Source organism: Rhinatrema bivittatum, chromosome 19 (genome assembly GCF_901001135.1).
Source record: "Rhinatrema bivittatum chromosome 19, aRhiBiv1.1, whole genome shotgun sequence".
NCBI lineage: Eukaryota > Metazoa > Chordata > Amphibia > Gymnophiona > Rhinatrematidae > Rhinatrema > Rhinatrema bivittatum.
The window spans coordinates 30,196,687-30,459,405 of record NC_042633.1 but is presented as its reverse complement, the minus strand read 5'-3'; the positions used below and the strand labels follow the sequence as shown (position 1 = coordinate 30,459,405).

At 47.0% G+C, this 262,719-nt stretch overlaps 10 protein-coding genes and 1 non-coding gene across 16 annotated transcripts; 4 read left to right on the top strand and 7 right to left on the bottom strand.

Moving 5' to 3' along the window:
- Positions 1–17,334: 17,334 nt before the first annotated feature.
- LOC115080470 (olfactory receptor 5AS1-like) lies at positions 17,335–24,912 on the top strand. 2 transcript variants are annotated; one of them, XM_029584662.1, is made up of 2 exons: positions 17,335–18,265; positions 24,495–24,912. In XM_029584662.1, exons 1-2 carry the CDS (start codon positions 17,344–17,346, stop codon positions 24,578–24,580), a joined length of 1,008 nt encoding a protein of 335 aa, XP_029440522.1. In that variant the 5' UTR covers positions 17,335–17,343; the 3' UTR covers positions 24,581–24,912. The 2 variants fall into 2 exon arrangements, with proteins under 2 accessions (XP_029440522.1, XP_029440521.1); XM_029584661.1 differs by lacking the exon at positions 24,495–24,912 and having other exon boundaries at positions 17,344–18,285.
- A 22,887-nt stretch (positions 24,913–47,799) lies between these two features.
- Positions 47,800–111,791, bottom strand: LOC115080319 (zinc finger protein 850-like). The gene is given in 15 exon segments (XM_029584469.1): positions 47,800–52,314; positions 52,316–52,626; positions 53,106–53,248; positions 67,582–67,639; positions 68,054–68,875; positions 69,309–69,363; positions 74,708–75,333; positions 82,354–83,157; positions 92,752–92,859; positions 94,269–94,367; positions 102,270–102,383; positions 102,887–103,000; positions 103,722–103,835; positions 107,351–107,477; positions 110,493–111,791. Coding segments are annotated over 15 exon segments (4,332 nt in total). The 5' UTR covers positions 110,541–111,791; the 3' UTR covers positions 47,800–51,525.
- Positions 111,792–117,902: 6,111 nt separating this feature from the next.
- On the bottom strand, positions 117,903–162,001 carry LOC115080317 (zinc finger protein 84-like). Its single transcript, XM_029584468.1, has 13 exons — positions 161,702–162,001; positions 160,635–160,761; positions 159,926–160,039; positions 157,415–157,540; positions 150,841–151,794; positions 140,426–140,595; positions 140,106–140,232; positions 138,393–138,472; positions 126,098–126,266; positions 122,057–122,173; positions 121,323–121,442; positions 120,937–121,050; positions 117,903–119,675 (listed from the first exon to the last, which is right to left on the bottom strand). Exons 1-13 carry the CDS (start codon positions 161,723–161,725, stop codon positions 118,684–118,686), a joined length of 3,234 nt encoding a protein of 1,077 aa, XP_029440328.1. The 5' UTR covers positions 161,726–162,001; the 3' UTR covers positions 117,903–118,683.
- A 255-nt stretch (positions 162,002–162,256) lies between these two features.
- LOC115080463 (putative nuclease HARBI1) lies at positions 162,257–168,691 on the top strand. Its single transcript, XM_029584654.1, has 3 exons — positions 162,257–162,644; positions 165,980–166,973; positions 167,065–168,691. The coding sequence occupies exons 2-3, from the start codon at positions 166,265–166,267 to the stop codon at positions 167,460–167,462; spliced, it is 1,107 nt and encodes a 368-aa protein (XP_029440514.1). The 5' UTR covers positions 162,257–162,644; positions 165,980–166,264; the 3' UTR covers positions 167,463–168,691.
- A 1,795-nt stretch (positions 168,692–170,486) lies between these two features.
- On the bottom strand, positions 170,487–182,141 carry LOC115080472 (dehydrogenase/reductase SDR family member 1-like). Of its 3 annotated transcripts, none has more exons than XM_029584665.1 (9): positions 181,985–182,141; positions 177,222–177,371; positions 175,952–176,095; positions 175,329–175,408; positions 174,958–175,090; positions 174,255–174,395; positions 173,529–173,598; positions 172,489–172,569; positions 170,662–170,798 (listed from the first exon to the last, which is right to left on the bottom strand). In XM_029584665.1, the coding sequence occupies exons 2-9, from the start codon at positions 177,369–177,371 to the stop codon at positions 170,662–170,664; spliced, it is 936 nt and encodes a 311-aa protein (XP_029440525.1). In that variant the 5' UTR covers positions 181,985–182,141. The 3 variants fall into 3 exon arrangements, with proteins under 3 accessions (XP_029440527.1, XP_029440525.1, XP_029440526.1); XM_029584666.1 differs by lacking the exon at positions 181,985–182,141 and adding an exon at positions 181,552–181,704; XM_029584667.1 differs by lacking the exon at positions 181,985–182,141 and having other exon boundaries at positions 170,487–170,798.
- Positions 182,142–192,829: 10,688 nt separating this feature from the next.
- Positions 192,830–197,699, bottom strand: LOC115080316 (zinc finger protein 2-like; the record flags this gene model as incomplete). The annotated part of the gene is made up of 1 exon (XM_029584467.1): positions 192,830–197,699. A coding segment is annotated over one exon (1,308 nt), but the record flags the coding sequence as incomplete, so codon positions are not given.
- Positions 197,700–200,470: 2,771 nt separating this feature from the next.
- On the bottom strand, positions 200,471–209,344 carry LOC115080315 (zinc finger protein 773-like). Its single transcript, XM_029584466.1, has 4 exons — positions 209,192–209,344; positions 203,127–203,262; positions 201,294–201,420; positions 200,471–200,637 (listed from the first exon to the last, which is right to left on the bottom strand). The coding sequence occupies exons 2-4, from the start codon at positions 203,217–203,219 to the stop codon at positions 200,471–200,473; spliced, it is 387 nt and encodes a 128-aa protein (XP_029440326.1). The 5' UTR covers positions 203,220–203,262; positions 209,192–209,344.
- A 2,138-nt stretch (positions 209,345–211,482) lies between these two features.
- On the bottom strand, positions 211,483–211,556 carry TRNAT-AGU. Its single transcript has one exon. It is a non-coding gene; the product is annotated as a tRNA-Thr (tRNA).
- Positions 211,557–211,933: 377 nt separating this feature from the next.
- LOC115080461 (zinc finger protein 135-like) lies at positions 211,934–222,807 on the top strand. Of its 2 annotated transcripts, XR_003853567.1 has the most exons (7): positions 211,934–212,088; positions 214,438–214,564; positions 215,394–215,507; positions 216,566–216,673; positions 217,142–217,252; positions 218,984–220,277; positions 220,537–222,807. XR_003853567.1 is itself a non-coding variant. In XM_029584653.1 (6 exons), exons 1-6 carry the CDS (start codon positions 212,065–212,067, stop codon positions 219,739–219,741), a joined length of 1,242 nt encoding a protein of 413 aa, XP_029440513.1. In that variant the 5' UTR covers positions 211,934–212,064; the 3' UTR covers positions 219,742–222,807. The 2 variants fall into 2 exon arrangements, 1 of the variants encoding a protein (XP_029440513.1); XM_029584653.1 differs by having other exon boundaries at positions 218,984–222,807.
- Positions 222,808–226,642: 3,835 nt separating this feature from the next.
- LOC115080451 (gastrula zinc finger protein XlCGF57.1-like) lies at positions 226,643–229,284 on the bottom strand. Its single transcript, XM_029584622.1, has one exon. The coding sequence runs from the start codon at positions 228,884–228,886 to the stop codon at positions 227,141–227,143; it is 1,746 nt and encodes a 581-aa protein (XP_029440482.1). The 5' UTR covers positions 228,887–229,284; the 3' UTR covers positions 226,643–227,140.
- Positions 229,285–237,408: 8,124 nt separating this feature from the next.
- LOC115080471 (dehydrogenase/reductase SDR family member 1-like) lies at positions 237,409–254,807 on the top strand. 2 transcript variants are annotated; one of them, XM_029584663.1, is made up of 9 exons: positions 237,409–237,538; positions 248,816–248,965; positions 250,092–250,235; positions 250,779–250,858; positions 251,118–251,250; positions 251,813–251,953; positions 252,610–252,679; positions 253,640–253,720; positions 254,571–254,707. In XM_029584663.1, exons 2-9 carry the CDS (start codon positions 248,816–248,818, stop codon positions 254,705–254,707), a joined length of 936 nt encoding a protein of 311 aa, XP_029440523.1. In that variant the 5' UTR covers positions 237,409–237,538. The 2 variants fall into 2 exon arrangements, with proteins under 2 accessions (XP_029440523.1, XP_029440524.1); XM_029584664.1 differs by lacking the exon at positions 237,409–237,538 and having other exon boundaries at positions 254,571–254,807.
- The last annotated feature ends 7,912 nt before the right edge of the window (positions 254,808–262,719 follow it).

The following is a 262,719-nucleotide window of genomic DNA, read 5'->3' as shown; positions in this document are numbered from 1 at the left end:
GTCGGCACACATGGGGAACATGAACAGCAGCAGTTCAAAGACTGTCACGGATCCCAACACGGAGCATTTTTCGGTGCTTATGTATTTATTTTTGTAACGCCTAGGCTGGTAGTCATTGATAACAGCCCCAAAGGTCAACGCCTCAGACCAATTCTCACAGTCAAATCTTACCAGGATGTTAAAGTACTGAGTGCAAGATCAGTGTATCCCTCACACTCTGTTTAACATGTTCTTAATGTCATCCTAATATGTTGATAAATCAATAATACAGAAAATCCACTAAAAAAAAAAATCTTAGGTAAGTTTGCTGTCACAACACCACCATATGTTCTTACTCAATCTAAGCTTATAACTGTGGTATTCAGAAGGCAATAACCATGGCATAATAGATGAAGACCGCATAACTGCATGATAATATTTGTATTTTATATATCACACATTTTAATCCTAAGGCAGTCCATAAAAATCTTTTAAATCCTAAAAATATCTTTTACTGCTGAAAAAATGTAATTCCCAAATTTTTGTTTTACTTTTTTAATTGTTTTTTTAATTGTTGTTAAATACCACGGCACAAACTCACAGGCACAGATGCACAATTTTATAAAGGAAATCTTTTAGAACTTATGTTAACATCACTAGCTTGAATGTTGGCATCTGAAGTCCCTTCCAGAACCACAGATCAAAAAACAGCCAATCAGAACATTTTGTCATGACAAAGATGTCCAATCAAGTTCCTTGTTCAGGCCATATGGCACTGTACTAGTCACAAGGAATATCAATTGTTGATCTTTGTAATTCAGATGTGCTAACAACTCATGCCATGCGGTGAGGATATAACCTGATCCAAAACTGTCCATCTTAATTCAGAAAATTGATAGTTGTTACTGACAATGAGATACAATCGAGGCTTGCAGTTTTCCAGGATTTAGATAACTGTAATATTTTATTAATTATGCCCTTGTTAGTTTACATGGGACACACTAAGACTTAGGATAGCATAAATCACATATGATGATGTGCATGAAGTATTAAATCTGCATTTGTACTTGTGCCCATAATAGAATGATACCACTCAATTCCTGTCAAAGTGGAATTACAAACGGAATATTCTCTACATGGTCCATGTTCAAACAAAAACTACAGTCCAGAGGATCACTTAAAACAGAACGAACCACCATCTCCCTGATGTTCTTTGCTCTGGAGAATATGAACCTTGGTAGGTCCTGGAAAATCTGATGAAATGACAAAGCAGGCCAATATTTTTTGATAATGGCAATGATGTCATAAGTCCTTATGGAAAATGCAGGAGAGGCCTGATTCTTGTTTAGCACTTACCTGCCTTAGGAAGCAAGTCATGATTTGCAAAGTGTGCCCTCTTGTAAGCTGCTCTGATGCAAAACCAAGGATAACCTTGTTCAAAACATCTTTGAATGAGGTCTTGGGACCAAAAATAGAAAGTCTTCCAACTCTGAGCAGATGCATCTGAGATGCAAAAACTGGCTAATAGGCAAACCCAATTTTAGCTGTCAGAGATAAAAACTGTTAAGCAATAAAAAAAAGGATGTCTAGCAGTTGGTTTCCTGTAAATGGTGATTTGAATGTTCAAGTCTTTTTTTGGAAATAATATCCAAAAAAAGAATGTTGACACGAGCAAAGCGCATACAAGACCTGTCCCAAGGAGTTTACAATCTATGTTGTTGCATGGTAACTTGCTGAAGGTTTTACAATGAATGGAAATTGGAAGAAGATTATTTTAGGGAGCTTGTTAAGATTTCCGGAAGACACTGTAATACAAATATGGGATTAGCTATGGATCAAAACAACCGCCAATAAATTGATAAACGTGGATCAATATGTACATTGCACTTGTGCTTAAGCTCTGCTAGGCTAAGAATTATTAAAGCCTGAAACATTGTCTCAGCACAATCTCTCTGGCTCTTACTGATGAGCTGATAAGGTAGGAGGCAAGAAACATTTGGTTCCTCTAACATTTGTTGCTCTAAGAAATAACATTGATGAGAGCCAGCATTCAGGACATCTCCCTAACACCTGTAGCCAGAGTCATAAATCTTACTGTAACTGTGAGTCTTAATTGCTATAGCTTGACAAGTCCAGGTGTCTAATGTCAGAGCTATGGGTGCAAATTGAAACACCTAACTTGCAGACACTAAACTAAAGTCAGAGAGAATAAGATATATAAAGCTGGGTGCAATGGTGAGTCCTTGAATGAGCCACGAACAAGAACTCTACATATAGAATAGCTTCTATATGTAGAGTTCCCGGAGTCGTACAGTCCTTCGTTTTGAGAATACACAATTGCATAGCAGGGAGGACCTATGAGGAGAGTATTCTTTGTATAATAACTTTTCTTTATTTGTATCTCTGTGATTGCAATCTTATTTGCTTAATCTACATAATGCCTGCTGTGATGTTGTGTGCTTGTACTGATATTCATTATGATATTGTTTCTCTTTATGATGTAAATATATGGTATGAAATCAGCAAAGGTAGATTTTTAAAAATACACGCGTGCGTCCATGTGCACGCAGTTCCTGGCACGCGTGCGTGGACGCAGCTATTTTATAACATGCATGCGTCAGCGTGCATGTTATAACATAGTCCCACGTGCACATACGCACTGGATTTTCATATTTTTTGTTGTTCTTAGTGCGATTCAAACAATGGCACTCCCACGATGCCATTGACCTGTAAGGGGTCCTAAGGAATGCCTGGAACCCCCACGCCCAGAAAGACTGTGAGATTGAAACAGCTCTGATTCTATGCCTTGCCATTCATACTCAAAGATGATGCCTTTGAAATATTGTCTCAAAAGACTGGATCAAAATTCCTGATGCCACCCATGTGGCTACCTCTCTAAGAAATGTTCTCCAGCAAAACTAATTGTAAACCGGCGTAATGTGTTCTACGAATGTCGGTATATTAAAAGTTCATAAATAAATAAATAAAGAAAGAAAATAAAGAAAACCCAATTATGGTATTGAAAACCAGGCACTCCTTGACAGAAAATGGGCTTTGGAAGAGTAGAGAAATCTGTTGAAAGGAGCTAACTTTTCAGTTACAATCTTTATAGATCATAAGAACCTAGAGGTCACTAGATGATTGAATCTTCATCAGGCTCAATGGTCCATGTTCTTGCCCAGTTCCAGTTTATGATTTTTTTTACCATCCTGGTCCAATGAATGTCAATGCCAATGCCCTTTTGTGACATTTCTCCACAGAGGAGGAGAAGGGCCCTATGATACCAGCTTCTTGGATTGTCAGGAATACCACAAAGTGACCTCTTGAAAAAGATGCTCAAGAACCTCTGGCATTGATTCTGACAGTACCTTCACTCCAGATACCTTTCACCTGGATGCTTTCAAATGGGGACATGAGTCCAAGATTTCAGGATGTCTGGGGATTAAGAAAACCACTGAATGAATTTCTAGAACCTTCTAGTGGGCATCCCGATGTAAGGATTGTAAGACTTACATCTTGGCCTATCCAGTGTCCCCCAAGAAAGCCATTCAGAATCCTGTCCTCTAACCACCAGTCTTCCTTTGGCTATCATTGCCACAGATCCCAGTCAGTGATGTAATGCATTATCATCATCCATCAATACTCCCAGGCTGAGGATATTGTACTTCTAATAGCTATCTGTTATAACTACCCAACAAAGTTGCATACTCAACCTGACACTTGATTTCCCTGTGTCCCAGATCTAATCTTCAGCTCTACTATTAATTCTGTGTGTGTTTGACCTTAGGTGAGTCTCTTTACTTCCCTGTGCTTCAGCTTACCCAACAGAAACTGGATAATATTGTTCCTTTTCTAGTCACCTTTTTAGAAGCTTTCCACTCTAGAGGTGACTGTTGGGATATTGTTACAGCATACACATTATAAAGAATATAGAGCTATTGAGATAAAGACACCATAGAAATTTAAGACTGAATTATTAACAGTACTAACAGTAACAATTATTATTTTTGTTACTGGTGGTCTGCACTCCATGTGCATTAGATTTTCCATCTCATGTATCTTGTTGTTCTTGCTTTGCTTGTTTGCTTTCCATTGCCCTCAGCAATGTGTCCAATAACATTAACAATGCACTCAAGGGCGTTAGCTTACATTTAATTTCTGGTTAAGCTGGGGTCTAAAACAAACAGCAGTGGCACACTTCAGAGATCCCTTATGCGATGCTCCCAGAGGTCAAAGAATTACATTTAAAGCCAGCTATAGAAGAAAACAGATCTACAGAGCCAGACAATGCAGCCCTTAGGTAAGTTTAATACTGATAAGTGCCCTCAGGTATTCGTTATGGCTGAGGGTGGTTAGGCATAAGCATGAACTCCAGGTGCTAAAATATTATTGGTAGTGTCTTCACAGTGTGCCTATACTGCTTTCAAACCACTGTTAAATGCACCCTACTGAGGACAATTCTGAAGGCGTTTCCAGTCTCCCTGAGTGTAGACATCTCAGGCAGATTGCATTTTTGATTAAGCTCTCTAATTTTTTTTTTTTACATAATTCATGGATCCATCACTTTTTCTGTAGACATGGGAAATGGTAAGAACCCCAAACAACGTCTGGCTGGATGACTCCAGAAGAAGCTTATGCCGTGACTGACTGTTGTCCAGGCTGAATAACTCAGATTTCCCATGGTATGTGCACTCGATTTTCAGATGGTGATCTTGGACCATGGTCTAAAACCTTGCCCATTCTCTGGTTATTTCCCGTTGAATATGGTTTTAATGTAGAAACAGAGAATATGACATCTTATAAGGAATGTAGAGCCCTTCTGGTTTGCCCAATTTCCTTGCTGTTGCAGTACCATAGACACCCATATTTTTTCACTATTTCTATTTGAAATTAAACCTTTAAGGTTCAGCAGATCGTATTTCTTTCTCTTGAGTTCCAATCTATAAAGCTGGGATGACTCATCTCCACAAGAGATGGAAGGGAAAATTTCCATCGGGGGTACCACCCTTGGCAAAGATGCTCAGATAAGGTGGTAGGAAATATTGGAGGTGAAAGAAAAAGGTTTGTTTAATAAAACCCAGCTATGCTACTTTCTGCGACTACATCCTCTGGTAACAAATTCCACAGCTTGATTGGAAAAAAAAAATTTTTCACTCAACGCACAATTTGTTTCAAATCTGCTCCCTATTAGTTTCAAGAAGTGTCCTAGTACTAAGTGGAAGAACAAATAACCATCCCACCTCGCTTGTGATTTTATGAATCTCTATCCTCTCTCTTCTCCAAGCTAAAGAGCCCTAACCTGCTTAGTTTTCCTTCATACAAAAGCCATTCTTCCTTTATCATGTTTTTGGCCTCTCTGTACCTTTTCTGATTCCACTGTATATTTTTGAGATGGAGCAAGCAGAAGTGCACATCATACTCAAGGTGGCGTTGCATCTTAGATCTATACAGAAGCAATGATGCTGTTTTATTCCCCATCCTTTCCAAATAATTCCTAGCATTCTGTTTGCTATTTTGAATGGTGCTGCACCCTGAGCTGAGGATTTCAACATCCTGTGTAATATGACGCCAAGATCCTTTTCTTGGGTGGTTAAAAAAAAATTCACAGAAGAGAGAATGCATATACAAAGGTACGGTCCAACCCCCTATTTCAATATTTAACTTTTATGTTTGAACAATGTGTTATATGGTGGTTCCTCTTTATGTATTTGTATATGGATTCTTCCTTCTGCAATTTATTAACTTTGCTTTTAGCTTGGTCCATCCTGAGGAAGCCGTCCGGCGAAACGTGGCGCAGTACTCCGTTTCCAAATCTCAAAGTTGGGAGTGAAAGCATGTTTATGTCTTTATGTGCAATGTTTAAAAATGTGAATCATCTGTGAACGATATTGGAACACCATTCTGTTATGAAATAAATATAAAGGAAGCAAAATACATGAAAAAGCTCTCTGCTTTCTACTTGTTGGGATATTTAGAATTCTTCCTCCCATTTTTGTTCCTTTTGGATTATGCTTCCAAGTGTGAGGTTTAGCTCTTACCCACTTTGACTTATTTGGCTTAAAATTTCATCTGCCATTTAGATGCCCAGTTCCAGGGGCGGCTCAAGGTAATCTGCTGCCTGAGGCAAGGGATGAGATGGCACGCACACCCCCATCTCCCTTTTCCACACACACTCTCATTGTTTCTTCTGAGCTCGATCATCATTAGCCACAGGAGCCTCCTCTTTCCCCAGGCCCGCGGGACATGCACTCCACTTCCTCCTCCTCCATTAGCGTTGGCCCACTCTGCCCTGGTTTTATTTCGCGGACCTAATCACCCTAGCGGTAGACGGTCCCTTGCGTCTGTGCCACATCCCGAATCTTCTGTGACATGGTCCCGTATTTGTCGATCAAGTGGATCGCTTTTGTCTAGCGGCTTGGCTTATGAAATGAGGCAACTGAGAAAGAAAGGTTACCCAGAAGCCGTGATTTCCACTCTTCTTAGGGCCCGCAAGACCTCCACTTCCCTTGCCTATGTTAGGGTCTGGAAGGTTTTTGTCCCTCCGGCGGTCCTCTATAGTACATATTCTCGCGTTTTTGCAAGATGGCTTGAAAAAGGGCCTGGCCTATAATTCTATTCATAGAAACGACGGCAGAAGAAGACCAAACGGCCCATCCAGTCTGCCCAGCAAGTTTCACACATTTTTTCTCTCATACTTATCTGTTTCTTTTAGCTCTTGGTTCTATTTCCCTTCCTCCCCCACCATTAATGTAGAGAGCAGTGATGGAGCTGCATCCAAGTGAAATATCTAGCTTGATTAGTTAGGGGTAATAGGGGTAGTAACCGCCGCAATAAGCAAGCTACACCCATGCTTATTTGTTTTAACCCAGACTATGTTATACAGCCCTTATTGGTTGTTTTTCTTCTCCCCTGCTGAGTACAGGTAGCGGCCTTGGGCTGTCTGCATGGTAAGATTGAAAGTTCTTCCATTGCGGGTCATCCGGATGTTGCTCGTTTTTTGCACGGTGTCAAACATTTACGTCCTCCGCTACGGGCGCTTTGTCCATCCTGGAGCTTGAATTTGGTCCTTCGTGGTCACTGCGCTTCACCGTTAAATCCTTCAAGGTGGCCCTCTTGATAGCCACAAGAAAAACAGTTTTGAGAGTTTGAGCCTATTTGTTTGGTGCATCGTTTTTCCAAATTACAGGCATTGTCATGTAGGGAACCATTTCTGCATATAACGGAGTCGGGAGTGTCCCTGCGGACGTACCCTCCTTTTTGCCTAAGGTGGTCTCAACTTTCCACGTCAATCAGTCAGTGGACTTACCATCCTTTTCGGAGGAGGGTACCCGATCTTCTCACGGTCGAGACTTGCGGCGATTGGATGTCCGACGGACCCTTTTAAGGTATTTGGAAGTAACTAATGATTTTCGTCAGTCGGATCATCTTTTTGTCTTGTGGAATGGTTCAAAGAAGGGATATAAGGCTTCCAAAACTACCATTGCCCGCTGGCTGAAGGATGCTATTGCTTCCATGTATATATGTCACGGACGTCCTGTCCCTGACGATCTTAAGGCTCACTCTCTCCGCTCTCAGGTGGCATCATGGGCTGAAAGCCAATGTGTTTCACCGCAGGAAATTTGCAGAGCGGCTACTTGGAAGTCATTGTACATGTTTGCTACACATTATAGGTTGGATGTCCGGGATCCGGCTGCAGATTCTTTTGGCAGCAGGGTGCTTCGAGCGGGACTTTCTGGGTACCATCCCATTTAAGGGGGCTCGGGTACATCCCAGCAGTCTGGACTGATCCTGGTACGTACAGGGAAAGGAAAATTAGTTTCTTACCTGATAATTTTCATTCCTGTAGTACCAAGGATCAGTTCAGACGCCCGCCCAAGTATGTATATTACAGGAGAGTCCGCTCATCTTTTTGTCATATTCCTGTTGTCTTCTCTTAACAGTTGTTTTCAGCAAGTTCTTGGTTTAAAAAAAAAAAAAAAAAAGGAGAACAGGTTTTCTGGTATTTTTAGAGTATCATTACTTGATCTAGTCATTGGTTGTTTCATTCTGCTTTGATATTGATTATACTGAGGGATCGCAGGTGGCACACCAGTATATCTAGGGGGTGCTTTTCAGCTTTTCTCTGACTCCATCTGCTGGACAGGAGGCATAACCCAGCAGTCTGGACTGATCCTTGGTACTACAGGAACGAAAATTATCAGGTAAGAAACTAATTTTCCTTTTCATATTTGAGTTCCTTTAGAACTCTGGGGTGAATAACTTCAGGTCCTGATTACTTGCTACTATTTAGTTTGACAATTTGCTCTAGCACCTCTTCCAGGTAACACTGATTTGATTCAGTTCTTCAGAGTCATTAACCCAGAAAAAAAAATTCAGGCATTGATATCTCCCCAAAGTTCTCTTTCATAAAGACTAAAGTGAAAGATTGAGTTTACTCATTCACAAGGATTTTGATCCTGATGTACTTGAAACATACAAACAAGACGGCAGAAAAAGACCATACTTCCTATCTAATCTGTCCAAGCACATCAATTATTCAGCTTTACAATCCCTGCCACTCCCTCAGAGATCCACGGGGATCTCTGAGGGAGTGGCGGGGAGGCTGTTTCATGCATCCACTACCTCCTCTGTAAAGAAATATTTCCTTAGATTACTCCTCAGCCTCCACCTTTTCACCCTCATCCCATGACCCCTCACTCTGCCTCCTGTGCACGGAAATCTTGGAGGTATTTGAATGTCTCTATCATATCTCGCCTTTCCTCATGGATATACCTGTTTAGATCTTTAAGATTGTTCTAAAGCATACGGGAACTAAGACCACTGACCACCTCCTGGACTGACTCCATCCTGTTTATATCCTTTTGAAGGTGCAGTCTCCAGAATTGTGCACAGGATTCCTAGTGAGGTCTCTCCAGGGCCCTATACAGAGGCAATGCCACCTCTTTTTTTCTACTGACCATTCCTCTCCCTATGCAACCAAGCGGCCTTCTGACTGTTTGGCTGCTTAAGATCATCCAATACAAATCACCCCCAGATTCTGCTTTACTTTCATGCTTAGAAGAATTTCACCCCCTATACTGTACTCTTCCCTTGGGTATTTGCAGCCCAACTGCACCATTCTGCATATTTAGCATTAAATCTTAGACTAGTGGTTCTCAAACCTGTCCTGGAGGACCCCCAGCCAGTCAGGATTTCAGAATATCCAAAATGAATATGCATGAGTTTGAATCCGCATGAGATACATAGGAATGCACTAACTCATGCATATTCATTTTGGATATCCTGAAAACCTGATGGGACAGGTTGGGAAACCTTTATTCTAGACCATTCCTCGAGACTCACTCGATCCCGCCTCATGGTTTCCACGCCCTGTTGCAGATTTTGGTGTCATTCCAAAGAAAGATAAACCTTTCCCGACAATCCTTCCACAATGTCGCTCACAAACATGTTGAAAGGAATGGGTCCAAGGACCGATTCCTGCGGCAGCCCTCCCCTTGGAGTAAATTCCATTTAGCACTATCTTTTGCATTTCCCACTGAATCAATTTCTAACCCAATCTGTCACTTTAGGGCCCATAGCAAGGGCATTCAGTTTCTTTATCAGTCACCTCTGCAGAACCGAGTCAAAGGCCTTATTGAAATGAAAAGTATACTACATCTAGAGCTCTCCTCTTGGCCTTCCATAAGACAGAGGAGTGACTGCATATCCAAACCATCTGGATTCGCATTGGACCACGGACATCTCCTTGTGGCAAAAGAAATGATGAAGAATATTTGATAAAACCAGATATGGCACTAGGTAGATGGTAGTCCTCTTGTTTCAGATCTCATGTATACCCGTGTAATGATTGCCTTCTGCAACATGTCTAAAATAGGTGCAGTCACCACAGCATCAATCTGGGAGGAGAGCACTCCAAAATGACTTAACACAAGGCCTAGCTTATCTAAGGTCATCTTCAGAAACTTGCAGAACTGAAAACTAGTTAGCCAGCCTCCATCCATGTGTACCAGAAACCAAGAGGTGAAAACCAATCTGATCTTTTCAGACCTGTGAGTGAGAACATGTGGAAACCCTTAATGCCTAACAGTGAAGGTCAATCTTGTGTGTCTGACCAAGGTGAGATATTTAACTAGCACGTAGGCACATAAAATAGCTCATTTTGGGGTAGATTTTAAAAGAAGCGCGATCAGCCTACTTTTGCTTGCGCATCAGACTCAAGCAAAAGTACGCTGGATTTTAGTAGATACGCGCGGAGCCGCGCGTATCCACTAAAATCCTGGATCGGCGCGCGCAAGGCTATCGATTTTGTATAGCCTGCGCGCGCCGAGCCGCGCTGCCTCCCCCCGTTCCCTCCAAGGCCGCTCCGAAATCGGAGCGGCCTCGGAGGGAACTTTCCTTTGCCCTCCCCTCACCTTACCCTCCCTTCCCCTACCTAACCCACCCACCCGGCCCTGTCTACACCCCCCCTTTACCTTTGTCGGGGGATTTACGCCTCCCGGAGGGAGACGTAAATCCCCGCGCGCCAGCGGGCCGCGACCTGGGGGCGGGTACGGAGGGCGCGGCCACGCCCCCGGACCGCCCCGGGCCGTAGCCACGCCCCCGTACCCGCCCCCAAAACGCTTCCGACACGCCCCCGAAACGCCGCGACGACCGGGCCCGCCCCCCGACACGCCCCCCTCCGAAAACCCCGGGACGTACGCGAGTCCCGGGGTCTGCGCGCGCCGGTAGGCCTATGTAAAATAGGTTTACCGGCGCGCAGGGCCCTGCTCGCGTAAATCCGGGCGGATTTACGCGAGCAGGGCTCTTAAAATCCGCCCCTTTATTTGTTGCGTTTTCTCAATTGGACATGCATTGGTGGTGAACTGCTGTCTTTTTATAAGTAGGGCTATTGCGCCTGGTAGTAGAGGGAGTTTGTGTTGCTGTTATTGAGATAACACCAGAATATCTTTTTTTGTATGGTGAGTTGTATGGGGAATGTTCTAGTTCTGCTTTATACCCATTACAGAGGGGTGGGGGTGGGGTTAGCCCTGTGACTGTCATGTGTTCAGTGTCTCTCGCATGTGAGGACCATCTATCAGGTGCGTCCCGACAGAAAAAAGGTTGAGAACCACTGACCTAGGCAATTGGACCTCCTTCTTCTAGCCCTCGAGGACCGGAAGAGGAAATGTGTTGTGGGCCCGCATGGGCAGGAAGAAGGATGCCCAATTGTCGTAGCTGAAAGGAGTGGCCAGAAGAAAAGACTTGAGAGGGTCAATTGCAGCATCGGCCAGCCGCTCGGTAGGAGAGAGGCAGGATCGCTTGGGCCGCGTGGCAGGAAAGAGGCAGCATCTTTGCTGAACAAAGAAGACAGTGGAGGCCTCCTGATGCCATGGAAGTCCAAGAAGAAAGCTGCTGCTGCCTATACCTAGGATGGAGAGTAAAAAATATATATGCATGTGAGTGCATGTGGGGAGACAGCATGTGGGGGGGGGGGGGAAGTATATGTGTTTGTGAGAGAGAGCATGTGAGGAAGAGCCAGTGTGTGTGACACACAGGCATACTCGCTTACTCAAACATATTCATACACACACTCACTCTCTCCCATGCATGCTCTATGTGAGAGAGAGGATAAAGTCTTTGTATCGCAGCCATCGCCTCCTCTCATGACAAGCTCAGACTGAAAATCAAAAGTTCCCAGCTATGGATTGTGGGATATTTTTTATCCTTATTTTATTTATTGAGTAGTGTTTGCTGTTTTGAAATATTTTATTTGTGTTTGGTAAAACTTTCAAAATTTGCATGAGTCTTTAATTATTGGATATTCTATTCATCAGCTGTTTTGAAATTATTTTATTAGTATGATTTTACTATTATGATTAATGATTTATATTTCTTGATTTTATTGATTGTTTGAGGAATGGTGACATTTTTGTTTTTCCATTGTTGCAGTGAATAGAGTCTGGCATGTTGCATTTTACAGTTCAGTTTTTGTCTGCACATTTCTATTTATACTTTATGTGGCTTTATTCTGTATTTGGTGAGGGTTTGTGTTCTGCACGTGAGACTGAGGTGAAGCATTCTGTTAGCTTGTGGTTTCTCTGTAGGCATCTGTAGTAGCTTGGCCTGTCCTGTTTTCCTGATAGGAGGTGTATTGATATTTTAGATTCTGGTGTAATATTTGTGGTATTCTTTTTCATAGGTGGGGGTTGTTGTTCTTTGAGTGTTGGCAGATTGAGTGTTGGCAGATTGAAACGTAGAGGAGGTGGAATTTTGGCGCTTATAAAATCTTCGTTTAACCCGATTAGAAAAATTATAGTAGACACAGATCCTTTTGAAATTCTTATAATTACAGCGTCACCAGTGAATTTCATTATTGTATATTGCCCACCAACTACCTTAGAGAAGTACTTATCAAATTTTCTAGAAATTATTACATCGTTAAAATTGAATTTGGAAAATACTATTCTGTTGGGGGATTTTAATGTACATGTAAATTCACTAAACAAGCCCACTTATGTGATCTCATTTTTAGAAGCTATGACCGGTTTTGGTTGGTCGCAATTAATTTCTGCTTCCACTCATAGAAAGGGAAATATACTAGATTTGGTGTTTTTTAACTCTCTATCTATTTCTATCCCATTGGACACAGTCAAGAATGAAGAAGTTCCATGGTCTGATCATCATTTAATCTCGTTTACAGCTATTACGAATAACATTCCCATAGCACCACCTCTCAGAAAAATGATTAAAATTAGACGAAAATTTACTAACGAAGAATTTGTGAATGAGTTTGCTAATAAATTACCAATAATAGTGCAAGATTCAGTAGAAAAAACAATTGATTGTTGGAACAATGCTATTCTAGACACTTTAAACATAATTGCTCCATTAAAAACTATAGTTATTAATAAGGAGAAGAACTTAAATAACCCTTGGTATACAAATACTTTGCATGAGTTAAAAAGATCTTTGAGAAAAAGTGAACGTCGATGGAGAAAACAAAAAAACATCCAAAATAAAAATATATATTTTGCTATATTGAGAAAATACAAACAAGATATAAATATAGCTAAGAAGAAATTCTTTGCTGAGAAAATTAATTTGGCTAATAATAATCCACATATTTTGTTTAATATAGTTAAGTCATTGGTGTCACCTCCAAGTTCCGACGTTTTGGGGATTGATGAAGACACCTGTGAGAATATAGCTATGTTTTTTCAGCAAAAAACAAATAAGATTGTGGCTGAATTTAAGAATTTATCTTATCCTAACTATGCTGTTCAAAACCCAGTTTACAGCTGGAGCTCCTTCGATTCTGTTTCAAATGACATCATTCAAAAATTAATAAAAAAACAAAAGGCATCTAATTCTCCATTTAATCCCTGTTCGGGAGCCATCTTTAAAGAATTGGGTGACTATTGTCCAGAAACCATATGTTTCATTATAAATCAATCATTGGAATCTGGTATTTTTCCACATCAATTGAAGTTAGCTTCAATCACACCAATTCAAAAAAACAAAACATCTTCTCCATCAGACTTCACAAATTTTAGACCAATTGCATCTCTTACCTCTCTGTCAAAAACAATTGAATCATCTGTGCTCTATCAGTTGAGAGAGTATTTATCAGAACATGATATCTTACATCCAGAACAACATGGATTTAGAAAAGGCTATTCAACCGAGACCCTTTTGCTTTCATCTTTTGATACATATATACGAGGATTTGACTCTAATTCTGATTACCTTCTGATCATGTTGGATATATCAGCAGCGTTTGATACGCTTGATCATGAGATTCTTTTAGCCAGACTTCAAGCAATTGGTATACAAGCTATCTTGCCAATCGTCAATGCCAAATAAATTTTAAAGGCAAATGTTCGACAATTTATATGCAAAATACTGGGGTTCCACAGGGTTCTTCCCTGTCACCGGTATTGTTCAATGTTTATCTTCTTCCATTGTGTCATATTTTAGCTGCATTGGATGTTCATTTTAAGATCTATGCGGATGACATCCAAATCTATGTCCCCTATAAATCTTCTTGGGCTGAGACAATTTCACTCTGTAACCTTTATGTCAAAACAATTGAACAATGGCTAAGTCATAGCCGACTTAAACTTAACACAAAAAAAACAGAACTTCTTTTCTTGAGTGTATTAGAGGATTCCTCGACTGGCCCTCCTTCATTGGTCACACTGGGTAATGAGGCAATTAAAGTTAAGAAAGTCGCCCGTAATTTGGGAATTCAAATGGACACAAATCTATCTTTATCACACCATGTCTCAAATCTGGTAAAAAATTCATTTTTCAAGCTGCACACTTTAAAAAGACTAAAACCCTTACTTTTCAAAAACGATTTTCAAACTGTGCTTCAGTCTCTTCTGTTTTCTGGTTTAGACTATTGTAACAGTTTGTTCTTGGGTCTTCCAGATTCTGCGATCAAACCATTGCAGCAAATACAGAACTCAGCGGCCCGTCTTTTAGTAGGATTACCTCTGAGACATCACATTTCTCCCATTCTGTATAAGCTCCATTGGCTCCCGATTAAATTCCGAGTTAAATATAAGGTTCTTTCTATAATTCATTCATTAATTTATGATCAAGATTCAACATGGCTTTGTACATCTTTACGATTGTACAAACCAATGAGACATCTCAGATCATTATCGCAACATTTGCTTGATGTCCCCACAGTCAGATTAGCAAGATTTAATATGACTAGGGAAAGGGCCTTTTCAGTGGCAGGGCCGCTGCTGTGGAATTCTCTCCCTAACACCTTACGGCAAATCTCCAGTCACAATGAATTTAAGAAGGCAGTAAAAACTTATTTATTTAAGATTGCATATGGTCATCTTGAAAATTGAATATTCCATCTTTACAAGCCATGTATTCTGCAGTTATTGACTGTTTTATTAGGAACCTGGATTGTATAAGTTAAAGTTTTAGATTCACTTATTTCCTTTCTCTCTTTATCTGTTTTTGTAAAAAATTAGTATATTTATTTTAAGAGAAGGGATTATGATGGTTTATTGTATTTTTTCTTTCTTTCTGAGCTTCTCTTTAACTTTTTGCTGATTAGATTGATTTTATTTTTATTTTATTTAAATTATCTTTTGGTTAATTTGATCTATATAATTGATACTTGTAAACCGCCTTGATCAAACTAGTTTGAAAAGACGGTATAGAAATATTTTTAAATAAATACTGTGTTGATACGGGAGGACCATGCTGAAATATATCACAATAGGTGTGATGCCCTATGAATTCCAAGATGCAAAGTTTTCTTGTTGGCATCACAACAGTGCATGAAAATATCACAACAACGTGTGTATTATATTTTACATGAAAAATGACCTTGTGAGGTAAAATAGTTATAAATGCATAATTTAAAATTGTGTGTGGTGGGAGGGGCCCCAGGCTGTAAGGTTTGCCTAGGGTGCCTAATACCCTTGCACCGGCCCTGGATGCACCAGCACTCATTGGGACTCAATAGGACTCACTGTAACTGTGTAAGCTGTACCAGGAGCTTGGTGCAACACAGTAGGAGAGGCATCCCCAGCATTCCCATAGTACTGAAGCCATCATATTGGATATGAAGGCACCATGAACAGGCCATTTCTGGATCTCAGCTTGATAGAACTTACCAGAGCAAGATTTCCTTACCCACATGTTAATTTTCAATTACAGAAATAAAAAAAAAAAACACCCAAATGAGTCTCAAGATAAACTTTCCAAGAAAATGAGTGTTCTGCTTTCAAACTTTTTTTTTTTTTTTAATGATGAGCTTTAGTGAGGCGAGAAAAGCCGACACCACTTCAGTCAGTTATAGTCATTGTAAGATTAACATTGCAGTGTTTCCTGTATCTGTAGAAGATTTAATACCTGTTTAATTTAATCAGCTGGCTTAACATCTTCATTTATGGTTGTAGTTTCCTGCCATACATGTAGAGAGTACTTTTGAGAGGGACTTACAGGAAAAAACCTTGTTTTATGCCAAACTGCCCGCCCAACATGCAGGTGAACTTACGTGTGTACGTCATGTTCACAGGTAGGTTTACTGGGATTGAGGGGAAGTGTTCCTGGAGCAGAGTCTATGCTTGTACTTCTGGTTCTTCAAAAGCAGATGCTAAAATATCCGCGTAAATGTTCCTGAAAAGTACGCAAGTGCAATTGTTTACAGGTTAATTTCGTAATTTTCAAACCGGACGTATGTGTGCAAGTCGGCTCTGAAAATTGATGCAATTTACACTAGTGCTTTTTCTAGCTAATCGATGCAAAAATGGTACAAAATTACCTCCAAAAGAACATAGGCAGGATCTGGGGAAGTACATGAAAGGAGAGTGCAGAGGGGAGGCAGTGGGGAAGAGAGATGATCGCAAAACAGTGAAACCATGAGAAGCCAGAGGAATGCGAAGGTCCATAGGGAGAAGCATAAGCCGATATATTGTATCCAGTTCTGGACGCTGTTGCGCTGATGGTGGACCCTTCACCCGAGGTGGGGTTGACGCTACCTGCAGGGCAAAGCCCTATGGGTCCCCACCGTCAGGTGGCGGAGCAGGCTAGGAGACGGAGGCCGACTGGAGCTTCGCCAGTACCAACCCATGTTCCCCTTAGGTTGAGCCCTCGAGTGCCGGGGCAGGCTGGACTTAGGTGGGCCTCCGTGTGACGACTCCCAGTGGATGTAGACAAGGGTAACGCCAGGAACCAGCAGAGGTATTGGCGTCTGGGTCTCTGGAACCCTGCCTCGTCCAGCTCGTCCTCGGCCCTCCAACAGGTACAGAGGAAAGCAGGGGGCGTCCAGGTAAAGATAGGCCGAAGCCTGAGAGGCCAGGTCCGTAGGACACAAGGAGAGTCCAAGGCAAGCTGGAGTCAGGGCAGGCGGCAGGAAGGCACAGTACCGGAAGCAGAGCTGAGGTCAGAGCCAGGAGATCAGCTCAAGCGTAGTCCAACCGAAGCAGAGGTCAATACCAGAGAATCAGTCCAAGGAGCGAGCAAAGGAACAAGTACACGAGCAATCGTGGAGACCTGTTGCCAAGGCAGGGAATAAATTGCTGGGCCCTGCCTTTTATAGAGGCCCAGTGATATAAATCTACATAAATAAAAATCTGCCACCGTCTGAAGTTGAAGCAATGCCTTTTCTACAGAAATTAGAGCCATATACAAATTCATAGCTATAATGAAGCAAAACCTGAAATGGGCCAGTCTGTCAGGGTTGACCTGGATCAGGTGATCACTTTAACTTTAATGCTGCACCATTAATTATTAAGCAGTAATGAATGACTCCCCCTCCACCCATTCCTCATTTACCAATGGAGCACATCCGGCTCATTACAATGTGTCATCTATCCTTTTCACCCTAGCAGAGATCTCAGTGTTGAAGAGATGTCAAAGAGGAATGGAACTGCCCCATCAGAATTCATCTTACAGGGATTCACAAATATCCCAGAGTTGCAGATGGTCCTCTTCACCCTTTTTCTCATTGTCTACCTTGTAACAATGGTGGGCAACCTGGGCATCATTGCGGTCATTCGAGTAGACCCTCGTCTCCAAAACCCCATGTACTTTTTCCTCAGTAACTTGGCCTTCCTGGACATTTGCTACTCAACTGTCATTACCCCCAAGATGCTGATCAACTTCTTGTCAAAAGACAAGTCCATTTTCTATGCCAGCTGTGTCATTCAGATGTACTTCTTCACAGCCTTGGCCACCACAGAATGTCTGCTGCTGGCAGCCATGGCTTATGACCGTTACGTGGCTATATGCAACCCATTGCATTACATGAGCTCTATGACCAGGAAGCTGTGCATTTCCCTGGTAGTTGCAGCCTACATAGGTGGCTTCCTGCAATCTGTGGTCCATACAACAGCCACCTTCCAGCTGTCCTTCTGCGGTTCCAATGAGATCAAGCATTTCTTCTGTGACATCCCTCCTCTGCTAATGCTGTCTTGTACTGACATCCGCATGAATATGATTTTGCTTTTCAGCTTCTGTGGTTTCAACGAGGGCTCCTCTGCTTTGGTCATCCTCGTCTCCTACATCTACATCATCTCCACCATCCTGAAGATCCGCTCAACAGCAGGCAGGTGCAAAGCCTTCTCCACCTGTGCATCCCATCTGGTGGCTGTCACACTATTCTATGGGACACTGTTTTTCATGTACTTGCGGCCAGCTACCAGCTACTCTCTGGGACGAGACCGGTTCATCTCTGTGTTCTATACTGTGGCCATCCCTATGCTGAATCCCATGATCTACAGCTTGAGGAACAAGGAAGTGAAGGAAGCCCTGAGGAAAGCCATAAGCAGAAGCATTGGCACTAGCTCATAGGACAGCAGTTGAGCCCTGGCACAGAGAAAACTTACCTAAATTGCCACAAACCAAAGGACTGATCTTATAACAAGTCTATTTCTTTGACTATGAATCATTAAAGAAAGTTCTTGTTTTGATCTCTTCCATTGAATAAATTGTTAATTGAGCTGAACAGTTTTGGCTTCCTTCCCAAACATGTCCTGGGGGACCCCCAGCCAGTCAGGATATCAACAATAAATATACACGAGAAATATTTGCATGCAATATTTATTTATTTTACAAAAATTGATATCCCACGCATCTCTTTCATTCATAGCAGTTTGATGTTTTAATGATTATTATGATTGTTTTATCTGCAAAGTCTCAAAGCTAGGAGATCTACAAAATAATCATGGCTATGAGCATTAACAATACCGAAATAAATTGCTCAAACTGCCTGTTTATTACAAATGTATTCAAAGCTCATTACCACAAGCAAGATTAAATAACTAAGGGCTAGCTTTTCTATCGTTGTGCGGCTCTGTGAATCGCGTGGTGGTGGCAGCAATCGCACCACCGCAGTGCAATCGCTGCCGGCTTTCGCAAACCAATAGCGCCACCGTGAAAGGTGGCGCTATTGGGCGCATTACGGACGGCGATAAGGCTCCTTACCTTTTCGCCGTCAGCGATGTCTTTGCGGCGTCCGCCCTGGTACCGCCCCAACTCCTCCCCTTCTGGTGCGGGCGCCACCCAGAACCCGCCCCGATCTAGGTATCGCACGCGAAAAGGGACTTTTTGCGTGCGATCCCTTTAGAAAATGACCCCCTAAGTCTAACTGTTTCTTAAATTGCTTATGGCAAGAAATTATCTGGAGCTGCTCAGGCAATGAATTCCAGAAAAATCAGGCCAGCAACAGAAAATGCCCTTTCATGTGTCTCACTGAGTCATGCATGGCAAACTAAGAGCCCTCAATTTACGAGCCATACTGATCTACCTGGATGATAAAATATATGACGTCACACAGAGGGTGTATGTAAAGATTTGTGAATGACCATGGTAATTTCAAAATTAACTCTCCATGGTAATGGAAGCCACTGGAGAGACTGCATTACTGGGGTGAGGAGCCGGCCCAGCCAAGTACCAGTCAATGTACATGCTGCTAACTTTTAAACAATTCAAAGTGGTCTGATCACTGATACAGGGAGACCAAGACAAAGAATTACAATAATCTAGATTCATTAGTATAAGAGCTTGTAAAATAGTCCAGAAGTCATCAGGTTACGAGAATGGCTTCAGCCGCCTTAAGATTTATAATTTAAAAAAAGCCACTCTGGTCACATTATGCATGTGAGCTTGCATAGACACTGGAGGTTCTGGATTTAAGCTTTCTAAGAGCCTAAATTTGGCTTCCAGAACCTCCCTCCCACATTTTCCTATCTCGTTGGTGCCCATGTGTACCATGACAGCTGGCTCCTCCCCAGCACTGTCTAAAATCCTATCTAGGTGACGCGTGAGGTCCGCCACCTTCGCACCAGGTAGGCATGTTACCAGGCGATCCTCATGCCCACCAGCCACCCAGCTATCTCGATTCCTAATAATCGAATCACCTCACCAACTATGACGGCCGACCTAACCCTTCCCTCCTGGGCAGTAGGCCTTGGGGAGATATCCTCAGTGCGAAAGGACAATGCATCACCTGGAGAGCAGGTCCTTGCTACAGGATCCTTTCCTGCTACACCTGGTTGGTGCTCTCCCATTATGAGACCTTCTTCCTCCAAGGCAGCACCAGCGCTGCCAGTCTGAAGTTGGGACTTGACTACTATGTCCCTGAAGGTCTCATCTATATACCTCTCTGTCTGCCTCAGCTCCTCCAGGTCTGCCACTCTAGGCTCCAGAGATCGGACTCGTTCTCTGAGAGCCAGGAGCTCTTTGCATCGCATGCACATGTACAACTTCTCACCGGTGGGTAAAAAATCATACATGTGACACTCGATGCAAAAGACTGGGAAGCCCTCTCTTGCTGCTGGACTGCTGCCTTCATCTCAAATTTGTTCAGTTCCTAGTTACGTTTTAGGTTGCTATGGGAGTAGGAATGTGTCTAATTAACATCCTTTAAATGTATTAGTGAATTCACTATATGTCTGGTAGTGGCCTACAAGGGACTGATCAAACTCTCAATAAGGTTTTGTTTTGGTTTTTATTTTGTGAAAGTGGCACCTGCCTATAAATTAAAGGATGAGCTGGGGGTGGGAACGACGGTTAGGAAATTCAAACAGTCTAACTTCAGTTAGTCCACCAGAGTGACTCACTGCTCTCTTGATTAACAAATGTTGGTACCTAATCAAACCAAATCACACTTCAACCTTTTTACTTGGGTATACACTGCTCCTAGCTTACCGTATTTCTACCTTCTGGCTACCTTTTTACAAACACTCCCAGGTTTTTACCCCTTATTCTGCTCCTTCCCCCCAACTCCTCACTAGCACGGGACTCCAGTCTAAGGAGTCCTGTGCTAGTCCCCGGCTGCTCTCTCCAGGCAGCCGGGGACAGAGGCTCCGGGGTTTTACCCCTCTTTCCACGACTCCTTTGTATTACACCCTCCAGTGATTAACAGCTCCTCGCCCGCAATCACAAGAATGAAATGTTCTCTCTTAAAATAAAAGAATCTTTCTAACGCACACAGTGCGCGGTGAAACCTCCTCCCCTATGGAAACAAACATTAAACGTGGATAGATTACGGGTTTCTAGCAGGGGCTGTTAGACCCGGGCTCCGGGGGAGCTTCTGAGCCATCACAGACCTCCAGCAGTGCCCCGGGAAAGGAAGCCCCCAGGACAGATTTTGGCTTCCCCGTGTGCGATATTTACCGCTCACCCTCTCTCACTCACATCGCATCCCTCGCTCGCTCATTCATTCATTTATTTATTTAACCGATTTCTGGTTCCATGCAAACCCCTCAGTCACAATCAGACCGTGAACACGGAGCAGTTAGAGCAGGCTGGCGGGAAGAGCTGCTTAAAACCCGGGGACCTTTGCAGGACTTGCAAGCTTAAAGCCTGGGGAGGGGGAGGCCGTAAAGCGCAGCTCATGCCTGGGCCAGAACCCGCGCTTCCCCCCAAACTTAGCACCGAAGGAGCAATGGAGGCTAAGCGGCTTTTCCCGGCAGGGTGGCCGCATTGGGAGCGCACGGCCGGGATCTCGGGCACCGCTTGCAGCGTCCGCTCCCAGGCACATGCCGGAAGCTAAAGCTCCGTCATGGTAGGAGGCTCCGCCCCTTTGCGGCAGCCTTCTACTGTGAGGGCGAGACAGACAGGTTGGGAGCCTCTCACAGGAGAGCCCTGCTGCAGGCCCGCCCCTTCCTGCTGCTGCGATTGGACGGCACGGGGCGAGGAGGCGGGGCAGAGCACAGCCCTCTTGGTCCCAGCCCCTCCCCCGCACCGTGCAGGAACTGCTGAGAGCCCTACAGAGAGAGATCCCAGCCCAGGAGAGAAGATGAGGAGAGGCACGGATAGAGGTACAGCATGGGGAAAGAGGGGACATGGAGGGAGGGACCGGGTCCCAGATCTCACACTCAGTCCGGCCAGGAGCTGCAGAGAGCCCTAGAGAGAGTGATCGCGGCCAAGGGAAGAAGGTGGGGGGAGGCACGGACAGAGGTACAGCCCTGGGAAAGGGAACATGGAAGAAGGGATCGGGTCCCAGGATCTCACGCTCAGTCCGGCCCTCAGATGCAGAGAGCCCTAGAGAGAGAGAGATCGCGGCCCAGGGGAGAAGGTGGAGAGAGGCAATGACGGAGGGGACATGGAGGGAGGGAAGGGTCCCAGGACCTCACCCTCAGTCCTGTCAGGAGCTGCAAAGAGCCCTACAGAGAGAGAGATCCCGGCCCAGGGGAGAAGGTAGGGAGAGGCGCGGACAGAGGGGACGTGGAAGGAGGGACCAGGTCCCAGGACCTCACCCTCAGTCCGGCTGGGAAGCTGCTCTCCTCCCTCAGGTCCCTTAGCAGCTTGGAAGTTACCGGGGCTTAAACAAAAACATAGAATGTACTGCAGTGACCTCCCCTCCCCTCCTCTGCCCAGGCCTGTACCCCCTTCCTGCTCCAAACCCACTCTCCCCTCCCCCTATAATGTCCCTGCTCCAATCAGCAGTGCCGGCAGCATGATTGGGCATGGGGAGAGGGGGCAGTACCTCCTTGGGTGGCAGGACTGGCCGGCTGAGCCTGCAGCCACATAGGGGCTAAGGCAGGGCTTCCCAAACGTTTAGCCAATGTGACCCCATTTTAGTACTTGAAAATTCACACGACCCCAGAGGACAACCAAACCTACAGGCCGATACAGTAAGAAGCGGTAGGAAGAGCTGCGTTAGTGCCGGGCGCACCCGCGGTTGCCGCACGCACAGTCCGGCTCGCCTACCGCTCGATACTGTATTTAAATTGCTTGCAAATGCAAGCGGCGTCCAAGAATCATCCGTGAAGCGTTAGGCCCGCGCAACCCATTTTACTGTATAGAGCGCTATACAGTATCCTGGGTGCGCGGGCCTAACGCTTCACGGACACGCTGGTACCTGTCATTTCAAATGACATTTGAAATGACAGGTACCAGGAAGTGGACGGTTCTCCTACACTCGAGATTGCCAGTGCTCTCTCCCCTCCTCCCGAAGCAAGGCGCGAAAAGCAGCCTTGCTTCGGGAGGAGGGGAGAGAGGACTGGCAGTGTAAAGCAACGACTTACTTTTTTTGCAGCCTTCCTCCGGAGACGGACATCGGCGGAGACGGATCGCGGCTCCCCTGCCTCCCAGCGAAGATGGATGCCTGCACGGGCGAAAGCGGCCCCTGTGCGTGCAATTGGGCCACTCAAGACGTGACGTCATATGTCGTGACGCCAAACGTACTGTATGGGAGGGAATAGCAAATCCGATCGTTTACATCTAATATACATGCCGCGGGCGGAAGGGCTTACCCGGTGATTTAAAGAGGCGGTAAGAATCGGTTAAAGGGGATTGTGTATCGCAGGAAGGGCTAACGAGGCCGGAAAGTGAGTAGAAAGCGGGTTAGGAGCGGGGTAATCGCGGCCGCACTTTACTGTATTGACCTGCTAATTAGCGAGGGTGTAGTTCACCTCCAACAATCCCTCCACTCACCAATCCTGCACTCCAACTGGTCCCCTCTCTCAACTTCCATCCCCCTCCAAACCTCTGCCTCTCCAGCTGATCCCCTCTTACATCTCCCAGTCCTCTCCCCTTCCCAGCCTAGCTGCTCGCTCACCCACTCCAGCTTTTTACATCCTCCCCACTGAACTTCTCTCACCTCCAAGCCATTTTTATAATCATCTGTCATCCCCTTCCTCTCTCTTTTCTCATTTCCCTCCCCAGCTGATACTCTCACCCCTAGCATTCACTTTTCTCACCTTCCACAGCCAATCCCTCTCCCACTGAGCCAACCCTCAGACCCTTCCTGTATCTGACCCCTCCTTTCAAACAGCCCCCATCCAAACATCACCTTAACTAGCATCAGCAGCAGCAGCATTTTCCTTTGGGCCTCAGGCAATAAGTGGATGACAGCTAGAGGGAAGAGAGGGCAGGCTGATGGCAGGGGCAACATTTTTTTGGGTACTTGCCAGGTTCTTATGGCCTGGTTTGGCCACTGTGGGAAATAGGATGCAGGGCTTGATGGACCCTTGGTCTGACCCAGTATGGCAGGTTCTTACCTTCTTATTTTTCTCTTAGGTAAGCTCAGCGATGGGAGAAGATAGAGAACACATGACAACCTGCACAGACCTGTGCACACTCTGCCCACTCTTTCCCAATGGCTGATCCAATGCCTGATGTTGATCTGCAAATGGCAGCAGCATTGGTAATGAAAGTCAGCACAGGAACTTTGAGCCAGTAAAAGTTCACAGGCCCTACAGTGGCCCCAGTCCCTCCTCAAGTGAGGGCTGGACCATTGCAGGACCTGAGAGTGCATGCAAGCTCAAAGATCCCATGCTGATTTCCATTACTTCTGCTGGTGGTGATGTCCGGAGAGGACTGCCCTTTGTGGCATTTGTGACCCCAGCTGGAGGTTTTGTAACCCCATTTGGGGTCCCGAGCCACAGTTTGGGAAGCTCTGCTCTAGATGGTGCGTTAGGCCTGCTCGATTACAGACTGTGCATGGAGCTGGGTCTGAAAGATGTTGGAGAGGGTGCGGGGAGGAAGGCACCGAGGACGTGTGTGATGCTATTGTGTGGGGTTCTCTCCCTTTTGGTCATAAAGACTGTGAGGAGCTCTGGTTTCCTATGGGAATCTAACTTTTTTCCTTCTCATGTGGCAATCGAGGAGGCTCCCAGTTCACGTCTCAAATTCTTAAGGCTGCGAGATGCTCGGTTCCAGCCGAATGGAAGAAGATCGCCGCTCCGGCAATGTCGCAGGCCTGCAGCCTTCCAGATGAGCCGCATGGGACAGAGCAGGTCAGGGCAATACGGAGAAACAGGCTGGATCCTAGTATTTTCTAGTGGAAATCCTAGTATTCTCCGGGAAGGGGGAATAAAAGAGAGGCTGAGGATATTGTTCTATACTTTGTATTGGCTGTTGCTGATTGAATTATGATGGATAGAGGTGTTGTGGACTTGCTGTTTTCCTGATAAAAAAGTTTATTGTAATAAAAATTACATCGAAGTGGGTTTAAATAAAACAGAGGCTGAACGTGAACCCTGAGACTTGTGATTTATATGTAGTTCCTTCTGAGCCCTGAGCCACCAGTGGATCTTGGGAGGCTGTAGTGCTCCTGGTAAAGATATCTTTTCACATGTGGTTTGGGGGGGGGAGGCGTTTCTGCTCCTTGAAAAGGTCAAATATAAGTTCCGAAAAGTGCTTAGTGTGAAAGCCTCGCTGGCTCAAGGGTTGAGCGCCGGGTTCCTATCCGGGAGGTTGTGGAATCGAAACCCCACCAGCTCAGTATCACCGCGGAATGGAACATCCTCTGTGCGCGACAGAGGATGTTCGCGCACAGAGGATGTTACTGATCAGAAGCAGCAAAAAGCGGAAGTTTTGGTGAAATTTGGGCCATTTTTCCTAGTAGAAAGTAGTAAAACCCCCAGTCTGCTGGTGGCTCTTTCTTGTTATTAATTAAGGCTCTTTCTCATTAGAGGTATTCACCGGAATATGCTTGGAACACAGGTCTAACTGACCCCCTCCTCCCCATCCACCCGCACCACTTCCCTACACTGGCCCCCGCCTAGCTTCTGGCTAAGCTAGACTCGAATCCCTGTAACGGAGCCGTCAGACAGAGCTGCTGAGCCACCAGTCAGCTGGGTACAGACTCTCCCGGGTTTTTACCCCTTATTCTTCTCCTAGCACAGGACTCCAGCCTAAGGACCAGCCCTTCACAGCCGGCTCTGCACTCTCAGAGGCTCCGGGTTTTCACCCCTCTTTCCACGACTCCCTTGTATTACACCCTCCAGTGATTAACAGCTCCTCGCCCGCAATCACAAGAATGAAATGTTCTCTCTTAAAATAAAAGAATCTTTCTAACGCACACAGTGCGCGGTGAAACCTCCTCCCCTATGCAAACAAACATTAAAAGTGGACAGATTATGGGTTTCTAGCAGGGACTGTTAGACACGGGCTCCGGGGGAGCTTCTGAGCCATCTCTTACCAGAAGAAACCGTCCAGCACTGCCCTGGGAAAGGAAGCCCCCAGGACAAAGAGAAAGTTCTTTTTTACTCAACGCACAATTAAACTCTGGAATTTGTTGCCAGAGAATGTGGTTCGTGCAGTTAGTGTAGCTGTGTTTAAAAAAGGATTGGATAAGTTCTTGGAGGAGAAGTCCATTACCTGCTATTAAGTTCACTTAGAGAATAGCCACTGCCATTAGCAATGGTTACATGGAATAGACTTAGTTTTTGGGCACTTGCCAGGTTCTTATGGCCTGGATTGGCCACTGTTGGAAACAGGATGCTGGGCTTGATGGACCCTTGGTCTGACCCAGTATGGCATGTTCTTATGTTCTTATGACAGATTTTGGCTTCCAGGTGTGCGATGTTTACCCTTCACCCTCTCTCCTTCTCACGCACATCGCATCCCTCATTCATTCATTCATTCATTTATTTATTTGATTCTGGTTCCATGCAAACACCTCTGTCACAATCAGACCGTGAACACAGAGCAGTGAGAGCAGCCTGACGGGAAGGGCCGCTTAAAACCCGGGGACGTTTGCACGGTTTGCAGGACTTGCAAGCTTAACGCCTGGGGGGATGCAGCAGCTCCTGGCCGGACAGAGGGTGAGATGCTGGGATCCTGTGCCTCCCTCCACGTCCCCTCTGTACGCGACTCTCCACTGGCCCTAGATCCGTCCCTGCGGCCTCTGAAGCTCCAGCCCGCTGCGATGGAACGGCTGGGACCACAGGGCTGTACTGTGCCCTGCCTCCTCGTCCCTGCCGTCCAATCGCAGCAGCAGGAAGGGGCGGGGCTGCAGCAGGGCTCTCCTGTGATAGCCTCCGACCCTGTCTGTCTCGCCTTCAGTAGGAATCTGCGGGAGGATCCGCTTGCAATGGCGGAGTTGTAGCTTCCGGTCGGTTACCGAGAGCCCGGCCGTGAGCTCCGAAGGTGGGCAGCGGCCACCCTGCCGGGAAAAGCCGCTTAGCACGGAAGGAGCAATGGGGGCTAAGGCTGGGGGGAAGCGCGGGTTCTGGCCCAGGCATGAACTGCGCTTCACGGCCTCACCCTCCCCAGGCTTTAAGCTTGCAAGTCCTGCAAACCGTGCAAACGTCCCCGGGTTTTAAGCGGCTCATCCCGCCAGCCTGTTCTAACTGCTCCGTGATCACGGTCTGATTGTGACAGAGGTGTTTGCATGGAACCAGAAATCGGTTGAATGAATGAATGACCGAGGGATGCGATTTGTGTGAGAGAGAGGGTGAGCGGTAAATATCGCACACGGGTAAGCCAAAATCTGTCCTGGTTGCTTCCTTTCTCAGGGCAGTGCTGGACGGTCTGTGCTGGCAAGAGATGGCTCAGAAGCTGCCCCGGAGCCCGTGTCTAACAGCCCCTGCTAGAAACCCGTAATCTGTCCACTTTTAATGTTTGTTTGCATAGGCGAGGACGTTTCACCGTGCACTGTGTGTGTTAGAAAGATTCTTTTATTTTAAGAGAGAACATTTCATTCTTGTGATTGCGGGCGAGGAGCTGTTAATCACTGGAGGGTGTAATACAAGAGAGTCGTGGAAAGAGGGGTAAAACCCCGGAGCCTCTGTACCCGGCTGCCTGGAGAGTGCAGAGCCGGCTGTGAAGGGCTGGTCCTTAGGCTGGAGTCCTGTGCTAGGAGAAGAATAAGGGGTAAAAACCCGGGATTGTTTGTACCCAGCTGACTGGTGGCCCAGCAGCTCTGTCTGACGGCTCCGTTACAGGGATTCGCTCGTCTAACTTAGCCAAAAGCTAGGTGGGGGCCAGTGTAGGGAAGCGGTGCGGGTGGATGGGGAGGAGGGGGTCAGTTAGACCTGTGTTCCAAGCATATTCCGGTGAATACCACTAATGAGAAAGAGCCTTAATTAATAACAAGAAAGAGCCACCAGCAGCAGGGGCTTTTACTACTTTCTACCAGGCAAAATGGCCCAAATTTCACCAAAACTACCCCTTTCTGGTCCTTGTGATCAGTAACATCCTCTATCGCGGAGAGGATGCTACAACCCACGGTGTTACTAAGCTGGTGGGGCTTCGAACCCACAACCTGAATGTTACTAACCCGGCTCCCAACCCTTGAGTCAGCGAGGCTTTCACACTAAGCTTATTTCGGAACTTATATTTGACCTTTTCAGGGAATAAAAACGCCTCCCCACCCACCTCCTAAAAGATAAGAGGTAAAAACCCGGGAGAGTTTGTACCCAGCTGACTGGTGGCTCAGCAGCTCTGTCTGACGGCTCCGTTACAGGGATTTACTCGAATATACGAGGGCGCGGGTTCGAGTCTAGCTTAGCCAGAAGCTAGGTGGGGGCCAGTGTAGGGAAGTGGTGCGGGTGGGGGGGGGGGGGGGCTGGGGATTTTACTACTTTCTACTAGGAAAAATGGCTCAAATTTCACCAAAACTACCCCTTTCTAGTCCTTGTGATCAGTAACATCCTCTATCGCGGACAGGATGTTATACTACCGAGCTGAGGGGGCTTCGAACCCACAGCCTCACTGTTACTAACCCGGCTCCCAACCCTTCGGTCAGCGAGGCTTTCACACCAACTACTTTTCGGAACTTATATTTGACCTTTTCAAGGAACAGCAACGCCTCCCCCAGCCACCTCCGGTAAGATAACTTTATCAGGAGCACCACAGCTTTCCAACATCCCCCAGTGGCTCAGAGCTCAGAGCGAGACACTTATAAGTCACAAGTCCCACGGTTCAGTCTCTGTTTTATTTAAATACAATTGGATTTGTTTTTTTGTTTTGTTTTGTTTTTACAATAAACTTTTTTCTTTAGAAAACAGCATCATACTGCAATCAGCTAGAATCAACAGGAAAGACAAAGTATAGAATATCCTCAACCATTATTTCATTACCCCTCCCGCCCTTGAGAATATTAGGATTTCCACTTCCACAGGTTTGTAAAAGCATCTGGTCTGTTTTTTCCTTATTGCGTGAAATTTTCTATCCTGTGCATCTCATCCGGACGGCTGCAGGCCCGCGACATTGCCGGAGCGGCGATCTTCTTCCATTCGGCCGGATCCGAGCATCTCGCAGCCTTAAGAACCTGAGACATGAACTGCTTGACCTGTGCAGGAGCCTCCTCGATCGCCGCATTAAACAGCAAAAAGTTAGATTCCCATAGGAAAGCAGAGCTCCTCACAGTCTTTATGAGCTGCTGAAGGGCTCTGCATAAGGGAGCGATCCGCTCACAACAGCATCGCACACGTCCCCCGGTGCCTTCCTCCCCGCACCTTCTCCCCTGGGCCGCGATCTCTCTCTGTAGGGCTCTTTGCAGCTCCTGACCGGACAGAGAGTGAGATCCTGGGACCCGGTCCCTCCCTCCACGTCCCCTCTGCCCGCACCTCTCCTTACCTTCTCCCATGGGCCTGGATCCGTCTCTGGGGCTCTCTGAATCTCCTGCTCGCTGCGAAGGAACGGCCGGGACCGGGCTGTGCTGTGCCCCGCCTCCTCCCCCTGCCGTCCATTCGCAGCAGCAGGAAGGGGCGGGGCTGCAGCAGAGCTCTCTCTTGGGATTAGGCTCCGACCCTGCCTGTCTCGCCCTCACAACCATGGCGGAGCTGTAGCTTCCGGTCGGTGACCGAGAGCTCGGCCGTGCGCTCCGAGAACGGGCAGCGGCCGCCCTGCCGGGAAAAGCCGCTTAGCACGGAAGGAGCAATGGGGGCTAAGGCTGGGGGGAAGAGCAGATTCTGGCCCAGGCATGAGCTGCGCTTTACGGCCTCCCCCTCCCCAGGCTTTAAGCTTGCAAACCGTGCAAATGTCCCCGGGTTTTAAGCGGCTCTTCCCGCCAGCCTGCTCTCACTGTTCCGTGTTCACGGTCTGATTGTGACAGAGGGGTTCGCATGGAACCAGATATCGGTTAAATAAACAAATGAATGAATGAATGACCGAGGGATGCGATGTGTGTGAGAGAATGAGCGGTAAATATCGCACACGGGGAAGGCTAAATCTGTCCTGGGGGCTTCCTTTCCCAGGGCAGTGCTGGACGGTCTGTGCCGGCAAGAGATGGCTCAGAAGCTCCCCCGCAGCCCGGGTCTAACAGCCCCTGCTAGAAACCCGTAATCTGTCCACGTTTAATGTTTGTTTGCATAGGGGAGGAGGTTTCACCGCGCACTGTGTGCGTTAGAAATATTCTTTTATTTTAAGAGAGAACATTCTTGTGAGTGCGGGCGAGGATCTGTTAATCACTGGATGGTGTAATACAAGAGAGGGGTAAAACCCCGGAGCCTCTGTCCCCGGCTGACTGGAGAGTGCAGAGTCTGCTGTGAAGGGCTGGTCCTTAGGCTGGAATCCTGTGCTAGGAGAAGAATAAGGGGTAAAAACCCGGGACAGTCTGTAACCGGCTGACTGGTGGCTCAGCAGCTAGGTGGGGGACAGTGTAGGTGAGTGGTGCGGGTGGATGGGGAGGGGGAATAACAGAAGGGCTGGGGATATTGTTCTGTACTGTGTGTTTAAATCAAAGAGAAGATGGATGTGAAACGCGGGACTTGTGGTTTATAAGTGGCTCCCTCTGAGACCTGAGCCTCTCGTGGATCCTGGGAGGCTGTAGTGCTCTTTTAGGTGGTGGTTGGGGAGGCGTTTTTACTCCCTGAAAAGGTCAAATATAAGTTCCGAAAAGAGCTTAGTGTGAAAGCCTCGCTGGCCCAAGGGTTGGGAGCCGGGTTAGTAACAGTGAGGCTGTGGGTTCGAACCCCCACCAGCTCTGTAAGACCGTGGAGATACCCAGTAAGACCGTGGATTGTGAAAGATCCTCTCCGCGAAGGAAGATACTCAGTAAGAGATCAGAAGGAGATACTCAGACCGTGGATTGAGAGATCGTCTCCGCGAAGGAAATACTCAGAAAGACGGTGGATTGAAAGATCCTCTCTGGGAAGGAAGATACTCAGTAAGAGATCAGAAGGAGATACTCAGACCGTGGATTGAAAGATCCTCTCCGCGAAGGGAGTTTTACTACTTTCTACTAGGAAAAATTTCTGACCAGTAACATACTCTGTCCCGTCTTTCCGAGTATCTCCTTCGCATCTTTCAATCCTCGTATCTTTCAATCCTCGTATCTCTCCTTCGCGGAGAGGATCTATTCAATCCACGGTCTTACTGAGTTATCTCCTTTGCGGAGAGGATCTTTCAATCCACGGTCTTACTGAGCTGATGGGGGTTCGAACCCACAGCCTCACTGTTACTAACCCAGCACCCAACCCTTGGGCCAGCGAGGCTTTCACACTAAGCTCTTTTCGGAACTTATATTTGACCTTTTCAGGGAGTAAAAACGCCCCCACACCCACCTCGTAAAAGATCCACGAGAGGCTCAGGTCCTAGTAGTAGAGAGAATCCCTGTAACGGAGCCGTCAGACAGAGCTGCTGAGCCACCAGTCAGCTGGGTACAAACACTCCCGGGTTTTTACCCCTTATTCTTCTCCTTCCCCCCAACTCCTCACTAGCACCGGACTCCAGCGTGCGGTCCATCCCTTCACAGCAGGCTCTGCACTCTCTAGGCAGCCGGGGACAGAGACTCCGGGTTTTCACCCCTCTTTCCACGACTCTCTTGTATTACACCCTCCGGTGATTAACAGCTCCTCGCCCCCAATCACAAGAATGAAATGTTCTCTCTTAAAATAAAAGAATCTTTCTAACGCACACAGTGCACGGTGAAACCTCCTCGCCTATGGAAACAAACATTAAAAGTGGAAAGATTATGGATTTCTAGCAGGGGCTGTTAGACACGGGCTCCGGGGGAGCTTCTGAGCCATCTCTTACCAGCAGAAACCGTCCAGCACTGCCCTGGGAAAGGAAGCCCCCAGGACAGATTTTGGCTTCCAGGTGTGCGATGTTTACCCTTCACCCTCTCTCTTTCTCACGCACATCGCATCCCTCATTCATTCATTCATTTGATTTCTGGTTCCATGCAAACACCTCTGTCACAATCAGACCGTGAACACAGAGCAGTGAGAGCAGCCTGGCGGGAAGAGCCGCTTAAAACCCGAGGACGTTTGCAGGACTTGCAAGCTTAAAGCCTGGGGGGATGCAGCAGCTCCTGGCCGGACAGAGGGTGAGATGCTGGGATCCTGTGCGTCCACGTCCCCTCTGTACGCGACTCTCCACTGGCCCTAGATCCGTCCCTGCGGCCTCTGAAGCTCCAGCCCGCTGCGATGGAACGGCTGGGACCAGAGGGCTGTACTGTGCCCCGCCTCCTCGTCCCTGCCGTCCAATCGCAGCAGCAGGAAGGGGCGGGGCTGCAGCAGGGCTCTCCTGTGATAGCCTCCGACCCTGTCTGTCTCCCCTTCAGTAGGAAGCTGCGGGAGGATCCGCTTGCAATGGCGGAGTTGTAGCTTCCGGTCGGTTACCGAGAGCCCGGCCGTGAGCTCCGAAGGTGGGCAGCGGCCACCCTGCCGGGAAAAGCCGCTTAGCACGGAAGGAGCAATGGGGGCTAAGACTGCGGGGAAGCGCGGGTTCTGGCCCAGGCATGAACTGCGCTTCACGGCCTCACCCTCCCCAGGCTTTAAGCTTGCAAGTCCTGCAAACCGTGCAAACGTCCCCGGGTTTTAAGCGGCTCATCCCGCCAGCCTGTTCTAACTGCTCCGTGATCACGGTCTGATTGTGACAGAGGTGTTTGCATGGAACCAGAAATCGGTTGAATGAATGAATGAATGACCGAGGGATGCGATTTGTGTGAGAGAGAGGGTGAGCGGTAAATATCGCACACGGGTAAGCCAAAATCTGTCCTGGTTGCTTCCTTTCTCAGGGCAGTGCTGGACGGTCTCTGCTGGCAATAGATAGACCCGAGCTCCCGGGGAGCTACTGAGCCAACAGTCCCTGCTAGAAACCCATAATCTGTCTACTTTTAATGTTTGTTTCCATAGGCGAGGACGTTTCACCGTGCACTGTGTATGTTAGAAAGATTCTTTTATTTTATGAGAGAACATTTCATTCTTGTGATTGGGGGCGAGGAGCTGTTAATCACCGGAGGGTGTAATACAAGAGAGTCGTGGAAAGGGGTAAAACCCCGGAGCCTCTGTCCCCGGCTGCCTGGAGAGTGCAGAGCCGGCTGTGAAGGGCTGGTGTCCTGTGCTAGGAGAAGAATAAGGGGTAAAAAGCCGGGAGAGTCTGTACCCAGCTGACTGGTGGCTCAGCAGCTCTGTCTGACGGCTCCGTTACAGGGATTCGCTCGTCTAACTTAGCCAAAAGCTAGGTGGGGGCCAGTGTAGGGAAGCGGTGCGGGAGGAGGGGGGGCTGGGGGTTTTACTACTTTCTACTAGGAAAAATGGCTCAAATTTCACCAAAACTACCCCTTTCTAGTCCTTGTGATCAGTAACATCCTCTGTCGCGGAGAGGATGTTACAATCCATGGTCTTACTGAGCTGGTGGGGTTTCGAACCCACAGTCTCACTGTTACTAACCCGGCTCCCAACCTTCGGGTCAGCGAGGCTTTCACACCGAGTCCTTTTCGGAACTTATATTTGACCTTTTCAGGGAATAAAAACGCCTCCCCACCCACCTCCTAAAAGATAAGAGGTAAAAACCCGGGAGTGTTTGTACCCAGCTGACTGGTGGCTCAGCAGCTATGTCTGACGGCTCCGTTACAGGGATTTACTCGAATATACGAGGGCGCGGGTTCGAGTCTAGCTTAGCCAGAAGCTAGGTGGGGGCCAGTGTAGGGAAGTGGTGCGGGTGGAGGGGGGGGGGGTTGGGGGTTTTACTACTTTCTACTAGGAAAAAATGGCTCAAATTTCACCAAAACTACCCCTTTCTAGTCCTTGTGATCAGTAACATCCTCTATCGCGGACAGGATGTTATACTACCGAGCTGAGGGGGCTTCGAACCCACAGCCTCACTGTTACTAACCCGGCTCCCAACCCTTGGGTCAGCGAGGCTTTCACACCAACTACTTTTCGGAACTTATATTTGACCTTTTCAAGGAACAGCAACGCCTCCCCCAACCACCTCCGGAAAGATAACTTTATCAGGAGCACCACAGCTTTCCAACATCCCCCAGTGGCTCAGAGCTCAGAGCGAGACACTTATAAGTCACAAGTCCCACGGTTCAGCTTCTGTTTTATTTAAATACAATTGGATTTGTTTTTTTGTTTTGTTTTTACAATAAACTTTTTTCTTTAGAAAACAGCATCATAATGCAATCAGCTAGAATCAACAGGAAATACAAAGTATAGAATATCCTCAACCATTATTTCATTACCCCTCCCGCCCTTGAGAATATTAGGATTTCCACTTCCACAGGTTTGTAAAAGCATCTGGTCTGTTTTTTCCTTATTGCGTGAAATTTTCTATCCTGTGCATCTCATCCGGACGGCTGCAGGCCTGCGACATTGCCGGAGCGGCGATCTTCTTCCATTCGGCCGGATCCGAGCATCTCGCAGCCTTAAGAACCTGAGACATGAACTGCTTGACCTGTGCAGGAGCCTCCTCGATTGCCGCATTAAACAGCAAAAAGTTAGATTCCCATAGGAAAGCAGAGCTCCTCACAGTCTTTATGAGCTGCTGAATGGCTCTGCATAAGGGAGCGATCCGCTCACAACAGCATCACACACGTCCCCCGGTGCCTTCCTCCCCCCACCTTCTCCCCTGGGCCGCGATCTCTCTCTGTGTAGGGCTCTTTGCAGCTCGCGGCCGGACAGAGGGTGAGATCCTGGGCCCCGGTCCCTCCCTCCACGTCCCCTCTGCCCGCGCTTCTCCCTACCTTCTCCCCTGGGCCTGGATCCGTCTCTGGGGCTCTCTGAATCTCCTGCTCACTGCGAAGGAACGGCCGGGACCGGGCTGTGCTGTGCCCCGCCTCCGCCATCCAATCGCAGCAAAAGGAAGGGGCGGGGCTGCAGCAGAGCTCTCTCTTGTGATTAGGCTCCCACCCTGCCTGTCTCGCCCTCACAACCATGGCGGAGCTGTAGCTTCCGGTCGGTGACCGAGAGCTCGGCCGTGCGCTCCGAGAGCGGGCAGCGGCCGCCCTGGCAGGAAAAGCCGCTTAGCACGGAAGGAGCAATGGGGGCTAAGGCTGGGGGGAAGCGCGGATTCTGTCCCAGGCATGAGCGGCGCTTTACGGCCTCCCCCTCCCCAGGCTTTAAGCTTGCAAACCGTGCAAAGGTCCCCGGGTTTTAAGCGGCTCTTCCCGCCAGCCTGCTCTCACTGCTCCGTGTTCACGGTCTGATTGTGACAGAGGTGTTCGCATGGAACCAGATATCGGTTAAATAAACAAATGAATGAATGACCGAGGGATGCGATGTGTGGGAGAGAATGAGCGGTAAATATCGCACACGGGGAAGGCTAAATCTGTCCTGGGTGCTTCCTTTCCCAGGGCAGTGCTGGACGGTCTGTGATGGCTCAGAAGCTCCCCCGCAGCCCGGGTCTAACAGTCCCTGCTAGAAACCCATAATCTCTGCACGTTTAATGTTTGTTTACATAGGGGAGGAGGTTTCACCGCGCTCTGTGTGCGTTAGAAAGATTCTTTTATTTTAAGAGAGAACATTTCATTCTTGTGATTGCGGGCGAGGAGCTGTTAATCACCGGAGGGTGTAATACAAGAGAGTGGTGGAAAGAGGGGTAAAACTCCGGAGCCTCTGAGAGTGCAGAGCCGGCTGTGAAGTGCTGGTCCTTAGGCTGGAGTCCTGTGCTAGGAGAAGAATAAGGGGTAAAAACCCGGGAGAGTCTGTACCCAGCTGACTGGTGGCTCAGCAGCTTTGTCTCACGGCTCCGTTACAGGGATTTACTCGAATATAGGAGGGCGCGGGTTCGAGTCTAGCTTAGCCAGAAGCTAGGTGGGGGCCAGTGTAGGTAAGTGGTGCGGGTGGATGGGGCGGAGGGGGGGGTCAGTTAGACCTGTGTTCCAAGCATATTCCGGTGAATACCTCTAATGAGAAAGAGCCTTAATTAATAACAAGAAAGAGCCACCAGCAGACTGGGGGTTTTACTACTTTTTACTAGGCAAAAATGGCCAAAATTTCACCAAAACTACCTCTTCCTGACTGGAGAGGATGCTACGACCCACGGTTTTACGGAGCTGGTCCTCAAGGTTACTGAGCTGGTGTAGCATCCTCTCCGCGACAGAGGCTCAGTAACATCCTCTGTCGCGGAGAGGATGCTACAATCCACGGTGTTTCGGAGCTGGTGGGGCTTCGAACCCACAACCTCAATGTTACCGAGCTGGTGGGGCTTCGAACCCACAACCTCAATGATACTAACCCGGCTCCCAACCCTTGGGTCAGCGAGGCTTTCACACCAAGTAGCTTTCGGAACTTATATTTGACATTTCAAGTAGAAACGCCTCCCCCGACCACATGCGAAAAGATAACTTTATCAGGAGCACTACAGCCTCCCAGAATCCAACCGTGGCTCAGGGCTCAGCGGGAGACACTTATAAGTCACAAGTCCCACGGTTCAGTCTCTGTTTATTTAAACACAATGGGATTTGTTTTTTTTTGTTTTTACAATAAACTTTTTTCTTTAGAAAACAGCATCATAATGCAATCAGCTAGAATCAACAGGAAATACAAAGTATAGAATATCCTCAACCATTATTTCATTACCCCTCCCGCCCTTGAGAATATTAGGATTTCCACTTCCACAGGTTTGTAAAAGCATCTGGTCTGTTTTTTCCTTATTGGGTGAAATTTTCTATCCTGTGCATCTCATCCGGACGGCTGCAGGCCCGTAACATTGCTGGAGCGGCGATCTTCTTCCATTCGGCCGGATCCGAGCATCTCGCAGCCTTAAGAACCTGAGACATGAACTGCATGACCTGTGCAGGAGCCTCCTCGATTGCCGCATTAAACAGCAAAAAGTTAGATTCCCATAGGAAAGCAGAGCTCCTCACAGTCTTTATGAGCTGCTGAAGGGCTCTGCATAAGGGAGCGATCCGCTCACAACAGCATCGCACACGTCCCCCGGTACCTTCCTCCCCGCTTCCTCTCCAACTTCTGCCCGCGCCTCTTCCCACCTTCTCCCATGGGCCGCGATCTCTCTCTCTGTAGGGCTCTTTGCAGGTCGCGGCCGGACAGAGGGTGAGATCCTGGGACCCGGCGCCTCTCCCTACGTTCGCCCCTGGGCCTGGATCCGTCTCTCTGAAGCTCCTGCTCGCTGCGAAGGAACGGCTGGGACCCGGCTGTGCTGTGCCCCGCCTCCTCGCCCCTACCGTCCAATCGCAGGAGCAGGAAGGGGCGGGGCTGCAGCAGGGCTCTCCTGTGATAGGCTCCGACCCTGCCTGTCTCGCGCTCACAACCATATAATATAATAATAATAAGAAAGAGCCACCAGCAGAATGGGGGTTTTACTACTTTCTACCATTCAAAATGGCCCAAATTTCCCCAAAACTACCCCTTTCTAGTCCTTGTGATTAGTAACATCCTCTGTCGAGGAGAGGATGTTATACTCCACGGTGTTACTGAGCTGGTGGGGCTTCGAACCCACAACCTCACTGTTATTAACCCGGCTCCCAACCCGTGGGTCAGCGAGGCTTTCACACCAAGTACTTTTCGGAACTTATATTTGACCTTTTCAGGGAGTAAAAACGTCTTCCCCCACCCACCTCCGAAAAGATATCTTTACCAGGAGAACTACATCCTCCCAAACTCCATCAGTAGCTCAGGGCTCAGAGGGAGGCACTTGTAAGCCACAAATCTCCTGGTTCACATTCAGCCTCTGTTTTATTTAAACACACTTCGATGTGTTTTTTATTACAATAAACTTTTTTTTTTTTATCAGGAAAACAGGAAGTCCATAACACCTCTATCCATCATAATTCAGTCAACAGCCAATACAAAGTATAGAACAATATCCCCAGCCCTTCTTTTATTCCCCGCCCCGGAGAATGCTAGGATTTCCACTTCTCCTAGGGCTTCCCTATAGTTGTAAAGGATCCAGCCCGTTTCTCCGTATTGCCCTGACCTGCTCCATCCCCTGTGCATCTCATCCGGACGGCTGCAGGCCCGTGACATTGCTGGACTGGCGATCTTCTTCCATTCGGCCGGAACTGAGCATCTCGCAGCCTTAGGAACTTGAGACATGAACTGCTTGACCTGTGCAGGAGCCTCCTCGATTGCCGCATTAAACAGCAAAAAGTTAGATTCCCATAGGAAAGCAGAGTTCCTCAGAGTCTTTATGAGCTGCTGAAGGGCTCTGCATAAAGGAGTGATCCCCACACAACACTGGTCCGAGGTGATCCGTGCCCACTCCGCGTAGAAATACGTTAGTCGGTCCCCAATCCTGGGGACAGGGGAGTGGGCGAGACTGGCATCATTGTGAAGACTTGGTATAGGGGTTCCCGGTTCCGGGAGTAGTGCGTGCGGGCCGACGCCCGCGAAAGGAGCGCGACCAGGGCTGAGACCTGGGGGCGGATGACCGGGAGCCCGCCTGTCTGTATCCCCTGTAGCGCCGTTGCGCTCTGGCTCTGGTCCGAGAAGAAGAAAATGCTCTGGATGGTCGAAACCTACCCTCCGGCAGCCGATGAACAGCGTTCTCCCCCAGGGACTTGATGACCTGGTCCAAATCCTCCCCGAAGAGGAACTTGCCCCTGAAGGGAAGAGAGCCCAGACTCGACTTAGAGGACGTATCAGCCGCCCAATTGCGTAGCCACAGTAGTCGTCATGCTGCCACTACCGAAACCATGGATCTTGCGAGGACCCGAAAGAGGTCGTACGAGGCGTCCGCCCCCATATGCCACTGCGGCTTCTAGCCGATCTGCCTGGGCAGCCTCATCGGCCGGCAGGACCTGAGACGTGAGGAGTTGTTGCACCCAAAGGAGACTAGCCCGCTGGGCAAGCGAACTGCACATCACCGCCCGCATACCCAGTGCGGAGACCTCGAAGACCCGCTTAAGGAAAACTTCCAACTTACGATCCTGTGTGTCCTGCAACGCCGCACCTCCCGTTACTGGGATAGTCGTCCTCTTCGTGACCGCCGACACTGCGGAGTCCACCTTTGGGACCTTGATGAGGTCCAGAAAATCTTCGGGGAGCGGGTACAGCTTTTCCATAGCCCGGCTGCTCTTCAAGGAGGCCTCGGCCGGAGTGCTGCCAGGACAGGATCTCCCTTCCTTGAAGAAGTGACGACAGCGGGAGCTACTGGGGCAGGCGGGTCTGGTGGCGGGTGCAAATCTAATTCTTGGATGATCTGCGGGATGAGGTCGTCCAGCTCTTCCCTCTGGAAGAGGCGTAGGGTACGTGGATCATCCCCCTCCTGCGTGCCGTCCCCTTGTCCCCCGTCCGGGAGGTCAAGTCCATGTCCCGCTGGGTCTGGCACCGCCCCCACTGCCGCGGGCGTGGATCGGACCCGGGTAGGAAGGCGGGAGGCCCCCACTCCCGGAGGGTCGGGGGGGGGGGCCGGCATCGAGGGCGACATCCGAGGGATCTTAGGAGGGGGGGTTCCCACAGGTGCTTCCAGCCCCTGCAGATAAGCGGTATGCATGAGCAGGATAAACTCCGGAGAGAACCCCGGCCTGCTCGGGTGCGCTTCGGGGGCGGCGTGGTTCCTGCTCCCTGGCTCTGGGGGAATACCCCCGCTGGTAGAGTCCTCCAGGGATCCGTTCTCCCTCGTGGCCTCCAGGGATCCGTTCCCCCTCGTGGCCTGCGCCTCAGGGCGCTCAGAATGTAAAATGGCCGCCGTTCCCGCCAAAAATGGCGGAGTGGCCGGCCCGCGCCGCCCGGGCAAAAAAGAGAAATCAGTCAGGGACTGTGAGGTACCTTCCCCCCCCCCGGGAAGGCATCGTGCACAGATGCCCTCCCGGGAAATCCGGGACCCCGGGTCTCCGCAGGCCGCACAGCGGGACGGCCGCGGCATCGGGATCGCTGTAGGAGAAAAGAAAAAGCCACGGGGGGGGGGGGCCCACGCGCACAAAAGCGCCGCTGCGGGGGGGGCCCGGTCGGCTACACGACCCGCCCCAGACATCTTTCCCTAAATGGCTCAGCAGCCCATGAGGAGCTGTAAAATGGCCGCGGGTGAGGGAGTAAAGAGCGAAGAGGCTGGCTCCACCGGCTTTCGCGGGCACCGGGGGCTGAGCTGTGAAGGAAAAAACTACGAAGGAAAAACAAACTTACCCCTGGCTGCAACGAGAAATAAACAGCAAGGCCGCAGAGAAGAGACAAGGAAGATAAGCCACTCCCCAGAAGTTGAAAGAACTCTGCCTTACTTTTTTTTTTTTTTTTTTAACTTAATACAAACTTGATACAAACTTGATCCACAGAAAAAGACAACAACAAGCCATAATCAAGCAAGAAAGTGAAGAAAAAGGAAAAGGAGGGGAAGCCTGATTCCCCTACTCGCATCTGCTGGAGTCAGAAGATACTGAACTCCTGCAGAGGGGGTAGTAGTATATATGGATACGCCCCCTCAAAGCTTGTGCTGACTCCATCTGCTGGATTGGGGACATGACCCACTGTCTGGACTGATCCAGGTACGTACAGGGAACCAGGGATCGCTGTTCCAGTACCTGAGGGACCTCAGCCCAGCCGGGCGCTTCCAGCTCACTACTGCCACCTCTGGTGGTTCCATATACTGTTTAATAAAAGAACTAGTCTGTGTCTGTCTCCAATTTAGGGATGTAAATCGTTTTTGAGCGATTAAAATTATCGTCAGATAATTTTAAAATCATCCAAAATTGTTAGAGCGCACGATACAATACAAATGCCCCCGATTTATCGCCAGGGGCATTTGTATTGTATCGTTAAATAGGGCGCGGGAAAACCGGCACACCAAAAAAAACCCTAAAACCCACCCCGAACCTTTAAAACAAATCCCCCACCCTCCCGAACCCCCCCCCCCAAAATGTTTTAAATTACCTGGGGTCCAGTGGGTGGGGGGAGGGTCGTCCCTGACGTGATCTCCAGCTCTCTGGCCACGGCTGCGTTGAGAAATGGCGCCGGTGGCCCTTTGCCCTTATCATGTGACAGGGCAAAGGTAGCGCCGGTGCCATTTTGGTTCCTGGCTCCCGACGTCATGCGTGCAGATCGCTCCCGGAACCCCGCTGGACCCCCAGGGACTTTTGGCCAGCTTGGGGGGGCCTCCTGACCCCCACAAGACTTGCCAAAAGTCCAGCGGGGGTCCGGGAGCGACCTCCTGCACGCGGGCCGTATTGCCAATCTTCAAAATGGCGCCGACGCTACCTTTAACCTCACTATGTCGTACGGGCGACCTCACTCCTGCCCTGCAGCACCTCCTGCTATTCCAGTACTGAGACCCTGACACACAGCTCTGCCAATGCAGCTCACTCCTGCCCTGCAGCACCTCCTGCTATTCCAGTACTGAGACCCTCACACAGCTCTACCAATGCACCTCACTCCTGCCCTGCAGCACCTCCTGCTATTCCAGTACTGAGACCCTCACACACAACTCTGCCAATGCACCTCACTCCTGCCCTGCAGCACCTCCTGCTATTCCAGTACTGAGACCCTCACACAGCTCTACCAATGCACCTCACTCCTGCCCTGCAGCACCTCCTGCTATTCCAGTACTGAGACCCTCACGCACAACTCTGCCAATGCACCTCACTCCTGCCCTGCAGCACCTCCTGCTATTCCAGTACTGAGACCCTCACACACAGCTCTACCAATGCACCTCACTCCTGCCCTGCAGCACCTCCTGCTATTCCAGTACTGAGACCCTCACACACAACTCTGCCAATGCACCTCACTCCTACCCTGCAGCACCTCCTGCTATTCCAGTACTGAGACCCTCACACAGCTCTACCAATGCACCTCACTCCTGCCCTGCAGCACCTCCTGCTATTCCAGTACTGAGACCCTCACACACAGCTCTACCAATGCACCTCAGTACTGGAATAGCAGGGGGTGCTGCAGGGCAGGAGTGAGACCCTCACACACAGCTCTACCAATGCACCTCACTCCTGCCCTGCAGCACCCCCTGCTATTCCAGGGCTGAGACCCTCACACACAGCTCTGCCAATGCACCTCACTCCTGCTCTGCAGCACCTCCTGCTATTCCAGTACTGAGACCCTCACACACAGCTCTACCAATGCACCTCACTCCTACCCTGCAGCACCCCCTGCTATTCCAGTACTGAGACCCTCACACACAGCTCTACCAATGCACCTCACTCCTGCCCTGCAGCACCCCCTGCTATTCCAGTACTGAGACCCTCACACACAGCTCTGCCAATGCACCTCACTCCTGCCCTGCAGCACCCCCTGCTATTCCAGTACTGAGACCCTCACATACAGCTCTACCAATGCACCGCACTCCTACCCTGCAGCACCTCCTGCTATTCCAGTACTGAGACTCTCACACACAGCTCTGCGTTAGAAAGATTCTTTTATTTTAAGAGAGAACATTTCATTCTTGTGATTGCGGGCAAGGAGCTGTTAATCCCTGGATGGTGTAATACAAAAGAGTCGTGGAAAGAGGGTTAAAAACCCCGGAGCCTCTGTCCCCAGCTGCAATATGGAGAAACAGGCTGGATCCTTTACAACTATAGGGAAGCCCTGGGAGAAGTGGAAATCCGAGCATTCTCCGGGGCGGGGGAATAAAGGAAGGGCTGGGGATATTGCTCTGTACTTTGTATCGGCTGATGACTGAATTATGATGGATAGAGGCGTTGTGCACTTGCTGTTTTCCTGATAAAAAAAAGTTTATTGTAATAAAAATCACACAGAAGTGTGTTTAAATAAAACAGAGGTTGAATGTGAACCGTGTGGCTTATAAATGGCTCCTTCTGAGGATCCCCCACCGGTGGATCCTGGGAGGCTGTGGTGCTCCTGGTAAAGATATCTTTACGGGGGGGGAGGCAAAATCCCATCAGGAAGGGGCTGATGGGATTTTGAAAGGAAAAAGTTTATGGGAAACATGGAAATGCTGACTTCCTGTTCAGGGAGGGGGTAGGGCAAGACTCCTGAAAAAGTGGGGAGGTGTGTGACGGGGTCAGTATACAGTCCAGGGAGGTAGGTCAAAACCCCAGAAACAAAAACTCCCCGGAACCAAAAATCTGCAGGGAAAGGGGGAAGAAATACCAGGTGACACAGAGTCAGTCGGGCTGGTTCCTTCCCCCTGAAGCATCAGAGAAACCTGAGACACAGGTGTGGGAGGGAGAGGGTGGGGCCTTGGGAACCAATCCCTGGGCAGCAGGGGAGGGGAAGGAAGAGGGTGGGGCCCCGGGAACCAATCCCTGGCCAGCAGGGGAGGAGTCTCCATCCTATAAAAAAAGGAGCCACACACAAAGCATTTTAAGTCTCTTTCCAGGTACTGAAGAGGAGGGAGTGGGACCTGGCTGCCTGATGCTGCTGAGGACTGCTTTATTGCGGGAGAAAGGACTGAAACCCTGGTACCAGAGAAGGTGAGTGTGCAGATTCAAAACTTTCCTTTTTTTTTTTTATTGCTAATGAACTATTTCTGAGACTGCCAATTGGGTGGTGGTATTTCTGGGGAATGTGGTAGAGAGCAGAGATAGGAGGGAGGAGGCAGAGAGGCCAGAAGGGCTGGTCCTTAGGCTGGAGTCCTGTGCTAGGAGAAGAATAAGGGGTAAAAACCCGGGAGTGTTTGTACCCAGCTGACAGGGATTTGCTCGAATATAGGAGGATGCAGGTTCGAGTCTAGCTTAGCCAGAAGCTAGGTGGGGGCCAGTGTAGGTAAGCGGTGTGGGTGGATGGGGAGGAGGGGGTCAATTAGACCTGTGTTCCAAGCATATTCCGGTGAATACCTCTAATGAGAGAGAGCCTTAATAACAAGAGAGAGCCACCAGCAGACTGGGGGTTTTACTACTTTCTACTAGGAAAAATGGCCCAAATTTCACCAAAACTACCCCTTTCTAGGCCTTGTGATCAGTAACATCCTCTGTCACGCAGAGGATGCTACAACCCACGGTGTTACAGAGCTGGTGGGGCTGCCATTAGCAATGGTTACATGGAATGGACTTAGTTTTTGGGTACTTGCCAGGTTCTTATGGCCTGGATTGGCCACTGTTGGAAACAGGATGCTGGGCTTGATGGACCCTTGGTCTGACCCAGTATGGCATTTTCTTATGTTTTCTTAGTTTATACAGTTCAGATGCCAATATTTTAACCCTTACAGCTTTGGAGCATAATCCTTCCATCCCAGCTGTGTCTTCAGCCAACTGCACTGACAAACATCATCAGGGGGCTGCGCAAATGTACTGGGATGAGCACTTCTTAGCCCCTATGTGGCTGCAGGCACAGCCGCCAAGTCCTGCCATCCAAGGAGGTACTGCCCCCTCTCCCCATGCCCAATCAAGCTGACGGCACTGTTAATTGGAGCCGTCGGCTGCCACTAATAAAAATGGCACCGATGGCCCTTTGCCCTTACCATGTGACAGGGTAACCATGCCATGGACCGGCCCCTGTCACATGGTAGGAGCACTTGAGGGCTGGTGCCATCTTTAAAAATGGCACGGGCCATCCAGTGGATGATATTTTAAATCAAAAAATGATTCACATCCCTAGTAGGCAGATCTGGTGGGTTTGCCCTACATCTATGCAAAAGGCTGCTGTACCTCATCTGCTTGCAGTTCTCTGTGTATTCATTCTCAGGTAATGATGCCTTGCTTTAACACCTGATGTGCTTCATTTTGATTAAAGCAAGGGTACACCCACTCTCAATTCTCCATTTGGTACTGTGTGCTCTCTCCCACACACTGTGAGACGGACGGCTCCAATTTCACCACCATGAATGTCCTGCACCAGAGAAGATTTACTTCTAACTAAACAGAGCTAAGTACAAAACAATATCAAAATTGGCAAAAGGAGACCACACAAGAGTGTTAAGACCATTAGCAATGTTTTAAACAAACACTTTAGGTGGTGGGATATTATCCAAGAATAACAAGGATTATGTTGCTGAAGATAAAAGAAAAGAAAAATGGTATTTACACCAAAAAGGCTATTACCTATTTGTGGTGGAGCTTATTCTGTAATACTGGATATCTATGTACATAAGAGAACACATGGTCCTCTGTTTGTTGGTATTAGGTTATGTTAAGAGAGGACTACTTTCGGGTTTTGTAAGTTTTGGTGTATTCTGAATGACAGGGTAATGTTATCTGGGAAATGTAACTGAATAACTTTAGACCTGTCTCCAGCATGACCATGTCTCTGGTCAGAGAAGGTAGATATATACAACTCTGGGATGATCCAGCTAAGGCCCGATGTTAGCGAGACAAACCCTTTTGAACATTGACTTCATTTTTAAGTATTTTTTTTTCTACCTGTTCAGATAGTTCTTTCCCTCAAGGTATTGAGCCAGTTGACCCACTGTGATTAAAACAAAAGCTCTTTATACACCTGATGAATTTAGAGATTTGTGGATGAGGAAATTGATAAATGTATCCAGGGTGTGGCTGCAGGAAATCAGCATTCACCTCTTCCTGCAAATGGAATGTCTCCCCGTGGGGACAGCACACAGGGTCAGGTCCTCTTCTGCTGCTGCTCGGGCCCAACTGCAGCATTCAAGCGCACTGAACATGCAGTCTGGCCTGGGCAGCAAACGAGAAGGAAGTAGCTTGAGTGCTGCTGCTCTTCTTGCCATCAATCAACAGTGGAGGGGGATGGGGGAGGTGAGATGTACTCAGAAAAAAGGGATTGTTGGGGATTTGAATAGGCTGGGAGTGGAGATGGGAACAAGAGGAATGGTAGGGTGGGGATGGGGCAAGAGTGAATGAGATCAAAAAGGATGCAGGAGAAGAGGGAGTGTGAATAAAGGGATGGGACAAGTGAGGGGTTAGGGTGGTGGAATACAGGGAGGAGTGTGGGGAAAGATAACGAGTGAATAAGGTATGGAGGGCAAGAGTGAGTGGAAGAGAAGCTGTGAACAAGAACAGGGTTGAGAGGGAAGTATGTGAGTGAATCATCCTTCTCCTGATCCAGGGTTCTCTCCTTCTCCTCCTTAACCCCTTACTTCTCTTCCACTCATTCTCTCTCTGATCCTGATTTCCCCTATCCACCCCTCTTGTGCTTCTATTCCCACTCCATCTTCTATCCTTCTACCCCCTCTTGCCTGAGATTCCTTCCCCAAAAGGAACAAAATTAAATTTAAATACAGTAATGTCAGAAAATGAGTTTTTATATATAGTAAAATACAAATGTACATTAACATGCAAACTTGCCACATAATTACCACAGCATTTTGAAAAATCTGCCACAGAATTTGCTTACTAGCAAACTGCAAAATATAAATATCAATAAATGAATAACTGCAGAATCTTAAACTTTGCCACAGGAAACCAGGGGCAATAAATATACCATATTTATTTGATGAATAGTAAGTCATGAAAGAAATAATTGTCTGCAAATACCTGCAGGAGTGTCCCGCCCCTACATTCTAGGAAAGATCCTAGAAAGTTAGTCTTTTCAACACCAGAATGGTGAAATTTAATCTTACTAACACTTTTCTTGAGTCCTATCAGGCCTGTCCAGACAAATGGAGTTAGGCTCCCATACCAGCAGATGGAGGCAGAGAGCAACTAGTTTGCTGATGTCCCCCTATATAGGTCCCATGCTTGCTTCAGGCTGCCAGTATAATCTGTAACAAACTCACAAATTCTGCCAGGGGTATGTGAACTTATGATCACAACTATGTTATAAGATGTGTAGCATTTTAAGAACATGAGTGATCAGACTAAAAATACAATTGTGCTATTCTGTGATGCATAATAGTTTAATCATTAAACAAATCAAAGCATACAGCCGGCCTCATGAAGGCCATAGTTATGTTAGGGCCTCCAGACCCTCAAACCTTCTCTGTGGATGAAGACCCTGACCATCTTGGCATTTGACCTTGTTGCAATTAGGTCCATAATAGGCCTTCCCCACCTGGCTACAATTAGGGCAAAAACCCTCTTTGGATGTAGAAGAGTGGGAACTTTCAAAGTGTGTAGACTCAGAAATCTGCTTGGACTTTCGCCACCCCTATGTGGGCTGTCAACAGCACTCATAAGTGCTGCTTTGCCCATAGAATGAAGATTCACTTTATCAGCCACCTGAGAGCTCCTGGTTATGCCCTGCTGATTTGCATATGCCACCACTGTGTGGCAGGATTTGCATGGCTTATCCCTGCACTAGTTGAACTAACTCCTGCTTTTATCATGACCTTTGTCTCCAATAGATTGATGGACCATTCCACATCGCTTGTGCCACTTGGTCTTGACAGTGAGCTCCACAACTGAAACTAGCATTGTTGTGACTGTCTCCCAAGAAGGGATCTCTAGATCCACCCTGGCTTTCAGGTTCTTCGTAATCAGCCACCAGACTGTCCCTTGTCTGTACTGAAAGTGGGAGCCTCATGGAAAAGAGAGCTGATCAAGAAAGAGAATACAAGGATCACATGTGCTCCCTTGTCCAGATCGCCTAGGCTGCTGTCTCTAGCCTAAAACCTGAAGGTAGGCACACTCAGCATAATGCCTCTATCACTCCATGGTGAGACCACACCTTGAATACTGTGTACAATTCTGGTTGCCGTATCTCAATAAAAGATATAATTGCAATGGAGAAGGTACAGAGAAGGGCAACCAAAATGATAAAGGGGATGGAACAGCTCCCCTATGAGGAAAGGCTGAAGAGGTTAGGGCTGTTCAGCTTGGAGAAGAGACGGCTGAGGGGGGATATGATAGAGGTCTTTAAGATCATGAGAGGTCTTGAACGAGTAGATGTGACTCGGTTATTTACACTTTCGAATAATAGGACTAGGGGGCATTCCATGAAATTAGCAAGTAGCACATTTAAGACTAATCGCAGAAAATTCTTTTTCACTCAACGCACAATAAAGCTCTGGAATTTGTTGCTAGAGGATGTGGCTAGTGCAGTTAGTGTAGATGGGTTCAAAAAAGGTTTGTAAAGTTCTTGGAAGAGAAGTCCATTAACTGCTATTAATCAAGTTTACTTAGGGAATAGCCACTGCTATTAATTGCATCAGTAGCATGGGATCTTCTAGGTGTTTGGGTAATTGCCAGGTTCTTGTGGCCTGGTTTGGCCTCTGTTGGAAACAGGATGCTGGGCTTGATGGACCCTTGGTCTGACCCAGCATGGCAATTTCTTATGTTCTTATGTAGTCTCGTACCCTAGGGCTTTGAACTGATATCAGGTCACACACTTGACCCAGAGGTTTCTTTCTGCTTTTGTAGCTATTAGATCCTCATGTCAAAATGGGTGCCCAGATATTCCAAGCCCTGAATGGGTTCCAGCTTGCTCTTTGCAAAGTTCATCGCCCAGCTCCTGCAAGAACTGTATCACTCTGGTGGAAGCCAGACTCCCTCTTCCCATGACTTTGTCTGAATCAATCAGTCCTCCAATTAAAGATGAACTAGAACTTCCTCCTGGTGCAAAGCTGCCACCAAAAAGACCTGGGGGCTGTGACCAACCCGAACAGTAATGTTCTGAACTGGAAGTGTCCCCCGGAAACCACAACACAGGAATCTCTGATCATCCTCCCTGATGGGGATGTGAAGATAGGCTTCCTTCAAATCCAGTAAAGCTAAAAACTCTCTGCCATAATGACATAATTCAACATTTTCATACAGCACTGAGGCACTCTCAGCATCCAGCTGACCTGCTTCAGATCTAAAATGGGTGGGGTGGTACCTCCTCAAGGACCACAATACATGGAGTACCTAATCTATCCCTGTTCCAAATCCAGAACCACTGCTCCCAACCAAGAAAGTCATTATAGGATCACCTGAACCACCTCTATTCAGTGGGGAGCACAAGGAGACAGCAAGAATACAGTGAACTAGGGCAGAAATTCCAAGGCATAATCATCTTAGACTGAGTTCTGTTTTTCCAGATGTGACTCCAAATCACTTCAATATCAGGCAGCAGCTTATCTGCACTTCCAGAGATGGGGACCTTAAACCTTCATTGAACTGCAGGCACCACTGGCTCTACTAGCAGTCCTATTTTTTTTTCCACTCCTATTGTTCCCTCAAAAGGACTGCAACTTCTGAAATAGTAGGCTTGACTGATGTCAAGGCTCTCCTGAAACAAGATCACTTTGACTCCCTGAAACTGGTCCTACTTGGAGAAGATCATAAGAGGCCCTTGGCACTATCCTCCAGAAGTCTTCTCCAAAGAGAAGCTTGCCCTTTAATGGCAGTTGGGGAGCCATGCTTTCGAGGCTGACCTACCGCCAGTTCCTTAACCATGGTAAGCAGTGAGCAGACACCCCTGTGGCCATGTTCTTCATCAAAGCCAGGAACAAGGCATAAAAAGTGCTGGCCAAGAATGCTGTGCTGCCTTCAAGTCTGTATCAGCCTCCAGGAGTTGCTGATTCCAGTGTAGACATGCTCTGACAAAGGCTTAATCCAATCCTGAGCATCCTTGTGCACTGTACTTCCTTTCATGAGAATAGTGTTCTTCCTAGTGACAATGCACACCAGTGCATTCACTCATGAAGCTCTCAGGTTTATGACCTTCAGGGCTGCATCTTATGGAACCCATTCCAGTGACCATCTCTGTGAATGTATAATGCAAAGGAACAGCTCTTACAGACTTAAGTGTTCTAGCAGGCTTTGAACAAGAGACCGGCCATTCAGAGACCAATGTCCTGCATGCAGAGCCACACAATGGCTTCTTATGCCTGTGAACACTGGAACTTCTGTTTTTCTCTCTTGACCATCTGACATGCCCAAGGAACCCAGTGCACCAACAAAGAAAAAGCAAACACCTCTTATTAAAAGGAGGAATTACCAAGTTTTCTTCCTCCTGAAGAAAAATGGCTATCCTCCAGCTTCCCCCCCCCAAAATCATACCATTTCCCTTCTTAGGGAACCTTCCTGGAAGTACCTGATCTGGTAAATTATTCTCCTTCAGTTACCAAACCAATTCCCCTAGGACAGTGGTTCCCCAGCCTGTCAAGTTTTCAGGATATCCAGTGAATATGCATGAGAGAATTTGCATGTCACTGAGGCAGTGCATGCAAATTCTCTCATGCAGATCCACTGTGGATATCCTGAAAACCTGACTGGCTGGGGGGTCCCTGGACAGGGTTGGTAACCACTGCCCTAAGAGCTCTTCCTAGACAGTTAAGATCATCTTCACTGAAGCAATCAGGGAGTCAAATGCACCCAGAACTGTACCCTACTTTAAAGGAAGAGCCTAATTCCATAACAATAAGAACCCTGGTGAAAAGTGGAGAAACAGAGGCTGCGGAGGGGATCACGGAGAGAAGACCAGACATCCGCCCCCCCAAGTGGCCTTTGAGAGAGAATTGACCAAGGCAGCTGCCCCTCACTGAAGAAAGCAGCGATTAGTAGCAGATGCCCCACACCCCTCTAAAGGCTGCCAACCAAGAAATGGCTTGTCCCATGGCAGCCGCTGACCACAGTTCCAGTACAGCAGGAAGCTGAGGTGAGGCGCCAGCTCCTTCAAGAACAGTGCAGCACACGGCTGCAGCCTCTTACTCCGGACCCCACAGCCGCCTCGATCCAAGCAGTGCCCAGGCCCAGACATGGCTCCCTCCCACTGAATGACTGGTTCAGATCACAGGCCTGATGCAGCCCAGTGAGATCGGGAACTCCTCTCAGTCCATTATTTCCCCCCCCAAATTAAGCTTTACATGTAGGCAACTAATTACCAAAAGCTGGAAGGCTAGAGGGGGGAGGAGCACCATGAGGGAATACTTAGTCCACAGAACCACCAGTGTTCTCCTGGAAGCCCTCTGCTCAAACAGGAGTCAGATCCAAGTCTAAATCCTTATCAGCATGGGATTTGCTCTCCTATCATTTACTAAGCACAGAACCCCAAAGGGTGAAATCAGCTAACTAGTTGCTCTCTGCCGCCATCTGCTGGTAGTTCAATGTTTCTGTGGATGACAGGTTAAGGGGGGACTGGCACTGAAGGTCTTAGCAGATAAAGCTTAATATGGCAGAAGGGTGAAGGAGCCAGGCCCAGGATTCACTCGTCTTTCCCAGGAAGGGGCCGGAGGTATTTCCAGTTTGCATCTTAGGTATTCAGAGAGCATTTGTCACATGTGCAGGTCTGCAAGGGAGACGGGCTATGTTGCAGAGATGTGATAAAGCAACAGCTCTCCATTACCCACACAGGGACTTCTCTCCTTCGGCTCTACCATAATCTGAAAGTCCTGGTTCCAGCATTTAAAATGACAAACTACATTTTTTTTGTTTTGATTCCCTTTCCTTCCTGATTCTTAGCTCCCAGTTAACAGCACCAAGTTCCTGGCTGCGCTCTCCTCCTGCTTCCCCTGTCGTCCTCTTCTCCCCCCATCAGCTCAGCAATATGGCATTCACATGCTTCATTTGGTTTGAACCTTTGTTTACCAAGTTGATTTCCCCCTCCCCCTTCAACTGGATTTTTCCAGTTTCATAACAAAAAATAAATGATTGTATGTTGCCAGAAAACTAGCACAGCAAGAATGCAGGAATACATTTTTTATTCATTGGTCATTCTTTTGTTATCCCTTGGGATCCTGCCAGGTAACCGTAGCCTGGCCACTGTTAGAAACAGGCTACTGGGCTTAATGGACCCTTGGTCTGACCCTGTAAGGCTTATTTTATATTTTTATGGTCAGTAGGGAGGAGGAATGTAACTGTGGTCATGACTTGCTATGTTCCCTGAGTTGTGGTTCCCAGTATGCATTTGATTCTGGGATCCTACTCTGTTCCCAGGCAGTGTCCCCAGGTATCAGAGATCAGATATTGGACTGAAATGCCCCTCAGTAAGGCTAAAGAGACCATCTATATGTTCTGCATCTGTCTCCTTCTGTATGGTAGCGCTGGTGTGAACCAAAGTCTGTTCTGCAACTGAAGCTCTTGCCGCAGTCAAGACACTGGTAGGGTTTTTCTCCTGTGTGGTGCTTCTGGTGTGAGTTCAGGGTGGATTTGTGTCGGAAACTCTTGCTGCATTCGAGACACTTGTAGGGTTTCTCTCCTGTGTGGTACCTCTGGTGCGATTCAAAGTCTCTCCTGCGGCTGTAGCTCTTGTTGCAGTCGGGACACTTGTAGGGCTTCTCCCCCGTGTGCTGCTTCATGTGAGTCTGGAGATTGGACTTCTGGGTGAAGCTGTGCATGCATTCAGGACAGGTGTATGGCCTCTCTCCTGTATGCTGCCTCTTGTGCGACTCAAGATTGGACTTGAGGCTAAAGCTTTTCTCGCACACTGGACACATGTGTGGTCTCTCTCCTGTGTGCGTTCTCTGATGTGCCAAGAGGTTTGACTTCTGGCTGAAGCTCCTGTCGCATGCAAGACATTTGTAGGGTTTCTCTCCTGTGTGCTGCCTCTGATGTGAGTTGAGCGTTGACTTGTGTCCAAAGCTTTTATCACACTGAAGACACTTGAATGGCTTCTCCCCTGTATGGGACCTTTGATGCGCCTCCAGGGATGACTTCTGACTGAAACATTTCTCACACGCGGTGCACATGTATGGCTTCTCGCCCGTGTGCGTCCTATGGTGTGCCAAAAGATTCGAGGAGCTGCTGAAGCTTTTCTCACAATGAGAACACGTATATGGTTTTTTCCCCCGTGTGGCTCCGGCAGTGGGCTTTGAGGCTGTATGAGTCGGGAAAGCTCTTGTCACACTTAGGACACGGATCTGGCCTCTCTCGGCTGTGGATGTTCCAATGAGCTTTCAGCCTCTGCGCTGTGGGGAAGCTCTTATCACATTCAGCACACTTAGATTGTTTCTCTCTAATCTGGCTCTTCCAGTGAGCTCGGAACTCGTATTCACAGAGAATGCTGGCTCTGGTTTTCCATAATTCTGCCTCTGGCACCTTCAGTTCTTCCTGGGGATCCATCTCCCTGGTATTCACATTCTTGCCCCCTTCCTCTGTAGAGGTAAGAAGAAATGTTCTGTTACAAAGCTGGGTCACCAAAGCCAAGATTCCAGTAGATTATTTGCACGCCTTTCTTCCACTTCCTCACCAAAGCCCTAGAGCCCAACCAAGTGTTGTAGACAGAAGATAATGTCTCTTTAATTTGTATTATCCACTGGCAATATCAAGAAACAACGCAGACTGCCTCACAAACACATTTTCCCAGAAACTGGTAGTGTGATTCGATTTATATCAATTACAAAACGAAAGGCCAAGGTGGAGAAACACTCAAAAGCCTCTTTATGGAGAAGGGTAGCACATTTAAAACATGGAACAGGTACTGCAGGACCAGCAGTTTTCCCTCACATGCACTGCTGCCCCCACCAGAGTAGGTACAGCACAAACAGCAGCAGTGAAAGCTTCTCTCCCACACACACAATGCCACCAGTGAAGAGGCCCAACATGAGCACCAGCAGTGAAAGTTCCCTCCCACCACAGACCAGGTACAGCACAAGCAGCAGCCGTGCAAGATTCTCCATATACACTGCCCCACCACAGACCAGGAGCAAGCAGACAGCAGTTACCAACTGCGTCTGCTGTTCACCAACAAGCTGGCCCGGTCTTAGAGTTACAAATCTGTGGCAAGAAATGAAGTAAAACAAACAATTCCATGCATGCAGAACTGGATTAAGAAGTCTATCTGCCCTTACACACATCCCTGCAAAGACCAGGGGACACACAATGAAGCTGCAGAGTAATACATTTAAAACTAAGAATATTTTTAAATTCAATGCATAATTACTCTGAAAGTCATTGCCAGAGGATGTGGTGTGAAAGCTGTTAGGGTAACTGCATTTAAAAACTGTTTGGACAAGTTCCTGGAGGAAAAGTCCATTAACCATTATTAAGGTGGAGTTGCAAAAATCCATCACTGATCCCTGGGATAAGCAGCTTGGAATCTCTCTACCCCTTGGGATCCTGCCAGGTACTTGGGACCTGGCTTGGCCACTGTTGGAAACAGGATACTGGGCTTGCTGGACCTTTGGTCTGGCCCAGTATGGCAAGTCTTATGTTCTTACACTTATATGATCTGACAAGGTCATTAACAAGCAAGAAAACACTGCACCATTTTCTATCTGCAAACATGTGAAGAGCCTGCTTCCTGCCCCCTCCTCCAACTCACAACTCAGATCCTCCAACTAAGATCATAAAGGCCATACTGCTCAGGTCAGAGGTCCATCAAGCCCAGGATCCTGTTTCTGACAGTGGCCAATCCAGGCCACAGAGACCTGGCAGGATCTCAAAGAATAGAAACAATCCATCTTGTTCATAAGCAAAACTAAGTAGTGGCTTTCCCAGGTCTACATGGCTAATAAAGGAAAATTGGTTCTTACCTGCTAATGTTCATTCCTGTAGTATCAAACATACAATGTGAGGATTAATTATATTAACATTTCATCCATTTGTTTTTCACCTTAAGAAATTGGTATCAGACTGCATGCTCAATCGCTTAGGCTCTTGCCCTATACAGGGCTACAACCTTTCATGATGGCAATGGCACTAGAATAGTAACTTCATTTACCAATTTCACTAATGTACTCTTTTTATTATATATGCCAACTTAAGTAAATTTACAAAAATTTTTAAAATGATAGTTATCTTGCCAAATTCATGACAACCTCTCCACACTGTGTAAACTTGTCCCGTGAATATCCAAATCAACTGCCTGACAGGCAGTTCTATCAACCAAGCATTCGTGGAGAATTAAGACCTGAGGAATACAATGACATTATACACCCTGATTCCCCTCTCCCTCTGTACCTACATTCCTTATAGTGCCATATCTCAGTTTAATTAGGCCTTGTTGTTCCTTGTAAGATCTCTGCAAGTTCCTTATTGTCCAAGTTCTTTATTATTCTGGTTTCATTGTAAGCTGCCCAAGAGGCATCAGTTTGATTTCACTGTAAACCGGTGCAATATGTATATTATACAGGAACATCGGTATATAAAAATAATAAATAAATAAATAAATGTGTGATTGCTAAAATTCTACCCTCCCAACATTGCAATGTTTCGGCGGCACAGCTCGCCTGCTTCAGGGGATTCCTCCTGATAAGAGAATATGAAATACCATTTTCATTAGTACACTATTCACATTTACTGATTTTTGCAAACATTGTACTATTAAACATAGAACACACATCTCTTTACTATCCATTGCCAGTTTTTTTAGTGCAAAACTTATAGCACACATGCGCTCAATATACATTCACCACCACTTCCTTGTTTTTAAACCTCCCCTATCTTCAACAACTTTACTGTTTCAGTTTCAATAAAAATCCTTTCAAACATTATTAGACATAAGATGCTCAACACAATGGTACTTACTCGTTTTACTGACCATTACCGGTTCCTTCCCACAGCACAAAACTTTCAGTGTAAATGCTCAGTATATACTGACCATTACTTCCTGGTTTTTAAACCTCCCCCTGTCTTCAGTGTCTCTGAACACAAGAGATTGGCTGGAACTTGAAAGTTTTTCTGAGTGCACTAGCATTCTAAAGAGCTTTTCTAAAACATTCCTATGTTTAGTTCCCTCCTGCCCTTAATTCTAACATTTCAATGTTTAGTTCACTCCTGCCCTTAATTCTCAAATCAAGAGAGACTGGCACTCACTGCCTACATAAAGACTGACCAGTCTACTTCCTTATTTAAGCCCAATGGCTCCGTGGTCCGCAACTTAAAAATCCACTTTTGTTCTTGTAGTAATTTTAAATTGAAATCACATCCCTGTATATCCTGCTTAAACACTTCTAGCACTGTACATCTCATACTACTAAAAGAATGATTGATGCAATGTTGCACCATTGGTGCTTCTAACCTCATACATTTTAAAGCACTCCTGTGCTCAAACGTGTTTTGAGGCTTCTTACTGTTTTTCCTATATACACCAATGTGCAGGGACACCATATAGCATAGTATGAGATGTGTGTTCTATGTTTAATAGTACAATGTTGCAAAAAATATCAGTAAATGTGAATAGTGTACTAATGAAAATGGTATTTCATATTCTCTTATCAGGAGGAATCCCCTGAAGCAGGCGAGCTGTGCCGCCGAAACATTGCAATGTCAGGAGGGTAGAATTTTAACAATCACACACATATTGGTTGATAGCACTGCCTGTCAGGCAGTTGATTTGGATATTCATGGGACAAGTTTACACAACGGTGCAGAGAGGTTGTCATGAATTTGGCAAGATAAGTAAAAAAATTTACAAAAATTTTTAAAACGGTAAAGTTAAAAATTGGCATATATAATTGGTTAATAGACAATTCAAGGTAAAGAGAAACAAAGAATCACACCCGGTCCCAGCAAATCAAGGAGTCCCTCAAGGTTCCTCCCTCTTTTCAACATTTACCTTCTCCCTCTGTCGACTTAATAATCTAAACCTAACACACTACATTTACGCGGATGACATCCAAATACTCATCCCAATCTCAGAATCCCTACACAAAACCTTGATTCACTGGAATAATTGCTTGCAACTAATCAATCATCTTCTATCCAGTCTCAGCCTTATTCTCAACAACAAAACCGAGATCTTTATCAATCATGACGTTAATAACAATCTAATATACCCAGCTGTCCCACTCATTTCTACCACTCCTATAATTAATCACTCACCATATGTACGTGATTTAGGCATCATGATAGATAATCAGCTTAACTTCAAAAAATTTATAAGCACCACCACTAAAGACTGCTTCTATAAACTTCTTGTCCTGAGAAAATTGAAACCACTTCTCCTCTTCAATGATTTTCAGATGGTTCTACAAGCCATTATTCTAACAAAAATCAATTATTGCAACTCTCTCCTTTTTGGCCTCCCTACCTCATCCATCAAACCCCTCCAGATTCAAAACTCTGCAGCTAGAATCCTTACCAATACAAATAAGAGACCATATAACCCCCATACTAAAACTCCTCCACTGGCTGCCTATTAAGCAAAGGATTCTCTATAAAGTATACACAGCAATTCATAAATCTATTTACAACATCCCCACTCCACTTAAGTACCCAACTTCGTTTTCACTCTTCATCTAGACCTATCAGAGGAGCTTATAAAGGCACACTCTATGTTCCTTCAACAATATCCTTACATCAGAAACGTACCATTTCTTTAGCAGGACCCGTCCAATGGAACATGCTCCCGCCAGACATCCGCCTTGAGAGCTGCTTTGCTTCCTTCAAAAAGAAAATTAAAACCTGGCTCTTTAGCCAAGCTTTTCCAGAACTTTGATTATTTTTTACCTCCAGCTATCAAGATTTTCTCACCATCGCAATCCCTTCTGCAGATCACATTTATCTTAGACAATTACGCCTTATTTTATGATTTGGTTTCTCAAAGACTATACAATTTTCTCAATGTTTTTCGAACCTGTTTTCCAAGTTCTATAACCTTGTTATATGTACCGCCTCTTGGTGTAATTTTTATGTTTCAATGTAAACCGATGTGATCTGTATTTTAATACAGGAACACCGGTATATAAAAATCTAAAAATAAATAAATATAATAAGAGTACATTAGTGAAATTGGTAAATGAAGTTACTATTCTAGTGCCATTGCCATCATGAAAGAGGTTGTAGCCCTGTATAGGGCAAGAGCCTAAGCGATTGAGCACACAGTCTGTTTTTCACCTTAAGAAATTGGTATCAAACGGATGAAATGTTAAAATATAACTAATCCTCACATATTGTGTATGTTTGTATTGAGTGAGGACAGTAGCCCTTCAATTTTGTCATTCCTGAGGTATCACAGATCAGTCCAGACACCTGGGTTCATCTCCCCCTGTCAGCAGATGGAGACAGAGAAAAAAAAACCTCGCTGACACCAAATCTAAGCACCCATGCCACCTGCAGTTCATCAGTATATAAATCTCTATCAAAGCAGATAATAGCAAAAAAAATGGAACCATTAAACTAACAAGAACATGGAATGCAACAGAGCAATCTTACAGCTGAGCAAATGACTCCCCCAGGGGCTGATTGGCCTATCGGGATCAGGCATCCCCTGGTGGGCCGGTCACATGGTCTGCCGAGCATGACAGAGCCACGCTCGGCAGACCACATGGTATCGCCTGGGCAGCAAATCCCCGGGCTGGTCGTCATCAGGAATCTGCCCCTGCTCTCCCCTTAATATAACCCCCTTCTAATTGGGTGGGCTCTGGACTGATCCATGGTACTGTAGGAACAAAAATTAGCAGGTAAGAACCAATCTTCCTTTCCCTGTACAGACCCGGATCAGTCCAGACACCTGGGATGTGCCAAAGCCCTTACCCAGGATGGGACCTGGAGTCTCGCTCGCAAAACACTCTCGCCAAAGGGTTTGTCGGAGCCCTGACATCTAAGCGATGGTGCCTTGCAAAAGTATGCAGCGACTTCAAAGTCTCCACTCTGCAAACTTCCTGTGGGGAAACAAGTTGAGAGGCTGCTTGCAAACACGTGGTATGAGTACACAAGCCTTCTGGCACTGGACAACCCCATGTAATATATGCAGAAGAAACGGCCTCCTTCAACCATCGTGCAACAGAGGCTTTAGAAGCCTTGGAGCCTCTATTAGGACCACTCCACAGCAGGAAGAGGTGATCGGACCTCCTAAAGTCATTGGTAATCTCGAGGTAACGCAATAAAGCTCTCCGAACATCTAGACGTTTGAGCTCCCTCGCATTAGGATCCGAGGCCGGTAAGTTAGGAAAAGCCAGAAGTTCCACTGACATGGGACGCTGAAACCACCTTTGGTAAAAAGGAAGATACCATCTGTAAAGAGACTCCGGATTCTGAAATCTGAAGGAAAGGATCTCCACAAGATAATGCCTGTAACTCTTCTAGCCAAACAAATGGCGACAAGAGAAATTACCTGAAGTGTCAAATCCTTTAACGTAGCTCTTTGGAGCGGCTCAAATGGAGGGTCATACACAGCTTTAAGAACTAGATTAAGATTTCCAAAGTGGAGGACAAAGATTCATCGTACCTCTAAGAAAACTAACCACATCCGGATGAGACGAAATAGAGGAACCTTCAATTTTGCCATGGAGAGCCCAGTGCTGCTACCTGCACTTTAAGAGAACTAAGAGATAAGCCCTTGGTGAAGCCATCCTGTAAGAAGATATATTTCAAGAATTAAGGCCCTAAGAGGGCGCATTCCCCACCAGGACTCAAATCTTCCATACCCGAACATAAGAGGTTAGGCTTCCTTCTAGACTGTAACAATGTGGTGACTACCGAGTCCAGGTAACATTTCCTTTTCAAACACCTCTCAAAAGCCATGCTGCTAGACAAAAACCGTTTTTATTAGCTTTGTTCAAAATATGAACAACCTGCCCTGAAAAATGGGTAAATAGCCAAATATTCTTGTGAAAAAAAAATATATATTGTAAAGAGCCTGCAGCCACCTCATGAAGGGAGGGATCTGGGCACACAGAAGGGTACCAACCCCCTCCCCGGGGCTCTGCCACCTCAACCGCACAGGGAAGAACCCTAAGGATTCTAAAAAAATAAAAAAAACCCGTGGGAGGAAAACTTAGTCAACTGCAGGATTAACAGCCTCTGCCATCTGCTGGAGACAGAGAAATGCTGAGGAACTGCAGGTGGCATGGGTGCTCAGACTCTGTCAGCAAGGTTTTTTTCTGTCTCCATCTGCTATAGGGGGAGATGAACCCAAGTGTCTGGACTGATCGGGGTACATACAGGGAATAGTTTATGGACTGTTCCTCCGGGAACTTGTCCAATCCCTTTTCAAACCTAGCTACACTTAACTGCTTTCCCCCTGGCAACAAATTCCACAGTTTAATTGTGCACTGCATGAAGCAATACGTTCTCCAGTTTCTTATAAATGGGCTACCCATTAGCTTCCCACAGCATCCCCTGGTACTAGTACTGTTTGAAAAGGTAAATAACCATGAGGAGGGTGGAATGGCTAAACATCCTGATTTTATAGACCTGTTTAGACTTTCCACATAGAGGAGCCTTTCCATTCCTTTCATGATGGTCGCCCTTCTCTGAACAGTTTCTAATTCTGCTGTATCTTTCTTGAGATGCGGTGACCAGAACTGCACACAATACTCAAGGTGCGGTCGCACCATGGAGCGATAGACTGCTAGGGATTATCAGGAAAGGACTGGAGAATAAAACAGAATATCATAATGCCTCTATTTGCTTTCTTGGCTGCTGCTGTTGCTCACTGAGCAGAAGATCTCTAGGTCCTTTTCCTGCGTGGTGACTCCTAATGTGGAACCTTGCATTATGTACCTGTTTCGATCACTCTTCCCTTTGTTCAGGACTCTGCACTTGTCCACATTAAAACTTCATCTGCCATGTGGATGTGCAGTCTCCTCCTGCAATTAATCACAGTTGGCTAAGAACTTTATCTGTGAATTTGATCACTCACTTTTCCAGATCATTTATTTTGTTTTGGTCCAGAAAATGAACCAAAGTGAAATATTACATTATTTTCAGGGCTTTTTGGTTTTGTCCTGCACATCCCTACTTTTTAATATATTTATAACTGATGTGCAACAAGTGAGGCTGGCAGATTTGCAGAGGACATAATGGCTTGTGATTTAATGAGTTTGAATGATCTTAAGTCTATGCTATGCACGAGCTCGGGTCACAGTGCTCCTTGAGTACACCTTCCAGTGATCTTGAAGTCTGACTATGTTGGAAAGCTTTTCTCACATTTGTTATATTTACAATTTGACACCCCTCCCACCTCTGTTCCCTTGGGTTTTCTGGCTCCCCGGACCTTTCCCCATATCCTGCTGCGTCCTTTTCGGAGATGTCAGAATTCAACTCCCCGTTACCCCTTGCCTCTGAAGCAGAGAGCAATGCTGAGTCTCATCAACAGAGGCAAATTCCTCCACTCAAACAGCAACAGAGGGCCCGACTTTTATGGTCTGGGACTGTTAAGCGTGGGGGTAACCTGCACGGCGCAGCTGGTACTACCGTAAGCTTGCTGGGCAGACTGGATGGACCATTTGGTCCTTTTCTGCTGTCATTTCTGTTGCTTTCCATCTGTTCTCACATTCAGCATGGAACTCTCTCTCCTGTGCGCCTGATTCCTCATGCTAGTCTCGTTCCTGCAGCCACACTTGGCTCTGCCCCGGATATTCTCTATGACCCCCCCTCTATACTGTGCTGCCGGTGTTCATGGCCTCCCCCATCAGGACATCGAGTGTATGGACTCTAGTTCTCCCGTACTTCATTCTTTCTGTATTATCCCTCTGGGTCCCATCTCCCTCATCTCATTCTTGGTCCTTTCCAGAGTGGAAGGTGAAATGGCTTGTTACAAAGCCAGGTCAGCTCTTCCTCCTCACTGTAGGTTCAGTGTTCACTTCCTTGCTAACCCTTGGCCCATGACAGAACAGTAAAGTGTTTTTCCAAACTGATTTTCAAGAACTTTTATTTCAGATCCAGTATACATAGATATTATCGGTTACTTCACAAAACCAACATACAACAGTACATTTGTGACTTTTTTCTTAAGGGATCAGCCCCTTGCACAACTAGTAACATCTCTGTGCTCAAGCCAGTCACTAACATAGCTGCACAACGTTCACATGAGACATAGCAGCAGCTTAGTTTTTTTACTTTAACCATATACATAACCTTCCTTAATACGCTATCCAGAATCTTATGCCCTCTCATCACCTCCTTGGGACCATTATGTTCTTTCATATTTACTGTCTTCCCTGCCCCAAAGCATTTGATGTTCTTCCTCTCAGGTCTCCTACCAAACCATCTCTCCCCACTACAGTCTGTCCAAAATTCCGCTGCACCACTTCTCGTCCCCGTCCACCCTGGCTTAACCTGCTGACCTACAGCTGCAGTCACCACTGCTCCCACCCTACGCCAGGCTTTCCACCTTGCTGTGCTGTCTGCCTGGAAAGAACTGGCTGAGGTGCTGAGCCCTCTTTTTTTTTTTTTTGCTTAAACACGTTGTCTTTCAGAGCTTAAACCATGGTCCCCTCTAACCATAATGTAAACATTTTTGTTTTGTAACTGATGGCAAGAAAAAAAAAAACAGAATAGCTGGACAAACTGGAAGGGCCACTTCATTTCTTCTGTCCACACTGCTAGGGCTATACCTCAGCCACCAACCACACTGTGTGGCCACTTGTAAGATGGCATGCCTTATCCTGGAGTAGAAAACAGGATTAGCAGCCAAATGTCCAAAAACTGGATTCCTTTATTGCAGGGTAACACGAGTGTATGAAAAGTGCCCAACTCTGGCCGAGTTTCACCCTCTTACAATGGAGCTACATCAGGCTACAACATACAAATAACACACATGGATAAATAAAAATCATAACATAATTAAAAGACACAAATAAAATGGTAACATAAAAATGTGGTGTGACATACAGAATATGAAAAGTATTATGTACTCAATACAACAAATATGGTCTTTACCTCAACTCAAATCGTGTATGGATCAAGGAATCAGTCTTGAGACTGTACATTAATGGTCTGTAATATAAAATTAAATACCTAAACAAAACTTATGTGGCATGTTAAAATATTGTAAAGATGAATGTATATGAAATATAAAAAAATAAAAAAATTGAATTGATGAATGACAAAACCGTCACTCTAATTGAAACATTCAAACACAAAAAAGTCTACTGAATTGATTACTCACTATTGGATTGGCTTGAGAATACTTGAATCAGCGGTATCACTGTTTTTGCATATACTGAAGTAGTGAATGTGCCAGTATCTTTTGGAAAAAATATTGAACAAAATGTAAAAATATATAAATTATAGTATGCGAATGAGATCAAATTTTTAAATCAACTCACTTTGTATTTTAATATAGATATTAAAAATGAAGAGCTCATGCTGAAAATATACCTATATTGTGAAGATGCAATTAACAGTAAAACTGTGCTTAATGTATGGAGTGTGCTGGTCACAAGTACTTTACTACAACTATTTCTAGAATGACAATATTCATATGCCATATATAATTCTTATATATTCTCAGAATACATTTCATTTTTGTTTTTGTCAAGTTTTACTCATGCTCATCGCTCTTACAGCGTCTTTAGTGTTTTTAGCGTTCTTTAGTGATTCTACACTAAGTATAATTTCACATCAATTACTCATTTTACATTTTTATAGTTATGTTTCCGCACAGACGCGGATTTCCCAACCACACCCCCTTTGACAGGTTTTGGCGCGTTTTTGTACCTTTAAAAAGAATGACAGCGTCTTCTCATTCAATTGCTCGAGCAAACGGGGAAAGCTATGCTGCTGTCTTTGTTCGTCATAAGTTCTAAGTAAGTTATTCATATTTCGTCAATGTACATATATTTTGGACAAATGTTGCTGGTCACAAGTACTTTACTACAACCATTTCTAGAATGACAATATTCATATGCCATTCGTAAATAATATTCATCACTGTTTATGGACACAGTAGAAACACCATTTATATTTTCAAATACTTAGTATTATCAAATAGTGTTAAAATGTGAGAAAATGCATATAACATTTTAAACATGTTTCACTTTTTTCACACAATCCACGCACTTTTTTATTTAGATTATGATTTGTATTAGAGTTTATGTATTGTCTTTTTCCATATAACATCAGCGTATCTAGCACTTTAATATAGTCACCTGTTTTTTATAGTCACAGTAAAAGCATTTTTAAACTACGCCCCCCTTTCCTTTTGACAAGTGTTTTGGCGCTCTTTTCCTCCTTATAAAATGACAGAGCTTGTGTTTTTAATTGTTATGCATCAACAAATGTAAGTAACGTTTGCTGTCTGTTTCTTGCCAACATTATTTAATGTGCACATATATAATTTTTCACTAGTACTTCACTTTTTACTAGTAGCTATTTTTTTCTTCCCTTTAAATATGATACAAAGAGAAGGTATGTTTTCCTACACTTCCATAAACACATTCATATGTTTATTAGTCAGTGATCAGCACACTCCATACATTAAGCAGTTTGTTTTTACTGTTAATTGCATCTTCACAATAGGTATATTTTCAGCATGAGCTCTGTATTTTAATATAGATATTAAAAATGAAAAATGAGTTGATTTAAAAATTTGATATCATTCACATACTATAATTTATATATATTTTTTTAAATCATATAGCAGTCACATTTTTACATTTTGTTCAATATTTTTTCCAAAAGATACTGGCACATTCACTACTTCAGTATATGCAAAAACAGTGATACCGCTGATTCAAGTATTCTCAAGCCAATCCAATAGTGAGTAATCAATTCAGTAGACTTTTTTGTGTTTGAATGTTTCAATTAGAGTGATTGTTTTGTCATATTCATCAATTCAATTTTTTTATTTTATTTCATATACATTCATCTTTACAATATTTTAACATGCCAGCATAAGTTTTTTAGGTATTTAATTTGTTTTATATTACAGACCATTAATGTACAGTCTCTCAAGACTTTGATTCCTTGATCCATACACGATTTGAGTTGAGGTAAAGACCATATTTTTGTTGTATTGAGTACATAATACTTTTCATATTCTGTATGTTACCATTTTATTTGTCTTATGATTTTTATTTATCCATGTGTGTTTGTATGTTGTAGCCCCATTGTAAGAGGGCGAAACTCGGCCAGAGTTGGGCAGTTTTCATACACTCGTGTAACCCTGCAATAAAGGAATCCAATTTTTGGACATTTGGCTGCTAATCCTGCTTTGTTAGCCTTCCTTGCTGTTTCTTCAGTCCTTATCCTGGAGTAGGACTGCCAACTGGCTCCAGATTTTCAGGCTAGGCTGATCCAAGTCCTGGCTTTCCCTCCTGGAGAGAGGCTGTGTGCACATCGTGCTCCTGCAGCAGAGATTTAAAACCTTTATTTTCATTTACTTGGCCTTCTAGTTTTGACATATTGTAGTTCAGTTTGTGTAGAGGCATCAGTTCTCACTTTAAAGTTTATTTCATTTCTTTAGCCTTTTATTTGATTTTGTGTGAGGGGAAGGCAGCTCCTTTCTCTTCCCCTGTGTACAGACTGCAGCCTCTCTCCCCTTCCCCCATTCACCACTTTTTTTTCTTTGTTTTAGGGTGAAGTTTTAGTTGGGCAGGGACAGTTTTTCAGGGCTTTAGTTGCAGGGTGAGTTTTGTTTTAGGCAGGGTGAGTTAAGGCACATTTCCTTTCTTATTGGCTTCACAGTTAAGTTCTGTTGTGCTCTTTCCTTCAGCCTCCCACTGGAGCAGAAGGGAGAACTTTATTTCAGTAGTTTTGTTTGATTTAGTTTAATTTCAACCCTTCCAACATTTGTCGTCTTTGATTTTAGTTTTAGGAGTTCTTAGTTTTTTTTTTTCTTTAATCACTGAGGCTCCTGGAGCACTGGGAGGGGGGAAGGCCACGAGCTCTGAAGCCCTGCTGAGCTCTAGTCAGATCCTTGCTGCAGGCCTTTTGGAGCAGCCAAGGAGCCTTCTTTTCCAGTTTTTTTTTTGTACTGTCTCCCCCTCCTGCCAAACTGTTTGGTTATTGGGGCAGTCTGCAAGCATGCCACTGCATAACCAGACTTTAAACGCTTTTGCAGAAAACAGCTTATGCCTGCAAGTCCCTTCTCGGGGACAATGAGGGGATTTGGGACTGGAGCAACTTAGGCAGCTTTAAAAGGCAACCTTTGGAGAGCGGCACTGGTGAGTGCAGGGCTAGGAGAGGAGCAAACTTTGATCTTGGCTCCTCCCCTGACATCTGCCGGGAGTGCTGGCTTGTGCTATTTAAACATAGCACAGTGGTGCGCAGCCAAAGGGGCATGCCCCTGGGTGAGAATCTGGCAAAGAAGTTTATCATATCAGATGGGGAAAAAGAGAAATTGAGTTACAGCATCTACACCGGTGATGAAGTGAGGCCCTGTGGACGATCATCTTGTGAGAAGGGTGAGTCACAGGCAATCCTCAATATCTTTTTCATTGGACTTCTGTGAGTCCTGCCCTGAGCCAAATATCCAAAACACCCCCTGGCAGGGATGGGGTTAGTGGTGCAGTTTAACTACTGACGACAGAGGGAATAATCTGAAGGATCAGACTACAGATGTAAGAAGCGAGTGAAAGTAACGCAGCAACGTGCACAAGTAACCCTCACTTTGAATTAGAACTAAGTATGACTGAACCTGAAAATGTTACCTGGGCTGTAACTAATATGGAAAGGAGGTTAAGTCCAATCCATGTCTCAATCCACAGTTTGCTTCTGGAAAATCATGGGCAGAGACTAGAGCAATTAGTCATCCAATTCAGCTACTGCTTCACAAATTACTTCATTACAGACAACAGGATCTGTGTTCATAAAGGACACTGATTATATACAATTAGAAAATTTGGAAAACAGTGAGAAATTTGCATGGACTGAATTTTCCTGTTACAAGATTTGTCTGCAGATGACTTACCTAAAATGTCACATTTTTTGAATATTTCAGAATTGCTTTTTTTTTTCTAATTTGTATTATGTATCAAATACAGCTAAAACTGAGGGGGATTTGGATGTTTTGATACCTGAAAGCCCCAATTAAGCATCTTTTTTGGAGGCTGCAGTCAATAGCTGAGATCCACCTTAATAGCAGTGTTCATTTCAGAACAAACATTTGGTTTTGCTAAAGTATTTTAAGAAGATGAGCTTTAGCAGATGTTGCAAGGAGTAATCAGCTAAGGAGAAAACAATTCTTGTTGAGGTCTGGTTATGGCCCTTGGGGCTACTTTCTCAAATTCCCCAGCAAATGTTTCATTTCAAAAGAATACATTTGTTTTCTCTGCCCCTGGGCACCTGGAAACTTTTCTTGAAGATAGAGGGGTAGCAGTATCCATGAAGGATAGTTAAATGAATCTCCTACATTTATTATAATTCCATGTACTTTTATTTCTTTAAAGGCTTCCCAAAAAATAATGTGGACTGAAATGTTCATATTACAAATGGGATTATTTCTTGTGTTATTGCAATGTAATTCACAATTCCTGTTTTATTTCATTTAAAATGTATTAAATTTAATAAACTAAATAAAAAAAAAAGGCAACAGTTTGGTCTGGGTCAGTTCATGGGGGCATCCACTCTTCCACCTTACACACACATGAGTAAGGATCTCCTCTGAATCCTCATCGTTGGGTTTTCAGCCCTCAAATTACAGGGAACGCTATGGTGGCCCTAGCAAACCTTTTGAACCCCTAAGGACCCGTCTGGATTTGGAAGAGCAAGCCAGCCCTTCCAGGTGGCTCAGACAATGCTCCAGGCCTCACCCCCATGGTCTGCCAGTGCAAGACCAGCTTGAGCACGCTGATGCAAACTATTTGGGGGCCAGGTGTCCTATCCAGAAGGCAAAAACCTACCCTTAAACCTTCCAAGGCAAAGTTGGGCCCACGACTTGTCCCCTGCAAACTTTCCCAGGCAAAGCTAGGCAGTGATGAGAAATTGGGAGGGGGGTGGGAGATCAGCTCCAGGCCCCTTACAGCCCAGGATCAGATAGATGAGACCTCCCCATCTCTATCCACTCTGAGCAGCAAGAGAGGTCAAGTGATTTCCAAAAATTGCCAGGAGCAACAGTCAAACCTTGTGGCTTTTCTAGTGGGTAATTTTTAAAAAGCTCCCCCTTCCAATTACCCATCACTCCCAATACTGTTTAAAGTTTAGGGAAGCTGCACTTTCTGTGATGTATCCCCTGCTCCACTCCTTCCAAAGGACATCACACAATACACATAGAGCAGATCTTCATGGAAACCCCATGCAAGGTGGATAAAGCCCTTTCCAAAGTATCTTAAAATCAGTAGGGATATAAAAAAGAAAAATGGCAACCAAAGAAGCAGCTTGCTCTAGGACTTCTCCTACCTGCTCTGCTGCACTGATCCCAGCTGAGGACAGTCAGCCCCCTACCCTCTCACTTTCACAGGCAGCACCAGTCTCCCTCCTGGTATTCAGCACTTTCCTACCCATGCTGCATGAGGGAAGGGGAAATGAGAAATGGGGTGTCCCACAGTTCCTTCAGTGCTTCAGGAAAAGAATACAAAGGGGGGGAAGCCAGAGTCCAGCCTGTCCCACAGCTGTGAACATCCCCTGCTGCAAGCCATAGTGAAACAAGCTTCAAGCAGGGAAGGTTGGCATGGCATCCTGAGTGATCCCCTCTTGGTACCACTAGGTCTCTTAGTATTAATGAGTCCATGTTCAGCAACCTGGGATCTATAGCTGTCTGCCTCCCTCACTCCCCCAACCCTGACTCATCTGCGTATTAATCGGTGATTGGGATGCCATAGCAGGATGGTGCCCTTTCAGTTTGAGTCTGTTCCAATGGCTCCCCTTCAACACTTTTCAAGGTGGTATGCTCTATAGCATGAACAGGCCCAGCTGTTTCTTGTGCCTATCCCTTCAGGTTCGTAGGAATGACTTAAGTAAGCTTCTTCCCACATTTCCTGAACAAGTGGATGCTGTGGATTCTCTGATGCCTCACAAGATTGTCCTTCCGGGGGAATCGCTTTCCGCATTCGGCACAGGTGTAGGGTCTTTCTCCTGTGTGGGTCCGCCGGTGGCTCTGGAGCCCAGTGTTCTGGTGGAAGCTCCTCGTACACTCTGTGCATTCGTAGGGCCGCTCCCCCGTGTGGGTCCTCCGGTGCCGGTTGAGGCCCGATTTCTGGCTGAAGTTCTTACCACACTGAGCACACGGGTAGGGCTTCTCCCCCGTATGGGTCCTCTGGTGCATGACTAGGTTTGACTTCCGGCTGAAGCTCTTCTCGCAGGCCGGGCACTGGTGCAGCATGCCACCTCTGTGGGCTTTCCAGTGAGCCCTGGGGAAGTATTTCCCATAGAAGCTAAAGGGTGGCAGTTTGGAGTATAATGCCATGTCAGCTCTGTAGTTTTCTGACTTCACAGAGCCATCCTCATATTCTGTGGTAGGGTCCTCTCTCTTTCCCATGTGGAGACTCCTGTGGGTGAGGAGAGTCAGGTTATCAACTAATTTCTTCTCATATTCAATACTGGTACATGGTCTCTCCCCAGTGCAGATGCCCTGTGGCAAGATGGCCACCACCGGGTTTCTTATTTCATGCCTCTGTGGCTGAGTCAGCCTCTTCCTTGGACAGTCTCTCGGATGCCATTCTGCACTGCACTGCACGCTGAAAACATCTTCCCCGTCTGAGCACCTCCTGGCTTTCTTCCCGAATGCCGTCTCCAGCCTTCTTTGGCAATCTTCCGGGCTCCTCCCATTCAGCCTTCCCTCTGCATGTCCATCCTCTGTTGGATTAACACGAAAGTCAATTTACTTTCTGAGGTCAGGAGAGGAGCAGAAAAGGTGTCGGAGGGATGCAAGGGGCGGATGGTGGCATTCTGTCCTCATGGGCAATAATGGATGCAGGAACATGACATGCAAGGGAGGGTCAGGGTCTGGCATTACTAAAATGTTACAAGGCCCAAATTGCTTTGAGGTAGGAGGAAAAATGCAGCAGCAGAGGGCTTTGGTCTAGCCCTAACAAATCTTCAGCTTTCCAGTGGGTTAGCCAATGTCTTATGTCCCCAAAATGGCTCCCATGGTAATGTGTTAAGATTATCATTCACAAATCACTGTTTCCCTTTGCTTTTCTTATCTTCCTAGTGTCCAAATTGGTGTACCCCTAAGCTCCATTCCCCCACCCCACAACTTTCTGGACTATGTTGTGCGTTTGCATACCCCTCACCACAGTGTAGTCTGAGCATGGGGAGGTCAAGTGGTTAATTGGGTCACACTGTGATAGACCAAACTCAACAGTGCATGTCATGAAAGGGAGATGCAAGACAAGGGGGAGTGGGGATAGGAGCAGCAACAGGGACATCTTAGTAGCCCAGCCCTGCTTTGAATGTCTGTGTGTATGCATGGATAGGGAGGGGAGGGAGTCCCTTATGGAGTGAAAACGCCAACCTTGGATCTCATAGTCTGTTTTGAAAACAGACTGTGACACAGTAGGGTACAGTGGCAGGCCATCATGTATGGTGTCAGCGGTGGGATTACAACCTGTCCCTCGGGAAGAAGAGATGGGCATTATTGGGAAAACAGATTCCAAATCTTGGAGAAGAGACGGCTGAGGGGGGATATGATAGAGGTCTTCAAAATCATGAGAGGTCTAGAATGGGTAGATGTGAATCGGTTATTTACTCATTCGGATAGTAGAAAGACTAGGGGGCACTCCATGAAGTTAGCATGTGGCACATTTAAAACTAATTGAAGAAAGTTCTTTTTTTACTCAACGCACAATTAAACTCTGGAATTTGTTGCCAGAGGATGTGGTGAGTGCAGCTGTGTTTAAAAAAGGATTGGATAAGTTCTTGGAGGAGAAGTCCATTACCTGCTATTAAGTTCACTTAGAGAATAGCCACTGCCATTAGCAATGGTTACATGGAATAGACTTAGTTTTTGGGTACTTGCCAGGTTCTTATGGCCTGGATTGGCCACTGTTGGAGACAGGATGCTGGGCTTGATGGGCCCTTGGTCTGACCCAGTATGGCATGTTATGTCTCCTCCCTCTCCCCCCAAAGCAGGATGAGCAACCAGTTTAAGACAGATAGGCTTCTCAAATCTGGCTCATCGGCAAACAGCCCCCCCCTCTCATAAATGCCACAAAGATTATGACTGCAATTGCAGAGGGAAGCAGACAAACCAGTTTTTTGTCTCTATTCTTCCCTCCCTCCAGCTGGAGTCAGTTTGTCAATCACTGCCACCACCTGGCATCAAGGAGCAAACATACCAATCCTTCCCTTCAACAGGTAGGGGAACTTGGATTCCACTACGGCCCAACCTCTAAATACAGCCTCAGGCAGAGTAGTCAGAAGTAATTCCATTACACAAGTGCATACAAGGTCTCACCCAGACACAGAGTAAGTTGAAGGCCACAGGCCAAGCTCTAAGTGAACTCATATTTACTATTTGCACTGTGACATTATAAATACTTAACAAGCAAGAATCTGCAAGCTGTAGCGATGCCAGGAGAGAAAGTAAACAATTATCTGAGTCTAAGAAAGGGAGGATTTACAGAACACTCACAGCTGCTCTTGGAACTGAGAAGAGGAGACGTTGCTTCCATCCCAAGCAAATTGTCAGATTTTAGTGTACAAGAACTGACTGATAATAGCTAGGGGAGGAAATCAATCACTTCCAGACAGGATAGAACACACTGAGCCCTTGGAAAATGTAAGAGATATATATATATATATATTTATTAATTGTTATTACCTGCAAGTAACTGCTGTATTATCTGATTTTATTTATTCTCTCTTCTACCTTCTTATTGCTCAAATAAACCCACCAACACTAGCTGGACCCGTGCTGAAGTGCGTGTGACGGGGTGGGGGAAAAGCTCTAGGGCTGAATCCCAGTAATTGTGTTTACACTGGGTAAGGCTAGCTCCCCCCCCCCATCTGTAGTGCCGTGTGCAGGCACATGACGAGCCCGTCAGCTAACTCCCAGCAGCATGCCAGTGTGTACGGTGGGAGCCCCTCAGCACCTCGCGTTGGTCCTGGCAGAAGCAGGGCTCTCAATGCAAATTCAGGTGTCCAAGCACAGGGTTGGAGCAACCCCACTCCACCCAAAACACTTAAAAAAAAAAAGTTCACTTAGGGCCCAGTCTTACAAATTTACTGTAGTCGTAAACACCAGCAAGAGCCGACATGGAAGAGCATCTTCTCCGGCCAGACATGGTACAGATCACCATATTGGATCACTGCAGGATTTTTCCATCTTATAAATTCATTTTAGAATAAGCTTTTTCAGTTATTTATGGCTGAGGGGGAAAAAAAAGCAGTTGCATTGGTGGAGAAGGTTATTTTTTTGAGAGTCATGATGGTTTTCAGATAAACCGGTAGGTTAAGTATTTCCCTCCTGCTGCACCAGGCACTGCTTAGCGGTGCATGCCTGAGTTTCAGATGAGCAGCACACAGTGAAGTTTGCTCCAAGTTTGCTTTTAGAAGCAAAGCAACAAATAAAATTAGTGACCTCAGAATCAGAAGAGTGGGAACCGCGGGTGCCATCAGGGAATGGGCAGCTTTGGGTTTCTGGTAGGTGCATAAACAGCCTCCCAGCTCATGGAGGGGGACACTAAAATGGGATTCAAGAAGGCCTGCGGCAGGCAAGGTAAGGCTGGAAACCAAGTCACCTCTCTGGTATTGAGGTAGGAAGGGAGCACAGGCTCTGCAAGCGACGGCCACAGTTCATGGCCTGAGATGTAACATGCTCAGATGCAAGAGACGTCTCTCCCCGATCCTCCCCTTCCTACTGCTATACCTCAGACCCTCTGCAACACTCCAGGTTCCCCCCCCACGGAGGATCCTCTCCGCAGGACCCGGGGCTTTCTTAAGATCCAATCCAGTTTCTGCCTCCACCCACCTTCCACGGGGAAGCCGTACCATGGCCCCTGCCAATCATCCCTTCCAGCCTCATGATGCCGACCTTCCATTCCACTACGACAGGTTTGCTTCTTGGCCTCTAATTGCTAGCTTGGAGCATTCGAAGGCCTCGACTGTAGCCCCCTTCTAGGGAATACACAGATTTTGGTCCCCAAGGCTTACAGTGCAGACAGTTTGGTCTTTTTTTTTTTTCGTCCTGACCCAGTATGGAAAAGCAGACAGCATTTAAGCTCGAGCACATTCTCCCCATGGAACGTGAAATAAATCAAGGGGACGTGTGGGCAGCAGAGGCCGCTGCCTTCTGTCTCGTCCCAGCAAGCAATGCAATATGCTGATAAGCTCCAATTGTCTCACCTTGGATAAGGAGCACCAATGCCATCCCTCCCCCCACAGTATGCACTCGATACCAAAGGGCTGAACACGTGCAGGCCTCTGTCTGTGCGCCCCCCAAGCCAGGCTTCGGTAGGGAGCTGTGCCCATGGTTTCCCGGCCGAAAGAATTCCCTTTCTCTGCCTACGGTCCATTGTTGGGGGGGACGGGACAGTTGAGTGGTCCTCCTGGCTCTTAAATCTGCATTTGATGCCACTGCTCACTCCATTTTGCTTGCTAGATTAAAACCCCTGGCTATGGAAGGCTGGGTTTTGCAGCCTTTCATTGAACAGGCCTCACTTTGGGTCAATATAACACCCTATAGGCCGCTTACTTGGGTGCCGATGATCTGCAAATGCCTGTTATCCAGTTTTCTGCCTTCCCTTTTGGCTCACTAGCAGTTCTGTGCAGGTTAATCTGAGCAAGACATCTTTGGATAGATGGCTCTGGTAGACTGTGCTCTTTGTCCCTGAAGAACCATATCACAGTGCCTACAACTCTTCAAATGTGGTGCTCAGGTGTTATTTTAGGTAACTTGTCTACACTTAGCCACCTCTGTAGAGCCTGCAGCTCTTGCTTTGCTTCATTACCTCTTTTTGTTTTTTGGCTAGGGAACAGCTGAGAACAGTGTTAACCACACTAGTGCTTACCAAACCAGACTCCTGAAGTAGTCTTTTGATTGATTCATATCACCAGTCTGCAGCTGGTCCACAGTACCAACACGTATCATCTCAGGCCCAAGACCCCTATCTATCCTCTCACTTCTACTGGCTCCCGATCAACACCTCCCATCCTCTTTTTTAGAGGTCATGCAGCCAGGAGATGAAGGATTTGGCGATGCACCTGATGCGGTATCCCCTAGAGTATCTGCTATGCTCCTCCTGGGCTTCGTTGCTGGCTACCCACCCACCCACCCCCCTTCCTGAACATAGGCCCTCTCTATTTAACCTGTAAGAGGGGCTTATAGGGATGGTGCACCAGTAACCTGGAATATAACAGCAAATTTAAGGATAACTGAGCCCAAGAGCTTCTACCGCTGTCCCTTACCCTCCCCTATGTATCTCCAGGAACCTCACAAAAGGGGAAAAACTATCATTTGGTGGCAAAGCTTAATTTAATGGACACATTCACTTTAACAATCTATTGCCAGGTTTGGTTACAGAGATGCAATGATGCTGATAGGGTGAAAGAAGTGCTAGGATTGCCTGGCTCCCTTTGATGTAGGATGGTTGTGCACTTCGCACCTGGCCTACAGGCCCATCACTGAGTTTCCTGTGGCAAGTTCCACCCTGTAATTACCAATTCAAAAAAAAAAAAAAGTCACAATTCATTCCCCAGGGCTGGAAAATGTTTTGCAAACTCAAATTACACCTCAAGAAGTTAAACGGCACTGATTCCTGAAACATTACCCCTGCTTCGGTGCAGTGCTACAGTATTTGCACTTGCGAACAGATATCAAACAAGTGCTTACATTTAAACCCTGTTATCCTTCTCCATCCACCTCCTCGTCGTCTCCTGTACGGAAGAAGCTAATTAAGCCATGAGACACCATCTTATGGAGATGCAAAATTCCTAATCATGATTGGTCTGCCTATTCCATGGGCCCTGATCAATGGAAAATGCATTCAGGGCAGGCTCAGGAGGAAGTGGGGCTGTGCATACAACACTCGTAAGAAGCTGTTTTTCCAGTACTCTCTCTCTTCACTAGATTAAAAAAAATCATGGTTTTGTATTAATAAAGTATGAAAATGATCAACCAGGGAGAGTCTGTAGCAATAAACAGACTCTGCAAATGCAACCGTCATAGAAAATTGGAGGAGGATCTTAACTGGAGCTCAGGCTTGGGGGTGGGACTTCCCCCCTCTCCCACCCCTAGGCCCCCATGTAGCACCTTCCCTTTCCTCCCCAAGCCCTCAGACAGTACCCCCTCCCTCCAGAAATGGCAGACAGTTCTTACGTACAAGCTGCCTAGTCCACCTTGAGGGGGCTGTGAGCAAGATCAATAACCCTGACCCCATGAAATGCAGGTTCCCCACTGAGTCGTCAGACAAAGCCTTAGTCTGCATCCTGCCCCCTCTGCTCTCCAACCCCTACTCGCTCCTACGTAGCCTATGACCCGCACTGAACCTCCGCATCACAGATTCTAAATCTAACTCTCAGGTTTTAGGGGGATTTTTCGCACACATTCTGTACAAGTAAAATGGTTTCACTTATGGTTCAGGTTGGCCGCAGCAGAGCACAGACTCAGTCTAATAACGCTCTACAAAATGGTTCCCAATAGTGGCCAAGGATGGACCGAGCTATGCCTCATCTCCGCCCTCTGACCAAGTGGGTCCTCTGGTGCCGTTTAAGGTTGTCTTTGCGGCGGAAGCTCTTGTCACATTCGGCACACTCATACGGTCTCTCCCCCGTGTGGATCCTGTGGTGCGACATGAGGCTCGAGTTCTGCCGGAAGCTTTTCTCGCACTCCGTACACTTGTAGGGTTTCTCCCCCGTGTGGATCTTCCAGTGCACCTGCAAGTTATAGGCCTTGGCAAAGTTCTTATCGCACACGCTGCACTTGTACAGTGCAGGCCGGGGCAGGGGCGGCTGGCCCGGGCTGGGCTCCGCCAGGTACCCCCACCATTCCGCGTCCAGCTGCGCCCTTCCGAGGTGGCTCAGCCGCTGGGAAACTAGGTTTGCCTCGTCGTCCAAGCTCCTCTCGCGGGCAGGACCAATGTGTGCTCTCCCCCCGCCGGAAGAGCCCTGGTGCACAACAGCTGGGCTTCTACAGCACAACGACCTCGATCCCAGGGGAGCCCCGTAGTTCCGCGTGCTGAAGTCGCTTTTCGGGTCGCGGTGCCGGAGGACACTCCCGCTGCTCTTCCTCAACAAGACCTCCAGCAGCCGCCTTCTCTCCTTATAATCCTCCAAGGGGGTGGCCGGCGGGCTTTTGGCCCCGTGCCCATCCTCTGTTGGATTAACAGGAAAGTCTTGTCAAAATTCATTCCTCATGCCAGCGGATCAAGAACGGCAGCAGTGCACTGTTACTACCTGAGCGTCTCCTCTTTAGACTGGATTTAGGGCTTTTAAAAAAAACAAAAAAAAACTGACGGTGGCGCTAGATACAGATGGGAATGTGTGCCAGTCACACGGTGCTGGCTGAGAGCGTGCGGAATTGGCCCATTCTTAAAAGTGAAAATCTTTGGTTTTAGCACACTGGGGCTTCAGCATTAAGTCACCACTGCGTGAGCATGCAGTGTGTCCCTCCTGTGGTCACAGTGAGGGGTACACAGCATGGCGTGTGTCCCTCCTGTGGTCACAGTGAGGGGTACACAGCATGCAGTGTGTCCCTCCTGTGGTCACAGTGAGGGGTACACAGCATGGCGTGTGTCCCTCCTGTGGTCACAGTGAGGGGTACACAGCATGCAGTGTGTCCCTCCTGTGGTCACAGTGAGGGGTACACAGCATGGCGTGTGTCCCTCCTGTGGTCACAGTGAGGGGTACACAGCATGGCGTGTGTCCCTCCTGTGGTCACAGTGAGGGGTACACAGCATGGCGTGTGTCCCTCCTGTGGTCACAGTGAGGGGTACACAGCATGGCGTGTGTCCCTCCTGTGGTCACAGTGAGGGGTACACAGCATGGCGTGTGTCCCTCCTGTGGTCACAGTGAGGGGTACACAGCATGGCGTGTGTCCCTCCTGTGGTCACAGTGAGGGGTACACAGCATGGCGTGTGTCCCTCCTGTGGTCACAGTGAGGGGTACACAGCATGGCGTGTGTCCCTCCTGTGGTCACAGTGAGGGGTACACAGCATGGCGTGTGTCCCTCCTGTGGTCACAGTGAGGGGTACACAGCATGGCGTGTGTCCCTCCTCTGGGCACAGTGAGGGGTACACAGCATGGCGTGTGTCTCTCCTCTGGGCACAGTGAGGGGTACACAGCATGGCGTGTGTCCCTCGTCTGGGTATAGTGAGGGGTACACTGCATGCTCACTCCCAAGGGTTTTGGCAAATGTCTTTCAACTGCTAAAATTGAGCCTTACAAATTCTTAAAAGGTCAGCTAAGCCTTCCTGGCTGCCTAGTGTCTGAAAATGTAAGGATATCCCAAACCCACCACTCATGCAACCACACACAAACAGCCCACCCTGGAAGTCTTTCACTTGTCCCTCAACCAAGAGGCCACAGCTTAAATCATCCAGCCAGCAAACCAGAGTCCTTGATAGAGCGGCGTGCTCCTCCTGGCCAAATAAGACCGTGCTCGCCCGTACAGCCGAAGAGAACTGGCCAAGGGAGCTCAAGTGCCTGCGTTTTACTCCTGTAGTTACAAACAAAACAGGAGCTCCTCTAAGGTTAAGGGATTCCATCTCCTTTAACACAAAGGGATTCTGGACCCCCTGAAATTAAGCGCTTTGGGTATCGTGCATTGTCCTCTCACACAGAGGATGTCTCTCTCCCAGAGTTACTGCCCAGGAGGGAAGGGTTAGGTCGGCCGTCATAGTTGGTGATTCGATTATTAGGAATGTAGATAACTGGGTGGCTGGTGGGCATGAGGATCGCCTGGTAACATGCCTACCTGCTGCGAAGGTGGCAGACCTCTCGCGTCACCTAGATAGGATTTTAGACAGTGCTGGGGAGGAGCCGGCTGTCATGGTACATGTGGGCACCAATGACATAGGAAAATGTGGGAGAGAGGTTCTGGAAGCCAAATTTAGGCTCTTAGGTAGAAAGCTTAAATCCAAAACCTCCAGGGTAGCATTCTCTGAAATGCTCCCTGTTCCACACGCAGGTCACCAGAGGCAAGCAGAGCTCCGGAGTCTCAATGCGTGGATGAGACGATGCTGCAAGGAAGAGGGATTCAGTTTTATTAGGAACTGGGGAACCTTTTGGGGAAGGGGGGAGTCTCTTCCGAAGGGATGGGCTCCACTTTAACCAGGGTGGAACCAGACTGCTGGCGCTAACCTTTAAAAAGGAGATAGAGCAGCTTTTAAACTAGAACAAAGGGGAAAGCCGACAGTCGCTCAGCAGCGCATGGTTCGGAGAGAGATATCTTCAAAGGATACTAATGATGCATTAGAGTTAGGGCTTCATAACAGTGAGGTTCTGTTAATAAGGAAAGTAGTCCAAGTACAAAACTCACCTGAGCTAAAAGATTCCAATTTATCCCTATCAACTGAAAATCAGAATAGAAATACAAACAAAAAACACACTGAAGACTTCTGGCATTAGCATACAAACATTTCAAAGATGTGAGAATTAGAATGTATAGCAGTGAATGATGAGAGACTTAATTGGCATCTCAGATGCATGGTGGCAAGAGGATAACCAATGGGACAGTGCGATATCTGGGTACAAATTATATTGCAATGACAAGGAGGAGCATCTCTGTGGTGGGGTGGCGCTTTATGTCCGGGATGGCTTAGAGTCCAACAGGATAAACATCCCGCATGAGACTAAATGCACAATCTAATCTTTAGGGGTAGAAATCCCTTATGTGTTGGGGAAGACTATAGTGATAGGGGTATACTACCGTCCACCTGGCCAAAATGATGAGATGGAAAGTGAAATGCTAAGAGAAATTAGGGAAGCTAACCAAATTGGTAGTGCAGTAATAATGGGAGATTTCAATTACCCCAAAATTGACTGGGTAAGTGAAATATCAGGGCATGCGAGTGAGTGTGTTCCTGGATGGAATGACATTTTTATGGAGCAATTGGTTTAGGAGCCAACGAAAGAGGGAGCAATTTTAGATTTAATTCTCAGAAGCACAGGATTTGGTGAGAGGTAAGAGTGGTGGGGCTGCTTGGCAATAGTGATCATAATATGATCAAATGTGAATTAATCACTGGAAGGGGGACAGTAAGCAAATCCACGGCTCTAGTGCTAAGCTTTCAAAATGGAGACTGATAAAATGAGGAATATAGGAAAAAACTGAAAGAAGCAGCTACAAAGGTAAAAAGTGTGCAAGAGGCATGGACATTGTTTTAAAAAAAAAAAAAACCCATCCTAGAAGCACAGTCCAGATGTATTCCACACATTAAGAAAGGTGGAAAGGCGGCAAAACGATCACTGGCATGGTTAAAAGTTGAGGTGAAAGGCTATTTTAGCCAAAAGATCTTCATTCAAAAATTGGAAGAAGGATCCAACAGAAGAAAATAGGATAAAGCATTGGCATTGGATAAGTGCAAAGTGATGCACATAGGGAAAAATAAACCTTGCTGCAGTTACACTGTTAGGTTCTGTCTTGGGAGTTATCACCCAGGAAAGAGATCTAAGCGGTCATAGTGGATAATACATTGCTTTTTTTGATCGCCACAGCACACCAGGCTGACTATTTCAAACAATGTTAGGAACTACCGATATTAGGAAGGGAATAGCAAATAAAACGGAAAATGTCATAATGCCTCTGTATCGCTCAATGGCGAGACCGCACCTTGAATACTGTGTGCAATTCTGGTCACTGCGTTTCAAAAAGGATAAAGCTGCACTGGAGAAAGTGCCGAGAAGTGCGATCAAAATGATAAAGGGGATGGAACAGCTCCCCTATGAGGAAAGGCTAAGGAAGTTAGAGCTGTTCAGTTTGGAGAAGAAAAGGCTGAGGGGGATATGATAGAGGTCTTTAAGATCATGAGAGGACTTGAACAAGTTAATGTAAATCGGTTACTTACTCTCTTAGATAATAGAAGGACCAGGGGGCACTCCATGAAGTTAGCAAGTAGCTCATTTAAAAGAAATGGAAGAAAATTCTTTTTCACTCAGCGCATAGTTAACTCTGGAATTCATTGCCAGAGGATGTGGTTACAGCAGTTAGTGTAGCTGGGTTTAAAAATGGTTTGGATAAGTTCCTAGAGGATAAATCCATAAACTGCTAGGACAGTAATTAGTAAGCAATAGTAGCTTGTGACCTATCTAATGAATGGGTACTTGCCAGGTACTTGTGACTTGGATTGGCCACTGTTGGAAACATGCCATGCTGGGTCAGACCAAGGGTCCATCAAGCCCAGTATCCTATGTTCTTATGACTACAACATTAAATCAACTGGAATGTAATAGTTACATACTAGGAAAAATGTTGGTTGTTCTACTTGGGAGGGGGGGGGGGTCAGGAAGGAATTTTTTCACAGCTGGACAGTGGTGTTTTGCTCCTTCTGCCGGATTACCAGAGCAGGGCTTCCTCACAGCCAGTCAGGTTTTCAAAATGTTCTACACGCATGCGATAAACCAGCACATGCTTGAAACCCAGTACAAGCAAATTTCTCTCGCCCATATTTATTGCGGATAGCATGGAAACTGACTAGTCCCCAAGACAGGTTTGGGAAGCCCCTGGCATAGCTGAGAGTTGTGAGGCAATCAGAAGATGGCTGGACCTCTTGGCCATCTTTCAACCCGACAAACTCTATGACTAAGTAAAACCCCAATAAGCAACTACTATAATGCACATGCTGCCCAAAGCTCTCGTTTTTAAAATCTCCCACTAACAAGAGAGGGGGTTAAGAGGCAACCATCCAGATATCTACTCTTACGAGCAATTGGAGTCTCGCTTCATCTATGATGAGCATACGAATTGAACAACTGGGTCCACACCCCTCGCGATAAAAGGTGATTACAACTGTGCAGTATTTGTCCTTATGTAGGTGTAAAAACATCATGCCCTCTGAAAAATGGGCGTAGATGGCATCATTTACATGGGAGACATGAGCTCAAGGGCCATCGTCCAAAAACCTTTGCATGAGCAAGCACCAAACAGGTATTACATTACCGTTTTATTAATGCTTAAAAAAGTTTTAAGAGCGGAATTGGGTGATGCAACCAGCTGCCTCTAGGCTATCAAATGGCTGGACGGCAGAGTTGGGCATCACAAAGCCACTCCTGCGGCAATGCTCACACCAACATGGCCATCTTCAAAATCAATTTTCAACACTACGCCCTTTGGGATGAACCAGGGTACCCTCCTGGCTAAAGCTATTGCTCTCGTTCACCATTGCGAGGAAGTTTGGGAGGGGAAGGGGCAAAGAACGGACTCCGCATATCTAATGTGCGTCTTTCGCCGCTCGTAATTTCTAGAAGCGGCTGCCCAACTTAGCAAAGCCCCATATCCAATAGCCAGCCATGGTAATATCTAACCATCGTGTAGAAGGGGTGGTGTGCGTCTATGAAAAACACCTTCCAGGGGATGCGGTAGGTCTAAAGTGGTATCAGAATTCCAGAAAGGCAGGTATAGGGGATCCTCAACAGTGATGGGGGGGGGGGGGGGGGGGGGGGGAGGGAGGGTTAAAGAGAAAGAAGGGTCTGCAATATTGCAACAGGAAAGGAAAACAGGCAGACAGGGGTGTTTTCATGTCATCCTGTTTGATTTTGTGTAAGTATTTCTTTTTTAGGATAAATTAAGAAATCTGCACTCTTAAATAGCCTCAGTTTGGATGCTGGAGATGAAGACCAGGGCTAATGCCACTCAGTATTGAATTTATCATATTAAGGAACAAACCCATAAATTAAAACTAGTTACATAATGAGCTCTGCAGAACTTGCTGAACAAAAATGCTGGGTGATATACAGTCGGCAGATTTCCTGCCAGATGCCAATATAGGACGTCACCTCTCCATCCTGTTCCCAACTAAACCCAAACCACAGGCATCCTCCCACCACTGCCCTCGAGTGTGCCAGGCACCGCCATCCTTTCTACTGGGGTGGCTCACGTTAACAGTATTATCCACTCTTATCTACGCCAACTACAGTACTTTGCCCGAAGATGGGACCTCGGGTATCCCCAAACAACAATTTTACCACATCCACTCATCTCACCCAACTACTTCAGTGGTATCACCTCAGATTTTTAAGCTACAGAAGCCTAACGTGATTTATTCCCTGTCTCTTCCCTCACATACTCAACGGGTGACTAAGGTGAGCGCTCTTTCTAGTGTTTCACTGTTTGCCACAAATCATTTTCTATGTACAAGAACTTTGTCCATGAATTGCCTTCAGCTTGAGAAGATTTTTACAGCTTTTTTCCTTCCTTTAATGCAACAATGCACAATGTCCCTTACTGGACATTGCTGCAGCCTAAGGAACTCTGCAGGAGTTTGTCCCAGTGGGGTATTTTAAGAAACTTTTTTTTGTATGGCGGGGTTTTTTGTTTGGTTTTTTTTTGTTGCTTTGTTTTGTGTTTGTCTTTTGGGCCCTTGCTAGTGTCTCTTTGATTGGTTTGTTTTCTTGATTGATTTTATTTTTTGTGTATGGGTAGATTTCATTTGTAGCTCTTTGAATTTTTATGATTTGTTGAATATTGGATTTTTTATTTTTATTTTTTAAATTAAAGATGTTCCTTTTTCCATTTGTTGAGTTGGAGTTCTCTCGAGTACTGTGATATTCAATGATGTGCCTTTCAAACTTGTTTTTCTTTTTCTTGCCTGAACCCATTCTTAGGCCTAGGTATTTAGAGTACTGCTTCAGTTAGTAGGCGCTCCATGTTCTGTGAGCGGCAGACACAGAATTTTAGCTACAAGCTCTGCCTGTAGATGGAGATGAAAGAGGAGAAAAATCAGCAGACCGGTGGACACTTACGTTTGCTGCTTGTACCTACTACCAACCAAGGATTGTTCAAGACAGACTACCATTTTAATGTGGCTGTTTTCAAAGGAACTTTCTAGGGTCTATGCTCCTGAAAATACTAGCTTGGCCCAGTAACCTATTACCACCCCCATTCGATCTTATTTCTAGGTCACTACACATGGTATGATGGCATGCTACTTAGCATGACCTTCTGGCTCCCAAGCAAGGACACTACAATTAAGCTCAAGAAGCATCTCCCCCATCAATAAAGCTAGCCGAGACATCCCCCATCTGCTTTGGCACAATTGTTCCCAGAATGCTACCCTGCCACATATGGCGATAAAAACCATGATACACCAATGAGTCTTGTTCTTTTTAGAAGTCTTTCCCAAGGAGATGCCTTACAGATCTCTCAAGGTTGCCGCAGGGGCTCTCTCTTTAGAATTTCCAGGAGTCAGAGTTCCTGTGCATCTTCTGGTGAGCCACAAAGCTGGAGTGATGACAGAAGCACCGCCCACATTCCACGCACTTGTAGGGTTTCTCCCCCGTGTGGATTCGCCGGTGGGTCAGAAGGCCCGTGCTCTGGCTGAAGGTCTTCTCGCAGGCCGCGCATTTGTATGGCTTCTCCCCTGTGTGGGTGCGCCGGTGCTTGACAGCGTGGGAGATCTGGGTGAAAGTCTTTTCACACTCCATGCATTTGTACGGCCTCTCGCCCGTGTGAGTCCGGCGATGTATCACAAGGCCAGAGTTCTGAGTGAAGCTTTTCTCACAGTGAGGACACTTATACGGTCTCTCCCCCGTGTGGACATTTCTGTGAACCTTCAGATTGTACGCCTTGGAAAAGCTTTTCTCGCACACGCTGCATTTGTAGGGAGGACCGCCAGCGTTTGCCGAGCGCTTCGCTTTTCGACTTTCCAGCTTCCAGCTCGGTTCCACGTACCTCCCCGTGTCACTGATCTCCAACGTGACAAGAGTCCCACCGACGCTGGCGGCGCCAGGTCTCTCCCCCAGGTCCACACTCCGTGGCAGAATGGCTCGTGGCGGGCGGCTGAAATCCTTCCCCCGTTTCTGCGGCTGAGCCAGCTTCTTCCCTGGGGAGGCGCGACGATTGCCTGCCATGCTCTGCCGCACGCCGTGAGGGTCTCCCCCGTCAGAGCAGCGCCATGCCGTCCAGTTACTATTCTTAAACGCCAGCTCCGGCGATTTCGACCTTGCCATATAATCCTCGGGGTGCCTCCCACTTCCATCCTCTGTTGGATTAATATGAAAGCCAAAATTTATTTCAGATACCAAGAATCATTTCGTAAAGAGAATTAAGGTAACCTTTATATTGAACTGTCACCTATCACTTGTTTCTCAAACTCGTCACAGATGTATTAAGGGTCCGTTCTCCTCTCTTTCCGGTTGGCTATGCCTTGGTTTCTTCACTGCCCTGAGGAAAAGGGAGGTGATAATGCTCCTAATACAGGTCGCAGGTGAGGTCCCACCCGGCCCATTGTGGTCAGTTCTGTAATTCAGCTCTCAAAACAGGACAGAGGATAGAAGCAATACAAAGAGGCAACCAACATAGGAGGACTCAAGTATATACCCCCCCAACTCTCTTCTCCGGGGTATATATGATGCAGTCTTGTCACTATGTGAAAGGTGTGACACACAAACCTTTTCCAGTGAAAAGGAAGGTACACGTGGGAACGTTAGAAGGACTACTTTACTTTCACCTTAAGGTGGTGGATGCCTTTGCCTGCCCCTCCTGGAGGCGGTGGCGATGGAACTCAAAACAGTGTGGGTAAAAGAGGATCCCTAGTCGCAAAAGGCTGGAAAGGAAGCAGCGGGGTAACGGGCGGTACACTTGCCGTGTACAAGTAACCTGCACAGAGTGGCAGTTATTGCCCTAGACGTCTGGCTGAGCCATTTCAGTCTGTATCGGCCATCATTTAATAAGGTACTCTACATACGATAAGAAACCTCGAGTCAGCTGCCCAATCAGATCACCCCTCCTCATGGGGAAAAAAGAAGACAAAAACCCCAGAGGTAACCAGCGCCCATCACGCCTACAAAGCCCGAACAGCTGAGCTTTATAGAAACTGCTTTTTGGTTGCGTTCTTCTAAACTCAGGATCTGTAAGGAAGGACAGAGCGCAGGGAATCTTATTTACTGGGTCTGACCACCGTAAAGAGAAGGCACAGTCCCTTTCCTCAATTAAGCCAGCAAAATGTTGAACATTGGGAGTAAATCTACCAATAATGCTGGTGGGATATTTTCCTGGGTTTCAGCACTGAGAGCGCATTCTGTTCAATCTTGTACAGATCTAAAAACGTATTTTCTCACTCAATTTTTACAGAAAGTTTAGGCGGCCAACCTAGATTTTTGTCTAAGACTTAAGTTGCTTCTTACTACAAGAGCTTCTCATTTGGCAAGTTCTCCACAAAGTTGGATTCATTATTGCCCAAGTTTTGCCTCGTGACAAACATGGAAATTGAGATAACCCACCATCCCTGAATTTGCTGTAGGCCAATAATACATGACGTGTCACCCTAACCTTACTAAGCTTTCAGGGTATTTTTTTTCCAGCACCATCATAGCTATTAGGACTCCCAAATTTCAAAGTTGTGTTGACGCAACCATAGAGATCAGAGGGACCTAACTGGTTTGGGGTCTATGGGTTTTAGAGATCATGACAGGCTAACATTTGCGACTGCACAGTGGCTCATGGGTCAAGGCAGCAACGCTTCAGGCTGAACAAAAAAAGGGTTTAAAGAAAGCAGTTACACCTGGAACTTAAGTTACACTAAAGAAGTGCTTAGCCTTGCATAATAGTGACAGCAATAATTATACATGAAGCTAATGAATAAGCAATGAACGCGACGAAAACAATAAATTTGCTAAGACATAAAACGTAAGGAACTAGGGATATAAGATGCATTATTAGCGATGTATGTTATACCTGCTTCCCTATTTTACAAGCTGTTCTCTTGGGTACACAGCCCACGACGAGAGAAGTGCTCACAGCTGTCGGCCAGGAGTAACTCCAAAACTTAGGGGATAATTTCTACACAACCATTGTGCCGTGTGTGTAGTAGTTGGCTTTTGTGGTAGACAAAGGAAAATAGACAGGAAGAGAGGAAAAAAGCCCCTACCCGCCCAAAAATTAGGAAGATCGGAAGCCCAGACAATCACTCACAAGCCTCAAATACTACAACCAGCAAGGAACGTTTGACCCAGAACTGGAAAAAGCAGTCGGCAACTGAAGCTTGGGCTTATCCCATTGTTTCCTACCGTCACGGGGAAGCCCAGGTTTGAATTTGTTGGAGCAGCTGGGCAAGTGGCCAGTGAGATTCCCCCCATGAAGAGTTTTCATGCGACTGGATTCTCGCCTCCGTAAGGACAATGGATGACTGGAGAAAAGCCAGGTCAGCCTCCGAAGGGAGGTGGGGAGAGGCAGAATTCAGAATATGGGACCATGTACAGGGCTACCAACTGACTGCACGTTTAAACCCCCTTTGAAACGGAAATTGTTGCAGTCAATGCTGCGGCCTCAGCTAAGGCTTCCGCTATCAGGAGGAGGGAGGGTCTGCACTACATCACAATCAGCACAGAAAAAGAGAGACGCTCTTTTATTGTGTGCTATGTATATTGAATAATGTCCGCTGATGCTTCCCGAGTAGACCAGGCCTTTTCCGAAGCCAATTAGGAAAATTGGTTCTTACCTGCTAATTTTCGTTCCTGTAGTACCACAGTTCAGGCCAGAGTCCTGGGTTTTGCCTCCCTGCCAGCAGATGGAGACAGAGAAAGTTTTACTGACACTGCAACATAACCTTGTGTGCCACCTGCAGTCCCCCCCTCAGTACTGACCTGTACCCAAGCTTAAGAAAACCAACAAGAAACACTTTTTTTGGGGTGGGGGGAAATTTTATCAGTCTGCATTTGTGAAACCAGAAATATAGAATGAGCAGACAACTCTCCCCTTCTACAGATCGGGCAGGTCTGGACTGATCTGAGGTACTACAGGAACAAAAGTTAGCAGGTAAGAACAAAATTTTCCTTTCCCTGTACGTACCTAGATCAGTCCAGACTCCTGGGAGGGAACCGCTCGCAAAACACTCTTGCCGAAGGAATGAGACCCTGTTTCTCCCACATCCAGATGATGGTGTCTTGCAAAAACATGCAGGGACTTCCAAGTCACTGCCCTGAATATCTTCTGCGGAGAAACTAGCTGAGCCTCCGCCCACGAGGCCGCCTAAGCGTGCATAGAATGAGCACGTAAACCCTCAGGAATCGGGCAACCCTTGGACATGTAAGCTGACCCAATAGCCTCCTTAAGCCACCATGCAAACAGCCTTAGATGCCTGGAAACCTCTTTTCGGACTTCTCCACAGAACAAAAAGATGATCCAACCTCCTAAAATCATTAGTAAAGCTTGAGATATCTTTATAGTGTCCTGCGAACCTCCAAAAACTTAAGCTCTCTCGCATGAGAAGCAGAAGCATCCATATCTGGCAAAGCTAGAAGCTCTACAGTCTGATTCACGTGAAACCACCTTCGGTAGAAAGGAAGGTACCGTATATGCAAGGACACCCCAGAGTTGGAAATCCTAAGGAATGAATCACGACACAATAAAGCCTGTAACTCAGATACTCTCCTAGCCGAACAATCACCACCAGGAAAACAAACTTAAGCAACATCTCCTTAAGAGTAGCTCTTCTGATCAGTTCAAAGGGAGCCTCACACAAGTTCCTGAGGACAAGATTAAGATTCCAAGGTTGGGCAAATTCTCTGCACCAGAGGAAGCAAAATCTTTGCACCCAAGAGAAATCGAACATCCGGATGAGTCAAGGAGGAACCCTCAACCTTGCCTCTAAAGCAGCCTCTAAAGCAGCCACCTAAACCTTAAGAGAGCTTAAAGTCAAGCCCTTGACAAAAACTCCCTGCAGAAAAGATAAGACATCCACCACCAAAGCTTCCAGAGCCCAAACTCCGTGCTCAGTACAACAGGATTCAAAAACCTTCCAGACCCTCACATACAACCGATCAGCAGATTTTCTTCTAGTCTGGAACAGCATCGCTACCACCACTTTGGGATAGCCCTTGCATCTCAAATGCCTCCCCTCAAAAGCCATGCCACTAGACAAAAGTGAGCTGCTTGCTCTGAAAATATGGGACCTTGGTGAAGAAGGCCCAGAAGATGACAGAATGTTATCGGTCCAGCCATGGCCAAATTGACCAGATCCGCAAACCACGGCCAACGCGAAAACTCCAGAGCCATCAATATTACCTCGCCTTGATGTGTCTCTATCCATCGTAACATCTTGAATATGAGCGGCCAAGGAGGAAAGACAAAAGCAGTACCCCCACCAAGGCCAGGATACCACCAGAGAATCCACGCCATCTGCCCCATGCTCTTCTTCAACTAAAAAATTGAAATGCCTCGGCATTCTGACGAGTCGCCATTAGATCCATGGGAAGGGAACCCCATCTCTCTTGGATGAGCTGCATTGATGTCTGACAGCTCCCACCTCCCCTGGATCTAACATCTTGTGTCTCAAAAAATCTGCTTGGACATTTTCTACTCAAGCTGTGTGTGACATCGCTATCTGCTCAATTCCGGAGTCTCTTGGGCCACTGCTCAATTCTTGGTCCTGCCCTACCAATTGATATAGGCTACCGTAGTCACATTGTCCGAAAGGACCCTTACCAACAGCATAAAGGCCTGAAAAGCTAAGCACACCGTCCTGGTCTCCAACCGATTGATAGACCAAGAAACCTCTTTCAGAGATCAGGGACCTTGAGTCTATTGATGCTGAGAAAAAGCAGCCCCAACCAGATAGACTGGCATTGGAAGTAAGCATTACCCAATAGGGAACCTAGAGTGTAACTCTACGCAGCAAACTGGAACCTAAAAACCACCAAGACAGGCTGTCTCGCACCTTGCCCTTGAGAGCAGAGGGAAGATAAACTCGTTCGAGAGCGGCTTCCACAGAGACAAGAGCCCTCTGCACAGGTCTCATATGAGCAAACACCCACGGTACTAACTCTAGGGTGAAAGCCATTGAGCCTAGAACCTGCAGATAATCCCATACCTTGGGCATCAGCAACATCAACAAGTGTCTCACCTGCCACTGCAGATTCGAACCCACTCCTCTGTGAGAAAGACCTTGCCCTTTTGCATGACGAACTGGGCTCCTAGATACTCCAGGCACTGCGAAGGAACTAGGTGACTCCTTGCCAGGTTCACCACCCAGCCGAGCGACTCGAGCAAACCGACCACTTTCTGAATCAACTGCGGCAAAGGTCCTCGGACTTTGCGATAAGCCGGTCTAAATAGGGATTCCCCAAGACATCTTCCCAACACAACACGGCCGCTACCACCACCATAATTTTGGCGAAGGTCCATAGAGCCATGGCCATCCCGAAGGGAAGGGCCTGAAACTGAAAATGCTGACCAAGAACCATGAATTGCAGAAACTGTTGATGGCCTTTCAGAATGGGGTACATGCAGTTATGCCTCCATCAGATCTAGGGGAAGCCAAAAACTCGCCTGCGCAAACCGCCGCAATAACCAACCTCAGAGTCTCCATTCGAAAACATGGAACCTTGAGCACTGTATTCACCCTTCCTCAAGTCCAGAATTAGGCAAAAAGTACCATGCTTTGTTGTGACAATGAAGTAGATAAAATACCTTCCCATCCCACGCTCATTACAAGAACTGGAATCACTGCCCTAGCTGTCGCAACCGGCTCAGCGTTTCCGTACCACGAGCTGCCTAACGATCCGCATGGGGAAATCAGAAATAAATCCTGGATGGGTCAGGTAAGTAATTTCTCCATTTCCTAGTGTGTAGCCAGTTGGACTCAGGACCAATGGGATATACAAAAGCTACTCCTGCTCAGGGCGGGAGGCTGCCCGCAGTCCGGTTAACACCGCCCTTGCAAAGACTGCGTCCTCTCAGGCTTGTACGTCCAGATGATAGAACCTGGAGAAGATATGCAAGGAGAACCACATCGCCGCTTGGCAAATATCAACAGAAGAGAGCGGCCTAGCTGCCACCCATGAAACCACCTGAGCCCTAGGAGAATGAGCTTTAACCTGAGAAGGTAGTGGCATTCCTGCCTCCACATAGGCTCTCGAGACCACCTCCTTATTCCAATGAGCTATGGTAGCCTGCAAAAGCTGGTTTGCCCTGCTTCCTTCCACCACAAAAGACAAATAAGTAGTCCGTTTTTCAGACCGGTTCTGAAACTTCCAGATACTGCACCAAAAGTCTACTGACATTCAAACGACAGAGGCAGTATTCTTCCGCGACCTTGTGCTTACCCAAGGATTGCAACGAATTGGACTGATTCAAATGAAATTCTGGAGACCACCTTGAGCAAGGAGATCCAAGATGGCATTCTAAGGAGAGGCCGCAGCAGAAGCAGCTCTCGGGATCGGTACTTTTCCTGAAACAGCAGCGAGAGTCGCGGTAGCATGCCTCATACTAAGAGGAAGGGGAAGATTAGGCTGGAGAGCGCTGCACCAGCCTTACCGATCCCTTCCCAACCGACGATTGAGGGCAGTAGCATCGACCCCAGAGAGGAGGTCCGCTGGAACGACGGGGGAGGAGCACAGCACATCGCTCTTGGACACACAAGCATCACTAAGTCCTGGGGCACCCGAGACTCCCTCCCCCCTACTTCCAGCACGAACAGGGTCCAGGTCTGGATCCCGCGGCAGACGAGGCCGGCTGGGTAACAGGCAGCGGTGGTTGCATCCAAGTTAGAGGCTGTTTATATAGCTGAGGGCATTGCAACCCATGAGGAACAGTGGAAGGAGGAGAAAGCCGCCATGGAGAGGCGGGGTACATCGAGCAAAGACGCCGTGGCGAACATCATTGAGGGGGGGGGGGGAGAGGAACAGGCAAACGAAATTCAAAGGATTTCAGAGGTTTCCCGGAGGAGCGAGGTCAGCTTAAACCTCAGTGCAAAATTAACAAGACCACAAGTAATAACTTTAGAGACTGTGTGGAACGCTAGAGTTACCCTAGAGAAAGCCATTACAACACTGACTACAGCAGTGACTCATTTACAGGAAAATGTTCAAGAAATAAAACCAATGCTGGACATGCACGACACTAAGATTAAAGAAATAGATGTAAAAGTCACCACATTACAAGAAGTTCAAGCAAAATTAGTACAAAATGAACTAATTTCATCAAAAAAAAGATTGAAAACTTGGAGAACACCCAGAGACATTTAAATTTAAGGATTCTAAATTTTCCCTCCATAAGACTTGTCTCGTTAAGAGACCAATTTAAAAAAAAAAAAGACAGATATTCTCCAATTCCCGACAGAAATAGGAAGCATAGCATCTAATATTTATTGTGAAGCGGTATCAATGGAGCCCAATGTGCCTCTGAATGCTGGTACAGACCTTACTGCATTCCTTGAAACTTCAACGGATGATCAAGTTGAATACCAGGGTACAGTGCTGTGTACTTTTGTTTTTCCGGCAGACAGAGAGTCTGTTTTAAAACTTCTTCTCCGTAATAGGGAAAAACATTTCTTTGGTCAGAAGATTAGGATTTACCCCGATGTTACAAGATCTACACAGATTCGTAGAAAAAAAGATGTTGGAGATGTGCCAGGAAGCAAGGCAATTGGGAGCTAAAATAACAATAAGACATCCTTGTAAATGTATGATGTATATTAATAAATCGCTATGTTTATTTTTGAGTCATCACAATTGCGTTAGTTTTTGGGTACTTGCCAGGTTCTTATGGCCTGGATTGGCCACTGTTGGAAACAGGATGCTGGGCTTGATGGACCCTTGGTCTGACCCAGTATGGCATTTTCTTATGTTCTTATGTTATTTTTTGGATAACTATAGGACGGAGGGAACTGGGCCTTAGCTAGTCACGGGTATTAGGAATGTTTAAATTCCTCCTTTAATTTTCCTTTATATTATTACTTCTTTATTGCTCTTATAAAACCTTGGATCTCCCTTTTTCTTTGTTTATATAACCTGTTATAATTATCGGAGTCTCAAATGGATATTATATGTAATATGTTATTGTTTTACATCAATTATTGTTTATGAAAGTATCGCGGGAATATTATAAATGTATTATTGAAACTCCTTGATAATTATGGGAAAATCTAATTAATAAATAAATAAAAAGACTACCTTGAGCAAGAAGGATGGAACGGTCTGAAGCTGTAACGCTCCTGCAGTCATCTGGCGGAACGGTTGCAGACACGACAATGCTTGTAGCTCAGAGATGCGATGTGTCAAGCATATCGCCACCAGGAGCACCATTTTCAGGGTTAATAAAAGCAAGGAAGGACTGTGCAGCAGCCGAAAGTAGGGCCCTGCCAAAAACTCCAATACCAGATTAAGATTCCACAAGGGAACCGGCCACCGTAGGGGTGGCCGGAGGTGCTTCACCCCTTTCAGAAAACAGGTCATGTCTGGATGAGCCGACAGGCAGGTTCCGTTCACGTCACCCCTGAAACAGGAGAGAGACGCCACCTGGACCTTCAAGGAGTTAAGGGTCAAACCTTTATTCAAGCCGTCCTGCAAAAATTCCAGAACAGTGGAATTTTGACCGCCCGAGGGGGAAACACTGTGTTCCTCGCACCAGGCTTCAAATACTCTCCAAACCCACACATACGCTAGGGCTGTAGAGAACGTCCGCACATGGAGTAAGGTGGCAATTACTTCCACCGCATATCCGTGCTTCAGCAGGCGAGCCCTCTCAAGGGCCAGACCGGAAAACAGAATAGAGTCGGATCTTCGCGAAGGACCGATCCCTGCTGAAGCAGGCCCCTGTGCGGTGGGGTCTCCAAATGTCCGCATACCACGGACCCCTGGGCCAAGCCGGAGCTACTAGTAGCTGTGGTGCTCTGTTCTGCAAATGACCCTGCTGCTCAGCAGGGGCCATGGAGGGAAGGCGGATAGCAGCTCTTCTTCCGCTCAGGTCTGAATGAGCGCATCGATCCCCAGGGACCACTGATCTCTTCTGCGACTGAAGAAACATTCACATTGTGGGATGCGGCCAGCAGCTCAATGGACGGGAGACTCCAGCCATCCATCATCAGCTGAAAGGCTTTGGCCGATTAATGCCCACTTTCCTGGATCCAGAGTCTCCCTGCTTAGAAAGCCTGCTCTGACGTTGTCTTTTCCTGCGATGTGGGAGGCTGAGATCATCTGTAGATGTATTTCCACCCATTCCATAAGGAGATCTATCTCCCGTGACACCTGCTGGCTCTTGATTGCATAGTCCGACATTACATGGACCACTTGACCCTGGAGTCTGTGGCTGAATTGTAGACCCACCAATCTGACTGCCCAGGCATCCAGGCGGTTGATGTTCCAGAAGGCCTCTGCCTAACGTCCTTGGACCTTCAATTCCTGACAGTGTGCTCCTCAGCCTCCTGACTATACTGCAGGTGGCAGATGAAATTATGTAGGCAGTGTCAGTAAAAAACTTTCTCCGTCTCCTTATGCTAGCAGGGAGGCAAAAACCAAGAGTCTGGACTGATCTGGGTACGTACAGGGAACAGGTTGCTCGGCGCGAGCCGATTAGCTGGCACCGCGTTACCATGGAGAAAATGAAACTCTCCAGGTCGCAGAGCGGCGTCCGATTGCATTGCAAAAGGATTGCCATGGATGGCAGAACGTATCACCCAGGGCCTGATGGGATAACCGCCAAGAACAGACACCAGTTTTCGTGTCTGATCACCGGCTGCAGGATGGCCTCTGGTCACGGGGTGGTGAACAGTCGCTCACTGAAACGGACACTTTTCCCAGCCCTGGGAAGAGTAACTCATCGGTCATCAACAAGGCAGACAACGAAAAGATTCACTCACCGGTGGCAGGGCAGCTTGCGCTTCCCAAAGCTCCTGGATCCGCACCAACATGCTCCTCATCCTCTGGCTTCCTCTGCAAGAACTGGTCAGGTTGGAAACCAGAACTACCTGTCGTTGGAAGACAAAGAACATGCCTATGGTTTTAGACACTCCTGGGGCACCCGTGGATAAGCAGATGCTTAATAGCTCACCAGTACCACTACAAACCCTGGAAAGCAGAAAGGCCCAGGGATCTGCAAACCGCAGGGATGAACAGACTAGGGTTTGACCAGCCTAGAGAGGAGAGTGGAGGCAGCACAAGCCCAGGAACCCAGCCCCCTTCGCTGTTCGTTAAGTTCATCCACAATTTGCCTAGCTCAGGAGCTCTCAATCCAGTCCTCCCACCCAGCCAGTCAGGTTTTCAGGATATCCCCAATAAATACGCAGGAGAGACTTGCCTGCAAATCCACCTCGTGACTCTTCATTGTGAGTGGCCTGGAAACCCAACGGGCAAGGTGTGGCCCAAGGACTGGGTTGAGAACCAGTGGCCTAAATAGATGAAAGGTAGCAGAACAACCTCTGTTATCCAGCATCCGTGGAGAATAAGGGGCGACCATCATCAATGCTTCCCTAGCCAGCCACTCCCCTCCCCCACAACAAAGGTTGTGGGGGAGGGGAGTGGTTGGCTAGGGAAGTGGTTTTCCTGGCCCCCGGCAGCCCTACAAATCAGTTGCACAAACACATTTGTCAAAAGAAAACAAACACTGCAGGGGGAGTTTGGCCAAATTAAGGAAGCAGGTATGGAATAGGAGATGGGATTCGGCTCAGAAAGGCAGACGGTCGGCCACTCAGGCAGCAAAGGAAAGCAGCCAATTTATATAGCAGGAGGCATTGTTTTAGGGACACGTGAGCCAGAAAAAGCCAAGCAAGAAACTAAACTACAAAAAACACAAACCAGGCTAGACCACCTGGTTTCAAAATTCCCTGGGTTCCCGGCCTCATCTGGAATATGGGGGAGCAGTCTGAATGGTTTCTGGATTGGAAGATGTGAAAGAGGGGGAGAGCTCAGAAAACAGCTTGAAAAGAAACAGTGTGAGGGGAAACCAGGCAGACGGAGGTGGTGGCGGGAGAAGACTGTAAAGAGAGAGAGAGAGAGACTACGTTTCTGGTCATTGCCAAACCTGCCGAGGCTGCTTTTGGATCAAACAAGCACAGACATCCTTGGCTGCAGCCCCACAGCCCTGGAGTCAACACCAAAACTGCGCAGACGTGTTAAAACTGGTTACTTCTGGAGTAACCATGCCAGGCGGGGAAACTCCCGGGAAGACGCAGTCACATTCGTACAGTAACTGCCTGCCCATCGTAGGCGAGAGCGGGAAAAGCGCCTCTTACATCTACACCCCGACGGTGAGGTGGAACCCACACTAGCAGGGGTGGGCTGGAGGACTACAATCCTTTCCCCTAAAAACCCACAGCGGAGGAGGGGCACCGGCAGCTTGGGGCTGGGATGAAGTCTCCACGGGGGACGGGACACTCACATATAGCGGGGTTGCCGATCCCGTCTCCTCTCTCAGAGTCCTTGGAAGGTCGCTCTTCTTTGAAGTTCAGCGAGCAGAAGGAGGCGATAACCGGAAGGCCTGGTATCAAAAAAAAAAAAAATAGACATGACAGGACACCGGGATTGTGGGGGAAACAGATTAAAATATGCTTCACATGTTAGCTGAAACCATAAGACCATGCCATACTGGGTCAGACCAAGGGGCCATCAAGCCCAGCATCCTGTTTCCCAAAGTGGCTAATCCAGGCCATAAGAACCTGGCAAGTACCCAAAAACTAAAGTCTATCCCATGTTACCATTGCTAATGGCAGTGGCTATTCTCTAGGTCAACTTAATTAATAGCAGGTAATGGACTTCTCCTCCAAGAACTTATCCAATCCTTTTTTGAGCCCAGCTACACTAACTGCACTAACCACATCCTCTGGCAACAAATTCCAGAGTTTAATTGTGCGTTGAGTAAAAAAGAACTTTCTTCAGTTAGTCTTAAATGTGCTACTTGCTAACTTCATGGAATGCCCCCTAGTTCTCCTATTATTCAAAAGAGTAAATAACCGATTCACACTTGAGAGTTCTAGACCTCTCATGATCTTAAACACCTCTATCATATCCCCCCTCAGTCATCTCTTCTCCAAGCTGAACAGCCCTAACCTCTTTAGTCTTCCTCATAGGGGAGTTGTTCCATTCCCCTTTATCATTTTGGTAGCCCTTCTCTGTACCTTCTCCATCGCAATTATATCTTTTTTGAGATGTGGTGACCAGAATTGTACACAGTATTCAAGGTGCGGTCTCACCATGGAGCGATACAGAAGCATTATGACATTTTCCATTTTATTCACCATTCCCTTCCTAATAATTCCCAACATTCTGTTTGTTTTTTTGACTGCCGCAGCACACTGAACCGACGATTTCAATGTGTTATCCACTATGACACCTAGATCTCTTTCTTGGGTTGTAGCACCTAATATGGAACCTAACATTGTGTAATTATAGCATGGGTTATTTTTCCCTATATGCATCACCTTGCACTTATCCACATTACATTTCATCTGCCATTTGGATGCCCAATTTTCCAGTCTCACAAGGTCCTCCTGTAATGTATCACAGTCGGCTTGTGATTTAACTACTCTGCACAATTTTGTATCATCTGCAAATTTGATCACCTCACTCGTCGTATTTCTTTCCAGATCATTTATAAATATATTGAAAAGCACGGGTCCCAGCCGGCAATTTGCTATTGAAGAAAATATTTACCTGATAATTTTGTTTTCCTTAATGTAGACAGATGGACTCAGGACCAGTGGGTTATGTGCTCCCCTGGTAGCAGATGGAGACAGTCAGGTTGCAAAGCTGACATCACCCTAAATACACCCCTGCAGTGACATCAGCCCTCCAATATTCTCTTCAAATCCACTGTGGATCTACTGGTGAAAAACACTTGATTTAAAATATGATTACACACACTCAACCAAACACTGAACCCCAGTAAAAATATGGGTGCCCTAACCTAGGGACTGGATGAAGGCTCACCCATAAACTACTGGATTAGATATCCAATCCATGAGCGGATCCTTGGCACTGTTCTTGGGCAGCTGGGGGCGGGATGCTGAGTCCATCTGTCTACACTAAGGAAAATGAAATTATCAGGTGAGTAATTTCTCTCCCGGTCAGGGTGAGAGGCTGCCCGCAGTCTGGTTAACAGCGCCCTTGCAAAGGCTGTGTCCTCGCGGGCCTGGACGTCGAGGTGATAGAACCTGGAGAAGGTGGACCCACTTGTCTGGACTGATCTGGGGTATGAACAGGAATGCAATTTAAGATTCTGTACCATTGCTATGTTGACCATGTATATAGATATAGATATGGGATCGGTGGATACAACAAACTGCAACAAATGCAAGATCGAACATGGGAATACGGAGCATAATTTCTCCATCTCCAATAGGGTGATAGCACGTTGGGTGAGCGTAGCACTGGACATGCAAAAGCCCATAAGTGGACACGTACCAAGGCAAGGAGAGGCGCTAGATCATGTGCCAAACGTACAGGGTCTGAATAACATGTAGGGAACAATCGTACTCTCACCTACGAAAAAGTTCTGATAAACTGCTTTATTTCAAACAATTAAAAAATGAATTGAGAAGAAAGAGGTAAGTTTCGTATTAGAGATGCACGCCTCTGCGGCGTTGCGTCCTTCTTGTGGTAGAATCATTAACTTGCCTCCTTCCTCCTTTATCTATTTTATTTGTAATTCAAAAAAAAAATTTTTCAAAATGTTTTTTAATATATGAATTTTTCTCTAAAAATCAATTATTTTCTCCACCTTGCATAATGGGATCATTTGAATTTTTTCTTGCCATAAAAAATTTTTTTAAGAGCTTATGTTAAATATCCAAGTTCTTTGTCCCTGTGCTCGTAGACATGACAGAAAGGGTACCCCCTTTGAAGGAATCTGTCATTTCTACGGCTTGCTTCTCATATTCTTGAACTGTGGAACACAGTCTCCGTAGCCAAAGAAATTGACCTACGGGAAGATTCTCGTGGGTGATATGAAGAGTAATGCAAAACCATGTTCTTGTCCGTCGGTTTCCGATAAATTGAAAACTGAAATCTTCCAAAATCTACCCTAATCTGAATATCTAAAAAAGGTATACTTTGCTTACGGTACTGACTTGTGAATTGTAAATTCCGATTGCATGTATTAAGCCATTGTATAAAATGTTGTAATTCTTCGGCTACAGAGACTGTGTTCCACAGTTCAAGAATATGAGAAGCAAGCCGTAGACATGACAGAAAGATTCCTATCTCAGTGATAAAAAGGGCATACAAAAGAGCGAGATGGGCAAACAGAGATTTACTTTTACAAGCAAAACCAGCACAAATTCGCGATTGGTGTATGTATTACCATTCACACCACAGACATACAAGTTGAGAAACAGCATTCTTAAACATTGGCCCTTGCTACAAATGCACCCGGTGTTTAAAGATAAGCCCATGTTTGCGCTGACAAGGGCAAGAAACTTGAAGGATATTATGGTACATTCCAATCTACAGGCACAAGTAGGACATGAGGAGACACATACAGGTGGTCATAATTCATGCAAGAAATGTAATGTGTGCATACACATGCATGAGGGTTCTCAATTACAAATTCCAGGACGTAGAGTGTTCTATTTCAAGGATCATTTCACATGTGATTCCATCAATGTATATATGCCTTGTGGTGTCCGTGCAATTTGATATACATTGGAAAGACCACACGGAAAATTAAAATAAGGATCCAGGAACATCTGAGCCGTCTACGCAACCACACAGAAGGGGCGCCGTTGGTGGATCACAGGCAAGAGATGGGACATCAAATCCAAGAATTCAAAGTAGCTGTTATATTTCAGATCAAGCAGCATCCTAGGGGAGGCGATCTGAACCTTAAACTTATGCAGATGGAGCAATGGTTCATTTACACATGGGACACAGTAGCCCCAAAAGGGTTTAAATCGAGAGATAAATTGGTCCATTTTGGGCTGAACCAATATTGCACATTAGCATAATTCAGAATATCCCCCTTGGTGGGCCCTATAAGGTCCAAAAATTGGCCTCCACCAAACGAAGAGGAACACAGCTACATAATGCGTGATCACTAGATCACAGAGATAATGCAGGGCACACATTTTGACTCACCTATAAAAGATTGGGGGTAGTTTAAAGGAATTGAAAAGCAGCAATGATAAGAGATAGTAATTGGTTAAAGTACATAATAGCAGCGAAACAAAGAAGCGCAGAAAAAAGTATTATGCAAGCAGTTGAAGTATTGTAAGATAAGATCAGGTAAAGGGTCAAAAAGTACAGCATTAGCATATGAGCAGGACAACATGACATTATGCAGACATGGTGGTATTACATTAAGGAAGCGGCTCATACAATATACATAGGGAGATCGCGGCAACTTTCAAATACATGGAGTCTACAGATGGTGAAGAGATTTTAACAGTTAAATATAAAATAAGTGTTGAAGCATAGGGAAGGTTCAACAAGAACTAAAAATGAAAAAAATGAGTGAAATTTAAATCAGCATAGAAGATAATTTCCTACGATCTTTTATGGAAAAACAAATACAAGATAGTTCTCCATCAAGTCCGCGTGAGAAAGGGAAGAGGCCCGACTGACAGAAGGCGAAGGTCCAACAGGTCTCCTTCAAGTCCGTCAAAAGGCGAGCGCTTCCGCTAAGAAAATAAGAAGCAGCTTTAAGCATCTTTTGAATAATCAAAAAGCTTTAAGCATAGTTGAATATTCAAAAATAAGGTTCCAAGTCTGCAAATACACAAATCAAAAAAACATACAATTAGGCAGCCAATTTCGGCCACCGAAATTGATAATAAAAAACAACAAAATACACAAACCAATGGGTGACGTCATCAATTAGGAGGATCAGTAGAACACCCTAGGGTGCTAGCACCCAGGATCCGAGGAGGACAAAGTGATTGGCTAAGGGGACGGCTTAGAAAAGCCATATTAAAGTGGGGATAGAGAGAGACCCTCACGTAAAGTTTTCAGACGCAGCAATAGTAAGTACCTATACTTGAATAGTGGTATTGTATTAGTAAAATGTAATGTAGGTTGAAACCGACTCATTTTTTAAAATATTTTAGCAGGAGTCAAGTGCTTTCTTGATGGCAAATCCATAAAATTGGATACCAGAAAGGTTTCCCGTGGCCCCTGAAGCAGGCAGGTAGCTGCCAAAACATGGCCCATGTCGGGCAAGTGGAAGAGGACCCCTAACAGCAGCGGCAATAATTAAGCAGACATTAAGCTAAGTGGACTGTTTAAACAAAAACTTACAGTAAAAACTGGGTCTGACCGCACGGGAGCTCAATAAGGCACTGTTCTAAAGAAGATATAGAAAAAAAGAAAAGTTTGGCAAAGCAAAATTAAAGAATAAAAACGCGGGAGCTAACACACAGGGTCAAGCCAAGACAGAGGCTGACGCTCAGCTAGCCACCGCACAAAAGAAAGCAGGCAACAAGAGGTTTCCTTGAATGTTTGTTGGTTGTAGAGTTAATCCAAAGGGGCACAGGTAATCACTACCTGAAAGAGAACTTCCACTCTGATTTAATACAAAGGGGCAGTGGTATTCACTACCTGAAAGAGAACTTCCACTCTGATTTAATACAAAGGGGGGCTCTGGTAATCACTACCTGAAAGAGAACTTCTACTCTGATTTAATACAAAGGGGGCTCTGGTATTCACTACCTGAAAGAGAACTTCCACTCTGCTTTAATACAAAGGGGCACTGGTATTCACTACCTGAAAGAGAACTTCCACTCTGATTTAATACAAAGGGGGGCTCTGGTAATCACTACCTGAAAGAGAACTTCTACTCTGATTTAATACAAAGGGGGGCTCTGGTAATCACTACCTGAAAGAGAACTTCTACTCTGATTTAATACAAAGGGGGCTCTGGTATTCACTACCTGAAAGAGAACTTCCACTCTGCTTTAATACAAAGGGGCAGTGGTATTCACTACCTGAAAGAGAACTTCTACTCTGATTTAATACAAAGGGGGGCTCTGGTAATCACTACCTGAAAGAGAACTTCTACTCTGATTTAATACAAAGGGGGCTCTGGTATTCACTACCTGAAAGAGAACTTCCACTCTGCTTTAATACAAAGGGGCAGTGGTATTCACTACCTGAAAGAGAACTTCCACTCTGCTTTAATACAAAGGGACACTGGTAATCACTACCTGAAAGAGAACTTCCACTCTGCTTTAATACAAAGGGGCACTGGTATTCACTACCTGAAAGAGAACTTCCACTCTGATTTAATACAAAGGGGCACTGGTATTCACTACCTGAAAGAGAACTTCCACTCTGCTTTAATACAAAGGGGCACTGGTATTCACTACCTGAAAGAGAACTTCCACTCTGCTTTAATACAAAGGGGCACTGGTATTCACTACCTGAAAGAGAACTTCTACTCTGATTTAATACAAAGGGACACTGGTAATCACTACCTGAAAGAGAACTTCTACTCTGATTTAATACAAAGGGACACTGGTATTCACTACCTGAAAGAGAACTTCTACTCTGCTTTAATACTAAGGGGCACTGGTATTCACTACCTGAAAGAGAACTTCTACTCTGCTTTAATACAAAGGGGCAGTGGTATTCACTACCTGAAAGAGAACTTCTACTCTGATTTAATACAAAGGGACACTGGTATTCACTACCTGAAAGAGAACTTCTACTCTGATTTAATACAAAGGGACACTGGTAATCACTACCTGAAAGAGAACTTCTACTCTGATTTAATACAAAGGGGCAGTGGTATTCACTACCTGAAAGAGAACTTCTACTCTGATTTAATACAAAGGGGCAGTGGTATTCACTACCTGAAAGAGAACTTCTACTCTGATTTAATACAAAGGGACACTGGTATTCACTACCTGAAAGAGAACTTCTACTCTGATTTAATACAAAGGGGCAGTGGTATTCACTACCTGAAAGAGAACTTCTACTCTGATTTAATACAAAGGGACACTGGTATTCACTACCTGAAAGAGAACTTCTACTCTGATTTAATACAAAGGGGCAGTGGTATTCACTACCTGAAAGAGAACTTCTACTCTGATTTAATACAAAGGGACACTGGTATTCACTACCTGAAAGAGAACTTCTACTCTGATTTAATACAAAGGGGCAGTGGTATTCACTACCTGAAAGAGAACTTCTACTCTGATTTAATACAAAGGGACACTGGTAATCACTACCTGAAAGAGAACTTCTACTCTGATTTAATACAAAGGGGCACTGGTATTCACTACCTGAAAGAGAACTTCCACTCTGATTTAATACTAAGGGGCACTGGTATTCACTACCTGAAAGAGAACTTCTACTCTGATTTAATACAAAGGGACACTGGTATTCACTACCTGAAAGAGAACTTCCACTCTGATTTAATACAAAGGGGCAGTGGTATTCACTACCTGAAAGAGAACTTCTACTCTGATTTAATACAAAGGGACACTGGTAATCACTACCTGAAAGAGAACTTCCACTCTGATTTAATACAAAGGGGCAGTGGTATTCACTACCCGAAAGAGAACTTCCACTCTGATTTAATACAAAGGGGCACTGGTAATCACTACCTGAAAGAGAACTTCCACTCTGCTTTAATACAAAGGGGCTCTGGTAATCACTACCTGAAAGAGAACTTCCACTCTGATTTAATACAAAGGGACACTGGTATTCACTACCTGAAAGAGAACTTCCACTCTGATTTAATACAAAGGGGCTCTGGTAATCACTACCTGAAAGAGAACTTCTACTCTGATTTAATCCAAAGGGGCATAATAGCTCAATAATACACTGCTCAACCCTATCCACACCTACAAGTGAAAGCACCCCCGCTATCCCTATGCTCCCTCTTCCACACCCTTCCCCCCCCCCAACCCTTTCCCTCACCCCTCCCTTTTGTAAAATCCAACATATTTCACCCCCGTCTCACCCCCCTTCCCCCATCCCATTTTTCTGTCCTATCTTATCCCCCATCCAACCTGTCTTGCCTAATCCCTCCCACCTCCCACAAAATATGAAACCACAACCCCTTTCAAAAAAGTGGGGGTTTTTTTCAATTTTTTTTGTTTTCAGATAGGACATCTGGTTAATAAAAGTATTTTCTGTATACAATATACGTATATGAAGTGCTTAAACTGTTGTTCAAGGCGATTTTTTCTTTTTTTTTTCAATGGTAGTGTTTGTCGCCTTGTTGTGGCAGTAATTATTTGATGCCAGTTTCTAATCTCCCAGTCCTATGCTCTCCCCTGGCATAGCCTGTACAGAGTCTTTCCTCAATAGGGTCGAAAAACCAGCCTGGACACTTGCAACACAAGCTCCTGGGACCAGATGGTTCTCCCTCAATGCGCACGTAGATTGCCAAAAGCAGGCTTGCTCAAGGATTGAAAAACCTTCTACAGTACTGGTGCCTCACCTGTGCTGGGGTTGTAAGCACAGTCCATGCCAGCGACATGCGGAGGGTCCCGGGCACACGGCCCTTCCTCTTCTTTAATCTGGAGTGAAACTGCGGCATCAGCAACGGGATACGCTGTTGGAAACACAAGGGTGCAATAGTTCAGGTTAAGCTAGAAGACCCTACAAAGCCCATCCCACTGCGCCCACACAGACCATGGGATTACCCCAACATGGCTCCCCATGCTATATGGCACAAGGAGACTGTGAGGGGCGACTCTCTGATGTTCGAATATGATTAGAAAGTGCCTGGAAAATAGAAATGAGAAGCTACTCCGACAACAGAGCGAGCTACAGCCCCAACTGAGGTCATCACGTCCGCTCTCTCCAATGCCGTGCTATTCCATGATTTAGCCCCAAACCAGCACGAGAGCCCACTTGACCCGAAAGTCATCATGTACATTCAGTAAGCATCATTTCGACGCAGTTGTGGGGGAAAATAGGGCGAGTGGACAAAAAGGACCACAAGTAAGAGAAAAAATAACCATTGGTGGGGGGGGTGGGTTCCCCCCTCAGTCTTGATATGTTCCCACTCCCAACTCCAGCACACACTGACATTTAATTTCCTGTAACACCCACTTGCACTGCGAGTCTCCCCAGCAACTCCCTCCTCCAAGTCCGCAGGGTCACTTAAAGGAGCCTCATCATCCGTTTTGATCCTTACGAGAATATCGGGGCATGGGGTTGCCAAGTCTGCGAAAAAAAAAAAAAAAAAACACAACATGAAATGAAGTAAATATTATAGATTTTTAAATCCATTCCCTTAGGTGCTGGAGGCTGCAGCTTCTTGCAGCACGGCCCAGAGAGCAGACCACTACCCTACCCTCAACACCCAACAGATCCTCATCCTGAAACCCAGAGCTTCCCATAACACGGATGCTCTCCTCTCAGGATGCCGTGCCTCTCTGGGATCATCGTCTCTTTGAAAATTCGAATACTTTCTCCTGCTTTCTAGCTGGGGCATTTTAGCAGAACTACAGGAGAGCTCGCAGAAAAGTAGAAGCCCACTGGTTTCTTTACAGGCTGGACCAGTCCAGAATTATGTAGGCGAGGGTCCAAAACTACACAGCTCTCTTTCGGCAGATGCAAGGAAATTTTCCTGCCGGTCACACTCGCCTGTTCTCAGGCCTTGCTGCCCTTGCTCAAGTGAGATCAGATGGATCCAAACAAAAGAACCTTTTCTACCATCAAAGGGGAAAGGAAATGGAGACGCTATGTGTTTTACTGACCCAAAGGTGAATGTCACATCGCAGTTATAACAAAGTCAGATGCACCCAGCAGCCGAGCATTCAGGAGTTTAAAAAACACTTAACAAGGTGGTTACCCCCTCTTCTCCAAAACAGAAAAGTACCCAGCAGCAGCTGCCCACGGACCTCGCCCAACCCTCCTTTCAAGTCCTGGGGTTCCAACTTACTTGCGTAGGAAACGTTAATGTTCTGGATTTCTCCCAGGTCCTGGTTCCACTTGCTGTTCAGCGCTGCCTCTTTCTTGACCCAAAACACAGTGTCAGGATTGACGATTCTGTAACCTTTTGCCAGAAGAACAGAAACCCATTAGGACATGCCAAGCCTAGCCAACGATCAAATGGGCAACATTTAAAAAAAAAATCCTAAAAACAAATTGTATCTGTGCTGGACGGTGAAGTGTTAAAAGCTGATATGGAAAGGACTACAGAAGGACAGGCAGATGGGGCAAACAGGGAGCCCAGGAGATCATCTGTGTCATCTTCTGCCTCCGAGGATGATTCGCTGGACCTAAACCCTCCCACACAGATAGGGGATCTAACCTGCTCTTAAAAAATCTCCGGAGGAAATCCCTGGACGCCCCCAATAGCTCATTCAGTGCTCGAATCACAGTTAGAAAGTTCCTCCTTAATATCCAACCTCACTCTACCCCACTGTCATTGACTCATCGCGTTGTAAAAAACAAGATGATTCATTTATAAACCAGGAACCTTCCCACTAAATTAAAACTGCATGGCATGCAAACACACATTGAAGACCAAAGAGTGGATAACCTCAGATGAACACTCCCTGCCTGCCGGAGTGCCACTTGGCTCAGCATTGAGTTTATGGATATCGGAGGATCCACAGCAGGCCTCCCAGCAAACCTAAATTCGCCCTGCTACCTGCTGGCCCTAGGCTCTGCAGAGGCTGACGGCTTCCCATCTACAAGCTCGTTCTGTCTTCTTGTATTTACGCAAACAAATCATGCCAGTATATAAAAACCTTAAATAAAATAAATAAATATAAAGATTGATCTGTTTAATCAGAAATCATTTTAAAGGCCGGGCAGCAGGATACAGCCAAAAGTCCGTCACCCAACACATAACAGATTTGTGATTGTGTGCAATCGATGAACTTGAAAACATTAACCTATATTAATTCCCAAAGCCCTGGGGGAAAATTAAAAAAAAAAAAAAAAAAAAGGGGGGTCAGCGAGAGCCACATCGTCCCTGCACTAACCAGTAACGTCCAGTTCCCCATGGAGGCCCATCCTGCCATATTCTTCCTGACTCGGCAGACCCCGGGGGACTCAAAGGAACAGCACTGGAAAGAAGGAATTGAAGGGGGCCACCTAACGGCTTTCACAAGTTACTTCACAACATGGGCAGTTTCTTTTTTAAACTAGAAGAGGACCGCAGGTTCTGCTACCTTCATCTGCTGGAGACAGAGAAATACAGAAGGGGAGCAGGTGGCACACCGTGTTAGGAGTGGGTGCCCTGCAAGCTGTTCTCTGTCTCCATCTGCTGGAAGGGAGGCATAACCCACGGTCTGGACTGATCCGGGCGCGGACAGGGACATGGTTTTTAGCTACTGCTACCAGGGTACATGGTACTCTTAGCTGTGTTCCCTCTGGAGATGCTGCACAGACAGACGGTGTATGGCTTAATTATGGAAGTCCATATTCAAAAGCATTTAGACAGATACCTCAGAAGTTATCTGGCTAAATGAAGATTTGGGCCGGCTAGAATTTAGTCGACTAAGTTAGGGACCTTCTGAGGGCATAACTGGGAGGAGTTGAGTTAGCCGGTTAAGTCTGATATTCAAAGTTAGACAGCTAACGTAACTTAGCCAGCTAAGTCTGGTTAGGCCAAGAGTGGCCCTAGTTAGCCGCTAGCTTTAAGATAGCTGGCTATAGCCAATGATACAGCTGCACTACTGAATTTCCCTTCAGAGTTGGCTGGATTCCCTATCAAGGAATCGTTACATAAATCCCTTATCTTTTGGGACAGTTGCTTCCAGGAAATCAGCTCACTCCTCTTTAAGCTTAACCTAGTCATCAAAGACAAGACCGAATTCCTAATCATCTCTCAAGATGTAAACCTCCTGACTAGGGAGACAGCCTATCACCTAGATGATCAGCCTCAGGTCGATAGCCACTCTCTACCTAACTTCCCTTCAACAATGCAGATAACATCAAAAATACCTCTTACGTAAGAGATTTAGGCACCCTCCTGGACAACCAGCTGAACCTCAAAAGGTTTGTCAACAATACGACGAAAGAGTGCTTTTTCAAATTACAAGTCCTTAAAAAGCTTAAACCTCTCCTGCACTTCTATGATTTCTGCTTGGTTCTGCAATCAATCATACTCACCAAAATTGATTACTGTAACTCATTGCTGCTTGGGCTCCAGGCTGTCACCATTAAGCCTCTACAGATGTTACAGAACTCAGCCGCCAGGATTTTAACGAACTCAAAAAAGAGGGATCACATCACACCCATCCTTTACAACCTTCACTGGCTCCCTATCAAATATAGAATCCTCTACAAAGTGCTGACCATCATGCACAAAACTCTTCACAACCTTGCCCCAATCGATCTCACCTTCCAGGTTCGCCCTAATAACTCCACTAGAACAATGAGAAGAGCATTCCAAGGCACTCTCTTCGTCCCTCAAGCTAAAACGTCTCTTAGGAACAGGGCCTTTCCTACCGCAGGTCCCACTCATTGGAATACTCTCCCACCAGACCTCCGACAGGACCCTTGCCCCTTCTCCTTCAAGAAAAAACTAAAAACTTGGTTATTCAACCTTGCGTTTCCAGAACCCGCATTTTAGCTAACGCATTCTCTCCATTTTTCGCAACACATCCCTTCTCATTTCTCTGGACAAGTATGGTTTGGTTTATTATAAGTTCTCTCTCATATTTCGCTTTTTTCTCTAACATATTCCCTTGAAGAGACCCTCAGATACCCTTTAGTCTTATTATGCTTGTCTTTCCTCTATTTCTAGCCCTCTACGTATCATCTTATTTTCCTACTCCCTAATGGATCCATGCCCAATTAATTGGATTGATCACTTATTGTGACCCTTATTACTATGTAATTCTAATTGTTTTCCTGGTCAGTTAACATTCTGACTATGTTACTCAGAGTTAATGTACTAGGGGCTGACGTCAGATTGAAATCTGATCCGTCTCCAACTGCTAGCAGGAGTACACTATACCCGTTGGTTCTGAGTCCATCTGCTACACGCTAGGAAACTAAAAATAATAAATATGGATGAGTTTATCTGGCTAACTTTGCTACCCAGACAGTGACTGAATGTGGACCTCAGTGTCTTGTTCCACAGAGGGACGGGAGTTTGCCCTTTCAGAAAGATCAGAGAAATGGAAGCCCTGGGAGTCTTCTGAACCGCAGGTCATCCCCACGCTCCTCCAGCAAATCAGTTTAACATTTTGTGGGCTGTACCCCCAAAAGCATTCATAAAACTGTGCATACCACAAGCAAAATAGGTTTACAGTGTTTACTGATTATTGTTTTTGAGACTGGAAGGAGAGGGAAGACGACCAAAAAAAAAAACACACTACACACACTATCTATCCCGACCAAATTGACAAATGACATTGAATTGGTCTAGTTCATTTGCATGCAGACACTCGTGCGTACAACAAACAAAAAAAAACAGAGGGAGCTCAGCTGAGCTCTGCCATCCTCCAACCAGGTGGTATCGGACAATAATCACACCTAGAGCAAGGGATAGCGTTTGGAAGACTCTTGCAAGCACGGTCAAAGGGATTTGAAAAAGAGAAACATCCTTACCCAGAGAGAGCAGGGCTGCGTGAATCTCCTTCATCACTTTCCTGTAAAGCGCCTTCTGCCACTCCTCCAACACCTCCCACTCTTCCGCTGAGAAGTAGGCCGCCACATCCTTGAAGGTCACCGAGGCCTGAAACAGCAAGACCCAGATTTCAAGAGGCATGGGTGACATTCCTCGAACCCTCCCTGCGACTGTTTGTTTGTTTGGAAATGTATTAAATCGCCTCACAATGGAGGCCGAGGCGATGTACAAAAAACAGACACAAAACAGTTAACTAAATACATAGAATAATAATAGCAAGATGACCTATTAACATTAATATAAAACAAAGAGCAACCAATAAATTATTTAAAACATGTCACCCGAATCCGCCACCGGCTGCTGGAGTGTAAATACAAACCCCCCTCCTCACAGTGATGTCATGAGATAATCTCTAGCCTCCTCACCCCTCATCCCCAAACGGCTCAGGGTCTGCGGAGATTGCCTAATTCGGTGCATGCAGAAACCGGCAGTTGCTGTAGCCACTGGGAGGGCAGTTTTCAAGATCCATTTTATACAGGTAAATAGCAATTTACCTGCATAAAATGACCATTTTCCCCAAGAAATGTACCCTCCTTCGGTGGTGTTGCAGAAGGCGGAAAACTATTAAAGAGATATTTACGGGAAACATTCCCAGGGGGCACTTTGGATGGGATCAGAAAATAAAGAACAGAAATTCTGTTTTTAAATCTGTGCCCGTTATTTTTCTTACGAAATGTGCAAGGAAAAAAACAAACAAACAATGTAGGTCCAAAAAGCCTGCGAGAAAAAAAAAAAAAAATTTGTATCCACAGATTTTGCCCCACTGCAGTCTGAAGCTCGTCCCCTAAAACTATACATCTAAGCATGCAATAGGATAATGCCCAGCGGAGGGGTAATCAGAGGCACAATGCCAGCACTTGTGGGGGGGGGGGGGGGGGGGGGGGTGCGGGAGTAGGGTTGCCAACTTTTAACCATCAAATTTTCAAACATTTGGAGATGCTCTCTCTTATCTTCACTCGGGCCGGTTTTTGGGGTGGGTGAGCCGGGCGGCTGCCCAGGGTGCCATCAGATGAGGGGTGTCCTCAGCACCATAGGGACAGGAAGGAGAGGCCCAGCAGGGTCATAGCAGATCCATCCCACCGCGGTCAAAGAGAGGAACTGCGTGGACATGGTGGATCCCACCCTGCTGTGACCGAAGATACACCCAGCCTGGCTGTGGCGTATTCCACTCAGGAAGACAGGCCTAACCTGGCCATGCCCAAAGACCGAAATTTCATAGCTGCGGCAGATCCCATCCCACCGCAGCTGAAAAGAGGACTGGGGGGGGGGGGCCCCCATCAGTTGAAAGGGATTGCTTTTCACCCATGGTGCCTTAAATCCAGCTCTGATCTTTCACTGATGGGGTAGCACATGTGACTTTTATTACCACTCTTTACCATTACATAAAATACAGAAACCTATAATTTGATAGCAGATAAGGACCAATCTAGTTTGCTCAATTACTTCCTGCTACAGTGTCTTAGAGCCAAGTTGATCTGTGGCTTTTCCCTCACTTCTTTGCAATTAATAAGACCATGCTTTCTTTAAATATTATTGGTTTTGCCTCTATCATTTCCACTGAGAGGTTATTCCATGCATCCACCATCCTTTCTGGGAAAAAATATTTTCCTATGTTATTCCCGTGTCTACACCTTCAGAGCCTCGTACCATGACCACTAGCTCTCGAACTTCTTTATTATGAAAAGGGCTTGCTCTTACCAGCCCAGGGACCAAATTACAGTTTTGCAACATTCTTTAGGCCTCTAATTATTTCATGGACTGAAGTCTATGGGGCCAAGCACACTGTATAACACGCAGTCGGACTCGGGATAAATAGGCTCTAATCCACCCCCTAATGCAATGGGGGATTAGCGCCTAATTAACGCGTGTCCAACGCGGAGCAAATGAGTTAGCGCTCAACATATGCAAATGCATGTGAATGAGGCTATTTATTTAGATTTATATTCTGCTTGTCACACTGTTTTCAGTGCTTCAAAGTGGATTACATTCAGGTACTGTAGGTACTCATTCACTCCGAATGCAAAAAGATAAATGTGCGTCTATCGCTCAGATATTAATGCCTGCCTGGAGCAGGCGTTAATAGCTAAGCCCATTGAAAAGAAGTACAGAAAAGCAGAAAAAAATGCTTTTCTGTACTTCTTTTTTAAAATAAAGAAAAGAAAATATGAAGACCAACACCGGTAAACTCGGCGTCGGTTTTCATAGCCTGTCTGCCAGTGATAAAAACGGGTCACGGTTATGAAAACCGACGCAGAGTTTGCCGGCGTCTGTCTTCAAAACCGGCAGCCGCAGCGTTAGGAAACAGGCGCTTCCTAGCGCCACCCCCTAATTTCCATATTGTAACTTTCTCACACCCTTTAATTGATTCACTGTATTTAAAGTTCACAGTTTTATTGGAAATATTTATTACGTTACGCTATACTTTACACACATTGTTATTTGTAAACCGGGTTGATGTGATGCCTGTCATGAAACTCGGTATAACAAAAATAATAAATAAATAAATAAATAAATATTGCATGGCACCCCCCCCTTGCGGGCACCATGCATGCATTAAAAAAGCAGGCGCTGAAAAGTCAGCGCACATAATTGCATCAGCCCCTATGTAAGTGACACAAAATAAATACATCCAGCACACTGAATATACAGTAGCTACCAAAGTGCACACTATGTTTATTGATTTTTGTTCACCTTTCATTGCATTTTTTGTGGGGATTTATCAGTGTGCATTACAAACAACAACAAAAGGGAGAAAAAAATCAGTGGGAAAAAATGTAGCTTGGTTTGTTTGTTTATTTACACCGATTTTCTCCATTGTTGTTTGCTATAACAAACACTGATAAATTCCCAGGAAACTGAAAATAAACAACCTTAGCTTGTAGAATTGAAAGGGAGAGTCAGGCGCATGAAGGCTAAAAAAAATCAGGCCAGTCCCGCACATTTTAGCCCAGTACCTCTCCCCCCCATCCCGAAAAAGTCTGGACAGTTGCAAGTCCCTGCGGGAGGGTAAGAAACGCCTCGACAGGACGGGAAAGCACGCGTGGGAGAAGAGGCGGAGCTTACCTCACGCGGCGCTGGCTCCCACTGCCTCGCTTCCCCCTCGTGGGACATCCTGGCCGGTGCGGGGCAACGTCCGCACCACAAGGCAACAGGGGGCGAGGGAGGAGAAGGAATGAAATGGGGGGGGGGACGGAAGTCGTGCGAAACCTCCTGCACGAGCCCTTACGGGCTGTGACGTCCCAAGCAAGTTGCACCAATGGCGCTGCCGGCAGACCGCGAGGGCATTAGTGGCGCGAGATGAGGTGGAAACGGCGACCCGCGCCGGGGCCTCCCCGCCATCCCTGCCCGACGGTGTCCCCTTGCGCCGCTCTTCGGCTCCGGCGGAGAGGGCTGCGGCAGTCCTTCCCTGGCAAAGCTCTAGTGCTCGGAAGGACTTCCGGGTAAAAGCTCTACTTGTCCGGAAGACTTCGGGGAGGAATCGCTATTAGTTCGGATAACTTCCGGGACGGCTCCCAAATCTAGTCCTCAGTTCCCCACCCAGTCCCATTTTCCATCAATATAAACGACAGCTTTCCATTTTGGGTCCATATCGATCCTTCTTTACTATATTATTCTGCACTGGATCATCATAGACTGTAAATCTTTCTAAGGGAAAATTGTTTCTTACCTGAACATTTTCTTTCCTGGGTTTTGCCTCCCCACCAGCAGATGGAGAAAGAAAGTTGGCACCTAGTCTCACAGGATTGATCTGTACCCAAGCCAAAATAGAAATACCAATACAATAACCAACTATCGTCCTCTGAATGAGCAGAGGGAAGAGGTAAACCAGGAACAGATAAGTGCGCCCACACAAAACCCGCTGTAGAACTATCAAAACCTGTGCCATTCTTCAGAGAAATCACACTAAAAGAGCTTGAGCAGATTCCGCAATTATCCCTTTCCTCAACTCGGTGGGATTCTGGCCTGATCGGTGTTACTACAAGAACAAAAATTTGCACGTAACCAATTTTCCTTTCCCTGTACGTACCCAGGTCAGTCCACATTCCTGGGGATCTACCAAAGCTTCCCTAAACATGGAAGGATTGTGAGAGTCCCGCTCGAAGCACACTTTCACCAAAACCCATGGCCTCTGGGGCCTGGTAAAAATGTGCAACGATTTCCAAGTAGCCGCTCTACAGATCTCCTGCAGCGAAACTTGCTGTCACTTAGCCTAGGAGGCCGCCTGAGAACAGGTAGAATGCATCCAGTAGCCCCTCCGCAACAGGGCAACCCTGATCGATGTATGCAGAGCTAATAGCCCTTTCAACCACTGCCAACTGTGGCTCTTGACTCCTCATGACCCTTTTTGGCACCACTCCACAGCACAAAAAGATGATTTGACAAGCGGAAGCTGTTCTAACCTTCAGGTACTGCAACAGAGCACGCTTTACATCCACCAGTAGTAACTTTTTAGCTTGAGGCGCTGTAGGGTCCAACTTTGGGAAAGGACAGGAGCTCTACTGATTGATTTAAATGGAATAACGACACCACCTTCAGCAGAAAGGAAGGAACTGTTCTCAAGGACCCTCCCGCATCTGAAATTTTCAAAAACTACATGACAAGGTCTGAAGTTGCAAATTTCGACGAGCTGAACAGATTACCACCAAGAAAACCACTTTCAAAGTGAGATCTTTCCGTAGTAGCTAGTTTCAAAGGTTTAAACAGAGGTGCACACACGCTCTTAAGGACTACGTTAAGGCTCCAGGAAGGACAAGGCTTCTGAACCGGAGGACACAAATGCTTTACCCCTCGTAGAAAACATAGTTCGTCTGGATGTGCAGCCAAAGATATCCCTCGAACATTACCTCAAAGACAGCTGAACGCCGCCACCTGAACTCTGAGGGAATTAAAGGATAAACCTTTAACCAAACCCTCCTGTAAGAAGGCCAAAATATACACCACCAAGGCTTGCATAGGATCCACCTTCTGCCCCGTACACCAGGCCTCAAAAACTCTCCATACTCTCACATAGGCCAGGGATGTGGAAGTCTTCCTAGACTGCAAGAGGGGAGCGATGACCCCTTCCGAATACCCCTTATTCCTCAATCGCTCCCTCTCAAAAGCCAGGCTGCTAGACAAAAGCAATCTGCCTGATCTAAACAAACGCAGTAGATTCGGCAAATGAGCTGGCAGCAATGGACCGTCCACTGCTCGGTTGATTAAGTCCACAAACCATGGATGCCTTGACCACTCTGGTGCAATGAGAATCATGTCGCCCAGATGAACCTCTATGCACCACAAAATCTTGCCCACTAACGGCCAAGGCAGAAACATATACAGAAGGACGTCCGTCAGCCAAGGCAGAAATAAGGCATCTACTCCTTCTGCTCCTCTCTCTTCACTGGCTGAAGAAACGGGCCTTGGCATTGCGTAAGGTCGCCATTAGATCCATGCACGGCCTGTCCCACCTGTGCATGATGAGGCACATCGCTTCCTCTGACAGCTCCCACTCTCCGGGGTCCAACCGCTGCCGGCTCAGAAAATCCGGTTGCACGTTGTCCGTGCCTTCTAAGTGGGAGGCTGCTAACCGCTCCAGGTGTTGTTCTGCCCACCCACTCAAATCCCGGGCTTCCTGAGCCACTGCCCAACTTTTGGTGCCCCCCTGCGGTTGATGTAAGCCACCGTTGTCACATTGTCCAACTAGACTCTCACTAGGGGCAGAAATGCCTGAAGAGTCAAATGGATGGCTCTCGTCTCTAAGCGATTGATGGACCACAAGGCTTCCTCAGTCAACCACCGCCCTTGTACAGACTGGTTCTGGCACACCGCTCCCCATCCAGAGAGACTGGCATCAGTGGTGATGATCATCCAGATCGGGATATCCAAGTCCACACCCCGTCTTAGCTTGTCCGGCAGGAGCCACCACGAGAGAGTGGACCGCACAAACTCCATAAGTGGGAGAGGTAGCTGAAACTGCTCTGACCCTTTTTTTTTTTTTATTATTATTATTATTAAGGAAAACCTTTAAACAGGCAATGAAAACAATGCAAACACTTTCCTTAATAAGAGTGGTTGCAGGCTCAGTCCATCCTTCGGGGAGAGGGAACCAGGAGCCCCAGTTTTCTGCCCTGTCTGGCGGAGGACCAAGCAATTAAAGGGTCCCTGATCCCCTGCTTGTCCGTCTCAGATTGGCAGGATGCCCCACCAGGACCTAACAACCCCCCTGGGAGGTAAACATTCCTAAATCTTCTAGTCCGACTCTGTTGGTTTTTTTGTTGTTTAGTGAAAACTCAAAGACTACAAAAGCTTTGCACCTCCACCATCTGCTGGAGACAGAGAAATAGTGAGGGACTGCAGGTGGCACCTGGTGTTAAGTGTCAGTAAAACATTGTCTCCATCTGCTGGAAGGGAGGCACAACCCAGGAGTCTGGACTGATCTGGGGATGTACAGGGAATGCATATTCATGGAGGTCTACCCTGAAAAACTAAGCACCTGGAGGATCCCATAGGGACCGGGTTTAGGAATCGTGGACATAACCAAAGGGGAAATAAAGAGCACAGCCATCTCCATTTCATAAAAAAAACCCAAATAGATACATGGTATTAAAACACCAGCCTAGTGGCATTCAAAACTATAAATCCTGCCCTTTTGGCGGTTGCTATTCTGTTAAGTAGGGATAGGCAACGCTGAGCCTAGAGTGCTACAAACAGATCTGGTTTTCACCATATCCACAATGAATATAGATATGTTTGCAGGCAATTGCATGCACATCTATCTCACATATTCGTTATGGATATCCTGAAAACCAGACCCATTTGCAGCACTGAAGAACCAACATTGCCTATCCCAGTGTTGGGAAAACCTTGCACCGATTACTTTTATTCTATGTGGAAATCAGACTAACAAATAGAAAACAAAAAACTTGACATCTAGCAGAAAATAAAAGTGAATCATTAAGCATTCTCATGATTCCCAGCACACACTTTTTATTACAAGAGCGAGAGAACCAACTCCCCCATCCGCAACACACACAGTCCTGAGAATCCTAATCACCAAGAACGCAATCCAGCCCAAATTACTAAGACAGGACGCAGCAGATCCTAATGAGGTAATCCATTTCTGCACCTAAAATCTGGAACGAGGTGGCACTTCCCCCTCAGTCTTCAGGGAGCCACTTCATTTTCCAGAAAAAAAAAAGCTAAGGCATGCTTGTTGAATTAGGCCTTCCCATAGTCTGCTCCCCAGAGAATAAATTACTTATAATGCCACTTTGAAGGGGCCTGTAGAAGGGTTGCCGAAGTGGCCAGCAGCTAGAAGTGAAGAGACCCCATTTTGTGCTCCTGATTATGCATATCCTGGCGTTTAAAAACCAAACAGGAGAGGAACTCAGCAAGCGGCGAGAGAGATCAATTAACAGACTAAGAAGACCACACCACCCCTCCCTGCCACCCCGCTGACGAAGGATCCAGCGGCTTGGAAGGCACCACACACACAAGAGAAATCTGCCAGCCACTTAATGGCCAGAGCCGAACTTGTCTGATCCCTGGAGAGGACAAAGCTAAGTCCTCTTAGCTCAGCAGGCGAGCAGAGACACTAATCTGTTTTTCCATCGACGGCAACAGCCTCCGGGAACTCCAGCTCCTCTCGGGGCTCAGCAACAGAGACATCTCCAGTGGCGAAAGAATAATCTCCTAAGTGTTCTGGGGATATTTAGCTAAGTTTATTAATAACATCCTAAGCAAGTCAAGGTTATTACCATGTGCATTCCTCTGGGTTTATTCAGAACAGGCTCCTTAACACAGCATGTTCTTACAGTGACTATAGTACAAGTTTCTTACCTCAAGAGGCACAAGTTGTTCTAGTCTCAGACACTTCAGCCTTACAATAACAACAAGTCTGATTCTGAGATAAACAAACAGTTGTGCACTCCTGGGCATCTCACATTGTATATAAAAGGTAAAATAAGTGGTCATTTTCTGTAGCACTGTCAGCCCCCCCAGGGAGAGAGAGGGTAGGGGAAGTAGGCAATAGCCCAAGGGCTATAGCAATACTCTTATAAATCCTTACAGCCCTTTGACTCGATTGCTAATGACCCTGCAACTACTGGTGCTGTTATTTTGTACCTGCAGTTTAATTCCAATTTGATTGGAATCTGCCTTGAGACCAATCATGGAAAAAAAAAAGGCAGGATATCAAATGTTTGTAAATACATTTATTTCTACCTTCAAAGAATTCTTAGATTGGTAAGGCAACATTTCCCTTTGCTGAATCCATCTTCCTTTTTTCCCCTTTAAGCATGTCTATCCATATGACCAGTAATTCTGTTCTTAAGAATAGCTTTTACTATTTTGCCTGGTGATGTCAGGTTCGCTGATCTTTAGTTTCCCAAAATATCCTGGAGCCGTCTGGCATTACACGGACCACCCTCCAAGTCTTCAGGCACAATGGCTGATTTTAATAAGTTATGAAACTGCAGACCTGTTTCTAGCAATCTACATGGGAGTTCTTTCAGAACTGGAGCGAATACCATCAGGGCCTGGTGATTTGTTATGCCGAGTTGCTCTATTACATTTTCCAGTTATTTGTGCTGGCGAGACATTTACCCAATCAATATTGGGATCATTTAAGTCTCTCTAGAATTGTACACAGTATTCCAAGTGAGAGTCTCCCCAGGGATATTGCCCCTGTATAGGTCCCTCGTGAGACCTCACGTGGAATACTGTGCACAGTTCTGGAGACTGCACCTTCAAAAGGATATAAACAGGATGGAGTCGCTCCAGAGGGAGGCTACTAAAATGGTCAGTGGTCTTCGTTCTAAAGCATATGGGGATGGACTTAAAAGATCTAAACCTGTACACCCTGGAGGAAAGGCAAGGTAGGGGAGATATGAGAGAGAGAGAGATTCAAATATCTCAAAGATTTCCATGCACAGGTGAGCCTCTTTCAACAAATAGGAGGCTCTAGAACCAGGGGTCATGCAATGAGGGTGAAAGGAGGTAGACTCAGGGGTAATCTTAGGAAGTATTTTTCAGAGAGGGTGGTGAATGTGTGGAATAGCCTCCCCGTGGAGGGATAAGCACAAGGGATCTCTAAGGAAATGAAGGGAATTCTGATGCTAAATTAATTGGGCAGATGGACAGACTGGATGGGCCATACCTTTTTTTTTCCTGCCGTCATGGCTCTCTGTTTCTATTAATTGGGTAAGTGTCTCATTATGACATACTAGCAAGGTTAAGTTCCTATATGCCAGGACAAACTGCTTCATGAAGCAGATTGTCCTGGAACAGAGGGAGGATCTATTTTAGCTGAATGCAGGATGTGGTACAAGATAGTGCAGCCAACAGTACTCATAATGCAATCAAATTTGACAATTACTGGAAGGAGGATATTAAGGAAAATTGCTTCCTGCCAAAGCAGTCACCTTTCCTCTCTGTCAGTTTGCTCCGGAATTATTTTTTCCAAGCCACCCTGCAGAGCATCAGTTCAGCATCCATATCCCACAGTGAGACTTTAAATCATGCCTTCCCCTACCCACCCCCAATATTCAGAAATGTCCCCTACAAGGTCATTTGACAGCGGACCTCATGTTGCTTGCTGAGAGAGGAAGCTCGTGGCTTGATTCTCTGCAGCGTCAGGGCATACTGGCAGCCATCGCCACATCTGATTTTTGAGCCATGGGGCTTGTACAAAGGCCTTGCTAGCAGCATCTAGTTAGGGAACGATGGGCAACTGATCAGGGTCAGGGCTGCCAGAGTGAAAGGCAGACAAGCAGTAATAGTTAGTTGCCTGGGGTCATGGAATTAAACCTTCCCCGGGTGCCATCTTGGCCTGCTGTGGAGCACCAGAAAACAAACCTTTTCCTGCTGCTATCCCCATCCACCCATGGGCCCCAGGAAACTTCTCCTGTTCAGTTCTCCGCCCAGGAAGGAGGTCCTCCCAATATTAATAAATCTCGCCCCAAAGTTAAAGCCAACGAGGAGTCCAACCAAATCTGATAGGCTCTGGGCTAGATCAGCTGCTAATACAGGGGCAAATACTACCCACCTCCAATTTTAAGCTTATGCAATGAATACACTTCAGCCCAGGCTCGTTATTCAAAATAGCCTTTTAGCACCCCTCTGTGCCCACGGTGTAGACGGGAAGAAGGCACTCATTAGGGGTTACCAGGAAGCTGGAGTGCTGGTAATATGCGTGCTCGAGAGCTGACGCTCGGATGAGGACATGAGAACGGGGTCACTGCCCCTGCCGTCAGCGTTGTGCTGGTAGGGAAGGATTCCGCTCCTTTCCACACAGGTCTTGGGGGTGACGGCAGCTGGGAAGACTCAGATCACCTCCATTCTGTGCCTAAGGTTGCAGTGACGTTTTATATTGCGTACTCGATAACTCAGGCTGCTGCCATTCTCCATAAATCTATGACCACACGACGCGGACATCCCCATTTTGGTTTTCTTGTACGTCTTTTTATTGTAGTGTTTATTCACAAAATGTCAAAAAAAAAAAAAAAAAGAACTATTAAATTAAAAGAAAAAAAATAAAATAAAAGGAAAATCCCGCTAGTGCTCCCGAAACAGTCTCTTTCGTACAGCCTCGCAGCCCAGAATAATTCACCTGGCGTCAGAGACGTTCTCTGCGGAACAGAAGCAAAATGGCGTGGGGGAGCAGGTATGAGGAGAAGGGGGTCCTTCAGAGTCTGTGGCAGCCTCTCTCCTCACTCCCAGCAACCTAGGGAGCTATTCTGAAGCTTTTTTTTTACCATTTCGTGTTCCTTCCCTCTCCTCTTACGGATTCTCAGGGCCCCCCATTCAGCATTCTCTCCCCTGTCTCTTCCCCTCTCCTCAGACTATGTTTCAATTTCACACGAGGGAGGAGGAGGAGAGCAGTTTGAACATTCAGTACGGATCCTTATAGCGAGTGGGCTGTGAACCGACAAGCTCTCCCCTTCCCACCATCCGGACACGCTGTGCCCTCTCCCAAGATGGCTCCTTAGTTTGTCAGCTCCCAGCTGACTCAGTACAAGTTGGAGTCTCTCCACCATAGGTCCTGGTATTGAGCCAACAGTAAGTTGACAACCTGACTTCTCTCTCTCTCTCGGATGGCCCCCCTCCCCCCCCACACACTCTCTATCTCCTGTTGAATTAATCTTGTGCATTCAATGTCAAAGCCCCTGTGTGTTAGCTTTCAACTTTACGTGCATTCCATGACCAGACGGAGCCGGCTCCATTCCCCTGGAAAGGCCTCATCTTGCTCCCGGGAGGCTCCACACCAGGCCTCCCCCTATTTCCGCACCTTTCTCTCCCCCGCGTGGGTCCGCTGGTGTCGGATGAGGTTGGAGCTGTCGCTGAAGCGCTTCCCACACTCCCCGCAGCCGTACGGCTTCTCCCCGGTGTGGGTGCGCAGGTGCTTGACGAGGGAGGAGCTCTGGCTGAAGCCCTTGCCGCACACCGTGCAGACATAGGGCTTCACCCCGGTGTGGATCTTCTGGTGGCGCAGGAGCTGGGCGTTGTGGCCAAAATTCTTCCCACAGGCGGCGCACAAGAAAGGCCGCTCCCCCGAGTGCAGCTTCTGGTGCTGGAGCAGCGAGTCCCGGCGGCTGAAGCTCTTCTCGCACTCGGCGCACTTGTGGGGCCGGGCCCCGGCGTGGCTGCGATGGTGCAGGATGAGGGACACCCGGTGGCTGAACGTCTGCTCGCACTGGGTGCACTCGTAGGGCCCGCAGCGGGGGGCGTGGGTGCGCTGGTGCTTCAGCAGGTTGGAGCTGTTGCAGAAGCTCTTGCCGCACTCGCCGCAGCGGTAGGGCCGCGCCCCCGTGTGCGTGCGCTGGTGGGAGCGCAGGTGCGAGCGCTGGCTGAAGCTCTTGCCGCACTCGGCGCAGCCGTAGGGCCTCTCCCCGGTGTGCACGCGCTGGTGGCGCACCAGGATCTGGCGCAGGCGGAAGCGCTTGCCGCAGTCCAGGCAGGCGTGGGGCCGCTCTCCCGTGTGGATGTGCTGGTGCCGGGCCAGCAGCTGCTTGCGGACGAAGCTCTTGCCGCACTCCCCGCAGGCGAAGGGCTTCTCCTCGGCGTGCGCGCTCAGGTGCTGGATGAGCGCCGAGGGGTCGGGGAAGGTCCTCCCGCACTCGGTGCAGCGGTACGCCGCCTGCTGCAGCTCCAGGGGCCCGGGGGCCGTGGCTGCGTCGAAGCCGGCACCCAGTTCGCTTCCCGGCGAGGGGGGTCTCCACGGCACAGCGGATTCCTCGCCTGCTCTCCTGCACTTTCCAGAGTGGGCTCCTGCCAGGTGGAAAAAACAAGCAGATTAGGATTCACCAAGCAATTTGCTGCGATTATTGAAAAGGAGAAAGACTGGCTGCAGTAATTTTGATTTCTGATCTGCTCCTCATACAGCAAAGATCCCAAAGCACGTAGATGTTCAGCAGCAAGACACACCCCAGCCTCCTCTGGGGTGCCCGGACTGCCCATTTCCGGGGCTTCAGCTGAAAATACACTTCCAAAAGGGGGAGGAGGATCAGACCCGGAAGTGACGCACACTCGGAGGGGAATTAGATCTCAGGCACAAGGCGATACACCAAGGTCACACGTGGAAACTTGAGATTAAAAGGGCAGCCTTGACCTTCCATAAAGCAGAATGTGGTATCTAATGACGACAGTAACTTTCCAACCAGCGCACAGGCGCTCTTTGGCACGCGCCCAGATACGTGGCCATCTTTTTTTTTTTTTTATAAGATGCACGCGTACATACACGCATCGTATAAATGAGCCTGACCGTGTGCATATGCGCGCCCGTGCACATAAATCCTGCGTCTACCGCGCAGGTCAGGCCATTTTTAAAAGGGGCACGCGTCCACGCCACTGCACCCAGTTAACCGCGAGGGCCTCCAAACCCCCCCTGGTTTGATAGGATGCACTCCCCCCCCCAGACCCTTTAAACCCAAGAAATGGCTCTGTTTATTTATTATTTATTTATTTTTTTTTAACTTACATCTCGTCCCTAGCAGAATGAAACTTACGCACCGCCGGACCTGGCCGCGCTCCCAGGTGTGCAAGTATTTACGGGCACATCTCTTGGCAATGCCCCGAACCATCCACGCAACACCAAAAACCACGCCCCTTTTGGAAAAGGGTTAAGAGGTGCGCGCACGTATCTGGGCGGCTTTTAAAATTCGGCTGGCACTCACCAGCCTGACTGGTACGCTCAACCCCCCCAACTGATGTGTGCGCTGGGCTTTTAAAATTCACTTTTAAGCAAATAAACAAAACAGGCCACCTCTTGTCTTGGAGTTCTAGTCTATAAAACACTCGACTCTCAGAAATAAGAACGAATCTTCCAGCGATCCTCCGTTTTCTCTGGACCCTAGTTCCCGACAGTGCCACACCATGGGCCCTACGATCCAGCACTGCAGGCGCCATGCTTTCACCGTTCATGCAGAGTCTTCTCCCCTAAGTTTGATTCGTGCCGTCTGGAACCCACTGAAAAGGGAAAGATGAGCGCACGGGACCGCCAGCGTGGCAAGGCCCAGGGTGAGACACTTACCCAGGCTCTCCACCTTCCCCTCATCGCCAGAGCACACCACCACCTCCTCCTCCTCCTCTTCTTCCTCCTCCTGCTTTATCCACAGCGCAAGCTCGGGATCGTACACTGGATAACCTGTTAGGAACCGAAGCAAGACACTGGCGGTTTTTAATAGCCTCGCCTCGAAGCACAGAGCCCATTAAAGCCCCAGCGGTATTCTGGAGCGATTCAGGGGCCAGGCACAAGAAATTCAGTAGGGCCCAGCTCCTTTTTTCCTACCCGCTGTCCTCAAAAGCCCATTAGAGGTGTCACGGGGATACACGTAAAGCATGAATCCAGAGCGGATTTTCATCAGCCCCTTTCACAGAACGCGTCGAGCTCCAAGGCTATAATTTGGCCGCACTCACGCGTGTGGCGGGGACTCCTCCCGTCCTCCCCTTTCTGCGGGTCTCGCTGGTGCTGTCCCACACATGCCATTCCTTCCGAGTTCACCCTGAAGAAAACGTCCGGCTTCACCATCCCACATTCTGCGCATACACACAAAAAAAAAGAAATTGGCAAACGCTGTTCAGTTTCAGGATAGGAAGCGAAAACCTTAAAGAAATGCAGCCTAATACCACCAAGCACCCAGAAACTGGGGTTTCTCCTTCTGACACAGACAAAGGCGGAAATCTGTGGTTGTCCTGGCTCGTCTCTTTCTCATAGAGCTGGCAGATCAGACCCTCGTCTTTGCTAACCAGAGGGGGAACTCCAGTTCATTATGGGACCTTTAAAATCAGAGACGGAAGCAGAGGAGAGGGAACGTGTGGAGTGGTAGTAAGAAACGATATAAAAAAACATGAAGTACTGACTTAGCTCATTATTAGGAAGTCACGGGAGTGAGTAAGTATCAACCCAGATATACAGAATAACTATTGTCTTAGATAGACCCATACATTGAGATATACAGGCCAAGTGATTGCCTGTGGTTGGCTTGGCCTGCTCACCTCAGAGATGACCTCTTCTCGAGGCTGCAAACTGTCCCCATCCCCCTTGACCCCTTATTTTCTGCAGCAAGAAGGAAAAACCTTTTACCGCTCTCCATCCCAGGCCGTGGCTTTGCTGGGCTGCTTAATCCCAGTCCTCCTGGCCTGCTTCTCACCTGTGGCGGCACTGCTGTGACTCACCGACGTCCCTTCCGCGTGACATGGGCCCCCGGGAGCCGGCTCCTGCCCTTTCTGGATCCTCACCAGGACACTGGGGTTCACGATGGCATAGCCTACCATGGCAGAGAGAGACAGCAGAGAGGTATACTCAAGAGAGTAGGCGCACGCAATTGCCAGCCCCTCCCTCCTCATAAACTGGATAAAATCGGAGGGGGGGGGGGAGGGGGCCTCTTCTCCCCTACACTCCCATCAGAACCCTCTCATGTCTCCAGATGGAAAACATTCAAACTGTAGCTTGTTTCCGATTGCAAGGTTTGCAACAGAAAGGACCTAAGAATCGAGCCATCCCATGGTTTTCCACCGGCTTCATCAAACATACACTTTTGCTTCTTCTTACACAAGTTCATGGCTACGTTACCCGTCAAAAGAGATTTTCTGTAGCAGGGCCTATACATTGGAATGCCCTACGCCAAATCTCAAATGGTAAGGATTTCAAAATAATCACTAAAAACATCTCTCTTTAGAGAAGCATTCAGAGCCACCGACTAAGAGACCAGGCAGCTTTCCTTGTTTTACTCTGCTGTGCTTATAATGATTTTTATTCTTCCTATTTTTTTCTATCTTTTATGTTCGTTAAATTTAAAGTTAACAAGTTTATTTTAAATATCTTTAGGTATAAGGATATTAGTAATATTGATATGTTACTATGTCATTTTATTCATACTTTTATTATTATTGTGTTTATTTTTACTTTCACTTTATGAAAGTTTAGTTTTTATTATTTTTATGCTCAATGTTGTAAACCGTTTTTGTTCAAATTTACTTGCTAAAGACGGTATATAAAAAGTCTTAAATAAATAGGTGGGGTTGGGGAGGGAGGGGGGGAATTGGGGAAGTATTATGTATTATGTATTCATCTTGCTATTGTAATAACTTTGTTACAATGAAAGTTAATAAAAGTATTAATTTAAAAAAAAAAATAAAAAAAATAAATAAATAAATAAATAAATGGCTGAAGCTTTCAGTCCCTCCTGGTGTGGCCCACAGATGAGACAAAAGCGTAAAAGGTCTGCTGCAGAGCTTCCCCCACAGTAAAGTTTAAGGTGCTCTAGGACAAGTTAGTGCACTGGGTTAGAGGGTCGGACATAATGTCTTATAGTATAAGAAGCCTTTACATCTCCCAAATTTGGGTGGAATGCCATTGGGGTGGCACTTTTAGACAGCTCCCACAAGACAACTTCATTGTGATTCTCAGTAAAGGCAAATTCTTGAGGCTTTTCCTTACATTTCCAACACAAATTATATCTCACATGACAACTTCCAACCATTTTAAAGCGGAAGACATGATAGAATCATTGCCTTTCTGAAGCTGATGAGATTTTACTTGAGAATTCTGAAAATGCTGTCTCATCATGGGGCACCTTGGTAAATTCTTTAGCAGATAAAACTCTGCCCTTTAGTCACCAAAACTTTTCCAAATAAAAAAAAAACAACAAAAACCCAACCCTTGGTACACACCCAAATTGTTACAATTTAAAAAAAAGTCTTAGAAAAAAAGAAAGATTATGGAGAAAATATAGCGACAATGATTCACTTTCATCTTTTAGAATCATGTTAACTAAATACAGAGCGGAAATAAATAGGGCAAAATGGTCATATTATGCCAAACAAATTCACGATATTAAATACAATCCCAAAGCTCTTTTTTCAATTGTCCAAAGCTTAGTCTCACCGTCCTCCCACAAATTAGTACTAAACTCCGAAATACCTCAATGCAAATGTGAGGGTATTGCAAAATTTTTCAAAGATAAAATTGCAAACCTAATTTCATCTTTTTCGAAAATCACATTCGAAAAATCATTCTTCCAATAGATAATGGAAGATCTTGGTCTTCCTTTGAAACTGTGAGTGCAACTGAAATTGATTCTATCTTAAAAAAAAAAAACTTAAACCAGCAAATCAACCCTGGGACCCCGATTTCACTTAAGTATTTTAAACAATGTCAAGATGATATCGCCCCAATAGTCACCAAAATAGTAAATCTCTCCCTTACTGAAGGATCAGTACCAACTCCTTTAAAATGTGCGATCATCAAACCCATTTTAAAACAAAACAAAAAAGATCCCTCAGATTTCAATAATTTAAGATCCATTTAAAATCTCCCTTTTCCGGCAAAAATACTTGAAAAAATTGTTCCAAAAATTATCTGATCATTTAGAAAAACACACAAGATATTACAGTCATCACAATTTGGCTTTAGAAAATACTACAGCACTGAATCTTTGCCTTTAGCTCTGACACTGTACTAAGAGGTTTTGATAATGGTGAGTCGTTTATACTTAACAGCTGCATTTGACACAGTTAACTTCCAAATTTTACTTCAAAGATTGTCTGAAATCGGTATATATGGAAGAGTACTAGAGTGGTTTAAATCATTCCTCTCAGAGAGATCTTATCAAGTTCAATTAAATGAATGCTTATCTAATAAAATAACCATCGAATCAGGGGTCCCTCAAGGGTCTGCATTATTTATTTATTATTTATTTAACATTTTTATATACCGACCTTCATGAAAGAAATTCATATCAGATCGGTTTACAAATAACATGAGGGGAATAACAAAGTCAACCATATAACAAGAAATGAAAGTTACATATAACAAGGGGTATTAACCTGGAGGGCTAGGATAGCCGGAGCGATAGAAGGCATAACTGAACAAGTTAGATAATACAATAATATGATGAGAAGAGGCATAAGTGTATAGGCTACACTTGTCAACCCTTGGCAACACTTGGCAACCCTTTTTAAGATTTCTCTCTTACCACTTTGCAAACTGTTGTCTGGATTAGGAATCATTCACAATATTTACGCTGGTGATGTACAGCTTTTAATTCCTATTTAAAACACCCTGGAAGACACTCTAAAAGAAATTGAAATTTACTTAAATTCAATTAGACAACTTTTATCTCACAGAAAATCAAAAACCAGAACTTATTCTGTGAAGTAGAAAATCACATCTGAGTAAATCCTTCCATTCCACTGACTTTATGCAGACTGAATCTTCTAGTCAAGTATGTGATCTTGGAATTTTAATTGATTCCGATTTTAGATTAGAAAGATATAAAACAAAAAATTAGGGACGGTTATTTTAAATTACAGATTTTAAAACGGCTTAAGCCTCTGTTAGATTTTAATGATTTTAGAACTTTTTTTCTACCATTGATTATTGTAATGCTTTACTTCTTGGGCTACCTGGGGTCCATCTAAAACCATTACAACTTCTCAGAACAAAGCTGCTAGAGTTTTATGTGGGGGGGGGGGGAAATTTGACCCCATTACCCCAACCCTTATCGATTTGTACTGGCTACCTATAAAGCAAAGAATTGAATATAAAACACTATGTATCTTATTCAAATCTATAAATCACAAACATACTGAATGGTTAAACGCATCTTTGCATCTTCACACATCACAAAGGAACCTTCGTTCAGCCAATAAGGGACTTTTATCAGTACCATGAATCAGAACGGCACATCTATCTGAGGTAAGAGAACGGGCTCTCTCAGTTGCAGGCTCCAAATGATGGAACTCTTTACCTGATGAACTTAGAGTACAAAAGGATATGAAACGCTTTAAAAAAAAATCTGAACACCCTACTATTCAAAAACGCTTATGAATCAACGGCAGAGAATTGATCGACTTGTTTGATGGATGCTTCGCTCGGCTTTTTCTTTGCTTTTAAACTTTGTTATACCTTGTTTTACTTTGTTTTATTTTATTTTTTACTATTTGCTAGGTTTTTCTAATTTTTAAAATTGTCTGCAATGTACTTACTGTTTTTACATTTACTTAGTTTTAACTATGTATTTTTTTTCCTGTACTTTTTATCTATTTATGACTAACTGTACACAGTCTAGATTGTCCTACAGATTGACAGTATATAAAATAAAGAAATAAATACGATATTTTTCAAACAACTGGAGGCAATGGGCATCTCATATTGTTAAGCACTGTATCTCAGGGAATGTTACACTTACCCATGGAGAGGAGGGCTGTGTGGATCTCCTTCATCACATTCCTATACAGCTCCTTCTGCCACTCCTCCAACACCTCCCACTCCTGCTCCGAGAAATAGGCTGCCACGTCCCTGAAGGTCACCGAGAACTGCAAGAGCATGGAGCCCTCGGGGGCTTCTCCTTGCAAAGCCTGGGAAGAAAAGAGAGGCTTAATGGGATGTGTGTGCAGTTTACAATACCCTGATCACACCCAGCATCTTTATCCAAAGCTCCTTTCAGATGAGCTCAGCAGCCACTAACTCAAGTCCAGCTAAACCTTCTGAGGATCAACACTTCAGCAGACTACACCAGGGACTGAATAAGTGTAGGGACTGGTTTTCCTGGTAGTTCCTTCTGTATAATAAGCACATGGACTGTACACACTCAATAAATATTACAGACTAACACATAATAAAAGATTACTTACCTGCTCATATTCTCGCCTGGACATTTCTCTGGGTGTCTTTGTGAATATGTTTGTATGTGACTGAAGGTCTATGTAGTTTACTGGGGGGTGGGAGGGGAGACTTATTTGTCTCTGTGCATATAGCTCCTTTACTACAATATCTGGTTTACTATCATCGATCTTCCTGACGGTGGGAATAGGAATGTCCCAGGTGGATGTTGATGTGTATGTGGCCTTCTGTTTCTGCGTCTCAGTGGCTATGTGTGTGCACGTCTGTGCATCCAAGTCTGCGTGTAATGTGCATGTATCAAGGTCTTTTGTATTTTTCCTTTGGGTTCCTGCAGTATAAGGCTCCTGCACCTATCTCCCTTTCTCGCTGGTTTTCTGCAGACTAAACCTCTTGCATCTCTTTCTCTTCTCTCCCCTGCCTCGGAGATAGGGGGTTATTCAGGGAGAATCTGCAAATCTCAGCTGCGGACAAACCCCGTTGCTCTGGGCTTCCAGCACAGCAGATCCCACCGGCACCCACAACTCTCAACCTCTAGCCACAAGCTAGACTCCTCCTACTGAGCATGCTCAGTACCGGAGCCAGCACTGCATGCTGGGAGCATCTTAACTGAGCATGTTTGGGCTCATTGCCAATACCGTGCACTGTATGTTGGGAGCATCCTACTGAGCATGCTCGGAGCCGGAGCCAGCACCGTGCACTGCATGCTGGGGACATCTTACTGAGCATGCTCGGAGCCGGAGCCAGCACCGTGCACTGCATGCTGGGGACATCTTACTGAGCATGCTCGGAGCCGGAGCCAGCACCGTGCACTGCATGCTGGGGGCATCCTACTGAGCATGCTCCGAGCTGGAGCGAGCCCCACATACTGCACCAGTGTGCCAATTTACTGATTTTTGTAGCCACATGTCATTTTTTTGGACAGTTTAGCTACAAATCTGGGGACTTTCTCCCAGTTCTAAACTTTCCATCGAGTGCCCCACTTACCGAGCAGGCCTCACTCTTTCCCTTGCTACAGCCCCTCTCGGGTCTGTTGGTTCAGTCTTTCCCTTATCCCCCCCCCCCCCCCCCCCCCCACCACTGGATAATCTAATTACATCACAGCCAAGCTCGCTCTGCTAGAAGGAGAAAGAAAAAAAATCACAGCTAGCACAAAAATTAAAAAATTAAAGGCGCTGCAGCAACTTTACTTTCACCTTATGACAAAGACAGTAGCAGAATAGAAGGCATGGAGAGAGCTATGTTTTATCCCCAGTAATTATTTTTTTTTTGCTGTGCTGCTGGTAGAGAGGGGAAGTTGTCTGCCATGCTGGTCAGGCCTCTGTGTGAGCTGGCCTCAGAGAAGGGTAATGCAAGGAGCCATGGCCACAGTGAGTGTCCTGAAGAGGGAGGAGGGAATGCAAAGGTGGCTGCTGAAGACCAGTTAAGGGCAAGCAGCAAGAGCAAAACTTTACATGATGATGCTGGTTAGCCAGCCCAGGGGAGGAGACACTCACTATGGGCCTGATTTTAAAAAGCTTTAATTCAAGGAAGTGGGCTTTTGAAAATTGCTAGGACATATGCCATTGAATTGTCCAGAGGATTTACTTATGTAAGTGCTCTTTATCATAGCAATTTTCAACACCATTTACTTGAGTGGTTTGTTACATTTATATGCATAACTCCTTTGAAATTTACCTCCTGATAGGTCGATTTTAAAAGCTTTGCTAGTGCAAAAATGCCCACATACTTGTATAATTGGATTTTTAAAAGCTGCAAAATACACACATATGTACCCGTGCGCACGTGAGGAATAAGGGAGCAGAAAAGAGGCGGGGCATGGCCAAGACTCAGGTGCATAACTCCAAATTTTTAAAACGAAACCCACAGCGTGCAGAAGCTAGCTATCCGCCTCACTTTACTGCTGCTCTTGCTGAGCAAGCCTGTAGCTCTCAAGTTTTAGTGCTTATAGGACAGGGTGAGGGGTCCAGGTTAACTGGGCAGCGTGGAGGGAGAAGAACCAGCAGGGTCTGAAAGACCTCGCTATTAACTGGACAAACTGGTGGGCTAATTGGAAAACTGGGAATGTGCCTGCGCGAGCAGGATTTAAAATTCACTGGCATATGCATGAAGACGCACGCTAGCTATGCTTGAGTAAACTTAAAATTAGGAGCATACACGCGTAAGCGCACACAATTAAAATTTCCAGCATATCCTTGCTAAACCTCATGGCAGCAAAATTATGTTTTATTAGTTTGGGCACAAACTGTCCATAAATTTTTGTATTTGGTTGTTTTTTTTAAAATTATTTTCATTTAAAAAAAAGAAAATCACACGCTTCATATGTCATATGGAAGTCAGAACTAAAGCATTGATGTCTATTTTATCTTTTTTGCTTAAAATTAGTATGCATCATTCTGATTAATATTATATTGGCCTGGTTTCTCTCCATAATCCAGAAGCCCTCGGATGCAGAGGTGGTCATTATGCCTGCTGGTGATATCAGTGATGATGCGCCATCAGACCAGTATCCTCCCAGCATGTGAACCATTATTTTATAATGAATATTGTTACTGATTGTATTATTTTCATGTTTTGTGAACAGCTTTGTGCAGGACTATGTCCAAGGAGGGTGGTATACACATATAACATAACTTGTTTTGATGGGGGGGGGGGGGGAGGTTCTTTTCACTAAACCTCCTTCTGCTGGGCTTCCCTGACCTCCCATGCAAATGGCAGGAGGACCGAGTGCACAGCTGTAGTGAACCTACTGCCCTCAGCACCTTGCTGTGTTGTTGCCGGTTGCCAGCTTTGCCTCTTTCTTGGTTATACTGGGGTGCTATGTCCTCCAAACAAAAACATTTAAAAAAAAAGAACCTTCTCGTGCCTGCAAGTTTTTTTAACCTTGGATAGAAAACCGCAGACTTGGAGCCCAAAATAGCATGCATGGCTTCCCGCACTGGCTTTAATGGGAAACCAGTGACTGCATAAACAAAATAGATGAATATTCATTTTGGGACCCGAAACAACCACCGATACATCCCCATTTACCGAAGAGAGTGTTTGGTGAAGTGCAGAGTTAGGGGTTTGGGGCATGGCCATCCGAAGGCGCTGTGTGTGTTGGGGGTCAAAGACTGATGTGTACAAACTGAGACAGAGACCTCAGAGTGATAGTGTCTGATGATCTGAAGGTGGTGGACAAGGCAGTGGCTCAGAAAGAGCCAACCAAAATGACTTGGGATTTGCACCTCTATCTGAGATGAGACGTGAGGACCTAAATACGAGGAGAGATGGGGGAGCGGGATATGATTCAGACTTTTAAATACCTGAAAGGTAGTTATAATGCACAGGACTCACATTTTTTCCAACAGACAGAGAGCTGTGGGAGGGAGATACTAGTGGCCTGGGCCAAGTCATCCTGCACTATCCTCCCTGAGTAGATGAGAGGGAGGGCCCTACCAGGCTTCAGTAGGGGGCAGAGGTCACATCCACCCCACGACTGCTCAGGAAAAGGGGTGATGGAGGGCTTGATGTGTGACATGCTGGGACGCTAAGCAGAAGACAAGTGCCCCAAAGGGCAGCATAGGTCACCCTGAAAATTGGTTCCAGGGGGAAAAAAAAAAACCCCAACATGGTGAGTCAACATTTCTAGAATAAAAGAGGGAGGGGGCGGTAGGGCGAGAACCACCACCCCTCTCGCCTCCTGGTAAATGAGGGAGCATCTTAGACTTTCATCAGGCGTCAGCATGGGAGAATCCATCAAAGAAAAACACATCGTGTAAGGTAAGAAAGGTATAGTAAATACATTTTTACTAGGAAGAGCCAGTAAGTGACACATAAAAAAATAAAATTGCAAGGTGAGGCAGACACAGCAACGATGTCAGTAAGGGTATCCCAACAGCACCTGCTTCCTGTCCTTTTACTCAATCCGGGGTCTTCTCCCACCCAGGCCCCTTTGTGTCTCGTCTCCTGCTATCAGTTCTTACCGCCTCCGCTGGAAGTCTGCCGCAGGGGAGAAGGTCACCTTCTCATTCCATGGGAAATGCTTCCTTCCGCTACCTTAGGGAAGCCTGCTCGATATTGGAAGTTTTGTCTCGTATTACCTCGTTTCCCTTTTTTTTTTTTTTTTGCTAGAAAGGCCATCTTTACCTTCTGCAGTATTATCGTGTAAGTGAGGCACCTTGTTAGAGGCTCTCCTTTTGAACTGCCTCTACCTTATCGGCGTCCTTTTGTAGATATCTGCAGAGGTGCGCACAGTCTCAGAGACCTGGAGAGAGAGTCTAGCACCGACAACTCTTTATTCATTCAGGTATTCAATTCGTTTTCCCACCTGCTTTGTAACAGTGGGGCTTTCCTTGAGGTCCATCAGCCATGACAATCCCCAGCTCGTTCCTGTTGTTCCCCTTAAAAATGGGAGTTCAGTGCACGATGTTCCATTTTCTTTTTCTTAAAGTGTAGCTGCCAAACTTTTGACCATTTTTCATTCTTTGGGGTGGTTTTTTTTTTAAAGGCATCTTTCATCTTATTTTAAACTCCTGCTCTGCCTCCTCTGCTGTAGACCCGCACACCATCTATAAACAGACACACTTTCCCTTCCCCAGTGTCACTTATGACAGCATTAAAGAGGGTGAGGCCCTAGCACCAGTTCTCGTGCCAGGCCACCTGGTCACTTCCCCTTCACCCAGAGTGGGCCCTGCTGACCAATACGCTCCAATTCCCGTTGCTCAACCACATTCTCACCCAGTTTCTCATTTTTTTCTCCAGCTCTGAGACTAGCCACAAATGTCGGTTTCCCTTTAAAAACAGATGCCACGTAGATTTTGCATACCTGGGGGATTACGTATCCGCATTTATCTCTTTGCCCTGTATATTATACCTATATAAGGATTTCTCCATCCAGGGCCGCTCAGCTGCACTTTCTTCCTATCTGGATAGCTTTCGTTTGGCCTCTCTTGACCCGTCTTCTTCTCCCCCTGCTATGTTAGTGGCTGGGTCTCCTGGCTCAGACGGTTGGGACTGCAGAGCTCATGGGAGGAGGAGCGCCTGCAGGAATGGTAAAGCACATTCTCTCTATTCATAATCCCCACCCCCCCCACCATGGTGCATGCTGTTATGGGCCCATAAGGAAAGGAGGAATAAGGATGGACCTAGACTGACGCTATTAGGCTTAATACAGTATGAACTACGTTATGTCATCCCATGGTAGCAGGTCCCACAGGTGAACTCTGTGGTCAACCTGGGCAGAGGAAAAACAAGCCCCCTTCTCTCAGTCATGTTTTCCAGCTTTTCTTCTCCAGGTCTCTGTTAATATTCTGTGCCTCCGTAAGTAGGGCAGAATAGTCCCGTGGAACCAAAATGCCCATAAGCAAAGCCACATTCTTGTACGCTTTTTTACTTCTTCTGCCTGCTTTTCTGGCATCAAGACTGAAATCCTTTGACTGATGGATGTCACACGTTAGTAGGACTTTTTTTTTTTTTTTTTATTCACCAAGATTCTTCTCACGTGTGGGATGGAGATTCCGAGCCAGCAGCATGGCTTGCCCCCCACCTTCCTCACGTGCGCAGAACCCTGAGTCGGCAGCTATAAATTCATACTGTCTCCGTCTCCCTGCCCCAAAGGATTAGAACACTGCTGCTGTCAGTGTACGCAGCACCGTACAAGATGAGGAAGTCCTCTGTGCTAAAGAGCCGACCAGCTGACCTCGAGCCCAGGGAGGTGAATGACCTCGCTCAAGGTCACACAATGAAGTGAGATCTGAGGTTTCACAGTTCTGTGCTCTAAATACACCTTTCACTGCCAGGCTGGCTCTTACAGGTAAGATTTGTTTTGTCCTTCCGGAATTCATCGTGTTTCACAGTTGAGGGGCAGAAAATCATGTTCCGTCTCTGCCCACGGCCACTATTCCCCCAGTTTTATTTCATATTTCCCCATATGCACCCTCAGGTGTCTCAGGAGATGCTGGTTCCGACTGAAGCTCTTCTGACATTCATCACACTTGAACGGCTTCTCGCCGGAGTGGATCTTCAGGTGCTTGGCCAGCTCAGACTTCTGCTTGAAGCGCTTCTCGCACAGCGTGCAGGCGAAGAGCCGCTCCTCCGTGTGGGTCCCCAAGTGGGTCAAAAGGTTGCCCTTCTGGCTGAAGGACTTCCCGCACAGCGCGCAGGCAAAGGGTCTCTCCCCCGTGTGCATCCTCCGGTGCTTATTCAGGTCCCCCCTGTGGTTGAAGGTCCGTTCGCAATCGGGGCAGGAAAAAGGTTTCTCGCCGTTGTGGATCCGGAGGTGGACTTTCAGGTGGGAGCTCTTCAGGAAGCTCTTCCCGCACTCCGGGCATTTGAAGGGCCTCTCCCCCGTGTGAGACCTGTGGTGGACAACGATAGTCTCCCGGTGGCTGAAGCTCTTCCCGCATATGCCGCACGTGTACGGCTTCTCCCCCGTGTGGCTTCTCTGGTGCACCTTCAGGTGCGAGCTTTTGATGTAGCGCTTCTCACACTGATCGCACTTGTAGGGTTTGGCTCTCGGTGCCTTGGCCAACTGAGAGGGTTTTTTGATGGGGCTATTCCCAGATGCCCCCCTGGTCTCTGGCTCCTCCACTGGGCGGGTGCTTTCCTGGACCGGACCCGTCCGCACAGCAAAACCGTGCTCGCTCTCACTGGACAGGTCCGCCTGGTGCTCCGAAGAGACTCTCCGATGCAGTGTCGCCTTGCGCTGCCTTTTATAGCCACGGGGTTGGTCGGGATCCTGAAAAAGCTTTCCCATGGCTTTTTTGGGTAACGTCTCTTGCAGTTTCAACTTTTCAATGCATTCTTCCAGATGTTTCCCTTTCTTCCGCCTGCTGGTTGGCCTGACCTCTGCGGGAGTTAAAACAATGTCTAGTTAGACAGTGCAACAGGAGATAATACAAATGTCTCGCATCTGAGTTTCTCAGACTCAATATAAAATTACACCAGGTACTTTTGAATCTATGGTTAGGCGGGGAGAGGATGCCACTGAAGACAGTTAAGGCACATGATGTGCTTAGAAGGATGAACACTATTGAAGTCTAAGGAGACAAATGGCATGGTTAGAAGGGGATGCCACTGAATTGAATGACTTGATTAGGAGGGGATGTCAGTGAAGTTTATGGAGGTTAATAACAGGATGCCACTGAAATCTAAAGAGAGGAAATGACATCATTAGGAGAGGGATGCTACTGGTTTACCTGGTTGGGAAGGGGATGGCACTGAATTCCCTTGGAGGTGAACTATGTACTGTTTCTATAAGGAGCTACACTTTCAGCGAGGGGCAGACGAAAGGATTAACATCATACTATGGCTACAGGGCCATTGCAAAAGCAATCTTGGAAAATAGGATTCCTCTTTGAATGCTGCTAGCCCTACCTTGACCCATGTATCACGAGCTGCTACCATGCCAACCAGTTGGTTTGCATTGCTTAATGGATTTGGCCCAAACTTTCATCGCTAAAGGTGGAAGGATAGAGAAGGGGCAAGACTTTCGGGCACTTCGAGATATTCTCCTACTGGGCCAGTCACCGGTATGATATTACAGAGTGTAGCGGAGCCCCCAGTATGAGAAGGTGTAGGTCCACCAGCACATCCTGTTTTCCAGCCACCAAATGGCTCACATACATGCAAGCAGTAGTGTGAGGGGTGGCTAAAACTACATTTTTTATGGATGTGAAAAACTGACGGTGCCATCTGTGTAGGCCAGACACCCGATGCCTCTGTTAAATAGTGCCACAGTTTATTTTTCCAACTGGGGACCCTCAGAATTTGAATCTGCTACCTTCCATCTCCCACCAGTCTCTACCACTGAAGGAGCAACCTTCCTAGCTGACCCAGTACGACAGGGATAGGCAAACCGGCCCATCGGCACCTTTCTTCTGGCCTGCCTATCTCACCAGAAAGCTACATTATATTTAGCCTGCCAAAGCTCTGTCCAACGTCCTCATCGAAGGCCCGACATTGCGCCTGCCAGTGCACGATCAAGGGTGACATTTCAGGCCTTTATTTGGTGATGTCGGCAGGCATATCGGCTTTGGTGCCAGATATGATGTCATTTTCTATTGCAAAAGCAGGAGCCTCCCGCTCTTGTGCTGAGCAGCCTACTCCCATTCTGAAGTCCTCCCCCCCACACCTTGACTCTGAAAGGCAGGCAGGTTCGAGGTGAAGAATTCTGCTAGATGGTAGGGAGGGCAGGGGAAAGACGGTGTCAGAGACAAGCCCTGTCTCTCTCCCTCCCCTCCAAGGCATGGCAGATTTCAGGCTGGACCAGGAAGGAGCATTTTTTTTTTTTGCCTATTCCACCCTGAGGAGTAACATGCTGTGGGAGCGGGGAGAGGAGCAGTAGCTCTATGGGATGGTTGCGGGGGTGGGGGGGAGAAACTAGATTAGGGGAAGCTCCAAGGAGAGGATCGCCCGCCCTGGCGTAGCCCAGAGCCTGGCTGTTTAAAAACAATGTTCACCCACCCCTAACCCTGTCTGCTGTGGTCCAGATGGCCCTGTCTCCCACTTATCACTCTACCCCTACCACAGAATCCAAAGCAGGAAGTTACTCACCTGCACTGGGAAGTCAAACAGTAGTGCCAATTCTGACAAACAAGAGGGCAGACACTTGGACATCTGTGCGAGGTTAAAGCACCTTTTAAGCTTTTAACCCGTACGCCCTATGGTAACCCTTATAGTTATTTCCTGCCTTATCTTCTTTCCAGCTTGTTGCAAGCTTCCAAGTTCCCCTTCCCTGTTGATTGTAACTTTGACTTATTCTACCTATTCTACCTATTGTTTTCTTTCGTTTACTTGAATTGTTACTCCTGTTATACCCTTGTTAAATGTAAACCGATCCGATATGGTTATTTACTATGAAGGTCGGTATAAAAAACTGTTAAATAAATAAATAAATAAAATCTTGTTGCCAGTGCCATCTGGAACTTTAAAAAAAATCAATCTCCAAAACAACCACCCTTCCTGAGGCGAGCTGCTCTGCTGTCCCATGTTCCCGACTTACCTGAGCTAACAATGTCATCGGCTTCTTCTCCCTCCATCTCCTGAGGACCCTGACAATAAGCCTCCAGCTCCTCCTCCTCCTCCTCGTGCTTAATCCTGAGCAGAATGTCAGGTTTCACCAAGGGGGAGTCTGGGCCAAAAAGTAACAAGAAATTAAAAACCCAAACACTGGGGCAGAGATTTTGGATACAGAAAAACAGGATGGAGGTTGACAAGGAAAAATCGTCAGCTCAGTGTGCTGCGGCAGTCAAAAAAGCAAACAGAATGTTGGGAATTATTAGAAAGGGAATGGTGAATAAAACGGAAAATGTCATAATGCCTCTGTATCGCTCCATGGTGAGACTGCAACTTGAATACTGTGTACAATTCTGGTCGCCGCATCTCAAAAAAGATATAATTGCGATGGAGAAGGTACAGAGAAGGGCTACCAAAATGATAAGGGGAATGGAACAGCTCCCCTATGAGGAAAGACTAAAGAGGTTAGGGCTGTTCAGCTTGGAGAAAAGACGGCTGAGGGGGGATATGATAAAGATGTTTAAAATCATGAGAGGTCTAGAACGGGTTAATGTGAATCAGTTATTTACTCTTTCGGATAATAGAAGGACTAGGGGTCATTCCATGAAGTTAGCATGTGGCACATTTAAGACTAATCGGAGAAAATTCTTTCACTCAACGCACAATAAAGCTCTGGAATTTGTTGCCAGAGGATGTGGTTAGTGCAGTTAGTGCAGCTGGGTTTAAAAAAGGTTTGGATAAGTTCTTGGAGGAGAAGTCCATTGACTTAGGGAATAGCCACTGCTATTAATTGCATCAGTAGCCTGGGATCTTCTTAGTTTTTGGGTACTTGCCAGGTTCTTATGGCCTGGATTGGCCACTGTTGGAAACAGGACGCTGGGCTTGATGGACCCTTGGTCTGACCCAATATGGCAATTTCTTATGTTCTTATATTTAATCCCCGGTGGGAACAGCAAATTTGGATGTCTTAATTCATTGCCGATTTAGACAACTAAATGCCTGCCATGGATGTTTCTAGCAGACACAAAAGAAAGGAGCCTAAGGTTTACCGGCAAGTAAACAAGTAGCAGTAAAGAGATATTTCCCAAGAGAAATAAGCTTGTTCATAAAATGCCATCCACACGGGCAGATTCTTAGCAAGGGCTACTGAGGCAAAAAAATCCCAAAACCCGGGGCACCGTAAGCGACACTGCAAGCACACACAGCCTTCAGTGAAAATAATCACGTCCCCAGAAAAGCAGGCTCTCTGCTCTACACAAGGTGGGGCAAGTCAGGCCTCAGGTGAGCTTTGTTTGAACCAAATCTGGAGCAAGGTTTTCTAATTTAGCCATGCTCCCTGGAAGGTTCAAGTTTCCTGTGTTTGGAGGACGCCATTTTCCTTGGGGGGGAGGGGGGGGGGTGGTCCAGAGCCCGATGCAAGACACCTTGCAATGGATCGGCCAGAATGCGGAACGTATGTGCCCGGAAAGCTAAGAGCCACGGTCCTCTTTTATCTCTTCAATAGTCCTGGCTGACACTCTGCATGTGCTGACTGAATTTCGGGAAGGTAGCGCTCCTGTGCGGGTTCTTTTTCTGTCACTGCGGACCAACGTGTTTAACGTGTCGAGCCAGGCTCGGCCAGTGCAAGGCCGCGCCTACGAACTGTTTTATCCTTGGGCATATGCGCTTGCTTGTCTGTATGCGGACGCTCCAGCTGCACCTTTGAAAATGCTGTCGGGTACCTGGACTGGTCCCTTGGACTATTCGGGGATCTTTCTTCAGGACCACGGCTTCTGTAGGACGTCGCCAAGGGCTGTGCGGGCGCATCTGGCAGGCAAGACGGGTGGAGCTCATGGCTTTCTCCCGCCAGCATAAAGAATTTTCTGCGTCGCTGGTCAAAAAGGTGCCAACTTCCAGGGGAGAAACGGAATTTTTACAATTAAACGCTTACAGTGCTACCGTATTGTAGCACTATACACCTCCAGGGAGCCCTAGATCCCAGTTGGCTATTTGAGTCTGATCTGTTGACAAGTCCTTTCAGGGCACCTGCCTCCTCTGTATCCAAGAGGGCCACTTCAAGAGCTCCAGCTTGTGGGCTGGCATAGAGCAGGGCTTGCGAAACTTGGCAGAAATGGGCGATTCCGTTGTCTCCCACCAAACTTTACAAACTCTTAGAAATTTGTGATTTTGTGGGCATCAACAATTCGGTCAGCAAACCGCACACCGTATTTCGTACAGCGTCTGTGACCATATATCCCAGAACTCTCAGACGTCCATCCATATTCCAGGATATGCTGGGAAAGTATAAACAAGCCAGCCCAGGCCGCAGGTTGTGCCAGGTGGGGGACAGGGAAGCACCTTTTAGGGGAAACTTCTCTGCAGAAAGAAAGCCTGGGCCAGTCTGCTTTCTCCAGGAACCACCCGTGGCTGTGCGGGAAATTCATGTCCACAGGTGGATTTTTAATAAACAGGTTCTCTCAACTCCCCTAATAAACCAAGCCCAGCTTCATATATGGGTACTTAAACTTCAATTGATATCAGGAGACTACCATCTTGATAGCTACGTTTGTGTATTTCTTCTTTTCTTTCTATACTTTTATTTAAAATAATAGTAAATTATTTAAATGTGCGTCTTTTGTTATAATTTTTTTAATTTGTATTTATATTGATCGTGAAGTAGATTGTATTTTTATTCTAACTTTGTTTTATTATTTTTATCTTATTTGAATTTTTTTTGTTACTACCACTGTAAACCGCTTTGGTCAATCTTGTATGGGTAAAACGGAATATAATTATTTTAAATAAATAAATAAGCCCAGACACAAATAATCCACTAGGGCAAACTTATGGGAAAAAAAGTGGGAGCTGGACAGCCATGTCCTACTCACCCATGGCAGGGACGTGAATGCTGTCGCTTCCCTCCGAGTCCTGGATGTCCCATTCTTGCGGGTCGTCGTCCTGCTTGATCCTGAATAAAACATCGGGGTTGGCAATGGCGTACCCTGTATGGGAAAAGGTAGACAGGGACTCGGAACCGGCCTCGCAGCGACGCAAGAAGGGGGTCAGAGGAACAGCATAAGACGGGGAAAGGGACCCCTCAGGAAAGGTGCCAGTGTAACGCGCTGGAAAATCAAGCAACGAGCGGTTTCAATGGGTGGGAGTAGCTGCTCCTGCTTAATAGTGGCATTGAGAAAATGGCCGCCCTTCATCTACATGGTTTCAGCTTACACAGACTCGCTCCCCTTCAAGGGAAACAGAGCAAGTTCATGTTTTCTCATTAGCTGAAATGTTCAATTGGCAAAAGTGTGGACATTTTGTTTTTAATCCCTAAAAAAAAAAAAAAAAAAAAAGCTTGCTCAACATGGCTTTTGTTGATGAACAGAAAAAAATGTGATGTTGTATTTGGCATAAATAGATTTGGTTCTTGCCTTTCATCTTGTGATTATTATAAGGTGGTAAAGACTTCTGTTATGTGCCTGTGCCAGAGCCGCCAACTGCGCAACTACCTCGACAAATGCAGTCTCGCAACTGTAATCCATGCAGGGATCCCCAGTCAGAGTGACTCCTTCAGCTCCCTAATATAATGGCCTCGTGCAATGCAGTGCAATGTCTCCAGCTCCTTCAAAGTTTGGCAGAAGCCAGATCAAACGGGCCCCCGGTCCAATGCAGGATCGCACTGAAAACCTCTCTGCTTCATCTACTAGTGTGCGAACAAGCAAGGCCCCGAGTACCTCGCCCAACTTCTCTCCTCCTCCGTACCCCACACGAGATCTCTGGGCCTCCCAAACGACTCTTCTTTCCTCTGGCTTCTGCCAGCTGTTATGCGCCCAAAGTTTAGAACAAGGTACCTCTAACCTCTGCAACTTGAGCCTTGCTACTTCACTTTCAGGCAAGAAAGCTAAGGTATGGCTTTTCAGCCCCCTCTCCTAACTCCTTGTTCTTCCACTTCATGGCCTGGAGATATCCAGCCCGGATTCCCTAAGCTTCTCCTACTGTAAATTATCTTTGTTGCATTTTGCCTGGTTTGGACTGTAATCCACCTTGAGGCCATTCCTGGTAAAAGGCGTAATAATCAAATGTCTGCACATAAATTATTAGAAGAAGAATTCATTCATCAAGGCACATGCAGCACAGCACAGTCACTTATAAGAGAAGGACCCTACACACAGACCAGACAAGTAAGGAGCTCTGGGTGAGGTTCAGGAGCCGGACTGTTCTAGAAACCACTGAAAAAACCAGGCCAAGGTTCAAGGAAAACCTGTTTTAGAATTTAGAAGCTGCTGCCAACTATTGCTGAGCAGGCTCAGGAAGTGGCATTTCTTTGGCCTCTGTCTACTCCTCCTCCTCGTGTCCCGGATCACCAATTTGGTGCTTCTGAAATGGTCACAGAAAAAAAACAGGGGGTGGGGGACAGGGACTGACGACCATTTTACAGGATCCGGGTTCTTTCCCCTGGGCTTTTCCCTTCCTTCGGTAGCAGAGAGATCTTCCTGTTTTCAATGAAGTTCAGTTCTTCCATAAATTCAGAAACACTGATTCTCTCATAGGACAAGCGCAATACAATAATCACGGCAAACAAGACTAGAAAAAGCACAACTCACCCAGAGAGATTAGGGCCGCGTGGATCTGCTTCATCACAGTCCTGTAAAACTCCTTCTGCCACTCTTCCAACACCTGCCACTCCTCCTCCAAGAAACAGGCCACCACGTCCTTGAAGGTCACTGAGATCTGGAAGGAAGACGGCACAGCATTCTCAGCTCCTGTCAAGTCCGAGCAGACAAATGCAGGGCAAGTCTGGAGAAGGGACTTTGTGGGTGTTCTCACCATTGTCATGCTGGCCCCACGGAAGGTATAAAAAAAACATCCAGGGTGGAAGAGATTTTACGCCTGTGTCTAACACTAAGAAAGAATTATGTCCTACCTGTTTGATGGACGATGACGTGGGAGGTAAACCAGAATCGAAGACTGTGAGCGCAAAGGTGAAATGTTTGAAGGGGAAAGGATGATATAGCAAGGAGTCCATCAGAGAGCACCAAATCAAGAAGGAGATGGTGAATGAGACCTTTTCTGACCAAGGCAAACAGCCTGGTGCTTATGGGAGACGACAACTACCCAGAGATCTGCTGCGGAAACAAGACACGGTGTGTCGAACGAGATCTCGGCGCACATTCACAGCCACATTTTGCTACAGAAAACAAAGTAACCAATTGGAAAAGAGAAGGTTTCTTTGCATTTGATCTTCTCCAACAGGGAGGAGTTTGCTGCACACCTGAAAGCAACCATGGGACGCATGTGAATAGAGAAAGGAGCTCAGAGGAGTTGGTCACTTCTTAAGCAGACAACACCAAGGGCACAAGAAAGACCCTATCACCATACATACGACAGCGAGAAAGTCACTCTTCAGAGACCTGACACGCAAACAGTAATCTCCCAAAAAGAGGGGACTAGGCCACCAGAGGAGCACTGCCAAATAGCCTGAGCTTGGTAGAGGCAACAGGAGGAAAGTCAAGGTATTCAAGAAGATGCACCTACTAAGGGACGTGAAAGAGTAACAAGAAAGCATTCTACAGATACATCAGAAATAGGAGAAAGACCAAAAAGAACGCAGGCCCTGTGCGGCTTGAGGAAAGTGTGCTAAGAACAGATGACACGGAAGAGATCAAGGCCTTTAATAAAGCCATGCCAAAGGAGCAGAGAAGTAAAACACTTAGCGTAAGCTACACCCTGCTGCTGGGTCAGACCAAGGTCAATCAGCTCCAGCATCCAGTCTCCAACAGTGGCCAGTTCGGGTCTCAAATACCGGGCAGATCCAGTTCTTGTTGCTCACTCTCAGGGGTAAGCAATGGCTTTCGCAAATCTACCTGGCTAAAAAGCATTTATGGACTTTTCCTCCAGGAATGACCAAACTTCTTTTAAACCCCTCTATGCTAGTCACCTTGACCACAACCTCTGGCAACAAATTCCATAGCTCGATTGTACGTCGAGTGAAAAAATACTGTCAACAACAGTTTTTAACCTGCTGGTTGTTAGTTTCGTGGCAAATCCCCTTGTTTTAGTATTATTTGAAAGGCTAAATAACCGTCCTTTATTTACCAGTTTCACTGCACTCAAGATTTATTTTATAAGCTTCTATCATGTCCCCTCTCTGCTGCCTCTTCTCCACAAGGGAGCCATTCCATCCCCTTTATCGTTTTTGTTGCTCTTCTCCGTTCTTTTATCGGTTGCGTTATACTCAAGGTGCAGTTTCACCATGGATCGGTACCAAAGCACCAAGGGATGCAAGTGCAAATGATGGCGAGACTAGCACCATATCACGGCTTAGCAAGTCATCAGACATTATTCCACCATTGTCTGCAAGAACTGACTCGGTCACTACAAATCCAACAGAAAAGTCAATTTGTCCCTGTCCCATGGGGTCTGCTGCTTGTCCCAAACAAAACAACATGGAGGACCAAGACCCAACTCCCCCATGCCACTGCCTGTGCAATGTCAGCGCCAGAACTAGATCCACACTTAACCCAACAAGGACAAATTCCTTAACCTTTCAACCCCCTCCCCCTTTTTTTGTTGCTTTGTGAAAAGAAGGTTCTTCCGTGGATTGCCAAGCGGTTCAGGCCTGCATGATTTTAATGATGGTGCTTGGGCTCCCCCTTTTGATACTGTTTCCTTTCCTGAATACTTAAGCAATGTAGTGTGGCTGGGTTCAAAAAAGGTTTGGATAAGTTCTTGGAGGAGAAGTCCATTAACTGCTATTAATCAAGATGACTTTGGGAATAGCCACTGCTATTAATTGCATCAGTAACATGGGATCTTCTTAGTGTTTGGGTAATTGCCAGGTTCTTGTGGCCTGGTTTTGGCCTCTGTTGGAAACAGGATGCTGGGCTTGATGGACCCTTGGTCTGACCCAGCAAGGCAATTTCTTATGTTCTTATGGAGAAAGACTGAGTGAAAGGGCATTTAGATTAACAGATATTTTCAAATCAGCAGGCCCTGATAACCTGCACCTCTCCCCCCCTATAGGATATTTAAAGAACAGAAACTCATTAACGGATTATCTTTGAGAACTTATGCAGGATGTGCAAGGCATCCCAAAAAACTCTGAGCAAAAATGGTGTCTATCATTAAGTAGGGAGACAAGGAGAACCCCTTAGAATCATAAGCCTCTCACATTGGCTTCTGCACCTGGGAAAACACAGGCCCATATCTTGAATATGCAATACCATACACAACCTTAGCCAGGGTTAAAGCCTTGACTGGTGACATAACTGATAAACAACTATCCAACTACCAACTATAACTGATAAACAACTGATATAACTGATAAACAACTATCCAACTACCTAGAGGACCACAATATTCTGTTCCCAAACCAATATGGTTTTCGCAAAGCCGCAAGCACTGAAACGCTACTACTCTCACTCACGGACTTCCTCCTTTCTGGAATTGATAAAGGCCAAGCATATTTACTAATCCTTCTTGACTTTTCGGCGGCCTTCGACACCGTCAACCACGTCCTCCTTCTAAAACAGCTGGCAAACATTGGTTTAACAGGTACCACATTAAACTGGTTCAAAACATTTCTAGAAAATAGAGGATAGAGAGTCAAAATTCACAATAAAGAATCCCAATACCACCATTCCAATAGAGGGGTACCGCAGGGTTCATCACTTTCACCCACACTATTCAATGTCTACCTCCTACCACTATGTCAACTTCTTACAAAACTAAGCCTGAAACACTTCCTTTTCGCAGACGACGTACAGATCGTGATCCCCATAGAAGAATCTATATCAAAAACAATGGAATACTGGGACAGCTGCTTATCAGAAATTAAACTCCTCCTCACCAGTCTAAGCCTTGTACTTAATGCTTCAAAAACAGAATTCCTGCTCATATCACCGGAAAACAATAATACACTCCCAAAACCACCTACACTCCTTCAAACAACCCACGTAAGAGATTTAGGAGCCATCCTGGACAATCGACTCAACCTCAAACCATTCATTAACCAAACCACCAAGGACTGCTTCTACAAATTACATATTCTGAAAAGAATCAAACCACTTTTCCACGCCCAGGACTTTAGAACAATACTACAAGCAATAATCTTTTCCAAATTAGATTATTGCAACTCATTACTACTAGGCCTCCCAGCTTCCTATACCAAACCGCTACAAATGGTTCAGAACTCTGCAGCCAGAGTCCTTACAAACTCCAGGAAAATGGACCACATCTCACCTATCCTCAAAAACCTCCACTGGCTACCGATCCACTATAGAATCATGTACAAAACCATCAACATCATATACAAAACTATCAACCAAAACTCGCACCTCGACCTACAAATACCTCTTAAAAAATACTCTTCCGCCAGACCCATCAGGGAATACTACAAAGAGTCACTCCAAATTCCAAAGGCCAAAACCTACCAACATAAATCATTGAGTCTCAGAGCCTTCTCTTCAGCAGGTCCAACTCTCTGGAACTCTATCCCACCAGATTTGAGACAGGAGCCATGCTCTCTAACATTTAGGAAAAGACTAAAAACTTGGCTTTTCAAAAAAGCATTTCCAAGCCTCGAATAAACCTTCATTAAATAGCACAAACTCTTATTCATTAACTGGACCAAATACAATTCAACCAACCTTAAATTGACACTCATCAATACCTGCTGAGCTTTTATCATACCATTGTCGTATTTATGCACCGTTTCATAGTGATGTATCGCCACAGTTACTCACATATTCTTATTTACTCACTTTGCTACTCTATTACATTAATAGGCCAAAATGTAAATATGGCTCTGTACAATTTCTCCCCTTTTCCAGTTCCAAGTTGATTTCCCTGATTTACTGTAACTTTCTCACATCCTTTATCTGATTCACTGTATTTAAAGTTCAAGGTTCTTATTGAGAACATTGTTTTACGTTATGTTATGCTTTACACACTCTGTTAATTGTAAACCGGGTTGATGTGATGCCTGTCATGAAACTCGGTATAACAAAAACAATAAATAAATAAATAAAATAAATAAACAAGTCTCAGATCTGTGCTAGCTCAACTCTTCCTTCGATAAGAAGGGAGATAAAGCAGTTCAAAACATCAGCATCCTGGATATACAAAGAGCAAATGACGTCAAACCAAGCTTAGCTTTCTACAACAGTTGTAGACCTGATGGATCTCGATTTCAATAAGGCTTTTAATTCCGTCTCCCATGCTATACTCAAACTAGGAACATATGATTTAGACAATATAACTTTTGGGTGGATGCACAACTGGTTGGAAAACGAAACTGAAAGGGCGGTGTGAACCTGGGAGGATGTAACAAGTGGGACTCAGTAGGGTGGTGGGGAAATTGGTCAATCCAGTTCACTTCAATATGTTTTAATAATCCGTTGGATGAAGGCAGAGGAAGCGAGCTGATACAACTGATACCCATTGCAAGCAACTTGACAGCTAGAATCAGAGGTCAACAGGATGTTGAAAAAATTAGAGAAACAGAATGAACGAAAGGACAAATAGAAGGAATACTGAAATTCACCCACATAAAACAGAGAGTCACCAGCTGGGCAGTCCTACTGAAGGAAAAAAGATCTGGTAGGGAATGGTTATAGGAGACCACAAATGGAATGGCAGTCGGTGACCAACTTCTGTAGTAATGAAATCTTAACATTGTTGTTGGGAGTCCAGCATGGGGTTCCACACACTTTTAGAAAAAATAGCCATTCCCCGCCCACTCAGATGCATTAATATTTATCAAGTATGCTTCCTTACCTGCTCGCACTCGTGGGTGGACATGGGTGGGTGTTCTTGGGTCTGTGTTGTTCTGTGTATATGTGCGCCTGGCCCTCTCTTGCTGTACGCCTGTTTTGCATCCAATCACTTTGGGTTTGTTTTATTTTTTTTTTTTTTAGGAGTATTTCAAGGGGACGATATAAAGGTGGGCACTGAGTCAGGGAGGATAGTAAGGAAAATATTTAATGGGTGAAAAAAGGGGAAGAAAAGAAATGAACCCCGGTACGTGAGCTAATTAACGGAGATGGAGTAATTTCCATGCTGCAAGGTGATGCCTTGGAAACGTCTATAAAGTTATAAAATATTCTGGGTCTGTCCTTACATCTGTCTCTGGGTTTCTGGAAATTAAGGATCTTTCGCCCCCCCTCCTCATTCACTCTCTGTCCTTGGTGTTCTCTCTTCTTGGCTCTGGGTATTCCCTCGGGGTTTCTGCAGAATTAAAGCTCTTACATTCCTCTCTCTTCTCACCGCTGCCCTGGGTGGGGAATAGTCTGGGAGAACCTGCAGATCTCAGCTGCGGACAAACCCCCGAGCTCTGGGCTTCCAGCACAGCAGCACCCGCGACCAACTCAGCCCCTGCCCACAGGCTGGACTACTGAGCATGCGCACAGCCAGAGCACGCACTGGGCGCATGCTCAGACGCACCGTGCGCCGCATGCTGGAAGCATCCTACTGAGCATGCTCCGAATAGGCCAATTGCAGTTGGCGAGCGGCGCAGCGTAGGTTGCATTTGTTAAGGTGGAGCTGCTGTCCAGATCCCTCATCCCCTGTTTTCCTTACGCGTTTGGGTTCTTCGCACCGGACGGTCCAACGCGTTTTATTTTGCATGCGCGGTTGCTTACTCTCCCTCTTCTCCGGACAAGAAGCGCTTTAGGCCTATGTTTGCTGGCTCAGTCCAGACAGCACCGGCTGTCCTCCCTGGATTCAGCTGCCCCACCTGCTTCCCAGCACGGGTTTACCTAACCTGCGGCCGGGGCCTCTCCTCTAAAGAGCCCCAGCTACCTCCCCCCCCCCCCCGGAACGTCAGGCTCTTCTGCCTCTACCTAACATTAACAGTTCCCGTTTGTGAACACACAATAAACTTAACACTATAGCAAGGCAATGATAATACTCACACTTCCCGGTCTCTCTGTCTGCTGGTAAAAGTCCCCGATCGCCACCTCCTCCCAGCCTGCCCTCTCCTCCATCTTCATACACTCAAAGGCAGACCATAGGAGCTAGGGCTCTTGCTCTGTGCTTGCAGCATGGGAAAGGATTGGAGCAGCAAAGTGGGGGGGGGGGGGGAATAGATGCTGCTGTCCAGGTTTATACTTCCACTCCCCCTGGCCCTATTTGATTTGGCTTCATTCTTTGTTCTCTATGGGCCCCCATTCTGCAGTTTGGACATATGCAGGAACTGCATCCAAAACCCCGTCCACGTACCCGTTAATCCAGGAGTGAACCCACATGTGGGTTAGATCAGCTCTTCTAGGTCCAGGTCTAAACTAGATCTCACCCCCTGATGCCTCAGGTATAGCGTGGCCTTCTTTCTACAGGATGGGCCTGGTTTTTTTTTTAAAGCGAGAACAGAATGCAAAATTGTCCTGTTTGTCAATCTGCCCATACATAGAAAACAGAAATTCAAGTGGAATTGCTAAAAGTAGCACTGAGAGGAGGAGATACTAAAGGCATGCTTACATAGGGAAGGCAGGTAGGCTCTTAATGGGATTTTTAAATCTTTGCACAGACTTTTCCAGAAAAAATCTGCCCACAGAGAAAGCAGGTGCAAATGACCAAACTTACTTTGTGCCTGCAGTATGGTGTTTACCTCATTGCAGACAGTTTCAAAATTACTCCTTTTAAAAGGAAAGGATGCAGATGGTGTGCTTCCTCATCATTCCCCTACTTCTTCCCTACCATCACTTGTATCTTTCCTTCTATTTACTTCCCTTTCTGAGGTCCTCCATCTCCACCACCCTCGCACAGATTCTTTCCATCCCCCTCCCCCGATATCTCATCTCCCACCCCCATTAAAGGTATTTCTATCTCCCCAGTTTAATTCCTTTCCATTGCCTCATTCCACCCCCCCTTGGATTCCTTTCTAGCTTTCACCTTCCTTATCTTGCCAGTTTTCTCATCTTTCCCTCTTCTCAGTTTCTTGGAACAGGGTAGTATGGTCAGAATAGTGGCAGGCGACCAGGAGGGGACATAGCGCGGATGTGTTCCCTGTTCACTCAGCTGCTTTTCTCTGATGCACACTGCCTTTGTAATCAGGACATACAGGAGAGTGTGCAACTTAAGATATACCATGCTGGGTCAGACCACGGACCATCAAGCCCAGCATCCACTCTCCCAACAGTGGCCAGTCGGAGTCAAAAGTACCAGGTCAATCCTTAAAAGTAGATCTAATTCTTGTTACTCACGCCCAAGGATAAGTAATGGCTTCCCCAAGTCTACCTGACTAATAATAGTTTATGAACTTTTCCAAACCTCTTTTAAACCACATCCTCTGGCAATAGCTTGATTGGATGCAGGGTGAAAAAATACATTTTACAATTTGTTTACAGTCTACTGGTTATTAGTTTCACATGTCCCCTTGTTTTAGTACTATGTGAAAGGGTAAATAACTGTCCCCTAGAGTTGCTCCACCCCTGCATAGCTGGCATGCATCTTGAGCTCTGCCCCTCTCCCTCCCTGCACTCTCCAGCTCTGCTGCTTTCCTTCTATATGGGAATTGAGCTCCGCCCCTCTCTATTTCCAATCCATTCTCTACTACCCCATATTGACATTAAGCTGCACTCCTCTGGCTATACTCTACAGCTCTGCCCCCCTCTCTAGTCAATCCACTCTCTACTGCTAACACACATTACACTGGAGCTCAGCCTGCACTCTCTACTACCACACATCTCAACTACACACGTCCTACACCTCACAGTATTTTCCCGTCCTTGGCTGGACTTTTGTTGCTAGCGATTTTATCATTTTCTATCATATCGTCCCTTTCAAGCTGAAGAGCCCTAACCTGTGTAGCCTCTTTTCATAGCAGAGCTGTTTCATCCCCCTCTTATAATTTTTGTTGGCCTCCTGTGCACTTTTTCTAATTCCACTATGTCTTTTTTTTTTTTGAGATGGGGAGACCAGAACTGCACACGCAGTTGCACCAAGGATCAGTACAGAGCCGTGAGGATAGTATCTATTTTAATTAATGTTAATTCTTAACATTCTATTTGACATCATCAGCTCAGTGTGGGGTAGTAGTCAAAAAAAAGTAAAGTTGTTATCCACAAGGTCTCCAAGGTCCTTTTCCTTGGTGCTGATTCCTAATACAGAGCCCAGCTTTGTATATGTATAGTTGGGAATATTTTTCTCTACGTTGCATCCCTTTGCTCTTATCCACATTAAATATTAGCTGCCGTTTTGATATCCAGTCTTAGTCTTGCAAGGTCTATCTGCAATTCCTCACAATTGCTGCTGTTTTAACAGCTTTGAATATTTCTGTGTCAGCTGCAGATCTGCTCACTTTACTCATTGCTCCCTTTTCCAGATCATTTATGAATATGTTAAACACAGGTGCCAGTACAGATCCCTATCAAATTCTACTAGGAATTCTCTGCTCACATCTTTCATCTCTCTATGCACCATCTTGTCTGGATTCGGAAAGATAGCACTTGGAACTTGATGTTTCGCTGGTCCCGTCCCTTTTTGAGGCCAACTGAATTTTCCCAAACATCAAGACAGAAGTCTATGCCTTATGATGAAATGTAAGTGGTACGGCATGGCCCAGCGCATCTCCTCCCGGCTGTCCTCCCCCACGATGAAGATGGCCCTGGCTTTGGTGGAGGTCTACACCTGCTGCCGCCTTCTCCCATTGAGTGCTCCTTCTCCTACCTTTTTAAAACCAGGACAGACACTGTCCCCAACCTGTCAGCGTGGAGGTATTTAAAGCCAGGATGGACATTCGAGTGCAGTTTATTGTTTCAAACACAAAACAAAACATAAAAAGACCACACAAAGTCACTTTAGGAATGGTATTTCTATAAGAAACCCCCCCATCTATATCTGTTTCACCGTTCCTGCTGATACGGGAGTGAAGGAGTAATCTAGTGGCTAGAACAGCAGGGTCCAAATCCTGCTGCTGCTCCTTGTGACCTCTGGCAAGTCACTTAACTCTCCCCACCCCAGAAAGTAAGCCCTCTAGGTCAGAGACCTACCAACTGTACTCAACTCTAACCTGCCTTCAGCTTGGATTGGAAAGACACACAATTAAATCTAAAATGCAACATGGTTTTCTGGGCTTTTTATCCACTGTTTGGGGAGAAGTCTCTCTAGATTATTTTCCAGGTGGGGGAATGCTCTTCTCATGCGTGGAGATTGTGAGCTAGCACTGCGTCTCTTTATCTTCCTCATCCCTGCTGAGCCTTCCTGGGCTCATAACAACAAATTCAATTTGGTTCTGTCTTCCCCACCCCCGATGCTAGTGCCGAGGACCCTCCCTTCCTCCCCCGACAGTCAGGGTATGCAGCAGCCTGCAAGGTGAAGCACAACACAGAGCCACATCCGCTGTAGTGCAGAGTGCGAAACCGAGGTGGCGACAGAAACGGGCCACTTGGCCTGCCCCAGTCTGTGCCCCTCCGTGCTGTCACAAGATTTGTTCGATCCTGGCCTGCTCACTCCTTCAGCTACTAAGAACCCTTTTGCGTTTCTTCCATTTTACACTTCAAGTCTACCAGAATCCGGCTTCCTACAATCGCCCCTGGACATCTGCTCCAGGCATTCAGCCGCCCTCTCAGCAAGAAACTATTTTCTCATGTTTCTTGGCAGCCTCCCTCCCTTCACCCTCACTCGCCACTCCAAATGCAGAATGGTTTTGTTTCCTCCAGTGAGCCAGCCTATTCCACTCCCTCCTAGCATGATTCAGAATCCTGTTCAAATTATATTCAGGAAAGGTTGATGACCGCCCAGTTTGGGAGCTAAAAGGCAGCCTGATCCCTAGAGAGAAACAAAACAGTTGTGCCACCTCAGGACTCTTCTTCCTTTTCAGAACCTGCAGCTACATAAGATGCAAGAATCCAGCAGTCACGCACACACCCAAAGGACCCCTAAACCAGAAGCAGAATACTGGAGGAGTTCCTGACGTTTATCACGAGGCTCAGCTATCTAGGACCCCTTCCCACTGCATGCATGCACCTGGATTTCTGGATGCCCTGGACCAAACAGTTCAGAGACGCAACAGGGCTCAGCCTGTCCTAGCTGACATGGAGTAATTAGGCTCCTCAAGCCCAGGTCTTCCCAACTCCTGTCACAATGCATTCTGGGGATTGCGATCCTACTGGATGGCAAGACAAAGAACTACAGACACCAGCACATGATAGGAGCAGGAGTCGTACAAGTTTTTTGTTTTGGTTTTTTTTTTTAAAGTCAGGGCTACAGAAAGACATTCCAGAAGTTCACAGAATTTTTCTGGGACTCATTTTCTTACAGCTCAGGCCTGTACCAGGCCACACAGCCAGACTGGGAAAGGCCGAGAACTGGCCAGTTGCAGGAAGCGGCATCATCGCCTTCAGTCATGGTCCAGAGCATTTCTTTCGTACTTTCCCACGTGGACTTTTAGGTGTCTTAAGAGATTCTGATTCCGGTTAAAGCTCTTTCCACATTCGTCGCATTTGAACGGCTTCACCCCTGTGTGGATCTTCAGGTGCTTGGCCAGCTCAGTCTTCTGCTTGAAGCGCTTCTCGCACAGCGTGCAGGCGAAGAGCCGCTCCTCCGTGTGGGTCCGCTGGTGCAAGAGCAGGTTGCCCTTCTGGCTGAAGGTCTTGCCGCACAGTGCGCACTCAAATGGTCTCTCTCCCGTGTGCATCCTCTGGTGTTTGTTCAGGTCCCCCCTGTGGTTGAAGGTCCTATCACACTCCGTACATGCAAAAGGTTTCTCACCATTGTGGATGCGCAGGTGGATTTTCAGATCGGAGCTCTTCAAAAAGCACTTCCCGCACTCTGTGCACTTGTAGGGTCTCTCCCCTGTGTGAGTCCTCTGGTGGACGATAATAGTCTCCCGGTGGCTGAAGCTTTTGCCACATATACTGCACGTGTATGGTTTCTCCCCCGTGTGGCTTCTCTGGTGCACCTTCAGGTGTGAGCTTTTGATGTAGCGCTTCTCACACTGATCGCATTTATAGGGTTTCGCTTTCTGTGCTGTCTGCGTCTCCGGGGGATTTGTCTTGGAGCTGTTCCCGGATTCCCCCCTTGTCTCTGGTTCTTTGCGGACACCGTCTTCCAAGGTCGGACCTGCCGGCACAGCACAACCGCTCTCGCTTTCGCTGGACAGGTCTGCTTGGCGCTCCGAGGAGAGTCTTTGATATAGCGTTGCCTTGCGCTGCCTCTTAAAGCCACGGGGCTGGTCGGGGTCTTGAAAAAGGTTGTCCATGGCTTTTCTGGGCAACGTCTCCTGCAGTTTCAGCTTTTCGATGCACTCTTCCAGATATTTCCCCTTCTCCCACTTGTTCGCTACCAACTCCCCTGCTGGAGGAAAAGAAGTATCCAATTAGTCCATTGTCCATGAAGTAATTGCTACTGTAATATGGATGGGGGGGGAGAGAGAGGGGCGGGGCAGGAAATCAAGCATTCTCTTTTGTCAGACCTCATCATAAACATACGATACCCGCCTGTAACCAACTCTCCTTGAGCTACCGCTGATAAGACGTGAACTGAATCCCCAAAAAAGTTTACATGACTGCATCAAACGCCTTGCCTGCTCAGTCAACACATCGCACATACTCTCAAATCTCTAAGTCCCCAAGTGACTGAAAAATCGAATGCAGCAAAAAAAGAGGACAAGGACAGGGGAATATATGCCCTTCCCCCCTCCTCGGATAAAAACGGGAGGATTAAGCAAACACATTCAAATATGGGGAAACCAGAAACATCAATCAGCAAGGGGAGGCCAGATCTCGGGTTTAAACCACAGCGTCACTGAGCTCGGTGGCTGGTGGGGGCTCACTGCAAAGCTTGGTGAGGAGGAGGGAAAGGGAAGCCTGGTTTTGTGGCAAGCAAAACTGAACCCGACAGGCCCTAGCAGCAGAAGCAGCGGAGGCCTTTGCTACGGCAGATTTGGGGGCAAGCTCGCAACGGGCGTGGAGGACAGCAGCGGTGGGGAAAGGGATGGAGAGGACAGATAGAAGATTTGGGAGAGCTGAGAGTTGGTGCCGGGTGGCACAAGGGCTTTTGTGGGTGCATCTGCCTCAATTACCAGGAGGAGGGACAAAAGATTCAATACATCCTTCAGGTTCGTATAGGAATTGTGTGTTCAGGCAAGCAAAAAGGCTATTGCAGCATCCAAACCAGCAGTTTGTAGTAGTAATTTTATGGTCCCCCGACACGGGCCGTGTTTCGAGGAAACTGCGCCGGGAGGGACCCCACTGAGGAAGCATTTAACCCAAAGGACCAGAATGTGTCAGAAATCTCCCCCAATCAACGCGACGGGCAGTGGAGTGAAACGTAGAACAACATCTTGGTTGGGAAGGAACTAGTTCAATGAAACAACCTGACAGAGGTTATGAAATGAGCTGGTCTTTATCTGCTGTCATTTACCATGTAAGTTCCCTTCAAGCTAGAAAACCATTTGGTTTTTTGGTTTTAGGTGGCACAAATTCTCATGAAGCATTTCAATTCATGACTTACGATTACCCTTCAAAAAAACAAGCTTTTCCAACTTGTCTCCCTCGGGCCTTATGTTATTGTCTTATTACCTTTACTCAATTCCCACTCCTCCTTCTCTCCCCCCGCCCCGTACTCATATTCATCGGCCTTCCTTGGCATCTTCTTCTGGAAGTTTTGCCTAAATTCTGTTTTGGTTTTTTACCAGCGTTCCCCCCCAGGCTCGCTGAATGTTGACAGAGACGCCTCCTGTATTTTCAGCCCCTGCCTTCTCCGCGTTTTGCTTTGGCTCTCCCTCTGGCATGCACCATGCCCACGAAAACTAACCTGGCCGAATCGTCCCACCTGGAGGGGCCCCAATGGCCCCCACGGCTTGCGAGGTCCAGCGGAAAACCTTTCCAGAGTTTTGCTGGGGCCACATTAAATGAATTTCAAGGGGCTCGAAATAGCCGAGATTGGGAAAGCGTGCATCCAGGCGTTTTCACGTCTCCATCTTTCCCTCTCTATTCTTTGTCTCCCTCATCTTCCTCACAAGTTCCCTGAGGTTTTTTAGTTACATGTTGGGATGGTGGGGACGGTTTTGGGCCACTTAACGCACTGTCCCGGGAGCATCAGGATGCACAATACCATCCAAATGCTGCTGGAGAAAGTAAGCTAGGATTCCAGAGTTGTAGCTAATTTTCATGAAAAATAACGCAGACTGCGATTTTTCAGGCAAGCCTCGTTATTTAATTTTCTATATTTAGATTTTTTTTTTTTATATTCCGCTTTTTGCACTTTAAGCACTTCAAAGCAGATTACATTCACTTCATCCCTTGAAATCGAATCTATCCTCAAGAAGATGACACACTCATCCCATCCCTCTGACCCCATCCCAACAAATTTACCGCTCACCATTTCCAAACCCCTGGCCAAAATTATAAACTGCTCCCTGTCTCAAGGAATAGTCCCGGACCCTCTGAAACTTGCCACCCTCAAACCCCTACTGAAGAAGCCAAACCTTGATCCAGGAGACCCCTCTAAACTTCTGCCCTATCTCCAATCTGCCATTTATCGCCAAACTCATGGAGAGACTAGTCAACTCCAAACTCTCCGACTATCTAGACCAACATAACATTCACTACCCCGCGCAGTTTGGCTTCCGTAAATTCCTAAACACAGAATCCCTTCTAATCTCTCTCTCGGATACCCTTCTCATAGGATTAGACAAAGGACAACCTTACCTACTGGCACTTCTGGATATCTCATCTGCATTTGATACCGTGAACCACTCCACCCTCCTAAACCGCCTGTCAGACATAGGTATCTCAGGAACAGTCCTCAAATGGTTCGAGTCCTTCCTCAGCAATAGATACTATAAGGTCAGAATAAGCAATAAAGAATCCCCTTCCATCAGTTCTACCCTTGGAGTACCACAATGCTCCTCCCTCTCCCCTACCCTCTTTAATATCTCTCTTACCCCTCTGCCAGTTCCTTGCTAAACTAAACCTAACTCATTTCATTTACGCTGATGATGTGCAGATCCTGATTCCCATAACAGATTCCCTCCCAAAACCCCTCAAATTCTGGGACAGCTGCCTTCACTCCATCAAGCTCCTCCTCTCCAGTCTCAATCTCATCCTCAACACGGCCAAGACTGAACTACTCCTCATTTCCTCGGACCACAATAACCTTTCCCTCCCTGACCCCGCTCCCACCACAGCTGCTCAAGCAAGAGACCTCGGCGTAGTACTGGACAACCGACTAAACTTACAAAAAATTTGTTAACAACACGACCAAGGACTGCTTCTTCAAATTACAAATTCTGAAAAAAAAACAAAAAAACTTAGACCCCCTCCTCCACTTCTATGACTTCCGGACAGTCCTCCAAGCCACCCTTTTCTCTAAAATTGACTACTGTAACTCCCTCCTTCTAGGCCTCCCCGCAACTACCACAAAACCCTTGAAGATGCTCCAGAATCCTAACCAACTCCCGCCGAGGAGACCACATCACACCCATCCTCAGGAATCTCCATTGGCTCCCTATCAGCTTTAGAATCCTTCATAAATCTCTCACAAAACTATCCACAATCAGCACGCGCTCAAGCTAAAAATCCCGCTACGAATCCACACCTCAAAAAGACCAATTAGAACGGCTTATAAAGGAACCCTACACGTTCCCCCTGCCAAATCCATTCTTCACACCTCCAGCAGGGAACGTGCCTTCTTCCGCAGCTGGGCCATCCCTTTGGAACACCCTCCCTCCTGACCTACGCCAGGAACACTGCCCACTGACCTTTGGGAAAAAAACTAAAGACATGGCTTTTCAAACAAGCCTATCCATAACCATTTAAGCTGTAACATTATATTCTATATATGGTGTTCCACATATTTATTTTGTATATTCTATTGTTATATCATTAATCTGTTCCTCTTACTGTTGTGATTCCATATATTTATACCGTCACTTAACTGTTATAACATATATCATTAAACTGTTCCTCTTACTGTTGTGATTCCATATATTTATACCGTCACTTAACTGTTATAACATATATCATTAAACTGTTCCTCTTGCTGTTGTGATTCCATATATTTATACCGTCACTTAACTGTTATAACATATATCATTAATCTGTTCCTCTTACTGTTGTGATTCCATATATTTATACAGTCACTTAACTGTTATAACATATATCATTAAACTGTTCCTCTTACTGTTGTGATTCCATATATTTATACCGTCACTTAACTGTTATAACATATATCATTAATCTGTTCCTCTTACTGTTGTGATTCCATATATTTATACCGTCACTTAACTGTTATAACATATATCATTAATCTGTTCCTCTTACTGTTGTGATTCCATATATTTATACCGTCACTTAACTGTTATAACATATATCATTAATCTGTTCCTCTTACTGTTGTGATTCCATATATTTATACCGTCACTTAACTGTTATAACATATATCATTAAACTGTTCCTCTTACTGTTGTGATTCCATATATTTATACCGTCACTTAACTGTTATAACATATATCATTAAACTGTTCCTCTTACTGTTGTGATTCCATATATTTATACCGTCACTTAACTGTTATAACATATATCATTAAACTGTTCCTCTTACTGTTGTGATTCCATATATTTATACCGTCACTTAACTGTTATAACATATATCATTAAACTGTTCCTCTTACTGTTGTGATTCCATATATTTATACCGTCACTTAACTGTTATAACATATATCATTAATCTGTTCCTCTTACTGTTGTGATTCCATATATTTATACCGTCACTTAACTGTTATAACATATATCATTAAACTGTTCCTCTTACTGTTGTGATTCCATATATTTATACCGTCACTTAACTGTTATAACATATATCATTAATCTGTTCCTCTTACTGTTGTGATTCCATATATTTATACCGTCACTTAACTGTTATAACATATATCATTAATCTGTTCCTCTTACTGTTGTGATTCCATATATTTATACCGTCACTTAACTGTTATAACATATATCATTAAACTGTTCCTCTTACTGTTGTGATTCCATATATTTATACCGTCACTTAACTGTTATAACATATATCATTAAACTGTTCCTCTTACTGTTGTGATTCCATATATTTATACCGTCACTTAACTGTTATAACATATATCATTAATCTGTTCCTCTTACTGTTGTGATTCCATATATTTATACCGTCACTTAACTGTTATAACATATATCATTAATCTGTTCCTCTTACTGTTGTGATTCCATATATTTATACCGTCACTTAACTGTTATAACATATATCATTAATCTGTTCCTCTTACTGTTGTGATTCCATATATTTATACCGTCACTTAACTGTTATAACATATATCATTAATCTGTTCCTCTTACTGTTGTGATTCCATATATTTATACCGTCACTTAACTGTTCCTCTCTCCATACTCTCTTCCAACCTCCAAGTTCCAGTAACCCCGTTCATTGTAACTTACCTCCTCCCTTAACTCTATCAGTAGCTCTCTAGCTATGATCACTGTTAATGTTAATTCCCCATGTTTGATGTAAACCGACATGATATGACATGTGTCATGAATATCGGTATAGAAAAGAATTAAATACATAAATAAAATACATTCAGGTACTTGGAGGTATTTTCCATGACACTGCCTAGTAATGAGCTGCTTTGCATGTATTTACAAAGCAGCTCATTACCATTTTGGCATCACTGGAAGGAAAATAAAACACACATTCTCGCTGAGTTAAGGCATTTGCAAACTAGTAAACAACCCCCCTGTGTTTGTCCCTGAGGTACCGGAGGGCAAAGTCACAAAGAAGGTCAGTGGGAGAAGCAGAATTTCAACCCTGGCTTCCCCGCCCGCTGCTCTAACCCCAAAGCTACTCCTCCACACTCTGCTGAGACAGCTTTATCCCCACACTGGCGCTGTCCTCTCAAGGCCACCCGCTCCCTATAAAAATAAATAAATAAACTTACCCGTGCTGGTACAGAAAGCCTCGTCACCTCCCTCCTGCTCCTGAGGATCCCAGTAATACGCCTCCTCCTCCTCCTCCTCCTCCTGCTTAATCCTGAACAGAATGTCAGGTCTGACCAAGGGATAGCCTGGAAGGGACACAACACGGTTTTCAGGCGCGTGCTCTGACCGCCGAGTTCCTCATGCACGATTTGCAGCCAAATGGTGCACAGCACAAGTGGACGCTGAAAATCAAGATGCCAGGCGGCCAAATATACGCACGTACGTCCACCCACTGCAAACGTTATGTACACAGATCCTTGGCACATCCCCCACGGAAGCCCCTTTTAAGTGCAGATAATTCTATGCATGCAGTGAAATTCTGCACATACAGTTTTGGTGGCTGAACATCCACAGTGAGCGCACAGCAGCCGAGTTACGTGAATAACTCCTTATTTTACGAGCCTATGTCCTGACTACGATTTTGCCGGGGTGAAAAGACATTTCCTTAAGTCTTAATGGCCTCCTGAAGATGCCACGGTGGATGGTCTTTAGAAGAAAAGTGTGAGGAATGTACTTTATTCACCACTCTGACCTCTGAAACCGTTAATATGATGTTAGATAACGACTTCTCAGTTAATCTAATCTCTACCCATACTCCCTTCCTGCATCTCTGGCCTTACCCCTTGGTACACCACCATCAAGGATCCTCTGTGCATGTTCCAACCTTTACCTCTCGCAGCCGAGGATCCTCCGGGCCTGGTCCAGGCTTTATCCCTCACCACGGAGCATTCTCTGTTCCTGTCCCAGGCTCTACCCCCTTGCTCTCTCATTTAAATAACTTATAAATACAGACATTCGTTTTCAGTTTTTATGTATTTTTCCCTGGGAATTTATCAGTGCTATTATAACCAACAAAAAACAGGAGAAAATCTTTAGGGGGAAAAGGAGCTTTTTCCACTGATTTTTTTTTTCTGTTTGGTTAATAAAATTAAATTAAAATCTGAAAACAAAAAGTCTTTACTTATAAACAGTTTCCCTCGTGTATAAACAGCAAATGGCCAAAATAGAATACAAACATAAAGCATAAATACAAAACAATATTAATATAAAGCATAAAACAAATCAAGAAGCAACCCAGAAGCCCAACACCCCCTACATCACATGCATAAAAACCTCCAACCCCAAGAGATCTGTTGGAACTCACAAAATGCCTATTCTTACTTAGTCTTCCTTTGTCCGAGCAATGTCCCCAGCCTAAAACGCTCCCTGTGATTGAATGTGTGTGTCCATTTACATGATATGAGACCCCACCCCAGGTGAAACCTGCAGGTGATGGAGGCGTGGAGCTGATCTTTCTTTTTGCAATTCTTTTCCTTTTGCGCTTGCGTTCACTTGGTTTTCAAGTTAGAAACACAGAAATGGGATGACAGACAAGCACCATTACGACCCACCACACCAACTAATTCAGTTTTCCCATCCCTACCACTCTCTCCCCTGTGCTTGCCCCCTGCTTTCTTGAATCCAGACACCGTCCTGGTCTCCACCACCTCCATGGGGAGGCCGTTCCATGCATCCAGCACCCTTTTGGTAAAGAAATATTTCCTCAGATTGACTGAATCAATAAATGTTTAGAGTAGGGGTGGCCAACTCCAGTCATCGAGAGCCACAAACAGGCCAGGTTTTTAGGATACCCGCAATGAATATGCATGCAAGAGATTTGCACGCATTGCCTCCACTGTATGCAAATCTCTCGCATGCATATTCATTGTGGGTACTTTGAAAACCTGGCCTGTTTGTGGCTCTCGAGGACCAGAATTGGTCACCCCTGGTTTAGATCTGTAAGTCTGTCCCCATAGGCTTTACAGTGTAGACCACTGATTTTTAGAAGCCGCCCTCTGGACTGACTCTCTACAGACAGCCAGGTGACTGAGCTGCCTCCATCTGATCCTGTCCAAGGCCCTGTCCTCCCAACCGTTGAGGTCTACCTTACAGATTTTAAGGATGTACTTGAGGCTGTCCTTGAAGCTGAGGTCTTCCCCATGATCTGTGAGCACTTTTCAATTGGCCATAAAGCACACATTTTGGAATTAAATAAAAACATATAAATAAGAGGGAGGGAGGGTTTCTTTTTTTAATATTTATTTTGTATGGTGAGTAATAAAGGAGAAACTCCCACTCTGGACTTATTTTGGAGGGGAATTTCTGTGGGCATGAAATGGAGGTGTGGGGATTCTACTGAGGGTCAAGTCCCATTCTGTAGAGTTTGGGGGTTAATGATAGACTTCAGGCCTCTTTCCCATGAAACACAATTGGTTGAATGATGCTATCACCTACTTTTAATAGTAAATGTACTGGAGACTCAAAACTGGCTACAGAATGTTTATTGCCTGGGCTCTCTTTTTGCAAGTCTCTCTCTCTCCGACACTCTCATGATCTCACTCTCTCTCCCTGGGTCTCTGCCTCTGTCCCTTTCTCTCTCTTTTCCTGAACTTTCATCTCTGTCTCTCGCTCTGGGTCTCTGCTTCTCTCACCCGAGTCGTTGCCACCGATATTGTCACTTCCCTCAGAGTCACAGGGATCCCGGAAATATGGTACTTCTTCTTGCTTAATTCGGAATAAAACATCAGGATTGGCAATAGCATAACCTTGACATGGAGAAAGAGGTAGCTTTAAGTCAGAAATTCCAGCACAGCACTCTCAACTCCCTCCCCATCCCATCACGCTCCCTTCTGAGCCCTAAAACAGAAGGTATGATATAATTTCAGAGATGAAGCAAAGTAGCATATCATAACAATAGCATTGTGTTTTAATGTTTATCTCACCACAAGAGAACGCGCTGCATCCACAGCAGGCCCTCACCTCTGGAACAACCTTCCACCCTCCCTCAGAACTGACCCCTCTACTCCCTCCTTCCAAAAGAACCTCAAAACCTGGCTCTTCCGGAAAGCATTCCCTCCAGATAAATAATTTCTGCTACCCGCTCCCCCAGCCCTGCCAGTTCCCCTCTCGACCACTTACATAGTAAGTTAAATCAGAACATATTTCTGTTAAAAAGTTATTTTGTAAAGCAAGTTATATGTACTTAGTTAATCTGTTACACTGTATCATGTCATTATAAGGCTGGCCTTAGACATCATGTTGTATGTAAACCGATGTAATATGTTAAAATCGAATGTCGGTACAGAAAAATAAATAAACATTTTACAGTTATTACTAAGTGAGAGAAAAATTTTTACTCACCCAATGAGATGAGAGCCCCATGGATCTCCTTCATCACACCCCTGTAAAGCTCCTTCTGCCATTCTTCTAACATCTCCCATTCCTGCTTGGAGAAATAAGCTGCCACATCCCTGAAGGTTACTGAGATCTAAAAGGAATAGCAGCGAAGGCAGTGAGTTCTTACTCAGGACACCTGCAGTGCTTCTGGATCAGGATGCCAGGAAGATAAGGGCAGAGACAAATAGAAGGACACCTAGGCAGCAGTAACATTTACATAGAAATGCAGAAAAAGATTATATGGCCCACCTAGTCTGCCCATCCATCCAATTTATGTAGACTTACAATTCCCATTCAAATTTACAAAGAAAGAATATGGCCGAAGAACAAATCTTCCTCACAGCCTCATGCAGACATTGCATGAAATGTGAACACCACGCTGACAGCTAAAAACCAGATTTTCATCAGAACTCCATGCAGGTATCCTACGGATATGTATAAAGCATGAATACAGCATAGCCAGCTGAAGAATAGACCTTCAACAGAGCTCCATGCAGATGTCACACTACTGCATGTAGGGTGGGGCAATCATGAAAATGCCCAGTAGGGCTTGCAAGTTGAGTTTCCTTTGAAAATTCAGGGGGTGGCCATGGAAACGGAGGCACAAAGTAGGATCTCAAAATAAAATCTCTGCATGGACTCTCTCTCTCCTGACCTAACTCTGCCCGTTTCTTGTCCAAAAACCCAAAGGGGGGGAGGGGGTGTTATTTCCAAATTCCCCATTTCTGCAGATAAAAACTGCCCTCATAAAACATATATTGAGAAGCAACAGCTGATCATCATCCAAGCCCCATGTTCTTGTCGTACCACTATAGGCAAGGCACGAATACAGCTGAAGAGCAGCATCAGAGATGGAAATTTAAAAGAATAGACTCAGAGACTATTTAAATATATCAAGATAGTAAAACAAGGAACACAGATCTTGAGATGCATTGAAAGTCACCCGTGACATCAGGAAAAGGGAGCCAGAATGGGGGGGGGGGGGGTGTAATGGGGAGGCCTGGATTAGTGCCAGATTCTCTATCCCTTACCTGCTCGTACTCCGGGCCGGACATTGCTTCCCACCTGCGGCCGGGGGTGGGGGGATGAGGGTTTAGGGGCCCTTTGGTGAAAGTAAAGGGAGCAGATTGGGCCCAGGATTCCGTAAGGAAAGGGGAGAGCTGATATCTTCGGAATGAGCAGAGTTATTTATCTTGGGAGCTAACGCAGGTTGTCAGCGATATAACATCAAGAGAAATAAAACAAATCTTGTTTCTAGCTATCCGCATATACAAATCAGATATGTGCAAGCACAGAACAAATGGCCTCTGACAATCCCACGGTGCATGATGGGAGGATTACCTGAGCATGCCCAGATCGACCCAAGCCTCTGCTCCTCCCCTACAGTGTCTACAACTCTGCTAGGAAACGTTGCTCGCTCATCCACCTTCCCACCCCTTCCGTATGCGTCATAGGTTACGCAGCTTCTTAAGCCAACCGCCAGATGGCCCACCGATGACGGGCTTCAGCTTGGATCGCGTCACTCTGCGGGAGAAGTTGATTGGCTGTTGAGGAAAGGCCAGCAAGGCGGGAGGGGCTTCTTTTGGTAATTTCTGAATGGGAGTTAGCACGGCGTCGTCCGTTGCTAGGGAACCCGAAAGGGACTGCCGGAAAGAACGTCCGGCGATTCCGGCTCAGCGATTGGCCGGCTTGGGGTCTGTGATTGGGAGGTTTTCTGTCTGACGGCTGGGCTGAAGCGGAAGGACTTAGCGGTGTAGGTCGAATCCGGAACCAGGGGGAGGGAGAAGATAAAGGGGACGGGAGGAATCGCCCCCCTCCCCTCCAACCTTGTTGTCCACTGCGAAAGGTTCCTGAGCTTGGCAGGGGAGGAGGCGACGTGTAGGCACCTGTCTACGGGTAACTGAAAAGGCCGATCCGATGACAGAGTGGACGCGTGTCCCGAGATGTGAATTGCTGAGGGATTTTGAAGTCCAGGTAGGCGAGGCGGAAGAAATGAGCCTGTTAGTTAGCAACTTGGAATCTTTTTCGGGGGCGCTGGTAGTAAGGATGTTTGGAAGTTGGAGGCGGGGGAGATGCAGAGTAAGATGAGGGGGAGAGTATTTAGGTTATGGAGGGGATGCAAGTGAACAGACTGTGGAGGCATTCGTATTAATGAAAATAACTTTTTATAAAACGCCTTAAAGTATGAAAATGCTCAAAGCGTAGTGCAAGTCAAAGAAATTGAAAATACCGTAAGTAAACATGAAAATATCGAATTCAACATTAAATCAGAAAGCAATCATCCAGGGTTTAAGAAGCTGGCATAATGTGGGAATAGCAGGGAATGTGGGCAGCAAGGTAGTAGGAGAAGCCAAAGGTGCTGATGGGCAAAAAGAACAGTAGAAGTCTGTTTTGTTTTGGGTTGTTTTTTTTGGGTGGGAGGGTTCAATCTTTATATACTTGTATTGAATTCATGACAATTTTTTATATTCGCTTTATAATTGGTGGAAACCACTTTAACCTCTTTAGGAGAATATGGTTGCCATATTGTACAACACATTTTATTTAATGATGCAACCTTGTTTTGCTGAAACTGCAGCACCTGGAATACCTTTCTGCATTTGAATTCTCCACGAAAAAACAACAAATAGTAACATTTTCCTAGAGCAAACATTTGGTACCTCGAATTGAATTCAGAAGACATGTAAGAGGAAACATAGAAGTGATGACAGAAAAGAACCAAATGGTCCATCCAGGTTGCTCAACAAGCTTCTTAAGATACTACATGACACACTGTGCAGGTTACTCCCATTTTTCTTTTAAGGTTGCTGCTCCGTGCAGTTATCCCCAAGCCTGTAGGACGCACTATATCTTTCTGGAATTCTCCAAATGCCTCCCTTTCCCTTGCATGTAAAACACCAAGCCTCCATAACAATTAATCCCCATAAAGTCTGTCATTTTTAAGTGAGTGCATATCTTCTCACAGTCCTTAGGGGAAAAAGATATCCCCGTAGACAATCTATTACTTTATGCATTCTCAGATCTTCATATTTTGTTAGTCATAAGTCATTGGCAAAACTCCCCAGTTCACATTTAAAGTTAAACCATGCGTTGGCACATATCAATGTGGATTGCTACAGTGCCTTCTCTGCATGCCCATTACATTTCCCAAGAAATCTCTGGAAGATTTTTCACTTTGCATGGAGGTGCTACAGGACTTCATTTTGTTTTTACACTAAATTGTCACACACAGATTCCACAGTGCCAAATCTGCCTGCAGACTTGAAACTCTCAAACTAGCCAAGCATCTATTGAACTAACAGTGATTCTTTGCTTAAATACTTGCTGATTTTTCTTTTTTCAGTCAAGAGCAGAAATCTTAAGGACTTGTACTCACAGTCAAGAGAGAAATGACAATTGTAAAGATTTATTGTACATTTCTGTTATAAAAGTTTATGAATGTGATACTGTAACCTTAGAATTTTGAAGATAAAGTGGGTAATAAATATTTGAAATACAATAAAAAAAATAAAATAAGCGGAGTTGACCCAAATGCTGAAGTTCCAGTGGCACTAAGTATGAGGCGAACCAGGCCCATTTTAGAGTCCCTAAAAATCAGGGATTTGATGTTTCTTGCCTAGGTTTCTCTCTCTAGTTAGGGGGGTTAAAAATTAGTAAATATATTTAACAAATTACTGGAAAGAGGAGAGGGGCAGCACTTCAGGTACCAAGAGGGAGAGAGCTCTTTCATCTGTCTGTTAGGTATGAGCTACCATAGCCTCCACAGGGATGCTTCTTAAAATGTAAGATGTTCCAGAAGGGAGTAATCAATCCTGTTTCACATCTGGAAATCTGAGCATTAACTTGGACAGATCTGATTGCTTGGTTCTAGAGCGGAATTGTTAAACTATTGCATGTAACAGTTGATGTATAGAGGATGAGCAGAAGGACTGGTGCACATCTAGATGCAAGGAATATGTGCAAATTAAGTATCCAGTCACTGCCACATGCACCTCTTGAGGGCAACCTTGGTCTGCAAACGGCTTGTTCTGGAGGTCTTGGCATTTTGCTTGGTTGGGGGCATTCTCAGCCTAGGCTCCTCTTCCAAACAGGAGAGACACATCTGGGTGATTGCCTTTGATGGTCTAAGGTTGCAAACTAGTGACCATAGCAATACTAACATGCATAACGAAGGGCACAACCAGTAGGGGAAAAAAAGAGGTGATAATGCATTTGTACAAGTTGTGGGTGAGAGATCATCTGGAGTTTTGTGTCTGCATAAAAAATTAAGATGTGAGACTAAAGGATCTACATGTGTACATTGGGAAGGAGAGATGGGGGGATATGATAGAAATATTTATATTCCTCAAAGGTTTCAATAATGCGCAAAAGAGAAAGGGGTCTTGATAGGAGGCTTGGAAGAGGGAAGACTTTCTAGTAACAATGCGCAAAGAATTCTTTGCCATGTTAGACCACTTGGATGCGTGGAATTAAGGGTCAACAAACAGTAGATGGCACCTTTTTCTTTTATTGGACTGACTTAACTCTTGAAAGCTTGTCACAGATGTTTTATCCCCTCTTTATCAGGCCAGTGAAGATCCTCCTTTATTTATTACATTTATTATGCAAAATGTACAATATAGCATTCAAATAGTAACATCATGTTTGTTGGGAAGTAAAGTGCAAAGTCAAAGATAAAGTGGGGTCTTGCAACAAGAGAGACGATCGGGCAGGGCCGGGATGGCTCTTATGGTCCTCAAGTGCTGTCCAGTTCTCTCTCTGTGCACCCTGTGGCATTAATGATTTCCCATACTGACCCATTGCTTGAATAAACACGTTTTGTCCAGATACCATGATCCAGCCAGCCTGGACCCAGGTTATCTTTTTTTAATATAAATTTGCCATGTTAAATGTCCATTTCGGTACTTAGATGGCACAGAGAGGTAGTCACGTGCTTGGAGAAGAGTGTGAGTCACTCGCTGCAGGAGCTCCAGCTATAACAATGTTCAGAAGGATGGCAAGTGTAATATTATGGAGCTCAGAGCTGAAATTCCAAAAACCCGAGTGTGGATGCATTCTTGGTAGCTGGCAGAATCGCACATGTTGCATCACAAGGGGAGAGGTGAATGTGAAATGTTTCTACGTTGATTTTTATATTCATTTGAGCTTTTGTAAAGGACTGAGCCACTAACTTTTTGAGGAGCTCTTGAGCGAAAGGGTTAAGAGTTACAAACTACTTGATCTGGAAAGGTAGCAATTTTTAACATTTAGGTTGAGGTTGGTGTAGTCAGGTTTTGACCTCTGATCTCTGCCATTCTGTTTATTTGCAGGTGTCTTCATGCAACCAATTGAGCGAACTCAGGAATCGGACTATTGCCATAGCTCTTGTAGAAGTTACCAATTTACGCCGATCAATTCTCATTGGTGTACACAGCAGCCGTAGGCCATGTGCTAATCTACCCAAGTTAGATGGATTCAAGTTGATGCTCACCTAGGACTAACCCACTTTATGCTATTATTTAACAGAAGCTGTTGCTTGTAATCCTTTAGATAGTTTCTAGAAAAGAAAACAAACCTTCCAGGGCAGCATCAATCTTTGCAACCTTGCCTTCGAAATGATTGATCCAGGAGATCAGTGCACCTCTGTCGCCCTGAGGATCCTCCTCATTATGGATGAAGGGCGATACCGGTCAAGAGCATCTCGGCGCAGGGTCTTTAAGCCCAGACTCAGTTTGGATGAGCTGCTCCAGCGTGAATCTCTCTCCCGTTTCCGGCTCAGCATTCCCATTATCCGGGACCTTTGCACTCTTCTCAGGCCCCATCTCTCACCTCGCATTGACACTCCCTACACACTGTCCGTGGAGGTCAAAGTGTTGGCAGCCTTAAGATTCCTATCCACGGGATCTTTTCAGCGAGTAACAGGAGACACTACTGGTATTAGCCAAGCCTCTGTATCCCGCAGTCTGGAAAAATTTCTGGATGGGATGATGGCACATGTAGATCATTTTGTCCATTTTCCTTGTGCAGAAAGTGAGGTCCGAGCCACTCATGCTGGCTTCTTTGCTCTGGGAGGCTTCCCCAAGGTGCTTTCAATTGTGGACTGCACACACGTGGCTCTGATCCCGCCAAGTACGGAGGAGGAAGTCTACAGAAACAGGAAGCAACAGCACAGTATGAACATGCAGGTGGCCTGTGACCACCAACATGTGATCACCAATGTCTTTGCCAAATTTCCGGGGAGCAGCCATGATGCCCACATTCTCAACCAAAGTCCCTTGGCAGAGTACATGCGTGCAGAGGGATCAAGTGATGGCTGGCTCTTGGGTAAGCATTCATACACATCACATTAGATTATTCTTCCTTGACTGGATTAACAAAAGTAATATGTATTTTCGCATTCTCTTTCCGGCTGTAGGTGACAGTGCATACACGCTGGAAACGTGGCTCATGACCCCGTTTTTGCATCCAAGAGAGGCAAGCCAGGATGCTTACAACCGGGCCCACAGGACCACGCACAGAGCGATGGAGAGAACCTTGGCACTTTTAAAAGCGCGTTTTCGAGCCCTCGATAACTCAAAAGGCGCTTTGCCTTTCACACCCGAGAAGGTTTGCAAAATCTTCACCGTCTGTTGTATGCTGCATAACTTGGCGATCTGGAATGGGCTTCCTCTTCCAGAAGACACGCTTCTGGCAGAAGGGAATTGGGAGTCAGAGCAGCCAATTCGACATATAGGCGGCATCAACGAACTGGCATTCAGGACACGGAAGCAGTTGGTTGATCAAACTTTTGCTTGTGCAAGTAAATTTTGTTAAATGTTTCTGGGATTGAGTGGTTAGGTGAAGGGAACTTAAAAGGAAGAGAGGTGAAAAGGAGCTGTGTGGCTGGGGGGAACTGATAGGGGAAGTAAACCAAGTGAAGGTTTCATAGTTTGATTTTGGCTGGCCTCTGTGAGGGATTTTGAATCTTCGCAAATGATATCCACTTTCCCATACTATTGAATGGGACTTGGTCAGAAATGCAAACCAGGATTTCTGCCATTATGGCCACAATTAAATTCTTGGCTAGCTTCAAATAAAAAGGCTTTGAATTTATCAAAGACCAAGATCGTGCTACTATAGCATCGTTCATCTGTTCCCACTCCATTATCAGTGACTATCGATGGCAACAAGATAAAGATTGTTGACCAAGCAAGGAGCCTAGGAGTCATTGTTGACTTAATTGTCATTCATTCCTCAAATTAGAGCAGTAGTTAAATCTGGATTTTATAAGCTACAATCGCTGCGACCGTTGAAAGTCCTTTTGCAACCCTACTGACTTTTCGCTCAGTAGTCTAGGCTTTACTGACATTGCTGATCGATTACTGTAACAGTTTGTTAGGCCTCCCTGCCTGTGCTATCAAGTCTCTGTAGCTCTTACAGGATGCTGCTGCCCAATTAGAGATCGTATAACTCCGGTCTTGGCTGGCATTGGTTACCTATTGCTTCCAGAATTAAATTTAAGACGGCGTGCTTGGTCTACAAGCTAAGAGCTCCCGTTGCAACACCATAGATTTCGAGGATGCTGAAGCCTTATTGCCCATCGAGATCCTTACGCTCTTCACAGAGAGCTTTGCTAGAGGTGCCGTCTCTTAAGCAGGTGCGGCTAGCTGTACTTCAAAAATCAGCATTTTCAGTTGCAGGCCCAGATTTTTGGAATAGCCGGGCTGAGATCAGTAACCTGCCCGAAAGCTTTTAAGAAACTTTTAAAAACCTTTCACTTTGAGCAGGCGTTTTGTTAAAGATATCTTCCTTTTGAACTCAAAATTTTTATTTTTTTTATCTATTCCCCTCAGTATTTCGGTTGTACTTTTGCCAAACTGCTTTTGAGTTTGTGATTTTATCATATTTTTATTGTGATGCTTGTTATGCTTTTTGTATGGTTTTAGCATGCTGTATTTATTCATGTGTTTTTAGTATGTTGTATTTTTAATGTGTTATGTGTGTATGGTTGTGAGCCACCCCAGAGAGGAGTGGCATATAAATAAAGCTAACCATAACCAAGAGGCAAGAAGAACTGAGGGCAGTGACAGGAGGGGGGGGGGGAGAGACTTGGAGGAGGTGAGAGAAGATAATGAGCTGTGGAGAGATAGATGGAGGAAAAATAACATCAAGAAATGACTGGAAGTCCAGAAACTAAGCTTTTAAAAGGAAGGAGTAAGGCAGAGAGGAAACTAAGAAAAAGCCAAGAGCCAGCAGACAAAGGTTGGAAACGTGTTTGTTTGAAATTTGATGGAGATTTGTGTGCCAGCGGGGCGGCAGGTGCTATGTGCCCTTTGCTTCCAGCCCTGCAGTCACCAGGATAAAGATAATTTACTGGAAGGATGGGGAAGGGGGAGAAGATGGTGGTGTGTGATTGGGGAGGCTTTTTAAAAAAAAATAAAAAAAATTGGCAGCTCCAGTATCAAAAGGGGCTGCAGTCAGGGCTTGCATTGGGATGAACATTGCTCTCCTTGCTACAAAACAGAAGACAGCAGTTTATCTCTGAGGTTTCCAAAGCAAGGCCAGGAAGCAGCACCGACAGCTGGGGCGATACTAAATGCTGAGCTGCTCGGGCTCAGGGCATGCAGTGGGGGGAGAGTCTGCTGTGGGAGCGGCTCCAGCTTGGAGTCTGTGAGTGCTGGCGAGAGCTGGGGGGAGGCAGGCGCAGTTCCAGAAACAGGGCCTGGGCTCAGGGACGTGATCCAAGCTTGTTGAGGAGGGGGAGTCGCAGATTGAAAGGCGAGCTAAGCCTGCCTTACTGACATGGGATGAATGAACTGAGCCTGCAGAAGGGGGGGGGGGGGAGGGGGGAGGAACCTTCTGGGGACTGCAGGAGAGTGGTAAGGGGAGCAGAGGAGGAGTCGGTGGGAAATGGGAAGCCCAGCATTCAAAGGGAGGGAAAGGTGGGAGAGGGGGAATATACCCCCTCCCCCAAATATAAAGTACAAAGTGGGGGAGAGGAGAGTAGGAGAATGAGAGGGAGGGGGGGAGAGTGGGAGTTGGGAGAAGAATGAATTGTCACCATGTCCACATTACTTTCTCCTCTCTGGACACAAATACAGACTGGTCCCTCACAACCCACCATGGTCTGTTTTCTTCTTCTGTAATTGGTGTTGAGTTCGGCAATCGCCATCATTTTCACAAGTGGGCTCGTATGATCAGCCCTCCTCTTTTCGGATTTAGGGAACTTTATTGACGCACGCTTTGTCTCTCAGCCGCACACTCTGTGGCACTGGCGCTCCTGCTGACACAGGCGCACACACATTTGTGGTGCTGTGCTGCTGCTCATGTGCTCCCTCGGTCGCCCCCTCCACAGGCTGGCTAACAGCTTGGGCTTTGCTGCCAGTCCTACCCCATCTTGCAGCAGGCGGAAGAGAGAATATAAAAGTGTAGTCTCCCCCCCTCACCCCTGCTAATTTCAGAGGGTGCAGAACTCAGATGGTCCCGGGATTGTCAGTAATGAAAGCGTTGGCGCTTGGGCCTGGCAATTTCCCTCAAAATGTTTTATAAAATCTTGCAGGCAAGCCATCTAGGCCCGGGGCTTTATCTATGGCCTCTAGCACTTCCAGCCTGGAAATCTCTTTAATCCACCCTAAGCACTTCTCTTCTGCCACTAATAACAGCTGAGCCAATCCTCCTTGATTTCCCTCCGTTCACACCCACCGCTCTTGGAGCTGGTGCTCAGCCCTATGAGATCAAGGGCCACCCTGTGCCAGGAGTCAGCATGGTTCTCGTGAGGCATGAGGAGAGTAAGAGCACGGCTGCTGCTACCATAGAGCCAGTGCCCTGCGATTACGCCTCAGCACGGAGGCAACCATATGCAAACATGGTCCCAAATTGTTTATTCATCTAAGGCACAGAAAATATTTACTACAGCAAGAAAGAAAACTTTCTGGATCGTTCCATGGCACCAGAGGACAGGAGCGGCATCGGGAGAGATTTGGGCTGGGTACGGGATCAGGAAAAGCACTGCAGCAGTGAGGCAGAGCAAGGACTAGAACTTGCTGGCAGAGAGGGTGAGGATCCACTTTGGTATCCGAATAAATTCTGGTATGAAACGGGAGAGCCAGGCCAGCGAGGGAAAGAACACGCACAGGTTCCGCAGAGAGGTGAACTGACTGACGGAGCGTCCTGCAAGAGGGGAAGAGAAGGAAAGCGAGGCATGAGCAGGTCCAACCTCACACTCCAAGTGCAGCAACTGGAGAGACTGAATGTGGAGAACTCTGTGTCCATCCCTCTGACTTACACCCACCAGGAATAGACTGCAACTTGTGTATCTAGAAGACGAATGTGGAGAACTGTCCATGTGTCCTTCCCCTCTACCCTACGCATCCTGGGACTGTCCTGCAAAACCAATCCCTAGAGACTGATTGGGGAGGATGAGGGACACTGAATGAGTAAGGATCCTTTACGTTCTCGGAAGCGGGAGGTGAGAGACCCCTGCAGGACAAAGTCATAATCTAGCTGGTGAAGCAGTGTATTTGCTATTTACATGTTTTATTTGTTGATGAGGGAATCCAAATAAGGACAAATTCCTTGTTCATTGTAGGTACCCAGATCAGTCCAGACTCCTGGGTTTTGCCTCCCTGCCAGCAGATGGAGACAGAGAGAGTCTCACTGGCACTGTACATAACCCAGTGTGCCACCTGCAGTCCCTCAGTATTTCCCTGTCTCCAGTAGATGGTATAAAAGCTAGAGATGTGCATTCGTTTATCATGAATTAGGCAATTTCAACGAAATTGCCTAATTCGTCCTGGTTTGGGGGACCTGAACCCCAAAACGGATTTTCCCCGAACTTTGGAAAAAATTCATTTTTCAGGTTAGTGCGAGGGGGAGGGGCACATTTATTTAAAAAAAAAAACCAAAAAAAACCCACCCCAACCCTTCAAATTTACTTTATTACAAACCCCCCCCCCCCCCACCATCCCTATCCCTCCCCAAGACTTAATAAAAGCCCTGGTGGTCCAGCGGGGTCCCGTGAGCAATCTCTCCCTCTCGGGCTGTCGGGCCTGCCAGGAATCAAAATGGCGCCGGTGGCCCTTTGCCTTTACCAAGTGACGGGCTACTGGTGCCATTGGTCGGCCCCTGTCACGTGGTAGGAGCAATGGACGGCCGCCGCCATCTTAGAAAATGTCTGCTGCTTATACTGTTGCTTTGCATATAGTGCAGAGTTGTTAGAGATTTTCAATGCTGATCGCTTATGTTAAATTTGGGAAATGAGTTTTCAATTGTCTTTTTGGCCAACTTCACCTTCTTCTGTCTCAGTGGCGGGGAGCGAGTTTGCTTAGAAACTTGTTTAGAAATTTAAGGTGGTGGTTGTTATGGCTTGGGTTACCGGTCAATACTGAGGGACTGCAGGTGGCTCACTGGGTTATGTCCAGTGTCTGAAACTTTCTCTGTCTCCATCTGCTGGCAGGGAGGCAAACCCAGGACTCTGGCCTGATCTGTGGTACTATAGGAACAAAACTTAGCAGGTAAGAACCAATTATCCTTTCTTTCAATTGGGACCCAGAGAAAACAGGGTGGTAATGTCCCAGGGTCTCACACAGAGACAGCGGCAGAGCTGAGAATTAAAACATGAGAGACAGGGAGATAATGACTTGCCCCATGGCAATACATACACACACAGTCAGTGGAAGACCTGGTCAGCTAAAGTGACTAGTCCCTGTGCTACGCCCAGCTGGCATCGGAGGGCTATGTAGAACTCGTGTCTCAGGATACTACCCACTCCGAATCACGATCTAATCACTAGACCACTCTTCATCCCATGTTTCTTAAGAGGAAATTAGCCCAGAACTGAATGCCCGATGGGGGATCTTACCATCCACATCCCGCAGTCCATAGCGTCTGGCGAGGTCACAGGTCAAGAGAACCTTCCCACTGAGTTTCATGAGATTGCGATCTGGAGATGAATGAATAAATGGTGAGAGGTGGCAGAGATAAGCATGGAGCCCCAAAACCATCACAATAACTAACGTCGTCAGTCACGGAAAAGGGCAAAGGGCCCCTACAAGTAAAGATAGGAGAAGGTGAAAGTCAATGGAGGTGGTCTACTATGTAGTAAGGAGAGGGTGGAAGGTCATGGAGCCCTGTGAACAAGGGATGAAGGGGGAATTTAGATAGCTCCAGCTAATACTGCGGTGTGTACTCACAAAAAGACCTATGGATTATTTCACGTGCATTCATTGCACGGAGTGTGGTTCCAGCAGGCACACCTGTCTTCCCTTGCCCAGATCAGGGGGAGCAGAGGCGTGAGGTTGCTGCTGGGTCTAACCCTGTGTTTGCCAACCCTCTCCTAACCCACACCTTTCCAGTCAGGTTTTCAGGATTGCCAAAATGAATATTATGAGAGAGATCTGCACACCTTGGGCCTCCAGTATATGCAAATTATCTTATGTATATTTCTTAGGGATATCCTGGTGTGCCGCCAGGCAAGGATTGGGAAACATTGCTCTAACATGCTCCTCATTCCAACTAAACCCTGGCCCAGGCACAGGTAAACCTGTACCAGCATGTGCTCTCGGGGATCAGTGAGGAACAAGCCAAATGTTCGGTTTTGGACAGAAATCTCTAAAGCAGTGGTTCTCAACCAGTCCTCCGCATACACTTAGCCAGTTGGGTTTTCAGAATATCCACAATAAATATGCATGAGATTGATTTGCATGCACTGCTGCATTAGCATGCCAATCTGTTTCATTGTGAGTACCGTGAAATCCTGATTGGCTAAGTGTGTCCCAAGGATGGGGTTGCGAACCACTGTCCTAAACTACAATCCCCCCTCCCCCTGCTTCACCTCCAGTGGATAGGTGCCGACATGCTAGACTCCCAGGCCTCAAGTAGGCTGTGACTCCTTAAATTTACCTGCAGCCAGAGACACGATGCATTTCCCACTCAGCTCTGGAGTTTCGGCGTTAGAGAATATCCTTTGGTACTGCAGAATCAAGGGAAGAAAAGACTTTATTTTGCTGAAGACTAGTCAAACGTCCGTCCTCTCTCTTCCCCAGAGAGGCAATGGCTGCGGTACGGGATTCTTTATAAAGGAATGGGGCATCATTTATCTTGGGCAAGAAGCCAAGACCCTCTCCTAATTCAGTTCTACAAGGAAAGAGAGGACTACGGCTATCCATTGAAGGCCTTGAGACAAGGCGCACTATCCGATTGTTTGGAAAGAAAGAAATGTGCTGTTTTGGCAGATTCTTACCCTGTCCATGAATATGTGTTTAATGGCAGGGCGGGGGGAATGGAAAACCCAACATAGAGGTGTTTGCAATTTTAGTCAATTGCTCTCTCGCAAAGGTCACTCTCTCTAAAGGGGGGGGGGGGGTATGTGTCTGTGTGGTGGGGGGGAGCAGCGGGTTACATTCCCCCCTGTGAAAAAAAGTGTTGGTGGTGATTACTCCTCCCCTGGAATAGTGTTTGGGGAGCTTACAGTCTCCCTCAGAGGTATTTACACTCTCTCTTTGGAAGGGGGCAGGATTATAACTTCCCTGTGGCATTGTTTTGGGGAGGTTATCCCCCTCCTTCTGAGGTATTTGACCAGTTCCACTCTCCACGTAGGCTGGATCAGTTTGGGGTTTGCTACTTTACCTCTGACTGCTGACCGGAGGATTCCATATTTGACAGGTATTCCTCCACAGTCTCCGTTAGGACAGCACCTGGCCAGAGCGACACGTAGGCCACTCCATGTTTCCGCAGCTCCATGGCACAGTCTGCTGCCAGCCGGTCACACTAGAAAAAGGCCATGAAAAAAACGCTGAGAATACAAAGGCGCATCCCCTCCACCCAGCCCCCATTGATAAAATAAAAGGAAACAAGACAAGAGGCATTGATCAAAATGGATTGGGACTACGCTGAGGGGAGCCCGGGTTTAGGAGGGCAAAATGTCAAAGAAGGAGGAAAGGGGGAATGGGTGGTGTGTTAGCAAGAAAGATGAAAACTGGACAGAGCATGAGATTAGGGTCTGAGAAAGCAAGGGGCGAGGAACGCAGGAGATGGAGTAAGTCAGAAATGGAAAGAGTTGGGACAGGGAACGACCAAAATCAAGCACAAGGCTTCACAATAAAATGAGGGCAACCATTCCAGGGCACGAGCACCACCAAAGGGTTTGACTTTCAGGAATATTGCAGTGAATATTATTCAGTTCTGCTCAGGGCCACCAATGTCAGCGTGCATATTATGGGTAACCAGAAAGCCATAGTTCTCTGTGGCCCGGAGAGACAGGAGTTGGCTGAAACTGCGAGAAATGGACTTCGGGCATGGCAGAGACAGGAGGAAGAAAGATGGTTCTCACCGCTTCCTTCCCGACACCATAGGGGACGTTAAAGGCGTGCATGAGGCCACCAATGGATGAAATGATAACAATGAGACCGCGCTGCGCCTCCACCATCATCCGGGCAGCATAAACTGAGCAGATGTAGTGTCCTCTGGGAGAAAGAAGGGGGAGACAGAATGAGTGGCAGAAGCTCTCCCAACAGAAATGCTAAACATGGCAGCAAATAAAGGCTCAGCTCTCAGCTGCTGTTAGGAATCTCATCTCTACCAGCCCCTAACACACACAGCCACTTCTGATCAGTCTCTCTTCCTGCTGCTGACCATGCTCCCGCCCCCCATCAAACCCCTCCTTATGTTAAGCGTCTCCCCAAAATGTCTACCTGGCCTCACCTTAGACCTGCATTGTTGATGTCATCCCAGAAGGTTACAGGAAACTCCCAGAACTTTTTCTTCTGGTTTGCTATAATTGTCTGGTGAGAAAAATAAGAGGTCATGGTTTGCCTCTACTCTGACTACTGGAGCTTTCTCCACACCCCCTTTGTTTCTTCCCTTCCCTACATCTGTTGGCATTGCACCATCTGTCCCTCAGAGCCTTTCGCTCCATCTATCCTTTACCCCTCATCTCTACGTAAAACCTCAGACCCTTCCTATCCATCCTTCATCCCCTATCTCTCTGACACTAATCATCCTTCACCCCTTCTCCTATCAATCATCTATCCCTCCTCTTTTTCCCACCTTTCAATCCCTCACCTCTGACTCTTTCTCCCATTACCCTATCCATCCTTCAGCAGTGTCCCTCGGTAAACCCTGTTTATTTCTTTCCCCACCCCTTTACCCCACATATCCTCTCTCAGCTGTGACTCTTGTACCAGGTAAGTGTGATAGCCTGCATCTGTCCTGTCCCAGGTGAATACCTGACAGTCTGAGTGTCACCTGTACCAGGTGAGTAGGTCAATCAGCCTGTGTTCCCTGTCCCAAGTGAGGGGGGGACAATGAGTGAGCCTAAATACTACCTGTACTGCGGCGAAGGCGTTGTTCACCAGAATATCCAGCCGTCCTTTCTGTTCCCGCCGGACTCTCTCAAACAGGAGCTGAATATCGTCATCTTTCGTAGAGTCACACACCACTGGGATGCATTTCCCACCACGGGACTGCACCTAATTGCAGAGGAGGAGCATTAGGCCCATCTGGTCTCTGCTCAATTTACAGCGCCATGGACCCCAGCTGGTCTCTGGCATTCCCTTTGCTTCTTTGGAACCAGAGATCCTCTAAGCCTCTCCCAGGCTTTCCTGGATTTTGTTGACATTTTTTGCCACCATCACCTGCCCTGGATTGTTCTTTCATTCATCCGTCACCTTTTCCGTGAAGAAATATTTCCTGATGTTACGCCCAATTCCACCCACCTTGAGCCTTCTAGCACGACTTCTTCTAGCATTTCCTTTCCAGTGAAAAATACGCGTTTCTTAGGCATTATTCATTTGAATCTCTCAATCTTGGCCCCCGTTTCTCCTCTCCCTTAAGGCATGCATATTCTGGTCCTTCAGTTTCATCCTGAGAGGGATTTGGGGGCAGACTCTGCACCAATTTTGGTTGCCCTTCCCTGAATTTCCTCTATTCTGTCTACATCCTTCTGAAATGAGACTTAAAAACCAAAATACATATAACCCTAGAAGTAAGAAAGGATGGGGGTAGAGAGGTGTGTGTGGGTGGAGGTGTGTGTGGAGATTGTGTGGGTGGAGGGGGGTGTGTGGGTGGGTGGGTGGAGGGATACAATAGCTCAAAGGCATACAGAGTGCACATGAGGTATTTTTCAGTGGAAAGGGAGTTCTGTAACACGGGTACACAATATGAGGCTGGAAGGAAATGTACTCAGGAGCAATATTAGAAAATATTTCTTCACAGGAGTGGTGGTAGGTGCATGGAACAGCTGCGTAAGGGAGGTGCTGGAGGTTAAAACTATAACAAAGTCTTATACAAATAATCTTCTGTAGTGGGGGAGCAAGGGGTAAAGCTTGGGATAGGAACAGAGGATCCTCAGTGATGGGGGAGCGAAGGGTTGGGTACAGAGGATCTTCAGTGGTGGGGAAGTAAGAGGGTAAAGGCTGGCACAGACAAAGATACAGCACAGGTAACAGCAGTGTAAGCTTCCTACACCAACCCACCCCCTCATGGAGAGGATGCAAGCAAAATGTTGACTCTGCTGAGAGCAGATGAGAAGATGGAAGGAGAAAGGCAAAGTATGAATAAACTCAAATATCACAGAGACACCCCAGAGCTCCTTACCTCCTGTGCTGCCTGCACCAAGGTGCCCTCCTTACGTCCTGTGATGTACACCGTGGCCCCAGCTTCAGAGAGCTGCAACGCTATTCCCTTCCCGATACCACGGGATGCACCTGTAACAACACAGACCTTGCCGGAGAGTGACGCAGCCATCTGATAGGAGAAAGAGAGACACCAGTAACTATGCAGAGAGTGACGCAGTCATCGGGTGGGAGAGAGGGAGAGAGAGTGTGCGTCGCTGATCAGTAACAGAACAGCAAGAACCCGATCATCACAAGCAAAGCCGATTCAATCTTTCCCTACAGTAGCACCGCTGGGCTTGCATTAGGCAAAGAGGAGGAATGGGCTATTACCTTGCCTGAGCTGGGTTTGGGCTGTCACAGCACAGTCTATTCTTGGCCCTTCTTGCCTCCCATCAGGCCTTCACAGTCTTTTCGAGCACATTGCCCTCACTCTCAACCTGTCTGTCCAAACAACCCCATGCAATTTGTGAGTTTGAATTAATCCTGTGTGAAGTTTGAGGCTGAAATTTAATTCTGAATGTATCTTTGTGTGCCAGCAAAGAAGTTTGAAAGTTGAAATAATTTTGTGTGCTTTGCTCAAAGAAGGTGTGAGAGCTGGTTCCTGGACAAGAAATCAATTGAGTTTGATTCCCGCCCACCCCGGTCATACTTTTTTTGATATGTAGACTGTTTTCCCAATTAGAAGGACATATTTTTCACAATAAGAGTCAATTAGGGATTTACAGAAACATCTAATTAACCCTGATTTTAGTAACTGCCTAATTTTTCTCTTATTGCTGGTAATTGACATGCTAACATAAAATACACTGTAACTTAATTAAGCATACCCATTCCTTAACCAGCTTTAAGTAACTTTAACAACTCAACAACATTAAGATGCAGACAGAGGTTCAGCCGTGGCATGGGGGCTATCCGGTCTTTTGCATCAGGTGCCACATGTATGGTCACCTGTCTGTTGGCGATAGGTTGTATGTGTGCACCTGGTGCAATGAGCTCCTGGCTCTAATAATGAATCCAACCTCTGGAGGCCAGAGCGGCAGACTTGGAGCTGAGGCAGATAGCTGGGTATATAGAGGAGACCTCCAGGGACATAGTAGAGTGGGCCCCAACTCCATACTTGCAGTCTCTGTGCTGCTTTGGAGGAGCAAGGTCACCTGCTGGGGGAGCATCACCTTGGTGTGGCAGGAAGTGATTCTGTAGCTAGGACCTGCCCTCCAGCTGATGCTTTATCCTCTTGCTCTGAGGATGTGTCTCCAGGGGAGTGTGCCCAGCAGGGAAGGGTTAGGACTACCATTGCGACTGGCAATTTAGTCACAGCTGGGTGCCAACTGAATGTTAGGAATTATTTGGAGAGGAGCGGAGAATATCATAAGGCCTCGGTACCAATCCATGGGGTGACGTCTCCTTGAGTATTATGTGCAGTTCTGGTCAAGAAAAAAGTTACAGCAAAACTAGAAAAGGTGTAGAGAAGGGCAAAATAAGTGAAGACAGGATGGCAAATGTTGTGGCTGAAAGAAGTGCTTAAGTTCGACAAGTCAACAAGCGAGAAAAATCTTTTATTCAAAAGTAAGATATTCCAGGGGAGTGCGATGGTAAGCCGCCTTTAGTAAGAAGACAATGTCACTATCAAAAAATGATCACTCGTGACACCGAAGAACTGCCCATTGGGTGCTGTCTCTACGGGCTGTAAACTCGCTGGAGAGCTGTAGTCAGAAAAGGGGCCCATGTGCAGCCAGATCTGAAACTATGGGATTCTGTTCAGGCGAGAAACCAGTTTTATCTGCACTCATGTGAATGGTGCTGGAGTTGGCTCTGATTATTCAGGAAGCCTTGGAATGGAGTCTCATCATTATTTTGCCTCTATAATGGTACAGCTTGTTAGGTTTGAAAAAGGTGCAAACTGCTGTTATTATGGGAGTTGAATTACTACAAGCAATGTAGTTGCCCTTAAAAGCAATATTACATTTAAATGTTGATTATGTGATAGGAAAGGGGCCGATGCAAAAAAAAAAAGCGTTGGAAGCAGGCGCTGAGTGTTCAGCAAAAATGTGAGTATTGGACACACTTTTTTTTTTGTATTTCTGGTGAGTAACTAATAGCCTCATCAACTATTACTTTTGCCGCGTGTTGTGGAGGCGCTAATATTGCATAAGGGCATTAGGTAGCGCCTGCACAACCCGTGTCCATCTGCGGCTTAAACAGTGCACTCTGTATTGCATCGGCCCCCTTGAAAGGGGCATGTGCAGCCAGATCACCCTTTCCTCGGCAAGACAGAGGGAGTTCTCTGAAACGAAAGACATTCTGTTTAAATTAAGGATCCATGTTGTGAAGGAGTCCTTTGAATGGCCGGAGACTGAGAGTTCCCGTGGCTGGAGGCTGCTGTCACGAGGCAGAAGAAACGCTGAAGTCATCTCCCACCCTGCAGCATTCACACGGCTCCCATGGTAGGACCCAAGCTGGGACATTGTGTAAGGACTGGAGTGAGCTGCTGATTTAATACCAGTTTGAAACCTTTGAGCAGGATTATACAGGCCGATACAGTACAGTGCGCCTGTATAATCCTGCTCAATTGGACACGAGTTTGACACGCTAGCTTTACCCCTTATTCAGTAAGGTAATAGTGCGTCCAAAACGCGCATCCAACACCCCCCCCCCCCCCCGAGACTAATAGGGCCATCAACATGCAAATGCATGTTGATGGCCCTATTAGTCATTCTCGCATGATACAGAAAGTAAAATGTGCAGCCAAGCCGCACATTTTACTTTAAGAAATTAGCGCCTACCCAAAGGTAGGCGCTAATTTCTGCTGGCGCTGGGGAAGTGCACAGAAAAGCAGTAAAAACTGCTTTTCTGTGCACCCTCTGACTTAATATCAAGGCGATATTAAGTTGGAGGTCCCAAAAGTTAAAAAAATAAAAAAAAATAATAATTTAAAAGCAGCCCGCGGCTCGCGGGTTGAAAACCAGATGCTCAATTTTGCCGATGTCCGGTTTCCGAAACTGTGGCTGTCAGTGGGCTCGAGAACCGACGCTGGCAAAATTGAGCGTCGACTGTCAAACCCGCTGCCAGCCGCCGCTCCTGTCAAAAAAGAGGCGCTAGGGACGCGCTAGTGTCCCTAGCGCCTCTTTTTACCGCAGGCCCTAATTTAAATATTTTAGTTTACTGAATCGCGCGCACAGGACAGCAGGCGCTCGCCCGCTCTCCCGTGAACTTTACTGTATCGGCCCGGGAGTGAGCAGATTGACCAAGTTTGCTAATCATTCAGTAAAGTTTAATGCTGTGACACGTTAATGAGGTGTGTAGTTTCAGATCGGAGCTGGGCTATCGGTTAACTATACCAGTAGGTCTCTACAGCCTTAGCCTTGCAAGGTCTGAAGTTGGATTAACCCTGGAGTAATAACCTCCAACAAGAAACCTTCTCTCAGTTGTCCCCTCCCCCATCCCTGTTATTTGTAATTTTCCACCTTTTGTTATTATGTAAACCGATATGATGTGTACTTTAATGTCGGTATAGAAAAGCTAATAAATAAATAAATAAATGTCACATATATATTGCAATTGACACAATAGGTTAAGTAGGTCTCTGCTTCTAATTTACACACCAATGAGTAAATGACTTAGTTAACATAACAGTCCTCTAACTGGTGAATGCAAATTCCTTATCTCTAATAGGCAAAGTACTGCCTTCTTGTAAGAGGAGCCTGGAGCTGGGATGGAATGCAGGCCCTGACCTATTACACAATTCTGTATCTACAGAGTCAACATGCGGCACTTCCGGTCACTTCCAGAAGATTCTCCCTTACAGTTAAGTGGGAGAGTGTGTGTGAATGACCAAAGGTTCGCCTAGGGCGCCAGTTCAGGCTTGCACTGGCCCTGCTTGAGGTCACAGTGGGAGAGACAGGATGCTGGGCTCCATGGACTTTGGTCTGACCCAGCAGGGCAAATGTTCCTACCTAGGAGCTCTCCGGATTCCCCCCCCTGGGGCTCAGGAAATGTGCGCTGGGCTCCTCTGTTTACTGCTCCAGAGTGCGAATTAGCCGGGAGGGGGTAGAACAGAGAGTTGATGGGATGAGGGCAAAAGTGGGCACGCAGGAGTAATCTCAGGAGATATTTCTTTACCGAGAGGACAGTGGATGCATGGCACGGCCTCCCCCTGGAGACAAGGACGGTGCCTGAATTCCAGAAAGCGGGGATAAGCGCAGAGGATCTCTGACAGAGCTGTAGGCACTGCAAAACTGAGCAGTTGTTGCAGATGGGCAGGCTAGAGAGGCAGTCACAGTTGCACAATCTGCATTATTCATTTTTCTTACCTTGGTTTTGGAGGGGGAGCAATCTCTGGGTGACCACAACTCAAACGTTCCCAGGTATGCAAAATCTCTCACTTCAGTCAGATGTGCAGCCCCTCTCCACAACGAAATAAGTGGGCAGAAATTAGAAATCGAAACGTGCAGACCAAAAGCGAGCTGGAAACCCTAAGAAGCCAGACTTTGCATGCAGAGAAGCAGAAAATGCACTTCCTTCTACAGTGCACAAAATACAAAGCTGCACGTTTCGCAACGCCAAGGAAGAAAATAAGAGACTTGCCACAGAAAGAATGAGTAGGAAAAACTCTCCCCGAGGGGAAACAGGAGAAAGGATGACTGGAAGGCAAAAGCAAACTGTGCCATGAGGTCAGAAATGGGATCTGACCAGAGACCCCCCTGCAAAACAGGACCCCCACCTCTCCAGATCCCCATGCCTCACCTCTGCTCAAGGTGCCTCCTTCTCTCCTGGCACAGCTGTAGTATGGATCGCTCTCTTTCTGCTGCTTTCAGCAGTCAGCTCTGAGCAGGAATGAGGCAGAGGCCAGGCCTCTGTGCACAGATGTGGGCGGATCCTGGCCCCAGCCTCCTCTGGTATAGAAAATCCATGTACCAGGATCCATGCCACCAAAGGCCTGTAAATAAAAAAAAAAAAAATAACAAATGCCATCTTGGAAAGATGGCGGCAGCAGCAGGATTACTGCCTCACCCGGGTCAATCCAGAGAGGCTACTCCGGTCCTGGCTTTTGCCTGGAGATCTACTTCTGATTTCCACTAGGTCGATAACTAGGAACTACATCTCCCAGCATTCCATGAAACTCTGCCAGGACTGGATCAACCTCTTTCAGTGAGGTGGTGGTCCTATGCCCCAGCACAGGCACTCACCAAAGGGGTGTTATTCATTTTTAAAACGTTTTTCACAACCTTTCAAATGATTAGATCATAGGACTGAGGGAATAATGTTAAAAAGCATCTTACTGGATATTTTGTTTTATTTTTCTCCTTGGAATGTCCACTCAGAAGAGGTGGTGAAGACGAGAATGGTAACGGAATTCAAAAGAGCATGGGACAAACACAGAGGATCCCTGCTGGCTAGAGAATTTATTTATTTCTTTATGCAACTTTTCTATACCGTTATACAGAAGACCAAGTCTCTATCTCTACGGTTTACATATTAATAATATATAAAAAAAAAAATTAAAAATAGGTTAGAATAAAAATTACATAAAAACCATTCAATACAAATAAAATCCAGCTAAAAGATATCTAAATTCATTACTTAAAAAAGAAACAGTAAATGAAACAATAAAAGCACAATCATTAACTCTCAGCCTGAAATGTAACCTGTGTCTTGTGAATTAATCCCATAAGCTTGCTGAAACCACCATGTCTTTAAGTCCTTTTTAAATGTTCTCAGATTGGATTGAAGTCTCAAATTTTGTGGTAAAGTATTCCAGAGTTTTGGTCCTGCGCTTGATACTGCACGGTCTCTGACCTCGCTAAGATGTGCGGATCTAACCGTAGGAATTGTAAGCAGGCCTTTGTTGGCAGATCTTAACTCACGTTGGGGTACGTGAAGTCCGGTCGAATTTGACCAGTCTGTTTTTTCACCGTATAGAATTTTGTGTAAAATACATAACGTTTTATGTTTTATTCTAAATTCTACCGGTAACCAGTGAAGGCTTTGCAAGACTGGGGTAATGTGCTCTCTTCTTCTAGTGTTCGTTAAAACCTGGGCGGCGGCATAATTTGGGGACGCCTAACAAGGTGGAATTAGAATAATCAATTCCTGTGAACAACATGACCTGGAGCACATTTCTAAAATTATCACAAGAAAGTAGTGGTTTCAAACGTTTTAACATCCTTAGCTTGCTAAAGCCTTCATTAACTTTTTTTGTGATATGTGCCTTCAAATTTAACTCAAAATCCATGAACAGGCCTAAGTTCCTTGCTACATCTACTAATTTAAAACTGGTTTTATTATTCAGCATGATCACTTTCTGTTCAAGATTTACGCTTTTTCTATCTAAAACCATAAAAAAAGACTTATCCAAATTTAAAATTAGTTTCATTTGGACTAAAAGTTGACCAATTATTTTTAAATACATCTCCACACTTTTAAAAGTATGGAAATGAAAGAAATAGATTAACTAATAGGATAATGGAAATGAAGAAATAGGATAACTTTTCTATCACACCTAAAGTTTCCATTTCTGCTTGGGGGTATCCTACATGGAGCGGCAGTTACTATTACCCTTAACAAAAGGCTTGGGGGTATCCTGCATGGAGCTGCAGTTACTATTGCCCTTAACAGAAGGATTGGGGGGTATCCTGCATGGAGCTGCAGTTACTATTGCCCTTAACAGAAGGATTGGGGGGGTATCCTGCATGGAGTGGCAGTTACTACTGCCCTTAACAGAAGGATTGGGGGGTATCCTGCATGGAGCTGCAGTTACTACTGCCCTTAACAGAAGGATTGGGGGGTATCCTGCATGGAGTGGCAGTTACTACTGCCCTTAACAGAAGGATTGGGGGGTATCCTGCATGGAGCGGCAGTTACTATTACCCTTAACAGAAGGCTTGGGGGGTATCCTGCATGGAGCTGCAGTTACTATTGCCCTTAACAGAAGGATTGGGGGGTATCCTGCATGGAGTGGCAGTTACTACTGCCCTTAACAGAAGGATTGGGGGGGTATCCTGCATGGAGCTGCAGTTACTACTGCCCTTAACAGAAGGATTGGGGGGTATCCTGCATGGAGCTGCAGTTACTACTGCCCTTAACAGAAGGATTGGGGGGTATCCTGCATGGAGCTGCAGTTACTACTGCCCTTAACAGAAGGATTGGGGGGTATCCTGCATGGAGCTGCAGTTACTACTGCCCTTAACAGAAGGCTTGGGGGTATCCTGCATGGAGCTGCAGTTACTATTACCCTTAACAGAAGGCTTGGGGGTATCCTGCATGGAGCTGCAGTTACTATTACCCTTAACAGAAGGATTGGGGGGTATCCTGCATGGAGCTGCAGTTACTATTGCCCTTAACAGAAGGCTTGGGGGTATCCTGCATGGAGCTGCAGTTACTATTGCCCTTAACAGAAGGCTTGGGGGTATCCTGCATGGAGCTACAGTTACTATTGCCCTTAACAGAAGGCTTGGGGGTATCCTGCATGGAGCTGCAGTTACTATTGCCTTTAACAGAAGGATTGGGGGGTATCCTGCATGGAGCTGCAGTTACTACTGCCTTTAACAGAAGGCTTGGGAGTATCCTGCATGGAGCTGCAGTTACTATTGCCTTTAACAGAAGGCTTGGGAGTATCCTGCATGGAGCTGCAGTTACTATTGCCTTTAACAGAAGGCTTGGGAGTATCCTGCATGGAGCTGCAGTTACTACTGCCTTTAACAGAAGGCTTGGGAGTATCCTGCATGGAGCTGCAGTTACTATTGCCTTTAACAGAAGGCTTGGGAGTATCCTGCATGGAGCTGCAGTTACTATTGCCTTTAACAGAAGGCTTGGGAGTATCCTGCATGGAGCTGCAGTTACTACTGCCTTTAACAGAAGGCTTGGGGGGTATCCTGCATGGAGCTGCAGTTACTACTGCCTTTAACAGAAGGCTTGGGAGTATCCTGCATGGAGCTGCAGTTACTATTGCCTTTAACAGAAGGCTTGGGAGTATCCTGCATGGAGCTGCAGTTACTATTGCCTTTAACAGAAGGCTTGGGAGTATCCTGCATGGAGCTGCAGTTACTATTGCCTTTAACAGAAGGCTTGGGGGGTATCCTGCATGGAGCGGCAGTTACCTTTGCCTTTAACAGAAGGCTTGGGAGTATCCTGCATGGAGCTGCAGTTACTATTGCCTTTAACAGAAGGCTTGGGAGTATCCTGCATGGAGTGGTAGTTGCTAATACCCTTAACAGAAGGCTTGGGGGTATCCTGCACGGAGCGGTAGTTGTTAATACTCTTTAAAAAAATGCATTATTTATTTATTTTAAAAACTTTTCTATACCGTCGTTTAGTCATGCACCATCACAACGGTTTACAGGGAGGCACATACATTCATGATTGGGTAAAAAATCTCTTAACAAAGTGCCAATAACATTTCGGTTACACGTTTTACTAATAAAATTAAATGATAGGTGACAAGGATCTTGTCCATTTATATGGTTACGGGGGTAACCATACAATTATTGTACTTTATACTGGATTTCTATATTCTTAGTAGCTAAGTAGGGGAAAATAATAAAATATGCAAAAATGCATCTGGTGACTTTGTGCTCTGTGTGGAAGTTCATTTGCCTGTTCGTTTATATTTCTTATTCTCCGTTCTCACTGTAAAATGCTTTTTTGAAAAGCCAAGTTTTTAAACTTTTTTTGAAGAGTTTTAAATCTCTCTGTAATCTTGTTTCGATTGGCAGTGTGTGCCATAGTGTTGGCCCGGCTAAGGATAGTGCTCTTTCTCTTACTTGGGCCAGTCTAGCTGTCTTGACTGAAGGGATGGTTAAAAGGGCTTTATTGGCTGATCTGAGATTTCTCTGGGGGACATGTAAATGTAGTGCTGTCTTTAACCAGTCTGCTTTTTCTTCGTTGATTAATTTGTGAATCGTGCAGAGTGTTTTATATTGTACTCTTTGTTCTATTGGCAGCCAGTGTAATTCGGCAAGTGTTTGAGTGATGTGATCTCTTTTGGTTTTACCAGTAAGTATTCTGGCAGCAGAGTTTTGTAGGATTTGTAGTGGTCTAATGGTTGAATATGGTAATCCCAGAAAAAGTGTGTTACAGTAATCTGTGCTAGCGAATATGAGTGCCTGTAGGCATATATTAAAACAAAAAAAAAAACTTGCTGGGAAGACTGGATGGACCATTTTGGTCTTTATCTGCCATCGTTACTATGTTAAAAGCATGTGGGCATCTTATTTAATGGAGCGTTTTCCTATGTTACAACCTCAGTATCCTGAGTACCAACATGTTTCCTAATTCCTTGTCTGCACTGGGATTGGCACAGTCGGCTCCGTGTGTTCACCACATTCATCTGGTCAAATAACTGTTCGAGATCTTGATAAAGTACCTCCAGTTATCATGCCTTGTTCTGCTCATAAAATGATTGATCTTTAATGCTGTAGTGGGTGAGCTTTCACAGCTCGCCCTACTAGGAAAGAAAGCAGTGACATAGAAACACAGAAATGATGGCAGAAAAGCACCAAATGATCCACCCAGTCTGCCCAGCAAGCTTATGCCAGTGTCTGCCGCACTGTGCAGGTTACCCTCGTGCTCATCAGTTTCCCAGACCGTGAAAGTCAGGGCCCTCGGATGCTGTTTGAATCCAAACAGCATCCAGTAAGGCCGAGAGGGGTGGATATGAAAACTTTTCAAACACTTCCAACCCAAGAACCTGAAAATATAGTGGGAGGGAATCTGGCCGCTGGCTGAAGTTGACAGCCTAGCAAACCTAAGCCAGTTCAGTTGTTTTTCAGATGATTTGAATTTGCAGAGGAAAATGGTACAAAAATGTGAAGGATTGTAGAGTCATTCAAAACAGCTTGGTGATAAGGATCAATATTTATCTACTACTACTACTAAAACAGTACAGGAATGCTTTGGATAAAGCTAGGAAATCCTGCTTTTCCCTCTTCAGATACAGGTTTCCTTAAATTAACCTAGGGAATGATTTCTGTTAGATCAGGGGCTCTGAACCCAGTTCTTGGGGCACACCTAGCCAGGTGGGTTTCAGGATATCCACATGGAATATGCATGAAAGAGATTCACACACAGTGGAGGCAGTGCCTGCAACTCTATCTCATGCATATTTCTTGTGGATGTCCTGAAATCCTGACTGGTAGGTGTGCCTCGAGGACCACCGCCTTAGATCCCTGTCTATTTTGGGTTTTGAAAAATTTACCTCACTTTTTTTTTTTTTTTTTTTTAATTACCCGATCAAACTAATTAACCTTTCCATTCGCAAAGGTTACGTACCTGCAACTCTAAAATATGTAATATGTCCTGTAAAGAAAAATCCTTCTTTACCAGCTTCTGATTTTTCAAATTATCGCCCATTTAACATTCCAGATTTCTCTTTTCAGGATAATAAGATAAAGATTACATCTCAGAAGTCTGTAATCTGGACATTTATCTGGATACTAAGCTTGCTTTGAAGATGCAGCTTAGTTCTGTTGCTAAGGCAGCTGTTTTATAAACTAAAGGTGATTCGTCTGCTATAGACGAAATATATTGCTACGAATGATTTTAAAACTATAGTCCAGGTGCATATTCTTTCGGGGGTTAGAGTACTGTAATTCTCTTTACTTGGTCTTACCTGAAAAATCGTTGCAAGTACTCCAATTAGCACGGAATGCTGTGGCCTGAGGGCCAGTTAGCGCCTGGAGCAAAGTGAACTGAAAGAATTGCGCTTTATGTAAAGGAACTGCATGGGTTACCTATTTCATAAGGAATACAGTACAAAATTCTAATTTTGCTACGTAAAACTCTATAGCAAATGTTGCTTACCTGTACCAGGTGTTCTCACAGGACAAGCAGGATGGTAGTCCTCACATATGGGTGACATCACAGGATGGAGCCCAATCACGGAACACTTCTGTCAAAGTTTCCAGAAGTGTTTGACTGGCACCTACTGGGCATGCCCAGCATGGCACCAACCCTGCATCCAGCAGGGGGTCCCCTTTCAGTCTTGTTAAAAAGCTACAGGTAGTAGGGTCCAGTCAAAGTTCTGGAAACTTTGACAGAAGTGTTCCGTGATTGGGCTCCATCCTGTGATGTCACCCATATCCTGCTGTCCTGTGAGAATCTTATTACCCCTTTTAGCATCGTATCATAGTCCTAAGCACGCCTTCCAATCTGCCGCAAGGATCTCTCTGTCTCTTCGTGGCATGATTACAGATTGCACAAGACGAGATGGAGGTCCCTATTCCATTGCTGTCCCCGCTTTGTGGAACGAACTGCCCCAGGAGCTGCAGGAAGAATGAGGCTCTATTCCCTTTAGGAAAAAACCACAAAGGCACTTCTATTGTACAGGCTTTTACTTAGAACATAAGAAGTTGCCGTACTGACCACCACAGCCCGCTGAGCCGACTATTTCAATGTATTGTCCACTATGACACTTAGATCTCTTTCCTGGATGGGATCAGACTTCGAGCTCATCTTTTTGTTGTATTTATTTGAAGAATTTTATAGTATTGTGAAAGCCATGTTTTTAATTGTTCTAAGATGCTGTTTGGTTTATTGAATTGAAAGTTATGTATGGGGTTTTTTGTAATCCGCATTGAACAATTATATTGGAAATTGCAGACTATAAGTCTTGCCAAACAAATAATCTAATATCTTCCTCTTTCACAGAACTGCATACCCACAGAGGCCCGTTTCCCACTGCAGAATCTGAGGGTAGATAAGGACCATTAAGCCCACCCCGTCTATTCAGTATGCCACAGAATCCACTTGATTGCTGGATTTCCCCTCATTTCTTCATAATTAGTGATACAATGTGCCTTAACGTTTGCTTCCCTACCACTGAGGACCCTGCCTGTCCCAGGCTTTACCCCTGGCTTCTCCACTGAGGATCCTCTGTGCCAATTCCTGGCTTTACCCCTCCCTCCTCCACCACTGAAGACCCTTTCTGCCTGTCCCAGGCTTTACCCCATGCTCCACTGAGGATCTTCTGTGCCTGTTTATTTAACACTTTTTTTTATACCGGCATTCGTAGGACACATCATGTCGGTTTACAAGTAACTGAGAAGGGAAATTACAATGAACAAGGGAGGGGCTAACTGGGCAATATGCAAAATACAAAGGAAGAGAGTCAACAGCAGAATTACAACTTTTTGCATTCAAGTTAGGGTTAAATATGCAAAAGAACTTATAAACAAATTAAGCGAGGCATGTACACTTGAGAAATTAGCATATGAGGGCTTATTTACAGTAAGAGGAGGCAAGTGCACATATGTATAGTTAAAAGCTAGTGGGGGGGGGAGAAAGGAGGGAGGGAGCAGGGGGAGAGGGGCGGGTGGGGTAGAGTGAAGAGGGGTACAGTAAGGCACGGGTACTTTGAGGGAGGGGTTGCTAGGGGGTGAGAGGGAGGGGTAAAGGGGGGCTAGGAGTGCAAGGGAAGGAAACAGGGAGGGGTGGTATGAAGGCTGAGTGTGAGCTGAGGTGGTTCGTAGGACAAAATTAGGATTGAGAGGAGTTGGGGTATGCCTGTCTAAAGAGCCATGTTTTGATTCCTTTTTTGAAGTGGCTCAGGGATGGTTCTAGGCGGAGGTGGACGGGGAGGGAGGCTGAAGCCTGTCCCAAGCTTTACCCCTTACTGCGCCATTAGTGGGCATTCTTTGTGCCAATCCTGGGATTTGTTTTTGCCTCCTTCCACCTACCCTACTACCCTTTCCCTGAAGAAATAATTTCTAGAATTTCTCCCAAGTTTACCTCCTTCCATTTTCATAGCATGACATCTTGTTCTAAAATGACCTCTTGTGTGACATGTCTGCCTATAGCTTTAATCAATTTCTCCTTTTAAGCTCTCTGAGATCAATGTATTTAACAGTGGGTAGCAGGTTTTCCAGGCCAGCAAACAGAATAGTTCACCACCTTCTGCCTGGTGGTTTCAAGCCCCGAAACGATGGCACCCCAGTCTTAGGTACATCATTGACCTGTCTGGCCATCATCCTTCCAGACACCCTCCAACACATTGAGCAGTTCTCTTATCATCCCAGCACCACCACCCCTAGCTCATTTTGGATGGACAATGGAAGGCAGCAGAGTTCCTGAAAGCCAACTGCAGTGGTGGTTCTCGGCCAGGTCATCCACCTGGAACCTTCTTCCTTTTCCCCATTGTGAATAAGCAGAAGGTGGGGGCTGCTGCTGGACCGGGCCCGGTACCCTTTTTATTAGAAACTTACCATTGCGCCAATGCATGGAATTAGCCCAATAAAAATGTCTTGCCTGTAGCTGGTTTGTCGTCTATTTTTTCTCTCCTCAATCTTTCTGGCCTACATGCAACACCACCATTCACTGGGATAAGAATCAGAAGCGACGCTCAATTTTTTTTAATCGAGATAAGGCTTGCTCTGAGTGCCACAATTCCAAGTGGTATTTATCACACATCTTCCTCAGGCATATCCCTTCCAGCCAGAGGCTGGCCTGCTCGAAATCTAATGCGGAGTCACCAGGAAAAAACAACCAAGATGAAGTTGAGGCAAGCCTGGGTTCAGCCTGCCATTACAGCCAGAGACTTGCAGTTCCTGTTTTCACAGATGCAGCGGTGAAAGAGTTGGGGTGATAATACCAGACCTGGAGGCACAGGGAGCCTGGACATCACCCTACTCGTAAGGCCCATTTTGGTGCTGCTGGTGGAGGGTTTCTGGCTGGCATTTTACTGCCAGAGGTAGCTTCCCACCCACTCCTGTGGGGAGGGGAAAGCTAGCTGTGTTAGCAAACCAGGACTGGCTTACCCTCGACCCTGACATGGATTCAATAGACCTAAAAGAGGGGGAGGAGGAGGAGCAGATGACGGCATGTCACCTGGGGACAGGCTGATCCAGTCCTGCTTTAGCAGGGAGATGCAGTCTCCTGGGCTGAATCCCTCCCCCAGAGGAATGTTAGTCCACTAAAAAGCTCTCACAGTCTACATTTTTTATTTGGTAACCTTGTATTTGCTCTTTCTTTTTTTTAAGAGCAGTATACTTTAATAAAGGTATGAGTGTCATAATACATTTCCTTATCAAGTTAAAATTCCCAGTACAATATTGTCAGTAAGAATTCAGCAGGGTACCATAGCTCATGAAGCAGTTATGCTGACAGGTCTGGTTAGTACGAAGCTTGGTTTATCTTTACTAAACTGCCAGGGCATAATGGCCTTTTCTCAGGGCCAAATGAAGACTACAGCTTCCATCATGCACTGGGGTGGGGACTCTCCTCCTATGGAGTGACACTTGGCAGACCTTTTCTCCCCTCCCCCCAGCGCTAGGGTGTCAAAAATCCAGGAATAGGCCACAATCCTTGACTGCCTCTTTCTGATCTGACTTTAAGCTCTACGGAGCAGGGACTGTCTATAATATGTATTTGTGCAGCGCTGTGTAAGTCAAGTAGTGCTCTACAGGTGAATAGCAGTTACTAACAAGAGTGTAGCTGTTTGCTCGGCCTCTCTTGCTCCATTTTATTACGTGTGGGCCTCTCTTTTTCAAGCTGTTTCTCCAAGCTGGTCTCTTTCTCTGTTTCCTCTTCTCTCTCTCTTTATCTAGCTGTTGCTCTATGCCTCTTGCTGTAGCTCTTCTCCAAGATGAACAGCACTAGCCTCTTCAGCCTTTCCTCATTGGGGAGCCGTTCCACCCCCTTTATCATTTTGGTCGCCCTTCTCTGTACCTTTCATGAGATGTGATGACCAGCACTGCACACAATACTCAAGATGAGGTCGCACCATGGAGTGATACAGAGGCATTTATGATATTCTCTGTTTTATTCTCCATTCCTTTCCTGATAATCCCTAGCATTCTATTTGCTTTCTTGGCTGCTACTACACATTGAGCAGAAGATTTCAACGTAGTATCCACGATGACACCCAAAACCTTTTCCTGAATGGTGACGCCTAATGTGGAACCTTGAATTGTGCAGAGAAGATTATTTTATAAACGGTTCAAACAGAGGTGAAATTAATCTTTTAGGATTTTTCAAATAATGGAATGTCCTGGATAATAATCATTCTGATTTTTTTTTTTTTTTTAAATGGTTAATGCTGGAATAAGATTTCTCATCTTTAATATACACGCCTTGCAACTTTATAGTGTTTGCTAACATGAAACATGGCTGCAGCAATGCATTATTAAATATTATAAAATGGGAAGGGGAGATTTTTGGATTGGCTGTGTTTATAAATTATTCTAACCATACCATTTTAATCATCCCCACAGATGGGGAAAAATCATCTTGAGCGAAGCAGCACTCACTCAGACTATTAGTACTGCTATGATTATTATTGAGCATTTGCATCGCATTACAAGGCGCACACAGCATTATACAGACATAAATAATGGACAGTCCCTGTGCGGTGGTGCTTGCAAGCTAGTCAAAAGTCAAGACAAGAGAGAGACAGTGCTGGGGTGAAGATCAGTAAGGCCGTGAGGGAAAAGAAAAAGGCTTCATGCATCAACTGAGTCTGGACGGGGGGGCGTGCAATCTACAGTTTAAACTCACAGAGGCAAAAGAGCCGGAATCAAGGCTCCACAAATGACTTAACCCAAGTGCAACTGCTTCTAAAGGTAACAAGCCTTCAGCAAATAAGGCCAGGACATGGTGTCCAGTCATAAAGTCGAGGTCGACACTTTTTATTTAACACCATGAATAAGTTAAGGTGACCAAGAAACATTTTCAAAAGAAATCCTAAAACCTTCAGAAAGATTTGCTCTTTTGAAATCGAAACCCCTTCCAAAGTTCCTACCACAGGTACAGTTTGTAACAAAAAATATGAACCCTGAAATGCAAATTAGCAAAACAAAGCACACAGTGAAGTGCAAGTCCAATGATTTGTGACTGCAAGGTCGGGGAAACAGCTGCTCCTTTTCTTCTGGTGAGGGAATGGGCCCAGCTGAAGAGCCCATGTTACAATGAGCTGGAAGCTTGGGCCCCGTTTCTGGGTTCTCCAGCTCGGACTTGTGGGCAAACGAGGGAGACTCGCCCCAGCTTGTGTGAATTAAGTCTTAGGGGTCCCTAGCATCACCCCCCCCCCCCCCCAAAACACGCTCTCATAGCTTTGGCATGGGCTAGGAACCCAGGAGCCGGCCTAGCCCGACCCCCGCAAAAAGGAAGGTGGGACGTGCGGCTCCACGCCGAGCCAGTCCTGATTTCCCCCCCCCCCAAACAGAACCTGCAACTTCACAGAGGCAAAGGGGGTAAAGCCAGGCCTGGCCCAGCCTCCCCTCCGAAGTGGAGGCCGTGTGGTGAGCCTAAATCCAGGAGAGTGATGTACGATCCTCGGCCAACATCAAGGCAATAAAAATAAAGCCAACGGGTCGTATTCCGTTTGTCTCGTCCGTCTGCCGTCCTCCGATACCAGTAACGGCTCCCGCCTCGCGCATATCCTCGAAACCTGACGTGAGGGAAAAATGCAGAAAGAGGCATGGGAATGAGGGCTGGCCAATGGGACTCGCTGAAAAGAGCCCGCGAGGTCACTAGCCGCCAGGAGCTGGCAGGTGGCCCCAATGGGGCAGGGTGAGAGAGCAGGAACTGGGAGGCCTGGCTTCCAAACCTGCTTCTGCCTCACCTGCTCACTTCCAACTCCCACTGCCTCAGTTGCCCACCCCAGACTAAGCTCTCTGGGGCGCGGACTCCCAAAAATAAACAATCCAAACCTGGCTACAGCTCCCGCCAACAGGCTAATGACGTACAGGGGGGGTGGCCCTTCAGCCAGACCCTGGGCTGTCTCCCATCCAGTGGCTTTATGACTTAACTCATGTCCGACTATATTAAAAAATCAGACACGTTCGCTAAGTCTCCCCACAATACGAGATGATAGGGGCCAGCCGCCTGCTGACTTTTCGGCAAGGAGACGAAGCCGAGGGGCCACAGGGTCAGCCCTCCCCCAAGAGGACCTGCCTTGTCAGCAGCTTTTCCACCCTGCACCCCTCCCTCAAGACTTCCAGCAAAAAAAGTTTACAAAACGGGTTCCCTGGCCGCTCAGAGTTTGCCCCGGCGTGCATCGGATTGCCCTCCAGAGCGCTGCGGGCGGGCGGGCAGGCCGTGCTATCCTGAGGCAGCTGGGTGGGGCTATCGCCAGGCACCAAACAGGGTCCGAGGTCGGCATTCTCCTGTTCAGAGGGGCAGACAAGGGCGAGGGCTGCCGTACAAATCCATCTCCCCGGCGCACCGATACGTCTTCCGAGTTATTTACACAGCAGCGGGCGGTAGGGGGGGCAGTGTACGTTGACCGGCTGGCTCCAGTTGCTTTGGCACAGCCTGATGTTACGTTCTGCTTTTAGGATGTTTGGCCGAGATGCTGCCTTCCCCATTTTATTGTATTTTAGGGAGTTTTACTGCACACCGCTTTTGATTTTAAGTTGCAAGGTGTGCAAATCAGGACCGGATCCCGCCTCATGGTGGTAAGCGGGATCAGGTGGCTGCTGCTGCCGTAGGCCCTGCCAGAATGCAGCAGACCGGGGGGGGGGGGGGGGGGGGGGGGGGGGGGGGTGGTGGGAAAGGTGGTGCTGACGCCGTCAGGAAAGCAGGACCGCCTTGCAATCGTCACAGCTGGACGTGGCAGGGCTGTGCGCCTCTTCCTCAACGCCCGGAGGGGTCAGGTGTGAACTTGTCTTAAGGCTAACGGAACAGCAACAGCAAGGGTAGGGAAGCAACCCACCCTTCCCCTTCCTTAAAACTGTGCTTTATGGACACGGAAATGAATCTTACGGCTTAGATGCCTTGCGAGGGCTCTCGGCTGCGCCTTCCAGCTCAGATCTGGCCTCTGTTCCCATGGGATGCATGGAAGCAGAAGCTCAGCATGGGGTCTGGGCTGCTATCAGACTCTTCCCTCCACCGGAAAGAGGCACCGAGCAAGAGAAATCTGTTCTGCGACCACCAGCTCACGTCTGTTCAGGCCACAAGTCACTATTTACACACACAAAGCAGATCCGTAAGGCTGGGCCGGGTTTCTCGCCCCCGTTCTGTTCTTGTGCACTAAGAAAAGAATCTGGAGCTAGAGGGTGCATCATTGCTGTAAGGGATATGCTCTTCCTAGTTCTTTCACAGCAGATGCTAAGCATCAGGGAAAATCCGCTTTAAGGAGACCACATCCTGAGCGTTGGCAGCTCAATCCACTCTGCAGTAACTCACTGCAGGCGAAAGAACTTTTAACCAATCCGATATGCCAAGGAGCCTGCAGGGGCAGCTCTATGAAGCCAGAGGCTGGAGGTCTTGCACGATGTGGTCAGAGGCCAGGGAGTCTGCCAGGGCAGATCTGACATCCCAAGTCTGGGAGAGCTGCCACGCCAGCATCGTGGCATGAGTAGCTTGGGGGAACTTGTCGTGGCAGCACTGTGAGGTCAGAGGTCTTGGGGGGGGGGCCCCCACCATGAGGTCTGCCGTGACAGTCCCGTGAGGTCATGGCCAATGTCAGAAACCAAGAATACATGTGGCGGTTTCCTAGTGTTTGTGCCAGGGCACGTAACGGCTCATCTGGTTCAGTATCATGTGTCCGCTGTTCTACAGATCATTCACATCACTACAAAATCTCAGTGCGGGAAAGAAGAACCGGGGAGGTGCAGGGTGACATCTTGGACTAATGAACAGGAGATGAGGAGCGAGGTGCAGCAAAGGGATTAGAAAACGATTAAAGCAGTTGCGTTAATATTAAACGTTGTATGTTCTTTGTATGTGCAAGGGCGAGAGAGAGGCAGGAAGCCTTATCCCTACCCCTCGGGACATGCCCTGCATTCAACACCGCGGATTCAGGTTTCCCTTCTTCCGTCGGAAAAGGGTGACCAATCCGATTTCTGCATTCTCTCCGAGCCTCTGCTCGGTTTCCCCCCGCCGCCGTCTCCATCGCTCCGAGGCTAAACTAGAGTCCGCTCCTCCCCCGCTCCCCCCCCCCCCCCCCACGAGCCAGCGCATGCTGTGAGCAAGGGAGGGGGGGCAGTCGGTCCCTTGCATCTGCTGCTGGCGTTCGGGCATCAGCGGTCAACAGTGGAGAGGAAATCCAGACTCGTCAGTCCTGGAGAACCTGCTGCCTTTCTGCCCTGAACCTTGGTCCTGATCCTCCCAAAAAGCGCACCCTTCCCACTTGATCCAACAGACGTTGGAAATCATTTCTGGGATCAGAGTAAACAAAAGGGTGGGTGGGGGGTGGTGCCGGTAGCCCGTGCACAGGTCACAGAGTCTGCATCCTGTCCCTCATGTGCAGTCTCATATGCTTGGTAAAGTTGGAGCTGTGGCTGAAGCTTTTGCCGCACTCGCTGCAGGGGTACGGCCTCTCGCCCGTGTGCACCCGCTGGTGCTTCGTGAGGTCCCCCTTCTGGCTGAAGCTGCGCTCGCACTCCCGGCAGGCGTAAGGCCTCACCCCCCGGTGGATGCGCTGGTGCTGCAGCAGGTTCCCCTTCCGCCGGAAGCTCTTCCCGCAGTCGCCGCACTCGAACGGCCTCTCCCCCGTGTGGATGACCTGGTGCTTGGCCAGGTCGGAGCGCTGGGCGAAGCTCCGGCCGCACTCGGCACAGGGGAAGCGCCGCCCTCCCTCCCGGGACGCCGGCTCGGCCGGGGGAGACTTCTCCCCATCCAGGGGGCTCCCGTTCTCCAGCCCCGCGTGGGTTTTCTGGTGGGCCTTCAGGTTCTCGTTCTTGGTGTAGCACTTCTCGCATTTGGTGCACTTGAAGGGCCTCTCTCCGGTGTGGGTCCGCCGGTGCTGGATGAGGTGCGCGCTCTTGCTGAAGCGCTTCCCGCACTCGCCGCACTCGTACGGTCTCTCCCCCGTGTGGACCCGCCGGTGCTGGATGAGGTGGGACTTGATGCTGAAGCTGCGGTCGCATTCCGTGCAGTGGTACGGCTTCTCCCCCGTGTGCAGCCGCTGGTGCACCCTCAGGGACTCCTTGTGGCTGAAGCAGCGGCCGCATGTCTCGCAGGCGAAGGGTCTCTCCCCGGTGTGCGTCCTCTGGTGCACCTTCAGGTGGGAGCTCTTGCTGAAGCTTCTCTCACACTCGGAGCACTTGTACGGCCTCTCCCCCGTGTGCACCCGCTGGTGGATGGTCAGGGAAACCTTGTAGCCAAAGGTCTTCTTGCAGTCGGGGCACTTGTAGGGTCTCTCCCCCGTGTGGACCCGCTGGTGGGCGCCGAGAGACTCCCGTTGGCTGAAGCCCCTGCCACACACCGCGCAGACGTAGGGTTTCTCCCCGGTGTGGATCCGCTGATGCGCCTTCAGGTGGGAGCTCTTGTTGAAGCTCTTCCCGCATTCGGCACAACGAAACCGTCTCTCCGCGCGCCGACCGTCTCCGCCGGGGGCCTTGGACGGGAATCGCTGCCCGGCTGCGGGCGACTCTTCCGCCGCAGGCAATGCCGGCTGCCCTGCAGGACGCGCCGGAGAGCCGGATCCTCCCTGGCTGGCCGTGGACGCCTCAGTCCTGCCCCCAAAGTAGTGCTTGCCCCTTCCCTTGGACTTCCGCTGGTGCTTGGAAAGCTTGCCATCATGTCAGGGCCCGGCTGGCGAGCCTCAGTCTCCCTCCTGACCACTGGCAGCAGCTCCTGAGACTTCAGCTTTGCAATACAGGCCTCCAAATGCCGTTTCTTGGTCTTGTTCATCGAGCCAGGCCCTGTTGGGTTAGGAGGGGGAGACAGTCAGATTGATAAGGTAGAAACACAGTTTTTCTAGGCACAAGAGGACACGGAGACAGGAGACATACGATAAAGCATGGCTCGAGAAATGGAAAACTGGACAACGAATCGGAGTAGAAACAGTCTTGGCCGTGCTGTCTGCACCTTAATTATTACAGCGGGTCCCGCATTTTCAATGGTTTTTTTTCCTTTTGCTTGCTTGTACTTTCAATACACAGAGGGGGTGGCGGGGCAGGGCAGGATCTGGGATAAGGTCAGGATGTTCCCCCGGTGCAGGACTCACCTATCATGGGCTGAGGAAGCCCTTCTTGTCCCTCTGGCTCCTGAGGGTCCCAGGGACAGGTCTCTTCCTCCTCCTCCTCCTGCTTAATCCGGAAGAGAAGGTCTGGTTTCACTGGTGTCCAAAAAAAGATAAAAGAAATGATAAACTGAATGGCTTTCAAAGGGAAGGAAAACAATCAGCTCCATCTTTGTTCCAGGGGAAAGAAATCCAGTCCTGGTTTTACCTCCCCCCCCCCCCATTATCTGGTGTATGGCCTTGCAGTTCGACAAGCCCACGCACGAAACAGAGGTAAACCAAAAGAATGGCACCAGTTAGCGATTCCACCAACCCCCTCCCCAAGGCATCCGTGAGAGATACCAGACCACGCAGATGGACCGGAGTGCCGGGGACGGACTGTGCCACCACGATGCACAGCCCAGGTCCGACCGGACTCTCCCCCACCAAAAGAAAGCTTTGCTGAAAGCAAAGCTCGGTTCACAGGCTTTGACCTTCACGCTGGCCTCCAAAATGCTGATTCAGCACGAGGTTAAAACAACAACAACAAAAAAACACACACACAACCCAAAACAACACAACTCAACTAATCAAATAAATAAATAAAACCACCACTGATTTTGCTCCGCAGGTTAAAAAAAAATGTCTTCCTGACCTCTAAAAGGAGGTGAGAGCAAACCTGTGAGAACCTGCAGAAATCTGAACACCCAGCAACATCCCATAACCTCTAGGACCTTCATTTTCCTAAGACTAATGAAAAGTCGGGGTAGGATGGAACCTCAAGAGGCCATCTAGAACCGGACAACAGAATGGGGTTGGAAGGGACCTCCCACGGTATGCCCGGGCCGTGAGGGGGAGGGGTTTATGTATGTATTGGCGGTAGGGGTTTTATGGGGGGGGGGGCAGTCCGTGTTGGTTGGCCATTCTCGTATCTCGGAAGTGGGAAAGCTGAGGCTCCCGAGCCACGCAGCTCCAAGTTGCCTCTCCCCTCCCGACGCTAGCTGAAGAGGAAAACTTTATCTTAAAGGAGCAGCTGTATCTTCGATGCCGATCTCCTCCGCTTGCCTGCAGTTGGAAAGTCCCACAGATTCCATGGGGCACCACGGGGCAGCCACTTCAGCTCCCGCTCAGCCAGCCACAGGCGCTACCCAGAGGCCCCCAGAGGTGCAGCCGCTCGCCTGTCTGCGAAAAGAAACTTCCACGGCTGTAAGAACCCCCCCCCCCCCCCCGTGTCAGCTGGAAGCCAGAGTGGGGGTGGTGTGGAACAGCAGATCTTAACTGGGGGTGCTGGGGAGGGGAACCACAGATCGAATTTGAATGGCATCTCTTAGTTGCAGGGGGCTGGGAATGGGGCAGAGGCCCCTGGCTGTAGCTATGCTTTGGATTATTGCCCTGGAATAAAGTACCCGGCAGAGATTTGCGCTTGCTTTTCTTTTTCTATGGCTATTTCCCCTGCCTCCCCGGGACCACCTCTGGCATGATGCGGAACGACGAGGCGTGCTCTCGCCCACGGAGAGGGGAGGTGCAATCTTCCAAAAAGTCTTGGTTCCGCGGGTGAGAACGCCGGCCCGTGCAGGAACGGCTTTGAACGCTGCCGTCGGGGAGGGTCAATTTTTCAAACCCAGGAAAAGGCTGGGGCAAGACAAGACCCGTGGCCTTGCCACACGCTGTCTACGTGGGAAAATCTCTCACGAGCTTCCTGACGTGGCGTAACTCCCATGTGCAGATTGACCCGCGTGGTTTCTGGGGGGGGTTTTTTTTAGCTAAAGCGTGCACATAAAATCCAAACTCCCCTCCGGTTCCGTCCCGCTGAAGAGTCTCTTTTTTGGCGTGGGGTTATGTGCGTTACTTTTTTGCTCGCAAAGCCTGGCACATTTTTGCATAAAACAGTGTTTTAGGAGCATAAACGGCTTTGAACATGTAGGCACGTATCATGCAGTGGAGCGTGTCACTGTAATAATGTCCACGTGTAGGATGCAGCTCTCGAAATATTTTGGTTAAAGACAAAACGGCAGATTACAACCTTGCAATCATATGCAGATAACGTGAAAAAGCTAAAATAAATAAATAAATAAAATAAAATAAGAAAAAACCCAAAGCCACCGAAGCACCCCCATCTCCTGCCACAAAATACAAAAGAAAGCCAGGAGTACTTTTTAATCCTCTTTGGCTAAGCTGATTGACTTACGAAGTCAAGAGGTCGTCAGGACATTTTTGGAGTGGGGGGAAACGAGTTTGCTCTGGGAGACATGCAGTCAACTTAAACTCACAGGTACTGAGGTCCACGGCATGTCCTCCTCCCTCCGAGTCAAGGCGGTCTCTGCGGCAGGACTCTTCCCCTGACCTGATCTTTAGCAGAATATCGGCATTGACGATAGTGTAACCTGGCATTTAAAGAGAGCAGGGGTGAAGAGTTTGGCACCTGTGTCATTTCCACTGCTCACTCGACACTCGGGGTGCTTCGGTTTCTCCAAAACGAATAGCCCGGCGACTGACCAGCTCTTGCGGTTGGGCTTTTCTGAAAACATGGCACGTATTTCAAAGAGCTATATCAGAGGGGTATGAGCCATGACACACATTGATCTGCGTATCGTTGGATGCTGTGGGAGAGAGCACGTGAGGAGTGGGGGAAAGGGAAGACAGAGAAAGCAAGAACATCCACCTGTCTACACTGAAGCGGGATATCTACATTTCCGATAATAATAAGGGTATAAAAGATAGGAGGTCTGATTAATAAAAAGCTTTGCCCCACTTTGCGACAATGCAGGAACGGGAGGAATATTTCTCAATCAGCTCTGTGGCAAGAGAGACTCAGTAGAGTCGTGCGAGGAAAAGGGAATCAAAACCATGGCTGCCATAGAATGGACTCCCCATCGGGGCAGTTGCTCCTGTTACCTCAGTCACAGGAATTCCTGCCTGGGAAGCCAGAAAGTTGAGGCGTCAAACCCACTAGACCCTGCCTCTCCCATTTGGAGAATCAGGCTACGATGGTGAGGAACCATCTTGACGATGCAATCCGTCATCTGATGGGGGTCAACTGCTTAGTGAGAGCTACAATGAAGAGATCCCATGAAGCCAAGAGGAGCAAACAAAGGGCATTCGTGTGAGGGACCTGAGAAGAAGCAGTATCGTCTTCCCTGCCCCACCTCACCCCACAATTTCCATGACCCTTACCCAGAGAAATCAATATCCAATGGATCTCCTTCATCACGCCCCTGTAAAGTTCCTTCTGTCGCTCTTCCAGCACCTCCCACTCTTCCTCTGAGAAATAAGCCGCCACATTGCTGAACGTCACCGAGGCCTAGCAAGGAAAAACACAACATAGTGGCACCTTCCGAGATCACCTCTACTACCAGGGATGCCCTCTCTCTGTATCAGAGCTTTGAGTATTATCGTACAATATGAAGATTCTGATGGTAATTAATGAAGGCAGTGCCTGGCCCACTCTCACTTCTTGCTGCTATACCGCAGACCTTCCCCAATGTCTGGCTTTATCCCTTCTCCTCAGCCCCTGCTCCTCCCAGAGGATCCTCCGTGCCCATCCCAGGCTTTAGCCCTTGCTCCCTCACCGCAGAGGATCCTCTGTGCCCATGCCAGGCTTTACCCCTCACTCCCTCCCCACTGAGGATCCTGTGGGAAAGCTACTGAGTATCCCTGGTTATGAGCAAGGAGGAACGCGTCTATTCTTTTGGATTCCGCCGGATATTTGCAACCCGAGTGGCCGCTTCCGGAGACAAGGACGCTGGGCTCGATGGATATCTGGTTCGCCTCTGCATAGTGTGCTTCTTAGGTTCCTTCACAGGCCCAACTTCCCGATCAGGGCCTTCTGATGCAACGTGCCCAGCTGCATCCACCCAAAGAGTTTGCACCAGTTCTCAAAAGGGGAAGGCATGAAAACCGCCCGGGAGAAAAAAAACAAAACAGCACCGGCAGCTACCTGTGCCTGCTTTTTTTTTTTGAGGTTAATAAACAGGGGTTGTTGCCTCACCCAGAACATCTCTGGCTTGAAGTGGGGGGGGGGGGGGGTGGAAGAATGCACGCGCTCGTACCCAGGTGAGGGAGGGGGGCAGGCAATTTACCCCTCCGTGGCAGAAGGAAGGAGAAGATAAAAACATCGAGCCCGGCATCCAGTCCGGATCACTTGGAAGTCCCCGGTAGATCTGTTCCAAGCTGCGGATGCCCACAAGTAACGGGGCTAATAAGTGTTACTGGGCCTGTCCTCCAGGACATTGTCCAAATCTTTTTTACCTCAGCAGTAAATGCGGACACGCTCCTGGAGACAGGTCCACTAACATTTAACGGCCAGGAAGGGACTAAGATCCTCCTCATTCCTCCCCTCTCCTTCCCGCTCCACTTTCAGCATCCACCTCTTCTTCCTCCATCCCGCAAACAAGAGCTGAGGCCTGGAGCTTTCTGCTCCTGGGGAAAGGCAGCCCCCCGGGGCAAAGAGGGAAGGGGCTGAACTGACACCGCAGGACCAAGAAGAGTTCGCCCCCCCTTGCTTTCTGCTCCAGTCTCTCCCCTCGTGTCGTCCCTCTCCCAAGGTGCTGCCTCTTACCTTAAGGACAGAAGAGGAAGGGGCTGGAATGGAAAGTAGGGGGCTCAGCTTTGAGCTCCAGCCTCACCCCCTCCCCTCCTGTCCCAGCACCAAAATGTGAGGGAGAGAGGGAACAACAGGGCTGGATGAGGGAGCAGAGTGAATCTGCTCCAGGCTCACCTCCTCTCCTCCTTTTACCTACACAGGACAGGAGGAGAGGGGAATGACAGGGGATTGGAGGGGATTGGACTGGGGGGGCAGAGTAGCTCTTCTTTGCTTTGCTCTGTCCATGCCAGCCTTGCTCCCTCCCCTCCTGTTCCCTGTGCACTGCCTGGGAAGGGAGGAGCTGGAGCAGAAAGCAAAGGGCTGATCCCTGCTGCCTGAGATCCCAGACATTAGCCAAGAGAGGCGGGGCCCATGACTGACTTTCCAGTGGCGCCTTTCACTTGCTCACTTAAAAACTGTCTCACCCGATCAGAGCCGAGCTCAGCCATGGTGAGTCCCTGCGTTCCTGCCTGGCAGTGGCACGGTCCCCTTGCAGTATTGTGGCCACCAGTGGACATTCATCAGAGGGGCAAGCCCACAGGGTCTGTGGCGCGAGGTCACCTGGGAGGAAACAGAAGAGGAGACGGGCAGGGAGACAAGAGGCTAGTCAGCACCTTTTACTCATGCGTACTACACTCCCTGGAACTGGAGGAAGCTCAGGGCAACCTGGAAGAGAAGGTGTGCACTAGTTCCCATAAAAGAGAACGGGAAGGGACGGTGACATTAACAGAAGTAACCCGGGACAGGGGCAACACTACCAGCAATAAGAGCACAGGGGACGCCTTCCTGGCAGTAACACAGGACTGGCGGGGTCTTCATTTATTTCTCTGTGAACATTTGCTATTTTGCCTTTTCCAAGCGAGCCTCAAGGCGGGCTACAGTCAGAGGAAAGGTAAATTTCCTCGTACAGATAATGCGTGGGGAACATGAAACAGGGCACACAAAGATAGGATTAGGACCCAGGGGGATGAAATGGTCAGCTAGGGTAGCGGTATAACCCGGCAGAAGGAAATTAGAAATGTCACCCCCCAAATACCAAGAGAAAGGGTGCAGGGGATAACAAGAGTCAGCTGAATAAGGCACAAAACAAGTCCAAGAGAAGCAGAAACCTGAACGACAGAAGCTGGAAAGCTATCAGCACAAATGCTCATAGTCTGGGCAATCCCAGTCCTGCAGGCTGTAATGGTGGAAGCGGGTTCACGGAGTCTCAGGACTGGGATGCGGCCATCCCGGGCTATAACTTGTTAAGGAAGGCCAGAGAGGACAGGACGGGGGGGGGGGGGGGAGGAGTGGCTCATTATGTCAGAAACAATATCCAAACATCTGAGCTGCAAGGAAGATGGGGCAAAGAAGAAGCACTATGGGCCGTCCTAAAACAAGATGACGGGGCATCCATTTTTACTGGGGTGGTTTACAGGCCTCGGACTCACACGGAAGAACTGGACAGAGATCTGGCTGAAGACACCCAAAAGGTGGGAAAGAAAGGCGAAGTGATGATTGTTGGAGATTTTAATCTGCTGGACGTGGACTGGAGAATCCCTTCTGCGTAATCTAACAGAAATAGAGAGATAGTGGATGCCCTGCAAGGAGCTCTGTTCAAACAGATGGTAATGGAACCCACGAGGGAGGGAGCTACACTCGATTTAGTGCTCACTAACGGGGGTAGTGTCTCTAATGTCCGGGTAGGAGCCCACCTCAGCACCAGTGATCATCCAACGGTTTGGTTTGATAGCGCAAATAGGATATGGAGAGGTCACACGAAGACCCGAGTTTTAAATTTCAAAAATACAGACTTTGTGGAAACAGGGACGTACCTGGAGGTAGAACTAGACGCCTGGGAGAAAATGGGTGCAGTGGAACAACAGTGGGCCAAACTAAAAGGAGCAATTACAAAGGCAACAAATCTAAATGTTAGAAACGTAAACAAAAGCAAGAGAAATAAGGAACCGATCTGGTTCTCAAAGGAGGTGGCTGACAAAGACAAAAAGAGCAGCGTTCAAGAAATATAAAGGATCCCAAAGGGAGGAACACAGGGAAGAATATCTGGAGAAACTGAGGGAGAGGAAGAAAATAATCAAGAAAGCGAAAAGTCAGGCAGAAGAAAGGATTGCCAAAGAGGTAAAGCGCGGTGACCAACATTTTTCAGATACATCAGAGAAAGGAGAAAGGTCCGAAGTGATAAGGTGACAATGATCAATGTGCGGAGATAGATGAAGAAATGGCCGAAATATTAAACAAATACTTCAGTTCAGTGTTCACTAAAGAGGACCCTGGAGAAGGACCCTCGCTAGTTAATGAGACTGTGGATGGGAGTGGAGTAGACAAATCCATTTACAGAAGAGAATGTATGGGAGGAGCTAGGAAACCTGAAAGTGGACAAGGATGAGATTCATCCCAGCTCAGAGATGTGCTGGAGGGGCCGCTGCATTACCTGATCAATAGATCCCTGGGAACGGGAGTGGTACCGAGTGATTGGAGAAGAGTGGTGGTGGTCCCGCTTCACAAGAGTGGGAGCAGAGAGGAGGCCGTAGGTTAGCCTCACCTCGGTGGTGGGAAAAGTAATGGAGTCCCTGCTGAAGTAAAAGATAGTGAACTATCTACAAGTCTGGAGGGTTGCTGGACCTGAGGCAGCATGGATTCAGCAGGGGAAGGTGCTGTCAGACAAATCTGATTGACTTTTTGATTGGGTGACTAGAGAATTGGATCGAGGAAGAGCACTCGATGTCATCTACTTGGATTTCAGCAAAGCTTTTGCTCCGGTCCCACATAGGAGGCTTGTGAATAACCAATAAGCCTTCATGCTGTTGATGCAACTCCATCACTGCTCTCTGCTTTAACGGCAGGAGGAAAAGGGGAATTAGACTCAGACAGCAACCAACAAGGACATTGAATTTTATAGTCTGGGAAAACAAATAAGCATGGGGGTAACTCACTGATGCAGCTGTCACTACCCTTAACCAATAAGCCTGATACCTTTGATGCAACTCCAGCATTGCTCTCTGCTTCAACGGCAAGAGGTAATGGGGAATTGGACTCAGACAGCAAGCAATAAGGGCCCTGACTTTGAGGGTTTGGGAAACTAAGTATGGGGGAGACCTGTATGGCACAGCAGATACTACCACAAACCTGCTGGGCAGAATGGATGGACAGTTAGGCCCTTTTCTGGTAATGGACCTAACTGTCCATTACCAGAAAAGGGACCTAACAAGGTTCCTGTCCCTCCAATAATAGAGGGACAGGAACCTTGTGCAGCAGAATAGAGTCGCTAGGTAACATGCTCAGTGCTATTTATTTATTTATTTAAAAATATTTCTATACCATCTTTTCAATCAAAGTTTGACCAAGACGGTTTACAACATTAAATTAAAACTTGCATCAAAAAATAAGTAACTAAAAATTATTTTTAACTAAGAAACAATAAAAATAAAAAACAAAACAAAAAATAACAAATAAAGTAAAATAATAGGAGGAAAAAAAATACAATATATCTTTATAAACCCTACTCTTTTAAACATAACTATACTATTTTTACAAAAACAAGTAGAAAGCCAGAAAAGATAAAAATTAGATATCCTAGGGACCCTGTCTCAGTGCTAGTTGAGGATGCGGCCTTGTGATCAAGTTCCGGGAGGAAAATGACATTTTACCCTCCCAGTAATAGCTGCACCACTGGGAAGGGTTGGACAGAGAAGTTACACAGTATGGGAGGGAGAGCCGTGGCCAGCAAGAGTAGCAGAGAGGGAGCATTAATAGCAGTACCACAGGATGGGTGGAGGATTAACAGCAGGAATACAAGAAAGGGAAGCATTAATAGCAGGCACACAAGGTGGTGTGGAGTTACTAGCAATAACAGGCCGGGGGGAACATTAATAGGGCAGGAAGAGGATTAACAGCAGTAACAGAGGATTGATTTATTTATTTTATTTAAAGGTTTTTATATACTGATTACTGTTTGCACATCGTATCGGTTTACATGGAGCAGTGTAGTTAAATAAAAAGAGTAACAGTTACATGGAACAAATTGGTTAAATAACACGATAAGCAAAAGGGTATATGGTGCGGACTGTTCAAGGCATTAAGAGAGAACAGGAGGGAGTAGTAACAGTAGTTACATATGCCAGGAAAGCGTTAATAAGGTACCAGGGGACAAAGGAAGCAGCAGTAACACAAGACAGTGGGGCGAGTTAATGGCAGTAACAGGAAGATGAGCAGTGTTAATAGCAGTAACACAAAATGATGGGAAATGTTATTAGCAAATAACAGGATGGGGTGGGGGCATTAATAGCAGTAACACGGGATGGTGGGGAGCGTCATTAGCACTAGCAGGTCGGGGTAGGCATTAATAGCAGTAACACGGGATGGTGGGGAGCGTCATTAGCACTAGCAGGTCGGGGGAGGCATTAACAGCAGTAACACGGGATGGTGGGGAGCGTCATTAGCACTAGCAGGTCGGGGGAGGCATTAATAGCAGTAACACGGGATGGTGGGGAGCGTTATTAGCACTAGCAGGTCAGGGGAGGCATTAATAGCAGTAACACGGGATGGTGGGGAGCATCATTAGCACTAGCAAGTCGGGGTAGGCATTAATAGCAGTAACACGGGATGGTGGGGAGCGTCATTAACACTAGCAGGTCGGGGGAGGCATTAATAGCAGTAACACGGGATGGTGGGGAGCGTCATTAGCACTAGCAGGTCGGGGTAGGCATTAATAGCAGTAACACGGGATGGTGGGGAGCGTCATTAGCACTAGCAGGTCAGGGGAGGCATTAATAGCAGTAACACGGGATGGTGGGGAGCGTCATTAGCACTAGCAGGTCAGGGGAGGCATTAATAGCAGAAACACGGGATGGTGGGGAGCGTTATTAGCACTAGCAGGTCAGGGGAGGCATTAATAGCAGTAACACGGGATGGTGGGGAGCGTTATTAGCACTAGCAGGTCGGGGGAGGCAGTAACCCAGGATGGTGGGGAGCATTATCAGCACTAGCAGGTCGGGGGAGGCATTAATAGTAACACGGAATGGTGGGGAGCGTCATTAGCCCTAGCAGGTCAGGGGAGGCAGTAACACAGGATGGCGGGGAGCGTTATTAGCATTAGCAGGTCGGGGAGGCATTAATAGTAACACGGGATGGTGGGGAGCGTCATTAGCACTAGCAGGTCGGGGGAGGCATTAATAGCAGTAACACGGGATGGTGGGGAGCATCATTAGCACTAGCAGGTCGGGGGAGGCATTAACAGCAGTAACACGGGATGGTGGGGAGCATCATTAGCACTAGCAGGTCGGGGGAGGCATTAACAGCAGTAACACGGGATGGTGGGGAGCATCATTAGCACTAGCAGGTCGGGGGAGGCATTAACAGCAGTAACACGGGATGGTGGGGAGCGTCATTAGCACTAGCAGGTCGGGGGAGGCATTAACAGCAGTAACACGGGATGGTGGGGAGCGTCATTAGCACTAGCAGGTCGGGGGAGGCATTAACAGCAGTAACACGGGATGGTGGGGAGCATCATTAGCACTAGCAGGTCGGGGGAGGAATTAACAGCAGTAACACGGGATGGTGGGGAGCGTCATTAGCACTAGCAGGTCGGGGGAGGCATTAACAGCAGTAACACGGGATGGTGGGGAGCATCATTAGCACTAGCAGGTCGGGGGAGGAATTAACAGCAGTAACACGGGATGGTGGGGAGCATCATTGGCACTAGCAGGTCAGGGGAGGCATTAATAGCAGTAACACGGGATGGTGGGGAGCGTCATTAGCACTAGCAGGTCGGGGGAGGCATTAACAGCAGTAACACGGGATGGTGGGGAGCGTCATTAGCACTAGCAGGTCGGGGGAGGCATTAACAGCAGTAACACGGGATGGTGGGGAGCGTCATTAGCACTAGCAGGTCGGGGGAGGCATTAACAGCAGTAACACGGGATGGTGGGGAGCATCATTAGCACTAGCAGGTCGGGGGAGGCATTAACAGCAGTAACACGGGATGGTGGGGAGCGTCATTAGCACTAGCAGGTCGGGGGAGGCATTAACAGCAGTAACAGAGGACGGGGGAACACTAATAATAGCTACCTAGGCCAATGGAGGTTTGTTAATAACAGTAACAAAACAGGGCAGGGTTGACAGCAATAAGAAGGGGGTGTCCAGCGCAGTATGGCCGGCCGGCGGGAGTGGCCATAAATAGGGCTGGCGGAAGCATCCAGCGCAATAACAGGGGAGCGATAAGCCCAGTGACCCTGGCTGGAGGGGGCATGCCGCTCCGATCTGGCGGAAAATTAATCTAAATAAAGAGAAAATCCATTCATTCATTCATTCATTACCAGCAAAAACCCAGGGGAGGGGGAAGCAGTAATAACGGGCCCTCAGCATGGGAAAGAGCTGCTGATCCCATGTAGGTCCTTGGAGGCCTCTTGCAACCCTGAGGTCAAAGTCCAGGCCGGGCCTTGGCAGCGAGCCCCCTCTCCAGATCAGGGCCGGAGGCCAGGCCTCCTCTTACCGGTGCAGGGAACCTCCTTGCCTGGGGGTGCAGCGCTGCTCCGGGGCTGGGGTGCCCTCACCTCCCCTTCCACTGTTCTCAGTGCCTGGCACTGGCAGCTGCCATGCCGCTCTCCCTGCTACGCATGCCCAGGCCCCTCCCTCTCTGGGCGCTCTCCCTGCCCCTGCTTCATCCACGGTCCCTAGACTTCCTCTTCCTGCCTCTGCCTACCCTGCTCCTCCACTCTCTGCCCCCTGCCCATGGTATCTCACAGCGCCTGCCCTCCCTACCCCTCGCTCCATGCACAACCCCTGCGCTCTCTGCGGTCTGCGTCTTCTTTTGCTACCCTCCCGGGGGCTGCTCCCCTGCTGCTCTTGTCTTCAGCCCCAGCTAGGACACTGGCACTCCGATAACGCATGCACAGAAATAAAGGTTGACAAACACAAACAACAAAAAATATAAGGCGATCCCTTTGTATTGCTTTAAATATATATCTTGACTAGGTTTCGGGAGCTCATCCTTTCTTCTTCAAGTCAGAATCCAATGAGCAAAAGAATGCATTTTATATAAAGCAGTGTGGCTACCATAAGAGAATCATAAAAGTTATTTCAGTGACAGGGATAAAGGAGGTTTGATGGGTGATCAGAAAGTGGAAGGCAAGATAATTTTATGATTGCTAATGTGTTAGGAGACCTAGGGTCTTAGTCCTTATCCTCTATTCTAAAGCATCTTTAAGTGGAAGGGTAGGCTGATAGAGCAATGGACTATAAGACCCAGGTTCAAATCCCACATCCCCACCACCACTGTTTCTCCTTGTGACCTTGGGAAAGTCACTTGATCTCCCATTGCCTCCGATATCCACTTAGACTGTAAGTTCTCTGAGGCAGGGACATATCCTTACCTCAATATTATTAAGGTTTTTAGCTGCCTTGACCATTGTTTGGAAAGATGAACTGCAAATATCCAGATATATAATATGATGCTCCCCCCCCCCCCTACCCCCAGCTCTTCTCCATCTTTCAACCCTTGCCATAGATTATCATCCTTTTTCATCCTCTGCTGGGATGGGGGTATAGCAAGATCTCCTCCAGGGTGGCCACCAGGCTATGTAACATCAGCCTGGCTTTTAGGGCGTACAGAAGCAGACACATCAGGTAAATATTCAGTGTGGTTAGCATGAAAGTCAGTCCTGGCTTTGGCTAGGGACTAGGGTCACAGCTGCAGGTATAGGAGGGGAGGAGAGAGGACATGTTTCTTAACTGCAGAGTTCTTGGGTTAATATTGGTCAGACGTCTCAAGGTGAGCAGGTGATGGGATGGCAAGGCCCAACTTACACAGGACCAACCTTACAGCCCAACACAAGCTACTGGTCGAGAGCTCCTCAGCCCATGCCCAGGAGCCAGAGAAAGGATGGGGTGGTTCCATTGCTAGGACAGTCTGATTAGGGAGGTCTCTATTGGTGAAAGAGGCAGAAAGAGCAGCCTGGGGCAGGAGCTAGACTGGGACAGGTTCCTGTCCCAGTCTAGCTCCTGCCCCAAGGTGAGAAAGGTGCTAGATGGGAGCAGTGAGGAAGGGGGGGAAGGGGGGAGAGAGAGTATTAGTCTCAGAAAGGGACAGGGGAGGTGATTTGTCGGACAAGCAGGGCTGCTCTTTCTGCCTCTTTCACCAATAGAGACCTCCCTAATCAGACTGTCCTAGCAATGGAACCACCCCATCCTTTCTCTGGCTCCTGGGCATGGGCTGAGGAGCTCTCGACCAGTGGCTTGTGTTGGGCTGTAAGGTTGGTCCTGTGTAAGTTGGGCCTTGCCATCCCATCACCTGCTCAAGTTGCTGGGAGAATCAGGAATAAGGTTTTCTATTGTATATATTATCTCACTTTGTAAACATAATATATACACTATCCCTGTGGCAGAAACTCAGAGAGGGGCAGATGTTAAGTGGATTTTAACTCTGTCTTCTAGGGGACATGGGTGAGGATTGCCACCGGCCCTCCCTGTCAGCTCAGGGCCTGCCCACCAAGGCTTATTGAAAACAAAGTTCGCCTCTACTAGGCTGACCCTGTCACCCCATGTCAGCTGAACTGTTTGCCCCCGCCAAGAAAATCAGATGTACAAACCCATGCATACAATGGTGCAAAAAAATCAGGATCTCATCTGCCTGTTAGGGGGTGACCTGGGTGAGTTGGCAACCCCGAGATCACTTTACCCTCCACCTAAGGTTGCCAACTGGGTCCAGATTTTCAGGACAGGTTGTTCCACTCCTGGTTTTACACCCAGTGCATGCAGGGACTTGTAGTCTTGCTCCTCTAAGGAAGGCACTGCTGGGATTTGAACCCAGGATTTCCTGTTTACTAGATAGGTGCTTTTACCAACTAAGCCACAGCACCTGCTGCGCTCCTCTAGGGACCAGCAATAGGGAAATCTAAACTACAAGTCCCTGCATGCAATGGGGTAAAGCCAGAACTGGATTAACCTATCCTGACAATCTGGACCCAGTTGGCAACCCTAATGTACTCTATACAGTTAAAATGTTTTCGAGGGGTTTATAATTATTATTCTAAATAGTGCCTCCATTCAAGGGGGGCCCACACAGCAACAAAAAGCAGGTGCCCCGGTGCTGCGACCCCCACCAGTTTTATTTTAAAACATAAAAAAGTGGCGGTTTAAGGCTGTTCCACCTTAAAGACATCAGAAAGTGTCTCCTTCCCAGCATGCAGCGGACGCAGGGCTCTGGGCGTGGCCTGATCCCTCTCCCTCCCGCCCATAGGCTGCAGGATCCGCTGCGGTTGAGGAAGCGGTTATCCTGGGAGGAGGACTGGCACTTTAAACCAGCCCCGATCCTCTCTCCCTCCTCCTCCCCCCTCCATCAAAGCCGGGTGGGGAGGCAGCAGGAGCATGCCTGTGCACCTGCACCAGCAGGTAAGAGGAAGGGGGGGATCCGGTTCTGGTATTACCCCCCCCCCCAAAAAAAAAAAAAACCCCAGCACCAGCAGCAAGAAAAAACCCCGTGATGTACCCCCCACCCCCCAAAGTCCTTAGCGCTGGGATAAAATCCGGAATGGATCTCGTAAAGGATCGGGGAAGCACCTTGCCCCCTTCCCTCCACCGATCCCCTTTCTAGGACTGACCCTTCCGTGGTCGGGGGGGATAAAACCTGGTGCGGCCAGGCATGATCTGGGTGCGGGCGAGGGCTGCTGCTTCTATGAGAGCAGCGCTACACTCCCTGAAGGGGTCCCCAGTAGTACAGCCCCACACTCCCTGCAGGCCTTTCTCTATACCTCTTCCCCATACTGCAACCCTGTGTCCCATACTCCCTGCAGCCTCCCTCACCCCCTCCTCAGTACTACAGAGGTATGTTATGCGCTAACTCCCCCCCCCCCCCCCTTTGCCCCCTGCAATGCTCCCTCACCTGAAAATCTGCCCTTTAAAAACCAGGGGGAGGCAGATACTGGAATGATTGTGACCAATATTTCAGAGTCCTACAGCTGAACACCCTTCTTTTGTGCCCAGGTTGGGTTGCGTGACACCAAAGTGTTCAGCTGCAGGTGCCTTCCCCAGAGAGCTTAGCCTTTGATTTCACTTGACGTGTTTTGCCCAAATGGCCTTCATGTGAGATTGTTGCCAGCCTTGCAGCCAAGACCGTTTTGGTCACAATCCCACCAATAAAATCCATGGTTCAAAACTTTTTTATGAAATTAAAACTATGGCGTCATTTAAAGCATCTTCTCCACCTTTCCAATTTTTGCACAGTTCTGCAGGCAATGATGACTCTAACTCACTATACACAGGTCTAGCTCCAAACACTACACCACCATTCCAACTATTTCAGAACTCGGTAACTCGCTTCCTATCCGGTGCTACGTGGGCACAGAACACCAATTCTCAAATCATGGCACTGCTTACCGCTTCTGTTATCTGAATCACTACAAAAGTGCTGTAATTATCCATAATCTATTACATGAAGCATCTTTCCCATGGACTGAATCTACATTGCATATCCACACCCCCTTATGTCCTATACGCTTCTCCAGCCAATGCCTGCTGATGTCCCCCTCTCCTAAACAAACTCGCTTATCCGCGACTTGTGAGGGTTCATTCTCCATTCATGGCCCCGCACTATGTAACATCCTTCCCTGCACTATTCGCCATCCAAAGGAATTTAAGAAATGCCTTTAAACCCCATCTCTTCAATGTGGTCTTTGCTGGTGTGGCTTGGTAGACGTTTGGTTTGCTGTGACCTTTGCTTGTTCTGTTTGACTCGTTTAATTGTCCAGTCCTATGCTGAGTTGTTTGGGTTATCTTGTTAGCCACAATGATGCATGCTATTTTGTACGCTGCCCTAGCCAGTACTTCTGGAGGGGGGAGTAATAAATCCTTTTAAAACTGGAAAACCCTAAAACAAACCTTCCCGCCCCTGCCTCCTCTTCCCCTGTTCTTAAAGCGCTTAGCCCTCCTGGTCTGTGCGCACAGCATTTGCTTATCGCAGCTCATGGTTCCGTGGGTTTCTGGCGCTTGGGTAAACTACAACCCAGCTCTGATTTTTAGCACAGGCTCCCTTCCCCATGCAGGTCTTGTGCAGTCCTCTCCTCCTCTTCTACCTCCTTATTTCTCCACTGCCCTCCGCACCAACCCGATCTCTCCTCCTTCCCCCCTCAGCCTTCTCACTTTTTAGCCCGTTCGTCGCTGCCTCCAGGCCCCAACAACGATGGGTCCTGTCCTGATTGGAGGCCAAAAATTAATGCTGCTGTCAGTTCCCGAGGCCCCAGTCCGGAAGTGAAACTGCCCCCTTTTGACCTTCGAGGGCCATCTTTTGGAAACCCTGGTTCTATGAGGATCCAGCATTGTACAGTGCTTCAGCCATATGTGAGGGTCCCACACTCCCTGCGGCGCCCCCAGTACTACATCCTCCACGCTTTGCCCCTCTCTGGAGTTCTTCTTGCTTTTCTAAGCATGGAGTTTGAGATTTGTTCTTCCTGCCTTCTTGCACTAAAGCCAGGCTGCACTTTGGTGCTAAAGGCATGGTTTTGATAGCGGTGATAAAAGATCCCTATTTGCTTACTAAACACAGTGTACGGAGTGGGTACCAGTGAAGTCTACAGAATGGACATGTCTTCCTTTGAAGGTATCCTCTACTTAAGTGAGAGGGCTTCCATTCAGCAAACCATAACTTCCACTCTTTTAAGCTGTTAATAATATATTTTCAAGGATTAGCGTACAGATATGGTGAGGAGGAGAAAGAACTGAAGGTGATCACTTGCTTTTTTTCAGGTCTCGGTGACCTTCAAGGACGTGGCAGCCCATTTTTCAGCGGAAGAGTGGGAGGTGTTGGAGGAGTGGCAGAAGGAGCTTTACAGGAAGGTGATGGTGGAGATCCATGGAGCCCTCCTCGCTCTGGGTGAGGGATGCAGTTTATCTGAACCACAGAACATAAAGTCCTCCCCGACAGCTCAGTAGTTGTTGGATTTCTTCTAGGCCAAATGGGAGAGCGGAGGAAAGGGGCGGCCATCTTGTTTTCCCTCACGCCCTGGGCTTCCATGATGCGTTGCTGGGGACGATGTCATGGTGCCGACCGCTACAGGAGAAGTGCGGATGCGATGCCTGCATTGGGGAGGGGGGGGAGAGCTCTGAAATCTTCAAGTGTTTCAGGAGCCAAAAGTCCCAACAGGTTGAAATCTCCGAAATCTGCATTCAGAGAGGAAATAGCTGTGAAGACTGTATGCAATTCCTGTTTAAGGGACTGTCAAGATAAACCTCTATAAAGAGAGAGGTGAAAAATATCCCAAAGTACCAGCAAAGAGCAGCGATCATAAAAATAGTAGGGGGGCACTCCATGAAGTTAGCATGGGGCACATTTAAAACGAATCAGAGAAAGTTCTTTTTCACTCAACGCACAATAAAGCTCTGGAATTTGTTGCCAGGGGATGTAGTTAGTGCAGTTAGGGTAGTTGAGTATAAAAAGGTTTGGATAAGTTCTTGGAGGAGAAGTCCATTACCTGCTATTAATTAAGTTGACTTGGAAAATAGCCTCTGCTATTACTAGCAACGGTAACATGGAATAGACTTAGTTTTTGGGTACTTGCCAGGTTTTTATGGCCTGGATTGGCCACTGTTGGAAACAGGATGCTGGGCTTGATGGACCCTTGGTCTGACTCAGTATGGCAGGTTCTTATGTTGTTAACATTTTCGTGAAATTAACTTTTTATTTATTTTTTCCTCTTCATAAGGCTATGGGATTGTCAACAGCGATGTTATATTCAGGGTCAAACAGAAGGACAAGCTGTATTACAGGGACCGGCGGGATGCTGAGGGAGAGCAAGATGCCAAGGTTCCCAGCACGTGTAAGTATAAGACGGCTGCGGCGCCCTACCATGCAGCTACCCCCGCTAACTGCTTCCTAACGACTCCCCACCCCCCTCAAGCAGAGCGGCTTTCAGGACATCCGCAGAGAATATTCCTGGCGGGGGGGGGGGGGGGGTGTTGTGAGCTGTGCCGACCCGAACCATCTCGTGCTTCCGCAGAGAGGAGGGGGGAGAGAGCACGTGGATGAAGGCAGGGAGAGACTGGAGGGACAGAAGGAGGTGAGAGGGGGAACCGTGCTGTCCAGAGAGCACAAAAAACAGAAAGGGGGAAAAAAAATAACCAGGAAGACCCAACAAAGGTTTGGGAAAAGAAACGGTTGAACAGTTTGCTCACGATAAAGGCTCGGCTTTGATGCATCCTGGGAGGTGGCGGGGAGTCCGTTTTATCCACCGACCGGGCATCGGTTCTCAGAGAGAAACCTGCACGGGGGTATCCTCTACGCCGAGCCTTGCCGGGGGGGGGGGGGGTAGACGCTACCTGCGGACATCTGCACCTGCTTTCTGTGCCCCGCTTCCCTCCGGCTGGAAGGGGACAGGGAAATTCAAGCCACACGAGTTCATTTCTTTCCCCAACCTAAATGTCACCCCCCCGGGGACACCTCCCTTTTCAATGGGGCTAAAAGAATACCTGTGGCGGGGGCATGAGGCGTCCGCTCCGAGCTGTCTCGAGGGAGGCCGGTTTTGTTGGACGGCCAACATCCCGCGAGGAAACTGCTTTTTTTTTTTTTTTTTTGCTTCGTTAAGTACCCGCAAAAACTGATGCTATTTCTGTAACCGTGTCCTGGTCTCGGAGAGGGGAGAGCAACCATGCAGACGTTTCTAGTGCCGAGCTGGGGCTGAACACCCCACGGTTATTATTATTTATTATGTTGGGAGGGCGCTAGATTATGACCCAGAAAAAGGATCCTCATGTTTTTTAAAATTTCACTGCCTCTCGGGTTGCTCTGCGGATTGCGGACGATGCGCTGACCGGGGCGAGGTTACCCAGTTCTACCGGTTTGGCTGACTTCCCTGTGTGCTTTCGCTTTCTGCGCCAGGCCATGCCGCCGTTCAGCCGGACCTCGTCTTACGGATCAAGCCGGAAGAGCCGAAGAGCTTGGAGGATCGCTGGGCGTCCGATGAAGCCGGCGACGACGTGGTGGACAGTGAGTGAGCGGACCAGGCCCTGACCCTCGCCCTTTGTGCACACCCCCCCCCCCCCCGGCCCTGACCAGCTGTTTACAGAGGGCCCTTGCCTCGGGGACCCCCTCCTCACTTCATGAAATTAGCCGAGGGACCTTGGACCTGTGGCGCTGCATCCAGGTGCAGCTGTCCTTGGGATCTGATGTGGCCGACCCATCCCCCACCCCCCACCCATAACTCTGGTGGTGTTGGGATTCACGGCTTGGGGCATGGCGGCGCTGCCAGGAGCTGGCACAGCTGTAATATAAAAACAGGAACCTACCATTTAATGCAAGAAAATCTCTGCCCCTCCAGGGCATTAAAACAAAAAAAATGTCCGAAGAGTAAATCCAGAGATTGATTGGGGGGGGGGGGGGGGTCTGCAGTTCTGCAGCAAGAAGGGAGAACGAGCTGAGATTGGATTGTCCTATTCTGTGCTTCTGTGTCCTTAGCCAGTGTCCCCGTTTTCAACCCCGACCTGGCGCTGTGGATTGTGAAGGAGGAAGCGGACGGCGTGAGCGATGGAGCTGCCGGAGAAGGAAAGGCGGAGACTCCCAGCAGCGGTAAGCACCGCACTGTCTTGTCCCTTGCTTCTCCCCTGCCCCCAAATGCCCCTCGGGCACAAGGTCAGCCACCCGAGAGCCAGGCCTGGCTCAGCCTGACCCTGATGACCCCCAGAGCTGTCTGGCTGCTTCCTGTTCTCTTCTTGTGCCTTCTCGGCTAATCCCTGGCTCTGTAGGTTTGCCCATGGGGTAAGTCACTTTAGCTCCCTGTGCCAGCCCAGGCTCTAATGCTCACTCAGATTCCTTCTCGCTGCTCCCCTGACAGCCAGCCTGGTTGCCACCCCAGAAATGGCTGCATGGATATCTCCCAAGTAGAAAATCATGATCCAGTGAGGAGGCAAAGGCGCTCTCCAGCGCCATGCGCTTCTCGTTGGCTCGAGCCCAGCTGTTCGCCGAGTCCCCGTCTGACCTTGTTTTGCGGGCACGGCGCAGAGTGTGGCGATAACGGGGCCTCGGAATTGCGCAGCCTCCAGTCTCGATTTCCACCCTATGCTTGAAAAGCTTTTCTTGTCCAGGGCATGGGCTTCGGTTCTGGTAGGGACCTGAGGAAGGGGAGGGTGCTGGCCTAGAAATGCATCAATCTATGCCAATATAAAAAGGGATCACCTCGTAGTGATAGTAAAATATTTTTTTTTGTTGGTTGCTAACCTTTTGTTTCTTTTTTTTGTTTTTTCATTAGAAGTTTGTGACAGAGCAGCAAAAGAAGACAGACTCCCCTAAGCAAATCAATAAAATGGAACAGTATCGTGGTGTTCAGCCCTTACCAGGGAGAACGCAAAATGGGTTTATATGCTCTGGGGGCACCATCGTTTTAGTCTCCCTCGTGAAGCCGCTAAAACCCAACAATATCACTTTTCTGTTTCCCCCTGTGGTTAATGGGAACAATCCTCTTCAGCAGAGATCCTTTAGGGTCGCTAGAGGAGAGAAGAGAGAGGGGGTTATGGTAGAGCCGGTCAGATGCATCAGAGTTCTGAAGTACGCACAAGAAGGGCAACTTTTTCAGAAGAAAGGAGGTTCCAGAACTCTGCCACAGACAGGTCTGGTTTCCAGGGCATGCATATTCGGCACGGGTTTCCTGAAAACCAGACCTGCTTGTAGCACTGCAGGACCGGAGTTGTCTACCCCTGTCCTAGAACAAAAGGTCCATGGAATGAGACTGAAAGGAGGGAGTGGCCTAAGGAAATATTTCTTCACGGAACAGGCGGTGCATCCTCCCTGGGAAGGTGGAGGAGGCAAAAAAACAGTATTGGACATCGAGAAAGGACAGGCACAGTAGATCCCCCAGTGCTGGGGGGGAAGCAAGGGGTGAAACCCAGGGTGGACCCAAGATCCGCAGGGGAGAAGCTTGAGATGGGCACAGAGGATCTTCAGCGGTGGTGGAGGGTGAGCGGTGAAACCTGGGGTGGGCACACATGATTTCAGTGGTGGGGGAGTGAGAAGTAAAATCGGAGCTCGAATAGTGATCCTGCAGCTGGAAGGGAGAACAAATGGGGACTTGGGGCTGAATTTTCTGCCAGGTCTCTTCTGGTTACTGACCTGGAACCTTTTCAAACCATGGCAGATGGCTTCCTGTTCCTCACTGCAGCTGGACTGAACGATGGAGGCTGCTGCTGGCTGGGACATTGCCATTGCAGAGACTGGATGGGCCTGGGGGTTGTTCTCTGCCATGGTATTCTCTGTTTTATTTCTTTATAATCCTGTATTAGCTGGACTCTCATTTTTCTCCTACAGAGCAAGGAAGGCAGATTGGGAATGAGGAAGAGGAGGGTGAGCTTCAGGAGAAAAGCGCTGGCAGCCTGAAACCACAGGACAGCTTATCAGAAAAAGGCAAAGACTGTGCCTCCGAGAGCTCTGGCCTTGGAGAACTGGACTCTCAGTGGATGCGAGGAATCCCTGCAGGATACAGTGTGGATCAGTCCATCGGCAGTGGAGGGGACCTTAACGCCCTAAGAGGTCTCGTTGAACAGCCAAGATCCAAACCAGAGGGGAGACGCCGCACACAAAATCTGAGCGAGGGCGGCTCAAGGGGGAATCTCCGGCCACTGCCGCAGAAACCCCGCGGGGGGGAGAAGCCGTACGCGTGCACCGAGTGCGGGAAGGGCTTCAGCCGCAGCACGCAGCTGAAGGACCACTGGAGGACGCACACCGGGGAGAGGCCGTACAAGTGCACCGAGTGCGGGAAGGGCTTCAGCCGCAGCACGCAGCTGAAGGACCACCGGCGGACCCACACGGGGGAGAGGCCGTACAAGTGCCGGGAGTGCGGGAAGAGCTTCAGCCACAGCTCCAACCTGAACCACCACCGGAGGACGCACACGGGGGAGAGGCCTCACCCGTGCCCAGAATGCCACAAGAGGTTCAGCCAGAACTCGGACCTCGTCCGTCACCAAAGAACCCACACGGGGCCCTATAAGCGCTCTGCGTGCGAGAGGAGCTTCACGCATAAATCCTTCCTCGCTGTGCATGAGAGAACCCATACAGATTTAGAGTAGCACAGGACAGAGCCTTGCACGTGAGGTGGGTTCACCACAGGCAGAGAAGCGGTGGGATCAGTGGGTGAGTGTAGCATGCATGGCACAGAACTGGAGCCAGTGTCTCGTATTGTGGCTGGCTGCGACTTGCTGATGTCAGAAGGCCCTGTATACAGAGAAGCACAATAAAGGTAGCACAAGCTCATCTACTGTAAACTGCGTAAACTGTAACGGCGCGGTACCAGAGAAACACTGGGATCACAGCCCCGATGGAACGGGAGAAAGATGAGACTGGGACTTTAAGGGGTTACCCGGAATCAGAGAAAGATGGGGCCAGCAGGGAGCTAAGGTGGTCATGCGGAGATGTAGAAAGAGGGGGCTGGCAGGGACCTTAGGAGGTCATTCGGAGATGTAGAAAGACAGGGCAAGCAAGGATCTCAGGAGGTCATCAGAAGACAGAGAAAGATGGGGCCAGCAGGGATCCGAGGAAGTCATGGGGAGATGTAGAAAGACAGGGCAAGCAAGGATCTCAGGAGGTCATCGGAAGACGGAGAAAGGTGGGTTTGGCAGGGATCCGAGGAAGTCATGGGGAGATGTAGAAAGACAGGGCAAGCAAGGATCTCAGGAGGTCATCAGAAGACAGAGAAAGATGGGGCAGGCAGGGATCTAAAGAAGTCATCAGGAGACGGCAGGGACCTGAGGAGGTCCTGGGGAGACGTAGAACAATGGGGCCGCAAGGATCTCAGGAGGTCATCGGAGACGTAGAAAGGTGGGTTTGGCAGGGATTTCATAGAGGTCATTGGGAGATGTAGAAAGGTGGGTTTGGCAGGGATTTCAGGTCATCTGATCCGCCTGCCTGCTTGCCAGTTTAAGCTGTCTCTAAACTATCTCAGACAGATGTGCTTCTAGGCTGTTCTTAGATACCTCAGTGTCTGTGATGTACCGCAAACTCCAGCAAGAAGCTCCTGGAACCAGTAAGTAGGAGTGGTCACTAGAGTAGCACACGTTTATAACTGGGGCCAGATGACGATGCACAGGATTCATTAAAACTAACTTATTTTCCAGATGTTTACTTAAAAGTGCTTTAAAACTATGTTGAAACCTTTTAAAATTTGAATTAATAAAATTCCCTAGCCCTGCTTCAAATTCAATAACTGTCCTAGAGAGCTAGATCGCCCTGTAGAAGTCTCCTGGTCCAGCACAACCCAACGACAAACTTGAGCAATGTTAAGTCAGGATCTGTCTCTTGGCCTACATCCTCCTCATGCCCCAACTCTGCCTCGCCCCTCACACCACCACCGGGCTCCCTTTCCATCCTGAGCCATGCGGTGCTGGAAGAAGCCTGTCAGCAATCACTGGAAGAGCACAAGAATGGATGACGTGGTAATGACTCGAGCCTAATCGAGGAAGCTGGGGGGAGAAGGGGAGGGAGACAAACTGGATCAGAAGTGAAGAACGAGGGGGACGTGGGGAGAGAGAGAGTGGGAGGGACAAGTTGGAGTGATGGGTGAGGAGTGAGACTGCATGGAATAGAGGAGGGGGAGAGAAGGGACAAAATCAAGCTGAGCTAGGGAGAGGGATGAGGGAGAAGTGAAAGAGGAGCATGGACCCATGAAGATCCTTTGCCTGATTATAAAGGGAGGGGGTGTCACACCTTTGGAGCAGCCTAGAAGGGGGAGGGTTCCTGTGCAAATCTGACTAGAAGTGCATTGGAAACCATTTTCCATTGGTCTATAGAGTTTGCTTTTTTTCTTCTCCTTGACTTTTAAAGTGAGATTTTTGGGGGTCATGTGTTGCTTTTGCTCTCCAGCTCTGTCAGGCTTGGGTATCCCTCTCCCTCCCTTCCTTCTTCACCACCAACTTACTCTGGTTGCTGGTTTCCTGGGATAGATGCTTCTTGCAGGAGGATCTTTCTGTAACTTTACTCAAGATTAAGGCAGAGCTCAAATTTGTTCCCTAGAAACATTATTTCCTAGTGATTATCAGGGATAAATAATAGGAAAAGTAGTAACAGTGGGGCAGCAATTTCTAGAGAGGCCTTGGAAAGCTTGAGGTGTGGTTAAGAGTTTGGCAACAAAGATTTCATGTGACAAAAGTAGAGCGTTATGCAGCTGGGGCCTAGAAATCCAAGAGAGCAGCAGGTGAGATAGGGATGTGCACAGAAAGGACAGAGATCTCGATGTGATCCAACCCTGATGATTTCAAGATTGCAAAACCGTGTAACCAAGTTGGAAAAAGAGACAGAAGGCTGCTGGGAGGTGATAATGGACCTGTACAGGTCATCAGCGAGACAGCCATCTGGTGCGCGCTATGTCCAGTTATGGAGGCCACACTGCTGAATGGCCTAGAGGCAGACTAGAGGAGGGCTCCCAAGATAAGAATGTAAGAGCATAACATAAGCTGTGCCAGCTTGGGTCAGATCAAAGCTCCATCGAGCCCAATTGCAAATGCAGGGCACTAGGAAAGTAGCTGACAGATCGCAGAGAGTAGATCCATTCCTTGCTGCTCGCTCTCAGGGATAAGCAGCTTTCCCAAGTCGACCTGGCTGATTGTTCAGGAACATTTCCTCTAGGAACTTGTCCAAACTCTCTTTAAACCCAGCTCTGCCTTGATCCTTTCCTCCAGCAACAAATTCCACAGCTTGATTGTGTGTTGAGTAAAAAAAAAAAAAATCCCTCTGTTTCTTGTTTTTAACTTGCTACTCCTAGTACAATGTGAAAGAGTTGTTATTATTAGGATCTTGTTTTCTTCAGTCCTTTCTGAAGAACTCCTAACCTTCGGTTTGCTGCTTTAGACCACTGTTCACACTGAACTGAGGATTTCAGCTTGCGCCAGTGATTCCAAGACGACTCCGGAGCCCAGCAGCGTGACCCTGTGGTTTGGGATCCTTTGCCCCTGTGTTTCTCCTCCTGGCCTGCCTTGATGTCCGCATTTATGTAATTTCCTATTCCCCTCATGTGGATCTCTTTTTCCTTCTTCAAAGATGCTTTTTTTTTGCCACTGAACTGTGCTGCCAGTGGTTCTGGCCGTCCTTTGATTGTTTTGTACTCCATCTAACGATAATAAAGTGGAAAGATGGCCCCCGCACCTGCATTGCTGGTGTTGCAAATGAAACCCTGCCTGCCGTCCCCCATCTCTCTCTCTCTTATGGAACTTGATCCCACCCCAGAAAAGGAAACATTAGTGGCAGTGGGGCTGGTGCGCTTTACCCTCTCCCAGCCCCGGAAGAGACACATGGGTGGCAGTGCAGAGTGCAATCGACCCTCTCCCCCTGGACCCCCCCCCTCACTCACCAGCTCCTATTGGTCAAATAGGAGGCGGCCGGCTGCTGGGTCCTGAAAGCCGCACTTTGAACCATGCCAGAGTAACTGCCTTTCCCCGTACGTCCCAGGATCAGTCCAGACTGCTGGCTTATATAAATGCTGCTCTCCCTGATCAGGCCGGGTGTGGTTATGGCAGATGCTCTAGCATTAACACTAGCCGTGGAACGACGCCATCTTGGTAAGATGGAGGAAACCTCTAGTGGGCTGGCTTGACACTGAGAAAGGCGTCTGTCAGGGTTTCTTGGGCCTTTTCGAAGCACGTGCTCTCGTGTTCTGGGTTTCATGGTAAGATTGTGATTGCCCGAGTGTTCTTGATTCTCCTCAGATTTATGGTAATGGCTGCCTTTCAGAAGCTTTGGCTTTTAACTGGGGGACTCGGCAGGGATGTTCCCTAGCACCTCCTATTGGTTATGAATCCATAATTCCAGTCAAAATAAACTCGAAGGAGCCAGGGGAGTGACCGGGATGGAGGTAGGCTGGAGAAACCCTCACCTTTCACTTCCTATAGCATTAGAACTATTTGCTAGCTCTGGTAATTTCTCTTGCTTTAAATCTTGATAAATATGAAGCATTAGATATGGGTAATTTGCAACAAAACTGGCGTGGTTTTCCCTTAAAATGGACTGCGGTTCCTATTAAATATTTAGATTTCTATATTCAGAGAGACCCAAGCTTATGGTATACTGGTAAATAATATCTGTCCTGTTCTTTGGGATTTCCAAAATAAACTGCCATGCTGGAAGACCGTTCCTGTATCTTTACAAGGCAGGCGTTGTATTGGTGAAAATAGCTCCTACATCTTGCAAATGATTCTGGTGATCTGGCTCCAGAAAGATATTGGATATCTAAATAAATTGTCTAGTCACTATTTATAGGGGAAGGGAGTGGTGGTGGTGGTAAGAGGGCATGGATAATTTTGATGCTACTTAAGAGGAAGGGGCTTAAATGCTCCTAATTTTATGGTAAAATGCTTTTTATTGAGTTATGAAACAAGAAAAATACAAACAAGGGTGGCCCCCTGAATACGCCAACACATAAGACACATATCAATAGTCACAGGTACCACATTTTAGATAAGCGTGCACTCATGGTATCAGACCCCCTCCCCCCCCCATTCTAGCAATATTGTAGATAGAATATAGTGGTCGGCCCACGCAGAAGACAACCAAGGAAGGTACCGGAGATGCAGGGTTCCTTATACACCTCTCGGAACGCCACCCAAGGAGAACAGCCGAAGACCACCGCCAGGCAAATCTGTAATCCTTAGAGATCACTCCCCCCCCCCCCCCCCCCCCAGGTCTCGTCAATCTGATATAGCAGTCTCTCATCATCATAGAGGTTGCTTAGTACATGTCCACGAGCTGCGGAGCCACCTCCACATCCGGAAACAGTGCCACGCCGGCCGCACCTAGTCATCGATGATTGGGCTCCTCGCGCGATGAGGTAGAGCTTGCAAACAGGCGTCCCAAGTTTGCAGGAAATTCCGACGGTGCTGCGGCAGTGATTTTGAGGTGAGATTGTCCATTTGCATCATACGATGAAGATGTATACGCCAAGTCCAGTAAGATGGGGCTGTGGGTTCCTTCCAGTTGAGTAATATAACTTTCTTCCCCACCAGCCAGGCCTTCTTGACAAACCAGCGCAGACCCACCCCTCGGACCAGAGATTGGGGAATGCAATCAAATAAAATCAAATGCGGAGACACCGGAATCTGCACCTGCAATAAGTGCTATAAAAACCCCACAATCTCCCCCCCCCCCCCCCCCAGTACAATTGGATCAGGGGACATGCCCAAAATACATGAGATAGAGACCCAACAGCAAGGTGGCGATGGGGGCAGGTGACTTCCGGCAGCATTTTAGCGTAATATGCAATCTGAGGGGAGATAAATGCTCTCCGCAAGAATTTGTATTGCGTTTCCTTACCAGTAGTCTTAGCCATATTCCTCATGCATGCAGAAAAGGCCGCAATCGGAACAGAGAAGACTCCATCCTGTCCCCAGCGCTCCACTGACATAACATATGTATTCCTCGAGAGACCCTGAAGAAGCCCCTTATAGTACCTGGATAAAGAGGGGGTTCGTTGACTGTCAAATTGAAAAAAAGTGTCTTAAGGCTTGAAAATGGGAAGGCTGCTGCGTGTCTGACCCCAAAGACTGAAAATAATGCCTGGCTTGCAAATAGCCAAAGACCTGGGCAGCTTGTAACCCATACATGCTTTTCACCTTTTCAAAGGGTAGAAGGTTGCCCATCGGATCAAGCAGATGGTCCAGGTGTGTTATGCCCTTCTGCCCCCAGGTTCGGAAACTAGAGGAGTGGGAACTGGGCATAAACTCCGGATGTCCCCTGATAGGCAGGACATAAGAACATAAGAACTTGCCATGCTGGGTCAGACCAAGGGTCCATCAAGCCCAGCATCCTGTTTCCAACAGAGGCCAAACCAGGCCACAAGAACCTGGCAAGTACCCAAACACTAAGAAGATTCCATGCTACTGATGCAATTAATAGCAGTGGCTATTCCCTAAGTAAACTTGATTAATAGCAGGTAATGGACTTCTCCTCCATGAACCTTTCCAAACCTTTTTTGAACCCAGCTACACTAACTGCACTAACCACATCCTCTGGCAACAAATTCCAGAGCTTTATTGTGCGTTGAGTGAAAAAGAATTTTCTCCAATTAGTCTTAAATGTGCTACTTGCTAACTTCATGGAATGCCCCCTAGTCCTTCTATTATTCGAAAGTGTAAATAACCGATTCTCATCTACTCGTTCAAGACCTCTCATGATCTTAAAGACCTCTATCATATCCCCCCTCAGCCGTCTCTTCTCCAAGCTGAACAGTCCTAACCTCTTCAGTCTTTCCTCATAGGGGAGCTGTTCCATCCCCTTTATCATTTTGGTTACCCTTCTCTGTACCTTCTCCATCGCAACTATATCTTTTTTGAGATGCGGCGACCAGAATTGTACACAGTATTCCAAGTGCGGTCTCACCATGGAGCGATACAGAGGCATTATGATATTTTCTGTTTTATTCACCATTCCTTTCCTAATAATTCCTAACGTTCTGTTTGCTTTTTTGACTGTTGCAGCACACTGAGCCGACTCTAGGCAGCCCAAGTAATTTGGTGAGGGAATGCCAAGCCCTCCGAATGGGGAAAATTGAGGGGCTCTGTATAAATTTTCCTAATTTTAAGTGTATCAATTTGGCATGCCTGTTGAGGTCTTTAGGCGATTGTCTGCCGGATGCATGCAATTACAGTGATTTTAGATTTTGAGTATCATGTGGTCTTTCCTCTCAGCCTCAAATTTGTTTGACAGGTGCTCTTTTGGTGGTACTCTCCTCATCAGTCTTGGTGGTCTATGAGGGGAACATGGAAATCCCTGAGAAGGACTTTGGGTCTCTCCTCTACTATGTCTTTATATTTGCCACTTATGGGCAATTCCTATTTCCCCGCCAGGAGATACGTACCCTATAGATCAGACCTTAGCAGCTAGGAGGGTTAAAACTAGCTCTGCTTTTCTAATTGATGACGCAAGGCAGATTCAAACATTTACATACTTTTTATTTATTTATTTCCAAATTAGAAATTACATACATAGTTTACTGACCTCCAGAAAAGCTCGCAATTATATCAATGTGTTTTTGAGTATTAATGAAACTTTTTACATGAAAGAAAAAGATTCCTTATCGGGTCTCTCTACATTTTTACATGACCGGTCTTCTTATACTTTGCTTGCTATGTTGGCGGATGCATGACAAAAAGATTTAGTTAATCCTCTTAACTTTTTCCATTAGATTGTGTGGTCTGTCTCCGGCAGTGGTGAGCTGTAGAAGGGATATTGTCTTCACCTAAAGATCTGGCCCTGTTGTTAGCACCATTATTTGCCCTAGCACTAAGACTAAAGATGGGCATCTTTTTGAATGGGCAACTTGCAGCCAGTGTGATATTTTTTTTTTCTTTTTCTTTTTAGCTTCTTTTCATGCTTCAGTTGTAGATCACCTTGCTGAGATTTGGTGTAGATGTAAATTCACAAGGTCACTGTGTGAAGGTAACTAGGTAAGAATTGGCAAGAGAAGTACTATTCTCCGCCCCCTCCTCAGACCTCACTCGAGTGGCTTCTCTGGTACCTTACCAGATGTGAATTACAAATGTAGGTTTTCCCGCATGCAGAACAGGAATGTGGTCTCTCTCCCATGTGAATTTTCCGATGTTTCAGGAGGGCCGAAAAGTCCCTGCAGCTTTTCTGACACTCGCTGCACTGGTATGGCCGCTCCCCAGTATGAGTCCTCATATGAACTCTAAGGACTGACATCATGGAGAAGCTTTTTTCACATTCAGTACATTTATACGGTTTCTCTCCTGTGTGGCTCCTTAGATGCATTCGAAAATGGGTTTTGTAACGGAATCTTCTCTCACATTCAGCGCACTGATAGGGCTTTTCCCCCGTGTGGATCCTGGTGTGAACGATGAGGTATTTCTTCACGTGGAAGCTTTTTTCACATTCAGTACATTTATACGGTTTCTCCCCCGTGTGAGTCCTTAGGTGAGTCTGCAGCCTGGAATTTTTGTTGTAACACTTTTCACATTCGGTGCACCTAAAGCATTTGCCTTCAGAGGGAAGGCTGTGTCTCCTCACGTGATCCGTCCAACGTGAGAGCTTCAAAAAGCTTTTCCCGCATTCAGCACATTTAAATCGTTTCCGCGAGTGAGCTTTCATATGGGCTGAAAAATGGGAGCTGGTGCTGAAGTTTTGGCCACATTCCGTACACCGGTACGGCTTCTCTCCAGTATGGGACCTTTTATGACTATGAAGGTGCCCACTTTTTATGAAGCTTTTCTCGCATTCGGTGCATTTAAAAGGCCTTTCCCCGGTGTGGATCCTGGTGTGCACGTTCAGAGCGCCGTTCGAACTGAAGCATTTCTCACACTGTTTGCATTTGTACGGTTTTTCTCCCGTGTGAGCCCTCCTGTGAATTTCAACATAGTATCTGTTACGAAAGCTCTTCCCACATTCAGGACACTTGTATGGTCTCATTTCTGGATGGGTCTTCATATGATGTTCCAGATGTGTTTTTCTAGGGAAGCTTTTCTTACATTCAGGACACTCGTGTGGTGTCTTTTCAAGATGGGCATCCCAATGGATTGTAAGATGTGTTTTTTCACTGAAGCTTAACTCGCGCTCAGCACAAGAGTAGGGTTGTTTCCTTGCCTGAGCTCTGGTTTGGACTGTGAGCCTCCTTAGTTGATCAAAGCCCTTTTCAAGGTCGTTTGCTTTACAGAATCTGTTTGTTGTGGAATTTCTCCACTGCCTCCTAGTCTTGGGCTGGCTTTGGCTGGCCCGCCTTGGCTTTGAATGCAGAAGAGCATTCTCCTGCCGTTTTGGCCTTTTGTGTGCTGCTGCGGAGCATGCCTCTTCCCCTTCTCCATACTGCGGCCCATTGACCACAGCACCAGCTTCATTACATCCTCCTTCCTCATTCTTTCGTTGATCTTGGCTATTTGTCATCTCTTGTTTAATCCATGATCCGTTAGGAGGGTTTGGATCTCTATTGCCTGCTCTATGCCTCTTGCCACTTCCTTCTGACTCAGAGTCTCTCTGAGCAAGCAAATTCACCTCTTCTTTAATGTGTACTGTAAGGATAGGAAGACTTGGCTTGGAGCTGGTAGCATCCTTGCCTCTCTCAGCGGCAGGGCGATCATCGGCTTCTGGTTCCTCCTCTTTCTTGGTGCTCAGTGAAAACACAGAGGTGATGATCGGCAGGGGCAAGGAGGGGTTATTTGCACAGACTGCACCCTCCGAAGCTGTAATGTCCGTGCAGGAGGCTGACACTGGCTCAGACATTTTTCTGGAAGATTGTAGTGTCCTCAGTCTCCCCTTCACAGATAGGATTGCAGGAAACCTTTCAGGCAGAGAAAGCAGTAGCAGCCAGCCCTGGTTTTGTCACTAGGCATCCATTATGCCTTAGGTGGCAAACATTTTAGGGGCAGCAGGCTCGCTAAGATCCGCTACCTCCCAGCTCTGCTGAATCTCATTCTCTGCTACCCTTGACAGGAGGTGGGGGAATAAAAGCACCAAAAAAAATGCTTTGGGGGCGTTAAAAATCCTAAATCCAGCCCTGGCCAACAGCCATCTCCTTTTTGACTGATTTTTCAGGCATTCAGTTAGTGGCCACTAGTAGCCAAGTTCACGGGCTCTGGAGCTTTATGGTGATTATTTAGTCTTTTCCCCACCTCTGGCTCTGTGGTTGGAGGAGGACTCTCTACCGTGCCGTGCCCCCTCTCTATGGTTACGGGGAGGACTCTGGGCCGTGCCCCCTCTCTATGGTTATGGGGAGGACACTGTCTTGCTGCTTTAACCCTCTATGGTGAGGGGAGATACTTGTGCCTAATACTTTATTTTTTTTCCTTGTTACCCTGCGTTAGCCCTATCCCCAGTTATTGTGGGGGAGAGGGGGTGTGACTTCTATCCCGGTGCAAGCCTGTGAGCTGCTTAGGACTCCAGATAATTTCATTTCCCCCCCGTATATTTATTTATATTCTGCCTTAGCGGATTACATTCAGGTACTGTGGGCAGGTCCCTGGTTCCAGAGAGCTCGCAATGGGGTCGATGCAATAAATTAGCGTAGAAAACGAGCGCTGACCACGCTGGCAAACATTTCCATTTTTTTTATATTATGTTATAATAATTAAGTACTTTTCCAACCCCACTTGTGCCTGTATATTTATTTTTATTGGATGACGAAAAGAGATCTTGTAAGCAGCAGTACAGAGATGGGCAGCAGAGGAGAGGGTTAGACTACCAGAGATGGGGAGAGAAGAGGAGGACTAGGAATAGAGTAAGGAAAAGTGAAAGGAGGGAGAAGTATGAGAAGGAATGAGGACTGGGGATAGGGGAAGGAGAGGTAGAAAGGACGGGGGATGCAGGATGGGAGATGAGGAAGATCAAGGAAAGAGGGAACATTTGGGATGGGGAGAGATGGGGAGGTTCTGGGACTGAGAAAGGGGAGGAGGATATGGAGAGAAGGGAGAGGAAGGAAAGCAGGTTCCAGGACCTGGGGGACAGACTCTGAGATTAAGAGGGAGAGAAAGTGAATTGTGGGGGTGGGGAGAGGAGGCAGGGTGTACTGTGCTCTGGTCCTGCCTCCTTGCATCCCCTCATACATCTCAATCTGGTAAACAACACACCAGCACCAATCCCTTCTCTCTCACACACACAGACATTGCCCTCTTATCCCCCAGCCTCTATTCTTGTGATCCCCATTTGGCCCCTCCTAATCTTACCAAAATGATCCCCCTTTGTTCTATGTGCTCCAGGCTTCCTTTCCTCTCATCCCGTTCCCTGCAGGCTGCCTGGGCAGGGAGGGGCTGGAACAGGAAGCAGAGCTGGCAGACAGCAAACCTTTAGCTAGCCTGCTGCCCACCCCTCTCCGACACAGACCTAATGTGCCTATGACAAATCCAGGCCTGATCCTAAATCGACAGCACTTTATTATAAAATCTAGTATCAATCCTAAAACCCTTTTTCTTCAAAAACCCTAAATAAATCACAGTTCCTTCTTCCCACAACAAAAAACAGACAAAACCCCTTGCAAACTGGTTTGTCTTCTATAACGTAATGCAGTTCTTTTCTAGAACTGGACAGGAAGCAATGTAACCAGTGCTTTTTGGTTATTGCCAAAACATCTGCTGGGTTGTTTTTGGGTTTTTTTTATCTCAGGTAGACAATTCTATGAGACTAGGTGAGTAATGTATGTCTCTCCAGTGTGTTCATGAAGGTAATTGAGAAATAAAAGTTCATCTCCCTAGACTTTGTGCTGGAAGGGTCTCCTTTTCCCTGGGTTGCATTCGTTTTGGTTCTTCTGACCTGGAATCCGGACCATCTGTCAGATGGTTGCTGTAGGCTGCGTCGCTTCCATCAGATTTGCAGTCCGTGATGGGTTGTAGGCAGATGGGCAGTGGGCTCCCATCGAAGGCAGTTTGCACCCGCAGCATTTCTCCTCTTATTTTTTTTATAGGGAGTTTGCATTGTGGGGGTGGAGGCAGAGTAGCATTGGGGAAGGGAGAGAGAGAGTCCATATTCTGTGTCATCCTATTGATGACACAGAATATGGTCTTAACTCTTATCACACTTTGTCTTAACTCTTATCACACTCACACATGACTTCTAGCAACTTTGGCAACCCCGGGCCCCAATATCTCCCCTCTGCCAACTTGCAGCTATATAGTGGGTTACACATCTTTATTTTTATCTTTAATTGAGTCTGTTAATCGCCTATATCCTAGGTGATGTACAGGAGAAAAGCGAGCCAAAAAATCAGTACATATGCAATCTAAAACGATCATTACAACAGAGAAAACAGACCATCAAAAACCATCCACGGGCCTAGTAAAATGCCTGCCTGAATAGCCATGTTTTTAAGGAAGTCTCGAAGGACTTCACGCTGTCTGCAAGGTGCAGTGCTTCAGGAAGAGAGTTCCCAAAAATTGGAGCAGCCACGGAGAAAGCACAGTCTCTGGTAACACTAAACCTGGCATGCAAAGGTGAGGGCCCGTCTAGAAGGCCCCTTTGTGATGAGCAGATGGCTTTACTACGTCTGGTAGTAAAGCCATAGCAAAGCATTACACCACGGTGAAGGAGCAGAGGAGATCAGTTTGAAAGTGATGACTGCGACCTTGTATTTGATTCGTTCTGCAATCGGGAGCCAGTGTGAGTCGAAGAGCACAGGGGTGATGTGCTCGCGCCTATTGATGCCGGCAATGAGTCGCACAGCAGCATTCATCAGTCGTTAAAGCGGTCTCCGAGTAGCAGCGGGTAAACCCGAGAGAATGGAATTGCAGAGGTCTACAATGGGGAGTATAGAAGCTTGTACCGCTGTGCAGAAATCCTTTTTATCTAACAGTTAAGACCGCAGAGTACGCGGAGTTTGAAAAAGCTTGTTTTAATTCTGATTTTTACAATATGATGGAATGATAAGGTTGGAGCCTCAAGTGTTGTGATCTTAAATACAGAGGAAGCTTCCCCAAGGGAGAAGAAATGTTTTTTTTCCAGTTAAAAGTACCAGTCCATACCTAATTTAAAAGGGAGAAGCCCCTATTTCACCAGAGTTATCCCAGATCTGGGGTACAGAGCTGTAGTGGGCTGTGACAGATAATCTGAAGGTGACCAGACTGCATGTCATTACCGAAAAAAGTCTTAGCAAGCAAATGGATAGACTGCTGGACGGCTCTGCCATCATCTGCTACCTTACGATTTGGAAACTGAAAAATATAATTGCTGTCACTTTACTGTTTGCAAATGGGTGGTGAGTTAGTGATCAGATATCTAAGCAGTCAGCCCCGGGTTTTCACTACACGGGGACTTTTCATAGACACAGAATGGGGGAAAGTTGTTTTGTTTTTAAATAACCGAAAAAAAATAAATAAATTGTGATTTGTGATGCAACAGTGACCTCTAGTAACCAGATGGCAAAATGAACTCTGCCTGCAGTATATTTAAAACAGGGAAAAGCAAGGACCCTATTTTTCTTATTCCATCAAATAACCCTTTTTGCTGTCCTCACAAGGCTGCTCTGTGACTTAAATGTCACATCCCTTCTGTTTGTTGGTTGAATGCCTTCAGCAGACCACTGGTAAAAAGCCTGGCCTTCTGAAGAGGATTCTGGCAGGAGCTTCCATGAAGCGATGTCCTAATGCGGAATACATTGCATCTCGTACAAAACGAAGTGGCACCACTTTCCCAGCGCCTATTTATTTATTTATTTATTTATTTAAGGGCTTGCATAGATACTCGTGGACCCATGTCATACGGACTACGTAGTTCAGTGTCCAACGGGTTAGAATCACGGCCCTGCTCCTGGTGCACGCCCACCTCAAGGCGATTCCTTTCTCCTCCCCCGCCACCCTCGCTTGAGCGTTCAGCAACAGATGAGGGGCACAAGGCCCGTGAAGCCTGCGCGGATTCATTGCCATTGCTTTTGTAACCAACGCTCCTCTGCTCCTCCCATGCCGCCTTTCATGTGCTTAATTGTCTTTCTTTCCGCCACCTCCATTGGGAGGCCGCTCCATTCGGTTGCCCTTTCCGTGATGACGAGACATTTACTAACGGAAAGCTGACGCCTGTTCTCTTTAAAGCTCAGATTCTAATTTCTTCTAAAATGTCCTTTTCAGTGGAAAAGGTTTAAACTCGTGCATATTATTTATCCCTGTGAGGACCTTCAATGCCTCTATCATACCCCTCATCTCGCCTGTCCTCTTGGGTACGCAAACAGTAGTTCAGTTCTTAAGTTTCATGAAACTTCTGTGGCAGCCCCTTTATCATTTTGGTAGCCCTTTGCAGGGAGTCAACTTGTATTTCCTTTATCTGTGTCGCCTGCATATTCCCCTGTTCAAAGCGGGGAGCAGCCCTAGTGGTTAGAGCAGTGGACTGTGAACCAGGAGACCAGCGTTCGAATCCTGCTGTCGCTCCTTGTCACCTTGGGCAAGTCACTTTACCCTCCATTGCCTCAGGTACAAAAACTTAGATTGTGAGCCCTCTGGGGATAGAGAAATACCTACAGTACCTGAATGTAAACCGGTGTGATATCTCAGATCGAATGTCGGTGTATAAAAATAATAAATAAATAAATAAAAGCATGAGATGACTTAAAAACGGAACGAAAACAGTTCAGATTATGTCCATGCACGACTGCTGCCTAGAGACTGTCCAGGATGCTGTCAACACACCTAGTTGCTCATTAGCCGATATCATGACCCAGTGCTTGCAACCCTTCCATGATATGACTCGATACTGAACAGTATCAAGCCCAGAATCAAAGTATTTAAAGCACTCTGCTAATCACCCTTCTTTACTCCGGCGTGAAATCAGTTCACCCTCATCTAGCTTCCGATCCGATGACTGTGTGATCAAAGTCTTTATTACCCTGACTATAAACACGGGCCCGGAATGCAGAGCATTCAAAGCATTGCACATCTTACGCAATAAGGAGATCCATAAGAGCCAGCTTTTAAAAATGAGTGGGGGTGCTGAACACAGCACTAGTTACAGCAGCCCCAGCAAAAAAAACCAGAACACGCAGTGGGCTGTGAATATGGAACCACAGGACTATGATGGCCAGTCCTACACACAGATGGATGGATTTAGGGGTTTGCCCTAAATGTAATGTGCAGAGAGGAGAAGGTAATGTGGACATGGGAAAGACTCAGGGAGGGGGGGCAAACCGAAAGCCAGGGAAGCACTCAAACTCCCACAATTAATTCTTCTCCCCGATCCCAGCTCATCCCCCTCCACCAGTCCCTTCCCCCACCCTCTCATTCTCTCAGCCTCCCTTTTCTCTCATTTTCCTGCTCTCCTCTTCCCCTCTCCCCCTCCTGCATGGGCATACTTTGCACTTTTATAGCGGGGGAGGGGCTTCATTCCTGTCTTCCAGTTCCACTCCCTACGTCCCCTTAGCATGCTCGCCTCCCCATTTCCCACTGATCTGTCCTCTCTTCCCCACCCCTGCACTCTCCAGCAGGTTCCTCCTCACCCTTCCTGAGGCGACATATTTAGAATCCAGAAAACACAAGGCTCAGATCTCGGTTCAAAATAACACAAAAAATGACAGCCCACATCTTCAAGAACAGTCTCCCCACCCACCTTCTGTTCACTCCCAACCGATAGGCCCACACAGGCCCTTATTCGCAGTCTCTTTCTCTTTCATTTTAATTCACTTCTCCAATACTCGCAGAACATCCAGGACAGATCTAGGAAGATTCACTCGCTTTCTCTTCTACCGCGGAGTCCTCCAAGCCCCGTGATAAGCCCCAGCTAGGTACAGTTTGTCTTCTGGTGTCATTAGTTCCCACCACCATCACAAATCTCTTTCTCTGACTGCTTCACTTTTCAGCTCGCCAAATTACAAGGTTGCTCTCAGGCCTCCTGGGATGCTATGGGAGTATCCCACCTGATAATTTGCTTCTTCTCGGCTATATTCCCCGGGACGGGGTAACAACTACATCTTCCCCCTTCTCAGACACTCTGGAGAAGCCCCAGTACCACGTGTAAGTAGCGCTTTTATATCCTGCTCTAAGCCATGCCCAAAAGGACCGTACCAGGCTCTCACTCACCTATTTGCCTGTCACACCCTCTGCTCTCAGAATGAGCCTCTCTCACTGGAACCTTCCCACAAACACAATGTCACAGCCCTTACAAGACTTTCCTTAGAGGAAATCACAACTTGAATATAACACACCCTCTTTATATTAACCTATACACTCACTCTGTGGCAGACAGGGGCCATATGAGGAATGGCGATGTCTCTGTTTTTCCATTGTTTCACTGCATACAGAGTCTGGCTTGTTGCAGTTTCAAGTTCAGTTTTTGTCTGCACATTTCTGTTTATATTTTATGGTCTCTTTATCTGTATTTGGTGAGGTTCTACGTGTGTTCTGCATGTGTGACTGAGGTGAGGTATTCTGATGGCTTGTAGATTTTGTGGCTTGTTCTGATTTCCTAATGGGGAGGTGTATCGATGTTTTAGGGCCTGGTGTAATATTTTCAGTGCTGCCTCTTCACAGGTAAGGTTGTTCTATTTGAATCCTTTTAGTTGATGCTGTTACGGTATGATAGGTTCTAAGTTTCTTTTTTGTTAAGAGTTTTGTGTTACTTCACAAAGCGTCTGGCGGTGGAAGGCGTTTGTGCTGCTGTTACTGAGGTGACAACTGAATTTTGAAAGTATTTTGGATTTTTTTGTATGGTAAGTTATAAGGGTCTTAGAGGTTATAAGACGCTCTTCAACATCTATCTGCTTCCAATATGCCAATTCCTATCAAATCTTAATCTGACCAACTTCATCTATGCTGATGACATTCAAATATTAATCCCAATACAAAAATCACTAGAAGAAACATACAAATTAACAGCCACTTACCTAAGCAGAATAAAGGAAATACTAACCAACTTAAAACTCATCCTTAACTTCAACAAGACTGAAATAATCATATTAGACAGAAAGAACAACTCCCCTCAACTTCCACCACTCAACCTAATGAACCAAAATACGATTATATCTCCAGTCAATCATGCCCACAATCTTGGAGTAATAATTGACAAGGAACTTTTTTCAAAAACCACATCACAACAAAAATCAAAGACAGATATCATAAACTACTAACACTCCGTCAATTAAAACCTTTCCTTTCCACCAACGACTTCAGATCAGTCCTTCAATTACTCATTTTCTCTAACCTGGACTACTGTAATTCACTCCTTTTCAACTTACCTCTAAACACTATCTGTTCACTCCAAATCCTACAAAATGCAGCCACAAGAATCCTCACTGGAACTAAAAAAAATGACCACATCACTCCAACACTTATCTCACTACACTGGCTACCAATAAAATTCAGGATTGAATACAAAATACTATCCATACTACATAAAATTATATATGAAAAACAAGAAAATTGGCTAAGTTCCTCCATAAAACTACATACCCCAAACAGAAACCTCAGATCAGCAAATAAAAGACTTCTAAAGACACCAGCAACTCGTTCCAAGCAACTCACCTCAACCCAAAAGAGAGCAATCTCTCTAGGAAGTCCGAAACTCTGGAACTCCCTCCCAACGGAACTCAGAACTCAAGAAAACCTAAAAACTTTCAAAAAAGATCTAAAAACATGGATGTTCACCAAAGCCTACCAACTCACCCAATGAACAAAACAATGCCAACCCCCTCCGGCCTAACCTTAAGAAAACTGAAACTCAACACAAGTATATCTTATAACAAAGAATTGAAACGTGAAAAACTGAACGGCATCTAACTTGTATATGATGTCTGTATGTTGACAATCATTTGAACCTTTTTGAAAACCTTGTTAACCTCCTTAACCTTGTAAACATTTTATTTTTTTGTAAACCGTTATGATGGCGAAACCGAATGACGGTATATAAAGCTCGCTAAATAAATAAATAAACATCCTAGGTCTGCTGTTAGGGGATTTTCTGTAGATGCAGACTGGAGGTGCAGGATTTACACTGGGATACTGTCCCTTCTTGTACAGACTTTGGACTTCACTCTCATGTCCATACAGAAGAACTGATGTAATGAGGCTAGCAAATAATTGTAATGGTTGTTTTATTGGGAGCTCAAAACAGGCACTTTTTTTTTTTTTTTTAACTTGCACAGAAAGGACTTTTTCTTCTTGGATCTTTTCTAGCCAATTTAATGGTGGTGAGGGAGCGGGGGTGGGCATGGTGAGGGCAAATGTCACTTCGACTTGCCCCCCCTGTCACCACCCAGGGCCAGGTTGCAAATACTTCTGTTTAGAGATGCTGATGAGAGACAATGATGAGCCCTCCTCCTCCTCCCTCACCCTTGCAAGAACAGGAACCGGAATCTATTGAACAATTCAGTCTCTGTGCTAGGGAGCCAGTGCCAGGATCCGCCCACATCTGTGCCCTTCTGCCTCCTTCCCGTTCAGGGCTAAACTGCAGCAGGAAGCCTTCTGCACCCAGGTGAGGCCGGAACACCACAGGGGAGGGCTGGGGCTGGAGACGCTGGGTCCCTATTTGCAAAAGTTAACCTTGTGCAGATGTCCTCCTGCCCTTCCTGTTTGGAGGCTGCCAATTTCACAGGCAGGCAGCCGACCCCCCCCTTCAGTTGCTGGCTCACTTACAGAAACTCCTACAGCAGCCAGCTAAATCCTGGCTTCTGGTGTGCCCTGAAATTACTCTGGCTGGCCTGACCACAAGGGGTCTGTGGGAGATCGAGCACTGCAAACCCAAGAAGAATTATTCATTGGAATCTGCTCAGAAAATGGTGGCCTGAATTGTCCCCTACAGGTCTCACTAAGGCCACCCCGAGCCTTTGCCTAACAGCCCCAATCTGCGGTCTCTAGAGACCTGAGCAGCTCTTCCTGAAAGGGACGGGTTGTGTGGGGCCCTCCCCAGGCCTCCTGCCAGAGACTCTCCCGAGTGCTATCAGTTTTGGAACGTGTCCAGGGTCAGCTTTGGCTGCATTTCTGTATTTCCTATGAAATGAAACCTCACCTGTCTTACTGAGGAAGAAAACCCTCTTCCTATCAGGACCATAACATGCAGATTTGTGAGCTCTGTAGCCCTTTTTTGCTTTGTGGTTATTCATTTTCCTTTTTCCGATATATAATCTGTGTTTCTGCCTAATTCTTTCATCTTGCTTTCTATTTTTTACTTTTGCTACATATCTAGTGCACTCAGTTTTTCCTGGTCTACTTTGGCAAGACTCAAGACCTTTTCTTGGCCTGACAATAAGTACTGAAGGGGTCCACAGGGTCTCTGGTCAGATCCCATTTCTGGCCTCATGACCAGAAATGGGATCTGCCCGTGGCTGGCCACGGGCTTCCTCCTCGGCCGGCCCTTCTTACCTCCAGCCGGGAACGGAGGGGGTTCCCCCCGACGCTGTGACGCCTCCTGCAGCTACGTCTCGGCAGGCCACCGCACAGGCCAAGCTGCGCTGCTCTGCTGAGCAAGTGTCCCTAGGCGCGCGGGCGCACCTCTTCAGAAGTTAAAGGGCCTGAGGCGGGAAAGCCACCACGGCGCCTCCGGATGACATCTCCTGGACCGCCCTACATAAGGACAGCCCGGACCAGCCTTGAGTGCCTCCGAAACGGGTCGACTCCTGCGAGTAGTGAGTTGCTTGTGCTCTTTCTCCAGTGGTTCCTGCTCCTGGGTCCCTGGTTCCGGTCCTGTTCAGGGCTCCTCCCTGCAGGTGGCGCCAACCTCTCTTGGGTTCAAAGGTCCACTGATGTAAAAATGACACAGTTTGCTTTTGCCTTCCAGTCATCCTTTCTCCTGTTTCCCTCGGGGATTAAACAGAGTTTTTCCTACTCATTCTTTCTGTGGCAAGTCTCTTATTTTCTTCCTCAGCTTTGCGAAATGTGCATCTTTGTATTTTGTGCACTGTAGAAGGAAGTGCATTTCTGCTTCTCTGCATGCAAAGTCTGGCTTCTTAGGGTTTCTGTTGTGCTCGGGGGTGGACCCCTGGCCTGAGGCAGTACGGGAACTGGTCACAGGGGGCGGAGCACTGAAGGAGACAGAAGCAGTGTAGATCTTCACCACTGGAAGCCCGCAGTCCCCCCGGGAGGAGCCCGTAGGGACCCGGGCCACTGGGACTTAGGTGGGCCTCGCAGGGTCTCCTGGGAGAATCTGAGTCTGGCGTGCTCACAGAGCCTGGAAGAGCGCTATCGGGTTCAAGGCTGGAAACAGGTTGGAGATGAGCGAACCAGAAGAGTGTTGGTGAAAACAAAGCTAGGGACAGAGCCAGAATCAAGCAAGGTCAGGCGAGCAGGGTCAAGTCCAAGAATCAGTCTGAGTGTCAACGAAGCAAGGGTCAAGATCCAGAGGTCATGCAGGGTCGAAGAACAGGCAGAGGTCTTTGGCAGGCGGCAGGCAGGCAGGTCAGGAACAAGCTGAGCTCTTTACCAGAAAGTCAGTCCGAGGTAAGACCAGGGAGACGAACTACGAACACAGGAACAAGCAGGCAAGGAGCAGGTACAAGCAGGAACGGACTGGAACAGAAGGATCCTGGTACGAGACTAGGAACAAGCAAGCAGGAACACGAGCAAGGGCAATCTCAGGAACAAACCGACCCGATTGCCAAGGCAAGGAAGTGAGGCCAGGAACTTCCTTATAACATGAGTTCAATCAGGGTGCGCTGTGGAACTAGGCCCCACCATGGAACCTACATCAGGGTGGCTGGTCCGTGCGCAAGCGCGTAGGGGCGTGGCTAGCTGCTGAGATGCTGAGGCCTGGCGTGAGGATCGGCACGCGACTGAAGGCTCGGCGACCGCCACCACGGGACGCTTAGGCCTAGCTGGACTTGTAAGGGCCGCGAGGGAGACAGGACTGGGACCCGCTGTGTGACCCCGAAGGTGAGTGGTCCCGTGCGCGTGACGACCACGGTGGGGCGCGCAACAGTTTCCAGCTCACTTTTGGTCTGCACGTTTCTATTTCTAATTTATGCTTACTTAGGGGTAGATGATTTTTTTTTTAATTTTTAATTTATTAAAGTTTTACATTGCAATCAAGAGAAAATGCGCTTGAGTTGTAATCTCAGAGATCAATTACACATAGTTCCCGTCAAGAAAAGCAAGAAAAAAACAAGAAAACAATAATCGCATTTGACTCATTTCCAGTCCACAACAGGCGGAATCTTTCACAACCCCAGGCAATTGTATAATATCCAACTGATTATACGGGGAACTTCCCCTTTCTACGGACTCTATACCAGACTCTTTGCTCAGCCCTCGGCAATAGGAGAGGAAGATATAATAGTAGGAAATACAATCTTATCAGACAAAAATGCTATAAGTTGAGATGGTAAGAAGAAAATGTAAGAGGCATTCTGGTATTTAATTAAACATTTGCAAGGGAATTTTAAGAAAAATAATGCACCTAATTCTTTGACCTTTGGCCTAAGAATCAGAAAGTGTTTTCTTCTTTTTTTATGTCTGTTTTGCTAGATCTGGATGTTTGTTTATCTTGAAATCAAGAAAGATGGCTGAGCGATTACGAAAAAACAATTTGAATATCCAGTCCCGATCAGACTCCAAAAGAAGCGTAACAATGTTGCCGGAGTGATTATATTTTTCTGGGTTGTTTCCAGTAAATTAGGGATGTCCAACGACGGCATCGCCGCTGGAATTATAGTATCAATAATTTTGGTCTGAAGGCACTTTTTTTGATTGAGGAATATAGTAAGTACACTCTAGACAGTAAAGGCAGAGTCATCTCAGGAATCTTAAACACCTCCAATAGAGATTTGTTTCCACATATCCTTCAGGGTTATTGTAGGATCTTTTGGGAAATTTATGGCTCGCAGGTTTTACCCTCTCATTTGGTTCTCCAACTGTTCAAGCTTATTGGTTAAGGCTTGGTTACTTTTAACCGTCAATTGCTGTGATTCTGAAATTCTCCCAATCTCCAATTTGAGATTTAGGCCATCTTTTTTATTGTTGGAGATCTCACTTTCAGCCAGCTTTAAACGATGGTCTAAGATACCAATAGTAGGGCTTATTTGTTTGGAAATATTTATATTCAGTTCCTGAATAGCCTCCCATATCGATTCCAAGGTAAATATTTCAGGTCTTACCAATTCAGGAAGATCGATTGTAGTATTCCTCAAAACATTACTCTCGATTTGCCCCCACTGCAGCAGCTCTGGCACTCCCCGGGATCTCTGTGGGCTTCACAAACCTCTTTCTCACATGCGCACATGTTATAAAATCCGGGGCCGCATGCATATGCGCGCCAGATTTTATAATTCATGCGCGCATGTGGGCCTAATTTTATAAAGGTACGTGCAGCGACGAGATTGGGCCTCTCCCAGTCTGCTCCAATTAAGGTGCGGACTGGGAGGGAACTTCCCTACCCCCCTGCCCATACCCCCTCCCTCTTCCCCTGTCCTTCCCACCCCTAAACCCTTTATTCTACTTCTCCTTTTCTTTGTTATGTTGCTTACTGCTCCGTTGGACTGCCGGTGCGCGCTTCCCTGGCACAGCGGCAAATGGCCGCTGTACCAGCTGCCTCAAGCCCCGCCCCTTTCTATGGGTCCAGCACCTCTGCGCGTAACGGGGGTTGGCTGGGCCCCTTTGAAAATGTGCATGGTGAGCGCAAGGCCCAGCCACGCACGTAACCCCCGTTTTCTATGCCCGTGGCCGATTAAAAATGGGCCCGTTATTTTGTATTTGGAGAGGGCCTGTCCATGTTCTGCACATTTGACTGAAGGGAGAGATTTTGCTAGCCTGGAAGAACAGACGTTTTGCCATGCTGGATCAGATCAAGATCCATCAAGCCTAGCATCCTGTCTCTAATAGTGGCCACTTCGAGTCATAGCCAGCTCTTGGGGGGTGTGACCTCTGCAACTGGGCACAGTAACTGAAAAGGTGCCGTGGGCATCGCTGCGGGGTGGCAAGTCCCACCCCAGTTTTATACATCAGATTGGGCAGGGATAAACCAAACCCCTGCCCATTCCAGTGCAGCTGTCAGCTGCACAATCCTCCATTTCCATCCACCTCCTCACCACCCTCAGCCAGTAGCAGGAGTCACATTTAAACAACCGTCATCTCCTGCTGCCGCAGGATCGATCTTGCAACTCTTACCGTGCGATCGGCCCCACGGCAGCAGGAGATGACATTGATTAACTTCAACTCCTGCTGCTACTTATGGCCTATGCCATAACCATGGGCCGGGTGTATGGCATTGCCGCCCCTTCAAAAGCATAAAAGGAGCAGCAACCTGGCGGCAGCCAGTGGAGCCTATCCCGCTGGTATCTGAAAATAGTGCGAGGCCTGCAGGCTGCTGCAGAGCCCATCCTGGGGCCGCAAAAGGAGCAGAGGACCCAGCAGCAACTAAAGAAAAGGACAGTTAGAGAGAGGGAAGCCCTGAGCCTTTGTGTGTGAGAGTGTGTCTGCGCTAGGGGGAGAGAGCCTGTGTGTGAGGAAGAGAGACCTTGTGTATACGAGAGAGAGGGAGTATGTATGAGAGCACTGGCGTATATATGAGAGAGGGAGTGAGAGCTTGTGTGTGTGAGAGAGAGCCTATGTGTATGTGGGAGCCTATGGGTCACATACAGGCTCTTACACACATGCACACAGTCTCACACGCACATATGTGTGTTTGAGAGAGTCTGTGTATGTGAAGGAAAGAGAGCTGACGTGTGTGTGTCTGTGTGTGAGAGCCTATGTATCATATATAGACTCTCAGTTGTGTGCACATGTGTGTGTAAGCCTGTGAGGGGGAGTAAGCGTGTGTACGTTAGAGAGGGGAAATGTGTGAGAATGAACATGTGTGAGAGAGAGTGAGAGCATGTGTGTGTGAGGGAAAGAGAGAGAGCCTGTGTATTGGAGAGAGAGGGAGTGTGTGTGAAAGCATGGGCATATGTATGAGAGAGTGTGTGAGAGAATGAACGTGTGTAAATGTGTGATTGAGAGAGCGGATACAATTTGTGCAGCCCCCTCTTCCAATCCACGACAATCTCAGAGTAACTGGAAATGAAAAGATCCCAGGTATGGAAAGCAGGAGATTTCTAAATCCTTATTAGTTTAATTTTTGCGTGGTGGTTGATGTTTCTGCTGTTTTGAAATATATTATTAGTGTTTTGGGAAATTTATAACCTTTTTTAAATTATTAGATGTTCTATTCATCAGCTGTTTTGAAATGTTTATTCTTTTTATTAGTATGATTGTAGCATTAAGATTCTTGATTTTATTGTTTGATGTTTTATGAGGAATGCTAATGTTGCACTGCATACAGTGTCTGGCTTGTTGCGATTTGCAGTTCGGTGTTTGTCTGCACATTTCTATTTATGCTTTATGGTCTCTTTATTCTGTATTTGTCCCCAACAGTTAACTGACACCTGTGGGTATATTTTGTGTAATCTATGAGGTGCTAAGTATCATCTGAATAAGATCTTTTTTCCCATTTTCTAAAATGATTGATGCAGCACTGTCAGATGATTTAAAAAATAGTTTTGCTGGGTGGCTAAAACTGTCCAGGACTTTTTTCTGCATATAGGCCCCTTAGGAGTTTTTCTTGTAATGTCTTATAGCCAAGTTGCCAGATAAAGTTAATGTCAGGCTAATTAGGTTAATTAGGCAGAATTTATTTGGGTTGGGAATGTTTTGGCTGAGTTCTGCTGGTAATGTGTGATGCAGGGGATACGTGAAAGACAGAAAATGGGGGGTGAGGGGAAAGTCTTTTTATTCTGTAGATGCAGCATTTCTCTAAGGCCAGCATCGGAGTGGTGGAGGGGGGTAGGGTGGGAACGGGGAGAGACTGCTCAGGGTGGAGAGAAAGGGTTCCCACTGCTGCTTGATAGCCCTGCTCCCTCTCAGCCCCCTCAGTCTGACTTTCTAACATTAAGAAATATGAGCAAGTCTGTTTGCTTTATAAATCTCTTTATACTGTAGATGTGGGTAGGTGAGGGACGCGGGCTCCCAGTAAGCCCTGGGTGTTTGGTGACAGCGTCGGAGGAGGATGGAGATGGCAGGTCCCTGCAGATGCAGCCCCTCCTTCTGCGGGGTTTGCCTTGGCCATCCCACCTGGAATACTCTATAACCGCACCCGTTGGCAGGTAGCCCTTTGGGTGTAGTAATGAGTAGGGAAGGTAGAGTTTTGTTGTTTTACAGGCCCAGCTGGTCTCAGCCAGGCAAGCCCTGCTTGGTGGTCCCGGCCAGGGTCGGGAGGGGTTCCTTTCCCATACACAACCTGTCTGCTTGGGTTAGTCCCCTCTGGGTCCGTTTTTAGAGCTCTTTTACTCTTTAAGCACTGGGGCCTCGCTGGCGCTCCTGGCTCAGGGGATGGGAAGCTTTGGGTTTGGTGCTGGGCAGGTTAGGGAAGAGCTGCCCTCTGTTTGAGCCTCAGTGACCCGCTGGGAGCCACCCCCCAGAGTCTTCCTGAGCTTGGTAAAACCGAATTTCAAGATCCAGGTCGGACGTCCTGACTGCCCCTTCCTTCCTGTCGGGAGCGTCCAGAGTCCTGCTCTCAGGGTTCCTCCCATCAGGGATTCAAAAGAAAGACAAGGACTGCAACAGTAGCCAAGACCCAAGCCAACAAACTGTGAGTGAAGGCAAAGCCTATTATTCAAGAAGTCACCCAACCGGTGCTGCCCAAGCTTGGGGGGAGAGAGAGGAGAGGAGCTTATCTCTTTGTGCAGAGACTGCAGCCCAATCTCCTTGCCAGCTGGAGGGGGGTGGTTCTGCCCATCAGAAGGACGCCCTGCCCACCTGGAGGGTAGGACGTCTCCTGGCTGGCGTTTGATCTTCCTGCACAGATTGAGGAGGAACTTGGTACAAGAGGAATCATTGTGCTGCTGTGCGTTTCAGACTGTGCCAGTTTCACCATGTTCATCAGTAAAGATTCATTTGGGCACGCCAGCCTTTCTTTGTCACACCCAGCACGCTCCCTGGTTGCCCCAGGGAAATCATAAAAGGAGACAGGGAAGCCACCCTTAGCACCCCCTCCCCCCCCCCCCCCCCACACACACACACACACTTGACCAAGGCTCCAGGCCCTGGAAGGGAAGAGTCAGTGTTCAAGCGAGACTGGGAGGGTTCTGTCCCCGCGAGAACTACAAATATTTTTATGTCCTCACCCGTGCTGGATATGCACACAGGGGTGGGGTTACATTGACAACGGCAAAAACTAAATACGCCTATTTCTAACCAAGAAATGCTACCAGTTTTTGGGTCATTACCATCTTTCAAATCCCCTGGCCCAGATAGGTTAAATGCCGATTTCTATAAGGTAGCGTCTTTTCAAATTGTAGACTGTATCAAGAGATGGCAAGAGGGAAATGAATGCCTTCTTCTCTGCAAGGGGCAATTATCTGTATTATCCCTAAACAAGGGTGTGATATGATGAGTCTGACTTCATACTGACCCATTTCGTTATTAAACGAAGATATTCACATATATATATATATATATATATATGTGCTAAGCTCATAGCTAACAGGCTTAAGCCGATTCTGCAATCCTTGCTATCAGATTCTCAGGTTGGGGTCGTGCTGGGCAGGCATTCCAGCTGGAATAGATGTAAACTAGTAGCAGTCTTGGAGACTTGCTGTAACCCAGGGTTTGAGAAAGGACCCGCTGGCTGTGGGTTTAGATGCGGAAAAGGCTTTCGCTAGGGCCTTAGGTTTTCAAGGGGAAGTATTAGACTTTATTTGTGTTTGATAAGAAATGTGTGTCTTTGCATTTTCCCTTGCAGCATGACACTAGGCAGGGTTGTCCCATTATGTTCTCTACGTTTTATTTTTTTCTTTAGAGTCCTTAGCTCTTAACTTAAAGGCAGAGCTGTGTGTAAAAAGTATTTCCATAGGGAGCAATGTTGCCATAACGCTGCTCTTTGCAGATGATATTGTGTTAATGAGCTGAGAAGCTAGAACTGTTCCTGTAGTGTTGGCTGTTAGCGAGTCTATGTGGATTTCAGCTTAATGTAGACAAACCTGAGGTACTTGATCATCATAGGGGGTGATCGTTTACCAAGTTGGGATAAAGTTCCCCTGAAACGAACAGCTGGGAAACTTAAATATATAGGTATTTGGATTCACGAACACCAGCAGAACTGTAGAGTATGAACACTAAGGGGCAGATTTTAAAAGCCCTACGCGCGTCAATCCAGGTGGATTTACATGCGCCGGGCCTATTTTCAAAAGGCCCGGTGACGCACATAAAGCCCCGGGACACGTGCAAGTCTCGGGGCGGGCAGGGGGCAGGACGGGGGCGAGGCGGATGGTCTGGGGGCAGGGTGGGGCGCTCCGGGGGCGGGGCAGGCGGCGTGGACGAAGACTCCGGCGCAGTGGCTTTGGGCGGGAACGCGCGCGTTCAGCCCCGCGGCAGCTTCAGCGCCCCTTTATTGCATGGGGTGCTGGGTTTTCCCTTGGCAGCTTTTCTCTTTGTCTGCTAGAGCTTCTCCATTTCTGCCCATTTGGGGAACCCACCATTTCCAGCCCGGATGCCCAGATGGAGTTGGTGACTGGTGATCCATTGATGGCAGGAACGTCTTTTGAATTTTGTTCCAAGGAGAAGGGTTTCAGGAAGCAAGATTTTTGGGGGGGTTTTTTCCATCTGCAACTTCCAGCATTCAGCCGGTCTTTACCCAAGTGGCTTTGCCGGCCATATCAACTCAGTTTGCTACCTCTATGGCAGTTTGTTGTAAACAGAAGGGTGTCTATTTCAATATTATATAAACTCCTAGTTATGGGTTAACCCATTGTCTGTTCTGACATCGCTGGCAGAGACTGGGACGTTGTTATTGGACTTCCTTAGTGAAAGCTGTGACCGCTGATGTTGATTTGCCTGAAATGCAACTTTGGGTATCACATAGAAGAATTAGGGAACTGCTGCAACTGATCGGTGTGTGGAGCGGGGCACTTAATTTCATCACTTACGGGCTTGCCCTAGAATTCAGGTTACTTGATAACCAAAAGAAAAAAAGGCAGATTTTTACTGCTTTCTTTCTCTCTCTGGAGTTGGGAGGTTTTTATAGGTTTAGAGTTGGGGCTATAAAGGGAAAAATGAACTGGCTAATGTTTGACATTACCTTAATCAGTTGGCTGTTTTTTGTATCAATGATCAATAAAAAAAAAGGTTTAACTCTAATATGTACGCAGGTATCACAGGTCTCTGTAATTAGATTTTTCATTTGTATTTTTATTTTACTCACAACCTACTTAATAGCAGGTGAGGCAGGCAGTCTGGAGTCATTCATATCTATGTGTTCTTTATTTAAATTTGCCGTTACAGCAGACTCTCTGGCAGTATACAGAAGTATCCTTGGACGCTACCTCCCTCCAAGCCATGCGCTGCTGAGCGACTGTCGGCTTTCCCCATGTTCTAGTTGAAAAGCTGCTCTATCTCCTTTTTAAATGGATCCCATCCCATTGGAATAGGCTCCCCCTTCCCCAGAATGTTCCTGATAAAGTTAAAACCCTCTTCCCTGCACCCTTGTCTCATCCACGCATTGAGACTCTGGAGCTCAGCCTGCCTTTGGGATCCTGTCATGGAATGGGGAACATTTCTGAGAATGAAACCCTAGAAGTTCTAGATTTCAATTTCCTACCTAAAAGCCTAAATTTAACCTCTAGAACCCCCCTCTCCTGCACCTTCCAATGTTATTGGTGCCCACATCTTCAACAGCCAGCTCCTCCCTGGCATTCTCTAAAATCCTATCTAGGTGACATCAGGCACCCAGCTATGACTAAATTGCCAGTCACAATGGCAGTCCAAATCCTTCCCTGTTGGGCACTACTAGGGCCTTCCTGATGTAAGGCCCCCCTGCACCTAGGCAGCAAACCTATCGTTCCATCAAAGCCATAACTCTCAGGACCACAAATAGCAACATCCCTGCCTAGGAAAAGGCTGCAATGCAAAAATACCCCAGGCTCCAGAACATCAACTTTGGAAAAAAAAAAAAAGAACAAGCTGGACTGCCGCAGATCCCTGCAGAGAAATCGCACCCTAGCAAAATCCCGTGCCTTGGTCCCAAGCGCAGAATAAAAAAAACAGACTGAGGGGCCTCGAATTACACAGAGAAAACATGCAGAGAGCGTAAAGGTTGTGTTCCCTGCCTTCCCCCAGGTACGCAATGCTGTGAGCTTTTATCTACAGCTGGAAAAGGGGGCAAGAAAAGGCTGGGAAAGTGCATGTGAGGAAGTAATTTTGTTCTGAAAGGGAAACACAGAAACATATAGAAACATAGAAACATAGAAATGACGGCAGAAGAAGACCAAATGGCCCATCCAGTCTGCCCAGCAAGCCTCACACATTTTTTCTCTCATACTTCCTTTCCTTTTTGCCTGTATGCATTATTTGGCTAATAGACAAATTATAACGGCAAGAAAGAGCCCTGTAATGAAACAATTATAGCGATGAGAGGTGCAGCAGTGACACCCGGTGGCCGACGGAGAGGTTGCAGCAGTGAGTTTTCATTTCATGGTACAATGGTGACACCCGGTGGCCGACGGAGAGGTTGCAGCAGCGAGTTTTCATTTCATGGTGCAATGGTGACACCCGGTGGCCAACGGAGAGGTTGCAGCAGTGAGTTTTCATTCATGGTGCAATGGTGACACCTGATGGCTAATGCAAGCCCAGCGGTGCTACTGTAGGGAAAGATTGAATCGGCTTTGCTTGTGGTGATCGGGTTCTTGCTGTTCTGTTACTGATCAGCGACGCACACTCTCTCTCCCTCTCTCCCACCCGATGACTGCGTCACTCCCTGCATAGTTACTGGTGTCTCTCTTTCTCCTATCAGATGGCTGCGTCACTCTCCGGCAAGGTCTGTGTTGTTACAGGTGCATCCCGTGGTATCGGGAAGGGAATAGCGTTGCAGCTCTCTGAAGCTGGGGCCACGGTGTACATCACAGGACGTAAGGAGGGCACCTTGGTGCAGGCAGCACAGGAGGTAAGGAGCTCTGGGGTGTCTCTGTGATATTTGAGTTTATTCATACTTTGCCTTTCTCCTTCCATCTTCTCATCTGCTCTCAGCAGAGTCAACATTTTGCTTGCATCCTCTCCATGAGGGGGTGGGTTGGTGTAGGAAGCTTACACTGCTGTTACCTGTGCTGTATCTTTGTCTGTGCCAGCCTTTACCCTCTTACTTCCCCACCACTGAAGATCCTCTGTACCCAACCCTTCGCTCCCCCATCACTGAGGATCCTCTGTTCCTATCCCAAGCTTTACCCCTTGCTCCCCCACTACAGAAGATTATTTGTATAAGACTTTGTTGTGGTTTTAACCTCCAGCACCTCCCTTACGCAGCTGTTCCATGCACCCACCACCACTCCTGTGAAGAAATATTTTCTAATATTGCTCCTGAGTACATTTCCTTCCAGCCTCATATTGTGTACCCGTGTTACAGAACTCCCTTTCCACTGAAAAATACCTCATGTGCACTCTGTATGCCTTTGAGCTATTGTATCCCTCCACCCACCCACCCACACACCCCCCTCCACCCACACAATCTCCACACACACCTCCACCCACACACACCTCTCTACCCCCATCCTTTCTTACTTCTAGGGTTATATGTATTTTGGTTTTTAAGTCTCATTTCAGAAGGATGTAGACAGAATAGAGGAAATTCAGGGAAGGGCAACCAAAATTGGTGCAGAGCCTGCCCCAAAATCCCTCTCAGGATGAAACTGGACCAGAATATGCATGCCCTAAGGGAGAGGAGAAACGGGGGCCAAGATTGAGAAATTCAAATGAATAATGCCTAAGAAACGCGTATTTTTCACTGGAAAGGAAATGCTAGAAGAAGAAGTCGTGCTAGAAGGCTCAAAGTGGGTGGAATCGGGTGTAACATCAGGAAATATTTCTTCACGGAAAAGGTGACGGATGAATGAAAGAACAATCCAGGGCAGGTGATGGTGGCAAAAAATGTCAACAGAATCCAGGAAAGCCTGGGAGAGGCTTAGAGGATCTCTGGTTACAAAGAAGCAAAGGGAATGCCAGAGACCAGCTGGGGTCCATGGCGCTGTAAATTGAGCAGAGACCAGATGGGCCTAATGCTCCTCCTCTGCAATTAGGTGCAGTCCCGTGGTGGGAAATGCATCCCAGTGGTGTGTGACTCTACGAAAGATGACGATATTCAGCTCCTGTTTGAGAGAGTCCGGCGGGAACAGAAAGGACGGCTGGATATTCTGGTGAACAACGCCTTCGCCGCAGTACAGGTAGTACTTAGGATCACTCATTGTCCCCCCCTCACTTGGGACAGGGAACACAGGCTGATTGACCTACTCACCTGGTACAGGTGACACTCAGACTGTCAGGTATTCACCTGGGACAGGACAGATGCAGGCTATCACACTTACCTGGTACAAGAGTCACAGCTGAGAGAGGATATGTGGGGTAAAGGGGTGGGGAAAGAAAGAAACAGGGTTTACCGAGGTAAGCTGCTGAAGGATGGATGGGGTAATGGGAGAAAGAGTCAGAGGTGAGGGATTGAAAGGTGGGAAAAAGAGGAGGGATAGATGATTGATAGGAGAAGGGGTGAAGGATGATTAGTGTCAGAGAGATAGGGGATGAAGGATGGATAGGAAGGGTCTGAGGTTTTACGTAGAGATGAGGGGTAAAGGATAGATGGAGCGAAAGGCTCTGAGGGACAGATGGTGCAATGCCAACAGATGTAGGGAAGGGAAGAAACAAAGGGGGTGTGGAGAAAGCTCCAGTAGTCAGAGTAGAGGTAAACCATGACCTCTTATTTTTCTCACCAGACAATTACAGCAAACCAGAAGAAAAAGTTCTGGGAGTGTCCTGTCACCTTCTGGGATGACATCAACAATGCAGGTCTAAGGTGAGGCCAGGTAGACATTTTGGGGAGACGCTTAACATAAGGAGGGGTTTGATGGGGGGGGGGGGGGGGGGGGCGGGGGGAGGGAGCATGGTCAGCAGCAGGAAGAGAGACTGATCAGAAGTGGCCATGTGTGTTAGGGGCTGGTAGAGATGAGATTCCAAACAGCAGCTGAGAGCTGAGCCTTTATTTGCTGCCATGTTTAGCATTTCTGTTGGGAGAGCTTCTGCCACTCATGTTGTCTCTCCCTTCTTTCTCCCAGAGGACACTACATCTGCTCAGTTTATGCTGCCCGGATGATGGTGGAGGCGCAGCGCGGTCTCATTGTTATCATTTCATCCATTGGTGGCCTCATGTACATCTCTAACATCCCCTACGGTGTCGGGAAGGAAGCGGTGAGACCCATCTTTCTTCCTCCTGTCTCTGCCATGCCCGAAGTCCATTTCTCGCAGTTGCAGCCAACTCCTGTCTCCCCGGGCCACAGAGAACTATGGCTTTCTGGTTACCCATAATATGCACGCTGACATGGGTGGCCCTGAGCAGAACTGAATAATATTCACTGCAATATTCCTGAAAGCCAAACCCTTTGGTGGTGCTCGTGCACGGGAATGGTTGCCCTCATTGTATTGTGAAGCCTCGAGCTTGATTTTGGTCGTTCACTGTCCCAACTCTTTCCATTTCTGACTTACTCCATCTCCTGCGTTCCTCGCCCCTTGCTTTCTCAGACCCTAATCTCATGCTCTGTCCAGTTTTCATCTTTCTTGCTAACACACCACCCATTCCCCCTTTCCTCCTTCTTTGACATTTTGCCCTCCTAAACCCGGGCTCCCCTCAGCGTAGTCCCAATCCATTTTGATCAATGCCTCTTATCTTGTTTCCTTTTATTTTATCAATGGGGGCTGGGTGGAGGGGATGCCCCTTTGTATTCTCAGTGTTTCTTTCATGGCCTTTTTCTAGTGTGACCGGCTGGCAGCAGACTGTGCCATGGAGCTGCGGAAACATGGAGTGGCCTACGTGTCGCTCTGGCCAGGTGCTGTCCTAACGGAGACTGTGGAGGAATACCTGTCAAATATGGAATCCTCCGGTCAGCAGTCACAGGTAAAGTAGCAAACCCCAAACTGATCCAGCCTACGTGGAGAGTGGAACTGGTCAAATATCTCAGAAGGAGGGGGATAACCTCCCCAAAACAATGCCACAGGGAAGTTATAATCCTGCCCCCTTCCAAAGAGAGAGTGTAAATACCTCTGAGGGAGACTGTAAGCTCCCCAAACACTATTCCAGGGGAGGAGTAATCACCACCAACACTTTTTTTTCACAGGGGGGAATGTAACCCGCTGCTCCCCCCCACCACACAGACACATACCCCCCCCCCCCTTTAGAGAGAGTGACCTTTGCGAGAGAGCAATTGACTAAAATTGCAAACACCTCTATGTTGGGTTTTCCATTCCCCCCGCCCTGCCATTAAACACATATTCATGGACAGGGTAAGAATCTGCCAAAACAGCACATTTCTTTCTTTCCAAACAATCGGATAGTGCGCCTTGTCTCAAGGCCTTCAATGGATAGCCGTAGTCCTCTCTTTCCTTGTAGAACTGAATTAGGAGAGGGTCTTGGCTTCTTGCCCAAGATAAATGATGCCCCATTCCTTTATAAAGAATCCTGTACCGCAGCCATTGCCGCTCTGGGGAAGAGAGAGGACGGACTTTTGACTAGTCTTCAGCAAAATAAAGTCTTTTCTTCCCTTGATTCTGCAGTATCAAAGGATATTCTCTAACGCCGAAACTCCAGAGCTGAGTGGGAAATGCATCGTGTCTCTGGCTGCAGGTAAATTTAAGGAGTCACAGCCTACTTGAGGCCTGGGAGTCTAGCATGTCGGCACCTATCCACTGGAGGTGAAGCAGGGGGAGGGGGGATTGTAGTTTAGGACAGTGGTTCGCAACCCCATCCTTGGGACACACTTAGCCAATCAGGATTTCACGGTACTCACAATGAAACAGATTGGCATGCTAATGCAGCAGTGCATGCAAATCAATCTCATGCATATTTATTGTGGATATTCTGAAAACCCAACTGGCTAAGTGTATCCGGAGGACTGGTTGAGAACCACTGCTTTAGAGATTTCTGTCCAAAACCGAACATTTGGCTTGTTCCTCACTGATCCCCGAGAGCACATGCTGGTACAGGTTTACCTGTGCCTGGGCCAGGGTTTAGCTGGAATGAGGAGCATTTTAGAGCAATGTTTCCCAATCCTTGCCTGGCGGCACACCAGGATATCCTTAAGAAATATACATAAGATAATTTGCATATACTGGAGGCCCAAGGTGTGCAGATCTCTCTCATGCATATTCATTTTGGCAATCCTGAAAACCTGACTGGAAAGGTGTGGGTTAGGAGAGGGTTGGCAAACACAGGGTTAGACCCAGCAGCAACCTCACGCCTCTGCTCCCCCTGATCTGGGCAAGGGAAGACAGGTGTGCCTGCTGGAACCACACTCCGTGCAATGAATGCACGTGAAATAATCCATAGGTCTTTTTGCGAGTACACACCGCAGTATTAGCTGGAGCTATCTAAATTCCCCCTTCATCCCTTGTTCACAGGGCTCCATGACCTTCCACCCTCTCCTTACTACGTAGTAGACCACCTCCATTCACTTTCACCTTCTCCTATCTTTACTTGTAGGGGCCCTTTGCCCTTTTCCGTGACTGACGACGTTAGTTATTGTGATGGTTTTGGGGCTCCATGCTTATCTCTGCCACCTCTCACCCTTTATTCATTCATCTCCAGATCACAATCTCATGAAACTCAGTGGGAAGGTTCTCTTGACCTGTGACCTCGCCAGACGCTATGGACTGCGGGATGTGGATGGTAAGATCCCCCATCGGGCATTCAGTTCTGGGCTAATTTCCTCTTAAGAGACATGGGATGAAGAGTGGTCTAGTGATTAGACCGTGACTCGGAGTGGGTAGTATCCTGAGACACGAGTTCTAGATAGCCCTCCGATGCCAGCTGGGCGTGGCACAGGGACAAGTCACTTTAGCTTGCTCTGCCTTCCAGTCACTTTGTGTGTCTGTGTATGGCCATGGGGCAAGTCCTGTTATCTCCTTGTGCCTCATTTCTAAGCCTCAGCTCTGCCGCTGCCTCTGAGTGTGACCCTGGGGCATTATTACCCTGTTTTCTCTGGGCCCCAGTTGAAAGACAAGGAATGTGTCCTCATCTGGATCCCCTAATCAACAAATACAAAAATAAAACTTCAAATTACTGTCATTGGCTACTTCTGTGTGTCATAATGTAAACCATGGTGATCTTCATGTGGAACAACATTATATAAAATGGGTAAATAAATAAACAAAACAAGCAAATGGCACACATGCTGCTTCACCAGCTAAATTATGACTTTGTCCTGCGGGGGTCTCTCACCTCCCGCTTCAGAGAACGTAAAGGATCCTTACTCATTCAGTGTCCCTCATCCTCCCCAATCAGTCTCTAGCGATTGGGTTTGCAGGACAGTCCCAGGATGAGTAGGGTAGAGGGGAAGGACACATGGACAGTTCTCCACATTCGTCTTCTAGATACACAAGTTGCAGTCTATTCCTGGTGGGTGTAAGTCAGAGGGATGGACACAGAGTTCTCCACATTCAGTCTCTCCAGTTGCTGCACTTGGAGTGTGAGGTTGGACCTGCTCATGCCTCGCTTTCCTTCTCTTCCCCTCTTGCAGGACGCTCCGTCAGTCAGTTCACCTCTCTGCAGAACCTGCTCCTGTTCTTTCCCTCGCTGGCCTGGCTCTCCCGTTTCATACCAGGCTTTATTCGGATACCAAAGTGGATCCTCACCCTCTCTGCCAGCAAGTTCTAGTCCTTGCTCTGCAAGCAGGGCCTCTCCAGGGTATGTGCTGCAGCAACGCAAATTTGAATCATGCCTATTAAATGTATATAAAGTCATTTTCTAAATTTGATTTGAATGTGTATAATTTTTGTTCTAAGAGTTTTATGAGTGGGGGGGGGGGATCTTGTGCATGGAGGAGAGGGAAGACCGAAAGGAGAATTCAGAGATGGGGAGGGCTCTGGGATCTTAGGGTGGTGGTGGTGGGAGATGCTCCAGCCCTTTCCCCTCTTGTATCCCCCCTCTAGTCCTATTTCTCCATTCACCTCCTCTGTCCCCGTTCTTTTTTTTCCTTCCATCCCAGATGCAAAACAGCCCCTATGCTTCTCCCCTAGCCCCACCTTCTCACGCCCCCAGGTTCCCCCAAGCCCAGCGCCCCCAGCGCTTTCACAAGCCTCCCCACAAAACGTCACATCCCCTCCAGCGCGCCTCTTTCCTCTGACAATCCGTCAGTGCTGAGCAGGCAACCAGAGCCCTAGCTGGGGCACAGCCGCAGGAGCCACTGTCCTAATGGCTCTATAATGCTGGGCCGCCCCATGGGCCCCGAAACTGTCGGGAGCAAAGAGGAACCCCTGCCCTAGGCCGAGCAGCATCTGGCTGCTGCCCTGGCCCCAACGCGGATGTGTCCCGTGAGGCCAAAAAATGGAAACCCAAAAGCAGAAAGCCCACACAGGGCCAGCGGAAGCCAGGAGCTGTTATTTATTTATTTTATAGTCCACCTTTTCAGCCCTGCTTACATCCCGGTACTGGAGGCATTTCCCTGGCCCCAGAGGGATTATAAGCAAAGGGGGTGGTTTACGAAGCACCCAGAATGGGAGAAAAGCTTTTCGGAAATAGGCCCCAACGTTTGTATCTGAGGCGATGTCTGTCGCGTGAACCGACGTGCCTGTGGTGATAGGATTTGAACTCTGCTTTGCAGGGTTCCCAAACCACTAGGCTGCTTCTCCTCTCTGAGCCTGCAGAAATCAAACAGTGCCTATACCCCATAAAGCTCATAATAAACAGAGAGAAAACCGAACTAATCATCCTAGACAAAAAGTCAGTGAATCTCCCATGCAACCACTCCAAACGGAAAACCCTAAAACACTCATCTCTCCAGTCGGCCATGCTCGAAACCTAGGACTAACCATAGATAAAGAACTCTCCTACAAAACCCACATCACAAACAAATCAGGCCAGTGCAGTCCAACATAGTAGATGACAGCGATAAGAACCCATTGACCCATCCATTCTGTCCCATACTCTTCCTCTGTGGTTTTCTTCCACTCTGGGAAGATAGGCATAGAAACAAATGCCCCACACTTAAACTAACATCATTTGCCCTCTCCCACCCCTCTCTTTTATCCCACCCTTCCCCCCATCTCCAGCAGCAGGTCATTCTGGGTCTTGTCATCTTCGTCTTTGGCACTTATAACCCCATATACTCCTCCCCCCCCCCTTCCTATGTAGAAATCCAAACAGTCATCAAGAACTAGTGAGGCTGTTTTGCAATAGACCTGGGCAGCCTGCACTCGGAGTTGTAACCCTGGCAGCTCCGTGCAGCTTACCCCAGCCTTCCTGGAAGCCTGATGCAGCCACACTGCCATGCTCAGCCCGACTGGAGTCAATTCTCCCTTCGTTGGTCCCCTAAAGTTGCGTATGACTACCTTTATGGCTCGCTTTCCTGCAAAACACCCATCAGTCACATTTTAGAAAAGCTGACATTTTCTTTTAAGATTTTACACTAGAAGGGTTTTGGTTAGAACAGTGAGAGCAAAAGGTCTGGGGGTGTGTGCGTTTCTGGTGGCTCAGTAAGAAGTACTTGGCCGGCTGTGGGTTTGAATCCATTCCTGCTACAAACTTCCCTGTTTATTTTAAAGCAGAGGCAGGGAGAGATTTCCAAGACTCGTTCTGGTACCGAAATGCCATCGCTGTGGCATTAACATTGGCTCGGTGCTGCATACACCATGCAATTCTATGCTGGAGAATCTGCCAGCATCCGCAGCCCTGGCCCAACCGGGCAGTAGAAGAGCACTGGATAGCGCTACTAGTGCGCTGGCCAAACTTTCGGTAAATCTCTAGCCTTGCTTCGTTAGTGAAAAAGCAAGCAGCGCAGAAGCTGTTCTCACCTTCATGTCTGTAAAAAGTATCAAGACTGATCTCCTGCTTTAGCTTCTAACTTGTCGTGGTGGGCAGCGATACCATAAACCCAAGCTGCCCTACCCTGCCTTTGGTTAGGGCTCCTCAACGCTTGATGGGCTTTCATTAGACCCCTGTATGGGCTCTCTCAGGAGTGCAAGGAACACCACCGCAGCACACTAACTGTCTTGAAATGCAGAATTTGATCAACCACCCACAGAGATCTAGCCCCAATGGCACCTGAGAAACCCACCCCAAAAAACTCAGAAAAGAACAAAGAAGTTTTATAGACACCCAACTAAAAGTTGACAGCCAACTATTTTTTTATTATGCAAAATTAGTTTACATCATTTAATGTGCAAAATCACATTTATACAAATGTCCAGCAGAAGGTTCTAACTCTCACCACAAGATCTACCTCAAAACTGAAGACTGGAGGTAGAATCAGCAGAAAAAAAGAAAGAATGTAATTCTGCTATACAAATATTGGCGAGACTTTAACAGGAGCACTGGAAGGCAGGCTCTAGTGCAAGGGGCAACAATGCTGGAACAGCCTGGCAAAAGTGATCAACATGCAATCAAATTTGAGATCAGCACTGGAGGGAAAATAATTACTGCAATAAGCGAACTTCACCAAGAGAGACCAGCGGCGTGGGGCAGTGGTGCTGCTCGTCAGTTCACCGAAGATGGACACAGGGGTGAAGTTCCTCTTGGGATTTTTCTAGTTATCCCCTTCTTACTCTCTACCGTGTTTTCTAGCGACCTTACGGCTGACCTCTTTTGGTGCCTCTGATATGGCATCTGGTAAATCTGGGAAGCTTGAATTGGCCTGTGTAGCAAGGCAAGGAATCAAAGCCTGCGACTCCCTCTCAGAAAATGGCATCAGATAAAGATGATGTTTCCCTGGTAATCCCAGAGCAGTTATAGCCTTGGGAATGTTAATGCAGGAGAAATGCCAAGCAACCAAAGGGCTTAAAAATGATATACAATGCTTGAAAGAGCAATGCTTGCATACATGCAAGGGTAGGCAGAGGAGACTGAGAAGAGGCTGGTAGAGCAGCAGAACAAGATGGAAGCAGTGCAGCAGCAGCTTAAGCGGCTTCATGATAACTTGCACGAGACCTGGAGGAATTTTTTTTTTTTTTAAACATTTTCTTCCTAAACTGCTTGGTTTACAATTTGACCGCAGTTTCGAGCTGGAAAGAGCACCCTGCGTGCCAGCTGTCCAAAAGTAAAATACTGCAGGCTGACTGCGCTGAGAGGTCCTCGTTCTCCAGTTGCTGGAGAGCTTGACATCTTTGGCATGGGATGGCCGTAAGCCTATTTTAATGGCTGACGTTTGGAAGACGACAGGGCAGAGGTGGAAGAAGTTTTTAATGAGGATATATTACAGGCCAGACATGAGCTTTCCCAGCCAGAAAGAGGAGAGTAACTTTACAGCAGATCATGGCTTACTAACCTCTTATAATCCTTTGTGAATAAGCAGTGGCTAAAGATGAGCCAATCCATATAATACACTGGGATTTTCAGAAGGCGTTTGATAACATCCCTGATGGAAGGCAATATTTACTGTGGATTGATAACCAGTTACACATCGTAACCTAGAAATGACAACAAAAAAAGGACCAAATGGTCCAACCAGTATGCCCAGCAAGTTTCTTATGGTAGTATCTGCCGCACAGGTTAACCTCCTCCCCTTTTCTCTTAAGGGTAGCAACTGCTGCTCTGTGCAGTTATCCCCAAGCTTTGCTTATGGACTGGGCCAGAGAAGCAGTCCTATGTTTCTTCCTTAACGTCTGCACCTCCTACCCCAGACTGTAAAAAAAAAAAAAAGTCAGGGCTCATGGTGGTTGTCTCTGAATCCAATTCCCCCCTTGGCCCCTGCCTTTGAAGATAGGAAGCAAAGAGTAGGACTAAAAGGTCAGTTCTCCCACTGGCAAAAGGTAAACAATGGTGTGCCCCAGGGATCTGTGTTATTTAAACTATTCATTAATGATCTTGAAAAGCGAGCAACAAGGGCAGTTACTGCCCTTAACCGAAGATATGGGGGCAACCTGCACAGAGCAGCAGCCGTTACTGCCTTAGGAAACGTGCTGGGCAGACTGGATGGACCATTTAGTCTTTTCCTGTCATCAAGACTATGTTACTATGTAAAGGACGTGATCGACTCTACGGCCAACACAAATATTCAAAACAGTTTAAAGCAAAGACTGAGCAAGTGCAGAAGGACCTTATGAGACTGGAGAACCAGGCAGCTACCGGTAAATGGATGAGGACAGTTAATATGGACAAGAGCAAAGTGAAAAATAATTCCTTTTTTAAACATTTTGTTTAACAAACGGCACACAAAATATAACCATCAGCAAAAAGGAGAACAGATGAGGAGTAGGCACGTGCAGGTCTTGTGCAAGAAAATACAATTACACACACAGAGCAGCAAAATTAATGCCACCCAAAGAAGTTTCCACCTAACATTCAAGCAACTATTGGCATACGTAAAATTTCCAGGAACAGCTCCATCGTCTCATCGTTGGATTTCCTTCCCATTGGAGAGTAGTGGTGCAGTTGTTCAATAGCTGCAGTTTGCGCTCTCCACTGCTTCAGGCTAGGATCGGTTTTCCACGTAGTGGCATTTGTATATCAAGAAGCCAAGGGTCAGCATTTCACCAGTATTCCCGAGCCCGTCCACTTACCCAGCAAACCAAGTGCCCGAGACAGGTGGCGAGGGCTTTCAATGATGTCAGAAGTCTCATGTCTCTCATGCCAGGAAGTGACAGACACCTGGATAGTCCGACCACATCCCCTCCAACAACTGGGGCTCGCTCCAAGGTAGCCATCAGCAAAGTGGCAAGGAGTTGGATACGTCCCATGTAACAATCTAACCCTCAATTCCACCCTTTTTACACAAATTGAACTTTTGTGCTCCGACACCCAACGAGGTTTCCAATCTTTATCAGTTGAGAATTAGATTTAAATCTTCATTCCATTTTGGAAATTAAGCAAGCATCTGGCTCGAACCACGCTTAGCTAGCAATATACCCAGGTATATAAAACAGCGATCCCTTTAATGACTGCGTCCGGATCTACAAAAAATGTTTCCATGAGATCAGGAGTGTGAAGGGGAGAGGAGACGCTAACCAAGCATAACTGAAAATACAGAACCCCAGACTCATCCAGGGATCTGCTTTGGGACCCCTATCCACATGGAAGCTACAAAGACCTCTCTCTGCTACCTGTCCAGGGCCCCCTTCCATCACAGCCGCTGCCCTCCTGAATACACTGCCCCTAGAATGTAATTGCACTTCCCTAAGGGAACGAGGAAGCGATTTATTTTTTTTAATGGAAAAGACAGACTCAGAAATTTTTAAAAAATAAATTAAAGACATTCGCGACTTTTAATATTTTTTCAAAAGTTGGCAGTCTTTTCAAAACTGTACCCATGGGGAAGTGTTGGACATTTCCTGTCCGTTCTCTCTACTGGGAAAGAGTAACATTAACTTTTTTAAAAATTACACAACAATGTATTACGATTAAGGTTGCATCAAAGCAAACATCTCGTACCCCTGCCTTCCTCCCCCTCCACACCTCACAGGCCATCATGCTGCACCCCCTCGTTTGAGAGCCGTGGCAGGGATGCAACTGAGATTTTGGGATCCCTGGGGGAGGCCATACAAAAATGGACTCCCATTGGCCCCGGAAGATGCAGTGGATCTCATGGACACACGTCCCTGGCTACAATGACACGAATCACGACAGCACAACCGTGCACTTCCTGTAATTACATTTATTTCCTGTCCAGCTCCAGCCTTAGGGGGACTGATAACACGGCATAGCCTGGCTGTATTACTGGCATCTTTATCCCAATTCAAGCCATCTTCAGGAGACACAGGGTATGGACTGCATCATTTGTGTTCCCTATTCGATTTCCTACTTATCTTTAGGACACATTTGTTAGGGGTTGCCCATAGTGACACAGCCCAGCATGGCACCCCTGGGGTGCCATGCTGGGCTGACCGGTCACACCCCGTGGGTGTGACCGGTCAGATCTGCTGCTCCTGGGAAATAGCCCAGCAAGGCAGGAGGCAGCAGCGACAGCAGGGCAGCACTGCTGGAAATGTTGGCCGAGCCTGGACTGCTTCATGGCTTCGGTGAGATCCTCTGAAAAGTGACATCTTGCTGCAGCACTGTGAACCGGTTTTGCTGGCTGGGAGGCTGGTATAATAAGCTGCCTCCTGCTGCCATGCTATTTGAACCTTTCTTCCAGCATAATCAATGTTCCAGTTACTGCAGGTTATATTCATAGCTCTCAAATTCCTGTGGCTGCTCCAGGGTAGGTTCTGGGGCAAGAGTTTGAAAGTGCAAGCAGCAACATTTCTCAAATTCTGTAGCATATTTGCATACATTTCCCTATTAAATGATATTAATTTGAATTTTACTTTTTACAAATAAAGTTGTTTCCTGATATTTCTTGTATGTTTGGTTAATTCATTTCATTTGTTTTGGGGGAGGGGAGGTTCTGGGAAGGATCTTAGTGACTGGTGGTGGGAAGAGAGAAGGGGGATAGAGAATAGGAGAAGGTAGGGAATCTGGAGGATGGGAGGAAAAGGGGGATCTTTGAGGAAGAAGATGTAAAAGGGATAAATCAAGGCCCCCAGAGAGGGAAAGAGAGTGGGAATCAGAGAGCAAAGGGAGATAGGAAAGGAAATGAGAAAAGAGAAGGGAAATAAGGGGGTGAGAAGAAAATGGGATTCTGGTTTGGAGGGAGGAGGATCTCGGATTAGGAGAAAGAGGGAGGGAAAATCTATTTTTTACGCACCTCCTCCCAATGCTGTGCAATGGCGCATTTAATATAAAAGAGCGCCATGGACAGATTCTCTGCTTCGAATTTAGAACCCTGCCAGAGCGATGCGCTCAGCTCACAGGGCCTGCTGGACATACAGACTCACAGACACTAGAACTGTGTGTTGCTGTGTCTGAGAGCATGTTTGTGTATGTGAGAGCATGTTCATATGAGAGAGAGAGAGTGTGGCAGGAACAACCCCTCACCTCTCCCCTGCTAATCCACAACAATCTCAGGGCATTTGGAAATCAAAAGATTCCATGTATGAACAACCAGGGATTTTTTTTATCCTTTTAAAGTTTTAAGTATTGTACAGTGTTTGAAATATTTTATTGGTCTGGAAAATGTTCATGAATTTTCAATTATTCGATGTTGTTCTATTTGTCAGCTGTTTTGAAATATTCTTTTTATTAGTATGGCTTTGCTTCTATTGATCCTTTATATTTACTGATTTTGATGTTTTTTCAGGAATTGTAATATTTCTGTTTTTCCGTTGTTGCACTGCACAATAGTCTTGCCTGTTGCGGTTAACAGTTCAATTTTTGTCTGAATGTTTGTAATAATACTTTATTCTGCATTTTTGTGAGGGTCTGTTTGTATTTTGCGTGTGTGACTGACGTATTCTGCTAGTGTGGAGGCTCTGTGTAGGGATCTGTAGCAGTTTGGACTTTTCTGTTTTCCTAACAATAGGTGTACTGGCTTTTTATGGTCTGGTATAATGATCACAGTGTTGCCTTTTCATAAGTAGGGTTGATAGTGTTTGCGTGCTGGCAGTTACTGCAGTTTTGATATGGAGATTTACTGTATTGAAATTGTAATCCAGTTTACTTGTGGCTTTCTGAGGGTAAAGCTCATACCCAATGCACATTACAATAGACCTAATACCAATTCCAAGGGTCTTTTGTACTTTTTTGCAGGGTTTTTCAGCACGCCATACAAGTATAATGTCCATGTTGTAAGTAATATTTTTACCTCACAAGACGTTTTTATTTTGGAGATAATTTTGGCTCAGTTCCATCAGGTTCCA

What these genes read in the sequence shown, in the direction of transcription:
- LOC115080470 (XM_029584662.1), top strand. Translation starts at nt 17,344, where the DNA reads ATGTCAAAGAGGAATGGAACTGCCCCATCAGAATTCATCTTACAGGGA. An exon ending in GAGGAAAGCCATAAGCAGAA is followed by an intron (nt 18,266 to 24,494) that starts GCATTGGCACTA and finishes AAAGACTGTGAG; the next exon opens with GAGCTCTGGTTTCCTATGGG.
- LOC115080317 (XM_029584468.1), bottom strand. Translation starts at nt 161,725, where the DNA reads ATGTCCGGCCCGGAGTACGAGCAG. An exon ending in TGGGGCTCTCATCTCATTGG is followed by an intron (nt 160,040 to 160,634) that starts GTGAGTAAAAAT and finishes CTCCATGTCAAG; the next exon opens with GTTATGCTATTGCCAATCCT. An exon ending in CGCGGCCCTAATCTCTCTGG is followed by an intron (nt 138,473 to 140,105) that starts GTGAGTTGTGCT and finishes TGTTTTATTCAG; the next exon opens with GATCAAGCAGGACGACGACC.
- LOC115080463 (XM_029584654.1), top strand. Translation starts at nt 166,265, where the DNA reads ATGATTGATCCAGGAGATCAGTGCACCTCTGTCGCCCTGAGGATCCTC. An exon ending in AAGTGATGGCTGGCTCTTGG is followed by an intron (nt 166,974 to 167,064) that starts GTAAGCATTCAT and finishes TTCCGGCTGTAG; the next exon opens with GTGACAGTGCATACACGCTG.
- LOC115080472 (XM_029584665.1), bottom strand. Translation starts at nt 177,371, where the DNA reads ATGGCTGCGTCACTCTCCGGCAAGGTCTGTGTTGTTACAGGTGCATCC. An exon ending in TGGTGCAGGCAGCACAGGAG is followed by an intron (nt 176,096 to 177,221) that starts GTAAGGAGCTCT and finishes CTCTGCAATTAG; the next exon opens with GTGCAGTCCCGTGGTGGGAA. An exon ending in TGGACTGCGGGATGTGGATG is followed by an intron (nt 170,799 to 172,488) that starts GTAAGATCCCCC and finishes CCCCTCTTGCAG; the next exon opens with GACGCTCCGTCAGTCAGTTC.
- LOC115080315 (XM_029584466.1), bottom strand. Translation starts at nt 203,219, where the DNA reads ATGTCCACTGGTGGCCACAATACTGCAAGGGGACCGTGCCACTGCCAG. An exon ending in CTGAGCTCGGCTCTGATCGG is followed by an intron (nt 201,421 to 203,126) that starts GTGAGACAGTTT and finishes TTTCCTTGCTAG; the next exon opens with GCCTCGGTGACGTTCAGCAA. An exon ending in TTGGATATTGATTTCTCTGG is followed by an intron (nt 200,638 to 201,293) that starts GTAAGGGTCATG and finishes CCATGTTTTCAG; the next exon opens with AAAAGCCCAACCGCAAGAGC.
- LOC115080461 (XM_029584653.1), top strand. Translation starts at nt 212,065, where the DNA reads ATGCCTGTGCACCTGCACCAGCAG. An exon ending in CTGTGCACCTGCACCAGCAG is followed by an intron (nt 212,089 to 214,437) that starts GTAAGAGGAAGG and finishes GCTTTTTTTCAG; the next exon opens with GTCTCGGTGACCTTCAAGGA. An exon ending in TGGAGCCCTCCTCGCTCTGG is followed by an intron (nt 214,565 to 215,393) that starts GTGAGGGATGCA and finishes CCTCTTCATAAG; the next exon opens with GCTATGGGATTGTCAACAGC.
- LOC115080451 (XM_029584622.1), bottom strand. Translation starts at nt 228,886, where the DNA reads ATGTCTGAGCCAGTGTCAGCCTCCTGCACGGACATTACAGCTTCGGAG.
- LOC115080471 (XM_029584664.1), top strand. Translation starts at nt 248,816, where the DNA reads ATGGCTGCGTCACTCTCCGGCAAGGTCTGTGTTGTTACAGGTGCATCC. An exon ending in TGGTGCAGGCAGCACAGGAG is followed by an intron (nt 248,966 to 250,091) that starts GTAAGGAGCTCT and finishes CTCTGCAATTAG; the next exon opens with GTGCAGTCCCGTGGTGGGAA. An exon ending in CCTCCGGTCAGCAGTCACAG is followed by an intron (nt 251,954 to 252,609) that starts GTAAAGTAGCAA and finishes TTGATTCTGCAG; the next exon opens with TATCAAAGGATATTCTCTAA.